This window comes from Lycium barbarum, chromosome 11 (assembly GCF_019175385.1).
Source record: "Lycium barbarum isolate Lr01 chromosome 11, ASM1917538v2, whole genome shotgun sequence".
In the NCBI taxonomy this organism is placed as follows: domain Eukaryota; kingdom Viridiplantae; phylum Streptophyta; class Magnoliopsida; order Solanales; family Solanaceae; genus Lycium; species Lycium barbarum.
In genome coordinates this window covers 119,547,812-119,836,169 of record NC_083347.1, presented here as the reverse complement: position 1 = coordinate 119,836,169, position 288,358 = coordinate 119,547,812, and the positions used below count along the sequence as shown (strand labels likewise).

The 288,358-nt window shown below is 36.3% G+C and overlaps 10 protein-coding genes, 2 long non-coding RNA genes, 5 other non-coding genes and 1 pseudogene across 28 annotated transcripts; 7 read left to right on the top strand and 11 right to left on the bottom strand.

Annotated features, from left to right (window-relative positions):
* Positions 1-9,048: 9,048 nt before the first annotated feature.
* LOC132618401 (transcriptional corepressor LEUNIG-like) lies at positions 9,049-39,013 on the bottom strand. 11 transcript variants are annotated; one of them, XR_009574084.1, is made up of 11 exons: positions 38,681-38,981; positions 35,856-35,956; positions 18,191-18,279; positions 18,030-18,107; positions 17,450-17,604; positions 16,913-16,961; positions 16,749-16,830; positions 15,612-15,709; positions 10,440-10,475; positions 10,116-10,355; positions 9,618-9,880 (listed from the first exon to the last, which is right to left on the bottom strand). XR_009574084.1 is itself a non-coding variant. In XM_060333461.1 (8 exons), exons 1-8 carry the CDS (start codon positions 38,704-38,706, stop codon positions 15,622-15,624), a joined length of 651 nt encoding a protein of 216 aa, XP_060189444.1. In that variant the 5' UTR covers positions 38,707-39,007; the 3' UTR covers positions 15,367-15,621. The 11 variants fall into 11 exon arrangements, 7 of the variants coding, with proteins under 7 accessions (XP_060189444.1, XP_060189443.1, XP_060189446.1 ...); XR_009574082.1 differs by lacking the exon at positions 10,440-10,475 and having other exon boundaries at positions 9,049-9,880; positions 15,612-15,746; positions 38,681-39,004; XR_009574085.1 differs by lacking the exon at positions 10,440-10,475 and having other exon boundaries at positions 9,621-9,880.
* Positions 39,014-53,296: 14,283 nt separating this feature from the next.
* On the bottom strand, positions 53,297-57,703 carry LOC132616878 (serine/threonine/tyrosine-protein kinase HT1-like). Of its 2 annotated transcripts, none has more exons than XM_060331635.1 (5): positions 57,506-57,703; positions 56,774-56,816; positions 55,362-56,218; positions 54,633-55,088; positions 53,297-53,913 (listed from the first exon to the last, which is right to left on the bottom strand). In XM_060331635.1, exons 3-5 carry the CDS (start codon positions 56,007-56,009, stop codon positions 53,650-53,652), a joined length of 1,368 nt encoding a protein of 455 aa, XP_060187618.1. In that variant the 5' UTR covers positions 56,010-56,218; positions 56,774-56,816; positions 57,506-57,703; the 3' UTR covers positions 53,297-53,649. The 2 variants fall into 2 exon arrangements, with proteins under 2 accessions (XP_060187618.1, XP_060187619.1); XM_060331636.1 differs by having other exon boundaries at positions 55,362-56,215.
* Positions 57,704-70,210: 12,507 nt separating this feature from the next.
* On the top strand, positions 70,211-70,283 carry TRNAF-GAA (transfer RNA phenylalanine (anticodon GAA)). The gene has a single exon. It is a non-coding gene; the product is annotated as a tRNA-Phe (tRNA).
* A 1,649-nt stretch (positions 70,284-71,932) lies between these two features.
* Positions 71,933-72,003, top strand: TRNAG-GCC (transfer RNA glycine (anticodon GCC)). Its single transcript has one exon. It is a non-coding gene; the product is annotated as a tRNA-Gly (tRNA).
* Positions 72,004-85,183: 13,180 nt separating this feature from the next.
* On the top strand, positions 85,184-88,026 carry LOC132618532 (uncharacterized). Its single transcript, XM_060333570.1, has 3 exons — positions 85,184-85,523; positions 86,201-86,420; positions 87,372-88,026. Exons 1-3 carry the CDS (start codon positions 85,257-85,259, stop codon positions 87,809-87,811), a joined length of 927 nt encoding a protein of 308 aa, XP_060189553.1. The 5' UTR covers positions 85,184-85,256; the 3' UTR covers positions 87,812-88,026.
* Positions 88,027-93,292: 5,266 nt separating this feature from the next.
* On the bottom strand, positions 93,293-93,363 carry TRNAG-GCC (transfer RNA glycine (anticodon GCC)). Its single transcript has one exon. It is a non-coding gene; the product is annotated as a tRNA-Gly (tRNA).
* A 1,490-nt stretch (positions 93,364-94,853) lies between these two features.
* On the bottom strand, positions 94,854-94,926 carry TRNAF-GAA (transfer RNA phenylalanine (anticodon GAA)). The gene has a single exon. It is a non-coding gene; the product is annotated as a tRNA-Phe (tRNA).
* A 3,508-nt stretch (positions 94,927-98,434) lies between these two features.
* On the bottom strand, positions 98,435-106,422 carry LOC132617372 (origin of replication complex subunit 1A-like). The gene is made up of 16 exons (XM_060332365.1): positions 105,097-106,422; positions 104,373-104,508; positions 104,046-104,198; positions 103,804-103,944; positions 103,511-103,662; positions 103,335-103,434; positions 103,117-103,239; positions 102,879-103,040; positions 102,731-102,788; positions 102,466-102,644; positions 102,228-102,342; positions 102,028-102,098; positions 100,723-100,818; positions 99,988-100,064; positions 99,616-99,699; positions 98,435-99,019 (listed from the first exon to the last, which is right to left on the bottom strand). Exons 1-16 carry the CDS (start codon positions 106,137-106,139, stop codon positions 98,956-98,958), a joined length of 2,754 nt encoding a protein of 917 aa, XP_060188348.1. The 5' UTR covers positions 106,140-106,422; the 3' UTR covers positions 98,435-98,955.
* On the bottom strand, positions 104,061-104,138 carry LOC132620692 (small nucleolar RNA snoR28). The gene has a single exon (XR_009575130.1). It is a non-coding gene; the product is annotated as a small nucleolar RNA snoR28 (small nucleolar RNA).
* An 8,595-nt stretch (positions 106,423-115,017) lies between the features above and the next one.
* On the top strand, positions 115,018-122,014 carry LOC132617144 (probable hexosyltransferase MUCI70). The gene is made up of 9 exons (XM_060332081.1): positions 115,018-116,716; positions 117,532-117,774; positions 117,889-118,099; positions 118,420-118,529; positions 118,613-118,812; positions 119,717-119,820; positions 120,037-120,224; positions 120,724-120,923; positions 121,477-122,014. The coding sequence occupies exons 1-9, from the start codon at positions 116,467-116,469 to the stop codon at positions 121,600-121,602; spliced, it is 1,632 nt and encodes a 543-aa protein (XP_060188064.1). The 5' UTR covers positions 115,018-116,466; the 3' UTR covers positions 121,603-122,014.
* Positions 122,015-132,811: 10,797 nt separating this feature from the next.
* LOC132617552 (heat stress transcription factor B-2a-like) lies at positions 132,812-135,101 on the top strand. Its single transcript, XM_060332573.1, has 2 exons — positions 132,812-133,124; positions 134,676-135,101. The coding sequence occupies exons 1-2, from the start codon at positions 132,861-132,863 to the stop codon at positions 135,006-135,008; spliced, it is 597 nt and encodes a 198-aa protein (XP_060188556.1). The 5' UTR covers positions 132,812-132,860; the 3' UTR covers positions 135,009-135,101.
* A 904-nt stretch (positions 135,102-136,005) lies between these two features.
* On the bottom strand, positions 136,006-136,838 carry LOC132617297 (1,4-dihydroxy-2-naphthoyl-CoA thioesterase 1-like). Its single transcript, XM_060332271.1, has one exon. It carries the CDS (start codon positions 136,681-136,683, stop codon positions 136,198-136,200), a length of 486 nt encoding a protein of 161 aa, XP_060188254.1. The 5' UTR covers positions 136,684-136,838; the 3' UTR covers positions 136,006-136,197.
* Positions 136,839-140,513: 3,675 nt separating this feature from the next.
* Positions 140,514-147,873, bottom strand: LOC132618390 (sphingolipid delta(4)-desaturase DES1-like; annotated as a pseudogene).
* A 3,258-nt stretch (positions 147,874-151,131) lies between these two features.
* Positions 151,132-163,857, bottom strand: LOC132616576 (altered inheritance rate of mitochondria protein 25). Its single transcript, XM_060331077.1, has 12 exons — positions 163,668-163,857; positions 161,293-161,826; positions 160,295-160,381; positions 158,348-158,389; positions 158,182-158,226; positions 154,742-154,807; positions 154,569-154,625; positions 154,417-154,478; positions 152,838-152,958; positions 152,310-152,381; positions 151,679-151,785; positions 151,132-151,532 (listed from the first exon to the last, which is right to left on the bottom strand). Exons 2-12 carry the CDS (start codon positions 161,824-161,826, stop codon positions 151,502-151,504), a joined length of 1,224 nt encoding a protein of 407 aa, XP_060187060.1. The 5' UTR covers positions 163,668-163,857; the 3' UTR covers positions 151,132-151,501.
* A 1,568-nt stretch (positions 163,858-165,425) lies between these two features.
* On the bottom strand, positions 165,426-168,025 carry LOC132617764 (CBS domain-containing protein CBSX5-like). The gene has a single exon (XM_060332838.1). It carries the CDS (start codon positions 166,200-166,202, stop codon positions 165,774-165,776), a length of 429 nt encoding a protein of 142 aa, XP_060188821.1. The 5' UTR covers positions 166,203-168,025; the 3' UTR covers positions 165,426-165,773.
* Positions 168,026-206,545: 38,520 nt separating this feature from the next.
* On the bottom strand, positions 206,546-224,261 carry LOC132617995 (uncharacterized). The gene is made up of 3 exons (XR_009573911.1): positions 223,506-224,261; positions 214,511-214,643; positions 206,546-206,670 (listed from the first exon to the last, which is right to left on the bottom strand). It is a non-coding gene; the product is annotated as an uncharacterized LOC132617995 (long non-coding RNA).
* An 8,203-nt stretch (positions 224,262-232,464) lies between these two features.
* Positions 232,465-232,932, top strand: LOC132620203 (uncharacterized). Its single transcript, XM_060334895.1, has one exon. The coding sequence runs from the start codon at positions 232,465-232,467 to the stop codon at positions 232,930-232,932; it is 468 nt and encodes a 155-aa protein (XP_060190878.1).
* A 34,622-nt stretch (positions 232,933-267,554) lies between these two features.
* Positions 267,555-268,480, top strand: LOC132619063 (uncharacterized). The gene is made up of 2 exons (XR_009574494.1): positions 267,555-267,776; positions 267,957-268,480. It is a non-coding gene; the product is annotated as an uncharacterized LOC132619063 (long non-coding RNA).
* Positions 268,481-288,358: the final 19,878 nt, after the last annotated feature.

Here is a 288,358-nt window from a genome sequence, read left to right as displayed (position 1 = left end):
CATACCAAATCGTAACACACTTATCCAAATCGAATACATACAGATAGCATATACGGCCACAAATACTATATGCCGTCTCAAACTATATCAAACTGTTTCAAACACATTTCAACGCAACCGTGTGCGGACATATATATATATAACGAAAAGCCGGCAAGGCTGTCAAATATGTCAAAAGCCGACAAGGCTATCAAATGGCACAACGGCCCAAAACATATACAAACCGCACGCCAACAAGGCTGCCATAACGAAAGAGATCATATAAACACAACTGTATGGAAGTAGGCACACACACCCACAAATACGTCTACAGACCTCTAAACAGACCAAACGAATCATATGGCGGGACAGGGCCCCGCTGTACCCCTGAACGAATATATACATACATATCGAACAAAAGTGTATACCAAAAGATATGCTCTGAAAGGAGAAGAGCACTCCAACAGCAAAAGATGGTGTCCTAAACCGGTGGATCACCAAACTGTGCGTCTGTACCTGCGGGCATGAAACGCAGCCCCCCGAAGAAAGGGGGTCAATACGAAATATGTACTGAGTATGCAAAGCAGAAAATACAGAAACAAATCTGAGGCATAAACGAAATAGTAGTACAGAACATAAGTATAAATCCAACATATCAAAATTTGTTTACTTTCAAAAATGTGTAAGTCATGCGTAGGGTACAGAAGAATATGGTCGCCCGCCCGTCGATGGCGCCATAACACAGCATAACACCAGAATGTTTCAAATCTCCGTATCCCCGTCACATATCACATCACAACATAACGCCATACACAGCATAACACCAAATATATGTGGAACCCGACCCTCTTTTGCGAGTAGCTCGGTGAACCATAAACACAGCATAACTCCGGAGTATATCAAAGCGCGCACGATAACAGAACCGGCCCGGGACTCGGAGAAAGGAATAACAGAATGCACGAATAGAGTCGTGAGTAGTCATATGCACAAAATCAATATCATAAATTCAAACATAAGCAAAATGATCATATTTGAAAATCGAAATAATAGTCTTAACAAATTCTTTCAAAAGCTCCCGAATTTCATAAAGGGAAGTCGCGGGACCCACGGACGGGAATTTACCCAAGTCGGGCCCGCTTATGGAAAACGTACTCATTATACATAATGCCAACTCTTATAAAAATATTGGAGCAATCCGAGCATTTATACGAAAGATATGACATTCAAAATTTACGAATTCTTTAAAATGAAACCCTTTTGGTGCAAAGTTCGGAGAACGATTATTTCGAATACATAAAGATTCATATTTCATCAAATCATGCATAAGAATGCCAAAGAACATATACGGATCATAACATGCTCGGATGTCGGATTTGGAATTTCCTTAAGGCTCTAATTTAGCCTATGAAAACTAAGACTTGCCAAAAAGAAAGGAAGTTGCCTTACATACCTCGAACGTACTTCCAAGCTAGCCAATCTAAAGCTACTCCAAATCTACGCCTCGGGCTCCCCAAGGTCTACAAAATGTGCCAATGAATATCAAATATTAACCATAGGCACTTAAGCAATTATTTATTCCAACTAACTCTAAATTCTACAGAAAATTCGGCAGCACTTCCCCTGTAAATAGGCCATCCCGAGAATTTATCTCGCTTAAAAATCAACAACAACAACCACAATAACCAACCTAGCAACATCAATAATAAATTCGGAAGGCAAAATAACATTAATAGCTCTCTTTTTCATCATTCGACAACTTTCCAAATATTCAATTCAACAGCTTACATTCAAGCCACAATATCGCTCACACATTTAATTATCAACCCGAATCTTTACCAACAATATTCTAGGACATTCTAAACAATTCACAATTTTTCTCCCAATTGGCCGAAAACAGCCCTTTGGCCGAGAGCAGCCCTCTTTTTATTTTCCTCATTTTCAAGTAATGTTTTGTCTCAACAATCCCTCATATAACGATGTTATTCTCATATAATATACCAATTACATCAACGCACAATAAGCCTCAAAACAGCCCGCACAACCTCACATCAATCATAAGTCACTAAATGTTCATTTCAAGACGACGACAACTAACATACTAAGCGGTAGTAATGCGATCTTCGGCCCCTTATAAAACTCACATTCGTCCACAACACACATATATACATATGTATGTTAATGGTTCTCATATATAAGGATTGCATTAAATGCGCAAAGTTCTCCAAATCAGTCCGCAACGCTTACTATCTCAATTTGGGACATTAAACTCTCATTTCCAACATAAAGGTCATCACAATAACCATTACGACGCTAAGCGATATTAATTCATTCTTTGCCAAACATTTGGGGGCTATACACGGCTACATTACACACATATATACATATATTGATGATTCATATTCTCTTCTCCACTCTACAACAATTAATCATGATACAAGAATTAGTTCATCAATTCAATCACAACACCCATTTACACAATCACACCCACACTACACGGCTAGCACACCCATCACACAACCCACTTCCAACATTCCATATTTCATGATTTTTATCCATTTTAGCATACTACAATATGCATACAACATTTATAATTCAAAAACAAGATTAGAACTCACCTTTCTTCTTCAACCCACCAATAGGTTAGGGTTTGGAAATGGGCAAAATTAGTAGTTGGATGACCCAAACAATACTTCCACGCTACTTAGGGACCTCAATATAGTGGGTTTACACCAAAGAATTATTTTTGGAGTGGTTTGAAATGGGGTTGGATTTTTCTATGGTTTGGCCGAGAATGGTGGAGTTTTTCACCTTCTTGATCTATTTTTTCTAAGTGTTGTACAATGAGACAAGATGACTTAAGGTCATCTTTTTTTTTTAAGTCCCTCAAAATATCTCTTATTGTCTTTGGCCCACACAATGTGTTGGACCAATTAAAATTGGCCACACAATGTGTGGGGATCATTCAATATACAAGGCCACCATGGCATTTTTGCACAACATTTTTAATTCCAATTTTATGAATTGTGGTCCCAATTTTTCCTAAGTGTTTAATGCCCACAATTTCATATATAACTTATATCTCAAAATAAAATCAAATGGTCAAAAGTCCCGACTTCGAATCCTGGAATGGTCTTGGCCTTAAATTATCATAGTTAATCCGGGTTGTCCCAATGTATAAAAAATACGGGACGTAACACCAACAACGTCTAGCGGCTCTCCATTGGCTAAATAAACTTTGTCGAGATTCCCAGCCACATAGTTTCTCATTATATCATGATGTGGGGTGGTATGAAAGGACGCTCCTGAGTCAAGCACCCAAGAGTTTATCGGGCTGTCTACCGATAGCAACAACGCATCGCCAATGTCTTCCGTAGCAGCGTTGATTCCAGCCCCCTTGTTGTCCTCCTTCTTTGGCGCCCTGCAGTTCTTCTTGAGGTGACCTGGTTTTCCACAGTTCCAACACTCAAGTGTTAGTCCTGGTCTGGATTGACCCCTGCCATTCCTTGACTTCGATCTGCCCTTATTTCAGTTGTAGTTTCTGTCATACTTTCTGCTTCTGTTTTCAACATTAAAAGCAGAACTCGTCGATGCCTCTCCAGAATCTGTCCTGCGCACCTCCTCAGCAAGGATACGATCCCTAACATCGTTGAACTTTAGTTTGTCACTGCCGATAAAATTACTAACCGCTGCTCTCATTGGCTCCCAGCTATTTGGTAGGGATGCCAACAAAATTAGAGCTTGCACTTCATCATCGAAATCAATTTTTACCGATGACAATTGATTTACAATGGTATTGAATTCATTTACGTGTGCAGCAACATGAGCATTTTCCATCATCTTTAGATGAAATAGTTTCTTCATGAGAAATACCTTATTATTTGCCGAAGGTTTCTCATACATGTCAGACAATACCTTCATCATATCTGCGGCGGTCTTCTCCTTTGCCACGTTGTGAGCAACGTTCTTCGACAGCGTCAGCCGAATGACTCCCAGAACTTGTCTGTCGAGGAGATCCCAATCTGCTTGCTTCATCTCCTCTGGTTTCGGACTCAGAGGTTCATGAAGCTTTCTGCCATATAAATAATCTTCAATTTGCATTCTCCAGAACGCAAAATCTGTACCATCGAATTTACCGATGTCGTGCGTCGTACCATCTTCGCCTCCCATCGTTTTTAAAATCACAACACAACTTGTTGCTCTGATACCAGTTGTTAGGATTTGAATCCCAAATCCGACCTTTGTAAGCAGGTTCGCAGGAAAGATTGGAGGGCCACAGCTGGACCACTTAAATACCAACCTCCTTAGACAGAACCTACTTACGCCGTGATGTAAGCGAAGAATAAATAGCACACACAGATTTATAGTGGTTCACCCTCAATGTGAGAGCTACGTCCACGTTGTTGCTGCAGATCTTATTAAAGAAGAAATATTACAAGTGTTTACAACACTCAACCTCACAGGTTGTTCCCTAGACAATCAATAAATTTACTGCTTCTCCTTTCCTTATCCTTGCTACTAGGAAATTAAGGAACTTCTATTAGTGCAGGACCTCGAGTTGAATTGATTGTTGTACAACATCCATCGATGATTTTCCATTGATTTGGACTGTTTGGGGGGTCAATTTTGCTAGCCCCTTTCCTCTTAAACTGTACCAACTCCCTGAGAACAAACAAATGGAATAAACTTAAGTACTTAATATTGAACCTGAACCAATTACTATAAAGAGCCGTGTAGATGAATTTTTTTCCTGATACATGAAAATTAAGGGCACTTACAGTTAAGTTCCATCCGTGATTAGATACTCGTTAGGCAGCGCTGATTTTTCCCTGAAAGGAATAAGAAACCTTAAAGAACAAATAATCCCACCAGCAATACTCAACTAAATAAAGTAGCACGAATCTACTATACCTCTGGTTAAAATTCATCATTTGTACAATATAAAGTTTAAGACATTCAGAAATCATAAGTATGATCTGTGCAAGAAATTTTCTGGGCAAAGAGCAAAGCACTCATCCTAGCCAATATTTTGCAGGATAAAATTGTAAGGTTGTGTGCTACTTTCCTACTTCCAACTAAGAGAATCTTCAACCACTTTTAGTCCATTTTCGGATATGAAAACCGCTGGTGAGATTGAAACAATACACCTAAGTAATGTAGCATAAATATTGACTCTTTCCATTGCAAAGATAGATATTCCTAAGAATGGGAGGTTTTTGCCTCTGTGAACCATAGACTCTATTCTCTAATTATTTGTTCTTCAAAATTAATCGGACCGCATGCAAACATAACTTACAAAATCACAACATTTGCAATAGCATGAAGACTACGCCCACAATTTAGATCAGCAGTAAAGCTGGCCAAAACATTGACCAGCTTTACTGCGGATCTAATTTGGACCATCAAATTCATCTATAAAGGACTAAGCTGTGAAGAATCTCTGAGCATTCTCGCAACAGCAAATATTCATGGTTACAACAATTTCTTTGAATAGATTGTGGAACCTAAAGAAGGCCTGTCCTTATTGCAACATAAATCGTTTCTAATTCAATAGAACCAGTGCAAGCAATCACTGTTACCTTTTTTGTCATCGAGTTCCTGCAAGTAATGCTCTGCATTCATGGCTGCCATGCACCCTATACAAATATGAAGTTGAAAAGCAGAAGCATCTTACAATCCTAGTTCGATTCTGGTAACATTAGGCTATTAAGTTATCCCGATAAAACAGTGAAAATCCAAGCTTCAAATGTTTCCACATTGAAGACCAATATGATCAATATAGATGGAAAATGCAAACAACAAGCACATAGGCACAATCCTTTACATGCTTCCACAGATAAAAAATATTTCAGGTGAACATTACAATGTTACACGACAAACTTTGCAATTTCCTGAAGTCTGTTTTACTCGACCACGCAGAGTCTGCCAGAGCAATGAGATATTATTAATACAATTCTAATAGAACTATTGTAAAAGACCATCTTCGTGTACCATGTTTTGATCTCACCTTTACTGAAATTGTTAAAGTAGAAGCTTGTGAAGCACAGCTGATAGACAAGAAGTAGACATGGCCAACCAAGCAAACCAATTGTTATTTGTGGAAAGCAAACAAATAAGAATAAAGATCAAAGAAAAGTTGGATCACTAACCTGCGGGACCGCCTGTAATGACTTGCCTATACTTCTTATCTTGAATATAACCAGTAGAAAAAATGACCTGATGCTGATCTCTATTGTCACTGGTTTAATTACAACATATCAGTCAAAATCGAACTGCAAAAAAAGAACCCACGTCTCTCCAGTAATCACATTTTTCACTTTAGGTTTTCTTGCTTGTGCCATTTGATAGGTCTTCTGATTGGATTTATGAATGCCTTGTAGACAGAATCAAACCCTCATTTCCCTACTTTGTTGACAGGGCAAAAATCTTCGGTTGCGCCGCACAATTCCTTATAGTCGTACACCCTTGCATTCTCAAAGATTAAAATTTCTGAAACAATTCTAAATTTAGTGAGGAATCTTAACATGTCTTGAATCATAGCAACAACTTGAATCATTTTATATGACGGTGGTGTTTGGGCCATCTTGCACGCACCTCAATTATTCTACCACTTAGTATTGAAATATTCTAAAGAAAAAGTAGGGGAAATAAGCATCTGAAAATAAGACATGCCTTCAGCGCGCTAACTCTGCAAACAAAATTAATGACTTTGATTCTTCAGATTTAATATAAGACCTATGAGTTAATTTTGCAATAATTTATTTGTACGGAAAGAGAAATTAATCAAAAGACCTATCAGAAAACAGTTATCCAAGATGATGCATTGGAGTATCTATTTCTAGACATGCATGTGCAAATCAGATACAAATCTAGCAAAAAGTACCAACAAAAGATTAATTGGAGAAAGAACTTACAGAAGAACAAACACCATACAACCGGAAGTAACAGCACAAGAAGATAAACAGTGTGAAATTAAAGCAAGATATATTTACCGTAATAACCTTCGTCATACTAAGAGTAAAAAAATGCAGCTCTTTTCACTTTGACAACTCGGAAGGTGATCCCCCCTACTATCTACAACTCCAAACGCGACAAGAATGCTTATTCCACCAAAAAAAAGATTCATTCCCCTTCTCTTCCCGACGATCGGTAATTCTTTCTAACAGATCCATCTGCCCATCTGAGAATGACGCCCTTCTTGCAAAAGCTCACCATATTTACATCAAATACAACTTTTATGAGTGTGACCAAGTATGTTATTATGTTAACCCCTTATCTAAATTATAATCATACTCCTTATTTCCCCCTTTTTTGTGTTAATAAACTCGTCTTATCTGTTCAGGTAAAATATACAACAACAAAAACAACATACCCAGTGTAATCTCACAAAATAGAGTGAATATATGTTGAAGAATTTTCCTACGAAGCACAATACGAATTGCTTGCAGTAAGAATATATCATCTCCTTGAGGCAAGTAGCTTGCAATGTTTTTTCCGGTATCATATAGCTTTCGGCAAGTAGGCCTCTTTCTCAATATACAACTCTAAAATGTTTTAAGATTAAGTTGCAGCACTTTGTAGCCATTCCATGCTCATTCGGCAAAGTGATTATACTGGTGAGAGAAACAAAACATTAAATTATGGACAGGATAGGCCAACTCCAAAAGAGATTATATGTAGCAGCAGCATTAACAAAAAAAAAAATTATCATATAGAACCATAAGTAGATACAGAAAAAACCAATAGTGTTACAAAGGATAATGAGATGCAGAGGGGACTGAAGAGGATGATCAATTTTCAGCTCCTAATAACCACATTTCTTCACTCGTGGGAGAATAAATTGCTCAAAGTTGAAGCATTGGCCAATTCCAAATTGCCGAGCTCTCTCTTTGTTTCTTGTGTTACAAAGGAATCACCTAACTAGTGGTATAGATTTTGTGTTTTTCTAGGACGAAATCAACATTGTATAGTTATTTTTCCACAGGATAGAAGCACTGGTATAGTGATTACAGATGATCCACAGAACTATGACAATCAGGAAAATCACAAACTGGTTCTCGGACAAGCCCCTGGGTCACTTCAGAAAGGGAGGACAATCAGTGACATAAAGACTATGGATTCAAAAAGTTGGAACGAGTGGTCTCAAACTTCAAAGAAAAAAGGAAACCTGGAGCACATCACCAAAGGTATGGGGTCATCAAATCCTTACTCTAGTAAGACCATGCCAGCAACACAATCACTCAAATTTCAAAGAAAACAAGGAGAGAAAGGTCTATCATGATGGAGCTAGGTGAAAAAGACACAATGCTTGGATGTTACTCCCATCCTGTTGATGTGGATCGTTTGGAAAGAGAAATAGGAGAAATTTTGAAGGGATGGAGACGAACTTTGCTCAATTAAGGAATAGTCTTTGATCCCTTTTTTTTTTTTTGGTGCACCCATGTTGTTCCTAATTGTGTAGAGGATTGGGTGGCTTTTGGAGAGAACCATATTTTTAAAATTTCTCCTTTTTAGTATACCTCTTGTATATGTCAAAGATGGCCTTGTTATTATCGAAGAAATATTTTACTTGATTAAAAAAAAAAAAAGGTCTCTCTTGATTTGAGTGACTGTGTTGCTGGCATGGACTTACTAGAATAAAGATTTGATGACTCCATACCTTTGGTGTTGTGCTCTGTTTCCTATTTCTTTGAAGTTTGAGACCATTCTTTCCGACTTTTTAAATCCACAATCTTTATGTCACTGATAGTATCCCTTTCTGAAGTGAGCCAGGGCTTGTCCAGAATCAATTTGTGATTTTCATGATTGTGATAGTTTCCTGGATTATCTGTCAAATCACTATACAAGTGCTTCTATCCTGTGAAAAAATAACTATACAATGTGGATTTCATCCTAGAAATCCACAGAATCTATACCACTGTTAGGTAATATCCTTTGCAACACAAGAAGAAAAAAGAGAGCAATTTTAAATGAACTGATTTGTATAATGTCTACTAGCACCTGTCAAAAATGAAGAGAAGCACGTTACAATTCTCAGTATCAAGGATTTTTTTTTTTTTGAATAATCACACATCCAGCATGGGAAGAGTTCATAACTAGTCCATTCAAGATGTTATACGTAATATAAATTTAACAAACGAATATGGAAGAATTTTATTTTTCCCTAGTATGATGCAATAGTACGTTCTATTCAATCCACCTTGTGTTGGCACGGGGGAAGGCAGACCACGAGATACGCATGAAAACAGTATGACACAAATCCAAGAAGTTTGATTAAATCATGTCAGCTGAAAAGTTTCCAGTCACTTGAGATTCATAGACTTACAGACTATGCTCCAATACAGAAACTAGTTTGGGTCGGTTATATGAGTCCTATATATCTTCTTTATTTAGTTCATCTGATTTCAATATTAAATATATTCTCCTATAAGATTTTCCTAAACCGGAAGTTCTCTACATCTTCCACTTATCCTCATACTGACATCCAAATCTCTACCCAAACTCCGTAAACTCTTGACAAACACCAAACTTTATGTAAGTGTAATAACAACAAATTATCCTTAATCCTAACTGTCGATATCGCTTATATGAAAACCAAACTCGAAATCAAAGGACCTACCAGATGGCATACAGCTGCAAGAATCCCTAATGAAGTCTCTCTTTGTGACACTCTTATTCAAAGGACATTCAGCAGGAAAATGATAGCGAAATGAATCTGCAACTAAAGATGTTCAGTGAGAATAGATTGCTTGCTTTAACTTGCCTGATCTTGGACCTACCTTATTTGAAGACTGATGCTTCACTCACTCCTGCACGGGAGTTTGTAGTTTTGGAAGATCTCTTTTTCTGAACAGCTTACTATTTGTTTCTCTTGAATTCTGGTGCAAGTATCACCAAGCTGCTGCTGCTCAATCACCAAGGAAGAAAAAACAGAAGAGATTGTGAGATGTTTCCCTTCAATGAATAAATCTTTTATGCAGGATTTTCCCTATACAATCAATAAAACTACTTATTTCCAGTCATTTCTTACCTCAGTACATTACTTATCGTTTCTGAATTACTCAATTTAATTCATAAATCCAGCGTAGAATTCACCAAGAGGAATTTTTCTAAGAAAATATAAAAGTACGCAAACTTACAAAGTTCCTTCCACAAGAGTGTTAACGTAGGTCAGATTAGCTGGAGTAAGCTTAGCAAGACCAAAATCTGATGTCATTGGGGTCAGGTCTCTCCCGATACTGATGTTACTTGCTTTAGTGCCTCTATGAATTATCTATATAAGGCTGGACTTCATGGAGGAATGCAAGTACTCGTGCAATACCGATGCATATATTTACTTCGTGTTTTTCGGCTAAACTGGAGGCTACAATTGGCACCACCTGCGAGTAAGCAAACTTTAGTATCCATGTCACAAGTACAAACCAATGGAAAATGAAAATCTTACAATAAAAAAGGACTTCCACCTTAATAGAAGCCAATCTTCCATCTTTTAGCCTCACCTAACAACAGAATATCACATTAGCTTATTAATTTATGGGAAAAGACTCAAATATGCCATGGAACTATGAGAAAAGACTCATTCATGTCACTCGTTAATAGTTGGGCTCAAATATGCCACCGCCGTTACCATTTGTGGTCATATATGCCATTGCTCACTAACAAAACTCAATTATTACCAGATTTTTCCACGTGGCATTATCTAAGCTCTTCATTGTATGAGTGGCACATATGAGCTATTTCGTAGTTCAGTGACATATTTGAGCCTTTTCCCATTTCCTATATAAATCTCCATATTTTCTAATTATATGTAACAAGCTTATAAGGACAAGTTTGTCCCTTATACTAATAGCATTATTATTTTACATGTAAAAACTATATACTCTCTTATTTAGCTATATTATGAATCTAATCTTATTCCACATCATTCACACTTTTCACGTACTTGATGACTCTTCAAAAAGATCTAAAAAAAAACATAAATTCGTTTAAGAAAAACAGAGACGGGTTTAAAAGAGAGTACATTAATGAGGTGAGATGGGTATGAAATATACATATGAGTGTGACAAATTTGAGCCTTTCTCCCGACCACTATTAACACCCAAAATTTCACTTATATGTAACTCTGTGGATCTGCCCCCTGCCTACGCCTACAATCTCTGTACCAACTATGTTCAAAACCGTTTAAGAAATTCAATTTAGCAACTTAGGAAGGTCTTAGAACCAATGGTGAATGAATAAGTTTTTACGGGACCTATATCACGGTGAAATGACCAACTAGTTATCAGATAAAACTACAACATAAAACTTCATATACCTATTAGTGTTGTTAAAGGCTAACTTAAAGCGCGCTTAAGCCTTGAAGCTCGGTGAAGCCCTGCTTGTGCGCTTTGCTTTGCTCAATTGGAGGTTTAGTGTAGGCTTCAATATGTTAAAGCGTGTGCACCTTCAGTAATAGGCTCTTCCTTAAAGGGAACAACACCATGTATAGCTTAATTATAGTTTTTCCATTCTTTTGTCCAAATAATTATTGTTTAGTTATAGTTTGTATTGTATTACTTTTATTTTTTCAAACTGCTTTTTCATGTTTATTTAGTAATTTGCCTTGACTTCTTTACTTCTATTATTTCTTTTTTTGGACTTCTTTGATTTTCTTTTCTTTGAGCCGATGGTCTGTCAACCACTCTATGTCCCATGGTAGGGATAATGTCTGCGTACACTCTACCCTCTCCATACCCTACTTGTGGTATTACTCTGGGTATATTGTTGTTGTATTGTATTACTTTTCTATTTTTATTTTTTCTCCATTCATGTTTTTCTTTGCTAAATCCCACACTTTAATTGTGATTTGCGTTTAAATCTTCAACAGAATTTGAGCTTTTTTGCACCTTTCACTGACTACTCGAACAACTGTTATGATATTATTATCTCTTTTCACACTGGTTTTAGATAAAGCTTACATACACTTCATCTATTTTACTGCGTACCTACTACCTCCGGCCAACATAGGTACTATGTAAATCCCTTTACTAAGACTCAACCAAATGGGAAGAAATTACCTAGCATTTTTTGTCTCTTTGTGAACTCGAATCCTAATCTTCCATATTTTCACTCACTTTATTGACCGCTAGGTTACACCCTTGGGTGTAGAAATTATGAAAGCGTAACACTGCTTGATTTTCATATTATAGATCTAAACTCGACTATTTTGATATCCTTTAATCTTGAAAATATTATAATGTAGTAACTCAGAACTTCATGCTACCCGCTTAGTAAGAGCACTTGACTAAAAAAAGTCTTTTAGTTCCACATTTCTACCGTTGTGGTCTTAATCGCACTAATCACAACTAATGTCATCTGAATACCTTTCTTTTCTTTTACTCCAAACTAATACTAGCTTTAGTGTTTGAATGTATAATATTTCTTATAGGATTTTCTGAAAAATAATCAAGAAAACATGATTAGTAAACTATGAGTCGTTAATGATGCGAATCTAGAAATTAAACTCCATAGACTCTATCTTTAAGGTTCGTAGCATTGAACCATTGTCTTTTTGAAATTTGGATTCAAACATACTATTCATCCCAATTTTAGTAAATTTTACACATTTTGCATCAAAGTATTAGGTGCAGATGAACCCAACGTCGCAACACTGCATCTGCCTCTTATGGAAAGTCACACTTGCTATTAACACCAAGTCTTCAAACAACCTGGTGCATCAACCACCCATCCATTAGAAAATAGAATGAGATTTGTGCCTTTAATGGTTAAGCATTTATGATGACTTGTGGAATTAATAAAAGATTTCTACTTTATATTATGTATCTCTTTACATTTATGCTCTATCTTCTAACGATTATTAGGGAAAGAGAAAGGAAGTCACAAATGGAATATTTATGTTTAGTTTATACATACCCTAACACTACCTGTACCAAATTGGACCCTTCTAGAAATAAATTGTTGGAATTGGAATTACCTAGGTAGAAGGATTTTAGACAACTTGCAAAGACAAAGATTAAAATATGTTCGCTTTATAAGAAGCTACTTGAAGAATATCGAAGTCGATTTCGGACATGTTATGATGGCAAGATCAACTAAGTCTTATAGTGTTAATAAGGGCCATTGCTTCGCTTCTGAAAGCGATAAAGCAATCCAAACGAGGAGTTATTGCTTCATGAGCGAAACCATGAACTACAAATGATGATGCGCAAAATAATCCTAACCTTGAGTGGACAAGTTTTGGCTCAACTATTAGGAGTTGGACCAATACCAACTATATTATACATTAAATTCATACATGTTTGGTACTTTTTAATTTTCCATAACTTGTGTGCTTAACTTCATTATGTATCTCTTTCCTTTTATGCTCTATCTTATGACGATTATTAGGGAAAGACAAAGGAAGCTATAGATGGAATATTTATATTTAGTTTATAACATCCTTTAATACTACTTGTACTAAGTCGGACCCCTCTAGTAATAAGTGGTTGAAATTGGAATAACCTAGGTAGAAGGGTTTTAGACTACTTGCAAAGACAGAGAGTAGCTTAAAATAGGCATAATACATAAATAGGCCTTTAAACTTGGCCTTAGCTGGCAAGTATGTCCTCCAACTTTGGGTGTGCACAAGTAGGCACTTCAACTTGTATAAAGTTGAACAAGTAAATACAAATGCTGACGTGGCATTGATGGGGCAATGATGTGTCCCTCCAATATTTATGCTCCACGTCAGCATTTGTGTTTACTTGTTTAACTTTATACAAGTTGAAGTGCCTACTTGTGCACACCCAAAGTTGGAGGGCATACTTGCCAGCTGAGGCCAAGTTTAAGGGCCTATTTATGTATTATGCCTTTAAAATATGTTCGCTTTATAGGAAGCTACTTGAATAATATAAAAGTAGATCAAGGTGAAGCGAAACGACTTTCAGACATGTTATGATGACAAGATCAGCTGAGTCTCATAGTGTTATTAAGCATTATTGTTTTGCCGCTTAAAGCCATAAACCCAGCCCAGCGAGGTGTTATCGCTTGATGAGCTAAGCCATGTGCTCTAGAGAAGTGTGTGCTTCAATGATGACACGCAAAATAGTCCCAATGATAAGCAGTCAATTTTTGTCTTAACTATGAGGAGTTGGATCAATAGCAGCTTTATTATAGCATTAAATTCATACATGTTTGGTATTTTTTTTGTTTTCCATAACTTGGGCACTTTACTTCAAAGAAGTGTGCGCTTCAGTTCTCGCTTTTTGCTTCAAGCCCATAGATCGTGTTGCTTTTTTGTGTTTTTCGCTTTCAAAACATTGGAGCCTCATGGTCTAAGCTTGCTTGACAGTGTGATCACTACATCAACAATGATGAAAGTGGGCCAATCAGACTGGTGTTTTCATATGGAAGACTTCTTGCTCAAATTAAAGCGCATGAAGCTAGGTAACAATCAAGATTTTCCTCTCTAAGTGGAGTTCATCCTTTTCTTTTTGCAAGAAAGAATTTCTGATATTCTCCAATGAGGAAAGGCAGTGAGATAAATTTCTGATACTTAACAACACAAATGTTAAGTGTTTGGTATTTGTTTTCCGAGCTTAAATAGGGATGGACTAGTAGGCATTAAGGAATTCAGAAGTAATTGAACTAAGATTCTTTTCCCCTTTACTCTCCCTCCTATCCACCAGATGATGCACAGTGAGGATGTAGTCTCCTCTACTTGGGAAATAGTTTGTCCTTTTCCCTTTCATCCCACCTTATGTGATTTGAATATCGCAATGCAGAAACTTTCCCGAACCTAAGCACTCTACTCTTGAGGTAGTCTCAAGAGACCAAACAGAAACAAATCACCTGTTAGAAAATCTTTACCAGAAAAGATCGACGGTAAGAAGGGGATCCTTGGAGAAACAACAAATTTGTAACGGATTCAAGTCGAGGAATCAGCCATCGATGCTTGCATCAGGGTAGCTGTCTACATTATACCCCTTTAGGGTACGACCTTTCTCCAAACCCTGCGTGAATGTGGAATACTTCATCACCTGGCTGCCCTTATCATTTTGACACTAAATTTGTAGATCTGATTGACTAGACTTCTCTCTAATCTAAGAAATGCTTATTCACGACCAAGAGAGAATGCTATCTATTATAATCCTAATAATAGACTTGAGTACAAGTATCATTAGTATAAAGTTTCTTCAAAACATCGATGACCAATTTCTATAATACTATTTGGAGTCTAACTATAAAAACTTAATCATCATCATCAATGATCAAGGTCGCTGATATATGAATACCAAATGCAATCCTCAAAAGCTTAACTAAGGCAATGCACTTCAGCTTGTGCACTATAATGATATTGCCATATTTCCCGCTTGTAGGAAAAGTAATAACAAGATCGTTCTTGAAGAACTATTTCTCCCCAATCTCAACAGCCATTTAATAATTGGGAGAAAGCAACAACATCTAATGGTCTTCGACTTATGGTCAAGTATTCATGAGTAAAGTTTGGATTACAAAAAAAGTTAAATGCTTAAAATGATCAAGAAGTAAAGAAAATCATTTGTCTTTTCTCAAGGCTATAGCCTACATGTACTGTATAATAACTAATGAATGATAAGCTTATAGCTAATGAATGATAAGCTTTCTCAAGTTATCACCTTCTTAATATCATGCCAAGAGGAAGATCCGGAAACCGTGATATCTTGATTTGATTAAGGAGTTTGCTGCATCATAGAGCAAGAGCCAAAGGAAGAGCCTGATAGGAAGATCAGCAGAGAATCTGATATGAGTTTCTGCTATAATAGAGAACTATTTAATTGTCCTTGAGGGATAATAAAAGACAATTAGATCATCCAACAGCCTTAATGTTTTCATACACTAACAAAAGTTGACATTCTTTTTTTGTTCTGGTTCAAAATGCATTCTTTGATAGGCAATTCTTTTAGGATATGTTTGGTATGACAGAAAATGTTTACCTATTTTCCTTGTTTGGTTGCACTAAATATCTTGGGAAAACGGTTTCCTCTGGAAAATGTTTTCCTCAATATAGGAGAAAATGGAGAAAAATGTTTCCTTAAAAGTTTGAAGGAAAATGTTTTCCTTAAAAGTTTGAGGGAAAACATTTTGAGGATCAATGAAAAAACACAGCAACACATCCCCAACCCAAACTCCGCACTATCCACCAAACCCACCCGTCCCCCTCCCCCCCAACCCCCCCACCCTCCAACCCTCAAACCACCAGAAGTTGCACTCCGAATTTAAAAACCTATAAAAACTGTTCTTAAATTGACATTTTTCAACTTGTGTACCAAATAAAAGAAAATGAGTAGGAAAATCACTTATTTTCTGGAAAAAAGATTCGTCATACCAACAAACCCTTATTCACTTCTATAATAACCAAATAATCCAGGCTGCAGATACATTTAGTTATGTACCGAGAGATCTTGTTTACTCCAAACGAAACCCCATCTTAGCAGAAATATTTCATATCCTTAAAGCCGGACATGAATGATGCTGAAACCTAATCAACACAAATATTTGATGTTCATGATTAGACACACAATGCACACACAACAATGAGCTCATTCTGCACAATGTATTTAAGAGTTCTAGAAAGTATTCAACTGATTTCTCCAACGAAGAAGTTTTTCTTGCAGAATTTACTATCTTAATGCATGTTAAGTCGACATATAAGCGTAGTAATTACTTAGGTGATCTCACATGTGTTATCAAGACCAAAGACAAGAGATTATAAAGCATAAACGCAAAGTAGTTAAAACCAATACAAAACGAACCTGCTTCAGAAGGTTCTTCTGGCCTTGGAAGCGTAGCACTTCCAGGGGTATTGGGATTTGGTTCCATCTGCATAGTTCGTTCCTGGAAGGAATAAAACTTTGTCAGTTGTGTCACGACTTTTTTGTAAAAAGAATCCACTGTCGTCTCGGAAATGTAAACATACTTTGGCCTCCGACTGTTGAAACATATTTGGAATGTGATCCATTGGAAGGCTGTAGGACACATACATCAAAAGGAGTTAGAAATTTTCTGATTCACGAACTTCAACAACCAAACTGATGCTTTCACTATGCCATATCTTAGCAATAACTACAGTAAGACATCTCTATAACAATGTCGTTTATTCCGATATTTTTTGATGTTGTAGCGAAATGTTGTTATAGAATAACATAACATGAAAGACCGGTTCCACAGAACATATGATCGTTATAGTGAAATGTTATTGTAGAGGATGGTAGCTATAGTGAGGTCTGACGGTAGTTATCTAGAAAGATTAACCTAGAGAATTGGATAAATTCAATTTTACAGTCATAATAGTTGCACAAACCCAACAGAAACATGTTTGTGTACAAGAACAACGCAGAACAGATATAAGATGAAATTAAGTGAACAAGGAAAACACGGTAAAAGACATGCGGGAAAGTTCGTCCGTATTAGCAATAAACATAAAATGTTGTTACATAGAAACGGTTACAGTTACCTAGAATTGGTTACAAATGGCACCCTCTGACTTGGAAGATCCGTCTCAAGAGACTTTAAATTAGATGTCACTTCGTCATCGGCTGTCAAAAGATGACACTTATCTTGCGATTTCTCAGGTCTAAAGGCCGGCACCACAGGAGATATATTATGTGCCTATAGTTGGAACAAACGAGTGGCATCAATAGAGGTGAAAATTAGCCCATGAGAATATGACTCGTCCAACCCGTTCAAATTTGGCCAGGTCTTAGCTTAGGCTATTTTAGCCCAATCCATTTCAGTCCAACTAAAAATTGAGCTAATATATAGCCCAATTTGAGCCATCAAACCTTGTCAAGATATTTTTTTTTAAAAAAAATATTGATATGTTATATATAGCCATAATAAAGAAAAATAATAATTTTATTAGGCACTTAAAAATTATAAAAGAACAACCAAATAAATTAAAACTTAGTAAGAATTGGACAAATTGGACTATGACCCGCAGTTTAGCCCATTTTAGCCCAAGTAACTTTCTATTAACACCCCTAATTATAACCTATAAAATTTGGACCAAACGACTGCACGGTAGGAGAGTTAACTGGTCTAGCAGAATGAGGGGAAGATGTTGGCACAATAGAATAGATATAAGGTACCACATTGTCCATAGCCTGTGCAGCCTGGAAATTAAAAAAAATCATGCGGTTAGGTTATAGTAGTCTAAAAGAATGATGAATTTAACTTAAGAAATTTAAAGTAACACCTCAGCATAGGATTCGTGAGCACTCTCGGAATGTATATCAAAAAATACATTCCACCATTCTGCCAGAAAACCCTCCGGAGATTTGATAACTGAAAAAAGTCTCAGACTTAAATAATGGTACACTAACTCATCGCTTCAAAAATAAAATGATCAGTCACTTTGACATGCATATCCCTCCAAAATAAAGAAGAGCAATCTATATATATATATATATAAAAAAATAAAGCTAGGCATAGACAAGGTGATGTGTTAACTCTCTAAGGACAAGAAATCTATTTATTTATTTTTCTCCTATTTTTGCATATTTTTTCCTCCTCCATCCTATAAGTTTAGTTTATATTAATTATTAAAAAATTAAAAGTCTCTTTCCTCCATAATTATTTTTTAAAACTGAGAAACTAATATGGAGTAATGACTATGCTTTTCATCTTCTCCTCATATCCTAGGGATTTTTGGCTTTTCCCCATTTATTTGCATTGGAAAAAAAAAATCGAAACATTTATTTGTTTGTTTTATGGATATGAGTCATAACTCATAAGCTATGACCTTTCCAATTCCATTGAACAATTAAATATCCATTTCACATAAGGGATCTTATAAAAGGCACGTACTTTGGTGCAGGAGAAGTCTACTTGCTCCCCACTCTTTCAACTACAAATGTTTATAATTGCAATATCAATTGTGCTTTGAATCTTTGTTAGCCTTTAGTTTCTGTTAGTTTGTGGTATTTCTTTTTATCATTTTTTGTTTATAACAATTTTCACGTTTTATTGACTTTAGATGTTCTTTTTTGCAGGTTGACTTTCTATTTGCAGCTCGGTGGTAATTGCTGCATCAATGTTACTTTTTGAGAAGAGCAATTTGCTTTTCATTTCTCCTCGATTTTTGTCTTTAATTTTCCCTTTCTCATTTCTTCCTTAATTTTCAAGCAGTAGAGTTTCTGTGTATACAATGAAATTTTGGGTGATGCATTGTTTGAAAGAAGAGAATCATTGAATGACTTCTCACGGTGAATTATGGTCAATTTGTTGTAGCATGTGCAAAATAAATAGAATATTAATTGAAAAAATAAAATTGATAATTACCCATGATTTATTTTCTTATAATCATTTCTTTTCACTCATTAAACTCTTGATATTCCCCTATCCTAATGTTCAAGAACTATATGTGAGAGATTTATAGATAGCATCTTGACTTCGGGATTGAAAACCCCTATTGTGGAAGATGTTGCAGAGGGTTCGAATGCTAATACTTGGTCTGATGTAGCTCAACAAGATTTGTTCCTCCATGAAGGAGGTTATTACATTGTGAAATTTCATCAAATGACTGATATGCATCAAATATTTTACTTTAGACCGTATACTATTGGTGGGCGGCCGATCATACTGAAACCATGGACACCGGATTTTGACCTAACTAAAGAGTTTCTCACGGATATCCCACTCTAGGTCAAATTTCCTATATTGCCTTTGAGTTGTTGGAGTGAAAACTCTCTTAGTCGAATTGCAAGTCTCTTGGGTACAACCCTTTATGCTGATGAGTGTATGGCTAAACAGACTAGGATCTCCTTTGCTCAGGTGCTAATTGAGATTAATGTCACTAAGGCTCTTATGACTGAAATTCCAGTCATGGAACCTAATGGCACCATGTTCCAGCAAGAGGTGCTCTACGAATGGAAACCAGAGTATTGTAGCGCATGCTTGAAGATTGGTCATAACTGTGCCACTAAGCCACAACCTGCACCTAAAGGTGTGGTAGCTGAGCAGCCACCTAGAAGGAGGAGAGGCAGAAGGGCTATGGTGGGATGGCAAGCTAAAATTGGGCCAGCAGTAGGTCCTAAAAATAATGGTCTACAGATCACTAAAGAACAAGTGCAAGTAGCTCCTCCAAGTGACAGCCAGGGTGAGACAGCAGTGGTGGCTGCTCCCATGGCAGGTCACAAAGGTATTGCATCAACTGATGTAACAAGGGGCCAAGATGAAAATAGTTTCTCTAGAAGAGGGGGGGATAGTAATACTCAGGAGCACATTGGCTCCTCTAGTACTGAGCAACAAGACTTTATGCATTTATATAAGGAGGGGAATAGGGTGAGCCCCAGAATAGGTGAAAGGCAGACTAGCCAGGACAAGGCAGCAGCCATACAAGCTAGCCCTGAGATGAACTTAAGTAATTTTCCTTTATTGGGATCCAAACCACCAAAGAAGGGTCAAAATCCTGGTAGAAAAGAGGATCAGAGAAAACAAGGTTCAATCCCTCCTGACATTGGATGATCTAGCCAATAATCATGACTTGGTTGATATGGAATGTCAGGGGAATAAACAAGAGATATAAGAAAAAAGAACTCAAGAATTACATTAGAGTAAAGCAAAGAAAGTTGGCTGGTTTGGTGGAGACAAGAGTTAAACAGCACAAAGCCAACATGGTTCTTCAGAGTGTGGTGCCTATTTGGGGACATCTGAATAATTGCCAGGATGCAACTAATGGAAGGGTATGGGTTGCGTGGGACCAGACCTGGTATGAAGTTGAACTTATCAGAAGTGACGCGCAATTTATTCACTACCTAGCTAAGCAAAGAAGTGATGGAACTAGCACACTTTTGACTATTATATATGGGTTCAATCCTACTAAATTGAGAAGAAGGTTATGGGAGCAGTTAGTTGCACTCTCTCAAATAGTTAGCTTGCCATGCTAGTAGGAGGTGATTTTAATGCTATTCTATACTCAGCTGACCGATTATATGGGAATCCTGTAACTACAAATGAGACTCAAGAGTTTGCTGACTGTTTAGATAATACTAGAATTCATAAACTTCCATGGAAAGGCAACTATTATACATGGACTAACAAACAAGCAGGAGGTAATAGAATTTGTTGCAGACTTGATAGATTATTTGGAAACTATGACTGGCTGATCAAATGGGGCCAGGTAAGCACTGAATATGACCTACCATCTGTATCTGATCACTCCTCAATGTTATTGGACTTGATAGTAACTAGGTGGAATGTCAAGACCCCTTTCAAGTTCTTTAATGTTTGGGTACAACACCTTGAATTTAACGAGATAGTAGAGAAGGTGTGGAAAGAACAACTGGTTTCAGATCCAATGAAGAATACTTGGCTTAAGCTCAAGCAGCTCAGGCCAAAACTGAACAGCTTAACAACAGAGAATTTAGAAGCATAACACAGAAAATTGAACAGGCTAGACTAGACCTGGAAACTATACAGGCCCAGCTGATTACTGGTTACTCTGATGCTCTGCTTAGCCAGGAGAAGGATACAATAGTTAACCTAGAGAAGTGGACTCTCATAGAAGAAAGTGCGTTAAAGCAAAAATCTAGAGCCAAGTGGATCCAATTAGGAGACTCTAACACCAAGTATTTTACTGTTGTACTGAAGGAAAGAACCCACAAGAAAATGATTTCAAAAATTACTTCCATAGCTGGGGTGAAGCTCACTGATCCTGAAGAGATCAAGATAGAGATTGGGCAATTTTATAAGGGGTTAATGCGCTCGTCAACTGCAGTGTTAAAAGCTGTTGACAAGAACACAATGAAAAAGGGGCCTAAACTCTCACATAGTCAGCAGATTTCGTTGTGTGAAGAGGTTATAGAGGCCGAGATATTAGAGGGATTGAAGGCAATTGGAGATGACAAATCCCCAGGGGTAGATGGATTTAATGCTTATTTTTTTCAAGCAGGTGTGGCCAATTATTAAGAATGATATATTTGCTTCTGTTCAGAAATTATTTTTCAACTGGCAAGATGTTCAGACCATTGAACTTCCATCACCCTAGTCCCCAAGGTGGAGAACAAGAATACAAGCCTATAGCATGCTGCACTGTCCTTTATAAGATTATATCGAAGGTTCTGGCTAACATGGTTCAAAAAGTGATTGCCAATGTGATAAATGAGACACAATCAGGCTTCATTCCTGGGAGAAAGATTGTTGATAATATTATCCTTGCCCACGAACTTGTTAAAGGATATACTAAGAAGCATATTTCTCCCAGGTGCATGCTTAAAATTGATTTGCAAAAAGCCTATGACTCAGTTGAGTGGGTCTACCTTGAGCAAGTCATGACTGAAATGGGATTCCCTAGAAAATTTGTGCAATGGGTGCTTAAATGTGTCAAAACAGTGAGTTATTCTATTTTGGTGAATGGGGAACATACAGAAACTTTTAATGATGCTAAGGGATTAAGACAAGGGGACCCCTTGTCCCCTTATTTATTTGCAATAGCTATGGATTTTTTGAGCAGGAAACTCACTGAACTTAAGGAAGATAAGATGTTTAAGTATCACCCAAGGTGTGCAAAATTGGGAATAACTCATCTTTGCTTTGGGGATGGCTTGCTTCGCTTCACTAGCGGTGATATTAATTCTGTCTCTGCTATGTATAAATGTTTCAATGTGTTTTCTCAAGCTTCTAGGTTGCAAGCCAACCTTGGAAAAAGTTCTCTGTAATTTGGTGGAGTTCCTGAAGTTGAGAAAGAGTCTATCTTACTACAGCTGGGTTTTACTTGTGGGGAACTGCCTTTTAAATATCTTGGGGTGCCTCTATTCACAAAAAAAACCACTCTTCTTCAATGGCAACCACTCATAAGCAAGATAGAGGCAAGAATATCCTCCTGGACTGCAAAGAAATTATCATACGCTGGAAGAGCTCAGCTAGTGCAAACTGTAGTTTTTGGTATTCAATCATATTGGTCTCAGTTGTTTATTATCTCTTCCAAGGTATTACATGTCATTGATGCAAACTGTAGAAGCTACCTCTGGTCGGGTGTCAATACTATCACTAAGAAGGCACTACTGGCTTGGGAAAAAGTGTGTGTTCCAAAGTCAGCTGATGGCCTAAACTTAGTAAACATTCAAATATGGAACAGAGCTGCTGCTCCTAAAAATTGTTGGGATTTAGCTCATAAGGTGGATAGGCTATGGATTAGGTGGATTCATACCTATTATATCAAGAATCAACAACTGGAGGATATGAAGATTCCTGGACAAGCTTGTTGGATTGTCAAAACGATTATAGAATCCAGGGAAAATCTACAACTTACTCAATTCAGACCAAAGCCTGGGCAAAGTTTCATTAGACAAGCATACTTGCAACTGATTAGAAATTTAAAGAGAGCAGACTGGAAATGCCTACTATTCCAAAATACAGCTAGACCAAAGGCAAGGTTCACCATGTGGTTACAAATGCATGGGAGATTACTAGCGGTGGACAGGCTTCTGAAATAGGGGATTAGCGCAAATCCTAAATGTGTGCTTTACCAGTCTGAAGATGAAACCAGAAACCACTTGTTTGCTGAGTGCTCCTTTGCTGATTATTTATGGACTATTCTGTTGCATTGGTTACAACTGCAGGCTCATCGCTCAACTAATTTGCAAGCTCATAAGGACTGGTATCTCAAAAATGCAAAGGGGAGGGCACAGATGCCTCAAATCTTTAAAATGGTGTATGCAGAAGTTTCCCATGCCATCTGGATGGAGAGGAATCAGAGATTATTTGAGCATAAAGCAAGAGAATGTAATAGCATAGCTAAAGAGATTGCTTACACCTGTATAGTGAGGGCTCATGACAGAATCAAAGCCAAACTGCTGGCTCTTAAGTTTAATTAGATGTAGTTTGGTTTTTGTTTTAGAGGACGTTAGGAGATCAGATTTGTGGGATAGCTGGCTGTGATGGCTAAAGCTACTGTTTTGTAACTCTTACTTTGGTAATCAATGGAAAGTTCAGTTACCAAAAACAAATATATATATATATATATATATATATATATATATATATATATATATATATATATATTTATTGTTTTTTTATAAGTTTTATTATAGTTTGATACTTTTGATTTTGAAAGTATGTTTTTATTGACAGCCTTGAAATTTTTGTTTCTTATGCCGCTAGAAATTTTAACATTTCTATAACAATATTGAGCTCTATATTTATGGATTCAGGGATTTGAGATAATAACATCTACTTCTTTAATAATGATGTGCATGTGCTGGAAAAAAATTACTTGCAGGTGGATATAAAAACTTCAAACGGGAGGACTTTTATAGATTTTTCTTGTAAATAACATCCTATCTTCTTTTTTTTGGGCTTCCTACCTGTTGGCTCGATTGTATCCAGATTCGTACAGCGTAGGGACTGATCGGGGAAAGCGTTCCCTATTAAGGATTTTTCTATACACAGGGATCGAACCCGAAACCTCTGGTTAAGGAAGGAGCAACCCCATTGTTACACCTCGGAAAAATTTTTGTTCGTGCACAGTGAATCAACTGGCGAAGGACGATTTCGAGTATCGAACTAGTGATGTCTTAACCATATTTAGGAGAAGAATTATAATGCCTCTTATGTTGGTAATTGAGTGCCAAGTAGGTTTCAGGAAGGACCCATAAGCCAAATATGGGCATAAGCCATCCAAAAAGGGCGAGTTAGGGAAACATTTTTGGAGGATCTGGTTTGGAGGGGCCAAAACTCCATTTTAAAGTTGGAATTTGGGAAACCCGCCTCAGGATGGAAGTTGTAGATAACTGAAAGAGCTTTCTAACCATAGGTCATGGGCCCTCACCGCATATCGGGATCAAAGGTTATGGCCATTCTACGACAGACCGTTTCGGGGTAAAATAATATCAACTTCTGGCACACTCCGCGACACCACCTGCGACTCGCGGACACGACCCGCGACCACGCCACTTCATCGCGGATTGTGCCAGTGAGGGTCGGTCGTCTGGCAAGATCCGCGACACGACCTGCGACTCGCGGAGCATATCCGCGACTCGCGAAGTGTGTCGCATGTCGTGCCGGTCCAGAAAATTCTGGACCCCTTTTTAATGTACCCAACTCGTCCAAAAATCATTTTTTCCATCTTGTTGGCTAAGGAAATCTCTAGAACTCTCTCCAACATCCACCTATAAGAGATATCAAAAGAAAACCAAGATCAACAACATCAATTACATGAAATCAACTGTGTAGATTCAAGTAAAGCTCATCTTCTTCAAGGAAATTCAAGAAAGAGTGAAGTAGGGATTTGGTGCTAAAGAGGTATTCTCTTTCAAGGCTTGTTCAACCATCATCCAAGGTGAATTTTAAGATCATCCCATGTTTTTAAGGTATTAGAAAGCTTAGATGCTTGAAATGTAGAAGAACATAGAAAATGAGGTATTTTGAGTGAGTAGGCACAATTGGATGATAGTGGGATTGAATCACGGATGTTGGAATGTGGTGATTATGAACATGTTGTGAATGATGTTTAGGCTATGCAATGAGCTTTATGTATGCGAAAAACGATAATGAGCTATAACCCTAAACATGAGTTAATTGGAAGAAAATGGTGGATTTTGCTAAATGCACATAGATGACGATTGTTGATTGTGATATTGTGAGTAGTATTGTGAATGTTGGGAGTTGATATAGAACATGGGAAAAGTAGTACAAACAAAGGAAATTATGCCCAATTTTTCCTAGAACTAGCGACGCGTTCTTATAGTTAATTAGCTAATGTACTTCGCATTCTTTAATGAAGGTGACAACGTGACATCGGAGGGGAACGAGTGACCGATAGCTTAGCTAAACGACAAAGGTATGTGAGGCTAGTCCTTCCTTCTAATGGCATGAATCTCTTAGCTTTAATCCCTATTCCTTTCCTGAGCTCTCACCGTCTAAGAAGTTAAAAGCTTATGCCTATGAATGTCTATATGAGATAAGCTATACGATATGAGGATGTTATTCCTTGCCTACACTCACCTTATGTACTAGTCTTTTCAAGGTGAGGCAGAATGTCCATAATGGTTCCATAATGTAACCGGGAGATTACGACCTTACGTCACCCCGATAGAATAAAGTTGATCTTGAGCCTTATATACATATCATGATAAGATGAGTATTTTATGATGACCATATTATTATGACTATTTTGCATTGAGCATGTCATGAGCATGTTACACCGTGCCTAGTGGCCGGGCAGTCACCGCCAAGGCGGGCAGCTATACGGAGACACCATGACCTCCGGGCATGGGCAGACACCACTAGTGGGCGGCATGAGATGGTACCCCGGAGGCGAGAGGCCTGGACGCGGGCTACTATTATTGATTATCACACCGTTTCGATATGAACGGGCAGCTTGTGTATGATGCATATATGTCATGATGATGAGTATGAGTAAGACAGCATGCATTACTTCTTTTATGATCATAGTCAGATCTAGATGTTTATGATGATGCTTCTCTATATTATTCATGTATTCTTTCACTGTTTATGCCTCTCATACTCAGTACAATGTTCGTACTGACGTCCTTTTTCTTTAGAGTTGCCAGTTGATTGAGAGCCCTCCATTGCTCCGGAGGTGCCTATAATGATATTTTGTGTGTAATTGTATATGTCGTTCCATAGAGGCTCGTAGATACTCGATGTGGGTTGTATGGTCTCATGGAAGGGTCATTTTGTATGTATGTACATATATGTATTATTTTGCTAGCCCATAGGGCTCAAGTATATACAATGCTTTTGGTTCCAAATGAAAAAGGGTTTTCTTATAAATTAAGTATGAAGGGGATAATTGATTGATAAAGAGGCTAAGGAGTAGTAACACGAGTGGTGCTCGGTGGTTAGCACGGGTACCCGTCGCGGCCCCTAGCCGGGTCGTGACAAAAGTGGTATCAGAGCAGTTCGGTCTTAGGGAGTGTCTACGAGCAGTGTCTACTAGAGTCTTGTTTATGGTGTGTTGCGAGCCACATCAATAAATAAGAGGCTATGGGGCATCTAGGTTAAATGACCATCTTTCTTCTACGAGATCGTGTGATAAGACCGTAATGTAAGATTTCCTTTATTCTAATTGTGTGTTATGGTTTCAGCGATGCCGCCAAAGAAGAAGCAAATCCGCGCGATATTAAATGCCGCCGGTGAAGGCACCAGTCGAGAACCCCCAGTTGAGTTGGGACATAGCGAGGCTCAGGGTGCCACTTCCTCGCATGCCAATCCCACTTCTTCTTCTACCTTACCCAATGTGAAAGAGCAAGCAGGAACCCCAGCTCCAATTCCTCCGTCGGTTGCCTCGGGCCAACAAATGACCGAGGCTATTCAGTTATTGACCCAGTTAATGGGTGCACAAGCACAACGACAGAATGTGGGTTCAAGTGACCGGGCAGCAAGTACAAAGGCCCGTGATTTTATGAGTCCAAATCCTCCAGAGTTCTTCGGGTCAAAGCCGGAGGAAGATCCACAAGGTTTTATCGATGATATATTAAGGCCATTGAGGGTTGTCCATGCCTCCGAGACTGAATTCGTGGAGTTGGCATCCTATAGACTCCGGGATTTGGCGGTATTATGGTACAACAATTGGGTATTATCAAGAGGGGAGAATGCGTCTCCTCCGGTTTGGCAAGAGTTTGTAGATACTTTTACTCGCCATTATTTGCCACCCGAGGTCCGCCGACCTAGAGCGGATCGGTTTCTGAACTTGAGGCAAAGGAATATGAGTGCCCGAGAGTATAGCATGCAGTTCAACTCCTTGGCTAGATATGCTCCGGCCATGGTGGCCGACATGGGAGATCGGGTACATAGGTTTGTGAGTGGTTTGGGACCACATTTATTTAGAGAGTGTTTGACAGCCTCTTTGCAAGATGGGATGGACATTTCCCGGATACAGGCTCATGCTCAGAATTTGGAGGGGCGACAACCACAACAGAGGGGTGACCGCGACAGTGATAGGAGGCCAAGCAAAAGAGCTAGATCTGTGGGAGAGAGCAGTGAGTATAGAGGGAGACCAAGGCAGCCGCATTCCAGGCACTCAGGTCAGTCAGCGACCAGTGCACCTCCCAGATTCCCAAACAGGAGGTCCGATCGTTCTTTTCAACCAGGTCAGGGACAGAGTTTGAGAGCCTCAGATTTTCAGTTCAGGAAAGATCAGGGTCAGAGGAGAACCCCAGTACCGCGGTGTAATCAGTGCGGTAGGCTACATTCGGGACAGTGTCACCTAGGTTCGGATGCTTGCTATACCTGCGGGCAAGTCGGTCACATAATGAGGGACTGCCCCTCAGCGAGAGATAGGCCTGGGACAAAGCCCACAGGTTCAGCAGTGGGTTCTTCGTCAGCGCGCCAGATAACACAGACTCCCCAGATGACAGCAGGTAGAGGCAGAGGTAGAGGGGGAGCATCCACTTCAGGTGTTGTTCAGCCTCGTGTATATGCTCTAGCTGGGCGACAGGATCTTGAGTCTTCCCCAGATGTTGTCACAGGTATATTGTCTATATTCTCCCGTGATGTGTATGCGTTGATAGATCCGGGTTCTACATTTTCTTATATTACTCCATATGTTGCCGGTTGTGCTGGGGTGAAACCCGAGCTCATTAAACCCTTTGAGGTACTTACTCTGGTTGGTGAACCCGTGATAGCAAGACGGGTATACAGAAATTGTATTATTGTGATATGTGATCGTCAGACCCAAGCTGATCTGATTGAGCTAGAAATGATTGACTTCGATATAATCATGGGTATGGATTGGTTGGCATCGTGTTATGCAAATGTTGATTGCCGGACAAAAGTGGTTCGATTCCAATTTCCGGGAGAGCCCGTGCTTGAATGGAAGGGTAATGCAGCATCGCCAAAGGGTAGGTTTATTTCCTACCTCAAGGCAAGGAAGATGATAGCGAAGGGCTATATTTATCATTTAGTTCGGGTTCACGACACCGCGGCAGAGCCGCCAACTTTTCAGTCAGTTCCGATGGTGAATGAATTTCCAGACATATTCCCGGATGAACTTCCAGGTCTTCCACCAGAAAGAGAAATTGAGTTCGCTATTGATGTGTTGCCAGACACAAAGACTATTTCTATTCCTCCTTATCGGATGGCTCCGGCAGAGTTGAAAGAACTAAAGGCACAATTGAAGGACTTGCTCGAAAAGGGATTCATTAGACCCAGTTCATCACCGTGGGCAGCACCGGTCTTGTTTGTGAGAAAGAAAAACGGCTCGCTACGAATGTGCATTGACTATAGGCAATTGAACAAGGCGACGATAAAGAACAGATATCCTCTCCCAAGGATTGATGATTTGTTCGATCAATTGCAAGGTGCTAAGTGGTTTTCCAAGATAGATTTGAGGTCGGGCTACCATCAGGTGAGAGTTAGAGAAGCGGATATTCCTAAAACGGCTTTCAGAACGAGATATGGCCACTATGAATTTCGAGTGATGTCATTCGGGTTGACTAATGCTCCGGCTGTATTTATGAATTTGATGAACAACATATTCAGGCCTCTCTTGGATCTATTTGTGATCATATTTATCGAAGATATTCTGGTGTATTCTTGCACGGAATCGGAACATGCAGATCATTTGAGAATTGTTCTTGGCATTTTCAAAGTGCGAGTTATGGCTGAATTCGGTAAAATTTCTAGGCCATGTTATTTCTGATGATGGTATTCGAGTTGATACTCAGAAGATTGAAGCGGTGAAAACTTGGCCAAGGCCTACGACGCCCACAGAAGTTCATAGTTTCCTGGGTTTGGCAGGCCATTACAGGAGGTTTGTAGAGGGATTTTCATCCATCTCAGCCTATTGACGAGACTAACCCAGAAGGCAGCTAAATTCCAATGGAACGACGCTTGTGAGCGTAGTTTCCAAAAATTGAAAGACAGGTTAACCTCAGCTCCAGTTTTAACACTTCCAGAAGGATCAGATGGTTACGTGGTGTATTGCGATGCTTCGGGTGTCGGATTAGGATGTGTATTGATGCAGCATGGTAAGGTTATTGCATACGCTTCGAGACAATTGCGGAAGCATGAAAAGAATTACCCAACGCATGATCTCGAATTGGCTGCAGTCATTCATGCCTTAAAAATGTGGAGACATTACTTGTATGGTGTGCACGTGGATATCTATACAGATCACAAGAGCCTCCAGTACATTTTCAAGCAGAAGGAATTGAATCTGCGACAGAGGCGGTGGTTAGAACTATTGAAAGATTATGATGTTGACATTTTGTACCACCCCGGGAAAGCCAATGTAGTAGCCGATGCACTTAGCCGCCGATCAATGGGCAGTTTATGTGAAGTCCCTCCGGAAAGGAGAGAGATGGTTCAAGAGATCCATCAGTTGGCTAATCTTGGAGTACGTGTGCTTGATGCGGATGAGGCAAGTACTATTATCAAAGATTCTGCAGTTTCGTCCTTGGTTATGGAAGTGAAAGAACGGCAACGCGAAGATCCTCCGTTATGTCATTATAGAGACGTATCTCATGGAAAAGAAAACTCTTCGTTTGAAGTTTCTAGTGATGGGATTCTCAGATACCGAGGAAGATTGTGCGTGTCGAATGTGGCGGATCTGCGCCGACGAATCCTAGAAGAAGCACATTGTACTCGGTACTCTATTCACCCAGGTGCGACCAAAATGTATCATGATCTAAAGATAATGTATTGGTGGGATGGTATGAAAAGAGATATAGCGGAATTCGTAGCTCAATGCCCAAATTGCCAACAAGTGAAAGTTGAGCATCAGAAGCCGGGAGGCTTATTGCAGGCTATAGAAATACCTACTTGGAAATGGGAAGTGATCAACATGGATTTCATTGTGGGATTACCTCGCTCTCGGGGCAAGTATGATTCGATATGGGTGATCGTGGATAGATTGACAAAAGCAGCCCATTTTCTCCCAGTCAAAACGACGTACGCAGCAGAGGACTATGCAAGGCTATATCTCAAGGAAATCGTGCGGCTCCATGGCATACCATTGTCTATTATCACAGACAGGGGAGCACAGTTTACAGCTAAGTTCTGGAAGTCTTTTCAAGAAGGTTTGCGCACGCAAGTGAAATTTAGCACAGCATTTCATCCAAAGACTGATGGGCAAGCCGAGCGTACCATTCAAACCTTAGAAGATATACTACGGGCGTGTGTGTTAGATTTTGGTGGTAGCTGGGATGATCATTTACCTCTCATTGAATTTTCATATAATAACAGCTATCATTCTAGTATACAAATGGCTTCATACGAAGCGTTATACGGAAGTAAATGTAGATCTCCAATCGGATGGTTCGAAGTAGGAGAAGCACAATTAGTGGGGCCTGAATTGGTCCAGCAAGTAATAGAAAAGGTTAAGGTGATTCGAGATCGGTTGTTGACAGCCCAAAGTCGCCAAAAGTCCTATGCGGACAACCGCCGACGAGGTTTAGAGTTTCAGATTCATGATTGGGTGTTCTTGAAAGTGTCGCCAATGAAGGAGGTGATGAGATTTGGCAAGAAAGGGAAGCTAAGTCCGAGGTATATCGGACCCTACAAAATCATCCGCAAGGTGGGACAAGTAGCCTATGAATTAGAGTTGCCTTCAGAGCTTGAATCAATCCATCCAGTCTTTCATGTTTCGATGCTCCGCAAGTGTGTTGGAGATCCCACAAAGATTGTCCCGATAGATGATGTGCAAATAGCGGAAAAGTTAACTTATGAAGAAGTGCCTATTTCCATCTTAGATAGTCAAGTGCGAAAGCTTCGAAACAAAGAGGTAGCTTCAGTTAAGGTCCTGTGGCGGAACAACATTCGGGAAGAAATGACTTGGGAAGCGGAAGAGAGTATGAAGTCAAAGTATCCGCACTTATTCCAACCCCCAGGAGAAATCCAAGACGAAACGCCAGCGAGATAAGGTACGTATACATTAATTTTTATGATTTTGGTCGTGTGTGGCCACAAATATGTTGCTATTGTGACGTAGCCCTGTGAGGCGATGACATTATGGGTTCTTGTGACAGGTTAGTAGTGCCATAGTACAGGGGAAACTCTGGCAAAATTTTCGTAGAATCCCGCATAGTTTAACATTCGAGGACGAATGTTCCCAAGGGGGGAGAATGTTACACCTCGGAAACAATTTTGTTCGTGCACAGTGAATCGACTGGCGAAGGACGATTTCGAGTATCGAACTAGTGATGTCTTAATGATATTTAGGAGAAGAATTATAATGCCCCTTATGTTGGTAATTGAGTGCCAAGTAGGTTTCAGGAAGGACCCATAAGCCAAATATGGGCATAAGCCATCCAAAAAGGGCGAGTTAAGGAAACATTTTCGGAGGATCTGGTTTGGAGGGGCCAAAACTCCATTTTAAAGTTGGAATTTGGGAAACCCTCATCAGGATGGAAGTTGTAGATAACTGAAAGAGCTTTCGAACCATAGGTCGTGGGCCCTCACCGCATATCGGGATCAAATGTTATGGCCATTCTACGACAAACCGTTTCGGGGTAAAATAATATCAACTTCTGGCACACTCCGCGACACCACCTGCGACTCGCGGACACGACCCGCGACCATGCCACTTCATCGCGGATTGTGCCAGTGAGGGTCGGTCGTCTGGCAAGATCCGCGACACAACCTGCGACTCGCGGAGCATATCCGCGACTCGCGAAGTGTGTCGCATGTCGTGCCGGTCCAGAAAATTCTGGACCCCTTTTTAATGTACCCAACTCGTCCAAAAATCATTTTTTCCATCTTGTTGGCTAAGGAAATCTCTAGAAATCTCTCCAACATCCACCTATAAGAGATATCAAAACAAAACCAAGATCAACAACATCAATTACATGAAATCAAGTGTGTAGATTCAAGTAAAGCTCATCTTCTTCAAGGAAATTAAAGAAAGAGTGAAGTAGGGTTTTGGTGCTAAAGAGGTATTCTCTTTCAAGGCTTGTTCAACCATCATTCAAGGTGAGTTTTATGATCATCCCATGTTGTTTAAGGTATTAGAAATCTTAGATGCTTGAAATGTAGAAGAACATAGAAAATGAGGTATTTTGAGTGAGTAGACACAATTGGATGATAGTGGGATTGAATCACGGATGTTGGAATGTGGTGATTATGAACATGTTGTGAATGATGTTTAGGCTATGCAATGAGCTTTATGTATGCGAAAAGCGATAATGAGCTATAACCCTAAACATGAGTTAATTGGAAGAAAATGGTGGATTTTGCTAAATGCACATAGATGACGATTGTTGATTGTGATATTGTGAGTAGTATTATGAATGTTGGGAGTTGATATAGAACATGGGAAAAGTAGTACAAACAAAGGAAGTGCTGCCCAATTTTTCCTAGAACTAGCGACGCGTTCTTATAGTTAATTAGCTAATGTACTTCGCATTCTTTAATGAAGGTGACAACGTGACATCGGAGGGGAACGAGTGACCGATAGCTTAGCTAAACGACAAAGGTATGTGAGGCTAGTCCTTCCTTCTAATGGCATGAATCTCTTAGCTTTAATCCCTATTCCTTTCCTGAGCTCTCACCTTCTAAGAAGTTAAAAGCTTATGCCTATGAATGTCTATATGAGATAAGCTATACGATATGAGGATGTTATTCCTTGCCTACACTCACCTTATGTACTAGTCCTTTCAAGGTGAGGCAGAATGTCCATAATGGTTCCATAATGTAACCGGGAGATTACGACCTTACGTCACCCCGATAGAATAAAGTTGATCTTGAGCCTTATATACATATCATGATAAGATGAGTATTTTATGATGACCATATTATTATGAGTATTTTGCATTGAGCATGTCATGAGCATTTTACACCGTGCCTAGTGGCCGGGCAGTCACCGCCAAGGCGGGCAGCTATACGGAGACACCATGACCTCCGGGCATGGGCAGACACCACTAGTAGGCGACATGAGATGGTACCCCGGAGGCGAGAGGCCTGGACGCGGGCTACTATTATTGATTATCACACCGTTCCGATATGAACGGGCAGCTTGTGTATGATGCATATATGTCATGATGATGAGTATGAGTAAGACAGCATGCATTACTTCTTTTATGATCAGTAGTCAGATCTAGATGTTTATGATGATGCTTCTCTATATTATTCATGTATTCTTTCACTGTTTATGCCTCTCATACTCAGTACAATGTTCGTACTGACGTCCTTTTTCTTTGGACGCTGTGTTCATGCCCACAGGTAGACAGGGAGGGGACATTGCTCCAGATTCTTAGAGTTGCCAGTTGATTGAGAGCCCTCCATTGCTCCGGAGGTACCTATGATGATATTTTGTGTGTAATTGTATATGTCGTTCCATAGAGGCTGGTAGATACTCGATGTGGGTTGTATGGTCTCATGGAAGGGTCATTTTGTATGTATGTACATATATGTATTATTTTGCTAGCCTATAGGGCTCAAGTATATACAATGTTTTTGGTTCCAAATGAAAAAGGGTTTTCTTATAAATTAAGTATGAAGGGGATAATTGATTGATAAAGAGGCTAAGGAGTAGTAACACGAGTGGTGCTCGGTGGTTAGCACGGGTACCCGTCGCGGCCCCTAGCCGGGTCGTGACACCCATCTACTGCACCACATTATTTGATGGTCCGATCTTCTTCTCAGAGCAAAAGCAAAACTATATTTTTGTTACTTTGAAGTTTAGTGCGCAATAGCATGACACTGAAACTCATTCATCATTTCTTTTGTATTTATCAGTTGAAAATTTTAGGCAAGTAAATAAGTTTAGTTGCTGGTTATATTATTCGATATATTATTTATGCTCCATTAATGTTTCATTCTTTGAAAACCAATGTATATTTGTCTAAACGGATTATCCTTCACATCTAGAATTTTATTTTTCCCAATGAAAATTATAGCCATTTGACATTATTAGAATTTAATTTATTCAAGAATTATTATGGACGTTCTTGGAAAATTAGGATCTTCCTCCATAAGTTTTAATTGTTGACTATGAAATATTTATATAAAATAATAAGGGTATTGGAGTTAGATTATTCGCAATTTCTTTAAATGTATATGTAATTTAATTAACATCTACAAATACTTTCATATTGCCTATTCAATTCTCCAGTTTTTTTTTTAATAATAATGAGTTTCTGTTCATGAATGAATGACATTTGTGTATAAATTGATTAATACCTATATTTGAGTTACATTGGTTCCTCAATCTAAAAAGTTAACTATTTTTCCTTTTGATCAATTTCTAGGGTGTCAATTTATTGTGAGAACTCTTCTCTTTATTTTTTTTATTTTTATTTTTTGTTTTTTGTTTAATTAACTCCATTGTTGGTAAAAACAATGTCTTAGGGTTGAGCAAAGAAAAAACTTATCTTTTTATCCCCACTTAATTTATAAAAAGATCATTCTAAATTTATTATTATACCGTGCGAAGCGCCGTCAAATTCACTAGTTAATACAATTCTAGAAACAGGAAAAGCACTTTCGAGAAAAGATTGAACTTAGATAAGTGCACCACAATATTTAAAAACGACATTGTTATCTATCACCATTCCCTCTTTTCTTTATAGACCGTTCCAACACCGAGAACTTTTAATTGAAAGATAATCACTATTAAAGCAAAGTAATCAGTTCACATATCTGTCAATAATCAGTAAGCACAATACTGCTTTCTTTCTTAAATCTCGCCCCCCCCCCCCCCCCTCCCCAGCCCCCCGATGACACATAAATTTAATTTGTGTCAACTTTCTTTATTTCTTAAACCCTGTGTGTCCACTCAAAAAGAAATTAAAAAAAAGTCACCCAAAAGCCAAGGCAGGGACTGGGGAAGGGGCCCACTTCAAGGGGTGTGACATAGGCATCCTACCCACAATTAGGTTACACGAAACAACTTTTAATTGAATGAATGATAATCCCTATTAAAGCACAGTAATTAGTTCAAAGTTTAAAGAAAGACTTACCAACATCCATGGGATTAGTCACATTAGCTTCACCAGCAAATGTCTCAGCAGTCTTAATCATCCCCTTCTTAATCAAGTAATCATGGATATATTTGTCAAGCCTAAAAATTTCCCACAAATCAAGAAAATTAGAGGAAAATAGAATATAATTAGTTGATGTGAACCGTTTTCCCTAAAATATCTTTATTATGTCGTCTGTATATTTATTAAAAGGAAAAAGCTTAAATGTGCCCCTATACTATTTTAAAAGTTCAAATATGCCCCTACACACTAATTATACACATATTATATAGTTATAATACACTACTTACACAATGTATAAATAACGACAAACTTAGCACGGAAAAAATATACTCTCCGGCAATGACTTTCAGATCCGGTTAATTTTTTAGTTAGATCTGAAGGTTTTAAGTGTGTTCACGGTGGTGTGACGATGTGAGGGGTGGAGGAGATTAAAAGAGAGGATGTGAATGGATATTCCCATTTTTTGTTTGACCAGAAAATAATGGCGTGGTAGGGGTCGCCAAAGAAAGATACGACCGACAAAATTTTAGCAAAAAATGCCGGCCAAAACCACGGAGCAAGAGAAAACTGTGGTGAAACGCGCAGCAATGATGGTGCGTGGCCCAATTCTAGCGAATACCATCCAGATCTGAAATTTTCTCCAGCCATCATCGGGAATTCGAGCAAATGATGAAGAAATTAAAGAGGCATAGGAGAGGGGACGAGCAGTGGTTTGTGCATCTTCTTTGGTTAATCTAATTCGCTAGAGCTCTGGCATTGCTTTACCGGAGAAAATGGCTGAATCGGCTATTCTCCAAGATTTTTTTTTTTTAAAAAAAGGATCTAAAACTTTTAAGTGTGTATCCGGTGAGCTTCACGTTGGTGTGACGATGTGAGGGATGGAGTAAATACAATAAAAGAGAACGTGAGTAGATCTTTGTTTGACCGGAAAATGATGGCAGAAGAGGGGTCGTTTCCTGATCTAAAAAATGACTATGGCCAAAAAAAAAAATGATACAGCCTACGAAATTTCAGCAAAAACTCAGGCCAAAAACACAGAGCAAGGGGGGAAATAGTAGTGAAACGCGGAGTAGTGGTGGTGCGTAACCAGATTTTAGTGAATACCGGCCAGATCTGAAATTTTCTCCAGTTATCATCAGAGGTTCGAGCAAAAGAAGAAGAAAGAGGAAGAGGAGAGGGGACTAGCAGTGATTTGAGCGGTGTCGTTGGTTAATCTAGTTCGTCGGAGCTCGGGCGTTGTTTTGCCGGAGAAGAAGGCAGAGTCAATTGTTCTCCAAGAAAACGAAAAGAGAGAAAGTTAGATCTAAAAATTTTAAGTGTGTTTCTAGTAAGATTCACACGGTGTGACGATCTGAGGGGCAGAGGAGATAAAGAAGAGAGGATGTGCGCAGAGATTTTGATATGTGTTTGATCAGAAAATGATGGCAGGGTAAAGGTCTTTTCTAGATCTGTAAACAAAGAACGATACGGCCAATGAAATTTCAGCGAATAACTCCAGCCAAAACCACCGAGCAAGGGGGGAAAAGTGGTGAAACGCAGAGTAGTGGTGGTGCGTGACTTGATTCTAGTGAATACCCGCCAGAGCTGAAATTTTCTCCGACTATCATCGGAGATTCAAGCAAAAGAAGAAGAAAGAGGCAGAGAAGAGGGGACGTGCAGTGGTTTGTGCGTCATTGTTGGTTACTCTAGTTCACTGAAGCTCCGACGTTGCTTTGCTGGAGAAGAAAATCGAGTCCCCTGTTCTCCAAGAAAATGAAAAGATGTTTTCTAAGGATTCTAAATTATGAAAAGTAGGAAAGGTTGTTATAAATATGTGTTGAATACTAGGGTTTATCTATAACTTGCCTTTACTTTGGGCCTTAGGTGTATTTCGGATCATATGGTCCAGAGTTGGGTCATTTAAATTACTAGCACCCACATCATGTCCTCCCCCCCCCCCCCCCCCCCAAAAAAAAAAACTAATATTTACTCCTTTTGACTATATTTTAAAATCATTCTTAGGTTGTAACTCCGTTAAAGGCCCAATAGTGTAAGGACAAATCAACTTTTTTCCTTTATTAAAATATAAATCTATCTAACCTGCCCAGATTTATACAAAATGAATTAAATTTATATTCGTTGACGTGTCATTTTGCGCATGATCCAAATAACCTATTGAAGTTTGGTCCAATTTGGTCTTTAGTCCAAATTGACTCACAAGAAAACACATCAAAACATAAAAAATAAAAAAAAATAAAAACATAAAATGTCTTTTTTGGTATGGTCTATTTGATTATTTAATGATAAATAGCTTGATTTTGTAACAAAAAAATTACAAGAGAAAAAAAAAATGAAAAGCATTCTTGAACTCGATTGGTTAAGTTATGACCCATTATTTGTACCTCATTGACATACAAAGTTTTCTCTCATAACTCACCAAGTTTTTGCCCAAGCAAAAATTGAATAGTTTTTAATCCAACTCCTTATTGGTTCGATCCATTTTAATAGGTCCAAATATAACCCGATATGTTAATACCACTAGTAAAAATCATTTTTCTTTTATTCAATGCTCATTTTACATCACTTGCTTCAACCAATACTTATACATTTTTCTTTCAACTTGTAAAAGTCATGAAAACATTATCGAAAACTTTCTCCAAAAAAGCTTTTCCAAGATAAATCATGTTTTACAAAAATTTCTTTGACAAAAAAAAAAATCAAGTATGCACATGATATAAAGTAACCCTAAAATTATGAGTAACATAAAAGGAAAAAGAACATCATAAAGGTTAATTAAAAAACAGTTTCACTTATAAACTCACATCTTTTGAGCATCCCATGAGTCCATGATCCCAAATATTCAGCCTCACTTCAAGAAAGAAAAAGAAAAATAGAATAGAGAAGAGAAAGAAAGGAAATTGAGATAACAATGGAGAAAGAGGAGAATATGAGAGTGAAGATATAATAGTTTGTGGAGAATTTATAATTGAGAGTTTCATGCAAAAAACCAAATGGAAGATAAGACACAAAAAAACAAAAATATTATGTTGACTTGATAATAGTGTGAGGGAGAAAAGAAACAAGAGAAAAAGGATGCAAAAAAAAAAAAATGATTAACTACTAAAATGGAAAAAAAAATCATTATAAAGTGTGTGCAATATAAAAATATGGTATGTTAAACATGCATTAAAATGAATGATGGGTGATAATTTATAGTTTATTTGGCTAGTAAATAAAGAACAAACCATATGCACTACTTGGTTAAAACATAAAAAATAATAAAAGTATTCTTCTTTTGTCTTCACAACTAAGATATTTCTTTAAAAATTATAGAATTTTCTTATTTAATCAGTTAATTTAAATTACGCTTTTTTTCTCTTTAAGAATTTTCCTTCTATAGCTACTGTGCAGTGCAAAAATAATTTATTTGCTTCTTATGCATTTGACTCCTAAAGTCATTGGACAATTGTAAAAGTTTTTTTGAAAAAGCGTTGAGAGAAGTTTCATATATAGAAAAATTGTATGGTGTTTGGTACTTTAATTTTTTGAAGAAATTAATTTGTCTGCTAAAAGTTTTAAAAGTATCTCAATAAAAAATTTAACAATTTGAAAAATTATTTAAAAGTGTTTCAAACAAACATTTTTAAAAAAGTTTGTGAAGGTAAGTAAAGTACCTTGCATAGCCAGACACTTCAAATTTATTCCAAGAAATTTCCTTCATTTTCTTAAATTGGGAGTGGAGAATTAATTATTATTTTTTTAAATAGTGGATTAGGAAAATTTAAATGTGTTCAAAAGAACGAGTTAAACAGAAAATCACATGAAATGAAGTTGTTTTGAAAGACGTACAATCTCTTAAAATACATGTGGATCTATAGAAAAATGGAATAGAATAAGAAAAAAATATTTAGGCAATACTAATTAGTTATAATTATGTTGATACATTTACTTTTAGGTCCACTATCCGCTATGAGTCTTTTGGTCTAGTCAGAAACTATATGATCATTTAGACAATGTGGAAACGATAAGATCACTAATAATTTTAGAATATTGAAAAAAGACGAATTCAAATGGATCAATGACACATATATAAACATTATAAATTTATGCAGCTTTGCACCAAAAAATATGAATTTGTACAACTGATCTCAAGACTATAAAAGTATAGAAAGAATTAGCAATAGAACTTTTGTCAAAATAACAAAATCCATCGATAATCTTATTTTATGATGGATTAGTACCCATCATGTTAGCTATATGCTATGTAACAGCAGATTGGCGACGATCTTTATCGCTAAATCTTTTTTGTATAACTCTTGCTTAGGATTGATGATGTCAAATAGTTTTGTTTGTAGAGCAAATTCAAACAAGAGAAGAGAAGCCAATTCTTACAAGTAAAGGGGAACAAGGTAATGCATGGATTCTTGTCCAAACATGAATTTTAGTTAACAAAAGACAACTAATTTTCATTGAAAGACCTCACTCAAACCAAAAAGAGCATGTGAAATCTACTAAGTATCTCCGGTAATTCAGAAGTGTGGGACTTTTGCACAATTGGACAATTGTCTAATTAATTTTGTACAAATCCCCTTTCACCTACTAACTAACAAATTTCACCATTTATTTTTTGCACTGAATTCGATGTTAAGACACCAACTAGTCATTGCATCATAAATCTTTTAAACTGTAAATTATAACCCCCCCCCCCCCCCCTCTCTCTCTATATATAGACACACACAGTCAACGCTGATAGAGTCGAGATTTCCACTAAAAGGATTTAATATATAACTGAGTAAAATAGGAAGAAGTTATGCGGATTCAACATCTATTATATACAACAAAAATTATTTTGATCTTGCATATGCAATGTAATTTTTCATGAATGGAGTCAGATGAACCCTTTATAGTACCCTAGCTCTGCTTATGAATGTCAGTGTACGAAAAACTTACGCTATCACATCACTTTTACCTGTTGTAACATGTTAACTATCTTATTTCAACATTACAAATCTCATATTTTAAGTAAGCGTACCCATAAATATTCTTTAGATAACCTAATAATATTAAAAAATCTTAACTGTGTATATAGCGTTAACTCATTAGAAAATCCTCACAGAAAGCAACCTCTTTCAATTTTATATTTATTTTAATGGAGTTATCAAAAACTCTAGTCAAGTAGTATAAGGATATAAGATAAATTTGAAACCATTAGAGATTCTATGACTACACAACAGAGAAGAAATCTTAAATTTTCCTATTTGCATCAGTTTACTAAAGTCAATGAAGTGAACTTTAAATTTGAGGTTATGTTACTATCAGTATATAATCATAGACAACACTAATTTCGCTCTTTTAAATTACTACATTGCTTTTTAGTGTTAATGTAATTAATGGTTATATGCTAGTGAACAAATCAATGAAATGTCCTAATATATGGAGTAGTTATTACAGAACAGTTGTACCAATAAAAATTACTTTATTAATTAACATGCAAGTTTTTGGTAAGTTTAGATGAAAATTGTATATTAACAGAAATAATGTAAGATTAACATAATATTTCTATTTTTAGGTTCACCTAACTCTGAGTTTGTCCGGGAACAAAATTTAAACAAGTAAGGAATACTTATAAATCTTATAGTGTTAAACTAAAGACGTGTTTGATGAATCAAAATACCTTTAAAATTTTGTGGTCTTAAACATGTCATGTGATATAAGTAGATTCAATTCTTATTGTCTATTCATGCCCTTCCTTTTTCTAGTTCTGTCCGTTTAGTCTTACGATTTTGGCTCATGTTTTGATGGTTCGTCAAATTAATGTACTTATTTATCATGATTGAGTAATTAATTATGTAGCAACCCTTTTTGGTATGTAGTTTTTTTTTTTTTCAAATCAACCCTTTTCTGTTTATTCGTTTGCAAAAGTTGCCTTTTGGTAGGGGTGGGCATTCGGTATTCGGTTCGGTATTTTTGAAGTTCGGGATCGGTAATTCGGTAATCGGTAATTGAAAATAGATACCAAATACCGAACTTTCAAACTTCGGTTTGATAATTCGGTAATCGGTTAATCAAACTTCGGTTCGGTACGGTATTCAGTAATACCATATTGAAGTCGAAGTCCACTGTATTACATCACAAGAACTTCAGTGCTTAAGGTATCAAACAAGAAATTGATTAGGTTGAAGCCTTCATATACACACATTTTAGTCAAGAAAGTAATATGTCAACTTAGTTGTGCAAAAACAGAACCAGCCTAATGAACTTAGTTTCTTTCATCAATATGATGTATTCAAGAAGTAAACTACTGATTTGCAATGAATCTCAAAAAGTGATAACATTATTACGAGTATCATTTTGCAGCAGATAAAACGTGATTTAGAATTGCAGAGTGCGGCAAATTTATCCAATATGCAACTGATATTGGTCTAGAGAAGGATTGCTAATTGCTAATTGCTAATTGTTATTAACGCTGGGAGTAGGGAATGAAATATTAAGGATTTTAGGTAATGCACTGAACTGATGGCAATGGGTAATTGCTATTGCAATGGGATTAGGATTGGGCTGGACTAAATTAATGGGCCTTTATTTAGTATGTATTTCGGTATTCGGTAATACCGAATTACCGAATGGTATTTTTATTGCATATCGAATACCGAAACCGAATATCGAATTTTTTTAAGTTTATTACCGAAAATCGAACCGAAAACCGAAATACCGAATACCGAATACCGAATTACCGAAATCCCCGATTCGGTTCGGTAATTCGGTTTTCGGTGTTTTATGCCCAGCCCTACCTTTTGGACTCCGGACTCGAAATATTTTTTGTAATAATACTCATTGTTATGTATTTAACTGTTTGATATTCGACACTCGTTGATTTCTGGGTGTTTGGTCTTGTACTCTTTTATTTCCCTTTACTGGCCTTTGTACTTTAATTTTTTTAATTGCAAAAGAATAGAATGCTTATAGAATGAATTGAATCCTTCACAGGATCAACCTGTCAGTACCCACTACTGGTACGTGGGATAGGTATATGCAATGGGTAATCACCAATGAAAAAGGGAGATCGCAAAGATGTAGACTGCTCAAAATGGTGTATGCCGAGGTCGTCTGTGCTGTTTGGATAGAGAGAAACTAGAGGGTGTTTGAAAAAAGAAGCAGAGAGGTGGAGAGTGTTGCACGAGAACTTGCCTATGTTTACAATGTCAGAGCTATGCCTGGGATTCAATCACTAATTCAGGGATGTATTTTTTGACTTTATTGAGATGTAGTTACAAATATAAGATGGGTATGTAAATGAGCTCGTTGATTTAGATAGCTAGTTAGTGATGAACTATGCTATGGTTTTGTAAAGATTTACTGGTGGTTAATGAAAATTGTTAGTTACCAAAAAAAAAAAAAAAAACATCTAGTTAATGCCTCTTCAAATAATACCTTAGGCTAATCTTTGTAAACGAGAGCCAACACATTTGCACCAATCAGAAACCAAAGGCGAACCCAATATTTAAAATATACGGATTTCAAATTTGAAGTTTTGTATCTCCTTAGTGACAATTCTGTACTGTGAGGAGCCCCACATTGAAACATTTCAAGCATATTCAAAGCTATAGCTAGTAATTTTACATGTACTATAGCGACAATCCTAATTCCGTCATTGAGCCTCACGTCGTTTCAAGCATATTCAAAATTATAGCAAGTAATTTTACATGTACTATCAAATATCAAAACACATTGTGGAATATAAAATCCTTTCACTCGATCTTAATTAGAGTTGTCGAGATTAACTGTAAAAATCAAAAATCTTTTAGTAAGAAATCATTTGACTCATCTTTTAGTAAGAAATGATTTTACCCATTTAAAAAAATTATTAACGTAAACCTAGAATTCAAAATTAGTCAGTTCAATAGGCTTCTAAAAGAATTTTTTTTTTTTTTTTAAGTAAGGGGTCGTTTGGTAACTTGTTTGGAAGTGAGTTCCACAGGTATTAAATCATGTATAAGTAATAGAGTACCAAGTTTGGTAGTTGGTTAGGTAAGGTGTTCATTTTGTATAAAATTAATACGGTGTGTGGTTTGCAATTTAGATTCCACATAGCTAATACATGTATAAGTTATCACAGAATCTATGTATTATTTTATGCAGAATAGAACGTGGAACAACTAATATGTAACTAACTAAACTCTACATAACTAATTCATGCATAAAATAATACATAGATTCCCTTATAATTAATCCTTGTATTACTAATATCTGCATAACTTTAACTAGCTACCAAACGACTCCTAATTTTACATGTATTTTGAGGTAGTATTTGTAATCTTATATAATTTTACGAAGAATTAAAGAAGCCATTGAAACTCAATTTCAAGATTTAATATATTTAGAAGAAGAAGAAGAAGAAGGAGGATAATTTGTATATTCACATCTAATAAGCTCAGATAAGAGAAGAATTAAAGAAGCCATTGAAACTCAATTTCAAGATTTAATATATTTTTTTCAAAATCCGAGACTATGAATTGAATGTCTTTGTAGACAGATACATCCAATTTATAATGAGCCAGAAAAAGTGGTTGTTTGAGTAATAAAAACACAACGGAACAGCCCACTGATTGATTTCTCCTTTAATTGCAAAACTGAACAATTTTGACTTTAATTTGTGTGACTTTAATGCAAGAAAACAAAGGGCAAACAAAAACAGTTGATAAAGTTGTTTTCAAGTGCTGCCTCTAGTTTTTTGTTTTCGTCGCTATTTAAATTTTGTCCCCATCAGTTTAGCGATAGTTTGTTTGACCAATTTTTTTTTTTTTTTAAAAAGTGATTTTAAATAATAGCACAACAACGATAATAGCTACATCTTAATCTCAAACAAGTTGTGCAGATTCAACTCTTGAAATTGACAAAATATAAATTGTCGTCTAACGTCTACAAAATTTTGAATTATCGTCTAATGTTTTCTCATAAGATTTTCAGTTTACTCAAAAGAAATCTTTAGGCCATGGTTTAAAAGGTCCATGAATTACAAGAGATATAATAAGATAGTCATTTACCAAACAATTATTTAAAAAAGGACCATCAATGAAAATTTGTGCACGAGTTCTGTAGCCTTATCTCTTGATAGTTCTACTATAATAAGGCTGTAATAAACTTTCAAGTAACAAAAGAACTTAGGAAGCCATTGGATAACAAACCAAACCTTTATTCTGTTCTTTAACCAACTCTGGATGCAAAATCATTGACTTTACTTAATAATTTGTACAAAGTATGAAAGATAGCTAACAACAAAAGATGAACAAAACACACAGAAATGTAATTCTTATTATTATTACAAAGAACATAATTTAATGTTCGGAAAAGGCTCATCTATGTCACTCATTTAATGTCCCATACTTGCATATATGATCCACCAACAATTTGCAATTATAGTGCACAATGGGATCTAACACATCTACAACAAATCCAACAATCATTTTTACAGTCATTGAAAGTACATTCTCTCCCACAAGTTGCACCATTAAGGGGTGATAGTAGTCTCTTTTCAAGTCCTGAAAGACCACGATCCCGTGAAGCTTGTATTTGCGTCTTTGAGAACCATGGCATATCGACTGAAAAATTTCACCTTTAAAAGGACCCAAGACTTTTGTAACCCAAAAATAAATTTTTGGAACCAAAATAACCCATTAAAAAAAAAACCAAAATAGGCTTTACGCACAGATTTTGTGCGTAAAAGGACCAAAGTGTAGCTTTACACTTAAGTTCTTTTACGCACAGAATCTGTGCGCAAAAGACCTGAAATAAATCGAACCCTTCCTTCTTCCCCACCACTGGTCCCCCAATTCTCAAAAAAAAAAAAAAAACAGCCATTAAAGGTCGATTTCCGAGGTCCCACGCGAGAATGTTACTTGCTGCTCTAAGCTTCATGGCACGAGTTAGAATAATTCCTGACGCCTCCATCGGAAAGCAACACATCGATAACGACTAGCTTTACATCTTCCTCATCCAAGGAGACTAGGCGTATTCGGTAGAATGGGAAACAACACATGAGTTCGAGTGATTTCCGAGAACACAGCTCTATTGCACGATCTAAAGTTGAAAGAAGTGAGACAATCTTAAATGTCTTGGTGGTCAACTGTTTATATGTGTGGCGCGCACACACATATAAAAGTGAACCCACTGGATACGGTTTCATAGACTCCCTAAGACACTTGAACCTAGGCTCTGATACCAAGCATATTGTCACGCCCCGAATCATGGCCTGGACGAAAACATGGCACTCGGTGCCTTACTGCATGTGACCGAGCGAACCACATGGCTTGCTCAATCATCATGAGGCATAACATGAGCGGAATATAACGTGAATGCATGATGAGCCTTTATAAAACATAGTAAGTCATAATACTTAATAAAAATACTTATTTAAACATGAGTGCGGAAATAACATGAATGAGCCAAAATGGCTATACGACTCCGAATGTCTAACATAACATAACTGACTTGTCTAGTCTATGAAACCTCTATCATGAGTCTGACTGGAAAACATACTTACTGGGACAAGGCCCCCAGCATACCTTAGATGCATAACTAATTGTAAAAACAAAGAGTTGACTAAACCCCGAATGAAATGGGGCTCACCAATAAGCTGATACGAATGTTGTCCTACTGAGCAGATGTGTCGTCCTGTAAATCAGTACCTGCATCGTGAAATGCAGGCCTCTGGGCAATAAAAGGGGACGTCAGCACATTGAATGTACTGGTATGTAAAGCAGCTGAATGGGATAAATACGGCACATGAAATAACATGCTAAGAGCTGAAACTGAAATTGAAACCTGGTCATGAACATGAATACATATAGATATAACATGAGTAAAAACATTTTAAGTAGGGAGAGCATTTCATAAACCGACAACATGGTATCACCACGTGGGTACGTGGAGTCTGGTACCTCGCCGGACCAGCAGAGCTCTCATACCTTGCCAGGGTATAAGGTGGTAACGTGCCTGATGGATCCATTCAGTGTAAATTAAGGAATCGTCCTAACTGGGCGAAGCGATCCTTGTCCTACGGTGGCTACGTAGTTTCAGGCTATCTGAGCCTTCTCGGTAACTTGTGCAGCTCCCAAAAACATGAACATGATATAGTTGGCTAGAAAGCCCATGATTTTCATGAAATAACTTGTAATCATGATTTCACGAAATAACTTTTAACATGGTTTCATGAAATAACTTGTAGGCATGTTCTGACATGATATAACATAAACATGGTTTCATATCAAATAGCTTGTAAAACATGGGTTTGAACAATATAGTTACATGATATACTTGCATGAAAACGTGTAAAGCATGTAGAGTGTTTTCTTGAAAATAACATGATAATTTATAACTTGCATGTAGGAACCCATGGAATACAAAGTATGGGTTTTTCATGGAGTACAGACTGATTCTCAATAATCATATGGAGTTATTAAGAACACAATAATAGAATAATAGCAATTCATACATAATATAATCATGGACATGGACCTAGGGTTATCATGAGCATAGTATAGAAGAAACCCTAGTTTTCGTAAGGATTCATACTCTATGGATTAAGAAGCGTGGGGAAGAACAATGATGTTCCCACACGTAGATAACAACCCTACATACCTGGTAATGCTTCAAAACTTGAATTAAAGACTTGAACTTTGAAGAAGATTTCCAAAATCTTGAATCTTGAACCTTAAGATGGGTTTCTTGAAAACCCTAGGTTAGGAATGATGATTTCTTGTTTAGATTACAAGGATATATATTAAAATTGACTTGGAATGATTAGAATAGGCTTACCTTGATGTGGCTTGAAGGTTGGGAGAGAAGAGCTTCGTCCTTAGGGCTTGAGAGACTTCTTTAAGGTTCTTTACCTCAGAAAAATTGGTTTAAAATGAAGTGGGAATGAATATAACGAATTTTGGCTCTTAAAACATCGTGGTCGGTGCGCGGCCACGCAGCTGGAGGCCCACTTCGCGCAGGTGATCGCGCAGCGAAGGCAGTAGCACTGCCCGCGCAGACTGCGCAGCGTCCAGTAAAACGGTCATAACTTATAGTAAACATCTCTGTTTGAGCTCCATAATATATGGTTGGAAAGGTATTTCAAAGGCCTACAACTTTCATATTTTGCGTTTTCTCAAATTCCTAACGAAAATACCCAAAAACTGATCGCAAGTACAGACAGTCTCAGACTTGGACGAATTTAGAAAGCCTTAAGAACTTCACTTTTTGGTTTAACTTCAAAACGACTGTTTATCACCCGAGTTCATCCCGAATAGATTCGTATAGCTAAAATATCACCTTTATAATAGATTCATACATTCACACCTATCTCGAATTTACAGGATGTTGCACATATTTTCACCCAGGTCCTGAAGAAGGGAAGAAAGGATGATCATGCCATAAATCATCCTGTCATTAAGAGGAGGAGAGAGGATCCTGATGATAGTGAGGGTGGTGGGGTTAGGAGGATCCTTAGGCCTTAGGAGATTGTGTATTTGTAAATAAAATGTACATTTTATGTTAATATTATATATATCTTTGGGTATTATTTTTTTAATGATAATTAGTTATTTTAGTATTTATTGTCGATTAACAATTACTCGTGCGACGTCCTATATTAATTAGAACCCTATAACGACGATCTAAATGTATATGTATACTTAATGTAATGAGTCGATATTATTGTACACTAAAAAAAATATTAAGTTCTATATAAAATATTTATATTCCGGTGTTTTGAAACGTGACTAATTTTCCGTCAAAGTATGGAAAAAAGCTTAATTTTAAGTTTGATTTCCAAAGAAAGGTTGGGGTGCCCCGGGGGAGGGTTTCACGCACAGATTCTGTGCGTGAAAGGACCAAAACTTTAAATGTACACTTTGGTCCTTTCACGCACAGATTCTGTGCGTGAAGCCTACTTTGGTTCTTCTTTTTTTTAACGGGTTAGTTTAGTTCCAAAAATTTATTTTTGGGTTAGAAAAGTCTTGGGCTCCCTTTAAAATTATGACGAGTAGTACATGAATGAAAGAATGCATACAAACAATATACATACAAGCACTTGCATGAGCATGTAAACCGTGGCAAAAACAGGAATTTCCTAAAAGGCGTTCAAGATTTAATTTATATGTATAAAAGGTAATGTGACTAAATTTTTTTATGATGGTAGTGTCCGCACCAGCTTGCATGAATTTTGACTAATTTTACTGAGTACCTGCTACCACTGGTGGAGATAGAATTTTCATGAAGGGTGTTAATCATATGCTATAGGCGCATAACCAAAAAAGAAAAAGAAAATTGACCTTAGTTTCGGTGAAGGGGGTTTGGGGATTCTGATGAACCCCCTTCCACCCTTCTAACTCCACCTCCTACCTCCCACCATTATAAGTACCGAATAACTTTTTGTATCTTGGTCAAATGGAAAAAAATAATCTTGTGTTTTTTGTCTACATTGAGATTTGAACATGAGACCTCATCGTTCTCCTCGTACTTCGTTATCTTCTAGGTCATACCCTAAGATGCTTTGACAGTTTGTTTGACTTATGTGTACATATATAGTTTTCAGACAAAAAATGTTCTAATTGGTCGCCCTTCGTCAACTGTAGTTTCACCTCGAATGTATATATATGAAATATGTAAAGAGTAACTTATACACCAACATATAGAATAACAAGCACAACACACTAGAGGCAAGAGAGAGATACTAACTAGTGGATGCCAGGAGAAGAACAGTTAGAACGAAAGCAAACTTAAGCAACGCCACGCTAAGAATAGCTCTTTATGCTTTATGAAAGTTTTCATATGAGCATAGAATTGCTATTCAGAGGAGCGTAATTTATTGACCTTCCCTTCTAAAACTAATTGTGTTTTCTTCAATATTATATCTTAAATTGGTTTCTTATGTTCAAACCTTTTCAATTCTTGCCTTAATTTTTATTTTTTAAATAATAAATCCCTTTCTCTCGTGCACCAAAGAAAAAAACGAATGAATACAAATAGCTAGAAGTACGAATTGTTTAAAGTAAACGGTACTTCCAACTACCCCAATGAAAAAGTATAGAGTTGATGTATCATCTTTATTATTCTGCACAAAGGTTTGTGAAAGTTGAAGATGCTCGATCCATAGCAATTAAACTAATTAACAAGTTAAATATGGCTCCTAAAATATGCTTCACCATTAAACTACACATAGCTTGATTTTAATAGTCCTAGTAGCAGCTTTTGAGGGCACTAACGTACTTTGTGTGTTGTATTTGGTCCTCATTAGCTACAGTTGACATAGTCAAGACTCAAGAAACTTGCATATGAGGAGTAAAAACATTTTTTACAGCTATTTTTGTAAGTAGAGGAACTAGTCGATCCATCAGGCCTGGCTCATGACTGGAAAATTGCAGGTTTGAATTTCCTTTTTTTCTCTTACCAGTGGAATTCGTTTTTGTTCTTATCAGTGGAACATGCTCACCGGCACAGAAGGATGGTCCCAAACCGTCTACAAAATAGCCTAGTGTTCAATCTTAGTTAAACAAAGTGATCAGTGGCGGAATCAAGATTTTCACTAAAAGGGTTCAAAATTTGTAGAAATAAACAGAAGAAAAAGTCGAAGGGATTCAATATCTACGAAATATACATAAAAAATAATTTTATACATGTATAAACAATGTAATTTTTTGTCGAAGGGGGTTCGGATGAGCCCCTTGGCTATGCCTGGCTTCGCCCCTGGGAGTGATGACACATGTATTTGCGGAGCACAAATGATCATTTCTCGGACTATTGAATTTCAACTTAGAGTTGGCGTGCCTATTTGGAGTTTTCCACGGTTAAAGTGAAACATTTGTTGGTGGCAAGATCGACCAGCCTTATAGCTATCGTTGACATTATTGTATTGCTAATATTAGCATTACTTAAATCTATGTAATATATTATACGGGGTAGAACATGGAATAAAGTTATGTATTAACATTATGATTAACAGCATCTAGGGAAAAATGTCCTTGAAGTAAGAGATACTTGCAGAACGATCCCCTATACATACAACCTATAACAATCCATCCATTACCGTTCACCACATAATTATTCATTGCGTAACAATATTATCATTATAATACTGATATAACTAGACTGTGAATCAATAAATTCATTCTCAACATCAAAGTGATAAATAAAAATGTGTTCCATTTCCAGCCAAAATTGGAGTAAATGAGCATAGATACCTAATCATATAATCTTCTTTACCTTCCTTCAAAATTGTATGTAAACCATTTGCTAAGCTTCCTCTCTGCTCCAGCTTAATTCCCTGATCTGCACTTAACAGATACAAAATTCTGGCAACAAATGATTCATGAAGCATCAAAGAGAGTGTATATCCAATACCTGCTGTTTATGCATTTAGGTAGAGTTGGAAAAAATAAAAATAAAAAGTTAGATGAAAACAGATAACGAAAAATGAAGCAATCATCAACCAATCATGGAAGTTTGTTTTCCATGCAGGTCAAAGGACAGAAAAAAGGGGAAAACAGAAGAAGGAAAAGTTACAAACATCACGTGCTTCAAACCTACATTGCTCGGACTCTTCAAAATTCCGTCGGGTGCATGTTGGATCCTCGAGCGCGGCGGTGTTCTTAGAGAGTCCGAGCAACATAGCTTCAAACTACTGTAACAGGTCAAATTGAATTCTAGACTCTTTTCTTCATACTCAAGTGCAAATTGAAAAAAAATCTCGAAGTCGCACTAGTAGACAATAGCTATTCTCGTGATTATCTTTTTGAGAAGAGACTCAAATGAGGGGATTCATTTTCTATTCAAATGGACAGGCGCTTAGTGAAGATATTTATGTGAAGCATGGAATTCTCACCTCGCCATTTCATAAGTCTATACATTTAGAGAAAACCAAAAAGTGGCGGACTCTAGCAAAACTTCAGCTAAAATTTCTGAGTTTGACTATAGGTTTTTCCTTGTTGAAACCGGAGAAACAACCTCTACATTCTTAGCTCCTATTCCTATGCTTAGTAACAGCCATATCAAAATTGTTTGTCTCGATCAATCAACAAAGCCCCAATTACAAACCAGTTGAGGTCGATTATATGAATCATCTATATCTATCTCAAGATCATTTCAGTCGCTATGATATTTATCAATACCAAACTTTATTACCAGCAATTCTGATAATCAGCTACTCCAAGACCGTCAAAATCTAGTTAACAGGTAATGAGGTACCTATTTTTACCTTCCGGTTAATACTAACTCTGGAAAATTAGTAGGTGTACAAACACATATATGATTCTATCATTGACAGGCTTACGGAGCTAGAGTAAACAGCATTCAGTAGCAGGGAAATGTGTGGAGCCTAACTATAACAAAAGCATATAAATTTGTAACTGTTAACAAATATCGACTGATATCACCCTAAGCAGATGCAGCATGGAGGGCATGTTTCAGGCTGATTAAACAAGTTATGACATTATGTTTAAATTACACTAAACACCCAGGTAATATGACTTCTTGTTTCACCTCATATTATTCTAAGTATTGTCAGTTAGATGCGTTAGTTTCAAAAAAAAAAAAAAACTTACCCCAACTTGCTTTAGACTGAGGTGCAGTTGTTGTTGTAGAGGGGGTTTAAATATTTGATTTTGAAGTATAGGGGAAATCTGTGAATGACTTCATTATATAGGGGGTGGTTTAAGTGTTTGATTTTGAAATACATGAATGTATTTGTAGCTGAGTCATATTATAGCCGTGTTTAGAGTAATCTATTCTAGTAGCATAGATACCTAGAGATGACACCTACTATCAAAGAAGGAAAAACTACGACAAGAAGAAGAAAGAGAACAAACCAGTGTGGAAGGGTTCTCGCTTACCAAACATATGTCAGGGATAACAGTCCAGATGATTCCTAAAAGCCCATGTTGACCAAGTCGTTCTCCATCTCGATGTCAAGCCCTTGTTGACCAAGTCTTTAGCCACCTCGATGTCAACTCGTCACATTTTGGGGTTAAAGATAGCTCGAAAGTACCACAAACCATCATGGGTGGAGAGAAAAAGAAAATTTTCAAGAGAAGTTAGTGATACAAAGTAAACCCCTCTTATCTTTATGATTATCAGCAAAAGAGTGTATCTAATCAGAAGTGTGCTGCCTATGTCTTATGGATAAGTTACACATTTGGCCAGTCGGCCAAATATAATTACATTCACTAGCCAAATATGCAAAAAAATATACACTATTATGTATCAACAATGTATATTTTGTAAATTATACACTAATGTACAAAAAATATACATTTGTTGTCAATTTCACATGTCTTATTGCAATAGCATCATTGACATAGGATGTTACCATACAAACACTTATGCACTGATTCCGTCAGAACTCGGAAGCTAATTTTTGGCAAGAAAAGAAAGCATTGAAGTAGACATAAAACACAAACTTCAAAAAGGGTAAAGAGAACTTTATTTCAGTCAGGTTACTCCTAGCCATAGACAGGCAAATCTGCAATCAAAGCATTGAAGTAGACATAAAACACAAACTTCAAAAAGGGTAAAGAGAACTTTATTTCAGTCAGGTTACTCCTAGCCATAGACAGGCAAATCTGCAATCACACTCAAAATCTGGTGATCATGTTCCATGTTATCTATCATGTAAAAAATTACAGAAGCATTTCACCTCAATGCACACCTAAAAGCCTAATCTCACATTTAGTATAATGGTGAGGTAGAAAAACATAGCAGAACGGAACAGAAACCTCTTTAATTACAGCGGGACTCGGTGAAACTATCAAAGCTAGAAAGTCTTAGGATTTGATGAAGCATTTTGATGTGCGGATCCAAGTTTTTGGATCCAATGAAGAAACCCCTTCTTGTGATGAAACATTGAATTTTGTACTAGATTCAGAGTCCCGTCATGCGCAACTGAAGATTCAAACTGCTCCAGTACCTTGACAATCTGCCAAAACTCGGGCCTCCTTTCTGGTTGCAAAGACCAACACTGTTCGATCAAAGTTCTCATGGCAGGAGGGCAGCCCTCGGGAATAGGTGGTCTCATATTCTGAAAGGTTTTAGAGACAAATTCTTTCAGAGCAACACATAATCCTCCTTAATAGCACACTAACTAGAAAACAAAATCATCTTTTGCAGAATATGATGAAACTATTAACAGAAACAATCTTTTTTGGGGGGAAAGACGGGTTTAGGGGCATGAATTTGTTTCTTGGCTAGTCGCAGGGAAGAAACGGGTCAAGCCATGGCAAGGTCACAATTGTGTGCATCATCTTCCAAATGCATCGGAAGTAGGGGTGGCATAATTAGCCCATAAAAATATGACCCTCCCATTTATTGGCTCAGCCAACCCGCCCAATTCAGCCCATCAAAAAATTGGGCTGATATGTAGCTTAAATTGATCCATGAGAAGCCTTATCAAAATACTTTCAAAAAAGGATAGTAAATTTTTTTTTTATATGTTATATATAGCCATAATTAAAAAAAAAGGTTTTATTAGACACTTAGAAAATTATAAAAGAACAAACAAAGAAATTAAAACTTAGTAAGGATTGAGCGAGGGTTATGACCCGTTTGTTAACCCATTTCAACCCAAGTAACTTTTGGGCGAGTCAGCCCATTTCAACCAGCCCTAAAACTCAGCCCAACCCGCCCATTTGACACCTCTATTCGGCAGTCACAAATTATTTGGAAAAAGATAAAATTAAATACCTTATTCACAACTATTCGGCAGTCACAAATTATTTGGAAAAAGATAAAATTAAATACCTTATTCACAACAGCAAAAGCAGCTTGTACTGGTGTCATATCTTCGTACGGAATAGTTCCAGCCACCATTTCACATAAAATGAGTCCAAAACCATAAACATCCACCTTCCGGCCGTATGATTTTCGTTTAATCATCTCCGGTGCCATCCATCGGTACGTGCCTGGATCATCAGCCAAAAGATCACAATACGCTTCCTCACAAGCAATTCCAAAATCCGCAATTTTGAGGCCAAACTTTTCATCAATAAGTATATTTTCCGGTTTGAGATCCCTATGAATAATGCCTTGTGAGTGAATATATTGCATTCCGTGCGCAATATCCAAGGCCAGTGCAATCAATTTTTGTAAGGTAAGGGACTTATCCTCAAGCTTGTGAAGGTATGCTCTCAAAGAACCCTCGGATAGATACTCGGTGACAACACAAAAAACCGGTGGCTTTCTGCATGCTCCTACAAACTGCATTAACAGGTCATTATGAACCAGATCAGAGATGATTTTGAAAACTAAAACACGTTCCCGAACTAGTGTAATTTTACCAATTCAAAACATAAAAATGCAGCTGCAGAGATTGAAAAAACAAACAAACAGAACAAAAAGAGGCCATGGAAGAACTTCAATTAAAATGCTTAAGCAAGACCATCAAATATAGTAAAGCAATGTATATGCAGAATTGCCATATGCTCACATTGAAATGCATCAAACAAGAAAAATTGATTCTCATTAGCTAACCTTTACGACATTTTGATGGTGGAGTTGAGACAAGAGAGTAACTTCTCTGCTAAACTGATTCTCCAATCGAGTCGCTAAATCTCCATTATTTTCGTCATCATCATCGGGTAGTTTTATCATTTTCACAGCAACAGGTTCATCCATATATATTCCATGATAAAGCTGACTATGTGCTCCATGAGCAAATCTTAGCCCAAGAAACAACTTAGAAAGATCGACCGTATATTCATCAGTTGTTTCTACAGCCGTAACCTTAGCTGAATCTTTCCGGTTTCGGCTCTTCGATCTAGGTTCTTTCTTTTCACGGGAATCTTTGCAGAACAATTTACCAACAATGCCCTTCTCGTGTTCCTTTTTCCTTTGAGGATGTGGAGTCGAGAATCTCCTCTGACTAGATCGAGCTTCCTTAAACGTATCAGAAAGTTTTGTTTTCGGAAGAGGGGATAAAGCCCGCGCCCTCGACTTATTAGTACTCGGGCTTTGCTGAATTTGCTCAACGGTGGGACCCGGAGGTCTAGTTTTGGCCCTTGCAACACTTCGAGGCTGAAAAATGATAGGACTAGAGGACAATCTTGTTGCATCCAACCTATGACAAACGGTATGAGAAAATTTCGTTCTCCTAATCCAAGAATTAGCTTCCTCATCCATTTTTTCCTTTTTGCCAAAATCGGGGGCTAAAATACCTGGTAACAAGTACCAAATTTCTTCTCTTTTTTCTTCTTCAGTTCAGGAGGAGGTTCCAATTCAACAATCCCCCCAAATTGTCCTATCAGTTTTGCTAAGTTTTCGACAGAAATTTTCTTCAAACCCATCAATCAAGAATCAACTCAACATAAATGATCCCTTCAAAATGCCTCCTTCAAGACAAAGTTAATGCAGAAAAAAAATCAAATCTTTATCATTCTTTTGTTCTTCTTAAAAAGTAAGCAATGTAGAAACAAATCAAATCTTTATCATTTTTTTTTTCTTCTCTTCAAAAACCAAGCAGTGTAGAAAAAGATCAAATCTTTATCATTTCTTCTTCTTCTTCTTCAAGAAGTAAGCAGGGTAGAAAAAAATCAAATCTTTATTTATTTATTTTTTCTTCTTCAAAAAGTAAAGCAGTATAGAAAAAAAATCAAATCTTTATCATTCTTTTCTTCTAGCTTCTTCTTCAAAAAGTAAAGCAGTATAGAAAAAAAAATCAAATCTTTATCATTCCTTTCTTCTAGCTTCTTCTTCAAAAAGTAAGCAGTTTAGAAAAAAATCAAATCTTTATCATTTTTTTATTCTAGCTTCTTCTTCAAAAAGTAAGCTATGTAGGAAAAAAAAAAAACAAATCTTTATCTACTTATGAGAATTAATAGCTAATATTAGCCCTTTTCACAAAATTCGTTCAACTCAAATAGAAAAAAAAAAAAAAAAACTCTTACCTGAAACAGCAAAAGAAACCCTCTTCAGCTACAAAATCAAAGCCTACAAAATCCAATATACAAAAAAAAAAAAAAAAAAATCAAAACCAAAAACAGTTAACAATATAACAAAAGCTAAACAATGAAATAAACAACAAAGTAATTAAAACAAACTTAATTAGCTTTAAAACAAGAAAATATCAACCATAACAAACCCCATTAAACCCCCAAAGACATACAAATCATAAATCAAAAAAAAAAAAAAGAGAGACCCCATTTTCTTAAATAAAAAAATAAGCATACCCTTTTCTCAAAATCAGTAAAAAGAATAAATCTTTAACAAATATAAAAAGGATTCTCTCTATAAAGATTCCATCTTTAATACAAATTCTAATATAAGAAAGCTAAACAATAAAATAAACAAACAAAGGGATTAAAACAAACTAAATTAGCTTTAAAACAAGGATATAACAACCATAACAAAACAAACCCCCATTAAACCTCCAAATACATACAAATCATAAATCAAAAAAAAAAAATCATTTTCTTGAATTAAAATAAAATAAACATACCCTTTTCTAAAAATCAGCTACAAATCCCATAAACACAAAAATAAAAATAAAAATAATAAAAGAAACCTAAACAAAAAACAAACAACAAAGGGATTAAAGTAAACTAAATTGGATAAACAATTAAGGAAAAATCAATCATAACAAACCCCATTTTCTTAAGAAAATAAAAAAATAAACATACCCCTTTTTTTTTTTTTGCAAATCAGCTTAAAAGAATAAATCTTTAACAATATAAAGGTTCCATCTTTGATATGAATTCTAATTTCTCCTCTCTTTACTCTAATAATAATAATAATAATAAATTTTGAGGCATTGAGATATTTGAATATGAGAGAGGAGAAAAATCAAATCAATAAATTCCATATGTATACTTTTAGAAAAATCAATATTTGAATGAAATATTCTAATTCTAATATAAGTCTCTGTTTCACACTTGAAAAATCAAAAGTACGTTTTTAGGTACGTGATGTACGCCAATGTGGGACCTACATGATATACCTTTGAAGTTTGATATGGACCCGGTTTTGTTGCAATTGAATTTATATAGCCCAACAAAAAAATATTATGCCACTTAGATATATGAATACAACAACAACAACAACCCAGTGAAATCCCACAATGTGGGGTCTGGGGAGGGTAGAATGTACACAGATCTTACTCCTACCAAGGTAGGACGGCTGTTTCCGAGAGACCCTCGGCTCAATAAAAACATAAAAAGAGGTCAGATACGGCTAAGAGATTCAAAGCGATATGGAAATGAAGTAACGCAAGTGACACAGATATATTATACCTAGTTGAAAGCATTATACATTATGGGCTGGTTTGGTATAAGGGATAAATAATGTCGAGATTCTATTTGACATAAATCTATCCCATATTTGGTTGGATAAAATGGTGGTATAACTAATTTCGAGATTAGTTATTCCGAGATTGTAGCTTTATTTTATCATTATGGGAGGGTGGAATAACTAATCTCAGGATAACTAATTTCAAGATAAGTTATCCTTGGATAACTTGTTTCCAATCAAACGACCCCTATGTATCAACCTTGTATATAATTGAATAATAGTGTATAAAAGGTGTTTATTTATACACAAATATGGGTTAAACCGAGTAACAAACTCAAAATATGGGCTACGTGGCGTAAGTATTTCTCCCAGTAGACGTAGCGTAATTTTTTTTTTTCCTAATTTCTCACCCGATGACCGGTATCTGCACTGGATAAATTCGAATTGTGCGTTGCATTGGCCATTTTGAGGGCAGCTCTCCCAATCGAATTATTTTCATTCTCAGTGCTCAAACCCAAGACCTCTAATTAAGGGTGGAGGAACCCCGAACCATCACACAATATATGTTGGTATATGGACCCGATTATGTTGCAAGTGAAGTCATTAAATCAAGTTAATTTATTTAGAAGTAAAAGATAAATAAAAATAAAAATGCATATTGGTAGTTAACTGGAATTAAGTAATAAAATTATGTATAAAAGGTACTCCTACTTTTTAGTCTATCTTCGAAAAAAGATAACATCTTTGTATATTAAAAAATAATTTAATATCAAAATTCTCATTTTACATGATGATTTATTATTAAATAAATGTTTATATTTTTGTTTTAGACACATACTTTAAAAAGTTTCTTCTTTTCTTAAACTTTGTTTCATGGCTAAACAAGGCTACATGAAATGTGAAAGCCAGGGTCGAGTAATCTGAATCCCTTTTGTCGAAAAATTATATTATAACATGATAGATGTTGAACTTTTTAAAATTGTTCGTGTATTCATATTTTTATATTTTAAATTTTTTTAGTGAAAAAATTCTGACTCCCATCGTTATAAAAGGCGTAAACAAAAAAACAAAATGATGGTGTCTTGTTGAAAAGAATTCTAGACATTTATTGGATCACCAAATTTTCCCACGAATCATGTGAATAAAGATGACGAAAAGACGGAGAGAAGAGACAAAAGTGAACACAAAAAGAAAATTAGGGGGGAAGCATATAGCTGTCACAATCTGAGAATGATGAAGTACGTACGAATTTAAGGAAGGCTGAGATATTTTATCAAATATTTTTTCTATTGTTTTCTTTTTATCTTGTTTTTGTGTGTATGTGATTAAGAAGTCGTTTGGTAGCGGATTAGAAGTTAAGTTATTCAGGTTATTAAATTATGCACAAGTAATAGTATTATGTTTGGTAGCATTTTTTTGTTACGTATAAAATTCATCACACCTAATGTTATTTTTGGTTTGCAATTTAGAAACGCCGACAACTAATACATGTATAAGTTATAAGTGAATTAATGTAGCATTTTATGCTGAATATAAGATGGAATAACTAATACTCCACATGAATAACTAAACCCTATGTAACTAATTCGTGCGTAAAATTATAGTACATAGATTTTCTCATAACTAATCAATATATTACTAATACCTGAATAACGTTAACAAGATACCAACGACCCAGCTTGAGGGGTATGATAAGTACGGATAAAGAATATTAATTAATATGATCTACTTTGTGTGTTTATCTTTTTAATCTATCTCGGTATTATTTTTTATTTATTTTATTTATATGTTAACTTTAGTCTATAAAAGTAAAAAAGTACCATAAACGTCTCCAGAGAACGCGATGGATGAATGGGATTTTTTAATTTATATCTTGTGTTCAAGTTCTAAAATGAAGAAATTTCTAGTAGAAACTTTCCCTTTTTAATAGGTTTGTATACGGTGAAAATTTAAATTAATCTCGCTAATGAGCTAGATAACTCCTTCCCTCCTCTAATTATCATTTTAATAACTAAGCATTTAACCAAAAAAAAAAGAACTTAGAAACAGCTCTTTGGAGCTCTGTTCTATTCATATATCATATAAACATATAATGATGGTCGAAAAAGTCCAAAATAGTGGCTCTCTCGTCTATATTCCACTTGACAATTCGGTGTTCAAAACCGCATTTGACCGTTATTGTTATCTCAATATTAAAAGAAATCATCCTATTTCAACTTTTTGTTACATTTAAAAATCATGTTTTCTTTAAAGTCAGATGAATTTATTGTTTTCTAAGAACATATATATATATCCTTTTAAATTTCAAAAGAACTCATTTCCACGAAGTACACCTTTACTTCCATTTTTTCTTTGTTTCGTTATTTTGGCCTTTTTGTGGCTTATTACCCACATGAAACATATTTACGTTCCCGGATTAATCCTAATGTAGAGGAGCAGATATATAACATAATAGGGAGGTTGACGTGATCTTAATAATTTTAGCCAAATCTTATATATGAATTAAAAAATTTACTAACAATAATAATATATTCAGTGTAATTTTACAAGTGAAGTTTGGAGAGGGTAAAGTATACACAGACCTTACCTCTACTTTAAGAAGGTATAGAGTTTGTTTCCTAGAGACCCTCGAAAGAAAGAAAGAAAATAAGAGGCAGTAACAACAAGCAAAAATAATAGCAAGATAATAAGATAATCGAAGTTAAAAAAACAACAGATAGTAATAGAAATCTAAGAATAAAATAATGCAATAATAATACTAAGATTCCAGGAATGAAAAATAAATGTGCCTGATTACTAGGGGTGTCAAATGGCCGGGTTGGGCTGAAATTGACCCAATCAAAATGGGTTGAGGTGATAAATGGGTTGGGCTAACATTGACCCAAAAGTTACTTGGGCTGAAATGGGCTAAAAATGGGTTGGGTCATGACCCGCCCAACTTGACCCAATATTTTCAAAGGGTCTATTTTCTAGAAAAACATTTTTGTGAAAAATATTTTCTAGAAGTACATTTTTTGCGAAAAATATTTTCGCGGACGAAAACATTTTTCGTGGTAAATATTTTCGAGCAAAACATTTTTCGTGAAAAATATTTCCCTTCATATCAAACACACTACAAACTTATAAGATACATGATACAAGAAAAGTGTATACATACATTTAAAAAAAATGTAAACTCAAGCAATAAACCCTAATTTAAGTAAATCTTAAAAACGGGCTAGAATTGAGCTAGTATTGGGCTAAGTTGGAGATCGCTTTAAAATGGGCTATGTTGGGTTGGGCTAAAATCAGCCCAATGTGAAATTATCTTGAGCCCAACCCATAAAATATTGGGCGGGTTGGGCGGACAAGCACCTTTTAGGCCAAATTTGACACCCCTACCGATTACCTACTCCCCTTCTACCCTAATTTTCGAACTTTACACCCTCCTATTAAGGGTCATGTCCTCAGTGAGCTGAAGTTGTGTTATGACCTGTCCAATCACTTCACCTCAATACTTTTCAGGCCTACATCTGCCCCCTCCTCACGCCTTCAATGGCCAACCTCTCACCCTACTTACCGAGACATCTGCACCTTTTCTCCTCAGATGCCCTGTCACGACCCAACTAGGGGCCGTGACAGAAGTGGTATCAGAGCAGTTCGGTCCTAGGGTTTGTCTACGAGCCGTGTCCAGTAGAGTCTTGTCTATGGGTGTGTAGCGCGCCATACTTATAGGCAGGAGGCTACAGGGCATTTAGGAAATATGACCTTCTTTGCATTCTAAGATCGTGCGATAGAGCTATGCTACCAGGCTTCCACATTCCTTTCCTAATCCTATGTTATGGTTTCAGTAATGCCGCCGAAGAAAAAGGCTACGATGGCCGAGAAAGCCAAGAGAGTGGCGGCCAGCAGAGTTGAACGGGAGCTAGAAGAAGAAGAATCTCATAATGAGGCTCCCCCTCAGACCGTTCCTGCTCCCCCTGCACCAGCAGAGCAGGGAAGAGTTCCCGCTCCAGCCCCCGCACCCCCAGTTCCACCGCCAGCAGCTCCGGGCCAGCAGATGGCAGAGGCCATCCAGTTATTGACCCAGTTAGTTGCCGCACAAGCTCAGCGGCAAGATATAGACACGGGAGACAGGGCGGTAAGCGCAAGGGCCCGAGACTTTATTACCCTGAAGCCGCCAGAGTTCTATGGATCAAAGCCAGAGGAGGACCCGCAGAGCTTTATAGATGAGATGCTGCGGACTCTGAGGATTATACATGCTTCTGACACGGAGTCCGTAGAGTTGGCTTCATACAGACTGCGGGATGTGGCAGTTCTGTGGTATAGCAGTTGGGTATCTTCGAGGGGAGCAAATGCACCCCCTCCGGTCTGGCAGGAGTTTACAGAGGCATTTCTACGACATTTCCTACCGCCAGAGGTTCGACGGGCTCGAGCCGACATGTTCCTAAACCTTAGACAGGGAAATATGAGTGTTCGGGAATACAGTCTTCGTTTCAACTCATTGGCCAGGTATGCCCCAGCTATGATAGCGGATAGGGGAGATCATGTGCACCGTTTCGTGAGTGGGTTAGGGCCACATTTGGTTAAAGAATGCTTGACGGCCTCACTCCAAGACGGGATGACTATTACCCGTATCCAGGCCCACGCCCAAAATTTGGAAGAACAATATCAGCCACGGAGGGAGGAGCGCTATCCAGACAAGGGTTCCCGAAAGAGAGGCCGGTTTTCCAGGACTAGAAGTGAGTACAGAGGGGGACAGACACAGGGGCAATTCGGGTACTCAGACCAACCGGCGGCCAGTGCACCTCCTCGATTTGCTGATAGGGGGTTTGACCGTTCTACTCACTCGAGACCGGATCAAGGTACCCGAGCCTCAGAATCTCAGTTTAGGGCTGATGCTGGCAGGATAATGTCACCCCCGCCACGATGTGCTCGATGCGGCAGGCCACACTCGGGAGAGTGCCGCGCAGGTACGGGTGCTTGCTATACTTGTGGGCGGGTTGGCCATTTGATGCGTGATTGCCCATTGAGAGATGACGGAGACCGAGCCCAGCCTACCGGGTCCGCAGTTGGTTCATCGTCGACCGTACGCCCTCAGGGACAGGCCTCCCAGGCTCCAGCAGGTCGTGGCCGAGGCAGAGGAGGGATACCCAGCGCAGCCGGTCCTCCACACCGTATATATGCACTGACAGGACGACAGGACCCTGAGCCTCCCGCTGATGCGGCCACAGGTACTTTTTTTTTTTTTTTTGTTGGTATTTTCTATAATATGTGCATTAATTGATTCGGATTCTATCTTATCCAACCCTGCCCTTTTGTATTGCTAAACATACTAAGAATTTGGATATTAGAGTGAGGAATAGTCACCCGCACAGGTAAAAAGTGAATCTTTGTGATTGCGAAGGCTAAAATAGTCATTAAAAGAGAAATATTCGCTACGAGGGTGTTCAAACATTGCTGAGACCCCAACTTACCCCATATTATATAATATAGGTAGTACGGGGAAGCGGAAGTAAAAATACTAACACCGTGACGCTGAAATGCATCAGAGTTTCAAGGTTAAGCGTGCTCAGGTGGGAGTAGTTTCATGATGGGTGACCCCCTGGGAAATATGCTGAAAATTTCGTAACTGTGAAAACAAGAGACGAGTGTAAGAGTAGGCAGCTCAAAGTAAATTGGGGTGTGGAAAGTGGTTAGAAACCCCATACGAGTCATATAGGCCGAGACGGACTAAACTAACAAGAAAGGGGGAGCCATGACAACAGAAAGCTTTGGGAACGAAGGAGAAAAGTACAGATGTCACAGGGTGAGACCGATATTAAGTCCACACTATCTAATGCAAGGAATTTATGATAAGGCGGTGTGCGGGACCATGTCTAGTGAGGGGATAGACGCGGCAGACGCCACGAATGAGGAATTACAACTGTGAAGATCGCAAAGAGGGCAACCTAAGCTCCTAAGGTGGACATGTTAAGTGACATGAGGCATCTACAACGGAGACCTCCCCGAAATGATGTGTTACGCTATGAGGCGAGTTTAACATTCGAGGACGAATGTTCTAAAGGGGGGGAGGATGTTATACCCCGCGTTTTATGTAATTGGATAATTCAAGACAATCGCGGGAAAACGACAAGCGAGGCTACATTTTATTGTGTTTGGCACTTGAGTTGTTTATGAAGAGTCTAGGAGTGGAAATAATGAGAAAGGTCAAGAGCATGAAGGGGAGTTCACGACATGACTCGTGGAAATACGGAGGAAGACGAAGGGCAAAATTGGAAGTTGGAAAAATTGCCTTCAAGAATTTCAAGTAGTAGCCCAAAATATAAATGGGCTTGAAGGTTTTCTTTGGGAATTTATAGGCCCAACCGGCCTTGGAGAGGGTCCAAGCCCAATATGAAATAAGACTTAGTCAATATAAGGGATGACTAAGTCATCTTCATCCATTAAGTGTCTAGAAATTTCAAGAACTCAAAAGAAAGAAAGAAGGGGAGAAACCCCAAGGCCTTTCGGCCAAGAACAAAAATTCCAAGAAAAATTGAAAAAAATCTCTCCAAAAATTATTTTCTATCAAGTAGAGGGTGCACAACAAGGTGAAGTTGTTGTTGGAGCAAGAAAAATTCAAAATCATATAGGTTTCCAAGAGATAAGCAAGTGAGAAGTTGAAGAATAAAGGTAAAATTCTAACCTTGCTTTATGTGTTATACATGGTTTATATGTGTTGTAGTATGCTAAAATGGATGAAATTTATGAAGGAGAGAAATATAGTACATGGCCGTGTGTATGTATATATGTGTATGAGCCATGCTTCAATTATTTTAATTAATGTTTGGTTGTTATTGTTGTGAATGATATATGGAAAAAAAAAATGGAAGTTGAATGAATATTGAGAAGTTGTAGTGTGTATGTTGGTGTTGGCCGTGTGGTTATGGAAAAAAAATGGAAGAGAATGAGTCAATTTTATTTAGTATGATGTTGTTGGAATATAGATTATGAGGTTGTCATTGTTTTCATAAAAGTTAGAAAGTTTTGGAAGAAGTAGTAAGTTGATTGAATATGGAAGTTGTTAGTATTGTTGTTGTTGGAATTGTGGTTGATATTTTGGCCGGGTTGAATTCCCGGGATTGTTGTTGATTGAAATTAGCCAAGTTGAACTTGGTGGGATGGAGTATTTATAGGGGAAGTGCTGTCGAAATTTCGGTAGCCAAATGTTTCCTTAAGATTCTAACTCAAAGTATACTAATGAAAGTTTTGGTAAACTTGACCAAATTGCAGATTTTGACGAGATTGTGACGCGATTTTGGAGTAGCTAAAGGAGCGGAGAGAGGTATGTAAGGCTTCACCCTTCTTTCTATGGCATGTCTTGGTTGTAAGAAGTCGGGCACAAGCCTCGGGGACGACCTCAATCCCCGGAATCCGCACTTAAAGTTTTCAACTTTTCATTCAATTGAATTGAAGTAGAAAGTGCGCAAAATGATAGAAAGACCTCCTAGACCTCTATGACGTGCGTAAATGGGACCCGATCACCCTAGAACCCTCACAAGTAATGTCATGACCTGTAGTATATGTAAATAATATACGCCACCTCATCCGGCCCGAGGTGGGCCCGCTACCCCCGGACTTTCCTATAGTATTGGTTGATGTACTTCAAGTGAACCCGAAGGGAACCTTTGATCCCGATCTTGTTACCATGAGATAAGTACTATGATTCCTCTAACGAGGATGCCTCTGTGATGACAAGGATGACCATGATGTTAGATAAGCGGGAATGCCTATAATACGTACCACCGGAATGACCCTATGACTAAGACGACTAAGCTAAGCATCTTATACGAACATGAAAGTGACAAACTAATTCTTGAAACTTATTTATATTCCCTAGCCATGATTTTATTTTCTAGAAGATTTCAAAGTCTATGAAATGACATCTATAATACCCCGATTTTATTTTACGTCCATTATAATATTATCCTCCATTGATACTCTCATCTTAAATACTTGTTTTCTTTCCGAGGTAAGACAAAACGATCACTATCCTTTCATAAGATAATCGGAGGTCACCGACCTTACGTCACTCCGATGGATACATGATTCTCCTTGGCCCCCTTGTACGCTTATACACTATATGTATATGTAGATAATGTAAGTAAATGTATGTAAAACACATATGTATGTACAAGCTGTGTATATAATCAAAGATCTAGAGCGCTATAGTCGCCGACATCCATACATGATACCAGAGTATGTCTATAATCAAAGATTCAGAGCGCTATAGACGCTGACATATAAGCATGATGTATGTACACGTATACGGGGAAGATGGGGATAAGGGCAGAGCGTTATACACGCATTTCCACCTGATCAGTTGGCATTACATGACATGATATCGTCCCGGACGCGGGATGCCCGGACGCGGGATGCCCGGACGCGGGAAGTACATTTATGGCTAAATGGATCGGCTGCCGACGCCTCGGCAATATGAGACATCTTATTTTTACATATATGTATAAGAAGAGATTTTCAAAGGAAAGCTATGTAATAAGATGATATACTATGACACGAAATGCTATGATATGATAAGATAGGATATGATAAGCTAGACTATATTGTGGCAAGCCACACTATGACATGATACGCTAGAATATAAAATACCGTGAGGTGATAAGCTACGATATGACCGGATACGACATACTATGATAGTGCAGAGCGTAATGTGACAAAATGCAACATGATATTAACCCTAGTTCCTAAGTCTACGAAAAAGAAACGTTGCAGAAGGAAAAAAAAAAAAAAAAAAAAAAAGGGGACAAGTCCATATGAAAGCCGGCCCGAGAAGGGGCCTCGCTACGTGCAGGTTATTTTCTTGCTGCATTATCGATCCTATGATTCCCTGATATTGTTAATCATGCTCTATATTACTGCTTCTATTATTTTCCATGCCTTACATACTCGGTACACTATTCGTACTGACGTCCCTTCTTGTGGACGCTGCGTTTCATGCCGCGCAGGTCAGCAGGCTGGTGGACGTGATCTATAGGAGCTTATCAGCAGTACTCTACAGTGCTCCAGTTGTTCCGGAGCTTTACTTCAGCGGTACTATTTTGTATATGTATATTCGGGCACGATAGTACTCGGCCCTTTCTATGTGTAATTACACTATGTCTAGAGGCTCGTAGACAGATATGTACAGTTAGGCAGGTTCAGTAGATATACGATGTTTGGGCATTATGATGTTGTTGTATAAAGTATTAACGACGTTTGCAAGTCTATGTTTCAAAAAAAAAAAAATATGGCACTGTTTATACGAGATAGATAAGGGGTGCTCGGTACAAGTATCGGGTACTCGTCACGGCCCCTAGTTGGGTCGTGACATGCCCGAACCATCTCAGCCTCACTTCCCGCATTTTATCCTCTACGAGAGTCAATCTACCTTGTCCCGGATATCTACATTCCTAATCTTTTCTCTCCTGGTGTACCCACATATCCATTTGAGAATTCTCATCTCTGCTATTCTCATCTTTTAAACATGGGAGTTCTTGACTGGCCAACACTCTGCCCCATGTAGCATCGTCGGTCTAACCACACTCTATAGAACTTACCTTTGAATCTTGGCGGCATATTCTTATCACGTAGAACACCGGATGGGAGCCTCCATTTCATTCACGCCACTCTAATACGATGTGTGTCATCCTCGTCAATCTCCCCATTACCCTGAATTACTAATCCAGGTACTTAGGGATTATATGTGTTTCAAGTCTTATGTCCATGTCCGCTTCAAGAGTCATGAACTTACACTTCAAATATTCAGTTTTTGTCCAACACAACTTGAAAAATATTAATGAATATTTGACATCTATAATTTTATAGAAAGCATGTTATAAGACTAGAATTAACAGAAGGAATCATGCCATTGATCATGATTTAGAAATATTATCTTCATTAGATAAGGTGAGGATGAAAATCAAATTTACATTTATAATAGTATATAATTTTTTTTTTATCGATATCGTTAAATTATAAATCTCGACGACTCACATCATCTTTAATTGTTGATGAAAGAACTTCTCAACCACTAATCTTCCCATATAGTTGGAGAAAGGGAAGGAAAAAAAAAAGGAAATTTCAAGAATTCTAGCTACAATATGTGCAAATGGTTGGTAGACATAATATGTGAGCACATGGGGCCAAATATTATTGACCTACCTAATCTGAATCAACTCAATATCAAGACTATAAGTATAACAAACAGGAGGAGGAAAACAATCATCATAACTAATGTGAAACATATTGTTATTTAATTAAGTATTCTTCATTCATAGTCTTTAACTATTCGGATTCGTATCGAATAAATCTACTAAAAGATAAACTTCTTAACAAAAAATTCTCCATTCAGAAGACTTGAAGTTAGATATTTAATTAATTAAGAGTGAAAATCTCAATTATTTCACTGGTGACGTGTCAAAAAATCTCAATAGACTTGGGTTATCATGCGATCCAGTTCTGATCATTTGAAGGCCCTGCCCCTAATATTAACAAGTAACATATAAATATGAAGATAAACTTAATTTATGCATCGGTATTCAGAATCCAACCATTTTATTAAAAGGTTGTTTGATTGGTTAGATAAAGAGACCTAATGTCCACATAAGATCACCGTTAGAGCAAAGTTTCTCAAGGATAATATTAGGCCAAGCAATACAAGAAATTTATATTATTTTATGCGAGATATATATAGTGTGAAATAAGACCATATGGATGAAATAATTAAAATAACAAAACTAACTCTCGTAACAATAAACAAAACTGTCTTACTTAAAAAGTAAACATATGTTTTATATTATGCACTATATACTAATTTTCACTACCTCAAACCTAATATCTAACAAAACATAACAAACTTATTACTCATTTTAATGTTTGCAATTCTTGCTTTAGAATTTTTTGCATAACTTGTCTCTGAATCAAACCATATTAAAAACTTAATGATTTACATTATAAATATATCAATGAGTAACTTATAATGATAAAATGTTCCGGATTTTAACGATGAACACGAGTGCAATACCCCTCTTTTATTATTGGGTAAACCATCTTAGTTGAATTAGAAAATCAACATTGGGCTGACCCATCACAGATCTACTAACAGGCCCAAAAGAGCAAATGGCCCAACAAGTGCTGAGGAAGAGAAGCCTAAAAACCCAAAATAGATCATATATGTTGACATATTGGCCAGCTATATACCGATAATATTAGACATGTTGGCCAGCTATATGCGAGGAAATGAAATCTCTTACCCTCTTACAATTTGAATAGAAGAAAATAGCCTTTTCAGATCTCTTATGTGTAAAAAATGAAAATCTCTTGTAAAAGAGTCAATAAAACTAAAAAATGTTTGTAATGGACCAAAAAACCATTTATTCCTGCCCCCACCCCCATATGCCGATTGCAAGTCAAACACCACCACATAAATTAGAAAGAAGAGAGTATATATTCACATGTTCAATAGCTAAATTAAATTTTGACAGCTCGGAGATGAGTTCCAATTAGCGTGTGAATAATCATTTGAGAGGTGGATATAATGACAATTAGGTTAAAGAAAAAAACCCTAATCTATTTGACTTCATAAAGTATAACAATTAGCACACAAAACGATTAAGTTCCTTATAGCAGGGATCTTAGTAGCTTAGTTAGTTGGCTATCTGAACTTTCACCTTGTTGGTGAGGGTTCGAATCCCCATGTTGTAATCCCCTCCCCAATTTCCCCCCTCCTACCCCCTATGTAATTAAAAAAGAAAAAGTAAGTTCATTACATCAAGATTGTGGGCATAAATATTTTGATTAATTCAGAAAGCCTTTGACCTTGCTACTTCAACTAGCTAGGTGTTATGTCGTTTAATTGGTAGTACAATAATATGCAATATGTTTTACATTAATATAATCCATTGATAATGGAAATAATTTGCAAAGACATCTGTTTGCTTAAAATGACGTGTTTGATGTACATATGTGAAATCAAAATGAGTATTAGTTTTCTTTTTATCATATGCAACCAAGAAATCTGCAACTTTATAGCAATACTAGCAGTATAAAATCAGAAAATCAGGAGAATGTAAACACTTGCGGGGATAGCTCAGTTGGGAGAGCGTCAGACTGAAGATCTGAAGGTCACGTGTTCGATCCACGTTCACCGCATTTTTTCTTGTCCAGTATATATATATATATTTTGGGTATAACAATACCACACTATGCAGAAAACACTTTCCTAATAAGAAGCTCAAATTTAAAGGCATACAAATACAACAACAATAATATACCAGTGTAATTAAAGGCACCACATGACTTCAACGAATCCACCACAATTTTATGTCCGCGCTCTTTTCCTTTTGGTATTCAGAACTTACTTATTTGACTAATTCAAATTTTTCCTTTTGGTATATTAATTTGGTATTCAGAACTTACTTATTTGACTAATTCAAATTTGCGTACTGTGTGAGGCTTATTATAGGGGAAAGCGATTCTTACCAGGGATTTTAACAATCCCATGGCTCTATTCGGAGACCTCTCTAGCTAAAAGTAGAGGGACATCATCAATCCCTTCATACTTCTTGATGGTTGTCCAATCTATTTTCAGTATAAGCTTTCCTTAAGAAATCTCAAAATATGTTCAAAGGCATACAACCTAATATGGTTCCATGACAAAATTTTGCTCAATTTTTTTTTTTAATAACATTCTGGTATTCGGTACCTATTAACTTGACTAATTCAAATTTGCGTCATGTGAAGCTCATTACAGATAAAGTGCTTCTTATACGGGGTTTTCTAATTCCATGACTCGAACGCGATACTCCTCTGACTAAGGGTAGATTGTCCACTCTGTTTTCACCTTTTTAGTGTGAACTTTCCTAAAAGAATCTCAAATTCTGTTATTAAAGGCATACAACCAATTAACTTTCAGAAAGGCATGCATGGTTCGACCATAATCATTGCTCTCAGTTTTTGTTTTGCTTTGCTCATGTCGCCTCAACTAAGGTCTACACTCGGAAAGAACCAAAAATGGGGAGCAAATGCTTATGTATGGATAAAATTGTAGGAAAAGTATTATAATATTGATAATGAACAAATTGAAAATTGAGAAAACCCGTCAGTCTCTCAAGTGATTCATCTCAAGTTCGATTTTTGACATTTATAATTTATTCAAAAGTTTTTTTACTGATAATTTCCTTACAAAAGCATCTTTGACTGTGTGATAAATTAAAGTTAGCCCTTTTCCCGTCACATTTGTTTTTTAAAACATTTGTTGAGGATAGGCCCCAATACATATGTGGAATGATATATGTGATGGAATATTTGGAAAAATGTATTTATGATGGAATATGTGTATAAAGCGGAAGCATTCTAGGATCGATGTGTATGTAACATTACATAACATACTTTCGAATTATAATCAAACATAAATTAGAGAAATACCTCTTGAGACGGGTAAGATTTCCATGATTCTTTGCCATCGTTCCGTGGTATTGTGATTTTCGAGAAAATGCAAGACAACCTTTGTGCAGGAAAAACGTTTTCAGGACGAAGATTTGGTGTTGAACTGACTCTAACTAACTTGTGATTGAAATGTCAGTACCGATTAACGCAATAGTGAAAGTTCATGTTTAAATGATATTAAAAAAAAAAACTCAAACTTTCCACATAATCAGGGTGATTTAAAAGCTAAGCTTGAAACCTTTAACTTAACAACCAGTTCCTATAATTATCGTAACATCATTTTATTAGCATATTAGAGCATATCCTATTTGTGAATGGACTAATAAAGAAGATCTGTAGGAGTTAGACGCAAAGCACCAGTGGTCTAGTGGTAGAATAGTACCCTGCCACGGTACAGACCCGGGTTCGATTCCCGGCTGGTGCATCTTTTTATTCTTTTTTTTAATAGGTATGCTAGGACTAATAATAAAAAGTTGAACCCTAGATATTTCTAAATAAAACGCGGTTGCCTTATATATTCCCAATAAATGTAAATTTGGCAAATGTTTCAAAAAATCGACTGTGAGCATGGACGCCCTCGGCCGGGGCGGCCGGCTAATACTCATCTGCAACAGATGAGTATGGTAGCTTGGCCGCCGCCATACATTTGCGTGTTTTGAGCCATTTCGCTTGCATGTATTTTGGCTTTGGCCAAGGCTTGATATGCATTTTCTTATCCTTCATGCATTTCTCGGCTACCGAACACAAAGTCTTGATCAACGATAATAATCTCTCGATTTTTCCTACGAAGACTTCCAGCAAACATTTTACTAGATTGATATGGTATAAGTTGATTGACTTTATATATATATATATATATAAATGACAGTTGAGTACCATTTGAGAAATTTACTCCAACATATCTAATGGTAATTGCGATATCCCTCCTCACATAATAATATCTACAATCCCTCCTCACATAATAATCTCTACAATCGACGTATCCCAAGATATTAATTCTTTATCTACTGTAACTTTAAAATTATCGGAAGTGCAGAGTAATGAATTTAAGAAGGAAACTAGATTCGGATTTGTTTCTCGGAAGGGTAGAGTAATGAATACTTCTTCATTTGGAATGAATTGTGATGAGAAAATGATCAAAATGGTCCTTAATGTATGAGGGTTGGATTGTTTTGGTCCTTGATATATTCACTTGATTGAAATAGTCCTTGATGTATGCAAAATGTGGATGGTTTTGGTCCTAAATTTTAAATATAATGCCGTAACATTATTCAAATGTTTGACACAAAAAATCCATCAAATGTAAGTGAATTTTTTTTATTTTTTTTAATTTTTACTTTTTTATTATTTTTATTTTTAAAATGTATTATTCTTTTTATATTATTTATTTTTCATTTTCTTTCTTTTCATTCCCAACCTTTACTTCTTATGATTCCATGTAATTGCTCGTATTTTTTTATTTTATTCATTTAGCATAACCGTGTTAGCATAACCGTGTTATTATAAACTTATATTTTTCCTTTCTTTTGAATTATTTACTTAAGTTAAGTTGAAACTTACTTATGTAATGTTAGAATTTGACATATGAGTATTATTCATAACATTACATAAGTATGTTACGTTGAAACTTAAGTAAATAATTCAAAAGAAAGGAAAAATATAAGTTTATAACCCCATTCACAATGAAATTCTACTTTAATAACGTCACCCGTTATATGTCAAGTTTGTTAATAACTCATTCTTTTCAATATTAAGAGGTGTAGTTTCAAATATTAGAATAATAACACGGTTATGCTAACACGGTTATGCTAAATGAATAAAATAAAAAAATACGAGCAATTACATGGAATCATAAGAAGTGAAGGTTGAGAATGAAAAGAAAGAAAATGAAAAATAAATAATATAAAAAGAATAATACATTTTAAAAATAAAAATAATAAAAAAGTAAAAATTAAAAAAATTAAAAATATTTCACTTACATTTGATGGATTTTTTGTGTCAAATATTTGAATAATGTTACGGCATTATATTTAGGATTTAGGACCAAAACCATCCATATTTTGCATACATCAAGGACTATTTCAATCAAGTGAATATATCAAGGACCAAAACAATCCAACCCTCATACATTAAGGACCATTTTGATCATTTTCTCGAAACATCAAGGACTATTTCAATCAAGTGAATATATCAAGGACCAAAACAATCCAACCCTCATACATTAAGGACCATTTTGATCATTTTCTCGAATTGTGATCCTTTGAACTCCAATATAATATTCATTCAAATCGTTCATACTTTGTTTTCTCAAACATGCATCATTACTTGATTGCAAAAATTTCTCCATTTTATTTGATTTATCCGCATGCGGTACTGCCTGATAAATATGTGGTGTTTGAAAAACATTTGTAAATAAAACAAATTATCGCATTGATTTCATGTGTCTGTTTTTTCTACTATACAGAAACATGAGTTTCTATATAGGATCGTCGTCCACCCCAGGGACCCACCTATATAGAAACTCATGTTATTATATAGTAGAAAATTAAAAAAATAAAAATAAGGGCCCACTATTTTATAATTTGAAAAAAATAAAATTAAGGATCCACTCTTCTATAATAGTAGAAATAAAAAAAAAAAAAACAAATTTAAGGTGGGGCCCACGTGAAGAATTAGGAGACAATTGCAACAAAAACAAATATGGTGGGCTCCACGTGAAGAAGTCCGAGACAATTGCAACAAAAAAAATAGGACATTTAAATAATGATAATAAGTTCAGACAATGGTAAAAGGTACGCTTAGAGAAAATTTAAAGAAGAGAAATTCAGGAAAAAAGAAATAATGATTTAAATTGAACACAAAAACCGTTAAAGAAGTCATAAAACCAAAACATTTAAAAGTTATACCCAAAGGTATAAGTTTAGACACATACGTCTCACACAAATAATGAGGAATAACATCAAGTTAAGAAAACGAAATATAAACGGTCTTCTGTAATAGTAAATTATAAAATAAAATAAAATAAAATTAAGGTGGGGCTCACTCTTCAAAAATAGTAGAATTTTTTAAAAAAAAAAATAAGGTGAGGCCCATTCTACTATGATAGTAGAAATTTAAAAAAAAAAATAGGTGGGGCCCACTCTTCTATAGTAGTAGAGATAAAAAAAATTAAGGTGCGGTCCACGTGAAGTTTGGGTATAAGTTTAGACACATACGTCTCACACAAATAATGAGGAATAACATCAAGAAGACGAAATATAAACGGTCTTCTATAATAGTAAATTATAAATAAAAACAAAATTAAGGTGGGGCTCACTCTTCTATAATAGTAGATTTTTTAAAAAAAATTAAGGTGAGGCCCACTCTTCTATGATAGTAGAAATTAAAAAAAAAAACAAATTTAAGGTGGCGCCCACTCTTCTATGGTAGTAGAGCTAAAAAAAAATTAAGGTGGGGTCCACGTGAAGAATTAGGAGACAATTGCAAGCCAAAAAAAAAAAAGTGAGGCCCACGTGAAGATGTAGAAGACAATTGCCAAAAAAAAAAAATTAAGGTGGGGTCCCTATGAAGAAGTAGGAGAAAATTAAGGTGGGGTCCACGTGAAGAACTAGGAGAAAATTAAGGTGGGGTCAACGTGAAGAATTAGAAGACAATTGCAAAAAAAAAAAAAACGTGGGGCCCACGTGAAAAAGTAGGAGAAAATTGCAACAAAAAAAGGGCATTTAAATAATGATAATAAGTTCAAAAAATGATAAAGGTACGCTTAGAAAAAATTTAAATAAGAGAAATTCAGAAAAAAAAAATAACGATTTAAATTGACCACATAAATTGCTAAAGAAGTCATAAAACCAAAAGATTTAAAACTTATACCCACACATACGTCTCACACAAATAATGAGGAATAACATCAAGAAGGCGAAATATAAACGGTCAAGAAACGTATACACATATTTTCTTAAAATGATGAAGTTGGTCTATACTTAAAAATTTAAGACTGCAGCAGATACTGACACATGAAAGCGCTTTTCAGTTTTGTTGAGTAGAAAGAAATGATGGCATGAAACTCAGTAGAAGAAGGTGTATTTCAAATCTTTCAATTAGAGAACCAAACCAGAAAAGTCATACATGGGAGAAGCGGACTAAATAAAATAATTTATTGATATTTTCAGTTAATTGAATTATAATACTTTTTATAATAAAAATTTCATAATTATATTACTAAAAGGTACTCTCGCTGTCCTAATTAATATGACATAGTTTGACTAGGCACGAAGTTTAAAAAAGAAAGGAAAGATCTTTGAAACTTGTGGTCTAAAATAAGTTATAGATATTTGTGTGGATTTAAATCATTTCATTAAAGGTAAAAAAAGAAGTTTCAAGTTAAATGATTTCTAAATATAAAAATATATCATTCTTTTTTAGATAGACTAAAAAAAATGTGGTATTATTTTTTGTGTTGGGCCCGTGCTTGCACGGGATTTCATCATCCAGTTTAATAGAAATCGTCAATTTTGAAAATTAAAGTTTTGCTAATTTTTTTTTTAAAAAGAAATGGAAGATGGATAGATGGTTAATGTTGGTGGTGATGATACATATCATGAAGTTGTTGGTGACTGTGGGTGGTGATAGGCGAAGAAGGGTTGGTATAGGCTGAGCCGGCATGCCATGTAACTAAAATGGTTAGGACTAACAGAATAAGCGCAATTTTGAGCCATTTTTATAACGTGAAGGACATATATGTACTGATAGTATACCATAGGGTAATTTTAAACCTTTTTAAATCGTAAAAAAGCAAATATGATCCTTTTCTCGAATTAAATTTCTTCGAACCCTTGCCATCTTCACTTGGTATTTGTTCGTGTGACCCCCCCCCCCTCCCCCCGCCCCCACACACACAATAAATAAAATAAAAATAAAAAACTTCAATTGTGTTTCTAATTTCACAGTTAACACTTCCAATAGTCAAAAAGATACTTCTGTTTCTATATGTTTCTTGCTTTTCACAACATTCATAAAAAAGATAGGTTTGAGGGAAATTGTAAGGCTTGCCTTAGGCAAATCCCACATCAGTTGGGGAGGAGAAGGAAGAGTGCTTTATAAGTGTTTGGATATCTCTCCCTTGGAGGCGCGTTTTAAAACCGTGAGGGACAAAGGCTCCAAAGCGGACAATTTCTACATGCGGTGGCCTGGGCTGTTACAGTTGGTATCAGATTCGGTGCCGGGCCGGTGGTGGGGCAAACCTCAGCGAGGACGCTGAATCCCAAGGGGGGGGGGGGGGGGGGGGAGGTGAGTGTAAGACTTGCCTTAAGGGAATCCTACATCGGTGGGGGAAGAGAACGAAGAGTGCTTTATAAGTGCTTGGAAACCTCTCCCTTGCAGACGTGTTTTAAAACTGTGAGGGGCAAAGACTCCAAAGCGGATAATTTCTACATGCGGTGGCCTGGGCTGTTACAGGAATCTTAAAAAATTATGTAATGGTGAAAGTATATTTGCACATGATATAACAAAGGATAAATGTGACCAATACATTAAAGAAGAAGGGTAAATGTTGTCCCTTTCCCGAATAAATAATATCATGAAACCGCAATCAAGAGTGTGATCTAGTGATGAATAAAGTGGTTAAGAATCATGATACCTTTCCCTAATACAAAATTTAAGCTAAAACTACTAAATTCAACTGAATACGTAGCCAACACTCTAGCTTCGCCCCTAACTTCCATATACCCAACGCTAAGGTAGTTACGAAGCCTATCTCTCTCTTCTTCTTTTTTGGTTTTGTCCGATATTCGTATTGGAGCCCGATTAAATTCAGATTCTGCATTGTAAGGCCTATTTTAGGGCAGGGCTCCCAACATTATTTTTTTTCTCTTTCTAAAGCTCAAACTCAAGACCTCTCATTTAGGATGGAAGGATTCCGAACCATTCCACTACAACCCATGTTAATTTGAAGCCCATCCTTCCTCATCTGCTTCTTTATTTTGTTGTATATGCTTTTACTGTTTTTGTTTTCTTTTTATAGGTTCCTATCTACATCTTCCACGTATTATGTTTCTTCTGATTCAACAGTTTTGGAATCTATCTCCACTCAATAAGTTGTCTACCAATAAGTCTACTTTTATTTTTTTAGTTTTAGGTTTGATGTTGACAGGGACAGACACTGACGGGTTTAGAATTTAAATATTTTTAATTCGACTTTTAAATAGGAACAGAGCAATTAGACGGAAAATGATTCATCCAAACTCCTTTTGCCAATAGAAAATTACAGTTATAAGGTCAATCATATATATGCATAAAATTGTTTTACATATTATGAATTTCTATATAATTCAAATAAAGAAAAATTTATGAAAGATTTAATGACTAAAATCTCAGTAGATTTTAAAGTAAAAAAAGAGTTAATTTTTTTTTGTCCCATATATATAAGGTGCGATAAAAGAAAACATCCAGCTCAAACTCTACGAGCCACATATAATCAGAGGTGGATTCAGGATTTATATTAAGGTTTATGAGTTCAATCTTTAGAATTTGAATCCATTTAAATATATGGTTCATATTACTATTTGTTGCATTTTAGTGTTTTTCTACACACAAATGTATGCTACGCATATAAAATATTGGATTCAGATGAATCCGACAACAATAAGCTGCATTCGCCCTGCACATAATATGTCTTCCTGTTTCTTTTCTTTCTGCTTTAATTTATTTATTTATTTGTTCATATTTTCGTTGGTGTTGCTAGATCCTAGAGGCAGAGTAAATAATTGATTTCCAGTTGCTGACAAAGATATACATAATTATGTAATAAGTTATTAAAAAAATATTTTAGAATTAAGAAAGTGATTATATAAATTAGGTTAGTAGTTTCACTTAAGAATATTTGTTTACAGTCGATATTATCAAACAAATTAAAATAAATGGGTGCACGATAGGACTGCGGCGACTTGAAAACTACAAAGGCATTTTCCTGTTAGTTGCAAAAACAACAATGATGTTTAGTAGATTGAAGATTAATTAATCAGACCTCGATTATGGAGTAATACATTTAGTTTCATAAAGGTCCTTCAGAAATTAATATCCGTTAAATTATTGATATGTTAACTTTTTCTCCTTCCAACAACGATTATACTATCTTTCATCATCACGAATATAGGTAATAGTTAAATTAACATTTTAAACTTTGTATTGATCCAATAATATCAAGAAAATTAGTTTTGTGACTCACACAACTGATATTAATTCTGTGAATTTTTTATTTTTTTTTGGACTCATAGAGTTTGTGGATCTCAAAGTATAAGATTCGAGTCCACGAAAAGAGATCTTAGACAACTAGTGACAACTCTTTATCATTCCATTCACTCTTTATTTGATGGTCCATCAATTGAACTTGAACTAGTCAAACACAAACAACATGAGTGGTAGATCCACAATTTAAACTTTATATATGTTTGAGATTCTATTACAATTTATATGAATTATTGAGTTTAAATTTAATTTTTTTTTTTTTATACTGCACCTCCATCTCAGACTCCATCGTTGCCGCCATCTGATTCACCGGTACTACCAAAAGGTCTCACGCTCACGCTACTGTTATTAATGGTCTAATTATCTTAGACCACGAAGGCCCTAATCGTACTTGTGATTTGCATTCCAAATATTCAATTATCATATTGATGATAAATCTCCTTGTGCTCTGTCATAAGAACATGAAGTCCATATCATGATGAAGATATGATAAGGATGTGATTCAAGTTATTAGTTTAACACATACAAAAATTCAAGTCAAAACTAGTAACTTCATATGAATCCGTAACTAATAAATTAATGTACTTTTTTAGCTGGAAGCTGTGGCGAGTAGCAGACGCAAATGGGCTTCCTAATCTGCCAGCTCTTAGATGAAGATTTGTCACATTTGGCTGTCCTAATTTCATATTAATTCAGCAACACATGATCTCTTATCTATTTTTTATAAACAGGACCGATAATTCATTCGAACATGTCATTCACGCATATCCACACACGTCTATATATGCATCATGTATTATACTAACTTCATTTCAATTATCACTTCATTATTCGGGACGGAAGGAGAAGCCCAACTACGAATTCAGTTTAATTTAGTAATTTTTGCTCAAAATGTGCATTTTATTAAGTGTGTGATTATCACATATTTTTATTTATTTAATTATATTCTCAACACACTCTTTACGTGCAAACATGACTCTTTTTTCATGGGTCAAGCACGTGAATTTTTTTTTTTTTTTTTTTTTTTTGATAATGTATGGAGTTGATATTCGATTTCAGGACCTTCGTCTGCCCTGCCCTGCTACTATGTTAAAGTGTGTGATCATCTCATCTAGAATCCAATTATTCGCATTTGAAGTCGTCGTGTTAAAATACAAAAGCTCTTAAAGTTAAAATTTTGACTCCACCTTTGTTTCTTACAATCTTTGATTTTATAAATAAAATATCTAATCCATGAATATTACCTATCGTGTCTTTATAAATTTCAAATTTCTGTTCGTAACGTTTTGTTTTGAACGTTTAAAAGTCCTCGTAATCTGGATCAATTACGCTACATCTTCATTTCTATAGAACTGTCTATAACCTTCCGAAATCGCTGCTCACTCAGTAATCACTTATGTGATCCCGTTTGACTTGGCACAAAGTTTAAGAAAAGAAAAAAAAAAACTTTTGAAATTTATTATCTAAAACAAACCTTAAACATATGTGTGGTATAAATCATCAAATTAAGGGTAAAAAGGAGAATCATAAAGTTAAGTTATTTCTATTTATACTAAGACGACATTCTTTTTGAGGCACTAAAAAGGAAAGATTATCATTTAAATTGAGACAAATGGAGTAATTGATGGGAGAATAATAATAAATTTTGGCACTCATTTGCGTCCCTAAGCACATAAACTACTATATCATCACACTGAGTATTTCTGGTGCATAGAAGACTCGCCGAAGAGAAACGGATGTTAAAGAAGAAACCAAAATAATGGCGAATGGATGTATATATGTCGATTCTTATTTCCATGGCGATATTACTCTGAAAATACTTTTTTCTTTTATTGACGAGAAAACCTGCAGCCTTTGTCTTTCGTGTGCGCATAGGTAAACCCTTCTCCAGTGTAATACCCGCAAACGTCTGTAAATACTTCAAACATGCTATAGTTCATGTAAATGTCTAAAATGATCAAGTTAATTACTCATAAATATGTGATAAATTGGCGTGAAAGAAGAAATTTAAAACTTGCCTTAAATCACATCTAGATCTCATCGTTAGCTAGTTTAAGCCTAATTACATGCTAGCTTAATCAATTCTAGGACTGGGCATAAATATCGAAAACCAAAAAACCAAACCGGACCGAACCGAACTTCAAGAAATCGAAACCGAACCGAACTAGTTTGGTTCGATGTTCGGTGTCCACCTTCAAAAAACCAAAACCAAAATAGCCGAACCGAAGTTTTGATAAAACCGAACCGAAGAATCGAAATTTAATACATTACCCGAAAAAATTAAAATAGATCAGGCCCATTAAATTTAAGCCCAAAAAAACCCAATTGTAACAAGCCCTCTTTTGTTTTTGTATACCTAATTTTCCACTTTAGTTGATAAAATCAAATATCCTTAACAAGGAAGGTGATTAGGATGTGTCTTTTGGATTAATGTATGCCCTTTATGTGTTTTCTTAATTATTCTTACTGTATGTATATAACACATAGTAATCCTATATCATTGTTATGATTTTCTGTTCTTGTGTATCCTGTTTGTTTGATTTTGATTTCAATTTATCAGTTTTATGTTTTATTGCTTTTGAGTATATGAATTAATGTAAATGGAATCGCTTCTAATATCATATCAAAACAACCGAATTGAAAAAACCGAAACCGAACTTCGAAAAACCGAAACCGAAAGAACCGAACCGAACTAGTTTGGTTCGGTGTTCGGTGTCCACCTTCAAAAAATCGAAACCGAAATAGGTGAATCGAAATTTAATAAAACCGAATCGAATAATCGAATGCCCACCCCTAATCAATTCCTAATATATGAATTATATCAAAGGACAGGACAATGAATTATGAAAATGATAGATCTTGGCATCTTCTTTATACCTAATTTTATCTTTTGTTAATTCATCAATCTAATCTTGAATGACTAGGAACAAATAATTGTACACTCGAAATTCCAATAATATCCCCATCTCACTTTTCTAGATTTCTCGTTTGTCCATAGGCAATTTCGTCCACATGTTTAAAGCAAAAAACATTGGCAGGATGCCGCATATGGTGTCAAGATTCCCACATCAATATCAAAACCCTACCAAAAACCTAATCTATCTCTTTGTGGGCCTGTGGGGTATCCAACAATTTGACGTTAAGTGGGAAAATGTTGGACGACGCGATGCGTATTTGAATTAGAAGTCTCGGGTTTAAATGTTAAAATCAGAGAAATTCTTGATATGAAGAGTGTCTTCCTTTAATCCTATGCGACGTGGATTGGATCGTGGGACCCATAATTAATACTGAATAAAGAATAGTTACATAAAAATTTGAGAAAATTACACTGTATATTTATTGGGGCAACAGTCAGGGGCGGATCTAGTCATTGCCCAGGGTGTTCACCCGAACATCCTAGGCAAAAAATTACAGTATATATTTAAGGTAAATGTTTTGTGTTCATGTACATACACCCTGAACAAATGCAAAAGACTAACTCAAGTGATTCAATTATTTTTCCGAACACCCTGAGTGAAAATCCTGGATCCACCACTGGCAACAGTGCTATCAAAATTGACTCATTTTTTTAATTCTTATAAAAAATGACTCAAACTTCTCTCTCTCTCTGCTTTTGTATATATGTTTGTATATGTTGGTATAAGTGTCTGTAGATGTTTGTATATGTCTGTATATGTTTGTATATTTTGGTTTTGTATATGCTTGTATATTTTGGGTCATTTTTCGTAATATAAGTTTTAGGCTATTTTTTTGCAATGTAAGTGACCAAATTATTTGGCGGAAAAGCAAGATGGACCCAATCTTTTGGATGGACGTAAATAGATCAACGGCCCATGTTTTGCCATGTGTAAACTATCTAGGTGAGAGTCACCGGATAGAATACATGAATTTAATCACGTAATTTCCTTCACACTATCGAATTAATCAATCATATTTTAAGTTGGATCTTTCGATGGTCTACCGTTAGATCTATTGATTTAGTTTCTTTGCGACTAACTCATTACTTACTCGCACAAATCAACTACACGCTAGTAATATCTTTTGGATTTCATCTACATTTACTTCGTCCTTTTCAATTAGCAAGCTTCGTGGGGCCAATTCTGATAAGATAGGAAAGGAAATAATATCAATTTTACGATGAATTTTTACACCAACTTATAATAAATTTAGCTACTAATTATTTAAACTGGCATTTGGATAAAATTTTGATGAAGTTGGGAAAAATAAAGAGTATTTGACCTTGAAAATAAAAAAAGTATCTGCAACTTGTTAAAATATTCCATTAGAGTCGTTTAATTTACAATGGCAGAGCTAGGTGTGTTGAAGGGGTTCAATCAACAGCGAAACTATAAATTTCACGAAGAGTATTCAAAATTGGACAAAAAACATATATGTACATACTAACAGGTTATGTTTACGGAATATAACGATACTTTTCAGTTTACAAAATATATCAATAGATTTGTTACAAAATCTATACAAATCAGGTAAATTAAAAATAATTAAATAAAACACATTAAATAAGGTAAGGAGATTGCTTTCATTATTTTATCCAATTTTCTCTCTCCAATCAAAATTAAAATATATTGTTACCTGATTTTCTCCATGCTCCCTTATTTCATCCACTTTTATCTCCCCATTCAAAATTAAGAGATTTTGTTCTCTAATTTTCTTCAAATTTTATTCAAAAAGTCAATACTAATCGGTAGTTTTTATATACATCAGAAAACATATATGTATAATTTTATATGCAATATGTATAACTGTATAAATTTGTTATAATTTTTGTATATGAAATATGTATTAAAATTATGTGTATTTTGATTATGATAAAGTGCATATAAATTGTATAAAATTTAATCAAAGTATGTATAAATTTTGAGAAAATATGTATAATAAATTTGTAATTGATACAAACCAGATTCCATGCAAAGTTCATACATCAGAAAATAATTTTGTGTAAATTTTTGTATGCAATATGTATAAATATATAAATTCGTTATAATTTTTATGTATGAAATATGTATAAAAGTTATATGTATATTTTGATTATGATAAAGTACATATAAATTGTATAAAATCTAATCAAAGTACGTATAGATTATGAGAAAGTATATGTATGTTAAGTTTTTTGATTGATACAAACTACATTCCATACCCGTATAATTTTCAACATTTTCTAGATTAATTTATATCGAATTTATTCGCATTCCATACACACTATGCCACATATATCTAAAAAAATGATAGTATATAGCAGATTCCATACACATTTCATACATATACTAGTTTTCAACATTTATACAGATTTCAAACACACAATGATCGCACATATCTCAAAATGATACAAATCAATTCTTATATACAATTAATACACATGTCAGTTATAAAAAAAATTGTAATATTAGTTTGAAAATTTATATTATGAGAAAATATGAATTTTAAGTCTAGAAATGGTGTCTATCATAGAGGGAGGGAGGGAGAGAGAGAGAGAGAGAGAGAGAGAGAGAGAGAGAGAGAGAAGAATCTTTTAAAAAAGGAGAAGAAGTTGATTAGTAACTATCCTATAATTAATTCCACATTTTAAAATCAGATTCTTTTCCTTAAAAAATGCCTAAAATTGTGGGTATCTCATTAAGTCCAAATCTGGTATTCTATTTGATATACTTTGTAATTTTATTGGTATGTTTTGTAAATAAAAAAAAGTATCTTTATGTTTTGTAATATAGAGTCTTAAGTAGTATTATTAAGTTATTTCCCCTTCAAAATTTGACCTATAGATGCAGGGATGGAGCTAGATAGGGCCAAGGGGGTTCATCCGAACACCCTTCCAGCAGAATATTACACTATTTATATATGGTTAAAATTATTTTTTATGTATAGTAGATGTTGAACCCCTTTTAACTTCCTCGCATGTTTACTTCTTCATATTTTGAACTTCCTTAATGAAAATTCTAACTTCGCCACTGTATATATGCCATATAATTTTCTATATACACAATATGATTTCAACTAAGGATATTCGATTGACCACTCTTCAATCTATATGGTTCCGCTAATGGGTTCAATTGAATCTCGTTCGTCAAAAAGTTACTCCCAACAATTTAAAGCCAGAAAGAGGACAATATATACTATACTAGAATATACAAGTATACCCATAAAATTAACAAGGTGAAATATTTTAGGAAAAAGATAAAAATAATAGACATGGACTGACGTGGATCCATGCTGTTTTCGTCTACCAATTATGACTATCTCGATTCACCTCCCCTTATTATTTGTCTATAAATTAAAAGGACTATAATGTCCAAAAAAGTTTCTTCAAAATCTTGGTACTATATATAGCCAGTTCCAAAATTAAATTAGTCACATTACAAATTTGTAAGCTTTTTATTCTTATATATATATATTTCCATTAAAGAATTTAGGGATATTATGGTTAGAGTTATGGCTAGGAAACCTATGAGTCATAGGATATTAATGTGTGATAAACCGGAATTAATGGCATTTTCCGGTGACCCTGCGATTAATATTTCTGATACTATTTTCGGGTTTCTAGACGACGATTCATCGGAAAGTATTTATGCCAATTTTTGTGTTGAAAATGAAGAAGAAAATGGTGATGATGATGATGAAGAGAAAGAAGAGTCTGAGAATGTTGAAGATAATAAGTTTTGGGAAACTCAACATCAACTTTTACAAGTAAGTTTCATATACTCATTTTTTAATTTCTTCATTTCTCACAATAACTTATTAATGTAACATAGGATTTTGAATCTTTTGTTTGTTATAAGGAGCATAGAGTTTAAAATGTTAATGTAGATTCCTTTTTTCTTCTTCCCTGGAGAATTAAAAGAAAATTCTACGTACTGAATTCAAGATTGTATTAACATCAAAAGAAAAAATTAATTTAGAAAAAATGAAGGGACTGTTTTGAAACTTTTTCTGTTTCCTAATTTAGCTCTCTTTGATTAATAAATTCTTAACGTCTTCATTTCCTTGAATTTCTCCTATCCGTTAATTAATTCCAATTACTTAACGGCCACATCGTTAATCTCAGCTGATTATTTCTATTTTATGAGTTTGAGTTGTGTGTGTTATAATTTTTTACAGAATCAAGTTAAGTTGACTTACCATAACAGGTGAATCTTCGTAGCAAGTATTATCTAATAATAATAATAATACAAAAATAGAGTATAAATTTGTTATTACGTGATGATTGTTACCATGCATAGATAATCCAGTTATAGTGAAAATGATTTTCTTCCATAGTTGGTGTAATTTAAGTAACCATATATTCTAGTTAGCAATCTACCCTATAAAATGGAATTCCGCAATTATGTTTAAGTAATCAGATTATGTAAATATTTAAATTGCAGGGTGTATTATACAGGACTACTTCATTAGAATCACAAATTCGAAGCATTACAAAAGAGACAATAAAAGAAGCAAATAATATTATATGCAGTTGCCGGAAAACGGTGGATGACGGCTGCCGGAGTTGCCTCATGAAGGAGGTTTGCAGCCGTCTGCAAATTGCAGGTTTCAACTCTGCAAGTTGCAAGTCCAAGTGGAAGAGCTCTCAAGATATTCCATCAGGTAATATATATATATATATATATATATATATATATATATATATATTTTTTTTTTTTTTATTATTATTTTTTTTTAAGATTAATTAAGTAATGACAAATTTTTTTAAATAAGGATTTAAGTTATGTGCACTGATGGTATAATAAAATTTTTAAGATTAAACTATATACGGTCGAAGGTCTATCGGAAACAGTATCCCTATCCTCACAAGGTAGGGGTATGTTGTTGTTGATCAAGTATAATAAGAGTTTAAGATTAAATTATATACACCGTCAATATAAGAAAGTATTTTTACACTATCAATATTCACATGATATCTGCACATCAATTTCCGTAGAAGGTAAGATTTGTAAGCCTTGAAATAAGATAGGTTGCTTGCTATAATAGGTAAAGATAACCTGATAATATAAAAATTTCTTACACTAGTGGTACGTTTGATTTAAACTCTAAATTTTTATACTATCAATTCAATTTAACATATTATAATAGATTACTTATGAATCAATACTACTTAATATAGTTCCTTGTAATTATCTATTAAATGATCTAATTATATAAATAATTTTCAGTACACATAACTTAAGCTCTTTTAATAATGTATAAAATAACAACTTTATATCTAGATGAACAGCTTAAACCCCCTCCTCTTTAACTTATTACTATGTCAGATCGAATAAACAGTTATTATATCTCTGAGAACGACATCCATCTAAAAATCTCTAGTGTACGGCAATGAACCAATGATATAATTTTGATATTTTTCTAATACAGCTGGAAAATAAGTTGTTTAATTTGTGGCGATCCCCCAATGACAAATGTATGATAGGACCTTTTCAGACACATAATTCTTATTCAATCAAATCTAACAAAATCATACTAGTACTAGTATTAAATAATATTACTTTTTATAATATATCTTGAATATGTTTAACGTTTTGATTAACCATATTACAGGTGAACATACATTCATAGACGTGATCGACTCTTCAAATCCTAAAAAAGGAGAAGTTCGAGTTATCATCGAGTTGAATTTTCGAGCCGAATTCGAGATGGCACGAGCATGCAAAGAATACAACCAATTAGTAAAAATTTTACCGGAAGTATTCGTTGGAAAAATCGAGAGATTACTATCGTTGATCAAGATTTTGTGTGCGGCAGCCAAGAAATGCATGAAGGAGAAGAAAATGCACATTGGGCCATGGCGGAAACAAAAATACATGCAAGCAAAATGGCTCAAAACACGCGAACGTGAGGCAGCGGCCAAGCTACCATACTCGTCCGCTGTGGACGAGTATTCTAGCCGGCCACCACGACCGAGGGCATCCATGCTCACGGTTGATTTGTTGGAAAATTTGCCAAGTTTACATCTCATCACGGCGGTTGAAGTAGTATGAATTGTGAAGAGAAATTAGCAGTATATGTTATGTTAATTAGTGTATACAATTGGAAAAAAAAAAGGTTATTACTCTAATTGTTATTGTTGTTTTTCTTTAGGCTTTTGGGCCTTATTGGGTTGGAGAGTAGAGGTTTTTGTTAGAAGTTTTACGCGAGATATATAATGTGACTCACATATTAATTAATTATCTTGTTTCCCAATTAGAGGAATAAATCTGGTATTATTACATGATTATAGCAAATATATTCAGTAATTTCCTTGACGAAAAAGATCTTTTTATCAATTCTATGTATACAACAACGACGGAAGGTATATCTCTAACTGTTTCTTATTTTCGAGACAATAACTCTTTTGTATTTGATTTTTGTTATAAAATAAAAACTATGAAGTAAATACACAGAAGAAATATGTAGAGAGAATATGTAGAGAGATATCAGATTATATTACTTCTGCCCTTTCAACATTGCATCTGTGCATCCTATTTATAGAAGCAACAGGACATGGGATATTTTGAGATATTTTGGGATATTTTGAGATATTTCTAACTTAATGGATATCCACTAATTTGGGATATTTATAACACTCCCCCTTGGATGTCCATTAATAGATGATGTACCTCGTTAAAACCTTATTAAAAAAAAACCCTGTGGGAAAAAGTCCTAATGAAGGAAAAAGAGTGCACATATCTAGAAATACGCTTTGAGAGCTGCCTCATTAAAAACCTTACCAAGAAAACCCAATGGGACAAAACTTGGTTAAGGAAAAAAGAGTACAACGCGTATTTCACTCCCCCTGACGAAAACCAAGATTCAGATGTCGGAGTCTTCGCATTCCAATCTTGAATATCATCTTCTCAAGAGTTGAAGTTGGCAAAGATTTAGTGAACAAATCTGCAGGATTGTCACTTGAACGGATTTGTTGCACATCAATATCACCATTCTTCTGGAGATCATGTGTGAAAAATAACTTTGGTGAAATGTGCTTTGTTCTATCTCCTTTTATGAAACCTCCTTTTAATTGAGCTATGCATGCAGCATTATCTTCATATAATATATTTTTGTATCACACTTCAAGCCACATCTTTCTCTGATGAAATGTATCACTGATCTCAACCACACACATTCTCTACTTGCTTCATGAATAGCGATTATCTCAGCATGATTTGAAGAAGTAGCAACAATGGACTGCTTGGTCGATCGCCATGATATAGCAGTACCTCCGCATGTAAACAGATAGCCCGTTTGAGATCGAGCTTTATGTGGATCAGATAAATAACCTGCATCTGCATAACCAACAAGATCTGTACTACCTTTGTTAGTATAAAACAGACCCATATCGCTAGTTCCCTTCAGATATCGCAATATATGCTTAATCCCGTTCCAATGCCTCCGTGTAGGAGAAGAGTTATATCTTGCTAGCAAATTAACAGAAAATACTATGTCAGGTCTTGTAGCATTAGCAAGATACATAAGTGCACCTATTGCACTAAGATATGGTACTTCAGGACCAAGTAGCTCTTCGTTTTCTTCCTGAGGTTGGAACGGATCTTTGCTCACTTCAAGTGAGCGAACAACCATAGGAGTACTTAAAGGATGCGCATTGTCCATGTAAAACCGATTTAAAACTTTCTCAGTATAGGCAGATTGATGTATAAAGATCCTTTTTTCGAAATGTTCAATTTGCAGACCAAGACAGAGTTTTGTCTTTCCGAGATCTTTCATCTCAAATTCTTTCTTCAAATATTCAATCGCCTTTTGGAGCTCTTCTGGAGTTCCAACGAGGTTTATGTCATCAACATAAACAGCAAGTATAATGAACCTTGATTTTGTTTTCTTAATAAAAACACATGGACAAATGGCATCATTTATATATCCTTAATTTATCAAGTACTCACTTAGGCGATTATACCACATACGCCCTGATTGTTTTAAACCATATAATGATCTGTGTAATCTGATTGAATACATTTCCCGAGACTTTAAACCAAATGCTTCAGGCATTTTATATCCTTCAGGAATTTTCACATAAATTTCATCAAGTAAGCCACATAGGCCGTGACAGCATCCATCAGTATAAATAATGTGACATCTTCTGTTGTTTGGACTGCTGGCCCAATAAACATTACGTTTACCAAGATGCATCATTTTACTTGGTAATTATTCTACGTCAACATGCTTTAAGAGACGTAGAAATCAAATCCTCACGACCTTATACAATATTGCGCGCTATATTGTATATTGTCGACAAGATATCATGTTGTATCGGTTCGCAATTCGACATAACTTACTGAGATTCATTATTTTCAGGTACCTGAACCTCCCATAAGGTTTATGAAGTGTTATGTCGTAGCTCTTCAAGAGCACATTGCCTCCTTATTATGATCATTCGCTCCTCCCTTTTTCAAGGATTATTATATTTGGAACCGATTGGTCTACCATGCTCCATGCACGCTATAGACTTTGTCCTTCAGGGACATTAAGAGCATTTTGCAGATGAAATATGAAATAGTTGGGTCAGCAAATGCTTCCAGCATTTGATTTGAATTATCTGAGGATCATACTGATGATAATTCACAACATATTTCTTAGCTGCTTATTATCTCCCCCTAATTTTAGTGACATATGTCCCCATTTTCTTTGGGAAAATCCATCTGTGTGCATCATGATATATCCATTAATCATGTACCGCACATCAAATGCTAAAAGATGGAAATATCTAGTTCCTGACCCTGAACCAAATATGAGGGGAGAATTTATCAAAATTTAATGATCTGAAGCATACAAGTGCTGTTGTATGCAATATATCATATCTCAGACCAACATCTGAAACTCTGTTCTCATAAGCAATTGTTTAGCTGTATTATGGAGGCATCCAATGCCAAACCAACTTAGATATAAACCAGCATTATCAAGATGATTGTCTTGATTACATATTCTGAAAATTGTGCTTCCAACTCAATTATTTTGAGCAAGCAACTTTGTAAATGTCAAACTGCCAGTTGACAATAAACATACATGTGAATGTCTTAAATAGATGCATCTATTTAAGACATCACATTGCAGGTGAAGGGGCCCACATTCACCTTTTATATTTTTCAGAATTTTGGGGATTCAGTCCCAACATTAGCTGGTGTAATCAACTTGTCATGAGAACAAGCAACACAAACAAATTCTTGAAGAATCTTCTAGTTCTTCAATATGTTTTTAATACTCAATTAGCACATCAGATTTAAATCAGGACGATCAAAATGGTCTTGTGAACTGATAAAATTATCTGTACCCGTAAACTTCAAGTTTACTATGACGAGTGCTATTTCTTTTAATAAACTTCTGGTTTACTATTGCATGAAATTTTATGTCAAAACTTCTGGTTTATTGTGACATGCGATCTCATCATGCTCGGGTAACGCTTTACACACGTGACCCTACCCGTAATAAGTTGGAGATATTCAATCTTCCAATCATCTGTAGTCTCAATATGATGACCATTTTTCTCGCTAGTAAACTTCAGGTTTACTATAATTTATTTTCCGATCGAAATAATTATGATCTCTGATAAATGGTGCTATCACATATAGCCTCTTCGAGAGACTTCAATTTATCTATCATAATCAGATATTATTTGGACACTGCTAGTGTCATGATACTTGTAAATAAATAATTAGCTCTTCTGGAGCCTTTGATCATTAATTTCTATTACCAAATATTTCTTAAATACTTTTGGTACCATGAAAGCAAATTTCGACACTACTGGTGTCACGAAATAAACATTGAATTCTAAACTTCAATATTTCAAACATCTCCTTCAGGGAGATTCATCATTAACATCTGAGCATTTTGTATCAAAGAGGCAACCACATAGTTATTAATTCCTTCAGGGGAAAATACATTAATTGTTATTTCCTTCGAGGAAATCAATAACAACTAACCATAATGTATTAATGTGGTTATAGCAGAACCATTCCACTCTGCTCCCTTTTCCTTAGAATGATACTTTAATATGTTTCGACGTACGACAGGTACGTATAGCAATGTCTGAATTTCATACCACAAAAATATAACATCTACATTCCTTGTATTTTATCCCTCCAGGAGATAAGTTGTGGTATTTGTTCATTCACTTCGGGGAATGAAACCTGATTATTTAAATGTGCTTGAAATACGACGCTCATCAATAGCTCGTTATTTTGCTCAAACACAAGAAGACATTGCTTCAGAATATTTCTCAAATATTTTGGTAATTATTTCTGCTTCAGGAGTAAAGTTTCAGAATTTTACTGCTTCGGGAGTAAAGTTTCAAGTTTTACCACTTCGGGAGTAAAGTTTAAAGGTTGACTAATTCAGGAGTAAATTTCTGAATTCTACTACTTCGGGAGTAGCTTTCAAAGTTGTACTATTTCAGGAGTAGAATTAAAAGCCTTACTACTTCAGGAGTAAAATACATAGGCTTACTACTTCTTGAGTAGAATTCAAAGTTTGCTACTCGTGGAGCAAAATTATGAGTTTAGTACTTCGAGAGAAAAGCATATAATATTCAGAATATTTTTTCTCAATTATTCTAGCTCTTCTGGAGATGAATCATGATATTTTCACAATCAAATGCACGTTTATATTTATAGGTGTTACGACATACTATCACATTCATTTCAGAGAATGGATCTGTACTTGCAACATTTATCAAAAGTTTTAATTCTTCAGGAATAAAACATAATTATCTGAACGTGCCTTAAGCATATCAAATCGTGATAGCTTACAGTCTCTTTTAAGATATTGCTACTTCAGGAGCAAATCGAGGCATACATATAATGTGGAGAATTTTTCTCTAACACATCTTCAACCATAAACACAATAAGCCCGTAAAATATTACCACTTCTGGTGTTCACGGATATAAACTCATTTAATCAATTCATATTTGCGAACTAACCTTGCAGTAGAATATTGGCATAAGGCCTTCAGCAACTTCGAGGCTTTCAAAGTATTTGCTCAAGATGGTTGAGACTCGTGCTGATAACGTGTTATAAAATAAAAACTATGAAGTAAATACACAGAAGAAATATGTAGAGAGAATATGTAGAGAGATATCAGATTATATTACTTCTGCCCTTTCAACATTGCATCTGTGCATCCTATTTATAGAAGCAACAGGACATGGGATATTTTGAGATATTTTGGGATATTTTGAGATATTTCTAACTTAATGGATATCCACTAATTTGGGATATTTATAACAATTTTCAACATTTATTAACCCATGAAAAGTGATTACTAGTTTGCAACATGATCAAATGATGAAGAAAAGGAATAAAATAAACCTCACTTTTTGTGTGGGCAGATGGAAGAAAGGAAGTGTAAATAGTCAAAGGAAGGGAATGGACCCTATGCATCGCAATTCTAGAATATTCAAGCTCCAATACGGGTACCTATAGTGCGGGAAACCAAAAAAAAAAAAAAAAGATTGAAAAAAGAATTAAAAAAGGTGTGCACCAGCCGGGAATCGAACCCGGGTCTGTACCGTGGCAGGGTACTATTCTACCACTAGACCACTGGTGCTTGATGTTTGCTGTTTCGCAACTAAGGATATTCTGACTATGGTGAAAATTCTAATGGGGAAATTTTCTCCCTTTAATTAGCCTTATACAATACAAATTTGGATTAATCAAAGCTTCAAAGCAGATACCGGACATCATAGAGAAATCAAAAAAAATTAAAACAGAGAGAAATTAGATTACTTGCTTACAAATAGGATATAGGGATAGTGATGGTATATATGCAGATTAATGATATTAACCTTTCTCTAAGCTAATTATTAGAAGTACTGGGTGGTAAGTTTAAATAAGTTTTCACGCTTAGCTTTTGAAACATAATGATCAATGTGGCAAGTTTGAATAACTTTTCATTAAGTTTAAGACTTTTTTTTTTCAACCACAACAACAATAATATACCCATTGAGAACCATGCATTTGTCGAAGTTATTAGTTGTAAGCCTTAAAACAGAACTTAATATTCTTATTAGGGAAGTCTATACCGAAAAACATAGTGTACAACCCGCCTAGAAGTGGGTCCGAGATGGATGAAATTACCTCTACCCTATTAGACCCGAGCAGAGAGCTCTTTTCCCTCTGATGAGCCCTTCTTACACAACGCGAATTTGGATTAGTCGGATCAGTGAGCCCCGGATACCAAAAATGAAAAAATAGTGGAATCGATGAGATTTGCCCAGCACCCTTAACCCAAGTCTCGAGTTCGAGCTATGAGATTGGAGAAACCCACGTAGGGAGCGCTTTCCCATGTAATAGGCCCTAAACAACAAAATCTGAATTAGTCGGATCCATAGGTTTTGACTAAAATAATATTGGACAATGAAAAATGTGGTGAACGTGGATCGAACACGTGATCTTCAGTTTGACGCTCTCCCAACTGAGCTATCCCCGCGACACATTCTGGTAATGTTTGTATACAGAACAATTACTTCTTTATGTTACTATTGCTCTTTTTGTTTAACTTGCAGGTTTTTTGGCTGCATATGAAAAAGGAAAACTAGTACTCATTTTGATTTCACATATGTACATCAAGCACATCATTTTAAGCAAACAGAAGTCTTTTCCAACGATAAGCAATTCATAAATCGAGAAGTTATATGCCTAGCATGTATACGATAATAAAGTTCTTGAAGAGTTGAAGTTATGAAGTATACACTGATCACACAATTTAATCATTATCTATAAAAGCTATAGAATATGAATGAGAGTTAATCCACTATATGAGTGAGAGATGAAGAAAATTTGAATTTGGATCACCTACGTGAGTCAACCAAGATTGATATATATTATGTTTTCCTTGCTATGAAGTATACATTAAATCGAATGATATATATGTTAGATTAGTTGAGTCAGTGGATTTTGGATTTGCTATTCCAAAGAAAACAAACCAGAAATAGAGTGGACAAAAAAAAAACCTTGCTCAACGCGAATATGAATTAGTTTGTTCAGATACTAGATTGTTATACCCAAAAAAAAGAAAATATTGGCCAAGAAAAAAAATGCGGTGAACGTGGATCGAACACGTGACCTTCAGATCTTCAGTCTGACGCTCTCCCAACTGAGCTATCCCCGCAAGTGTCCTCAATCTGCTAATGTGAATATTTAGAATGACAACTAGTGCTTTCTGTTACTGTTGCTCCTTTTGTCAAAGCTGCAATTTTGGTTGCATATGAAAAATGAAAACCTCTAATGCCTCTTTTATTTCACACATGTATATCAAACACATCATTCTACTCAAACAGAAGTATTTGCCAGAAACAAAGGCTTTGATTGAATTCAAGTTAAAATAAATATATATAATCTTTTCTGACACAACTCTATAACATGTATTTGTTTATCTACAAAGGCATTACCAAGATTCACAAGAAGAATTCTACACTGCAATCCCCATATATTAGTTACTAAACATACTGTGATAATCCAGCCCAAAAATGGGCTACTACTCTTTGATCTGCATGTTTTATGTGTTTTACTATGATGATTTGTGACGGTTCTAGTGGGCATTTTAATATTAAAAAATCATGTTAGTAAAGTGTCTTAAAGTGCTGTGTTGTGCAATTCATTTCCCACATTCATGATTTGGATGAATATGGCCATAAGTTTCTTCTTAACTCTTTTCTTCATTATTCACCCACATTCCTCTTGTAACTCATGTAACCTCTAAACCATAATTCTCCCATTATCTACTCACATTATTAGCCCTCTCATCCAATTCATTTCAAGGATGAATTTCTTCACCTATAAATAGAAGTCATCCTAACTTTGTGGTGTGATGCAATTTACAAGAAGAAAACTCCCCGGTATAAATGTTCATAATAGCAGAGGGATTGGCTTGTCGACCTGCCACATAAACAACAAAATAGACTTGTCAGCACACGCGTGAAATGTTATTAGCTCCTTCTCTTAAAATGATAGGTCGATGGTTTCAAGAATTGCAGCTTGATGATGCGTTTAGTTTCAGCCCATTTCAAGTTTGTGGGATCATCTAATACCAAGACATGGAGCTCATCTTTTAGTAGTTGACAGGCCATTCCAATCCAAGAGATGAGTGGTGGTGATGCTCAAGTTTGAGAAGTCAAAACGTGCTTTAGGGAAAGTAGTATATGACCAATGTAGGTCTCGTTAACGATATCGAGAACGTCAACTTGTATATCGAGATCATCATAATCATCATTGGTTTCAAGAAAGCAAATGCAATAAGCAACCCCCATTCTAAAGAAGAGCTGAATGCTCGTCATCTTTCTTCTTGATCCGTATTTTGATGATGGAATTGGTCGCCAGCGAGGACAAGAAGGATTCTCGAGAGAGAGAAGTTCGTAACCGAGATTGTTTTCTCCATCATCATGAACGGAAAGCAACTTGACAGCACCACCACCACCACAAGAAGAAGGGTTAGACACTGTTGGTGAATATACCGATAAATTACAATTGAAAAACAAAATGAAAAATGAATAACAAAGTAAATAAATATTTTTCAGGCTGAGGCGCGGATATCTCGCTCTCTTTAAGGAGATTCAAGCCCACTGCGGCGTAATCTTCACCGGTCCAGCAGTAATACTCTGACTCGTCCCCTCCAGGATATAACAGTCCGTCAACATCGTGTGACTCAAACAACTCCGGACTAGTTGAAGAGTCCAAAGCTCCACCATAAGAACACCTTCCTTCAACTATATAAAATTTTCTCTTTTGACTCACTTTTATATGCACTCCATGTTTTTCTACTCTCCACAAGTAAGGATGACTCACTATTTATAGTTGAAGAAATTCATCCTTGAATTGAATTGGATGAACGAGTTGATAATAATGTAGGTAGATAATGGGAGAATTATGACTTATATGTTACATAAGTTACAAGATATAATGTGGAAGAAGTGGATAAATAATGAGTTAGTGGGAAGGAGGAAAGTTTCAAGCAAACTTATGGCCACATTAATCTACCACATGGACGTGAAGAGTCCAAAGCTCCACCATAAGAACACCTTCCTTCAACTATATAAAATTTTCTCTTTTGACTCACTTTTATATGCACTCCATGTTTTTCTACTCTCCACAAGTAAGGATGACTCACTATTTATAGTTGAAGAAATTCATCCTTGAATTGAATTGGATGAACGAGTTGATAATAATGTAGGTAGATAATGGGAGAATTATGACTTATATGTTACATAAGTTACAAGATATAATGTGGAAGAAGTGGATAAATAATGAGTTAGTGGGAAGGAGGAAAGTTTCAAGCAAACTTATGGCCATATTAATCTACCACATGGACGTGAAACATCAAGGAATAATAAGGCACTTTAATAACATATTTTGTAATATTAAAATGCTCCAAAAAGACCAACAGACACAAACTCTTAGGTAATGCACAAACTAGGATATAGTGGATTGGGGATTGGGAGCATGTCACCCAGCTGATCGCATTTTATGCCGTATTGAGGAGGAGAAAGCAAACTACTCAACGGGGAGTTTTTGTAAATGAAGGTACAAGAAAGTAGGGTGCAGAAGTAGGGTAGACCACCGGTTGCAAACACATTTGAATCTAAACAAAGACCAAAGGGGCAAGTAGCTCAATATGTGAAATACTATAATTTCATCCAGAAGCAGCTCTCCCATTGCTGACAACTTCTTATTCGCATTGCAAGCACGTAGTTTCGTGACTTTGGCGCACATAATTTAATTTCTTAGCAGACAGAGACTCTTGAATATTGTGGTCCTAAATTAAAAACGCATAAAAATATGTTATTTAAATCTTGTGGTTATAAACTTGTCATGTAGTTTGTTTGAATTTTCAACTTACTAAATATAAAAGGACGCACATAGACCAAGAAGGATGGATGGGTTCGTGAGGAACAAATAAAAATTGGGATTTGCCAAAGAAAACAATTGGTCGGTATACAAACTTCAAAGCTTGTTAATTTTGATATTCTCTGGAGGAACAAGAATTGCCTCTATTTATAGACTGTAGTAGTAGGATTCTCATCATATTATTCTTTTACACTTCAAAATTGTTAATCTCAAAATGACTTTAAAAGTATCTTTTGTTTCATTTTTTTATCCAAATGTAGTTTAATCATTTGCTGTAAAGTTATTCCTTTCCTCACAACTCTTAATTTACTCATAAATGACGAGCTTATTTTTTTATCGTATATTTCAAGGAAGAACAATAAATTGCAAAATCTTATTTGTTTGAATGATATAAATCTGAAAGATAATGGTCAGAGCCTTAGAGATAAGGCAGAAGCTGAATCCCGCGTCCTCCCAAAAGGTAAATTTGAAATAAGGTTACCGTCCAAGCATTAATAGTTAAAAGTTGTACAAATATGGCCCTGAGTACTAATAAATGTTAATTTTCTCATAAGATTTTCAATTTGCTCAAAAGAGATCTTTAGACTGTGATTTAAAAGATCCATAAGTTACAAGAGAAATTATTATTATTTAAAAAGGCCATTTCTAAACAATTATCTCAAAAAGGGACGACGGCGAAAATTTATGGCGTCGACCAAAATTCAGAAGTGCAAAAATAGAAGAAGAATAGTTTGCTTCTACAAAAATGGCCCAGATGGCGACGTATCCTTAGAATAAATAATGTTGAAAAGCTCATAGATAACAAGAAAACAGGACTACACTTGAACTTCTTGTGAAGAATATTCGAGTTTGACATGAACTGAATGATTGAGAACAAGGATATGATGAAACCAATGAGTATCAAACTCCAACTCCAACTCAAACATCCACAAGTCAAGAGCTACTAGATAACAAGAAAACAGGACTACACTTGAACTTCTTGTGAAGAATATTCGAATTTGACATGAACTGAATGATTGAGAACAAGGATATGATGAAACCAATGAGTATCAAACTCCAACTCCAACTCAAACATCCACAAGTCAAGAGCTACTTTTTATTTTTATTTTTTATAACCGTGTGTATATGTGCGAGCTTGTGTATACCTTGAGGAATTTCATGGGGGTATCCACCAAAACTTGGACACATGTGAAGAAATCACCTAATGTTTTTGCCTCCGCTGTGATTTAAAACTGAGACCTCATGGTTCTCCACCCACGTCATTGATCACTACGCCACACCCTTGGGTGTCCACAAGTCAGAGATATTTAGCCAACCATGGCAACTCCTTGCTGTCTTTGAGTGCAAAAGAAACATCATCACTGCAACAAAAATGCAACGAATCAGGACTTGGCAACCATTGCAACTCCATCTTTGATTCTCAGCTCCTGTTTGGGTTTGGGGGGGAGGGGGAGGTGTTTCGGAGGAAGAATGGTAAAACGATGTATAGAATCTGGCACCTGCCGGTGCTGGAAAGTCAGAAAGAGAAGCAATTCTCTCTTCATTGTAGAAGCTCTAAGCAAAGGTTTCATCCTAATAAGGAAGAAGTACTTCTCAACTAAAAGATGGGGGATTTACAACAATATATAGGATTAGTAATACTCTCTTCATTTTAGAAGCTCTTTCTCAAATATCTTGATAAATGGATTTTTGAGAGTCTGTCCTAACAAAGTCACCCCAACTTATTTGCGACTGAGGCGTAGTTATAGTTGTTATTTTTATCATAAAAAAGTTGTTATTGCTAGGACTTTGGGGACACATGCTTATGCAGTTTACATTTTTTTTTTTTAGTAAGGGCATGATTATGCAGTTTAATTATTCACGATTAGCTTCTATAACGACAGTTTAGTTGAAAGAGAAAATTCAGGTATAAGGGTTGATTGAGACATACAGCTGAGGACACATAAAGAAACCGAACCTTGGGAAGTTGAGCTGTAACTTTTGTAATTTATGCTTCACTCCAGGTTCACATAAAAGTATTCTGCATTCACCAAGCTTGCATCTGCCACCAAACAAAATAACCGACTTAAGTAGGATAATTCACGAAATGAAAGAGAATTTCTAGCTGTGTTGCTCAGAGTCTCAAAAAATGCTGCCATACACGTGTCGGACTCAGATCCTCCAAAAATGCACTTCTTTTGGAGGATCCGACACGCACCTGATTGCATTTCTGAAGAGCCTGGACAACATAGATTTCCAGTCACCATTCAGCAATTTGGAACTTCATTAATTCAAGGTTATGAATTTATGGCTTGATAATTTCAGGAAGCGAAACAATATTGTAGCTCACCCGACTTTTAGAAGCATATCCCATCCTGGAAATTTTTCATCATTGCTTGTACAGAGACGGGAAACAGTTATTGCCAACTACATTGAAAAAAAATTATTTTAGGTAACAAATTTAAACAACACTCGAGCTAAGTATATAGGCCAGAAGATTGAAAATAAGTGCCTAAAAAACAAACCAGAGGAAAGAGAAGAATCAAAGTGGAAAGACTTTAAATTAAAAAAAATAAAAAATTAATCCATATCTTTTCACTACATCGCTAATATCCTGTTTTGTCAAAGCTTCCAAAATCTGCTTATTTTGAAAAGTGGTTTTTGTCATAAGTGCTTTTCAAAAAAGTATTTTTAAAGAGTAGTGGTTTGTGTTTGCTAATCAATTTGAAAAGCACTTTTATCAATTTTATTTTTTATTTTTATTTTTTGAAAATGTAACATTTATCACTTTTTTTTGAAAAGCACTTTTATCACTTTTATCAATATTAGAGCAGCGATTTGTGCTTCGCCAAGGTTCCAAAAGTGCTTCACGGGAAAAGTTACTTTGTTCATCTTCTGCTACTACAAAAAACACGTCTTTTTTCCTAATAACTTGGCCAAACACCTCAACTTTCTAAAAGAAGCACTTTTAGAGAGAGGAAAAAAAAAACTTTTGGCTTCCTAGAAGCTTGGCCAAACAGAATATAAATTATAGATGTCACAAGACCCAGGTGAAACTGCAAATGGCAGAAGACGGGTAAACTACCTTGTCAAAGGTGGTCTCGCTCATCCCTGTCTTATGACCTTCATAAACCATAGCTGCCAAAAAGATTTTACTCAGCTTGGAGCTGCTTCTCATCACCTACAGGAAAAAAAATAATTAGACATATTACAAGCACTATGATACAGTGTATAAAAGAAAACAAAAACCTTATGTTCTCCCTGTATAGCCAGTGAAACATCAGCTAGCACGTAGCCGCTACACCATTATGAATCAACTATACGGGAAAAAAAAAGAGCTAGTCTTAACATGATTGCACTAAGAAATCATTGGAGTTCCCATTTTGTAGTAAGGAAGGTTAGTAGAACTCCTTAGTAAATTTCATTTTAATGCTTGTATGTATACAAGGATACTCCGAGCAATTAATAGGTTTAGACAGTCAGACCTCCCTATAACAGCCGTCCTCTATAACAACATTATACTATAATAACCATGGTTTTTGTGGAAGCGATCCTTCATGTTATGTATTAGTATATGTTCCCTATAACAGCATTTCGCTATTGCAACCCAAAAATATCGAAACAAACAACGTTGTTATAGAGAGGTTTGACTGTAATCCATTGGAGACATTCATTTGGACACCTGAAAACTTTTGGTGAAGCAGTCCAGAGGGGAAAAATAGCTACTGTAGCTTTCTTCAAAGCTCTCTCGTCGGAACTCTCTACGCTATCTATAGATCTCTTTGGCCAACCCCTAGATGACCCACCACCCAGGCTGCTGATCCACCCACCTTGGTCTACCTGCCTTCACAGCACCCTGCCCAAAATTTAGATCATCTTGACCATGAGAACACCCTCAAACCCAACTAACAGGACTGTTCATTCATTGGCACCCGCTACTTTGGAAGCCTAAAATGCTTCTTCTCTCATTGCTGAAGGCTGTGTACACGTTTTATAGAAATGGCTTTTGATCATTTCTCATGTATTGGAAGGTTTGGTCATATCCACCTTCTTGTAATTTTGCTATAGATTTACGGCAGGGATTTAGGCATAAACCCCACCGACACTTGGTCTTTTGTTTTTTTTAAACCAAATAATGGCAGAGGGGAAAGAGTTAACTTTTACACTGCCTCTCTACCACCCATAAGTGGAAGAGAACTAGTTTGGGATTGAGAGTAGTGGAGGCAAGACAAAAAGGGAAGGAAAAAAGAATATGGACTCTGGTTGTTATCAACAAGACAAAAAAGGAAGGAAAAAAGAACGTGGACTCTGGTTGTTATCAACAAGATGCTTCCCCATTAACTAAAATGAATATTGAAATTACACCACAGGGTGTTCGTTTTGGACTCACTTGGATATGAGGAGCCTGGAACATTTCCTGAATGGCTGCTTCTACATCTGCCATTCTGACAAGCATTTTGCCTGAAACATACAGCAAGCATAAGATAAGTAATCTGTATAAAGCCAGAACGAATATGTATTTCCTTCTAATGGAATTCCAAGTATTTCTTTCTTGCCTTTAATGTCTACATAGTTCGAAACTTAGCTCACCTGCTGCAGCAGAATTGGGAATTGATAACAATTTCTTTGCACGATAATCTGCAAGTTCCGCAGCTCGCCTACATATTTCTAGTGCACGGCGTGCATCACCTGAAACAGCTGCCACCTACATTTACGTGTAAATTGGACATTGCTTTAATAATCACCTTAAGTATCACATTTGCAACATGGGATGATTAGAACTAATAAAGATAAACTCCTTGTAGAGATGAACCACAGAAGGACCAACCTTCCTTGAAGCAAATTCAATTGCAGGTTTTTCAAAGGCATCAATTCCATTGAGGCGAGTTAAAATAATTTCTTGAAGCTGCTGATAGTTATAGGGACCAAAGCAAAGTCTTTGTATGCCCATACGACTTGAAATCCGCGGAAGCAATTTCTCCGGAAGATCCATAGTATTTGCAATACCTGTTAGTGAGAAAAATTACTATTTTATCGTCGCATGTAATAAGTAACAGAAGGAAGGAAACATTGATAGCAAATTGTGCACTTACCTATAACAATCAGTTTGGAATTTGGCTTTGTAGGCCAATCAAGAATGTTATATAAAACCTGGAATTAAAAGAAAATAGAGTCATAAATATGCGATTTGCTGTTTTTGATTGATATATACAATGGTGGATTAAAGTATGCATCATTTACCGCTTGATTTCTGGTAACCAGGAGATCAAGTTCATCTATAAGTAGAATACAAGGCCGGGTTTCCTCTTTGCTACGTTCAGCGACATTTGAAAACCGCTCATTCAAGGAATGAAGAGCCTTTTTCCAACCAACCTTGTGTCCATTAAGTGCTTCATAAATAACCTGAAACATCGAGAGAAACATTTCAGAGAATAACGCTATTGTCTGCATCGCCATAGAGATTGAACTTCATACTTACACTGTAAATATTCTCAGGTGACGCCAATTTTAGGCCATTAATTTCCACAAAACAATAAGGTTTAATGTTCCTTGCATCAACTTCACACCTTAAACTCCTCATTACTGCTAATACACTCATCGTCTGCAGCACAGTGCAGATAAAGGAACAAATCAGTAATGTGTGACCAGCCTAAACATAGAGATGAGTCAAGTGTATTCTTTTGAGCCAATAGATACCTTTCCTGTCCCAGGAACACCGTGTATGTAAAGGCATCTACCAAGGCATTGATCCTCACATATGGCACCTTTTATGAATGTAGTTATCTCTTCCATTTCTCTGCAAATGAGAGCACTTGTATGTCAGATAAATACCAGCAAATTGCATAAAGATTAGCACCTGAGGAAAGACATACTTAGTCCTACAAGGTAGAGATTTGGGCAAAGTTGCCAGCAAAAGTGTTGCTTTTGCCTTCTCAAGTTCAGTAAGCTTGTGAGATCTCACATGTTCTGGTATCTTCTTCGCACCTATCTTCTGTAGTCCAAAAAAGCGGCCCTTTCTTGAATTCTGCACTCTTAAACAAACTACTTAGCTTTCTTCTTTTGACAACAGGAAGAAGTGAACATGAAATCTGTCAAAGGTTCCTTTTAACAAAATAATAAAAATAAATTTTAAAAATAAATATCTGTCAAAGGACAAGTTGTATACCGCAGCCAATGGATGAGCTGGAGATGGTCTGGTTAATAGATTACTTAGGTTTTCCTTTTCATATTCCACATCATCTTCCACGTCAGAGTCGGGATCTTCGCAAGAGTTCCAATCCCCATCATTCTCAGCTTCATCATCATCCTACAAAAATGAGAAGACAGCTTATAATTAGTTCCAAAATAATTCATAAGATATAAGCAAAAGGTTCCATAAATATCATTAAAAAATGTTTTAAAACATACCCCATCATTATCTTCAATCTCAGAAATGCGCTTGAAACTATGCCACTGAATGTCATATTCATATTCACAAAGGAAAACATCATCTCCTTCATTTCTCGCCTTCTCAAATTCTTTTGGATACATAACATAGCAATGCCTGATGACAGATTCCATCTGCAGAGAGAATCATAGGCCTTTATATTAACAGATGCAATGGTCAACAAGTAAATGATATTTTCTTAACAAAGCTTACAATCCTCAAGCAGCAAAATAGTTAGCATATAACTATAACTTCCACAGTGAAAATCATTACATTGTAAGACAGAGAATAGAATACCACAATATTACCTCAACATCAGCAAAATCATTAGTCCGATAAAGTTCTCTCCTTAAGTTATGCGGTTGTCTTCCTGCAGCTGTTTCCTCTGGGATCATATACCAATGTGCCCGGAACCAATAGGTACCATCCACTTCTTTCCATATACTATAACATCGATATCATAATTAACCAAACATCACAACCATTGACAAGCAAACAATTAAAGAAACCACAAAAAGTCTTATACAGTCAAACCTCTCTATAACAGTCATTGTCTAAAACAACATTTAACCATAACAACCGTGCTTTTGTTGGAATCTATCATGTGTTATACTCCCTCCTTTCCAATTTATGTGGCACACTTTCCTTATTAGTGTGTCCCGAAAAGAATGTCACGTGTCTATAATTAGAAACAACTTAACTTTAAAATTATCCTTTTACCCCTAATGAAATGTTTTATAGTCACACAAGTGTCAAATGTTCATTTTAGGCCATTCAAAAGCCTTCCTTTCTTTCTTAAACTTTGTGCCTAGTCAAACGATGCCACATATATTGGGATGGAGGGAGTATTATATGTTCTCTATTATATCATTTCTCTACAGCAGCCAACAAATATCGGAATTGGGATGGAGGGAGTATTATATGTTCTCCATAACTACATTTCTCTATAGCAGCGAAAAAATATCGGAACAAACGACGCCATTATAGAGAGGTTTGACTGTAAGTAACTTACAGAATGGAAATTTCGTATACCTCTCAATATGAGCCGCCCACAGATCACTATCAAGTAACTTCTCCTTAGCAGTCCTTACCCGTTTCTTCCCCTTAGGCGGTACGGGCATTTCCACCGTTTTCCCTAACTTTTTCGCCTCGCAATACAAACAAATCCAATCCCCTTCAGGAACTTCCTTTAAAGGTGGCTTCAAACACTTCAAATGAAACCCTCCTAAACATTCATCACATTCAATCATAATCACCCTCCCTGCTGGCTTATAACAAACCCTACATTCCTCGATTTCCGGATCCTCATCGTCCGAACTAGCATCTTCTCTTCTCTTCACATATACATCATCCCCCACAGCAAACTCTCCCCCATCAAAAACCACCTTTTTATAGTACACCCTCTTCTTAACACTCCTCGAATCGCTTCTTTTTTCAATGCCCGCGTTTTTTTTCTCTACACATTTCCTTTTCCTCGAAACGGGGATTGAATCATCCCCCAAAGCAAACTCTCCCTCATCCAAGATCACATTTTTATCGTACACCCTCTTCTTAACACTACTCGAAACGATTCTTTTTTCGACACCCACATTTTTTCTATCCACACATTTCCTTTTCCTATTCGATTCAGTGGGTCCCGGTGTCGAAACGGGGGTTGAATCATCCCCTACAGCAAACTCTCCTCCATCAAAGATCACTTTTTTATAATCCACCCTCTTCTTAACACTACTCGAAACGCTTCTTTTTTCGACACCCACATTTTTTCTCTCTATACATTTCCTTTTCCTCTTCGATTCAGTGGGTCCCGGGGTCGATACGATGGTGGGACCCACTGAATCAATAACCTTAGATTTTCTTGATTTTGCTGAACTAGTGACATTTTTTGTCACATTTTTGGGGTAGGGTGGTGGGGTGGTGGAGGTAAGGCGGAGGGAACGGCGGCGATTGGTGGCAGTTAGGGTTTGTGGGGTTTTAGGAAAAATAGTTTCTAAATTGGGAATGGGAAATGGGGTTTGTTGCTTAATTGGTGTTGTGTTAAGGGTTTGTTTGGCTGTCTTACTTTCACAAAAATCCATTGACAAGTTTGAGATAAAAATTGAAACTTTGAATTCTTGATTTCTCAAAGAGTAAAAGCTAGTACTATTACAGATTTGAAGACTATGGGAAATTAAATAACGTTAACACTAATTTAGGACATACCTAAATAGTATTACTAGATTTGAAGACTATGGGAAATTACATACCTTTATACTGTTACTTTAATGGGTTTTTTGCGTGTGTTTTTGAGGGGAAGAAGAAGAAGAAGAGAGGTTGATGCAAGAAAAGTGAGTGTGTGCTGAGAGGAGTGGTACTTTGTATTTGTGGGGTTGTTCGTGACCGTTGGATGTAGTTGAAGTTTTGTCACTTAAGTCTAGGGTTAGATTAGATTTAGAGTTTGTGGAATAGCATATTAGCTCAGTTAGTTTCTTATATTAGACATTTTGATCTCATTCATAGTTTCATACTACTCCCTTCATCCATGTTTACTTGTACTTGGCAGTGGCACACCCTTAATAAGTAATAAATAAAATGATAATTTTACTATAGGGATTACTATATCATCCCAATTATAATAATTCACCTCACTTATTGGGAGATCAATTGAAAATAATTACTAGTACTTATAACAAGGATAAAACAGGTATAAATTAAATAGTTACTAGTACTTAAGGCAGAGTTTTGCAAGCAAACTATGCCCGATGGGGCAGAGTTTGTAGGCAACCTCTGTCTAGCGATTTTTTTTTAAAATTTTCGCCTGAGCAGGGGTTCGAACGCGGAACCCTGAGATTTTAGGCGAAGGGCCAAAAGTAAAATACTTTCATTTTGATGGCCAAAAATTAAAAACCACCCCAAAATAAGGGCATTACTGCGAATTGACCCACCTGCTTTGGGTTGGGCTGTTGGGCCTTGTGAAAAGCAGTCGAAATGACCTCTTTAAAAGACACATTTAAAATCATTTACTTGTTTACTTGGAAAAATGGAAGAGAAGTTTCTCTTTGCCAGAAGTCGAAGGAAAAAAGGTGTCAAAGATAGTAGTGTTAGTATAATATCACCGAGGGTCGTGGTAGAATAAATAGGAATCCTCCACTCTTAATTAAAGGAGTTTGGTTTAAGTCCTGGGAGTGAATAAAATTAAGTAGAAAGCATTTTTCTCTTTAATGAATCTTACACGATGCGAATCTGAATTAGTTAAGACACCAAAGAAGATATCAAACACCAGGTAGAAAACCAAAAGAAGAAATATAATTTACTAGTTGTCTCTTCAATATTCGCAAGAGGGGGTGGGGTCGTGTTTACTACATAATTAATTAAGTAAATAAAATGTAACTTTTTTTATCTACTCAAATTTTGAGATGAGATGGTCGCTCTTCAAAGAAGAACATCCTTGCAACAACTCTTTCCACTAAATCTTTAGTATATCTAATTTACCTAACTGAAAAAAAACACTTGAAAAGAACTAAAATACTTATGAAGTGTTAATCATTAAGTTTGATTTCTTTTAAATCAACGATGAAACAATCTTTTTCAAACAGTAAACATGAAAAAGCTTTATTGCAAATTCTGACGTATTATTATGCTAAAAAAGAAGGAGAAAAAAGGTAGTTACAATATATCTTTCATTGGTCAAAATTAGAATCTCTCTCACTTATCATGTTTGGACATTTGAAGGCTTTGATATAATCGTTCACCGACAGTAGTAGCGTAGGAGCAGAGAATGCTACCTTGATCATTTGAATGCGACAACTTTCCTTTTTTTTTTTTTTTTTTTTTTTTTTTTTTTTTTTTTTAATTTTCATCCGGTGTCTGGTATCTGCATTAGAGTCCGACTAAATTTGAATTCGCGCCACGTAGGGCCGATGGGAAGAAGCGCTCCTACCGAGGATTTCTTCATACTCAGGACTTGAAATCGAGACCTCTAGTTATTAAGGGAGGAGCAACCCATCCGCTGCACCACATCCTCTGGTGCTAATGTGACAACTTTCTAGTATAAAAGCACATGTTCTCTCCTATTTTATGTGATACATTTTTTCAAATTTTACTCCAAAGGAATAATATATTCTATAGTTGTAAACAAAATTATTTCATAATTCTCATTCTTATTTTTTATTGAGATAATTTATAATTATACAAATGTGTACGACTTGTTTTAGATTATAAATTTTAAAAAATTCTTTCTCGGCTTTTTCGACCAATATTGGCCCACACATTATTAACTCAATTTTTCGAGGACAAGGTCCAACAGGGTAGCTTGCTATCAGAGCCTTGGAGCTTCGCCTAGGCATTGCAGGCCCAGGCCTGGTGCACCCCACCACATTGGAATTTTTTTCTTCAAAAAGTCTTATTTTAGGCTTAATTGAGATTATTATTTTTATAATTATAGTTTTCGGGCCAGCTTGCGCGCATGCCAATTAATTTTAATGGTTGCTTAGCTTGCTACTTTTTACCAATACAGATGTCAAGTACATCTGTCCACTTAGGCTTGAATAGATGAAAAAAAATCATCTAGAATTATTGAGATGATTTAAAGTCACACAAAATATTTATGATTTATTTTATGTCCAATAAATATATTCTTAAAATAGATTGCATGTCCAATAAAAAAGATCGTTATATAAATTGGGACTGGGACGAAGAGAATAATAAGCAGTAAACATCACCTTGAATTATGACGGCGTCCGAACTAAATTTTAGTATCGTACAAACAAGCAATTGTAAAAATGGCCTTTCAATATTGTTTATTTGTTCTTGTAGACATGAGTGTCTGTTAGGTGATTTCTCAGGTTTTGTAATGCTTTTTTTATTGTCCTACCATAACAATGACAGGCTCAAATATTTATCGAATCAGGATCATAAAAAATCCCTTGAGAAACCCTTATACAATTGATAAGGGAAAAGAATGCTCTTTATCATGACCTCCCTTTTCTCTTTGTTTTGCTTAGTTAATAACCTGACTATATATTTTCACTTTTTTTCTTGTTCTTTTAGGAGATCGAAGAGTACTGAACTTGAAATAGACAGAAAACGAATAGGTTCAACATATTGAAGCGTGTGTGTGTATGGTACCAGAGAGTGAAAAGAGTGGCACTACTAGAAACAAAGGTTTTTCCACCGACATTCAGTGGGAAATTTGTACTATAAAACACGATTTTCCGGTTTTCCCACCTTATTCCCACATAACCAACTCACAGGGAAATTGCATTGTGGGAAACAGGTTTCCCTTAAAATGCTGGAAAACTTCATAATTTTTCCGTTTGAAAACACAACTATTTAGGTTTTCACTACTGACATGCAATGTGAACTAGCTACTGAACATTTTTCAGTGGAAATTATTGAAAAAATAGAGAATTTTTAGTAGCATAGACTTGTCAATACGTAGAAAGAGAATAGGACCAACAAGTTAAAAGAGAAAACATTAAGACAATGAGCCGAGTATTAAATAATAACTATAAAACCTTTTTAATTTACAACTAATAAACAGGAAAATTATTGTTTTAGCGTAGTAACTTATGTTAACTATATTAAGTAATACTCAAAAGAGCCAGCAAAATTAAACTAGCTGAAGTAAAGAAGTGACAAAAAAAATTTGTCAATGTCAAAGGTTCTTTTGCAAAGAAAAAAAAAAGGAAGAGGCGTTAAAGCACAGTAATAATATCATTTACCAAAAAAAAAAAAAAAAAAAAATCTTGCTTAGGCACACAGTTAGCTTCAACTTGCCAAAGTTGGTGGCTATTAGGCAATAAGGAACCCACAGATTATAAATAACTTAAAAAACAAGGCAGTCAATTTATTTAGTTGGAATGTCTTATGCGAAAGATATTTACTGGCACTCAATATTTATAATTTTTGTGAATTAAAGATGTAACTTTAATTATGAAAACAAAATAGAATAAGAATTTTGTGTATCTTTTTCACGGCAAATAATTCGAAGAACATCACCACCAAGAAATTGCCGCAAGTCCTATTCTATTTCACTAGAAAACAGAATTTTGTTTCACGAACTAAATATCTTTAATTGCGTATTTCTAAGAGCATTAACTCCACTACAACAAAATATGCTTTTAACGGCAATTAATTTGCGGCAATAACTTAATTGTCGCTAATTATATTCTAGAATCAATTATTACCGGCAATACCAAACTTTAGCCCTAACAATAAATGCCGCTAAAGGCTTTAGCGACCGTGGATCTAATGGTATTAACCAATTGCTGGTAAATGTTTTTGTGGTAATAACTATTGCCGCTAAAAGGAAAATATATTGCCACTAAAAGTCTCTTTTGGTGTAGTGTTAAGTAGTAGAAAACTTGATAATATTTGATAATTACCCATAATACCAAGTTATCTCTAATATAAATTCTTTTAACTTCCTACTCAGGTTAGTTTAGCTACCCAATTTTGACTCGATAATAGATAACTAACAATACCAAATCAAATAATTTTACTTTAAAAATCACATATTAAAGTTAGATATATATCACTTAATTAATCATGCTTAAGCGATAAGAATTTATATGCAAGACATTTGTGTCGTACAATTTATTTGGTCCAAGTGTCCGGTACAAATAAACTTTTAATTTGTTTTCTACAAGCATTATAGGACCTTCATTAAATTATTAGTTGGTTAAAGAAGTTTACAAATCTAAGCAACAAAAAGCAAACATAAAGATTTTGATCCAATGCAATGAACTTAGCTGATATCTTAGCTTATTGGCTATACATGCTTACTTTAACAATTGTTGTATGAAAAATGAAAGAAGGATAATACAAAGAGAAAGAAATAAATTCTTCTAATGTTAAATTAGCAAGAGAAAAATATTTCAATGCTATGCACTTGCTTTGTTAAAATATATACATCACTAATATTTTTCCTTTAAAAATGACTTATCGATTAAATTAAAAGCTCATGCCTGCACTTTCATATATAATGTTAGAAACAATATAAAAGTACAAGGTTATGATAAATGATAATAGTGCCAAATAGACATCTGTCCCAAACCTAGTAATTAGATTAATGACTTTCTATTTCTATAATATATATATATATATATATATATATATATATATATATATATGTATATATCAAGAGGTCAAAATAAAATTGGATCTTGAAACTGGCTGTCCACCAAACACATTTTTCTGTTTTCCAATTCTTTGCGCTGGCAAAAAGGAAATATTTTATATTAATGTCTACACTCTAGAATGCTTGGCCATGTCCTTTCTGATGATAAATAATAATTTAGCATGCGTAATACTAAATTTATATTTGTAAATACTAGTTTAATAATCATTATATGCAAATATCAAATTTGAAAATTCGAATGCTTGTGAAATATTTAAAAGATTGTCTGAGCATTCCAACGGTTTATAATTTTTTTAAAAAAATTTCCAAGTGAATTTTGCTGAAAAATAATTTCAACATCTAACTATTCTTTGCATGTTCAACTTAAAATATAGTAATTATTTACAAGATTATTTTCTTTCATTTAAATTATAAATAGAAATTAGAAAATCATTTCCTTTCTGATGTCCACTTTGTTTGAAAAATTTACTTGAGACAGTGACTTTATTGCACTATTGACTTATCAATAAAACTTTCATAGAAATGGAAAGATGCCCCACTAGAATGACAAAAGTCATTTGGGCATTTAACAAGTACATTTTTTTAGCCACCAAATTAATTTTGAAAATATGAAAAAGAAAAAAGAATCAAAATTTCTTTTGTTTTAATTGTACATATTGGACCTAGTCTATGACCCTTAAAAGGACACCTTTTTCTGTTCATAATTATTTAGTTTCCTTTTATGCATAATAATGATTGGTCTTTTTCCTGCTTTCTTTCCTTCTATATTGATAATAATATTTTTCATCAATTTGTGGACACATAGCAAACAAGTTTGAAAGATTTTGTGACCTTTTCCAATTTAAGGCCTTGGTAATTATTGGTCCCATACTCACGTTGCAAACATGTTAGACATATTTAAGGCAATAGCCTAATAAATTAAAGTTATCGAGGACGTTAAATATGGTATATGAACCTAATGAAGAACAAGAGAAGATGGGAAACGGTAAAGACTATTCGTATGTCATGTGTATAAATATACATGATTATCACTTATTCGTGATTAATCAATGTATATATTCACTCCATTAAATTACTTAACTACGATAAATTGCATCTATTTGGTGTAAGCATTCGGTGCGGATAAATATTTAGCAATAATAAACTTCCCAAAGAGGACAGTACAATAGTAAGAAGAGGTAAAGTTTGATCGAGGATTGTGGTGGGATGAATATGACCCACTCAACAATAATCAGCGGTCTCAAGTTCTAGTTGTGAATCCTAATAGAAAGTGATTTTCCCTTTTAATGAATCTTACACGATGCGAATTTGAATAAGTCGAGAATCTAATGCTAGTACCAAACATTGGGCGGGAAACTAAAAAAAGAAGAAGATAATAAGTCAAACCATAGTGTTTTACGAGTTAACATACGAGTGATCATGGACAGTGTTATAAAAGACATACACATAAAGTAAGGCGTTTAATATGACATAAATTGCAATGTTAATTTTAAAGCGTTGAGTGTAAATCCTTGACTCTTTAATTTTAATTATTTTATAGATATTTAATTTAAATTATCATAAATAAATAAAATGTAATTAAATTTCTTGTGAATTGTGATTTATCCAACTTTATATATAAGTGTTCCATTTATTACTTGTCAAATGTCAAAAGATCCATTTTAGGCAAAATATCATTGTGTGTTTAAGTTACATAACAATAAGTGGGTAGTAGTATAGTAACCTATTTTTTAAGTTCATTAACCTCTTTTTATGCTTTCTATTGAGCCGAGGGTCTTTCGGAAACAGACGTCTTACTTTGATAGGAGTAAGGTCTGCGAACACTCTACCCTCCCCATACCCCATGTTGTGGGATTCCACTGGGTTGTTGTTGTTGTAATTACATATGTACATTGAAAAATAATTAAAAAAATCTCTTTTACTTTCTTAGATGTTACTTGTCGGTCATATAGAGATTGACTTTAGAGTTAGTTTAACTGATTAAAGAAATTAAAAGTACCAAGTTTAAATGTAAATCTATTTTTTTAATAAATAAACAGATAAATATTAAATTAGAAGTGTAATAAATACGTCTAACTCCAGGACAACTTAAACTTTCAAGTTAAACAAAGTGTAACTGAAAAAACACCGTTAATTACGTGATTAATAAGCTAAACTGTCTTCCAACAGTAGTTAATTATGTTAACAGATATGTCAAAATCCTCACAGATTGTTTGGATGGTTTTTAGTTTGTTACCCATTGTATTGTATAGTACATGTCGTTAGTTAAAATATCGTGTTTGTTTTGATTTTTACTTAAATTGTATCGTATCCTATCATTAATTTCATCGTTATGAAAGGAAGAAAAGTCTCATTTTCTGTAACAATCAATTTGATGCGGTCGCTGTTGAGTAGTTTGTTATAAAATGGGAAAGTGGTGAACACATCGATGGCTTTTAGCCATTTCTTTGGTCATTTTAAGTCCTTGTCCACTTTTTACATTTATTTAAGAATATATTTATATATTAGTATTAAATACTTGAACTTGAACTTGGGGCTTGGGGCGGGCTGAATAAAAATTAATTATTTTATTTTTTTACAGAAAATCAGTTTATTCGAATTTAATTTTTGGGGGACACATCTGTTTGTGAAATAAAGTAACTTTAAGGAAGAGACCTAAATTTTGCTCAATAAATTAATGAGAGTTCCCTGTGAAGTATAATCAGAAAAAATATACAAGTATCGTATTTGTGGTCTGTTGTATCCTGAAGAAGATTATCAGTATTTTCCCTAAATCAGTATACTGGCAATATCTTCTTTAAGGAAAGTCGTTCTCACACCTCAAGCCTTTGTTTTCGCTTTCTTCTTATAATTTTCTAACAACATCGTAACATTATTTCTCCTTCTCATTTAGTTTTTACTTTTATTTTTTACCCTACCTTTTTATAAAGCTCTATCCCGTATCCATTTTTTTTTTTTTTTTATAGATTTATCCATAAAACAATACATTATGAAATAATACGTAACACTCGTTTAAAAGACCCCGTTAATTACGTGATTAATAAGCTAAACTCTCTTATTGACCTTTATGTTAAAAGCAGCTAATTATGTCTTATTGACACTTAATACGTAACAGCAGCTAATTATGTTAACAACAATGTTTAAAATTGTTAATCACTTATTGACCTTTTTAGTACAGACAACTCTCCAGTTATCACGCGCACATGGGGCATGCTAGCATCAATTATATTTTCCTCCCTTCGTTCATTTTTATTTATCCATGTTTAACTTGACACATATTTTTAAGAAGCAATAAATAAAATAACAGTTTTATCATATTACCTTAATTATTATACATCATCTAAATAATTGAAATGAATAAAACATACTTTTAAAACTTGCACAACTACTACTCTCTCCATCCCATATTACTTGGTCACTTTTCCTTTTGCACGCTACTTAAGAAATTATAAATAAAAGATTGTATTTTACTACCTTACTCCTATCTCTCTTCAATAAATACATTCTAATTAATATTGATTATTTTCAATAACATTTAATACTAAGGGTAAGATGGAAAAAATTTAATTAATTTTATCTTGATTTTGTAAATGAACAAGTAATTTGAGACATATATTTTTAGTAATGTGGCAAAGTCATATGGGACGAAAGGAGTAATAATTTTTTAAAATTTTCAACCCAATATTTAATAAAATGTCAAATTATCTCTTCATTTGTACAAATAAAAATGGGTATCTATTTTTAGCGGAGAGTGCTTTTTTTTTTCTTTTTCTTTTTTTTCTTTTCTTGATCTACCTATTTAGAACAATATAAATAGGACACAAAAAAATTGCAGAAATATCCTCTATAAAAATGGAAAAAAAATTAAATGAACTCCAAAAAAATTGAATAAAATTTTACTCGTAAACTGTGATCTGAGATTTGATAGGTTTCACTAAACCCTATAAAATCATTTTTCTTACATCATCTCTCAATTTCAGTGTCATATATATTGTTAGTGTATCATTTGTTATTGTTTGTATATTCAAGAACCATTTTTTAAAATTGTTTTTTTTACTATTTTTGATTGGTAGCATTGAGTTCATATTATATATTACTTATATAAGTGGTTTCTTGATCTTTACTTTTGTAAAATGCTAAACTTTTATTGCATTTTTGGTATTTAAGACTGTTTTGGTGTAGTGGGGTTGTTGTTATTAGATTGATATATGAGAAAAAAAAAGTGATTGATTGTGACTTTAAATATTGTTTGGAGAATTGGGGTCTGTTTTTCTTGATGAATTTGATGCATTGTTTGTTTATTAGATTGGCATTATTAGATTTGTGTAGTGAAAGAAGTTTTGTGGTGTTTTTGAGCTGATTTTGTTGAAGTGTTTGGAATTTGGAAGTGAAATTTAGTGAAAAGATTCAAACTTGAGGAGGATAAAGTGAAAAGATTCAAACTTTAAGAAGATAAAGTGAAAAGATTGAAACTTTAGGAGGTGAATTTGGTGCATTTTTTATTAGATTGGTATTACCAGATTCATGTAGTGAAAGAAGTTTTTGGGCTGATTTTGTTGAAGTGTTTGGAATTTGGAGGTGAAATTTGGTGAAAAGATTCAAACTTTAGGAAAAAGATTGGATGTGGATGAGTGGAGCTGATTTGTGATAGTGTTATAAGTTTGGAGGTGAATTTGGTACATTCTTTTATTAGATTTGAGCTGATTTTGTTGAAGTGTTCCTAATTTGGAGGTGAATTTGGTGCATTTTTCATTTGATTGGCATTAATAGATTGGTATAAGGAGAAGTTTCTGCCATTTTGAGCTGATTTTATTGAAGTGTTCCGAATTTGGAGGTGAAATTTAGTAAAAAGATTCGAACTTCATGGTTTTGAGCTGATTTTCTTGACGGGTTTCAAATTTGGAGGTGGAATTTAACTTCACGTTTTTGAGCTGATTTTCTTGAAGAGTTTCCAAGTTTGGAGGTGAAATTTAGTGAAAGATTCGAACTTTAGGCGTATTTGAGCTGATTTTCTTGAAGTGTTCCAAATTTGGAGGTGAAATTTAGTGAAAAGATTCAAACTTTAGGCGTTTTTGAGCTGATTTTCTTGAAGGGTTCCAAAATTTGGAGGTGAAAAGAATCGAACTTTAGGCGTTTTGAGCTGATTTACTTGAGGGGTTTCAAATTTGGAGGTGAAATTTAGTGAAAAGATTCAAACTTTAGGAAGAGTAAAGTGAATTTTTTTTGGATGTGGATGAGTGGAGGGGGGCAATGAGAGGTGAAATTTTATTATTAAGAGGACAACAATGACTACAGGGTCATTGGGTCTTCGTTCTTCAGGAAGTTATGGTTCTTTACAACAACAACAATTTCAGAATAATTCATCACCAATACAAACAACACCACCTATTCCAAGAAAGCCCCCAAAATTGTTTAAGGAGAAAGAAGGATTGTTTTTCTGGATCTGCAAATTCGCCCCTCGAAAGAATGTCGGAATGCTGCTGTTGTGTGTTGTTTCTGCTGCAGCTTTTCTGTGGGTCTTGTATGTTGGCAAAGGTTTGGTTTATATACATCCGCACATTGCCACTTTTTCTTAGATGTGTCATATTGTATGACTTTGGCTCCAACTTTTAGTTTAAAGTTGAACTGTATGTTATGTTGACCAGAGCTTGAGCTTTAGTTTGGTGGTCATAAACTTGAAAACATTAAGATGGAGAATTTGTTTATGAAGTAGTCCTAAAAATTTGAAAATCTTATTTATGTTAATTTATAGAGTTAATGCCATAAGGGTTCGTTTCGTTGCTAGTTAAAGTTATGTAGGTAGTAGTAATGCAGGGATTACTTATTCAAGCATTAGTTATTCCATCTTCGATCCTGCAAAAAACAATACATAGATTCCCTCCTAACGTATATATCAGTTATGCGGGATTGTAAACTGGTAACTAAGTACCGTACTTGGATTGCTAAATTTTATACAAAGCAACTAAATGCTACCAAACATGGTACTAGCTATGTTGGTTTTAATACATCAATAATTTACTTCCTAACCTGCAACCAAACAACCCGTAAGTATTGTGGAGCTATTGAGAGGTTCTTAGTCTGGTAAATATTAATTGGCAGCCTCGAACTTCATGACATTTGGCTTGTATTTCCAATGTTTTTACTTAATGAGGAGATTTTCCTGATCTTGTCTAGTTTATGCTAAAGATTTTAACGAGCACCTTTGCAGTCCAATTTTGTACTTCTGTGATTAAGGGAATGCTTTTGGTTCGGCTGTTCCATATATTGGTGCTTGTCATCTTTTACTTTTTCATCCCTTAGGTCTTCTTTTCTACCTTCTACGATGATCAAAATTTTCAACTCATTTTCAGGTGAAGTTGCAGCGGAACAAAGTAATGGGATGTTTGCTCCAGAAACTGTACATAAATATATTTTTAGGGGTATTGAGTCAATAAAAAAAACTAATGTTGGCCGAAGTGCATCAACTATCCAACCTCCTCTTCTTCCTCCTCCTCCTGTATATTTCAAAGGATACACTCTTCCTCCTGGAAATCCATGTGAAGGCTTCACATTGCCACCCCCGCCAGCAGATAAGAAGAGGACTGGACCACGACGTAAGTTTGAAAGTCTCGTAATACTCTGAAATTTTCTCCTTTGAATATATTGAAGGTCAGAAAATATAAGTACTCAATACCGAACCTCATTTTTCCATTCCTTTTGTTATTCAGCATGTCCGGTGTGCTACCTTCCTGTTGAACAAGCTATTGCATTAATGCCTGAAGTGCCGTCCTTTTCTCCTGTTGTTAGCAATTTGACTTACATCCATGAAGAGAATCAGAGTAAAACCGAGTTTGGAGGTTCAGATTTCGGCGGATATCCTTCGCTGATTCAGAGGAATGACTCATATGACATAAGAGAGTCAATGAGCGTGCACTGCGGGTATGATATGTTCTCAACTTCGGAACTATATGAACATAAGGGTTCACCCACTTATTTTTTTGGATAATTACCTTTTTGGACCACCCTAAAGAATAATGGCTGGCAAATGTATGTGTTGTTTATTAAGTGAAAATATACATATAACATACATAAGAATACCTGTAGTATACCTAATTAGTGTATATGTTTTGTATTTGGCTAGCGCCCGTAATTAATTTCGGCCGACGGGCCAAATGGTAGTGATATAGATTATTGTAATTTTCACAAGATCCTATAATTTAGTGTATTTTGTGATTTTCCATTCCACATCCAATTGACAGTTTTGTTAGAGGAATGAGGCCTGGACATCAGACAGGTTTTGACATTGACGATTCTGACCTTCTTGAGATGGAATCTTGTCAAGGTGTCGTGGTGGCATCGGCAATATTTGGTATTGATCTTTAATTCATTGATTGTTGCATTTGCATTTGTATCTGATGGACTTTAGTTTTAACAAATTATATTATTGATAAGGGGCTTTTGATTTGATACGGCAACCAAAGAATACCAGTGAATATGCAAAGAAAAATGTCTGCTTCTATATGTTTGTGGATGAGGAAACAGAGGCATTTTTGAGAAATTCAAGTGAGCTGAACAGTAGCATGAGAATTGGTTTGTGGAGAATTGTTGTTGTTCATAACCTACCTTATGATGATCCGAGGCGAAATGGAAAGGTAAGCGTTCGTATTAATACATTGCCTAGATAAATAATGGTTGGATTTTGCAGCCATAACCAATAGGGGATGTGTATATATGTGAGTGCTTGGTAATTAAGGCTTCCGAAAATAAGAGTGCATTGGATGCATTAAAATGATTTTTGTCAAATTGATGGCAGAGTAAACACAAAGTGCATTTGTTTTTTCATGGTTTTCTCAAGTTCTTATTTGATGCAGAGCCATATTATACATATTCTAGCTGCAGAAGGCATTTTAACTTTTGCTTTTAGCTACGCCTTTATGACACTTAATATTGATTTTAGACGTGGTTACTTGTTTTTCCTTATTTTTAGTACTTTTTGGAGAAAGAAACTATATAATGATTGAATAACTTCGTTTAGCAATTTAAAACCGACGTCTCGTCTGGTATCGTAGTTTTGGCTAGCATTCTGTAAGTGTAAGTTTCTATTCATCCTTGTATTCTGTATTTTATTTCTTCTTGGAACAATTAATGAATAGAGAAATATTACTAGTCTTTCTTTATTGCGGCATTAGGAAAATTACCCTCTTAACTTAATGTGATCAGCAGCAGGGTAAGCTTTCAATAGTAGTTCTTTTCGTCTAGTTTTCATCTGCATATCAGTCTTCTTGTAGGGAAGCTTAGTGTGTTTTTACATGGATTAGAGTAACAAAGCCATGCTGCTTTTTATTTCCTTTTGTTTGGCATTGGCTGTTGTTTTTATATTTCAATCCAATTTTTAGCCATTTGGTACAATCGGCATTTTTCTGTGCTGGATATATGATTGACACAGTTAGCTGTTTCGATAGCAAAAGTTGTTTACTGTTAGAAAGCCAAGTCATTCACATGTCTAGTCACATTGAGTTTATGTAGATTTGTGACATGTATTTGTTGCCACTGCAGGTTCCAAAGCTTCTACTCCACAGGCTTTTTCCTAATGCTCGTTATTCTCTGTGGATTGATGGAAAGCTTGAGCTTGTTGTGGATCCTTATCAAATACTTGAAAGGTACATCCATGACCCAATCGACATCTAATACATGCAAAAGCAAAATCATAAATAGTTCATTGTTGCATGACTTAAGATTAAAACCAAGTCTAAACATCTTAAGAAATTCCTTTTGTTAAAAAATGGTTAAAGTTTGCAAATTTGAACATTATTGATACATATGCGCTTTGTTGCTCGTCACAAGTTGATTCGCTGAAGTTATTGTATTTCAATCAGGTTCTTGTGGAGAAAAAATGCCAGCTTCGCAATATCAAGGCACTACAAGCGCTTTGATGTGTTTGTAGAAGCAGAAGCTAATAAGGTGGCTGCAAAGTTCGACAATGCTTCCATCGACTTCCAGGTTGAATTCTATAAAAAGGAAGGACTAACTCCATATTCCAGGGCTAAACTTCCTATTACAAGTGGTAAGTGTGTGGTTCTCTTTTTCGATTGATGTTCGTTAAATTTGAGGGAAATAGTCGGAAAATAAGATTTAACCTTAAACACCAAGAAAGTCCCATCAAATCTTAAAAACTGCAACACAAAAAACTGCACTAGACACCAAACCAACATAAAATTAGCAGAAATTGCACCTCAAAAAGCTGCACCAGACTATAAAAATAAATCAAAAATAACAGAAACTACAATAATTTTACCTCTAAATGTGAGTTCTCACTAATTTCCCTTTCTTCATAGTTCTCATTAAATCTAACTGACAGAACGTTGACTTTTGGCAAACGTAAAGGACCAAAACTATTCCGTGCATACACTACTTTGAACCTACCCTCAAACATAAGGGACCGCTTTTGTCATTTTCTCCTTTTTTCTCATCTTTCTTTACGTTCTTGTAATGCCTCCCCACTCACCACCCTAATGTAGCCGATTTCAGTTTGATAACCATGTTAACGTACTATTTATATGCAGATGTCCCTGAGGGATGCGTAATTATAAGGGAACACATTCCGATCTCCAATCTCTTTACTTGTCTTTGGTTTAATGAAGTGGACCGTTTTACTCCAAGAGATCAAATAAGCTTTGCCATTGTGAGAGATAAGGTCATGTCAAAGACAAATTGGACTGTGAATATGTTCTTAGACTGCGAACGGCGTAACTTTGTGATTCAGGTGATCTTCGTATCTTTATCTTCAGAATTTTCAGTTTAATTTTTTTTTTCTTTAAAAAGAACTGTTTTCTGCACCTGGTCCCTTGAGGATTTACACCGAAAGATCATTATAGGCTAATGTGTGTGCCTTGTTATACGTAATTGCTTTGCTGATCCACATATTTGATACTCCTTCTGTCCCAATATATGTGACTTTTTTTTTTTTAGTTAGTCCCAAGAAGGACACCTTTCTATATTTAGTATTTAAATTTACCATTTTACCCTTAATGAGATGATTTATAGCTATACAAATATCTAAAGCTTAATTTTTTAAACCATAAGTTTCAAAAGTCTTCCTTTATTTCATAAACTCCGTGCCCAGTCAACACCATCACATAAATTGGGACGGAGGTAGTAATAGTTTTAGCTACTTGTTTAGATGACCTTTCTGATTTACTTCCTGCATGCTGGATAGCAAAAGATGCAAATCAAATGCTCATTTGGACTGCATCTAGCTGTATCTCAGATAAGGTGAAAGATTAATTATCTGCCATTTTCTTCTTTTGTATCTGTAGGGGTATCACAGAGACGTTCTTGAGCGCCCGACTCCACCTCGTGCAAGTATAATCGTTCACCCTCCACCGCCTGTAATCCTGAAGCTCAACAGACCTCACCAAATGTTTCATCGTCAACTGTCATAACTACTCCAATCAAAAAGATCCCCACGAAGCGTGGAAGAGAGAGGAAATCCAAGCGTCATAGAAAAGTCATTGCTGGAAATAAAGATCCTAATTTCACTTAAAAATTTTGAATTGAGCAAATTTTTATTTTTTTCCCTTCCCTGTTGTCAAGTACATCAACCGCGGGTTAGGAACTGTGAAAGATGAGTGCTATAGCTGTTGTTTCCAAAAACGAGTCAAGCATCAAGTTCTTCATAAAATTCTGTAGAGTGTCAAATTTATCTAATTTTTTGTTGTATATATTTGAGTCTTAGCAAGTATTCTCATAGCAATTTTATACTGCAAATTGCCTTATTTTATTGCTAGCTTCATGTAGTATTTCTTCTCATAGAACTGTTGGTTCTGAAGCAAAGATGAAATTCAATTTCGTTCATACTGTTGTCTGTTGTGTTGAAATATTGGTTTTTCAAGTCTTGTGAAAGTTGATCTAAAGCATGTTTGATCATGCTTCTAGAATCTGCTTATTTTTAGTAGGTACTTTTGTCAACCACACTTGTCGGAAAAAGTAATTTTGGAGAGTAGCAGTTTGTGTTTGATAAATCAATTCGGAAAATACTTTCGTCAATATTAGGAGGTTTCAAAAGTGCTTTTGGAGAAATACTACTTTTTATGCTTTTAAAACTTCTGCTGCTTCTCAAAAGCACACATTTTTTTTCCTCAAAAGCTTAGTTAAACATCTTGACTCTCTAATATAAGCATATTTTTTTAGGAGGAATTTTTACACAAATAGTCGGTTGGATTCAGTGTTTATTTTTCCTAGCCAATATGCATAGATTATACATGGTTATATACATATTATATATGAATTATACATATATTATATATATGTCAGCTATTTTTAGTTTAAGCAGTTGGGTGAGCGACTATTTAGGTTAATTCTAAAAAAAGAAATACTTTTGGCTTTTCAGAAGTTTGACCAAATATACTATAAATATATTCAATTCTTAGTGGGTGGGGTGGGGGGAATGTAATTGTCAACAGTACGTAGTATGAGAACATGGTTTGGATCATAGCAACAAACAAGACAACATGCTGATTCTAGTATTAATTTGTCATATGAAGGTGACCATTATGAGCTTCACATGGCTATGGCCTATGTTGTTGCTTGAGCATGTTCTTTAATTTAAAGCAGCCAATTTGCAAATTTTATCTTGCAACTGGCTATTAGAGGTCAGAGACAAATTTAGAGCGGGTTCAATAAGTTTAACTGAAACCATTACTTTCATTTCAATTTCAATTCATAAGTACATATTCAAAATATTTTAGACAGAATACCTAAAGATCCTCCTAAATCTGACGCGTTTTGTTCATATTTATCTTAAATTATACCTAATCTTAATTACCTCATGTACTTGTGTTTTTTATAATCGATATCTCCTCAAATAATAACTGGTCCTAATTACGCCCTACTTGATTTTTATATAATCCAAGTGATTTTAAATGATGTTTGGATGTGAGAGTGTGAAACAACAACCACATATCATATTAATCTAATGTGTAGAAAATTCTGAAATACCATTCTTTTATATTTAGCCATTCCAACAGCTATTTCTTGATATCCTTTCATATATTTTCTCTATTCCTCCAATAAAATACAGCTGCCAATTATTCCTTCTTTTCTCATTTATTTTTTGAAGGGTTGACGATTATACAAAAGCCAAGTACAGGGGATAATTAGTACAAATTGTTGTTTGAGAAGGTAAGAATTATTAAAAAGCCAAGTACAAGGGAGTAATTAGGATCAAGTATAGTTTAAAGAAAATCTACATAAAACGTGTCAAATTTAGGAGGGTTTTTAGGTATTCTGTCAATATTTTATGCGTGTGTATTAGACTCTTTTTGAATCTTCTGACTATAAATTGTAAAATTTGAAATGCCAATGTCCGTTTTTAAGCCATCATTTCAAATTTGTCCATATGTATTAACTAGTGAATATGTCCACGCTTCGCGTGGTTGGGAAGAAAAATTACTCACATTGTTAATTAATCTATGTAATGAAGGAACTTATATTAAATAAAAAAAAATCTTCTGATAAGACTTCTTATTACACAAAATGGTGAGTAACGCCACTTTTTTTTTCTTGGCGACATAACTGATCATTAATCAAATAAGCAGTCTAATTGAAAAAATATACTAATTTGTATATTCATGGTCTTGTAATAAACATGTAAAAGCACAACTTTCTAGCAATTGAAAACTATAAACAGTAAAGCTACCTTAATTCTTGTAAAGAAGAGAGAAGTAATATTTAACCTCTTAACTCTCCCACTTTCATAGACAAACAAAGTGATAAAAGATATTGAGAAAAAGAGAAGATCATACAAATAAAGATCCAATAATGTTCATATTTAGCAGGTGAACCCGCACATTCCATGGCAAAGTGGCGATATCTGTATTTGTAAGCTAATTGAATTACATCTTAAATTGTCTTGATATTAAATGTGAAATATTAAGCAAACAAAAATGAATACGGGAATAATGGAACATATAACCCTATAAAATTCTAAAAGTTTTTATCGGTGGATAGCAAATATAACACTATAAAAATAGGGGGACTATATCACGGGAAAGCTATTATGAAAAGTATATTTAATTTGAAAATCTATAAATGATTAGTTTAGCAAGTTACAATTTTATATAAAATACGACGTGAAAATTTGAGTAATTAAAATGTGAAAGTTGTTTAAGTCACTGCTAACATAAAACTAAATTCAACTTCGTATACATTTTTTATACCTTATCTTTTCATTTTTTTCTAACCTCAAAAGATAATTATCACTTAATAACTAAAGACGAAATTCATGGTATTCATCAATATGAATTTCTTTAGATAATACAGAATAAAATAATAGTACAATGGTATAATAGGTTATAACATTAGTAGATGATGGAATTGGGTAAATCTTATATTCCTTTTAAGTCTTACTGAATAATCTTTTGATTTGATCAGAGGTTACATTGGTTTTCATATGAACTCCCCAATAAATATTTGTTGATATGAAAATCCACCAAAATAAAACAATGGAAATATAAAGATAAAAAGCACATCAAACTATCAAGCTCTTCGTTTCTCAACTCAAAATTATACAGAATTGAAACCCAATTCCATTGTTTGTCTTTCATTGTCACTGAAAGATATTTGGCGGTAACTAAAAAAAAAAAAGATGTGAGGTGGTAGAATTTGCTGCCTTCATCTCCTCCATCCTCCTCTCTGTATTATATATTGAAAGCTATTAGCACAATCAAGATGGATTTTGGGTTTTTGTGGATATGGCAAGTGGCAAGTACTTGTGGAGGAATCTCAAAGTTATTAAAAGTTGTTAGTTATGCATTATCGGGTTCGAGTTCTGGGCATGAAATCGTCTTTGTTAAGGAGCGTTTTACTTTCCTAATGTGCGATTTTGAACGAATTTAATCACACCTCAATACATACAAATCATTTGAGAGAAAAAAAGTGTAGAAAGTCATTATTTTTGTAGAGTTCTGTAATTAACTGGGACATCATTGTAATGTATCAATATATTCTTTTCTTTCTTCACTTTTTGATCTATTTCCGAACCTTCTATAATAAATGGAATTAATCAGTATTCTTGAAAAGTTCAAGATTCTGAAATTGCAATCTATGTAAGTTATTTTTGGGCTCCAACCTTGGGTATCGAATGCATATCAATATAATTAAAGACGCCCATTTTTCTGATCTAATAAAGTGTTATTTTTATGGGCTATATATAAATCTTATATCATAAGGTATGTATTTTGTATGTGTAGAAATCTAGTTAACTCTTCAGTTATAATTAATGGGTTCATAACTGAAGAGTTACACCTCTCCTGAAAGGTTACATCTGAAGAGTTATGTCTCTTCCGAAGAGGTGTCTCACTATTATATATTGGTTGTGATCCCTAAGTCTGTTACTAAATTATTTTCCTCTCTGCCCCACTAAGAGAAGTATCATTAAGAACGTAACAAGATTTAGAAGATCGCGACTTCGTTCATTCGATTCTTACCATGAATCAAGGTAAGAACCCTTACTAATCTTCTAAATTTAAATCATTATCTAATGATTTACTTGCGATCTTGTGTACAATGTGTAAAGTTTTCCAACAGAGCTGTGTAAATTAGACATCAACATAATGTATCTATTCTTTTCTTCTTTTCACTTTGGATCCATTTTCCGCACCATTTATAATATGTAGTAGACTTTATTAGTATTGATCTGAGAAATAATAACATGGTATATTGTTATCGGCTACAACAAATAGAAGTACAACTAAAGGTGTGTCCCTCATGTGGGCTGGCAATGAATAAAATGCAAACATCTTGTGTATGAGTGTCGTGATCGTAATATATATATATATATATATATATATATATATATATATATATATATATATTGATTGATTGAACTTCTGCTAATTGTTTAAAGTAACTTCTTGTCTGAACATGTTATGGTTAGCATTTATATTGCATAGCACATGGGGTCATTTGCACGATTGACCTTCAAAGGCACTGGTCTTTAATTTTTGTCCCTCAAATTGTTGGTCTTTAATTTTACTTTCGTTTAATATCCCAAGATTCTGGGTTCGAACCTCGGCTCAGTCAAAAAAAAAAAACGAATTTCGCAGGGCAAAGGTTTGAAGCAAAATTAGGCCTATATTCAGGCAGAGGTTTGCTTTAAGGCAAACTTTTACCCAAAATTAGGCCTTAAGGCAAACGTCTGCCTTAAGGCTAAACTTTCGGGCAAAGTTAGGCCTATTCAGGCAGAGGTTTGCCTTAAGGCAATATGCCTAACTTTGCCCGAATAGGCTTAATTTCGCTACAAACCTTTGACTTGCGATTTTTTTTTTAAAATATTTGACTGAGCGGGGATTCGAACCCGGAACCCATAGATTTTTAGGCGAATGACAAAATTAAAGATTTCAAATTTGAGGGACAAAAATTAAAGACCAGTGCCTTTGAAGGCCATTCCGCACAAAAAAATGTAGCACATTACAAGGTAGAAATGGCATAAAGTAGCTGCTTTAAGCACCCTATTTAAAACTATTTAAAGTTTAGCCAATTTGTGAACAATTTCAGACCGCCACTGCAACTTCTTCTTCTTCCAAAATGTTGCATCTGTTGATTTTGGTTATGTTATTGTTTATCATTGGTAGTTGGGGTCATAAGTCCTTATTTTCGACCAACTGGGGCAGAGCTAGAATATAGCTTACGAGTTCAGCCGAACCCAGTAATTTTGATCCAAAATATGTATTTATCTTAAGAAATTCTTTAAATATTTAGAAATTATTAATATTTAAAACTCAGTAATTTATGTGAACTAGAATTCGGAAGCCGTAAACTTTAAATCCTAACTCTATCCTACTTCCCCCTATTAATTTTGAAAACAAGCTTCTTGTGTTAGCAGTTGCTGTAACAGCTATTATAGATAAAAAAGGAACTAAACTTACTTATGCACGCTTCATTATTTATTTTAAATTTGTGCATGTCTATTGCGTAGTAACAGGGAAACCAATGGGGTTCCTGTATATAAGTTAGTGAAAGCTGAGGACGGTTCCTATATACAGTAATTTTTTAATTTTTTTATATTCACAATACATGAAACTTATTACAGTCTTTACAAAAATGTCGAAGATAAATTTTACGTAGGTGATTTTATCTTCTTGCTTTAGATAGTGACTTGACAGTGTAAATTTGAATAGAAGGTACAGTGAGATGAGTCTTGAATTTTGCAATGTCGATCCAATTTTCATATCAAAATTTTCTCTCGGGTCAGAGTAAAATCTAAAATAATATTATAGGGATCTAATAGCTCAGTTGATTGACTACCTGAACTTTCACCTTGTTGGTGAGAGTTCGAATCCCCACATTGTAATCCCTTATCCCCTATGTAATAAAAATAATTTTTTTTTTTTAAAAAAATAATCTAAAATAATATTTATTCTCCATCTTTCTACCTTTTTAAAATAATAAGCCTCGATTGATTTCGTATTGCACATGTCAAAATATTTTGATCTGATTCATGCCATATAGTAAACATGACGCTCATTATAATTTGAGGAAGAAAACAAATTATAGCAAATAGCTACATTACGAAAATCATGTACATATAGTCAAAAAAGTGGAGCAATAAGTTTCTTTAATTTTTGCTGACAAAACTTGAAGATACTTCTCTTCACACGGACATGGCATGGGACCATAGGTGTTTGTTCCAAAAATTTGAAGGAAAAAAAAAACAAGCAACTTATTCCGAAACTTTTTGCATTTCTTATTATCTAACATGCTAACTAATTCTATCAATTTCAACGCGAATTATGAGTCATAGTATTAATTTGGAACCACACACACTTTTGTTCAATATGAAATATGATTTTCTATCATCTTTGATGAAAAAATCGGAGATTAAAGTATGAATATATCTCATATGTGGTTGAACGAGGATTGCTTTCAAAGATGTTTTAGTTCTTACTTTTGATTTTCTTTATCCATGGTAGTTAATAACTTATGAGAATATATATGAATTATGCATCATTAGAGATTAATTTATTTTGATTGTTATTAAGGTCAAAATTGACGAACCGGAGATCACCTTGAGATTTGTGTAGATTGAAATAGCTCAACATCAATACTTTGAGAACTTGTGTTGACATGTAGTAGTTCATCGTAGAAGTCATAGTTTGCGACTTTCGGAACAGTAAAATGATTTGTCTATATCAATTGCTCTGATCATGTAAACGCATAGCTAAAAGTCAATTTAGCGACGAAGTTCGCAGCTAAGTCCATTTTTTCTGTAGTGTTTGCTATCAAATAAGATATGCGCTTTGTTTGTGCGTACACTAAACTAGTTTATAAAATAAACTTCAACACCTAAAATTGTTTTTCAACATTAATGTTTATCAGATACTTTTAATCAGCTAACGCGAATGTGAAAATTCATGTAATCAATCAATTAAACTAATAAAATTTGATCTTAATGATTGGTTGAAAAAACGTTTTTGTAAGATTTAAATATTAATTTTCAGAATTTTAAAGCAAATCCCAGGCTGGAGTTCACCAAGTCTAAGAAAAGGCCGGTCATCCAAAGGGAAGGTGAACCAGCCTCCAAAGGTGCACAAATTAGAAACAGCTCTAGCATTAGTCAAATCAAGTGTGCTACCAAACTCTTTGGACAAAAATCCAAAAAGAAAAATGTGCACTTCACAGTCTTACCCCCTTTTCAGCCAAAAAATTGTATAATTGTCATTGATTTCGTAGTAATCCAAGTTCACATTCAATTAGTCCATTCGTCTCAATTAGAGGTGTTAAATTGGTGAATTGGATTGAACTGAGAAATTGCACACATTTGTAGTTGCAATTCAAGTTAAAATAGTTAAACTTCAGCTATATATACATGAATTTAAAATAATAATGGCTGGAATTAGTGAGGAGGTGCGAAAGGTTGGTTGTAATAGGAATGAGAGAGGCAGAGGTAGGTCGAAGAAGAACTAAGGGGAGGTGATTAGACAGGAATCTGACGCAGCTTCAGCTGACCGAGGATATGACCTTAGATAGGAAGGTATAGATGTTGAAGCTTAGGATAGATGGTTAGTATGTAGCTGAGAGTTGTCACATGTTGTGTGGGAGAGGCAAGAGGCTATTCCCCTCCTGTCCTTCCTTTAAGTAGTATTATTTAGTTGTCGGGTAGTTTCTTATTCTGTATTATGTTTTACTATATTTTTTGCTGCACTTGTCTTATATCTTGCTAATTTGTTATTTTATTTTTGTTACAATCATGAGTTGGTACATTTCTTTGAGCCGAGGGTCTATCGGAAACAACCTCTCTCTACCTCACAAATGTAGGAATAAGTTCTGCGTAAATTCTATCCTTTCCAGACTCCACTTGTAGAATTACACCGTGTATGTTATTGTAATGATTGAAATAAGGAAAAAGTGCACTTCGTAGTCTTACTTGATGTTGTCTGATTATAGCACCCTTTTCAGCCGAGAAATTGTATAATTGTCATTGATTTGCTTTAATTGTCATTGATTTGGTAGATAAATAATTCAAGGTCACATCAATTAGATAAAATAATTCAAGGTCACATCAATTAGTGCATCCGTCTCAATTAGAGGTGTTAAAGGGTGAATTGAACTGAATTTGATCGAATTCTCACGGTTTTACTTGAAATTCAAGTTAAAATAGCTGAACTTTAGTTAATAGACATGAATTTCAAATAATAATGATTGAAAGCGGTGAGGAGGTGCGAGAGATTGGCTGTAGCAGGAGTTTCGAGAGATAGAGATAGGTCGAAGAAGAATCAGAGGGGGAAAGTGGGGGGGGGGGGGGGGGGAGATGATTAGACAGGACATGACGCAGTGTCAACTGACTGCGGACACGACCTTAAATAGGAAGGTATGGAGGTCGAGGATTAAGGTAGATGGTTAGTATGTAGTTGAGTGTTGTCGCACGCTGTGTGGGAAAGGCAGGGGCTCACCCTTCTCTCCTTCCTTTTAGTAGTATTTAGTTATCGCGTAGTTTCTTATTCTCTAATATGTATTACTATATCTGTCGTTGCTCTTGTCTTGTATCTTGTTGTTTTATTTTCTTAGAATCCTGCGTTGGTTCATTTCTTTCGAGTCGTGGGCCTATCGGAGACAGTCTCTCTACCTCACAAAGGTAGGAGTGCTGTGTACATCTATCCCACCCTCTTCAGATCGTACGAGTGGAATTACACTTAGTATGTTATTGTTGTAACGATTGAAATCATACGAAAATAATTAGGTTTTAGCCCCACATTGATCTTAATTTTATAAGCTGATGAATTTCTTTATGACATAACTTTTGCCAGACACTTCCGAAGTGAGTCAGCATTCGCCGCCCTTCCTTAGATTTCCATATTTCTCTATAATTCTTTAAATCTATTGCATGTGATATGAGCCTTTTTCTTTTTCTTGTTCCAAACATGTGGGTCATCATGAGTATGATTTTTTTTTTTTGGATGATGAAGTGAAATTCTGTTTTAATATGTTAAAGTGAGGCTGAATTCTTATATTGAACTAAGAGAGTTACCATAATTAGCAATGGTACTATTTAATTATAAGGTGAACATACTAGTTATAGGAGACTTAAGGTTTCGAACCGAATTTTCAACAATTACGAGTTGGATTATCGTTCGTCAGAAATCCTCACGACGCAGATGAATTTTCTTTGTTCACAGCCTAAACCCCCCCTAAATATTGTAGAGATTGAATCGATCTTCATAGTTCAGAGCCTTAGTCATTCTACTATTGTATTTTGAAAAATGTGTTCTTTTCGATACTCGTAATTAATAGTGTTTGCATAGGCTAGTATATAAGATTTTAGGTGTAGGATTAATAATGGGATAACATGCTAATTAGCAATCTCTTGTGAATGAATCCGATCCAATGATATTTTCCAACAACAAATTATTGAGAAATTTCAAACGAATTTGCAACCTAAATAACATTATAATTTTACAATTGCTTCAAAAAGTAAAATACATTTAGTAGAAAATCTAAGTTATTTCTATATATTAATAATGTGAAAAAATTTATAAGTCAGCTAAAAGATAGTTAAGCATCACCTTTTATAATATGTGATATCAACATCTTCGAAATTAAGGCAACTAATCTACTACTATATAAAAAGTTAAAATTTACTGATAGTTTACATTTTTTTCAATGTTATGACTGTATATATGGTGAAAGAAAGAGAGAGACGATATATTGATGAGCAAAGATGTTCAAATTCCACGTCTTTGACATATTAAAGTGAAGTGCATGTGCTCATGAAACTTCTATATATCTCTTATCCTAGACAAGACAAATCATTTCATATAGAAAAGAGATCGATTAAAAAATATCCAGTCGAAGTGTCATGTTAGCCCTAAAGAAAAAGTTGAATGCGTGATGGAGAAAGAGCACAAAAAGCGAAAAATAGAAAGAAACGTGCCACCTTCCAAAAACACTAGCACTTTCTAAGAAGCTACATATTTTATCTGTTATAATTTATATGACACGCTTTCTTTTAAAGATGGATTCAATATTAATTATGGTATTGAGCTTATTTGAATTTATTACTTTTGATACAAAATATAAATTTTAGTGTTAAAATTCATTAAAACTAGAACAAACGTGGATATGAATCCATAACTTTAAAATATAATGGATTCAATGCTAAATTTTTTAAAGATTGAACCCTTATAACTTAATTTCTGAATCCGCCTCTACTTTCCCTGCTAACCTGTTACATATTTCTATATCTAGAAGAAATTTAACTTTAATTTTCTCATTTAATCTTAAATCAAAATGATTTATAGCCACACAAGTTTAACCATTTTTAATTTTTCTTTTGTCACTTCGCGATCAACGGTGGTTGGGTCAGAATTATCGCTAAGGAAAGTCAACTTATAAAAAAGTAACTTATGAAGAAACTAAGAAAATTAAACATAGTATATATGCAAAGGCCAATTCAAGATTTAAGTTCTATCGGTTCCATTTTCAAGACTCTTAGCACAGATCAATTGTATTTTAAAAGTAGGCTTCAAATATACTATTTAATTTGTCTAAATTTTAGTAAACTTATATACGAATTTATGCTACATTTCAAAAATACTAATTTAAGATGAATTTGGTTCCGCAACATTAGATCTGCCTTTGCATATATACACAAAAAAATCACCTACACAGTATAAATTTTTTGCGAACAGGTGTCAATTGACACCCTTAAATAAAAGTAGCTCTGTTATATGTACTCAATCAAATACATAGGTTGTTTAGCCAAGCTTCTAAAATTAGCTTATTTTGAATTTGTTTTTTTGAAAAGTGCTTTTTAAAAAAGTACTTTTTGTAAGAAACAGTTTGTGTTTGGCAAATTAATTTAAAAAGTATTTTAGAGCAGCAATTAATGTTTGACCAAGCTTTTAAAAAGTGCTTTTAAGTGTATTTTCTCAAAAGTGCTTCCGAAAAAAAGCTACTTGTTTTTAGCTTCTGAAAAACTGATTCTGCTAGTCCCAAAAGTACTTATTTTCTCTCAAAAGCTTGGCCAAGCACCTCACTTTTTTTTTTTAAATAAGCACTTTTTTTTTTAAAAAAAAAATATTGAAGAAAAATAAGTTTGGCCAAACAGTCACATAATAAAAGTGCTAAGGAGGGACTAGTATAAGTAGTAGAAACTTTTTGCACCAGAAGTGATCTCCATGTACAAGAACATCCTATATAGTCCATGGCAACAGCAGCCATTGGAACAACAGAAGACGAGATGATCAGTCCGAAAATCAGGCAGCCACCGTCGAAAACGAAGTGCCCGGCGCCATTTCTATTGAAAACTTATGAACTTTTGGAAGAAGAGAATAATAAAGTAGTTTCATGGAATGAAGAGGGCACTGGATTTGTTGTGTGGTCTCCTGATAAATTTTCTGAACTCGTGTTGCCTAGATATTTCAAACACAATAATTTCTCGAGTTTCATTCGACAACTTAATACCTATGTAAGTTTCTCTCTTAATCTCTCTTTGTCCAATACACATATGTATTTATGTGTATTAATGTTGAAATATGTAACCATATCATAAAAAAGCTTTAAGTTTGGAGAGAGTTTGCTTTCATTTGTTATGTCTCAACACTTCTTTTACGTATGAGAGTGATTCTTTTTCATTGACTATATAGCATGTGAAATCTTTTTTTGGCTTTTTTAGTGGCGGTGAGATTTGAACTCAGGATCGAGTTTGTTATCATATCATTATGAATTGTGTGACTATCTCATTCAAGAGCTTAAGCTGTTAGAGAGAACACACTTTAATTTTGTTATGTCTCCACCCGCCCCTTTACGTATGGGCATGATCTTTTTCATCGGGCAAATACTTGAAATCCTTTTTTTTTTTTTTTTGCTTTTTGAGTAGCGATGAGATTTAAACTCAGGACCTTTTGATACCATGTTAAAGTTCGATTAAGTTATTAGAGAGAGCACACATTGTTATGTTTGAACATGTATTTGTTAGAATTAATGTTCAAGATATTGAGTTGTCCCGGTAGAATCTCACTTCACAAGCTAATATTTTGGCTTGAGTTGAGTCTAAAGTTTATTTTCTTAACAGTATATCTATATGTACATTTTTGTATATATTTTTCTATGTTTTACATATGAAATACGATTAGTTTGTATAAAGAACTTTAAGGGATATAGGAAAATATTGAACGCAGGCATGTATTTCTTTGTTGCTATATTATTTGCAGCTTTTTTTCTGTAGTCAAAATGGCTGGCAAGCTAAAACTGATCCAAGCATTGGAAACCATCCTAGTCCAAATTAAAGTCAATTTAATCACAAACTGGTTGTTTTAAAATTCTGGAAAACCAGTTTTATTTTGACTTAAACTAGACAACTTTTTAGAATGTGGTATATATGACTTCTAAAATAAATTAGAGCTGTGCAACATAGACTAGCATATATGAATGTTGAACAAAATTTTAACTTTACTATTGCAGTTCTATTTATCTTCTCTAGACTGCTAGTCAATAGCGGAATCACGAAATTTAATAGGTAGATTCAAAAGAAAATGTGATCTAAAGCAAATTTTGAACTATCTCTGCTATTACAATGAAAATTTTCCTTATGCCACGCGACTCAAACGTTTATGTGTGTGTGTGTATAATAGGAAAATAAATTATTTTTTTCAATTTATGCAGTACAATTTTACCGATGAACGGAATTCAGTTAAACCCCCGAATTAATTGGTTGAGGCTCCGCCACTGCTGCTAGCCATCCACTCTCTAGACAACATTCCTTTAAAAAGACGAAATTCAAGATGTAGAGTCAGTAGGTTCAAATTGAGCACAATCTTATTGTATGGATAAATTTTAAATTCTTTTGTGTATGTAGACGTTGCTCGAGCCGAATTAAGTTATAACTTCAGTTGAACACACAGAACTAACTCTAAATTCGTCTCTGCTGTCAGTTTGTTGAATTTTGTTACATATATAGTTAAGCGTTTTTTTATGTTAATTAACTAATCTTAATTGTTTTTTAAATAAAAATAAATAGGGATTCAAGAAAGTGGCATCAAAAAGGTGGGAATTCTCCCATGAGGAATTCAAGAGAGGAAGTAAGCATTTGCTTGCAAAAATCACAAGAAAGAAAAGTGACCCTAGTATCTTTCCTTCATATTTAAAGCCTTCTCAAGAAATTACAAATGTGGCCACAAAAGAAAAGAATGTTAATCAGCAGCTGCTTATGGTGGAGAATCAGAATTTAAGAAAAAAGAGGCTAGAATTGCAAATGCAAATTGCTCATTTCAAAACTTTGGAAACAAAATTGTTGAAATGTCTTTCTCAGTATGTGGGAAATCAAAAAAATAAAGTTAGAAGGCTTTGTTAGGTAGCTAAGTGAAACTAGTTACTTCCATCCCCTTATATTCACTGACAGTGCAAAAAATACTACATTATCGGTGAAATTTTACCTTCCATCGCAGTTTAGTTGCTTTATTTTTCAAGTTAGAAATTTCATTTATTATGAGTAATTACCTTTTAAGTTATCTAATACCGAAAAATTATTATGCATTACTGTCAATGTACAAAAATTAAGGCTAAAACTCTTAACAAATAGGAGAGGAAAAGGGAAAAAGAGCCCAATTATTGTTTTCAACATTTTGACTAGAGAATTTTCAGATGTTGAACTTAACATAAGAAAATTCTGCTTTTTGAAATTCAGGTGTTTGTTCATGAACAAAATTCATAATTATATACTTCAACACTTCTCTTATCAAGTTTTTTTTTTTTAAATATAATTATTTTACTATCCAAGTGATCTTGTTGATGACAAAATGGACCACTTTTCTTTATTGAACGGTATACATATACAGACAAGTTCAAAGCCTGTCTAATTTGGGGACACATAAAGGTCCTGCTCTTCTGTGGGATATAGCGGTGTGCAGGATTCTCTAGTGAACAAATGAACAAATTACTAGAAAATATTACTAACTCTCTTCGATGAGAGACAAGAAGTTGTGTAGAGCAAGAATAAGCAAGCACACCCAGATAAGCACCGCCTAGCAAAGGGGGGACACGAAAAGCTATACACCCAAATCCTTAGACCCTTCTTTCTAAAAGGGGGTATCGGAGGCACCTCATCTTCTTATTTTGTCATTGCTAATTCCCGTTAGGCTAAAGTGCTTCCCATTTTCTTCTCCACGTTAGTTCAGACTTTGCTGACCAGTGGCGTGGTAAAAAAAAAAAAAAAAAGAGGAAAAAAGAGTAAATAAAACGCAACACAGAAGGATTCTAAATTTGGAGATCACATAAAAGCATATCAAGATTCCGGTATAAAATTTTAGGGGTAATACTTATACCGAAATTAAAAATACAACCGAACGAAATATAAAATACTAATATTTTAACCATGATAGTTTTCATAATTCCAGTAACCAAATGAGCCCTAAAAGTTCTAATGAATTCACGAACAAAGCCTACTCAACTCGAATTTCGTTAGAATCTTGATTGGACTTGACTCGACTCAACTCGAACTCTATACAAAGCTCGATTGAACTCGACTCGACGTGCAGGCCTACTCATAACTTGGCATATTTCTTGAGATTCACAGCAGCATCTTTGACTTTTTCTGGTACAACCATATTAGTCTTGACATTAACTCTTGATGTTGAAATCAAAATTCTAGTATTCCCCAAATTTGAAGAATTTTCACTCTTCCACAAATTCACTTCCCAAACATGAATAGATTTCCCAACATTGAGTGGTTTTGCCTCAGTATAAACAATTTCACCAAGATTTGCACTCTTGAGGTGGTGGATGCTGAGGTGGACCCCAGCCACCCTTTGAAATTCGGACGCCACATGGGCGCCCATACTGGCTAGAGACTCGGCTATTAAAGCCGAGACTCCGCCATGCAACACCTCGAAAGGGTTGCAGCATTTTTCGGTCACTAGAAAGTGGCCGGAGATTTTCTGAGGGGAGATCTCTGAAATTTCGAAGCCAATTTCATGAAGTGGTGCATCTAAAATCTCATTCTTTGGAATTGATGTTGTTGATGGATCCATTTTTTTTTTCTTTCTTTCCTTGAATTTTTATCTTGAGATGTTGAAATGTTGTTGGGGGTTGGAAGTTATATAGAAGTTTGTTTGTTATTTTGCATTTTTTCTATTTTTGCTGAAAGTATAAAGATATCTGATTTTTTAAATAAGGAACAGGGTTGATGATATATGATGATGCAGTTGTGTTTTCTTGGTGTTTGGTACTTTTCTTTTACAGATATGGATGTCGAGTTAGTCTACGTGTATCTTGATTATACTTGTACATATTATTGTTTATTTTTTAGTTGTTTACTTTAATAAATTGGAAAATTTTCTTTCTCCAATTTCACTTAAGTAACTATTTTTCAAATTAATTGAATTACTAGTAGTAGTCAGTCGATGGACAATAAGTGAATATTTTTGTATTATCTTCGACACTCGTTAGCAAGGAGGAACGGAGAAAGCTAGCTTAGCCGAAAAATAGTTATCGATTCAACAACGTAGAGTGTCCTCTTAATCTGCACAATACAATCAATAAAAATTATCTCCAAAATGATAATGACGTTGAATCAAAATCGAGATAAGAGGAGGCTATTTTAATTTTTTAATGTATCATTAATAAAGATAAATTATTAAAATTAGTATGCTCTTAAATGCTAACTGGACAAGTAAAAGAAAATATTGGAAATATATACATGATGATGACGATGCAATTGTAAATTATTAAAATTAGTATGCTGTTAAATGCTAACTGGACAAGTAAAAGAAAATATTGGAAATATATACATGATGATGACGATGCAATTGTACATGTTTTGCTTGTTGGTTGGTCACTTTTAGGTGTTGTATTTAAAGCTTCTAAAAATGGAACAACGTTACTTATAAAATCAATGCATACTGTAAATTTTAGCATGTCATTTATTTCTTTTCCTGATTTGTCAATTTTACATTTAATAAAAAGTTATGTACAGTTAAATTTTAATATAGTAAATTGATAGTGTTCTTACATTATCAATACATAAAAATTGAACTCTAATTTCTTTTGCCGGTGATCATACTAATATGAAAGAATTTAAGTTTGTACATTAGATTAGGGGCGGAGTCAGTACGGGGTTAGGAGGTATCCGAATCCCCTCGGCGAAAAATGACACTGTGTATATAAAGTTAAAAATATATTTTATATGTATATGATAGATATTGAATCTCCTTGGCTTCTTCGTGTGTTTACTTTCTTATATTTTTTAACCTCTTTAATAAAAATACTTGTTCCGCCACTACATTTAACTATGTAAATAATATTTAATAGGCTCATTGTAATTCTATCTCTAATAGGTTATCCACCCCATTTTAAGTTACCTCCACATTCTCAAAATAAATGCTACTCCGTTTGTAGTTATATTTTGATCTACCTGATTGTATAAATTACTTTTTCGTGATAAACGTAAAATCAAGATAAAATAAAAAATATTTAAATTATGATAAAGAGAACATTTACACTATAAAACCATACTTAAATTTCAATTGCACGTGATATATTGCTAAATACTTATTCGTATTGGGATATTTACACCAAATCAATTAATTAACATAAATAATTAAAAATTAAACTGAGAATACATATCATTTAATCATGATTAAACGATAAATACATGTTTCACTTTGTTGTTTAAATATCTTTGCCAACTTGCACCAATGTTGTCATTTATTTATTTTTTAGTTTGTCTCTCGGTGTCGGGCGTCTGCTTTGGAGCCCCAACTAATTTGGATTGCAGTCACGTAAGGCCTATTAACAAGAAAAGTGTTCCCTACCAAAAAAAAATTGTTCTCTAGACTCGAATCCGAAACCTCCAATTAAAGATAAAAGGATCCTATCCATCCCACCGCAATTTTGGGTGGCGTTATCATTTAATATATTGACGCAGCAGAAAAGAATATCAACAATATTTGCTTACATATTTAAGACACCACAGTATCATGCATGTTTTTCAGGGTAACTGACTTGAAACTTATCAACTAATTCAAAAACTTAAAAGACTTCTTTACTATAATATATATGCTTCTTGAAATGGGGGAATCTGATAACCAACTCCTTTTTTGTTTACTTATTCTTGACATAAGAACAAGTATCACGAGTCCGGCCCCAAAATGACTTGTTTGTGAAGCTAATAGATAAAAATAGGACGTGTTTTTTTATACCAAAATGGATATTTCGTTGCTTATTCAACGAAATACCCGCAATCAATACTGTTCCGGTCCGGATATTATTGCATTTCGCTACACTTGTAGCGAAATGTAACAATTTTTTTTTTTTTGCATTTCATTTATATTCCAACGAAATAGGATTTTTTTTTTGTATTTCGTTTATATAAAAACGAAATAGGAAAATAATTTTTTTTATTTCGTTTATATAAAAACGAAATAGGAAAATATAATTTTTTTTTTTATATTTCGTTGGTATATGAACGAATAGGATATTTTTTTTTTGTTTGTATTTCGTTTATATAAAAACGAAATAGGAAAATAATTTTTTTTTATTTCGTTTTTATAAAAACGAAATAGGAATATATATATATATATATATATATATATATATATATATATATATATATATATATATATATATATATATATATTGTATTTTGTTCGTATACCAACGAAATAGGATAAATATATATTTTTTATTTCGTTTATATAAAATGAAATAGGGAAATAATTTTTTTTTTGTATTTCATTTATATACCAACGAATTAGGAAAATAATTTTTTTTATTTCGTTCATATACCCTTTTTTTCTGCTCTCCACTTTTACCCTAAATTATTTAACCTTATCCTCTCCATTCTCCATTCTTCCTCTTCTTCCGTTCTTCATTCTTTTTTTCTTTTTCTACTTGATTGAACCAACAGAAATGAAAAAATAAATAAATTAAAACCATAGCGATATGGAGAGCAGAAAAAACATTAAAAAAAGAATAAGGGGTTTTTCGTTATATACCTGCGAAATGGAACAAAACATTTCGTTGGTATATAAACGAAAAAAAAAATATTTTCCTATTTCGTTTTTATATAAATGAAATACAAAAAAAAAATCCTATTTCGTTGGTATATGAACGAAATACAAAATATATATATATATATATATATATATATATATATATATATATATATATATATATATATATATATATATATATATATATATTTTTTTTTTTTTTTCCTATTTCGTTTTTATATAAACGAAATAAAAAAAAATATTTTCCTATTTTGTTTTTATATAAACGAAATGCAAAAAAAAAAAAAATTCCTATTTCGTTTTTATATAAACGAAATACAAAAAAAAAAAAAAAAAATCCTATTTCGTTCATATACCAACGAAATACAAATATATATATATATATATATATATATATATATATATATATTTTCCTATTTCGTTGGTATATAAACGAAATAAAAAAAATGATTTTCCTATTTCGTTTTTTTATAAATGAAATACAAAAAAAAAATCCTATTTCGTTGGAATACAAACGAAATGCAAAAAAAAATAAAAAATTATTTGTTACATTTCGCTACAAGTGTAGCGAAATGTAACAATATCCGGACCGGAATAGTATTGATTTTGGGTATTTCGTTGGATAACCAACGAAATACCCATTTTGGTATAAAAAAAACGCATCCTATTTTGGACTATTAGCTCCAAAAATAAGTCATTTTGGCGCCGGACTCCAAGTATCACTTTCCTTTTTTGTTTACTTATTCTTGACATAAGCGAACAAGTATCACTGTCACAAAAAGCTTTATAAAAATGCATACTATTAGTACATTGACTACACATCTACTGCATATGATGCAGGATTTCTATAAGAATGTTACAAACAAATAATCAAGAATCAAAGAATGGATAAAAAAATATCCATACTAAGAAGGAAGAGGAAAAAATAAAGAACACCAGTAGACGGGCTGATCTAGAGCACCGGTTACGGGTACATGAACCCAACAGCTTTTTTCCGGACCCTGTATATACATTAAGAATTCAACTAAGTACTATAAACTTGAAGTTGTTGTAGGAATCCATAAACTTCAAATTCTGAATCTGCGTTGACCAGCAAAGTACCTATTCAGATTTCTTGTTCGTCTTTGTCGACAACTTCCTCTTCATTCTGCTAAAAGGCCCTACTGTCCGGTCCATGAAATACATGTAAATAACCAGGCTCCAAGTTTTCATAATATTCCGGGGCGATCTCCATCACCTTGAAGAGCTTTCTTCCCGGAATCCTCGGGAAATCATGGTGCTCGTTATGGTCAGTGGCGGATCTAAGATTTTCATTCAGGGTGTTCGGAAAAAACAACTGAATCACTTGAGCTAGTCTTTTGTATCTGTTCGGGTGTTCAAAAATTAATATATGTACATAAACACAGAAAATTTACTCTAAATATACACGGTAATTTTTTGCCCAGAGTGTTCGGGTGAACACCTGGGCAATGGCTGCATCCGCCCCTGGTTATGGTAACCTATGCTCCACGTCATAAGATTAAATGGACCGTAGTAAGAGTACTTCAAATAAGCCAAAGATTTCCATCCCCAGAAGTATACGATAGATCCATCAAGAAATAGCTGGATGATCAAATTGATAAACTCCCATACACCGGGCGGTTTAGGTTTGAGAAAATTAAAAGAGGCCTGAATGCGTAAAAGAAGAGTTGAAGAACGACCCATATTGATTTTGCTAGGACATTTTTGACAACATGGGCTTCAGTAAGACTCGAGATATCCATATCCATATCCATATCCATTCCATCGACCCCTTGAAATCAATGGTGCTCGAGGTGATACCTTTGAAAGGTGACAGACATGGGAACACCGATGGGAAGCTAGGTTGGCTAGAATCCCAAGCCAACGGTTGTAAACTGGAGTAGAGAAAGCGAGGTTGTGACTAAGCTCGTGAATGGCTGGGAAGAGATTGTGGTTAAGGAAATAGCCAAAAAAATAGGCAACCATCAGTATCTTCAGCCAACTTGCATCATGGAGGAAGGTAGCTGTCCAAAGCTGAAGCAGAACAACCAGCAATATCTGCAATACAAGTTTTGGAGATCGATAAACAAAAAAGGAAATTTTGATAGTCGTAGACAATCATATGCCTCAAAACTTGCTGACATTTTAGGTTACTAAGCAATTAAAATGAAAAGGTTCCCTGGTATTTGACTGGCCACAGAGTTTAAGAGAAAAAAGAAACTTTTGGAACTTGTGATATAATATAAGTCATAGAAATTTTTGTAGCTATAAATCATTTCATTAGGGTAAAAGTTTGAAGTTAAATTGTTACTAAATATGAAAATGTGCCATTGTTTTTGGGACTGACTTAAAAGGAAAGAGTGTCGCATAAATTGGGACGGAAGGAGTAATTTGTATTTGTATGAAACAAGGTGTACTAATCCGTTCCTTCAATCAGCTCAGCGTGTTCAATAAATTAATTTGACTTGTTCTATGACATTATATATTATTCTCAGCATGGATCTATTTGGACAGCTTGATTCCATAAAACTGTAGGGAGAGTTTAACAAGACAATACCAAAGCATTCAAAGTATATCGAGCAGGAAGTTCTGTAGTCACCATCAATTATATAAGCAGTCCACAAAAGATATCAGCAATAAATCATAGCATTGCAACAGAACATTGGTAAAGAAAAGATGCTTTTATTCAATCTGAATGGCACAAAATCCGTCAAAGTTATCAGTTCTCTTTGTAAATACTACAGTCTGTTTTAAAGGCCAAGTTCAAGAAAAATGAAGTCGAGAAAATCCTTACTAGTTTTTCTCATCTTGTAAAATCTTGGAAACAGTTTGACATAAGGGTAGGAGAAGTCTGGTGTGCTCATTGGCAGTTATTTATTTTTGTAATAAAACAGGTGTCTGGGTCCGGGTCAAATTGCATGCACGTCGACTATCCTACCATACACTAGTTACTTCCCACCAAACACAGGTATCGGATAACTCTGCTGTTACACCTCGGAAAATTTTCCGTTCATGCACAGTGAATTGACTGAAGAAGGGCATGATGCATATGATGTTTTGATAAGTAAGAAATAATATTTAATGATTCTAAATGAGATTTCAAAGCCATTGGAGGTAGGAGACGAAAGTTGTTAAGGAAAGAAAGGTATATGTTGTGTATCGGGAAATAATTTCGAGTATCGAATTAATGATGGCTTAATGACATTTTGGAGAAGAGTTATAATTCCCCTTATATTAGTAATGAAGTGTTAAGTAAGTGTCAAGAAGGATCCATAAGCCAAATATGGGCATAAGCCATCCAAAAGGGCGAGTTAAGGAAAACATTTTCGGATGATCTGGTTTGGAGGGGCCAAAACGCTATTATAAAGTTGGAATTTTGGAAAAACACCACAGGATGAAAGTTGTAGATAATTGAAAGAGCTTTCTAACCATAGGTCGTGGTCCCTCACATCTTATCGGGATCAAAAGTTATGGGCATTTTACGACAGACTGTCTGAGCAGAGAAGTTCTACGGACCATTTGACGGTCCGTAGAAATTTTTGACGAACCGTAAAACATTTTTACGGTCCGTAAAATGGACCCAGACCAACGTAAAACGGTCACAGAAACTCATATTTTGCTGGGCAATTTTACGGTCCATTTTGACGGTCCGTCAAATAGTTTGACGGTCCGTAAAAATGGGCGTAGAGTTGCCCGAAGGATCAGATTTCAAGCTTTTAAAAAGAGGACCCAAGTTCATAAATTCATTTCATTTTCCACACCACTTCTCTCTAAGAACCCTCTAGAACCCTCTCAACATTTCATCCACAAGAAAAATCAAAGGGAACCAAGATTAACAACATCAAATTCATGAACCCAAGTGTGTGAAACTCAAGTAGGATTCATCTTCTTCAAGAAAATTCTAAGGAAGGTGAAAAAGGGTTTTGGTGATAAAGGGAGGATTCAACTCTAAGCTTGTTCCACCATCATCTAAGGTATGTTTCATGGTTTTATTGTGCTATTTAAGGTATTGTAAAGCTAAGATGCTTGGATTGTAGAAAAACATGGAAAATGAGTTTTGGAAGGATGAGTAGTGTCACTATTGAATGGTAGTTGAATGAAACCATGAACGTTGATATGTTGTGATCATGAGTATGCTATAAATGATGTTTAGACCATGAAATGAGTGTGATGTATGAGAAAAATGTGACGATAAGCTAAAACCACTAAATGTGGAGAAATTGGAGGAAATTGGTGGATTTTGTTAAATGTATATAAATGATGATTGTTGGTTTCTATATTACGATTATGGTTGCGAATGTTTGGGAGCTGAAACAGAATATGGGAAAAGTAGTAGAAACAAAGGAAATGCTGCCCAATTTTCCCTAAAAATAGCAGTCCGTTCTTATAATTGCTTAGCTAATGACGGCATGAATTTTCTTGAAGGTATACATGAGTGCATCATAGGGGAAGCAAGCAAGCGATAAGAATAGTAAACGTCAAAGGTATGTGAGGCTAGTCCTTTCTTTCTATGGCATGAATCTGATGGTATGATTCTCCTTTCTTTACATGAATTCTTTATATATATACCCCAGAAAGTCAAGAGTCTATGATCATGAATAGCTATATGAGATAAGAGATATGCTATGAGTACAATGATGATAAGCTTGAGTCTAAAGATTCTAGAGTTCATGCTATGGCGTTCCTATAACGCTAATGATGTCTATGTTGTATACACTCACCTCATGCATTGTTCCCTCCGAGGTGAGGCAGAATACCATTAAGTTAAGTATGTCTTCTATTGTATACACTCACCTTATGTATTGTCCCTTCAAGGTGAGGTAGAACATTATTAAGTTACAGATGTCTGTTATGGCATACACTCACCTTATACACTACTTCCTTCATGGTGAGGCAGAATACTTATAGATGTCCATAATAAAGTCGGGGGATCACGACCCTACGTCACCCCGACAAAGTATAGTTGTCCTTGAGTTCTCATGCATGTATTACGATGAGTATATAATGATGAGCATATTATGATGATGATATTACACCGCTCCTATATGGACGGGCAGACATACACACCACTATAGTGGGCAGCTTATACCCCGGACGCGGGAGGCCTGGACGCAGGCTATGATTATCACACCGCTCTTACATGGACGGGCAGCTTATACATTATCACACCGTACCTATATGGACGGGCAGCTTATACATTATTGCATACATGAGATGATGATGATTATGAGTAAGTCAGCATGTGCTATTTCTTCTATAAGTTACAGTCATATATAGTTGCTCCGTATTGATGCTTCACTTATCTTATTGACGTATTTTCATTGTTATGCCTTACATACTCAGTACAATATTCGTACTGACGTCCGTTTTTTTTGGACGCTGTGTTCATGCCCACAGGTAGACAGGGAGACGGCGCAGACCTATAGGAGCTATCAACAGATTTTCAGGAGCACTCCATTATTCCGGAGGTGCTAATCGGGTTATACTTTTGTGTATATATATATATGTATATGTATTTTGGGCATGACGGGGTCTTGTCCCGTCCTTATGTTTAGTACTCCAGTAGAGGCTCGTAGATACGCAGTGTGGGTTAGATGGTCTCACAAGATGCTATTTAGTATGAATGTTATTTTGATGGCCAAGAGGCATATATATAAGTATTTATGTTTTATATGGAATATGATTTTCCTACGATTTGAGTATAAAAGTGATAAAAGAGCATTAAATGAGTATGATGAGACATAGAACGATTGGTGCTCGGTAGTTAGCCCCGGGTACCCGTCGCGGCCCCTAGTCGGGTCGTGACATCTGCATATCAAAGTTACATTGCAAGCACCTTGACTATTCTACCGGATATTTGTTATCTCTCACCAACGGAGGTATCGGGCAACTCTGCATACCAAAAAACTGCCAACAGCCGCAGAGCTCTAGGAACCACCGAATTTTTAAGGATGAATCCAGTGGTCCCCACAGCTCTGTCACTAAAGGTGGCAGTTTTTTTTTTTTTTTTTTTGCCAAAAGAATGTCAGTTCAGCCATCCACATTGAGCCTGTATTCCAATCTTGCTCTCCTACTTGGAAGGAGGACCCTTCTCCTTTTTTTTTTTTTTTTTTTAAATAACTGTAGCTTGCGCGCACCTGGTCTAATTTCACGGAACTGTGAAACTCTGTCCACTAAGACTTGGACAGATGGGAAGAAATCACCTAATGTTTTGTTGCTATTGAAAATTGAACCTAAGATCTCATGATTCTCAACCCACTTCATTTACCACTAGGCCACACCCTGAAATCCGTCTTTTTTTATATCCTTAGAAAGCAGTCCAAAGAGAAACTCTCTCCTACAGCAAAAGTTGCAACATTGAAAAACTACCCTATTTCACAGTTAAATTATCTTGTCCAAGAGGCATATTGGATCAACAAAAAACTGAAATGATTCCAATGCATAGAAATACATTCTGCAAATGCTCAATCAAATCTTGTCAACAACAGATTCTTGGAAACATAATGCAGCATACTCAGAGCAAGCAAATTGAATAAAATCCAAATCAAAATGTTTAAAAAGGATTAAACTTTTAGCACAACCCATTTTAACTCATATCCAAAACGACCCATTAAGCATAATCACTACTACATTAAGATAGGGAAAAAAAAGTTTTTATATTTATGAAAAAGGGCTTCATTCTTTTCCTTTTTTTTTCCCCCTTGAGGAAAGCAAAAGGGTGAGGGCCAAAAAGGTGTTTAATTTGAGGCTACTTAGAGAGAAATCTTTAGCCATTTTTACACCTTCTTCTTCTTTTTCTCTCTTTTTCCCCTCAAACACCATTTTTGCTTTCTCTCTGGTTCCTCTACTTTAGGCCTTCCTTTTGAGTGTTGTGTGTGTAGATTTTCTTGATTCTGTTCTAAGTACACACTTGGGAAAATTAGCGGTTTGTTTTTTATTTAAAATAATAAAACAAAGATGTGGTTTCAACTTTCAATACAATAATACACTACTAGAAACTGAGATTTTTCGCGTTGACATTCAATGGGAAATTTGTGATATAAAACATGAATTTTTTATTTCATTCCCACTGAACCAGCTCATTGGGAAAGCGCACAGTGAAAAACAAGTTTCCATTGAAACGGTAATTTTTTTTTAAATTTTTCCGTGTGAAAACACTATTATTTAGATTTTTCCCACCAACATTCAGTGGGAGATAGATAGAGATTTTTTTCTTCCGTTCTAATTTAAGTGTCATAGTTTGACTGAATACGAAATTTAAAAATATAGCAATCTTGTGGTTCTAAATTAAATATGTGCGCTAAAATATTCGATTTTTGTTTTGTGATTTTAAAATAACTATATAAAATATGTTATATTAACTACATAAAATATGTTATATTCTTCTAAGTATTTTAAGTATACACATTAGCCTCAATTAGAAATGCCTGAGGTTCCAAATTCATATAATTAAAGAATGTGGCATATGTTAAGTGTTTTAACTTATTTACGTAACGAACGCATGTGAACAGGATGAGATATTTTTTTTTAGAACTTTGAACTAAAAGTGTGTAATATGAGAGAATTTGCCTTCTACGTGAAGCATGTGGTTCATCTGTGTATGACCAAAAGAAATCTTTACCCATTTTTGCACCTTCTTTTTCTTCTCTCTTTTTCCCCTCAAACACCATTTTTGCTTCTCTTTTTTTTTTTTTTCTTCTCTGGTTCCTCTTTTGCTTTGGACCTCTCTCTTGTGTTGTGTGTGTGAGTTAGATTTTCTTGATTCTGTTCTAAGTACACACTTCAATAGCTAAATCGGCGGGTTGTTTTAGATTTAAAAATAATAAAATAAGATGTTATTTTAATAATCTTATTTCTCAATTTATGTGATACTTTTCGTTTTTGAGATTTAAATTGCATGAATGTTGATCAACATTTTAAAATATATATTTTCACCAAATTGATATGAGAAAAGCTGTAACTTATAGTATTTTTCATATCGTTTTCAAATATATAAATTTTAATCTTAAAATATTGAATCAATCTAATACAATTTAGCTTTAAATGTTACTCAAATTAACTCTCGAAAAGCGAAAAGTATCAGATAAATTGGGACCGAGGAAATAAAATAATAAAAACATAGAAAGGGCCTACGAAGGAAAACATAGTTACGTGAAGAAATTGCACCGCTTCCCCTTCAAATGGATTGATCTTTAGTTGTTGGCCTTTAAATGCGCTGGTCTTTGATTTTTGTCCTTCCGAATCGAAGCTTATGTTTAGCGTATAAATTTTTTAACGATGCGGGATATAAATCTTTGAAAGACGCGAGGCATAACTTGTAGAATATTATGACGTGAAACTATAAGTTTATGCCCCGCAAATAAGTTGTTGTGAGGAACAAAAGTTAAAGCCTAGTAGAAAATAGGGACAAAAGTGCAAATGACACTAGTTACTTTTTTTTTTTTTTTTTTGGATTGTCCTTCCTTTGGGGTGGTCTTTAATTTTTGTCCTTCAAATTGGTGATCTTTAAGTTTTGTCCCTTAAATTGGTGATCTTTAACTTTTGCCCTCTGCCTTTGCAAATTCTGTAAAATTCTGCCTTGGTCTTTAAGTTTGTCCCTCAAATTGGTGGTCTTTAATTTTTGTCATCTGTCTTTGCAAATGGGAAAACTACATATATATACATGTTAAGGAGAAATATTTACGAAACGAGACGATAGTTTTTCTTATTTACAAAACATAGTCAATATATTACGAAACATGATGAATTTTCATATATTTTTCGTTTTTTTATTTTTTTTCCAGAAAATATTTTTTTTATAAAAAAATATTTTAATTTAAAAATATATATATTTATTTATTTATTTATTTTGCTCAAAGGCTTAAAAAATTACCTCAATTTTTTGTGTATGAAAGTTGTATGAAACATGTATGAAATGTGTATATGTGAGCGAAATTTTTAATATAATTTTCATACACAAAATTGTGAGCGAAAACTTTAAGCCTTGAATATTGTATGAAAGTTGTTACAATGTTGTTGTAGTTGTATTAATTTTCCAGAAACCTAATATGAACTTTATATATGAAAAATGTGAATGAAATTCTAAGTCTTGAGCGAGATATACACATTTCATACCATTCTCATGCATAAAATTTTGAGCGTAATGTTTAAGCCTTGATCGAGATATACACATTTCATACGTTCTTCATACATAAAATTTGAGCGAACTTTTTAAGCCTTGAGCAAGATATACACATTTCGTACGCAAAAATTTGAACAATTATTTTAAGTTTTGAATGTTGTATCAAAGTTGTATACAATGTTGTTGTAGTTGTATTAATTTTACAGAAATCTAACATGAACTTTATATACGAAAATATGAGCGAAATTTTAAGACTTGAGCGAGATACAAATTTCATACTGTTTTCATACACATAATTTTGAGCGGATTTTTTAAGTCTTGAACGAGATATACACACTTCATACATTTTTCATACACTAAATTTTGAGCGAACTTTTTAAGCCTTGAGCGAGATATACACATTTCATACAACTTTCATACATAAATTTTTGAGCGAAAAAATATTTTTTTAAAAAATTTTTTTTTTTTTTTTTTAAAAGCATGTTTTGTAAATATAAAATTATCGTCACGTTTCGTAAATATTTCTCCTTAAGATGTATATATACGTAGTTGACCCTTTGCAAATTCTATAAAATTCTGCCTTAAGGCAGACTTTGGGCCTTAAGACAGAATTTGCAAAGGCAGAGGGCAAAAGTTAAAGACCACCAATTTGAAGGACAAAACTAAAGACCACCTGTGGCAAAGGCCAATCCTGCAAATTGCCCTGTTATGTACAATTTGTACATATGGACCACGGGTCACGTCTATTGTTTTACTCTCTGGAAGTTATTTGACGCTCGTGGAATAGGAAGAAAGGGAGGCATCATTTTTCTGATTTTGGTAAAACTATATGTACTATAAATTATAAAATATTTAAACAACCATGTCACTTACAGTTGCATGTAATTTGTGTTCAATAAGAATGGTAACTTATAAATACTATTGATGTAGTTTCTAAATGCCATAAATTTTAGTTTCTAATAAATAAATTAAACCAGTCCAATTTAGGCCTTAAAAACTGACTCTTTCATAAATCCATAAGTTAAACGAGCCAGTCAAATTGATATGAAAATCATATTATATAGTATTCTAGAACAAACACTCTAGTTTGACTACTGGGATTTAAAGTGGCTTGCATCAACAAAAAATTAAGTATCGAACGAGATGACTTGCTATTATATATTAGGACGAAAATAATTGCTTAATTGACTTTTTTGACTAGCTTTTCACACTCATACGCATTGCAATCAGCTGCAAAGCTAAAATTATTTTTTATTGAATACTCGACTTGTTTGTGTGATCTTTATATTTTGAATTTTTTTATTAAAATTCTGACAATTCTGGCTCCATTGCTGACTATGATTTTGTCAGTTGGGATTGAGTCACAACGGTAGGAGACGCACAAAACCTTGTCTATTATAGAACATATCCAAAAACTTTACTCTTGAGATTGCTAAATGTCATAGATTTCGATATTCCTGTCTGATTGATGCCAAATTGAATTTTATCCCAACTGTTTGTCTAGTACAAGAGTAAGGTATCAGTTACTTCCTTTATTTTACCTTTTTAGGCACTCTTTCGTTGAAATGGAACAATATCGATTCATGATGAGACAAGACAGAATGAAGAGGATAAATTTTTAGGGCTCTCTCCTTTCTCCTAAGTGGGCACTCATCTAGACATGCTCAATTTATGTTATGCTCTTTTGATTGAGAAGAAGAGACGATTCCACTGCTTTCTCGTTGTGAGTGCAACTTCTTTTTTTACATCTTGAGCGCATCTCGACTAATTTCACGGGATACCTACTACCTTCCGCCAGCACAAATACCACTCTATCCCCCAAAGCTATAATAGCTGAGAGAGAAACGCCTATTGTTTTTCTTTTACCTCCAGTGGATTTGAGCATGAGTGCAAGTTGCCTCTTTATGAAAATGCAAAGGTTTATCAGACAAAAGTAGGGAACCATCAAGAAAGACTACATCTACTGAGCCACTTGATAACTTGGCTGAACTCAAAATGCTGCTCACTAGATTCCTATTCATGAAAAAAATTTATTCTAGAAAACACGTTTCATAAAAATGAGGAAAATAACTTTTTCAGTGAAAGTAGAAAAAACAAGTTTCATAGGCATTCCACACCGACAACTCCTCCCACCCTCCAACAGACCCCCAACGCCCCCAACACCATACTACTTGCCTAGATTACATACAAATGCTTTTCGGACAATGTTCCGTACTTACCAAACACAAGAAAATAAGTAACAAAATCACTTACTTTCCCCCCAAAAAAAAAAAATTGCTTTCGTACTAAACACACCCCGAAGGACTAATGAATATGTATCTATCAACCATTGCTGTAAACACAAGTATATGCAACTACCATCAACTTTTCCAATTGTACCTGCTATCAAGCTGGTTCATTAATCTAGTACACAATTGTGCTTTGTTGATTACAGTGTTCCAATAAAGCACATAATTGGACTGAACCAATGACAATACTTCTAAATCTGTCGTTCCAACATGTCCAGGAACGCAAAAATTTCCAGTTGGTATACATTTCAATCTAACACTGACATAACACTTCGTGTCGATTCTCGGTAGAGAAAGCACTACAAATTCAAGGCCATTGCTAAAATGCCTTGATATCACATAACGAGCCCCAAAAAAAGCATTAAGCGTGAAGACTTGTTCCTACATTGTTGCTCTATACATCTTCCGGTGAGGTATACATTTACTCTCATTCACCGACAACAAAAAATGGTATTCCCCTGAGGATAAATCAAATTTGACTAGCAGTCAGATCACATTAAAAAAAAAAAAACCCGTGCCAGCATATGTGCAGCTTTCCTCGCAATGGTAAAACAGTTGATTTTATTATGCACATGCAAGATTCATTGATTACCAAATCACTCACCAGCCTCCATGTCTTGAGAAATAATCATTATCAAGAGATATAGCAAGTGCAACAGCTACTGCTCTTTCTGATAGGCTTAATGGGCGAGCTACATCCAACTCCTCAATCTATATTGAAAAAAGAAAATGGAATTACTCCAAATCAATTGTTAAACATCCGCCACTTGTCATAATATATACCATCTTGCATTTCTAGCTCGTCTCAAGATGTTCTCAACACACTTTCACATCTAACAACCATAAACTATTCAAGATAAGTTCATAAACAATTTTGGGTCTTCCCACGGCAGTCTCACCATTGACTATTTTTTTGTTAAATTAGTTGAAGGTTATTTTATAGTTACATTCAGACACCATAATTTACCACACTACGGAAGGCCAATATGCTTTCTAGCACCTCGCACAATCTAACCACATCACAAAAATAGGTGAATATTTCCTCAATTTTTTTGGCCCTTTATTTTTATTTGCTTTATGTTTTTCTTTTTGGTTGGGTTAGGGGGTTGGGGAACACTTATGAATACTTGGAAAAAGTGAGTGAAGGTTTAAAATGTTAGTACAGGTGCTTTCCCCACTTATGAGTAATCGGGAAAAATAAGTGAAGGTTTTTAGATTCAGTAGAGGTGTTTTACCCCTGTAATAGGACAAATACTAGAATCTGCATTCCCGAACCGAATCACATACTGGCCAGCATCAGTGAAAATCTGTCACACAAACAAAAAACATCAGTTCTTTATCATTAAAATGATGGAAACTGAGGTATTATTTGAACAGAACCAAAAACAAGTTCATAAAAATGTGTTCCAGTGCACCATGAGCTTACATGTCATTTCAAATCTATAGAAGCCCATTCTTTAAAATATTTTTTCCAGTTATGCATTGAAGCGATGAACTGAAATATGATAATGTAGCAGAAGAGACGCATAATATTTAAATGAGATATAAGAAACAGCTAGACATGCAGAATTTTGACTGAAAAGTACCTACAGAAGGCAATATAAGCTTTTAGCCTAGAAAGAAAAAAAAAACAATCAACTTCATGATAAAGAAATGAAGTGTTTTCCCCTTTACAGTAGATCCATCCTCATTCATGTATCCCAAGGTAAATAGGATTAAAAACTCAATCAAAAAAAAAAAAAAAAAAAAAAAAAGAGGATCACCTCAAAACCAAAACCCCTCCAATCACGATCTATCTGACCCAGCACCTTCCCGTCGATATCCTTCAAAGTAAATGTCCAATTCCAAAAGCCAGGATTTTCAACAACAGCAAACTGCTTATTCCTACAACATGTGATAGACATGTTCTTAGTCATAATATAAGCTAAAGCGTTAATTGAACATCATTATTTATCTGATACACAATGGATCAAAGTGGACGGATGATAGCAACATTCAAGAGTCAGAAGTGTTTCCAGCAGCTAAACTTGGAGAGATTTAGATGCTATAGCAACAGCAACTCATCATATTTCTGCAGAGAGTATTGAAGGCTTCGGTGTTTATGGCTCGCTTTTACACCAAAGTCTATAAGGTTGCATCAACAGATGAAGCATGTGAGACATCCTTGCCTGAAAGTATTATTTGATCAATCGAGATGATGATATTGTCTGAGATCTTTGATGAAAGGGAGTTCCATCAACTAGTCAATTCCTCCTCCCATGTTACATTATTAAATCAATCAATAGACTAACACTCAGAATTCAATTATAAATTAAACATCCTGGACTTCAAAAAGAGTAATGAGGTAAAATCAGGGAAACTTAGATTTGTTTATTCAAGAACTTCACTATCCATTTCGCTCCATTTTAACTCCTTTCCAATATTCAATAATTTAGGTTCTCCAACACTAGGAGTTCTCAATATTTTATACTGACACACCAATCTCTAGAAAAGAACTCCTAACATTGGATCTAATGTAAGCTTAGACTTGTCACTTCACAAAAAAATCACTGAAACAACGTACAGAATGGATATTACTACTATATATTAATGGTCTGGGGTGTACGAACACCACTTAAAAAATTGTACTACTACTGCATTAACAACACCAATTAATTTTTCATTACTTCCATATAATCCTCTTTTCCATATCTTGCAGAAAATTTTGACGAATGGATACAAAGGGTTAAATTTGGTTGATTTCGAAGTAAGCACAAAAGGTGGATGGAAAAAAACTAACAATTTATTTCAAATTAGCAAAGTGAACAGTGATTTTGCAATGGCCTTAGATTAAAAGCATGATATTTATTTGACATAGGTGTCTAATTAATATAAAATGTCCATTACTTAGTAGGGTTTGAAAGTTCTAGATGAAAATGTTACCCGGTAACAGGTAAAGCCCAAAATGTGTTCCCATCTTGTCGACCATCTCTCCATTCTATACAAAATCCAGGTGGTGTGATAAATTTCAGGAACTTGATATTATCATACCACCCACATCCGCTAAACTAAACTTTTCCTTTCACATTATAGATAGTGAGATTAAAATATGTTCAGCTTCACGAACCCAGTTAACTTCAATTTACACGTAGAAAACCTTAATCCCATTTAAATCCGCTCTCAATCCAATAAGCCGTGCAAGTTATTGAACCAATCCACAATCCTTAATAAAATCCATGTCATTGTCTCCCACCTAATCGGATCTTTGAACCATACAACCCCTTGAAACAAGAGATTCATGATGGAGAAAGATAAATATGTGACTGATATATGAATATGTGGAATACGGGAAAAGAAGAATACCCTAAGTACAAATCATAAATTCTCCTCCAGAGATGCCATCTTCTGTGGACAACTCCAACCTCCTGAAACCATTTAAAACAAGACCTTAAAACTATTGGAACATATAAACTAAAAATTGACAATTCATGGGAATGGCTTGCATAAATGCATACTTTTCCATTTATCTCTGCATAAATTGAGCTGTTGATCCACCAAAAGGGCCTCCGAACCTAATTTGACCAGTATAGATAGCAAACTTAGAAATTCTGGGTATCTATATATTCTGAAACTAGAGCTAAACGGATACCTCGATGAACAATACAAAACACTGTTTTGAATTTCTTACCCTAAAGAGCTCATTGCCCAAGCCGTCAGTTACAGAAGCCACAAATGGGCGCCTTGTACGAAGAAACTACAATACGGAAAAACTACACATTTAGGTGAAGAGATAAGAAAAAATATGATATTTCTGGTGCACTAATAAAAGAAAAAAACAAAAGCATCAGCTTGCTGCCAGTTTATGGTATGAGTTAGCACACAGTTAATGCCAGGTTCTCCGAAGCTCTCTTTCATCTTTTGATGCTTTCTCTCTGTTTTTTTTTTTTTTTTTTTTTTTTTTTTTTTTTTTTTTGGATAAGTAAAAAGAATTTTTTTTACAAATGCAACCTGCACTGAGCCAGTGCTTCAAAAGATAATTACAGCGCAATTCTCGCACCAGGAAGCTAAAAGATAAATGCAATTATGATTTAAGGCTTAGTATGTTTTTATTTTAGCCTTAAAAGTTTCTGTGAGAATATCCAGACAAGATTGAAGAAAATGAACTGGAAAAATATCACATCGTGGCTCATATTGGATGTTGTAGCTAATGATCATATTCCTTTTTCACGCAATGGAGATTTTAATTTGGTCAAGATACCTTTATCCGTGATTATATATGGGGGAGTGCATTATACTAGCCAACAACATGAGAAAGTACCAACAGTGTAAAGGAACCCTCGTATCATATACAACAACAACAACAACAAGCCCAGTATAATCCCACTATGTGGGGTCTGGGGAGGGTAGAGTGTACGCAGACCTAACCCCCACCTTGAAAGGTAGGGCGGCTGTTTCTGAAAGACCCTCGGCTCAAGAGAGGAGAGAAAGAAAGACAAGACAAGACAAAAGGTTAGATATGATCAAGCGTATCGAAAACAATATGAAAGCAAGGAATAACAAAGCAAGAAAGTCATGGTAAAAGGAGAATTAACTGCTATAAATAACTATGAAAATGAAAACAATGAAGGTAAATAAGCCATTATAAACCAACAGATACTCGCAGAAATCAAGAGACAAGAAACTATACAACAACATAACTACTCTCAAGGGAGGATAAACGCGACTACCTACTATCCTTCTACCCTAATATGAGTCCTCCATACCCTCCTATCTAAGGTCATATCCTCCGTAAGCAGAAAATGCGCCATGTCCTGTCTAATCACTTCCCCCCAATACTTCTTCGGCCTACCTCTACCTCTTCTGAAGCCGTCACTGGCCAACCTCTCGCACCTCCGCACTGGGGCATTTTCATCTCTCCGCATCACATGCCCAAACCATCTCAGCCTCGCTTCCCGCATCTTGTCTTCCACTGAGGCTATTCCAACCTTGTCTCGGATGACTTCATTCCTAATCCTATCACTCCTAGTGTGCCCACACATCCATCGCAGCATTCTCATTTCCGCCACTTTCATCTTCTGAACATGAGATTTCTTGACTGGCCAACACTCCGCCCCATACAACATAGCTGGTCTAACCACCACTTTGTAGAACTTGCCTTTAAGTTTCGGTGGCACCTTCTTGTCACACAACACTCCGGAGGCAAGCCTCCATTTCATCCATCCTGCACCAATACGATGTGTGACGTCATCATCAATCTCCCCATTTCCTTGTATAATAGACCCCAGATACTTGAAACTATCTTTCTTCTGTATGACCTGGGTGCCAAGCTTCACTTCCACGTCAGCCTCATGTACTATATCACTGAACTTGCACTCCAAGTACTCTGTATTGGTCCTACTCAACTTGAACCCTTTAGACTCCAGAGTTTGTCTCCAAACCTCTAGCTTAGCGTTAACCCCGCTGCGAGACTCGTCAATCAGGACTATGTCATCTGCAAATAACATACACCATGGCACCTCACCTTGAATTTGCCGCGTCAATCCATCGATCACCAAGGAGAATAAAAATGGGCTAAGAGCTGATCCCTGATGCAGCCCCATCACCACTGGGAAGTGCTCTGAGTCTCCTCCCAAAGTCCTTACCCTGGTCTTGGCCCCATCATACATGTCCTTGATCACCCTAATGTACGCCACAGGTACACCTCTAGCCTCCAAGCATCTCCATAGAACCTCTCTCGGCACTTTGTCGTATGCTTTTTCTAGGTCGATGAATACCATGTGCAAGTCCCTCTTCCTCTCCCTGTATTGCTCCACCAGTCTCCGTACAAGATGAATAGCTTCTATAGTTGAGCGCCCCAGCATGAATCCGAACTGGTTCTCTGAGATAGACACGCCTCTCCTCACCCTCATCTCCACCACCCTTTCCCACACTTTCATAGTGTGGCTTAGCAGCTTGATCCCTCTGTAGTTGTTGCAACTTTGAATGTCGCCCTTGTTCTTGTACAATGGAATCATTGTACTGCATCGCCATTCTTTGGGCATCTTAGTCGTCTTAAAGATGACATTAAAGAGTCAAGTCAACCATTCTAAACCTGCCCTGCCTGCAGTCTTCCAAAATTCCCCCGGAATCTCATCGGGCCCGGTCGCTCTTCCCCTACTCATCTTACGAACAGCACCCTTAACTTCTTCAACCTTTATATTCCTACAATATCCAAGATCACGACACCTCTCGGAGTACTCCAAATCTCCCAACACAATATCTCTGTCCCCTTCATCGTTCAAGAGTTGGTGGAAGTACGACTATACTAATATGTCACCACCATTCAATATCGATCTTTCATATTCGAAACTCCTATTAGTCCACTTTCACCATGCAGAATTTCTGTAACTACCCATTTGCAGCCTTCAGCACATACTCATGTGTTAATCATATTACATAGATTCCTATTTAGACTATTCACTTGTTAAACTTCTCAAAACGATCAATATTTAGTGCATGCTACTCTCTTCTTACCAAGGGATATCTTGAATAGGCTCATATAGCTATAGAGGCATCCAATGCAAATTCAATCAGCCAGACAGAAATTACAGTTATAGCACTGAACCATGCCAATCATCTACAAACAATCACTCGGCCTCTACAATATTTGGCCATTGAGAGGAAATTAAATTGATGACACCAACTCTTTTGTCCTCCAAATTCATGCAGTCATGAGTCACCCTCCAGTTTTACTCCCTATAAACTTCTACTTAGTCAATCCGATCCTGCTTAGACTTCTCAATCTCACTTAACCGACATCAGAGACACGGTATCGGAATTCGAAAAGTGCATAGTTGATTATGGATGCATTGCATGCATATTCATCAACTAGAAATTACAATAAAAGATATTGATTAACCATGTCAATGATGTAAAGCCATGTGAAAACCATGTGCATGATATATATTCATAAAGATTTGTAATTAGCCTCTCCTTTGCATTACTCTACAGTACTGCCTGATCATTAAGCTAAGAACAATCATCCACAGCCTCACCGGGAACCCAAATAGTAAAAGCTATTTTTTGAGCAAAAGATTAAATATGACAAAAGAGTCAAAAGTATATAGCAAAATGAAGAATCAGAAGTACCTGTCTTGCAAGGAGATTACTTTGTTCACGAATAAAACCTACAGGCTAGAAAGACAATATACAAGTAAGAACAAGTTGATCAATGAGGGGAATTTTGTTAGATCAAATTGTCTATGCAAGCAGTGAACTGCAGCGTTAGAACTAGAAGGCATCAGAGGTTACTTACCGATTGTGGGAAGCAGACATCCATAACTGCATATCTGTTTTCCTATAAATTATACAGAAAATCAATCACAAAGCTCTGTAATCAAAGTATATTTACAGCAAAGCGAAGTAGATCAGAGTAGATCAAAAAGAGTAAACACTTTTAGAGCCATACAAACCCAAAACTTATCTCAACACCACAATTAAACCCTAGAAGAGTCCCTCTATCCCAATTTTTGTGGCACTATTTGACTGTGCACAGAGTTTAAGAAACAACAGATTGAATTTTGAGACTTATGGTCAAAAATAAGCCTTAGGCATTTGTGTGACTGTAAATCATCTCATTAAAGGTAAAATTGAGATTTTAAAGTTAATTTGTTTCTAAATATAGAAAGATGACATTATTTCTGCCTTCAAGCTTTTATGGTTTAAAAAATATAGAAAGATGACTATAAAGGGAAGTGTGTCACATAAATTGAGATAAGAGGGAACATAATTCAATTTTTAGGGTTTACAGCTGAAGTAAATATTTTGCCTCTCTACCTCCCAAGGTAGAGGGAAGATTTGAGTACACACCACCCTCCCCAGACCCTACTTGGGGGATTACACTGGGTATGTTGTTGTTGTTGTTCTTTCTCCCTTCAAGCTTTTTGGTGTACTCAATCGGGTTGATTATTGAGGAGTTCAGACGAACCCAACAAACATAACAGGCCCAGAGCGAGCAGAATAGGTTTAACAGGAAGAGAATTGGGCTTGAATTAAAGATACTGCTCTAATGGTTGAGTCGAGAGAGAATCCCATAGTGAGTGAATACACAAGATAAAATATACAATTGGGCCAAAAGTAGAGAGAAAATAGTTGCATCAGACTTCTGAATAAAGGAGTTCACTAAACTTGAGCTCTAATTCCATATGAAAGAATGTAAGCAACACCCACAATGAACATAGCTGCCTAGGACGATTTCAATAAGAAACTCTTACACTATCTATAGGACATTGTATATTTCTATCAAGTACATGACTAGAGAACAGCTAGTCCTTGTACAATATGTTATAAGTGGGAGTTTTGCCAGATCAGTGCCTCCACTTTGATCATGAAAACCAAAAGGAATGTCATCGATTATTCTAAGAGGAAAACGGGTCTTTCTTCAGTATAAGGTTCTTCTCCTTCAATCTGTTTTACTATTAGAGCCAATATATATTAAGCAATGCAGTGCTCAAAAATCTCCCAGCGCCTAAGTGTCTCCCGTTAACCTTGTTTCCAACCCAAAGATAAGAGTGTTTTCCTTTAGCTTCCGAACCCAAAGATGAAGTACCGGAGAAGAAATCATCTGCCATCCTCACATTCTGGAAGACAGCACTCTTTCATTTTTCTGTTTGACAGGGACAACTAGTACATCTATATTTAGCACTTTGTTCTTCCTTCTTCAACCAATTATCCAAGATCGGATGTTCAAAAATATGATGCCTGCGTCAGATGGATAATGCTTAAAAGCTAGCTAAATACCAAATGACTTGAAAGTAGAACCCACTTGTCCAAATAATATTGCAAGCATCTACAACGCTAGAGTCCTTGCGTTTAACATAAAGAAAACATAAAGTTGAAGAACAGACAAAAAGCTTCATGTCACTAGCCCTAACTATTCTTCTTCCCTTCATATGCAGATGCATATCGCACCTCTCCCCCTCACTCCAACTCACAGCTACTTTCATCTCTCCAAACCACACCCTGATTTACACGTGACATGTGAAAACGATGAACAAATTGCATTAAAAGCAATGACCAAGTATTCTTGTGATAAATAAACATGTCCACTGAGTGGGGAAGGACATCCAACAACACTTTCTTCTTGAACTGCTCAACAGAAGGAAAACAATCACAACAACAACAACAACAACAATAATAATAATAATAATTGCAGTAGTAATTATAATGTAATAGAATAAATTAGTAAAGACCACAAACTTACTTGCTCAAAACCAAGCATAAGATTAGCCCACTCTATATCTCTTGTTATAAGCAAGTTAGATCTTGCAAGAAGAGGCGCAACCTTGGCCTGAAAGAAGAAAGATGTTGGAAATTCGGTGTTATTTGTAAATTCCAACTATAAACAGATACGAAGGCAGCAGCAACATACATGTACATGTTTAAGCAGGAAAGGTAACAAATTACAGTGAAAATTTTCAACCAAAAATAAAGAGCTCATAAACTACAAAAGAGACGTTCCAGGTGTGTCTGTAAAGGACAATATAGAGCGAGTCTGCATCGCACATTCGCACCCTAGCCAAAGCAACTTAAAATGTGCCCAGGGTAGTTGATCAAAGTGTGACTTTGGCTCAGCAAAGCCTCTACTGCTCACTTAACAGCCAGGGATGCCAGTATTTGAGATGAAGAACTTGCGCAATAACCAAACGGACTTTTAAAGATCAGTAATTTAGAACCCTTTGAAAGGAACTGGTGGTTGTATATAGTTTTCCAAGTTTGACGCGAAAAAGAAAAACAATTAGAACCCTTTGACCAAGTTAGTAGATGCATAGTTTCTTAAGAACGAAAAAACCAGTTTAAAGATAGAATCAACGAGGTGCAAATATGAAGATTTAGAGATTCTGTCCCTCATAAGACAGCAAGGTGACTAGAGCAGTGAGTAGAGCCAAAGATCTCCCATAAAGTAAATGTAAAACCATTGCGGTACACACACTTTGTATAATGCATGAACGGTATGACACATTATTCATTAGAGCCATCAATTAGGAAGTAAACAACCTAGTCAGTTCCTAGAGCAGATACTAAACTGCATACATATTCAAATTAAAATAAGCAACAAAGACAAGCGATTGGCCATTTTGCAGCTAGGAGACCATCAAAGTAATAACTTGGAAATTCAGTTTCATATCTGGAGGCATATATGTTGAACATAAAACTGGAGTAATTTCTTTTGTTATGAATGCTAGAAGGGTTTTACAATACCTCCTCAAGTGACGTTGGCTCCAAAATACCTGTCACAGATTGGCTTGTGGGTGGTTGCTTGGTAACTGGCTTGACTTCACCGTAAGATGTCTCTTCTGGAATGGAGGAGAACAATTTTCCAAAAGGAGCTTGGAAAGATGTCTGGTCTACAATATTTCTCAATTTTCTTTTTTGTTTTCTTGCAGATCTTTGTTTCCTTTTATCAGCAAGCCAAAGCTGCACAAAAAATTCCCTGCTCAAATCAGGACCATCTCCCCACTTCTGCCCATACTGGCGAGATACAACAAATGTACCTTGTCCTAATCCAGGCAGCTTAGCCCTCCATGGCATATTTCCTTCAAAGTTAAATGCTTTAGAAAGATTTCCAATTTGATTAAGCGAAGACGATAGGTATCTTCTCTGTGATTGTGATTGGACGGAAGAACTGTTTTTAACAAACAAAATCCCATTCCAATGCCCATTTGTCACGGAACTTTCTGATGGTCTGCACTTGTATTGCTTGGCTAAACAACAAACACTCTTTCTCCAGCTCATCTGGTGATAAGGTAATCTTAGTCGAATACATTATCAACATATATATTTAATACGCATTCTTAAGTAGTAACAAGACAGCAAAAACCAACTATTCATAACTTGTAATCTGCATTAGCTATTTAGTATGCATTAACATAAATGAGATTCAAGTGTCCTATGAAGTATTGTAACGAGACAATTTATGTATCAAGGGAATAAAGGAGTGAATTCAAGCTCGAACAAAGATACTTAGTAGGCACATTATCCAACAAAGATCAGGAAACTCAATGAGTCGATGCCACAAATTCCACCCCCAAAAACCAAATATTGACTGCAGTCTGCACGTCCACTCACTATCTCAACAATACTCAAATTGTTGCATAATAATACCAAATGATAACATATCTGTGCCCATCATAATATAGAATGATACATGGGATTTTCAACTCATACAGTTCTCAAATGTCACAAATAAATCTAAGGACCCTTTTCTGTTCTTTATCTTAGTACGTTTGTCAAATAGAGTCAAAATCTAGAGTCAAAATCTATCCTATGGTCCCAAATTAGACTAATGGAATTCTTTCTGCTACATCTAAAACTAACAAATAAGTGCTTGTAAATTGATCTCACCGTTTGCAAGAGAGTTCAGGTTCAAGATTTGAAAGCTTTTTCAAGGTTCTTCTATGTAGAATAATTTTTTATTGACCATGGACATTTTTAACAACCTAATTATTCTGGCAAATTAATTAGGTCATTCAAACAAAGGTAATTTGTTTGGTTCTCTTTCTTACAAGGTCATCGGCTCTGTATTGGTAAAAACACGCGGGAAGCAATGACTATTTGACCAAACACGTGGCAAACATAGAGAGCACCATAGTCAACCGTTGGATTGGTCAATTGCCAATCAAGCCAACGATTAGTTAAACCATCCGAGAAGTTACCAACCAGACACTGTCTACCGGGAAGGTTTAGAGTGCCCGGACAGAGAATGACTCAGATAACGGCCAGCCTCAGAGATCCTAAGGATTTCATTTAATTCCACTAACTCACACAATCTTACTCATGTAACGGCTGAAACGGAAGCGAAGTTCACAGAATGTAGTTATTATAGGCTACCCTATAAAATCCCCCACTTCCCCTGTTCCCCACAACTATACCTATCTGATTTTTCACCTACTTACTCATAACCTTACGATTGTTCTCTCGAAATACATTCAACAATTTTCGCCATCTGAACCAAAAGAATCAATAAGAATCTCCCTCTCTCTCTCTCTCTCTCTTTTATTTAGTCAATTATTTCATTTAAATTACTCGCATCATTATTCTAATTACTTTTCTTTCATTTTATTCACATTATCAAAGGTTTAAAAGTTGTTGCCATGTGACCAGGAGGTCACGAGTTCGAGCCGTGGAAACAGCCTAAGACTGCGTACAATAGACCCTAATGGTCCGGCCCTTCCCCGGACCCCGCGCATAGCGGGAGCTTAGTGGACGGGGCTGCCCTTTTATCAAAGGTTTAACATAAATTTGGATTAATTATGTTTCAAATTACTCTGAAGCATTATTCTAATTACTTTGCACTCCTTTTATTCACATTATCAAAAAGTTTAACCTAATTTTGATTAATTACATTGCTTATGACCTAATAAACAAAATTTAGGCTAAAAAAACAAGCTGAGTCTCATTCATTGAACAATTTTAGTCTAAAATAAGATTCACGCAATTGAAATTCAAGTAAAAAATGTAAAGCTTAAATTTAGTCATTAGAAAAAAAAAAAAAAAAAAAAAACAATGAGTTTCATAAAATCCAAAAGACAAGGTTTTATCAATTTGTAAACACTTTGTATTGAATTTTTTCTTACCTTTGCATAACGGAGTTTAATATCCAAAAATGTTAAAGGTATACAGTGAATTTGTACAAGGTTCTGGAACTGTGTAATTTGCTTCTTGGAAGTAGGGACAAAGAAATGTTGAAGAAAAATGGAGCTCTATTGTCGGGTCGGGTCGGGTTGGGTTGGGTTGGGTTTTGTACCCGATCCTGTTTGGGGTTGGTGGGGCTTAATTTTGTAAGGCTTAGGCTCTAAGGGGGCTGACTGTATGCTCTGAACAAGTCTAAGTTAACACAAATTATGTGTCAAATTCCTCAGTTAACATTATTGACCCTCATGATTCTTTATTAAATAAATGATGCTTAATTGTTTTCTTCATTTATAGAAATAAGACGATTAAAAGTAACTCAAATAACAAGTCGTAGTATTGCATATTTACTACTATGAGAACACTGTGAGGGTGAACAACACTAAACATTTCTTTTAAGAATACATAGCCGAATTTTACATCTTCACTTGTCATTAATCTTCACATTTTTGTCACGTTTTTGCCCTACGTCTCAAAATTATCTGTTTATTATTTTGCTATTTGAAAGTAAATTTATTTTTATTCATGAAGGAGTGATGTTTTAATTATAATTTGATAAATTTTATTGATTATTTTCTTTGAGGAAAGTAAATTGCATAGTATATATGATCGTAGTATGGTTTGAGAAATTGTGATTTTTTAATTGTTTGAAAGTTAAGAGGTTAGAGTAGGTTTGCATCTCTTAATAACTTTTAAATCATTGCATTATTTATACTTGTAAAATCATGTAAAATCATTTTATTTTCTATGAGTTTCTTTAAGGGCCCCTTTCTTTAATCGTGTTTTAAATTTGTAAAACTATTAATATATTTTTTTATAACTTTTGTGTTATTATATTATTTTACTATATTAAAATTTAAAGATCCACGGGGCTTACGCCCCGTGGCTCGGGGCTTACGCCTCGCCCCGTACTAAATTTAAAACACTGATAGAAGGTTCAAAATAGTCTCTTAAGTATTCAATTGAGCAGCTTTGATCTCTTAAAATTGTCAAAAGTAAGAACTGTATATCTTTGTAATATTTATCAAAAATCTTATTATCAAATTTAATCGAAACTATGGGTGAAAAGTTAATCAGAAAAGCATAAATTGTCGTTAAAAATTCAGAAACCGTAACATAAAAATGCTACACCAGACACAAAAATAGATCAAAATAACAAAAAATTGCACCAAACTCTTGAAATAGATTAAATAATTGTACTTGCAAATGTGAGTTGTTGCTAAATATTTTGTATTTTTACTTTTCCAATTAAGTTTAACAAGCAAAGCTTGATCCAACATATGATGAAGACCAAAAGTATAAAGGGCCAAAATTGCTCAAATGATTCTTAAACGACTATTTTGAACCTACTATCAAAGATAAGAAAAATGACCCTATTTTTATTTATTTTTGCAATTGTTAGGTCGTTTAAACTACGATCTAAAGATTCTTTTTTGTGTAAAATCCTCCTCCACTGCGTAGAATCAGTATTTTTGTTTTTACCAGGTACATTTTTAACAAATAAAAACCGAATTCTTCTGACAAAATAATCAGTTATTCAAACAAAGGTAATTTGTAAGGTTCTCTTAATTACAATATCATTTAAAAGAATTGGAAACCAGATCCCCTCCATAGCAGATTCATGAAATTGAAATTCAATTCAAAACATAGAGCTCAAATTAGTCATTAGCAAAACAAACAAGACAAAGAGTGAGTTTCAAAATCCAAACACAAGGTTTATCAATCACCATTAAAAAGGTCTTTTGTTCAAGCATGTAAAATTCATAACATATAGTCTGCAATATAATCTACTTATATGAATGGATAATACAAGCTGAAGCTTATTATTGAGTTGATAAATTCTCCATATCAGGTTTACGCCTTGCATCGGCGATACTCCTAAAAACTTTCAAAATTCCTTTAAATGTAACAACTCCAACCAAGTTGTGATCTTCATCGATGACCCAAATAGAACTCGCACGATGTGCAAGTGCTTGAATCAGCATAGCCACCAATGAACTCCCGGGATAACAAGTGATCGCCTCTGACCTTCTAGCTGAAGAATATCGTCCCTAACCATTTCTGCTTGACCCCGACTCATCATCGGAAGAACAACTAAAAGCTGAAGATGATGCAGACGACACAGAAAATGAAAATTCTTCATCCATCAGTTCCATCATTAGGCCAAGTTTTTTCTCTTGCAACCTCGTTTTCACCAATTCAACCAAGTCCTCTGGAGGACCACCATAGTCTATGTATGCCATAAGATCACCTGCTGAAAGGGTCGTGATGGCTGCTGCAACATCCTCATCACAGTAGGCAAGGGTAGAAGCTGAGATTTCCCCGATTAGCTTATTGTCATTATCAACAACTGCAACCGCAGTTTGTTTAATATTTGCTAGAGCGATAGAATCCAAAGCGGAGATTGCAGGGTCGTGGTAACGAACAGTCATGATGTTGTGATCTATGATGTTGAGGGATTCAATTGAAAAGGTCGTCATAGGGGAGAAGACTCCAATGGAGTTGAGAAGGAAGCGGACAACGTCTTCCTGTGTTAGCCAACAGTATTCTACTCCATTATGGTGTGTGGATTTCGGAGAGGATGATTTCCTTGGAATAACTGCATTCTAGGTACCTTCAAGCATGTAATCTATTGCTTCCAGCAAGCTGAAAAAACCAAAAAAGTAATTTCAGAGGACTACCACTCTACTACAACCTTAATTGTTGGATCAGTTATAGATCATCTATTTGAACACCCGATATCAGTAACACTCTACTCACACCCATTCTGTTCAATATTAAATAACACATCTTTAAGGCAAATTAAGGGTTCCTCAAAACTACGCAGAGGCACCCAAGGGTCATATCCTGGGGGAGGCAAAAACACTAATGATTTCTTCCTATCTGTCAGAGCGTTGGTGGACACCACGTTTTAAATAAAAAAAACTAAGCAGAGGGGTGTATTTGTTTTTCAAAACATGTTGTACTATTTCCTTGTACAGTTGTTATCTTTTTGCAAGTGCTTTCTTTTCTTTTCTTTTGTTTACGAAAGCAAAAGAATGATCAGAACATAAACAAATTCTATCACGATAATCTTCTAATCAATTCTCCAAAATCAAATACAAACACTCACAAAAAACAAGACGAGACAAACCTAGAGTAAAAACATAACAATTAGCCAACCATTTTCTGGCCCAAACCCATCCAACATAGGTACATTCTTTACAGCTCACTCTAATTCCTACATTGACCTACATGTATTTAATTGGACTAAACCTTATTTCCAATTAGTTGGTACTGTCTAATGGATAATAAGTCCCTCAATGTATTAATCAAATTAAGTACGAGGCTAGAGGCACCCGAGGGTGCGGCATATCAGTCAATGAAGTGGATACACACCATGAGATACCAAGGCTCAAATCACAGCTGAAACAAAAAGGCTAGGTGATATTTCCCATCCGCCTAAACCCCGGTGACCAGAGTCATCTGATACTTCAGAATAGTCAAGATTCACACAAACTGACCTGGACACTACCATTTTAAAGAAGAAAAATAAATAAGCTACAAAGACGAGCCTCAAAAGTTTGTTTTGCCTCCCAATGTGCCAAAGGATGTATACACCTAAACTACGTCTAGGAGACATCAAACAAATTACAACCACTTGATGCTGCATGAAATAAACTTGTTGATGATATTTTAAGGAAAAAGACAAGAAAATATCACGTTGATACACCGACTGAAAGTTTTCCACTTGATGAAAAAACTGGGATCTGTGAGCTAAAAATTGTTCGTTTTCAGCAAATTCGTTAGCAATTGTATTTCTCTCCGACAAAAAAAATTCAAAATAGAGGATGAAGTCTGCATATTCTTCATAAGTTATAAAACTAAAAATAAAAAACAAGAAACAATGAGCTAAGAAAAAGCAGTTCTCAGAAGAGGAAAAAAAAAATTAAATGCCATTTAGCATAAGTAAACAGAGACAAATGAAAGTACAAGACATGGGACAATTCAACAAGGTGGAAGAAAGATCAAAGATGAATTCTTCAACAAATCAATTACTCCCTCCATCCAAAATTTAATTTTGATGTGAGTTTGGACATCAACTCTTCGAAACTTCAAAAGATTTCAACAAAATATAAATATTCAGTTCAACAACAACAACAACAACAAGATTCATCACATTTTAGAATCAAAAGCATCTAACAAATATTTCATAAAATAAAAAAATATTTTGCTATGAGAGGCTACTAATTTACGCAAATGTCCCTTTTAGAGGTCACCGCATAGATTTTGTCCCTTTTCATTAAAGTTATGTTTCCTCAGAACTCCGGGCATGTAGTTTAATTTTCATGTGTATTAATGAGCTTACTGTGTCAAAGCTTGTGCATTAATTATTGATTAAAGGTGTGAGAAATGAAAGTTTTTCTTTTCTCTAATCGTGTCTTCGAGGAAGAAAGCAGATTCTCAATTGTCAACCTCTTCTCTCTGTATATATATATATATATATATATATATATATATATATAGATTACTATTAAATCCAATGCTAAATGATATGAATCATGACCATCTATTTTCAGTCCATTTTGACCCGTTAGTCCCATTATTCAATAGTACTCACTACTATAGAAAATTTTGATTTAGTGAGGGACAGCCCCTCGCTAATTTAAAATTAGCGTGCAACGAACAAGAGCCTCACTAATTTTGTTGCGAATATGATGACTCAAAAATGACTCATGTCCAGCTAGTGTAATACACCATACCACTCTTGGACAAGGAAGGATTGCTAGACTGATTTATGAGTATGCATCTGTTCAGTTCAAATCTTAGGATTTACTTATTGGACGCACTTAAGATGAGATATAATGCACAAATTTTCTGGACAAGTAGTCAGGTTCAATTATTGAAATACATGCTGTTAGTGCGGAACCGATAAAACATACAGTAATTAACGTGGTTCGGATCAATGTGATCCTAGTTCACGGAGAACCGCCGGTTTATTATTATCAAGGGAGAAAGTAAGTTACAAGATGTAATACTCTTAGGTTCTTTTTTCTGTTCACCTTAATAAGCCCTAGCTAGCATATATTTATACTACTAGGTCTAAGCCTATCCTAGAAAGAATCTAAATCCCAATAACACTCGAGAACCAACAAAGAAAAAAATTTCCTTTTATTTCTTTCCGCTTTTGAGTAGGAATTGACTTGAATATCTTCTCAACTTCACAATCTCCATCTTGAGATGAATTTCGACCTTTCATATGAATGTCATTCAGTCCAATGTCTCTAAGCCTACTTGAGCTAACTCTGTCACTAATCGATACCTTGTACATACTAGTAGCTCTACCTCACCCTACCGTTCTCCATCCTGACGCATCAATTAATGCGGACTCCTGCCAAATTCACACATTGACTGAACTTGACAAGAAGAACCCCTTGGTCAACATATCCGTTGCTTTGTCCTTTGTGTCAACCTTCAAGACCTTAACTGTGCCTTGTTCAACAACATCACAAATAAAATGGAATCTGATATCAATGTGTTTGGTGCATTTAAGATGAGATATAATGCACAAATTTTCTGGACAAGTAGTTAGGTTCAATTATTGAAATACATGCCAATTAATTCCCAAACAATTAATTCCCAACCAATGCTTGGTCACTTTATTAAGGCGTCTGAGAAACCATTCAAGGGATTCCTTGCTCCATATATATGTTGATCTTCATTCTACAGAACCGGTTCTTCCAGTAGAGAAACTGACCTGAAAGAGTTTTCCTTCCCTAAATAAGGCGGACTCTTTGGGATCATCCCCTCGACCAGAATCTTCTTCTGCTAACCTGGAGTCATTCTTGACCCATTTGGCCGACTTACTTCTTCAGGTATAGATTTTCCCATTTGAATGCATTCTTCACAAACTTCTACCATTTTTAACCTTTTAACCTATCTTAGGGCCATGCTGTTGGTATCTCTGCTCGTTCTCTTACTTCCTCTCAACTGGAAGTAGATCTCCGAGAGGAAAATGAACATCTCAAGGCTAAAATAAAGAAATTACAGTCTGAGATTCGAGACTCCGATTCTCTTCAAGCCTACTAAAGAATGCGCCTGAGCGATGTGATTGGCTCATTGAGGGACTGACAGAATTCCCTTCAAGCCTTAACCTCTTCCTATGTGAGTCTGCGAATCAAAGCATCCAAGCTAGAGGAAGATCTAACCAACATTCGAGAGTAGCTTATCAGTGTTGAAGTTTCCCGTAATCGCTTCAAGGTTTGATGCAAACAATTATGTCTTCGATTTAGCCATTCTCGAGACATGAAAGGAGGCTTTCGAGGAAGCTAGTATCTCAGGATTCGATCTTCCCTCATTACTCCTTCAAGCGGTGAATGATTTGGAGGCTGCTAAAATGGCCCTCGAGGACATGGAGGGTTTCGAAGCTGACAAGCCAAAAGAAGAAGACCTTTATTGTTTTGAATTTTTTGAATAATTACTTTGACTCCGATCATGCTCTATCCAATTAATTTGACCATATATTTTTATAACACCTGTACCTTTAGACTAGGTTATTAAGTTCATGATCTGGGACATAGAAAAAAATAATCAGTTGGGAAATGTTGGAATTAAATTCGTCTTATTTCAGCAAAGCTCCATTTATACGACTAGTTATATGGATCGTATATTATTATATGACCCGTGTTTTCAGTGCGTGTTACGCAGGTGGAAAAATTCTAGCTTCTGCCAAAGTTTTAAAATGCTTTTATACGGACCGTATATTATTATACGACCCGTATTTTCAGTCCGTGTAACTCTTTTGGGAAATTCCAGTTTATGGAATTTTTATCATTGTTAAATACAGTCAGTTTATATGGATCGTATAAATTTATACAGACCGTATAAATGGACCGTATAATACCCCAACTCAGCTAAGTATAAATATCCCTGTTCAGCCTTTATATTCTATTATTACAATTCCCCAAGGCCTAGAATGAAGCTCTCTATTCCTCAAGCCTGTAAGAACACCTAGTTAAGTGTTTCAAACCATTCCAAGTGAATTTAATCACGTATTCTTACGTTCTAATCATAGAATCATCATCCTTAGCCTAGGTTTTTCAAGAAAACCCATTGCAAGGATTCAAGACTTGAGTTTTGGGAATTCTCTACACCAAGTTCAGACTATAATCACAAGATTGGAGCGAATAAGGCATGTAAACGCTATCCACGTCTGAGAACATTTTTGTTCTTCCCCACGCCATGTTCTTCCATGATTATATGAAAGTTCACCAAAAACTAGGGTTTTAGACACGTTTATGATAACCCTAAGTTCATGTACCATGATTTAGCATGTTTGAATTATAAATTCGTTATTGTATTCCTAATCTTCCATTTTGGTTATTGGGAATCCGTTCGTAATCCATGAAAACCCATACTTCGCATTTCATGTGTTCGTACATGCAAGTTATGAAATATTATGTTTATTTGCATTAAAATCCTACATGTCCCCATGTTTTCATGCAAGTTGCATAATGTAATTATATTCATGCTATATTATACTATCAATCCATGTTTACAAGTCATGTTTATGAAAAACCATGGGCTCAGATGCCACCTATATTCATATTCATATTCATATTTTTGGGAGTTGCATGAATACTGAGAAGGCTCAGACAACCCAAAACTAGGTATCCCAACGTAGGATGAGGATCCTCTGCCCAGTAGGACGATTCCTCCATATATTCCCTTCATGGGACTTATTGATTGGATCTTATCATGTCATGTTCATGTCTCATACCCTGACAAGGTACGAGATGGCTTAGCTGATCGGGCAGAGATCAGACGCCACATGCTTACGTGGTGGTTACATGTCGGTATTACATCATATAATGCACTCCCACAGTTACATACTATTGCATGTTTACAATATTCATGTTCATGTCCAACTCAGTTTTCAGTTTCAGTTATATCATGTGCTTGCTTATTTCTTCCATGTGTTTACATACCAGTACATTCAAAGTACTGACGTCCCCGTTCATTGCCTTGAGGACCTGCATTTCATGATGCAGATATAGATTTACAGGACGACACTGCAGCTCACTAGGACCACTCATATTAGCTCGGTTGGTCAGCCCCAGTTCCTTTGGGGCTGAGTTAGTCAGTTTATTTTCAGTAGCATGTCATGTCTAGTTCAGTAAAGGTGTAATGACCCGTTTGGTCATGATTGCATCTCCGACACTTTCGACCCTTTTCCGAGCTTGGTTAGCTCACTTTTGACCAGAGGGGACCGTTGACACGCTTCTCGAGGTGTTTAGATTTGATTCGGGTGACTTTCTATGAAAATTAGGCTTAAAGCGATAAATGGTTGACTCAAAGTTAACTTTTGGGTAAAAAGGACCTTTTTTGAAAATTCATCGAATTTGAGAGGTCCGGATGGTCATTTAAAACTTGTGTGCATATCTAGTTTGGTTCCCACTGCACTCGAGTGCATTTTGGGACTTGGGTTAGAAGTTAGTTTTGAGGTATCGGGGGTTGAATTGGTCAATGAGACCTCCGATGGGAATTCCAAGGCCACGAGTACGTTCATAGAGCGTTTTTATATATATCTGCATATTTGGTTTGTGTCCGGAAGGTTCCAGGATGGTTGCGAGTGTCGATTTCAAGTTTAGAAGACACCAGAATTTATCTGGTGTCTGGTGGCGGCGTTCGGCCACAAAAGCAGTCGTGTGGCCGCAACAGCAGCTGACGGGCAGAATCTGCTATTTTTAAGTTTTAAAAGCCCCAACCTTAAGTCATTATTTCATTCTCATATCTCTAAGCTTGGGAGGCGATTTTGAGAGGGTTTTCACTAGTTCTTCATAAAGACTTTGATTATCTTGAGGCTCAACGTAAAGGAAGGGCACAAGTTTGACTCGAGATTACTGCTCGGCCTGCTAAGTAGGTTACGGCTTACCTTTGTGGTGAGACTTCGACTAGCAAAGCGTATATTTATATAATATTGTCGGAGATTCATGTAAACCTTCGAGTATGAAGTTTGGGTTGGATGTTTCCTTAGGATTTGGTATTTCTTGTGACTTGTTTGATCGGGCTTGTGGCTTGTAGACTCCATAGGACCTTGTTTGGTATGTTCTGTATAAATTGGTGGATTGTTTGTGAATTGGGAGTCAAACGGCAGGATGAAATTTCTTGATATTGATACTAGTACTTAGTGTACGCCTTGTTATTGGCATAGCAATCTTAACCCTTATTGTTATGGAAATTAGAGATTCGTTATGATTACTCTATGGATCATTGTTGATGATATTGGTGCGGTTTGTATGGCACGGTTGTGTATCATTTATGACATTGGTGCACTATGTTTGGCACGACTTGAACTTGATATTGTTCATGGATTGTACTTGCATGGTTCCATATTCATACTCATATTTATGACATATAGATTATTGAGTCATTCTAGGCTTGTGACACGGGATGACAGGTTATGCTAGGTTGTGTGATACGGAATGACCGAGATGGAAATACTTACACTAAATTGTTAGGCTTTGTGATTGGTACTGATCATAGAAATGAGAAGGAAACATTGATGACTATGATATCGTGAGACTTGATTATTAGTAGAATTGAAAGTTGTGACTCCATTGTGGTTTATCTTGTTGCCTTGATGATGATATTACTTGCGTGCCCCTGCGTGGCACGGTTGGTTGATATGATTCATTGATATTGTACTTGTATCATATTCATACTGCATACATTATTGCATGGGATATAGAGTCATCTCTGGGCTGTGTGCGGAGTAACTGATATTTTCTGAGATATATTGGATACTGAGTCACCTTTGAGCTGTGCGCGGAGTGACTGATATGGAACACTGATATTATGAGATTTTCGGATGTTTGGTCCTCTAAGCTGTGTGCGGAGTGACAGTGCTTGGACTTCGCGGGTCCCCCATGGGTTGTGCTGCCGAGGCGTGGAGGTATTCCGCCGTCGGAGGACAAGAGTACAGGCATTACATTGCATCGCATTACATTCATACCTCATATTGCATTGCTCTGATTATACTTCTTGGTTGATTATGACTTGGTTATAGTGTTAGTTATACTTCTTGGCTGTTTTTGAGTTAGACTACGTTGGTTGGATCATACTAGAAGACTTGTTTGATATATGTGAATGGCTGGAACAATTGAGATTAGTTGCTATAACATAAGGTTGGATATGAACGGTGATTACGTGGAAAAGCATGACTTGTACTCTATCGTTTACTTGTTTTCTTTTACCTTATTGTCTTTATATATGTCAACTAGTCTTAGTCGGCCTATGATACCTACCAGTACCGTTGTTTTGTACTGACCTATGCTTGCTGCATTCTTTTATGGATGTAGAGTATTAGATAGGTTCACTCTTTTCCCTCGCAACTGATCGACGAGGCTGCTGTAGAGTCATTCTAGGGTGAGCACGATGGCGGTCGTTGCCCGGATGTTCTTTCCTTTACTTACTTGTCTTACTCTTATTTCGAGACAATTGTATTATGAGACTTTTTCATCTTCAGACTTGTAGTATTTAGTTAGTGCTCTTGTATGACCAGATCAGATATTGGGGTGGTTTATGATTACTTCTGCATTTTATATATATACAAATGACAGGCTTCGTTGCTTATTTTCTTCCGCTATATATATATATATATGACAGGCTTCGTTGCTTATTTTCTTCCGCTATATATATATATATATATATGTATGTATGTATATACTGGGTTTGTGAATGTTGAATGAAGGGTTCGCCTACCGAGGTGGGATAGGTAGGTGCCCGCGCGACCTTGTGAAATTGGGTCGTGACAAAATGTATATTGGGGGACTTGTGCCAGTGAGCAGTCTCAGTATTTTATTTCAGGATTAGAGGTTTCATAGACCACTACAGCAGTCATGTCATGTTAGATTATTTTAGAGTTTTATAGCCGTTTGGGCTGAGTACTTCTATATTTGTTTTAGACATACTTCCACTATTTATTACAAAATTTAATTATCCATGTTCAGTGTGTCATGTTTAGCTGTTATGTATGCTTATTGATGCTTATGATGATTCAGCAAACCACGTGGTTCGTTCGGTCACATGCAGTCAGGCATCGAGTGTCGTGTTATGCCCAGGCTATGGTTCGAGACATGACAAAGCTTGGTATTAGAGCACTAGGTTCGAGAGTCTTAGGGAGTCTATGAAATCATATCCAGTGGGGTCACTTTTATATGTGTGAGGGCCCCACACATATAAATATTTGACCACCAAGACATCTAGGATTGTGTCACTTCTTTCATACTCTAGTTCGCGCAGTTAGAGCTATGCTTTCAGGAATTCCTCTAACTCGTGCGTGTTCGTATTTCAGACAATACCTGCGAAAAGAAAGTACTCCAAGAGGACTACAGCTACAAGTAAGAGGACTACCGCTAACGTTACTCCAGAAATGAAGCCTCAGACTCAGGGAGTCGCACAAGATGTTGAAACCCAGCTACAGAAAGGCCTGCGGAGGTTCGTCCCACCGTTACTCCACAACCCAATGCTGCTGACATGGATGTTAGGTGAGCCATTCAACTTCTTACCCAAATTGTTTCTAATCAGGCACAACGTCAGGAAACGGCTCCTAGCATAGGTGCTGGTGGAGGGTCAACCAGTTCTAGAACCCAAAAGTTTCTTCCCATGAAGCCTTCAGTGTTCACGGGGTCTAAAAAGAAGGAGGACCTGCAAAATTACATTGATGGGCTGCAGAAGGTATTCTGTGTTATGCATGCCATGGAAACAGAGGTAGCAGAGTTTGGAGCCTATCAGTTATAGGATGTGGCTCACATTTGGTATGAAACTTGGGAACAGTCCCAGAGGGAGAATGCACTTTCCGCTACTTGGGATGAATTTGTAGATGCCTTCATTGACCACTTCATGACAATTGAGGTTAGGGAAGTAAAAGCTATGAAGTTCGAGAGGCTAAGGCAGAATAACATGACTGTTCAGGAATGTTATCTCAAATTCGTGTCGTTGTCCAGACATACTCCCCACATGGTACCCGATATGAGGGCCGTGGATAGAAGGTTCGTGCTCGAGCTTAAACTTAAATTGCACAGGGATGCTAATACGGCTGCTCAAAATGACAAGATGACTCTTTCCAAATTATTGGCATTTGTACAAGGTAATAAGGAGAAATTGACGGAAGAAAAAGCATTGCAGAAATAGAAGGATAGAGAATTCAACAAGAGGGCCAAGTCTTCTGGTAACTTGAACAGGGTGTAGGTAGACAATTCTTTAAGAACAGGTCAACAGGACCCGCTTCATCCGTAGCCAGTGCCCCATCCCCAAAGTTCAGGATTGATCAGCAGAAATAGAATTTCAGACCAACAGGTTCCTACTCTCAGGCTAGTGTGGGTCAGCAGGCCTATATTAATCCGGTTTGTGGCAAGTGTGGTAAGAGACACCCAGGTGAGTGTTGTATAGGTATGGATATATGCTGTGGTTGTGGCCAGAGGAGCCATATTCAGAGATATTGTCTGTCTGCTAGGCAAGATACCAGAGGTAATGTAGCTCTGTCCACAAATTCAGCAGCTCCTCGTAACAATCAGAGTAGAGGTGTAGAGCAGCAAAGTCCGGCAATATAGGCGGTGGTCAGAACCAGTTATATGCGCTGGCAAGTCATCAAGATACAGAGGCCCGTGGAGATGTGGTCACAGGTATGCCAACCATCTTCACTTATGGTGTTTATGCTTTCATAGATCCCGGATGCACCTTATCTTATGTAACTCATTTTGTTGCGAAGAGATTTGGGATAGAACCTGAAAAGTTGCATGAACCATTTGAAGTATCCACTCCAGTTGGAGAATCATTTATAGTAAGCATATTTATAGGGGTTGTCCAGTTATGGTCTATCACCACAGAACTACAGCAGACTTAGCAGAGTTAGAGATGGTAGACTTTTATGTGATCATGGACATGGATTGGTTAGAGTCATGTTATGCCATGGTATGTTGTAAAACCAAAATAGTGATATTTGAGTTTCCTAAAGAACCAGTCATAGAGTGGAAAGGTAATTCAGTAGTACCCAGGGGTAGATTTATTTCCTATCTTAAAGCCAGAAAGATTATTTCCAATATATATATATATATATATATATATATATATATATATTAGTTCGAGTAAGGGATTCAAATGCCCAGACCCTAACTCTCCAGTCTGTACCAGTTATTAATGAGTTGCCAAAGGTCTTCCCAGAAGATCTTCACGGAGTTCCTCCTGACAGGGAGATCGACTTTAGAATTGATCTACTTCCCGACACTTAGTCGATATCCATTCCGCCATACAAAATGGCTCCAACAGAGTTAAAAGAGTTGAAAGCCCAGTTAAAAGATCTCCTTGATAAAGGATTTATTAGGCCTAGCGTTTCACCTTAGGGTGTGCCAGTCTTGTTCGTCCGAAAGAAAGATGGTTCCTTACACATGTGCATTGACTACCGCCAATTGAACCAAGTCACCATTAAGAACATCTACTCTCTTCCCAAAATAGATGAATTATTTGACCAACTTCAGGGTGCCTAATATTATTTCAAGATTGACCTCAGATCAGGCTACCATCAGTTAAAGGTTAAGGATGTTGATATTCCGAAAATCGCTTTCAGAACCCGTTATGGTCACTTTGAATTTCTTGTTATGTCATTTGGGTTGACAAATGCACCAGCTGCTTTCATGGACATCATGAATAGGGTCTTCAAGACGTATCTTGATTTATTCGTTATTGTCTTTATTAATGATATTTTGGTGTATTCCCGTAGTGAGGTTGAACATGCAGAACATCTCGGAATAGTGTTGCAGACACTTAAGGATCACGAGATTTTTGCAAAGTTCTCAAAGTGTGAGTTTTGGCTTAAGTTAGTGACATTCTTAGGCCATGTAATTTCGGGTGAAAGTTGACTCTCAGAAAATAGATGCCATAGAGAATTGGCCCAGACCCACCTCAGTTTCTGATATAAGAAGTTTTTTGGGTCTGGCAGGCTATTACATACGTTTTGTAGAGGCATTTTCCACTATCTCAGCCCCGTTGACTAAGTTGACTCAGAAGAAAGTCAAATTTCAATGGTCAGATGCATGTGAGCAGAGTTTCGAAGAGTTGAAGAAGAGATTGACATCTGCTTCAATTTTGACGCTGCCAGAAGGAACTGAATGGTTCGTAGTATATTGTGATACTTCGGGAATGGGTCTTAGGTGTGTTTTAATGCAGCATGGTAAAGTTGTGGCTTATGCATCTAGACACCTTAAGAGTTATGAAAATAATTATCCAACTCATGACTTAGAGTTGGCAGCCGCGGTTTTTGCACTGAAGATATGGCGTCATTATTTGTTGTGAGTGCATGTTGATATTTTCACGGATCATAAATATAACGACCCGTTTTGTCGTTACCGTGATTATTTCATTTTTGCCCTCGTTGACCCATTTCTGAGTCTCGTTAGAACTATTTTGACCCGAGGAGATAGTTGGCATGACTTCCTAGGCATTGTTGTGGGCTTTAGAATATTTTCTAGAAAAATTAGGCTTTAAGCGAAAATGGGTTGACTCAAAGTTGACTTTTGAGTAAACGGACTTTTTTCGAAAATTCGTCAGTTCCAAGAGGCCCGGATGGTCTTTTAGAACTTGTGTGCATATTCATTTCGGTTCCCAATGCTCTCAGATGCATTTTGGGACCTGGAATGGAATCCTAGGATGGTATTGATGTGTAATTATGTGTTCGGGTTTGTGGCCTGTAGATTATTTAGGAGGTATGATGCCGCCTTCTTGAAAATCGGTGGATTTTATGTGATTTAGAAGTAGCGGGTGATACCTATTCCTGTATCTAATGATGAGGATTCCCGTAATATGTGTTTAATTGTGTTATGCTATCAATAGTGAATCTAGTTGATAAATGGAAGGATAAAATGCACCAACGATTGTGACTGAGTTCTAGATTGAGCTGTGACGAATTATTCTAAGCTAATAGGCTAATCTGGGGAAGTGGTAATAATGTATATCGATTTGATTAACTCGTTGCATGTTGGTAATTAGCCACCCCGTTGTGTTGTGATTTAATTGCTCTATTGTGCCAGCTTGATGCCATGAGTTGTTGATAAATATTGAATTCTGTTATCGTCTTGATTACGTTATTGTTGGCGTACCTACTTTGGTAATTGTGATTCAGATATATTGTTGGCATACCCACTGTTGGTATTTGTGATTCAGATATATTGTTGGTATACCCACTGTTGGTATTTATGATTCAGATATATTGTTGACATACCCACTGTTGGTATTTGTGATTCAGACATATTGTTGGCGTACCCGATTGTTGGTACTTGTAAAATTGAGCATGATTATTGATGTGATTCATGCATTGCACGCACTCTCATTTTCATGGTACATTGTTGTGGTATTGATGACACTGATGAAACACTTGATGAGCTGGGCTTAGTTTTACTTGAGTGATGTGAGAGGCCGATGTCTGTTGTTCATCCCGGAATCGTTGATGAGTGAAATTCATATTTGAGAGAACTCTTTTACTTGAGTGATATGAGAGTCCGATGTTCGATGTTCATCCCGAAATCGTGGATTGCATGGCCGATATCCAATGTTATTTTCGGAATCGTACTAGTGCATGGACTCCGCGAGTCCCCCAGAGTGGTGTCAGTGAGAACCCCCCGTGGGCAAAGATTCGGGGTCCCGTCTTTCTGTTGGGCAAAGATCCGGGATGGGTGGTACTTAGACTTCGCGAGTCACACTGGGTTGTGCTACCGAGATATTGATATTTCTGTCTGGAGTACATGTGTACACCGCATTTGCATGGCATTGCATTGCATTCATACACTGTTGCATTGCATTGCATTCATACACTGTTGCATTGCATTGCATTCATACACTGTTGCATTGCATTGCATTATGATTTGATTTTGAGATGTTGGTGTTGTACTTGTGGTGTTGGATTCGGACTTGATATATTCAAACTTGGCACATTTGGGATTAGATGCTTTACTTAGGCAATGACATGTACTTGGATCTGGATTTATTGATTGAACTTGTTGAAGTATCCCGTAGACCGTCCGTAAGATTAATCATGTCGTTGACCTCTATATGATGTAGGATAACGGGTGCCTTAATGATGAGTTGACTACTAGACTAAAACAAACGATTTAATGATATATGAGTTGCGAGATTATTGTGAGATTGGCTGGTGATTATTCGGGTGAAGTTAATGACTAAAAGGTATTGATGTACAGTGTGTGCTAGATAGACGTATGACTTGATTGGATTGTTATCATGTTTATCTGTGAATTCTTTTACTGATATGAGTTACTAACCATTGTCGGCCTATGATACTTACTCAGTACGCTTGGATTGTACTGATATTGCACTTGCTACACCCTTTTCGGGGTGTAGGTTGTTTCAAGTGGTTGATTGTGACGTGTTCGGAAATGCGCGGTGCCGATCTTAAAGACCTCCTCCCACTTCATTCCGGGATGGAGGTTGAGTCCTAGAATATAGTGGAAATCGGAATTCATTTAGTCGCTCTTGTACTAGTCTAGACTAGGTCAAGGCAAATTGGATCATGTTTGTAATCATGTAACTGTCGTAATCTTATAAATACTTAAGGTTATGGAATATTTTATAACGTTCCACTGTTATTTCTAAATATCAATTGGTTTAAATGATTCATTTTATTTAATCGATGTGTTATTCGATAAAGGGTTCGCCTATCGAGGTGGGAATGGTAGGTGCCCGCACGGTCCTAAAATGGGTCGTGACAATAAAAGCCTGCAGTATATTTTCAAGCAAAGAGAGCTGAATCTTAGGCAGAGGAGATGGCTCGAATTGCTTAAGGACTATGATGTGGATATTCTCTATCATCCGGGGAAAGCGACTGTTGTACCTGATGCTTTTAGTCGGCGTTCCATGGGAATTTTAGCTCATGTTGATGCAGATAAGAGGATTCTGACCAAGGAAATCCACTGTTTAGATAATCTTGGAGTTCGACTTTTGGACTCCGAGGATGGCGGGGTTATTGTTCAAAATAGATCTCATTCTTCCTTAGTCGTTGAAGTTAAAGAAAAACAGTATAATGATCCCTACTTGTTACAGCTGAAAGAGGGGATTCACAAGCATAAGACAATGACTTTTGAACAAGGGGAGATGATGGTACCTTGAGGTACCGAGGTAGATTATGTGGGCCAGATGTATATGGGTTCAGAGGGCGAATTATGTCGGAAGCTCACAATTCCATGTATTCCATTCATCCAGGTTCCACTAAGATGTATCATGATCTTAAGGAGATTTATTGGTGGAATGACATGAAAAAGAATGTAGTAGATTTTGTGGCTAAGTGTCCGAATTGTCAGCAAGTGAAAGCCGAACACCAGAGGCCTAGTGGTTTCGCCCAGAATATTGACATTCCTATCTGGAAATGGGAAATGATAAACATGAACTTCATAACAGGTCTACCTCGCTCATCCCATAGGCACGACTCTATTTGGGTGATCGTTGATCAGCTTACTAAGTCGGCATATTTTTTTCCAGTCAAGACCACAGATTTAGCAGAAGATTACGACAAGTGGTATATTAATAAAATTGTCAGATTGCATGGGACACCAATGTATATTATTTCATATCGTGGTGCTTAGTTCACAACAAACTTCTGAAAATCCTTTTAGAAGGGATTGGGTACAAAGGTGAACCTCAGCACAACTTTTCATCCTCAAACAGATAGCTAGGAAGAGTGTACTATTCAGACTCTTGAGGACATGTTAAGAGCATTTCCTAGATTTCAAAGGTAATTGGGATGATCACTTACCCCTCATTGAGTTTGCTTATAATTGTTGACACCCAATTTTGTCCCGCCTCTCCTCCTGAAATACCTATTTACGCTTCTAATATTTTTGAAAAAAATAAAAAATATATATTATAATTATTAGCCTCTTTATTAATACCGACACTTCATTATTCTATTACATTATTATTATTATTATTACTATTATTATTATTATTATTATTGTTATTATTATTATTACTACTATCATTTGGGCATTTTACCAGCTTATGCACACGCATCGCATTTATCTTTACATAATTGAATAATAGTATTTATTTCACTGTGGATTTTGGGAATATTATTGCACGGCTGTTACAACGCCATTTTTTTATTTTATCTGAGCACTCATAATTGCATATTTTATATTAAATAATATTTTAATACAAGTTATTTAAATAGGTCCTTTATTTAAATGTAATATCCAATCAACTCATATTATTTGCGGACAAATTCACAAAAAACCAGTCCATATTTTAATTTGCGTGGCCACATTTTAATTCACCCCAGCCCAAATAATTAACCAACATTTTGGCCAGCCCATTCACTTAATATCAGTCCAAAAGAAATTAAACCAGCCCATACCACTGACCCGACCCGGACGACCCATTCTTTCCCTAAAACCTAATCACCCTCCCCTATTCTTTTCTCTTCTCTTCACGCCGCTTCGCCTCCCTCTCCCGCTCCCCTTTCCTTTCCTCTCCCCTTTCACGCTGCTCTCCACTTACCCTTGTCCCCCACGTTGCTCACTGCCACCCCACTCGTCTTGTCCCCCCGCTCCTCTCTCCTTTTTCTTCAACTCAAAAGAGGCAAAACCCTATAAATGGTCGGCGTTGAATCTGAAATTGGGGAGGTTTTTAGAACCCCCAAAAATTGCCTTGCAAAAACCAGAGATGAACCCGAAATCCCCTTTCAAAAAATGAGTTCTTGAACCCCCAAGAAATCCGCTGCAAAGTATTTTTTTTTTAGCTGTCACAATATCACGAAATATCGAATCAAAAAATACTCAAACAATTTTTTGGTCTGTTCTGCGGTTGTTGTGAATCCGAGTCTCGCAACATCGAATTTGAAGTGTTTCGAGTGTGAATCAAAGACCCGTACCCACTTCGCTGGACCCGAAGAAGGTAATACACCTTTTGTTTAGTTAATTTTTTTTAGTTCTGTTTGATCTTTGCCTGTTGTCCTGCTAAGGTTTAGTTGGCTAGTTAATATTAGTAGTGCGAGTAGGATTAGGGTGCATTTAGGAATCGTTTGGTAGTTAAATTAAGTTAATATGATCACACTTATGCTGTTTAGTTAAAATTACTGCTGAATGTCTATCCAAGATAAGTTTTTGTCTATTAGTAGTGGCTTAAATGTGATAAATAAGCATTTAGTTGCCTTTACTAGTTAATTTCCGAACTGATAATTGCTTAAGCCTGCTCAAATGTGCATCATTTTGTTTAGTTATGATTACTCAGGCCATGTTTAATTATGATTAAGTATGTCGGGTGCTTTGCTAATTGAAATCTGATTCTTAATAACTTGGTATGTGAGTAAGTTTCACTAGTCATCTTATTGAATTAGAAGTAAATTATTGTAGTTTGAAATCAACTTGCTGACCTGATACAATGTTAACTTAATTTGATAACAATATGTGTCTTATTTGCTGACTCAGTCATGTCATTAGTAGCATGTCGAGCAGTTAGTTGTGTGTCCTGTTGACCATGTCAAAAGAGACATTGAATTACCTGTTTGTATTATTTGAGGCTGCTGTTTGATATTTGGACAATGATAAAAAGTCTATCTTGCATCCTAATGTGTCATCTGTCTTGATCAGTGTTTTTCCTGAGAATGTATACTTCTTGAGTGTGTTTTCCCCTTTATTCTCTGATGCCGAGTTTAGATTCCCTTCCCTTTTTCGTCTTTGGTTTCAGCTCTGCTCCATGAGAAAATATGGTAATCGGGTCAGTTTGATTTAGTTTTCGATGTCATATATTAGAGTTTGGGTTGAGATATTTGATTTTCTGTTTGGTCCATGAAAATAAGGCATTTGTACACTTTTATTTGTTTACCTAAAGAATCATGAATAAGGCTGTGTTAACATATAAATTCAGGATCTGGTCTGACTTGTTTTAACTCAAAATTGTGGGACTGAATGCATGTTATTAGTTTGATCTTACATCTTGTTCTGTTTCAATCAATAAGTCATCCTCCGTCTTTCTTTTTTTTTAAGAATTTATTTCAGTATTGCTTCCAACTTAATGTATGCTGATTTTCAATAATCCTTGTTAGGTCTACATTGGTCTACATAGAATTAAGCCTCTGGTTCTACTTGAATTCCTTAAGGATAGTTTTGCTTTTCCCTTTTTTTTTCGAAGATATAGCTAAGTCCTTAAAGTCTATGAAAGTGTTAGGAGACCTCTAAATGCTTCCTTATTCTGTTGAATTGTAGGATTGGTTCAGGACATGTGTTTGTTCAAATATTAATATGTTTAGCTACTGGTTTCTGTCCTTTGTGATGTGCTCAGTTTATCTAAAACATCAGCCAACTATTCGAATTAAAACTTCAGGCAGGCCTAAGAGGAAAGTACCCCTTTCTCTTATAATGTAAAACCTCAACCTTGAGGAGATTAGTTCATTGAAGTTCAAAAGTATTTAAACTTGGTACGTGATTTTCCAAATTGAGGATATGAAGTTCATTTCCAAAAGAATTTGTTAACTGCCTTCGTTTCCCTTTTGTTCATTCAGAAGACTAATCTTTAGTTCTGTCCCTTTAATTAAATGTAAACTTTGTGCTACCTAACCTTGTTGCTGTTGCAAGCCAAATATCAGTAGCATTTCCTTTCTTTTCTCACTGTTCTGCTAAGAGATTCTAGTAATGAACTAGCATGTTTTCCTCTAAAAAATTATCCCTATCCTGAGAAGTTAATTGTTGCTAAGATTGTCGATTTGATTAGTTTAAGGCAATCATTTGGATAAGCTGGTATCTAGTTGAAGAGAGGACAATCTTGAAATACTTTTGCCATCTGTAACTAGTTGGTTGATGGCATGAGACGTCAGAACTCCCTTTTTGCGCAATTGAATCTCTCGCGTGTTAAGTTTCACGTCCATATTTGGCCTGAATCGAATTCTGTTTCCTTCCATTAATATGCTACAGGAAAATTTGCATGAATATTTGTGGTGATTCCGTGCCTATTTAAATTCTCACATGTTTTGTGCATTATGAATATACCGTGTTTGATTATGTACTAATTTTGTTCTTTTTCTTCGCATGAATCTCGCATATGAGTCCAAAAGACTCGTCTCCCTCTCCGCATCCGGTGTTGGGCTAAAGGCCCAACGAGATCTTCTCTCGGGCCATCCCTATCTACAGCAAAAAATAGAAATCAATGTTCTGGGCCAAAGCCCGATACACAGGAACAATAACAGCAGCCCAGCAAATAAAAAAAAAACTGCTGGGCCGAAGCCCAACAGAAAATGGTCCAGCAGTCCTCGAATGGGCTGGCCCATTTGACACATATTACCCCTTTGTTTTATTTTGTGCATATAATTTTATGTTATGTAAACTAATTCTTTGTTTGTTTTGCTTTCTTAGTTTAAATAAATCTTAAATAATTAGTAAGCTTAGTTTTAGTAATGGGTAGTTAGTTAAGGAAGACTAACAATTAATTCTATAAATTATTCTTTTCTTTTCATGTTAAAACTATTTATAAAATCTAATATTTATTTGGGATAATTGATTTGCAAAATGTCATGACTATATATTTTAAGTAAAAGGAATCATGTTTTATTTCTTGTTATCTTAATATCAAAACACCACTAATACGCAAATATAAACTCAAGTATATTTTATAAATAACCCTTCAAATTTGGAATCAATCATATATCATTTTAGCTAAGGGTAATTAACAAAGTTAATGAAAGGAGGGAAACTTATGTCCTTTTTCGTCATAATTGTCTTCTAAGCAAAAAACAAGTCTAAGCATTTCTACATCACCACATTGATATAATATAAGTTTATTTAAGATTCACATTAGTTATCCTATATTTGTTCGTGCTTTTAAAATCGCAGAAAGAATTATTAATATCTCACTATTTGGTTTGTTTCAAATGTCTATTAAAATACTGCACAAATCCGCGTCTTCTTCTATTTATATATTCTATGCAAATATTATTTTAAGAAGCATTATTATTTAAAGTCTTTTTTAGCAATTTTATAAGTTTTGTTCGAAATGACATTTAAAATCTTCTTTTATGTGAATTATCATATTTTCTCTAAATCTTATCTTAAGCAACAATTTATATTTTTCTTTAAAACTTTAGCAGTATTATAAGCTATTTTCTTTAATTTTAAATATTATATTTGCATCTTTAGCCCTAATTAATTAACCTAAGTTTGGTCGGATAACCGTAAGTTAACGGATTCTAAAGGATGCCTAACCCCTTCCCTTTAGGATAATATAGAGCCCTTACCTAGAATCATACTGGTTGAGCAGACTATTAATTGAGGTTTAGTTTTAACTTTGCCTTAGTTAACCTCTAGGTGTCCTAATTCACCGTTAAATTAATTAGGTGGAGACTCCTTAAAACAAAATAAATAGGAATCACCAATACGTCATACCCCTAAATCAACCCGGTTAAAATGGGGTGTGACAATAATAACAGCTACCATGCTAGTATTGGGATGGCACCGTATGAAGCTTTGTATGGGCGCAAATGTAGATCACCGATTGGTTGGTTTGAAGTTAGTGAAATAGAGTTATTGGGACCAGATTTGGTCTATCAGGCTATGAAGAAAGTCAAGTTAATTTAGGAGCATTTTGAAAACTGCTCAGAGTCGCCATAAGTCTTACACCGATGTGAGGCGAAGGGACTTTGAATTTCAAGTTAATGATTGGGTTTCCTTAAGGTTTCACCTATGAAGGGTGTTATAAGATTTGGCAAGAAAGGAAAACTTAGTCCCAAATACATTGGACCTTACAGAATCCTGCGATGGGTTGGTCAAGTGGCTTATGAGCTTAAGTTGCCACAAGAGTTGGCTACTGTTTACCCAGTGTTTTATGTATCCATACTTAGGAAGTGTGTAGGAAACCCGTCGTTAGTTGTTCCTACTGATGCTATAACAGTTAAGGATGGCCTCACCTCTGAGGAGATCTCCGTAATCATTCTTGATCGTCAGGTTAGTAAATTAAGAACTCAAGAGGTTGCTTCAGTAAAAGTTTTATGGAGCAGTCAGAAAGTTGAAGAAGCTACATGAAATCCAGGTACCCATATTTGTTTGAAGAGCAAGCATAGGATGCCCAAGGTAACCTTTCCATAGTCCATGTCATGCCATGTCTCATGTTTCACGCTCATGTACTCAGTGCTCATGTTCCATGTCTCAGTATTCATATTTCCATGTAACCATGTCATGTTAATTCAGTCTCCATGTTTCACGTCAGGTTTCTTCATGTTCATGTATTCAAGCCACGTCCAGTCCCAATCTTAACCATACCCATCATTCGAGGATGAATGAACCCAAGGGGGAGATAATGTAACACCTCGTACCTTTAGACTAGCTTATGTTCATGATCTGGGACTTAGAAAAAAAATCAGTTGGGAAATGTTGGAATTAAATTCGTCTCAGTTCAACAAAGCCCCATTTATATGATCAGTTGTACAAACCGTATATTAGTATACGACCCGTATTTTCAGTTCGTGTTACGCAGGTGGAAAAATTCAAGCTTCTGCCAAAGTTTTAAAATGCTTTTATACGGACCGTATACTTTTATACGACCTGTATTTTCAGTCCGTGAAACTCTTTTGGGAAATTTCAATTTCTGAAATTTTGATCATTGTTAAATACGGTCAGTTTATACGGACTGTATAACTTTTTACGGACCGTATAAATGGACCGTATGATATCCCGACTCAGTTAAGTGTAAATACCCTTGTTCAGCCTTTATATTCTATTCTTACAATTCCCTAAGCCCTAAAATGAAGCTCTCTCTTCCTCAAGCCTCTAGGAACACCTAGTTAAGGGTTTCAAACCATTTCAAGTGAATTTAATCATGTATTGTTACGTTCTAATCATAGAATCATCATCCTTAGCCTAGGGTTTTCAAGAAAACCCATTGCAAGGATTCAAGACTTGAGTTTTGGGAATTTCCACACCGAGTTCAGACTATAATCACAAGATTGGAGAAAATAAGGTATTTAGACACTATCCACGTGTGGGAACATCTTTATTCTTCCCCACGCCGTGTTCTTCCATGATTAAACGAAAGTTCACCAAAAACTAGGGTTTTAGACACGTTCATGATAACCCTAAGTTCATGTACCATGATTTAGCATGTTTGAATTATAAATTCATTATTATATTCCTAATCTTCCGTTTTGGTTATTGGGAATCCGTCTGTAATTCATGAAAACCCATACTTTGTATTTCATGGGTTCGTTCATGCAAGTTATGAAATATTATGTTTATTTTCATTAAAATCCTACATGTCCCCATGTTTTCATGCAAGTTGTATAATGTAATTATATTCATGCTATATTATACTTACAATCCATGTTTACAAGTCATGTTAATGAAAAACCATGGGCTCAGATGCCACCTATATTCATGTTCATGTTTTTGGGAGCTGCGTGAATACCAAGAAGGCTCAGACAGCCTGAAACTACGTATGCCAACGTAGGATTAGGATCCTCTACCCAGTAGGAAGATTCCTCCATATATTCCCTTTATGGGACTTATTGATTGGATCCATTCATGTCATGTTTATGTCTCGTACCTTGACAAGGTACGAGATGGCTTAGCTGATCGGGCATAGATCAGGCGCCACGTGCTTATGTGGTTGTTACATGTCGGTATTACATCATATCATGCACTCCCACAGTCAGATACTATTCCATGTTTACAGTATTCGTGTTCATGTCCAACTCAATTTTCAGTTTATGTTATATCATGTGCCTGCTTATTTATTCTGTGTGTTTACATTCCAGTACATTCAAAGTACTGATGTTCCCGTTCATTGCCTTGGGTGTCTGCATTTCATGATGCAAATATGAATTTACAAGACGATATTGCAACTCACTAGGACCAATCGTATCAGTTCGGTTGGTCTGCCCCACTTCTTTCGAGCTGAGTTAGTCAGTTTATTTTCAATAGCATGTCATGTCTAGTTCAGTAAAGGTATACCAGGGGCCTTGTCTCGGCGAAAAATCTCAGTATTTTATTTCTGGATTAGAGGTTTTATAGACCACTACAACAGCCATGGCATGTCAGATTATTTTAGAGTTTTATAGCCGTTTGTGCTCAGTACTTCTATATTTGTTTTAGACATACTTTAGCTATTTATTACAAACTTTAATTATCCATGTTCAGTGTTTCATGTTTAGCTGTTATGCATGCATATTGATGCTCATGATGATTCAGCAAGCCATGGGGTTCGCTCGGTCACATGCAGTCAGGCACCGAGTGCCGTATATTATTATATGGCCCGTATTTTCAGTTCGTGTTACGCAGGTGGAAAAATTCCAGCTTCTGCCAAACTTTTAAAATACTTTTATACGGAACGTATATTGTTATACGACCCGTCTTTTCAATCTGTGAAACTCAAGTTAAAGACGGGATCATTTTCGGGCACGAAGTAGAAATCTTTAATTTCCGGTTTCTATTAGAACATGAATTGTTTATAAATTTTACTTAGTGTAAAAATATTAATGAAAAGTTGGGATTAATTTACCATGATTAGATTATTAAGTGGGGATTAGTGATTAATTAATCTAATTATCGAAAAGTGGGCCCCACGACACGTGGCCAGATTTAGTTGGCCTTGAATAAAGATGGACACATGTCATGAAAATTGACACATGTCCACTTTGTAAAGATGATATATATGAGCATAAGTGGATGACTAAGTCATCACTTACACTACAATTAATCTTGCAAATTAGGTTTTAGAGAGAGGGGCTCTCAAGCGTAGAGAGAGAGAGAGAAGTTCGGGCACTGTTCACGGCGGAACTGTTCATGACGGCGCACTGTTCACGGCGCCACTATTCACGGCTGCGCACTGTTCACGGCGCACTATTCACGACCAAGGTATATATTTTTTTAGCCAAATTTATTAAGGTAAGGTTTAATATTTTCCTACATGTTTTAGAAGATGATTAGTCTTTGTATGAATTGGTGGATGTGGAAGAAATTGCAAGAGTTGTGTATGTTGATATGGAAGTGGAGTTTGAGCCGTATGGGGCCAATTTAAACTAGCTATGGTAAATTAAGTTTAATTAGTAGTATGGTTGTTATTATCATGGATTATATGACGAAAGAATTAGAAAGTTAAAGTTGAAATTGGTTGTAGGTTGTTATGAGAGATTATGTGATTTTTACGTAATTTTTATGCAATTATGAAAGTAAGATGCTAAATGTGAACTTTGGTAGTTGTTGATGAATTTGGAAGAAAACAATGCAATTTGGTATTTCCGTTGTATTTGTAGAAGTTCGGATGGAATATGGAGTTGGCGGGATTAATTGAATCCTTGAGTATTGTTTGAAATACTATTGAAATATGTTTGAGTAATCTTGAGTAGTTAATGAATATGGAAAATGTTGATATTAGTTGGATGGTGTGAAGTTGGAATGAAAATTGTTGCCTTATGTAGAAAGGAAGAAAAATTATGTTAGAATGCGTTTTGTTGTGATTTTGATGATTGTTGTTATTGTTGTGGTTGTTGTTGTTGAGATTATGGCCGAGCTAAGTCTCGGGGATGTTGAATTTATAGGGGAAATGCTGCCGAAATTTCGGTAGACAAATATGAATTTAAGTTGAATTCTTAGAAGCTATAACTCACAATTGGTAAATGTGACCAAATTGTAGATTTTGGCGAACTTGAGACTTGATTTTGGAGACGTATAGGAGGCGGAAAAGGTATGTAAAGCTATCCCTTTTCTTCTTTTGGCATGTCCTAGTTATACTAGGTTGAGATTTGAGCCTCGGGGATAATTCTGTTCTTAGAAACCCGAGCTATATTTTGGGTACTATTCATTCAATGTAATTGAATTACAATTCTTATGTTTAGTTGGAAAAGTGATCAAACATTCGTAAAATTCATAAGCGTAACCGAATCTCCTTGAAACTTCCTTGGATGACTCCATAGAGTCTAATGTTCGTAATTTACATCCGCCACCTCGACTTGACCAGAGGTGGGCCCGCTAGTCCCGAGATTTTCTTCGTTTGCCTTACTTGAGCTATTTTGGTACGATATAAAAAGAGGACTTTTGTCTATGAATTTAAGGCTCCGTTTGATTTGCTCCATAAGTTATTTGAAAACTCCTTAATGTGAATGATACTAAATTTTCAGAAAATGGCTTATGAGGTATTTTTCGAAAGTTTGGTAAATTTAAAGGCTCATATCTTTTGTATACTAATTTCGACAGATTCGATACTTACTTTGAGCTTTCTGATCTCAAAATATATGTATATGTATTTATTTGTCGAGTCTTGGAATTTAATTGTGTGTATGCATATGGTTTCCGCACTACTCTGCTCGTGCCTATTACTATGATATCGTTCGCCGGTTCCCGGTCCGGTTTTGTGATCGTGCGCACTATGATATATTCGGCAGTATGCTGTGTTACGGTTCCCGAGACCTCGCCATAGGGCCGGGTTCCGTTTATGGAGTTATGCTGTGATATGACTTATGATTTGTTGTGATGATGTGTTATGTACGGGGTTGTACGGAGATTTAAAACCTTCTGGAGTTATGCTGTGTTGTGGCACCAGCGTCGGAGTGGTGACCACATTCCTGAGCCTTATGCATGATTTTGATTTGCATTACTTATACATATGATTTCCGTACCGGTTTTGATATACTGATTCGGTATTCCCTTCTGTACCTTATGCTTCAGTTATGGTTGGATTTCTGTATCTTATGCTTTGCATACTCAGTACATATTTCGTACTGACCCTCCTTTCTTCGGGGGGCTGCGTTTCATGCTCGCAGGTACAGACGTTCGTTCAGGTGACCCGCTAGAGTAGGGTACTTATTCTGCTATTTGGAGTACTCCTTTTGATCCGGAGCTCATATTTTGGTACATACCTTTTGTTATACATGTTCGACATATATGTATATGGTTGTTTGGGTACGGCGGGGCCCTGTCCCGTCATGTGTTTCTGTTATGATATGTAGAGGCCTGTAGTCATATATGTGGGTCATGGGTCACGTTTGTTCGATTATGTTTGTGATTTGTGCCTTAAGCGGCCCCGTTTGCTATTATGGCCAAAACGGCCCTTATGTTTGTAAATGTATGTGTATTCGGGCGATGTATATTCCACCAGCCTACCGGTTTTTGATATGATATTTCGGTACGGGTGACCGCTTAAGATGATATCTGTTTTCAGTATCTGTTCAAAAGACGTATGCTAAATTTGAATAAATTTTTGATATGTTGATTTGGTAAGCGAATGGGTTTGGGTGTCCAATTAGGGCACCAGTCACGACCCACGGGGCTGGGTCGTGACATTTACGGACCGTATAAATGGGCCGTATATGTCACGACCCGACCAGGGGCCGCGACCGGTACTCGGGGCTAACCACCAAGCACCCCTCATTCTACTGCTTATCATACTCATTAAACGTTCTTTTATCAAAATCATACTCAAGTTATAAGAAAATCATCTTTCCATTCGGGAATATAAATGCTTTTATATGCACAAGCCTTTTGGTCATTGAGATAATATATATATATATATATATATATATATATATATATATATATATATATATATATATATATATATATATATAGATACATATATGCATGGTAGCAACCTCGTGGGACCATTCTACCCACACTGCATATCTACGAGCCTCTACTAGAGTACTAGACATATGGACGGGACAGGACCCCGTCGTGCCCAAAACATACATGTACATAAAAGGATAGCCATAAGCACCTCCGGAACAATGGAGTGCTCTCAATCAGCTAACAGCTCCTATGAATCTGGATCAAGATCACCTCCCTGTCTACCTGTGGGCATGAACACAGCGTCCAAAGAATACGGACGTCAGTACGAACATTGTACTGAGTATGAGAGGCATAAATAATAATATCACATCAATGAAATAAAAGGAGCATCAATAAGAAACATCTGTATCTGACTGTCAAATATAAAGGAAATGATGCATGCTGGCTTACTCAAAATCATCATCATATCTTATATGCATAAATGTACAAACTACCCGTCCATATCGGATCGGTGTGTTAATCATTAGCCTGCGTCCAGGCCTCCCGCGTCCGGGTTATCATCTCATGCCGCCCACTAGTGGTGTCTGCCCATGCCGTCTGGCCATGGTGTATAGCTTCCCGCCTTAGCGGTGACTGCCCGGCCAATTAGGCGCGGTGTTATATCATCATCATAATATGCTCATCATAGTGCATGCATAAAGGCTCAAGGACAACTACGCTGTATCGGGGTGACGTAAAGTCGTGATCCCCCTATTTCCTTATGGAGCACTCATTAACATCCTGCCTCACCTTGAAGGGAATAGTATATGAGGTGAGTGTAAGCAATAATTGTCATCATTGACGCTTTAGGAACATCATATTATGAACATCTATAACTTATGTACTTTAACTCATTACCTTGTGTAGCTATTTAGGGATATAGACCCATATCTTTCCGGAACTTAAGAGATTCATGGAAAAGAAAGAAAGTCATGATATAGGATTCATGCCATAGAAAGAAAGGACTAGCCTCACATACCTTTTGCTCTTACTAATCTATCGTTCGCTTGGTTTCCTTTGGTGCCCACGCTTCTACCTTCAAGAGGAATCGCATTAACATTAGTTACTCGGCTATAAGAACATCTTATCATTTCTAGGGAAAATTGGGCAGCATTTCCTTTGTTTATACTACTTTCCCCACATTCTATATCAACTCCCAACGTTAATAACAACATTCACAATGTAGCAACAACAATCATCATTTAACTACACTTACCACAATTCACCATTTCTCTTTAATTTCTCCACAATTATGATTATACTCGTTATCGCGTTTTCTCATATATAATACTTATTCCATTGTATAAATGTCACTTACAACATTTTCACAATCACAGCATACCAACATTTATAATTCATCCAAATCACTATTCAACAATGACACTATTCACACATTCATGACCCAATTTCTATATCTTTCCACAATCCAAGTGTTTCAACTTTCAACCACTCAAACCATATAAAAGGGTCATAAAACTCACCTTAGAAGATAGATGAACAACACTCAAGTGGAGCTTCTCTTCTTGCACCAAAACCCTAACTCACTTCTCTTGAGTTTTCTTGGTTTAGATGAACTTTTAATGGGTTTCATACACTTGATTTCATGGATTTGGTGTAGTTGACCATGGTTTTCCTTTGATTTCTTGTGGATAAATGATGGAGAAGGTTCTAGAGGGTTCTTGGAGAGAGGAGAGTGGAAGATGAAATGAATTAAAATGAAGGAGGGGTCCTTATATTAATTCATGAAATCAGTCCCGATCAAGATGTACAGTGCGATCGACGGAGCGTCGATCTGGCCATCGAAGTCGTTAAATTTCTAGTGAGCAATCTGTCGTTTCTTTTCATTCAACGGTGAGAAGAACGGTCCGTCGAACTGATCGACGGAGCGTCGACCTGTTTGTCGAATGGTCTTCGCTCCCGCTCAAATTTACGGCACAATTGACAAAGCATTGACTCGTCCGACGGTATAAACAACGACCGTCGAACCCCCTTTCGCAGAACTGCGGTGAAGTTTCATTTAACGAGCTTTTCTCTCTTCCCTTTAACTTCTTTGGAATCTTAATTAGAATTATTAAGTATCTCTTATTACTTGTAGGGACATGATGTTCACCTTAACTTGCGTTAGTCCCTTCACCGCTTAGCAACCCAAAGTTCCGAGGTGTAACAGTATAATATCCCGACTCAGTTAAGTGTAAATACCCCTGTTCAGCCTTTATATTCTATTATTACAATTCCCCAAGCCCTAAAACGAAGCTCTCTCTTCCTCAAGCCTCTAGGAACACATAGTTAAGTGTTTCAAACCATTTCAAGTGAATTTAATCATGTATTGTTACGTTCTAATCATAGAATTATCATCCTTAGCCTAGGGTTTTCAAGAAAACGCATTGCAAGGATGCAAGACTTGAGTTTGGGGAATTTCCACACCGAGTTCAAACTATAATCACAATATTAGAGCGAATAAGGTATAGAGATGCTATCCACGTGTGGGAACATCTTTGTTCTTCCCCACGCCGTGTTCTTCCATGATTAAATGAAAGTTCACCAAAAAGTAGGGGTTTAGACACGTTCATGATAACCCTAAGTTCATGTACCATGATTTATCATATTTGAATTATAAATTCATTATTATATTCCTAATCTTCCATTTTGGTTATTGGGAATCCGTCCGTAATTCATGAAAACCCATACTTTGCATTTCATGGGTTCGTTCATGCAAGTTATGAAATAGTATGTTTATTTTCATTAAAATCCTACATGTCCCCATGTTTTCATGCAAGTTGTATAATGTAATTATATTCATGCTATATTATACTTACAATCCATGTTGACAAGTCATGTTAATGAAAAACCATGGGCTCAGATGCCACCTATATTCATGTTCATATTTTTGGGAGTTGCGTGAATACCGAGAAGGCTCAGACAGCCTAAAACTACGTATGCCAACGTAGGATGAGGATCCTCTACCCAGTATGAAGATTCCTCCATATATTCCCTTTATGGGACCTATTGATTGGATCCATTCATGTCATGTTTATGTCTCGTACCCTGACAAGGTACGAGATGGCTTAGCTGATCGGGCAGAGATCAGGCGCCACGTGCTTACGTGGTGGTTACATGTCGGTATTACATCATATCATGCACTCCTACAGTTACATACTATTTCATGTTTATAGTATTCGTGTTCATGTCTAGCTCAGTTTTCAGTTTCAGTTATATCATGTGCCCGCTTATTTCTTCTGTGTGTTTACATACCAGTATATTCAAAGTACTGATGTTCCCGTTCATTGCCTTGGGGGCCTGCATTTCATGAGGCCGATACGAATTTACAGGATGACACTGCAGCTCGCTAGGACCACTCGTATCAAATCAGTTGGTTAGCCCCACTTCCTACGGGGCTGAGTTCATCTGTTTATTTTCAGCAACATGTCATGTCTAGTTCAGTAAATGTATACCGGCGGCCTTGTCTCTGCGAAAAGTCTCAGTATTTTATTTCAGGATTAGAGGTTTCATAGACCACTACAGCAGCCATGTCATGTCAGATTATTTTAGAGTATTTGGGCTCAGTATTTCTATATTTGTTTTAGACATACTTCAGCTATTTATTGCAAACTTTAATTATCCATGTTCAGTGTGTCTTGTTTAGCTTTTGTGTATGCATATTGATGCTCATGATGATTCAGCAAGCCATGGGGTTCGCTCGGTCACATGTAGTCAGGCACCGAGTTCCGTATATTATTATATGGACCGTATTTTCAGTTCGTGTTACGCAGGTGGAAAATTCAAGCTTCTACCAAAGTTTTAAAATGATTTTATATGGACCGTATACTTTTATACGACCTGTATTTTCAGTCCGTGAACCTCTTTTGGGAAATTTCAATTTTTGAAATTTTGATCATTGTTAAATACAGTTAGTTTATATGGACTGCATAAATTTTTACGGACCGTATAAATGGACCGTATGATATGCCGACTCAGTTAAGTGTAAATACCCCTGTTCAGCCTTTATATTCTATTATTAGAATTGCCCAAGCCCTAAAACGAAGCTCTCTCTTTCTCAAGCCTCTAGGAACACCTAGTTAAGTGTTTCAAACCATTTCAAGTGAATTTAATCATGTATTGTTACATTCTAACCATAGAATCATCATCTTTAGCCTAGGGTTTTCAAGAAAACCCATTGCAAGGATTCAAGACTTGAGTTTTGGGAATTTCCACACCGAGTTCAAACTATAATCACAAGATTAGAGCGAATAAGGTATATAGATGCTATCCACGTGTGGTAACATCTTTGTTCTTCCCCACGCCGTGTTCTTCCATGATTAAATGAAAGTTCACCAAAAAGTAGGGGTTTAGACACGTTCATGATAACCCTAAGTTCATGTACCATGATTTATCATATTTGAATTATAAATTCATTATTATATTCCTAATCTTCCATTTTGGTTATTGGGAATCTGTCCGTAATTCATGAAAACCCATACTTTGCATTTCATGGGTTCGTTCATGCAAGTTATGAAATAGTATGTTTATTTTCGTTAAAATCCTACATGTCCCCATGTTTTCATGCAAGTTGTATAATGTAATTATATTCATGCTATATTATACTTACAATCCATGTTGACAAGTCATGTTAATGAAAAACCATGGGCTCAGATGCCACCTATATTCATGTTCATATTTTTGGGAGTTGCGTGAATACCGAGAAGGCTCAGACAGCCTAAAACTACGTATGCCAACGTAGGATGAGGATCCTCTACCCAGTATGAAGATTCCTCCATATATTCCCTTTATGGGACCTATTGATTGGATCCATTCATGTCATGTTTATGTCTCGTACCCTGACAAGGTACGAGATGGCTTAGCTGATCGGGCATAGATCAGGCACCACGTGCTTACGTGGTGGTTACATATCGGTATGACATCACATCATGCACTCCCACAGTTACATACTATTTCATGTTTACAGTATTCGTGTTCATGTCCAGCTCAGTTTTCAGCTTCAGTTATATCATGTGCCCGCTTATTTCTTCTGTGTGTTTACATTCCAGTACATTCAATGTACTAACGTTCCCGTTCATTGCCTTGGGTGCCTTCATTTCATGATGCAGATATGAATTTACAGGACGATACTGCAGCTTTCTTAGACCACTCGTATTAGTTCAGTTGGTCAGCCCCACTTCCTTCAGGCTGAGTTAGTCGATTTATTTTCAGTAGCATGTCATGTCTAGTTCAGTAAAGGTATACCGGGGGCGTTGTCTAGACGAAAAGTTTTAGTATTTTATTTCAAGATTAGAGGTTTCATAGACCACTACAGCAGCCATGTCATGTCAGATTATTTTAGAGTTTTATAGTCGTTTGTGCTCAGTACTTCTATATTTGTTTTAGACATACTTCAGCTATTTATTACAAAATTTAATTATCCATGTTCAATGTGTCATGTTTAGCTGTTATGCATACATATTGATGCTCATGATGATTCAGCAAGCCATGGTGTTCGCTCGGTCACATGCAGTCAGGCACCGAGTGCCGTATATTTTTATATGGCTCGTATTTTTAGTTCATGTTACTGATGTGGCGTGATTTTACGCCACAATAGATTCTTTTCGGCTATAAGTTTTACTTGTTTTTAAGCAAGTCTCTGTGATTTTACGTGATTTTTAGTATTTTTCAGGTAACGGAACAAATTCAGAATGAAAACAGTTGAAAGTGCAGAAGTGGTCGTAAACTCAGTTTGCGGTCCGTATTCTTAAACACGGGCCGTATTCCATGGGCGTATTAAAGAATAAGAAGAACCAGAAAGGCAGGCTGAGGAAATGGTGATTTACAAACAACTTTTACGGACTGTATTCCACTTTACGGTCCGTATTTCAAAGCGTATTTAACCATTCGAGCATCTGGCAGAAAGTCGAAGTTTTGGAAGTTGAAAGACGACCGCGCAGTTTACGGACCGTAAACCAATTTACGGTCCGTATCTCAAGAGATTGAAGTTGCTCAAAACTGGAAGGAAGACCGGGTCGTAAACTGGTTTACGTTCCGTATTTCACTTTACGGACCGTATTTAGTATCGACGGGGACCAAAGTGCAAATCTGCAACTTTCACATTTTCAGAACTTATAAATAGTCATTGTAGGGTTTTAATAGTTATCAGTGATTATATTTTGACTTTTGACTTAGAACATTAAATACTCTCTAGTTTTTGAAGGTTCAAACATCAAATCAAGTATTATCAATTCCTCTTTTCTTCCAAAGTAAGCAATTATGAATTCTTCAATTTCTTATTTCTTGTTCTCTGTCATGAGTAGCTAAATTCCCTTACTAGGGTTGAGAACCCAATGATGGGTGTTGTGTGATTGGGTTGTGATTGATATACACATAATGGATTATTAGGGTTTATTTATTCTTCATTCTTCATTCATAATTAATGGTTGCAAACATTGATTAAAGCTATAAACCTTGATTTATTTGGAAAAATAATTAGGGTTGGTAAGAATAAATAACAAGGACTCAAAGCTTTAAACTTTGTTTAATAAATTCACTTAGGAATAAGAAGAATTTACTTGGCATGATTAATCGTTCTTCGTAGTTACTTTCTTATATTTGGGAAAATCATAGAAAGAGATAATCTTTATTTATTGGGAAATAGTAGAGATTCATATAGAGATTAAGTGCATTCATATAATGATCCATTAGAAGTATATCGACATCAATACCTATGATCATACACTCTATCTAACGGGGGCACAACCTTAGTTTCTTTTACCATAAATTTCCACCAAAGCAAGTAGATAGCAATTAGTTATAGAAAAACCAACTATTACCAAAATCATCGAATTAAGACATTAGACCTAAAACTTGCATCCTACGACTTTAGTAATCTTTTCACACCATATTCCCTGTGTGATTCGACCCCAACCTTGTTGGGTTACTATATTTGACAACATCCGCGTTATACCATTAATAGGTGTAATTTGAGCGTATCAAATTTTGGTGCCGTTGCCGGGGAATACGGTTTTGAAATTACTAAATAGTGTTTGCTTTGATTGAAGTCTTTTGCTTATTCCATCACACCTTGTTTGCTACTCTGTGTAAACCAGGTGAACATGAATCAGAATCATTAAAATCAACGTGCTGGCAACCAGGGGAATCGGTTGAACAATCAGGTGGATGAATCAGATGATGAGAATATTTTCGCTGATCTTGTTCCGGAGGAGGACTATGCATCTGCTATCGTTCAGCCTCGAGTTGCAGCTGCTAGCGTGAAAATTGACTCCTCTCTATACCAGTTGTTGAAGCTTGAGGGATACTTTCGGAACTCTACCGAGAATGACCCTCAACGTCATTTGCAGAATTTTGTGGATGTGTGTGCTAATCATATCCAGAACAACATTCCACAAGATGCTATTCGGTTAAGGTTATTTAAATATTGCTTAACTAGGGAGGCAAAAACATGGTTTGAGAAGCTGCCCCGAAATTCGATTACTTCATGGGCAGAGATGGTGACTGCTTTTCTCACAAAATAGTACCCCCTAGAAAGAAGCCTGAAATTTTTGACAAGATATAGGAATTTAAGCAGCGACTGGGGGAACAACTATATGAAGCCTGAGAGAGATTCAAGGAGTATTTGCAGAAGATCCTGAATCATGGTTTTCCGGGACACATATTAATGGAGAAGTTCTACCGAGGGCTAGATCCAGTGACGCAGTCAGTTGCTAATAATGCAACTGATGGTTGTTTCATGAACCAAACTTATCGACGAGTGACCAATATACTTAACAAGCTGACGACTCATAATCAGGCTTGACACTCAAACAATGCTCATGTGGTACCGTATGGTAGTGCTATGATCCAGAATATAGTAAAGGAGAATCAAGAAACCCAGCAAACATTGGCAGAACTTGCAACAAATATTTCCTTGCTAACGAAAACGTTTGATGAATCCCAGATCAAGAAGGTAAATGTTTGTCAGGATAATACAGTTTTGCCAAAAGGGATGTACCATACTCAAGATGGTCTGTTCCATGATAGGCCACTGATAAGTTGGTATTTTACCAACTTATCTCTTCTTTAATCTTATATTTTTGCTATATTTGCTTGAGAAAATAGTGTATTTAATGTCATTTACATCTATTTTACAGGTTTTATTTGATTTAGAAGTGATCGGAAGAAACCAAGTGAAAATTAAGTAAAAAAGAGGCCAAATGGGACAGGTTGAAGATGCTAATTATGTTAATAACTCTCAAGGGGTTACCAAAGAACAGAATTACCAAGGTGGTTATCAGAATCAGAATCAATGGAGACCTCAGAGAGGTAAAGGTTCTTATAACAACTATGGGAACTACAACAATAATTATAGTGGTGCGAACCAAGAGAACTACAACAACAGTAACAATTTCGGGAAAAAGAGTTTCAATCTTTATATACCACCGAAAGGGCAGTCAACAGAGCAAGGTAGTTCGAAAGTTGAATCAATGCTTGAGAAGATTCTGGCCAATCAATCTAAGTCTGAAAGGAATTTATCTGGGCTAACAGAAACAGTGGGTTCCCATACAGTGGCTATTGAGAAGCTTTAGTCACAGATGAGGGACATTTCTAGAGAGCAGCACCCTCCTAAAAAGGGAGAACTTCCGAGTAACACTATTCCAAATCCAAAGAATGGGGGAGGCGATGTAGACCGTGTGTTTTCCATCACTACTAGGAGTGGTAAAATACTCCAGGGGCCTGATGAGAAGGTGATTGAGAAGGTGATTGATCTTGAGCTGATAAATGAAGAGGATGAGGTGCAGTCTGAAGCACCCATTATTGTTGATGAGAATCCTACTGACAAGAAGGTTGCTGATATTCCAGAGATGATGAAGGAAGCTGATAACGCAAGCAAGCAGACTATAAAAAGGGCTCTCCGCTCTTTGACCCAGCTTTTCAAATCTAAACCTCCCTTTCCTAAAAGGTTGGTAAAGAAGAAGGAAGATGCTAAGTTCGAGAAGTTTTATGAATAGTTAAAGCAGTTATCTCTAAATTTTCCCTTCTTGGAAGCTGTCAAGGAGATGCCCGGTTTTGCTGAATATTTAAAAGATCTGCTGACCAAGAAGAAAACGGTTCAACATGAAACCGTGAGTTTGACTCACACTGTGAGTTCCATCATTTCAACTACAACTGTTCAGAAAAAGGGAGATCCTAGGGGGTTCACCATTCCTTGTTCTGTTGAGCACCATGATTTTTCTCGTGCTTTGTATGATAATGGGGCGAGTATTAATTTGATGCCCCTTTCCATATACAAACAATCAGGTTTGGGGATGCCAAGGCCGACTACTATGAGGTTACAAATGGCTGATAGGTCTATCAAAAGACCTGTTGGGGTGGTTGATGATGTACTTGTGCGGGTTGGTGATTTTATGTTGCCCGCTGATTTTGTGATTCTTGACTGTGCTATCGATCGGGACATTCCTATTATTCTGGGGAGACCTTTCCTTGCTACAGGGAGAGCTCTGATGGATTCAGAGAAAAATGAAATCAAGTTCCGAGTCAACGATGAAGCAGTGACTTTTCAGGCTAGCAAAGGGATGAAGGTACCAAGTGCTTATGAGAGTATTTCGGTAATTGATTCATTTGATGTTGTTGATGAAGAAGTGGAGTTCAAGATGGAAGAAGAAAGTTTGGGTGAAGCTCTAGCTGGTATTCTTGTGAATTTTGATGTTGAGGATATGGAAGGCTATGTGGAGATAGTTAATTCACTTGTTGGGTTGGGTTCATATTCATACCACCCAAAGAAGCTAAATCTTGATCTGGAAAATAGAACAACTCCTCTAGCAAAGCCTTCTATCATTGAGCCACCTAAGTTGGAGCTTAAGCAGTTCCCATCACATCTGAAATATGAGTTCCTTGGTTTGGATAATACATTACCGGTGATTGTTTCAACCCTATTGACTGAGGAGCAGATTTTACAGCTTTTGGAGGTGTTGAGGGAGTATAGGCGTGCTATTGGTTGGACCATAGCAGACATTCGAGGTATTCCATATGGGATCTGTGAGCACAAAATCCAGTTGGAGGAGGATAGCAAACCAAGTGTAGAGCATCAGAGGCGACTGAACGAAAATATGCAAGAGGTCGTCAAGAAAGAGATCATCAAATGGTTGGATGCGGGCGTGGTTTACCCAATTGCTGATAGTAAATGGGTAAGCCCAGTCCAATGTGTTCCTAAGAAGGGCGGCATCACTGTGGTGCCGAATGCAAAGAATGAGTTGATCCCAACTAGAATCGTAACCGGATGGAGAGTTTGCACAGACTATCGCAAGCTCAACACAGCCACATGCAAGGACCATTTCCCCATGCCTTTTATTGATCAAATGCTTGATAGGCTAGCAGGCCGTTCCTACTATTGCTTCCTTGATGGTTATTCGGGCTACAATTAGATCAACATTTCTTTGGAAGATCAGGAGAAGACCACTTTTACTTGTCCTTATGGGACATTTGTATTTAACCGGATGCCTTTTGGTTTGTGTAATGCACCAGCCACTTTTCAGAGGTGCATGATGTCAATCTTCTCTAACATGGTAGAAGACTTCTTGGAAGTACTGTTGTGGGGGATTTGTTTGAAGATTGTCTTGGCCATTTAGGTCAAGTGATGAAAATATGTGAGGAGACAAATCTCGTACTAAATTGGGAGAAGTGCCATTTTATGGTGAAGGAAGGGATCGTCCTTGGTCACAAAATCTCTGAAAAGAGACTTGAGGTCGATCAAGCGAAAATTGATGTGATTGCAAAACTTCCACCACCTATCTCAGTCAAAGGTGTCCGAAGTTTCTTGGGACATGCTGGGTTCTACAGGCGCTTCATCAAAGATTTCTCCAAGATTTCTAACCCAATGTGCAAGTTTCTTGAAAAAGAGGCTAAGTTTATGTTTGATGATAAGTGCCGGAAGGCGTTTGAGGAGTTAAAAGAGCGTCTTACTATGGCTCCTATTATTGTTGCTCTTGACTGGTCCTTGCCATTTGAACTGATGTGTGATGCTAGTGGTTTAGCAATAGGTGCTGTACTTGGGCAGAGGCACAATAAAATTATGCACCCGATCTATTATGCAAGCAGAACACTGAATGTTGCCCAGATGAATTACACAGTGACGGAGCAAGAGCTGCTTGCCATTGTGTTTGCTATTGAGAAATTTTGGGCCTACTTGTTAGGGTCCAAAGTAGTGGTTTACACTGATCAAGCAGCGTTGAGATACCTCATGGCAAAGAAGGAAGCAAAGCCGCGACTTATCAGATGGGTGCTATTTCTGCAAGAGTTTCATTTTGAGGTGAAGGACCGCAAGGGCACTGAAAACCAGGTTACTGACCATCTTTCTCGGCTTGAAGAAGCTGGGAGACCTTCTGATGAACTAGATATAGATGATGCTTTTCCAGACGAGAGGGTGTTGGCTGTGTCAATGGAAGTAGCACCGTGGTATGATGACATTGCCAATTATTTGGTAACAGGCGTAGTTCCAGAAGATATCAAAGCTTACCAAAAGAAGAAGTTCTTGCGGGATGCTCGACAGTACTATTGGGATGAGCCTTATTTGTTCCGAACATGCGTTGATAATATTATTCGGCACTGTGTTCCGGAAAGTGAAGTGATGGCGATTCTAAAGGCGTGCCATGACTCTCCTGTTGGGGGTCATCGTAGTGGTAATCGGACTGCAGCTAAGGTACTTGAATACGGTTATTACTGGCCGACCATCTTTCATGATGCTAATTTATTGGTGCGGTCTTATGATCAATGTTAGAGGCAAGGGAATATAGGCAGAAGGCAGGAGATGCCTATGAATTTTTTTATGGAGGTAGAAGTGTTCGATGTCTGGGGCATTGACTTTATGGGACCCTTTGTGAGTTCAGGTGGCATGAAATACATCTTGGTTGCTGTGGATTATGTGTCAAAATGGGTAGAAGCTGTGACTTTACCTAATAACGAGGCCAAGAATGTCATGGGGTTCCTCAAGAAGAACATATTTATTCGCTTTGGTACTCCGAGGGCTATAATCAGCGATGATGGTTCCCACTTTTGTAATAGAGCTTTCGCGGGACTGATGGAGAAATATGGGGTAAAACATAGGGTGGAAACACCTTATCATCCTCAGACAAGTGGGCAAGTTGAAGTGTCCAATAGGGAGATTAAGAGTATTCTAGCAAAGACAGTGAATGCGAATATAACTGATTGGGCCCGCAAGCTCGATGAGGCTTTATGGGCATACCGGACGGCTTTCAAGACTCCGATTGGAACTTCACCGTTCAAGCTTGTGTTCGGAAAAAGCTTGTCACTTGCTGGTTGAACTTGAACACAAGGCCATGTGGGCTTTGAAGAAATTGAATATGGATTGGCAAGAAGCGACCAAACTTAGGTTGTTTTAACTAAATGAGATGGATGAATTCCGGTACCAAGCATACGAGAGTGCAACACTATATAAAGAAAGAACGAAACAATACCATGACAAGAAAATCCTTAAACGAGAGTTCTACAAGGATGATCTTGTTTTGTTGTTCAACTCTCGGTTGAAGTTTCTACCGGGTAAGCTCAAATCAAGATGGTCTGGTCCGTTTGAGGTGGTAGGCGTTTCACCCCATGAAGCGATTGAATTAAAGTCCGGAGATGGAACTCGGGCATTTAAGGTGAATGGGCAGAGGTTGAAACACTACCACGGGATGGTTTCGGAAGATAGAATAGTTGACAGATACCCGCTGAAGCACCTTTCATTAACGCCAATTTTACAATACCAGATCTGACACGTGGCCTCCAACTAGATTGTGCTTGTGGGTGGGTAGGGTGTATGGGTCAGATTTTTTATTAATTTAGGATTTAAAATTGGGCTGGTTTAATTAAACGATGTAGACGTGTCATATCTGATATTATAAAATCGGCGTTAATGAAAAATAACATGGATGAGTCATTTTGGTAACGGATGATGGCATAAATGAGCCAAACTATTGATGAGTGGCATGAATGAGCCATTTCTGATAGTTCGATAGCATAAATGAGCCAAACTATTGATGAGTGGCATAAATGAGCCATTTCTAATAGTTTGATGGCATATTTGAGCCTTTTACTTTTTTTCTTTTACCTTTTCCCTCTAAAAGCAAATTCCACATTCTTCAACATAATTTTTTAAATTCTTCTATTACTTTTTTTCCTTCTAAAAGCAAATTCCATATTCTCCAATATAATTCTTTTTTAATTCTTCTTTTACTCTTTCCCTCTTAAAGTAAATTCCACATTCTCCAATATGATTTTTTTAAAAAAAATTCTTTTACTTTTCCCCTCTTAAAGAAAATTACACATTCTCCAATATAAAAAAGTAAGAGCTGCTATATCATTACATGAAAGGAGTAAGGTCTATGTATATTCTACCTTCTCCAGACCCCACATTGTGAGAATACACTGGGCATATTGTTGTTGTTGTTGTTATATATATATCTAAGTTCAAATGTTTGCCACCTTGCAGAGTTTCTCCACATTGAAATGTCCCAGGTTATAAAACAAGTTATTTTTCTGCTAAGGCGTTGCATTATTAATAAATAGCATATCTCCATGTTCTCTTTATAGAAGTTTTTTCACGAATTGCCCTTCAAATGCACTGATTTTTTAATTTTTGTCTCTCATAACTGTGATCTTTATTTTTTTCCATTGCTGCTCAATTTAATGAAAATAATCAGACCTGCTTCGCTCGGCATAAGTTTTGTAACATTTTTATCTTTGAAAACTGAACTTTTTCTTTGGTCGGCACGAATTATGTTATACCACATAAATTGTATAGTACTGCTCGACAGAATAACTTTCCCAACTCCCCCTTCAATCCCCTTCTTTTTTCTTTTGATCCTTGCGGATGGGATCATCTATTTAATATACTAGATGTGATATGCCCGTGCTAACACAGGTATTTAAAATGAAAAGTTTGGTACAAATCCAAGCAACAAGTTTCATTAGCAGGTTCTGGCAACTCATGTCAATTAACTTATATGTAAGCATTATAACCGGAAGTCCCAATTATATAGTTATGAAAGAAAAAACACTAACATATTACGTACAATCATTCTAGTAATGCTGCAAGTAAATGAATGAATCTGCAAAGCCTGAAGCAGATTTGTCTTCTACCATTCCAAATCATTTTCAATTTCAACCCAGACTTTAGCTTTTGTTTCTAGGTGTGGTTTCAAAATTTCTCTGTTACCAATCCAGTTTAGCGGTAGCGTCGGACAAAATGCCATACCCATAGGCTCAGCAGAACCAAGCCTCCCAGGCCACAAGGAATAAACAGGTAGATCCTCAGACTGAGTTCTGTGAAATATTATCATAAACAATGATTGTCTCGCATTAAAAGATGGTCAGTTGAACAGGAGCTGCAACACCTTCGAAATTAAACCTACACAAAATGTACATCATCTTAGAGTAAGTTCAGTTTATCCTTTAATCGTGGGTCTTTCTTAGCTAAATTATCCATCATTTTTATATTTTGAATTAACAGTGATATGAGCAACTGCGTTACAGTTATCACTAGTACCAACTGCGTATTGATGTGGTCATTATCACTACCTAAGACTAATTTCCAATGCAATGTATCTAATTTGAAACGCATGAATTGATGGAACTTACCAAGACCTAAATAAGAAGATATAACAGGGATTTCGCAGAGAAGATTTTGTTTCATTGAAGCAGCTGTAGATTTCTGGCCAGTACCACCGTAATGAATCTTATAAGAGGAGCTGCTCATGTTAAAATGGAACATCTTAACATTCAGTGTAGATGCATTGCATGCACATTATGTCGTGGATAATAAGGTGTCAAGGTTGGGCAAGTTCCATGTCAACCGCAGTGATATAATTTTCTCTTCCCACATGGAAGAGAATCATTGCAACTCATTTAAAAAGAAACCTACAGACAATAAAAGCAGGAGATTATTATTGATAGATTATGTAAATATTAATTAGAATATTTTGTAATCTCCTATTTTAGGTTAGCATATTTTGTATATTGTGTAATCTCTTATTTTAGGTTAGAATATTTTTGTATATAAACAAATTCAAGTAATGAAAGGAGGCAAGAAAAATATTTCCTACATGGTATCAGAGCAGGGTTTCTTTCTTCTTCCTCCTTCCGCTACGCCCTAATCCCTATTTTTTCCTCCCTTAAGCCGTCGCCCCCTTCTCATCTTTTTTTCCCATGGCCGACGCACCTACCACCCCGGCTAAGCCCACGTTCCACCCGGCCCTCGCGGTCTCCAATATCAAGAATCATATCTCTGTTACTCATGAGATGGAAAACTCAAAATACAGTACATAGGCCTAGATTTTCAAAATTCATGCTCGTTCTCACAAGGTCCTTCATCACATCATTCCTCCACCCAAAGGTAAGGAGAATCCGGCTCCCAAAACCGATGAGGAAGTTGAATTATGGACCACCATTGAAGCCACCGTGCTTCAATGAATTTATTCGACAATTTCGAATGATCTGTTAAACACTATCATTGAACCAGACGCTACTGCCATGAACGCTTGGGATCGTGTCACGACCCAACCCCGTAGGCCGTGACTAGTACCCGAACTGGGCACCCGAACATGCTCATCGATTCCGAATCGCATACAAATAGCTTATACGGGCACAAATATCACACGCTGCCACAAATCATATCAAACTGTCTCAGACAAATTTCAAACACAACCATATATGTACATATATATCAGAAGCCGACAAGGCTATCAAATGGCGCAACGGCCCAAAACATATACAAACGCACGCCGACAAGGCTGCCATGGAAAGTGGGATCATACAAACATACCCGTACAGAAGTAGGCACAAAACCCACATATACGTCTACAGACCTCTAAACAGACAGACCGAATCATATGGCGGGACAGGGCCCCGCCGTACCCCTGAACAAATACATACATATGCAACGAACGAAGATATATACCAAAATGTAGGCTCCGGAATAAGAGGAGCACTCCAAACAGCAGAAGAGGGTATCCTAAACGGCTGGATCACCAAACTGTGCGTCTGCACCTGCGGGCATGAAACGCAGCCCCCCGAAGAAAGGGGGTCAGTACGAAATATGTACTGAGTATGCAAAGCAGAAGATACAGAAAACAAATCTGAGGCATAAACGAAATAGAAGTACAGAACATAAGTGCAAACCCAAAATATCAAAATGTTTACTCTCAAAATATAAGTCATGCATAGGGCACAGAGAATATGGTCGCCCGCCCGTCGATGGCGCCATAACACAGCATAACACCAGAAGGTTTCAAATCTCCATATCCCCGTCACACATCATCACAACATATCATAAGCCATATCACAGCATAACTCCATAAACGAAACCCGGCCCTATGGCGAGGTGTCGGGAACCGTAACACAGCATACTGCCGAATATATCATAGTGCGCACGATCACAAAACCGGCCCGGGAACCGGCGAACGATATCATAATAATGGGCACGAGCAGAGTAGTGCGGAAACTAATGCAATTTACATATCAAAACATTTATGAGACTGGACATAATCATATGACAACCCGTTAGGCAAACTAGTCCGGACAACTGATCAATACGGAGTTTATCTCACAAAAGTACTTCTGAAATCGTATTCATAGTTCAAAATGTAAATCAGAATATCATGGAGTAATCAAAACATTATTCTTTAATAGCTAAAGTCATAAGAAAAAGTCTCTTTTCGATATCGAACAAAGTTAAGTCAATTAGGGCAACGAAGGAGACTCGGGGCTAGAGGGCCCACCTCGGTCCAAGTCGAGGCAGCGTACAAATTTTACGGACATTTGACCTTATGGAATCAACCATGAAAGCTTAGGGGTGATTCGATCATGTTTACAAAAGTTACGAATGTTTGAACGTTTCTTTTCAACAAAGCATAAGTTTCTAATTCAATCCCACTGAATGGAATAGTGCTAAAAGTAAACTCGGATTTCTATGAATAGAATGATCCCCGAGGTTCAAACTCAAACCTAGTACTTCTAGGACATGCCAAGAGAAGAAAAGGGATAGCTTCACATACCTCACTTACGCCTTACGCGCGTCCAAACTCAATCCCCGCTTCGCCCAAAATCTACAATTGGTCATAGTTGCCCAATATGAGTTTAAGCTTCTAGAATTTAAATCTTAAATTCATATTGTCTACCGAAATTTCGGCAGCATTTCCCCTATAAATTCAACATCCCCGAGACTTAGCTCGGCCATAATATCAACAACAACAACCACAACAATAGCAACAATCATCAAAATCACAACAAAACGCATTCTAACATAATTTTCCCTTTCTTTCCACATAATGTAACTCTTCCATTCTTACTTCACACTTCCAACCCAACATCAACGTTCTCATATTCATTTACTAATTCAAAGTTGCCCAATCATAATTCAATAACATTTCAAGCAATACTCAAGGATTCAAACAATCACGACAATTCCATATTCTATCCAAAACTTCTATAAATATAAAAGTTGCATTAATTGCACATAATTCTCCAAATCAGTCCGCAACACTTACCATATCAACTTGCGACATTAAACTCTTATTTCCAACATAAAAGTCATCACAACAACCACTAAAACATTAAGCGGCATTAATGCGTTCTTTGGCATATAGTATGACCCGCATTCGGCTATCACCACACATGCATATATTAGTGATTCTTAGCCATCCTACACACTACAACAATCAAACATGCTACATAAGATCAATTCATCACCTCCACACCACACAACATACACACACCTCACACGGCTAACACACCAAGCACACGACCCACTTCCAACATACCCTATCTCATGATTTTCATCCATTTTAGCATACTACAACATACATACAACATTTATAACACATAAAACAAGATCAAATCTTACCTTTCTTCTTCAACTCCACACTTTGCCTAGGGTTTGCGATCTACTAAACGGATGGCTTGATCACTCCAACAACACTTCCACGTTACTTAGAGACCTTCAATTAGTGGATTTGCACCAAAGAAATAATTTTGGAAGGGATGAAATTGGATTTGGTTTTTCTTGTTCTTGGCCGAATGGTCTTGGAGTTGTTCTTCAACTTCTTGATTTTTTCTAAGTGTTGAAATGATAAGAGATGACTTAGAAGTCATCTTTTAAGCCTCCACATAAATTCTCCATGTGTCCATGGCCCACACATGAGTTGGACCAATTAAAATTGGCCACAAAGTGTGGGACTACTTGCATGATTTTCAACTTCCAAATATATGATTTTTGGTCCCAACTTTTCCTAAGTGTTCCATGCCAACAATTTCATGAACAACTTATGTCTCAAAATAAAATCGAAGGTCAAAAGTCTCGACTTCAAGTCCCGGAATGGTCTTGGCCCTAACTTATCATAGTTAATCCGGATTGTCCCAATGTATAAAATATGGGACGTAACAGATCGCTTGCGTGATATCTTCCAAGATCATCAAACTTCTCGGGCGGTGACTCTCGAACAAGAATTCACGACGACTCGTATGGAGGATTTTCCCAATGCCTCCGCCTATTGTCAACGTCTCAAGAGCCTTGCCGATCAACTGAAAAACGTCGGGGCTCCCGTGACGAATAGCCGCCTTGTCCTTCAACTGGTCTCGGGTCTCACTGAAGCATACAAAGGATTTGGGACACAAATTCGTCATGCAAAGCCGCTCTCCCCATTCACTGAGGCTCGGTCTTACCTTGTTTTGGAAGAACGTGAACTTGCGGCTATGGTATCTCACGGGTCTGGTTCGGCTATGGTGGCATCAGTCGACGACGCGCCACTCCCCTCCGACAACACAAGCTCACGCCGTGGGAAATAAAAAATTCCCGCGGCCAAAATTCAGGAACTGGCTGTAAGGGGGGCTCGGGCTGCGGCTCAGGCAGCGGTAAAATTACCGGTCGCTGCGATAATTCTGCCCGAAGCAGTGGCGGTCAACAGACTGCCGGCTAGTTTGGCCACTGGCAGTGGGTCCCCCAGCCCCGCTGGGCTGTTCCTCCCCCTGCCCGTACCCGACAGCTTCATGGGCTCGTTCGCCGCCAGTCCCGCCACGGCAGCAGGGTATTTTGGGCCCTCCTCCAGCTCAGCAGCTCTACACGGCGGCAGTGGCCTCTCCCGGGTCGTATGTTCCTACCGACATTGAGTCCGCAATGCACACAATGGCCTTGAACCCGCCCGATCAAAATTGGTACATGGACACCGGGGCCACTTCTCATATGACATCATCGGACGGTAATCTCTCGTCTTATTTTAATTTGAGCAATCAAAATAATGGTATTGTTGTGGGAAATGGTCACTCGATTCCAATTCGTAGGTGATCATACTAGTTTGCCTTCCCCAAACTCCCCTTTATCCTTAAGAAATGTCTTAAATGCTCCTAAACTCATTAAAAATTTAATCTCAGTACAAAAGTTTACTACTGATAATTCTGTGTCTGTTGATTTTGATCCATATGGGTTTTATGTGAAGGATTTTCAGACGGGGATGCCACTAATGCGGTGTGATAGTCGGGGAGATCTTTATCCGGTCACCACCATCAAATATCCAACCACCACTCCATCAAACTTTGCGGCGTTGTCCTCTCCTTTTTGGCATGCTCGCTTGGGTCATCCAGGAAATTCTATCTTAGATTGTCTTAGGGTTAATAAAAGCATCGAATGTAATAAATCTAGTCTTTCTAGTATTTGTCGTTCTTGCGTTCTTGGTAAACACATTAAGTTGCCGTTTGATTCTTCTATTTCTGAAACTTTGATGCCATTTGATATTATTCATAGTGATTTGTGGACCTCTACCGTGTTAAGTTCATTGGGTCATCGATATTATGTTCTTTTTATGGATGATTTGTTGAAGTTTTTATGGAATTTTCCTTTGGCTAAGAAATCCGATGTTTATCCGAAATTCTTAGCTTTAAAAACCCACATTCATACCCAATTTGAACGTCATATTAAAAATGTCCAATGTGATAATGGGAGGGAATATGATAATGGTCAATTCGGGAAATTTTGTGAGTCTAATGGGAAGTCATTTCGTCTTTCTTGTCCACATACGTCTTCACAAAATGGGAAAGCCGAAAGAAAAATCCGTTCTATCAATAATATCACTCGGACTCTTCTTGCTCATGCTTCTCTTCCCCTTTCGTTCTGGCATCACGCCTTACAAATGGCAACATATCTTCTTAATATTTTACCAAGTAAATTATTAGGTCACATTTCTCCTCTTCAAGTGCTATACCAAAGAAAGCCATCTTACTCTTATCTTTGGGTTTTTGGGTGTTTATGTTATCCCCTCTTTCTTTCTCCGACTATCTACAAATTGCAAGCTCGGTCTACACCGTGTGTCTTTTTGGGTATCCTACGAATCATAGAGGGTATACGTGTTATGATTTATCGTCCTATAAAATCATTATTTCTCGTCACGTGATTTTTGATGAGAATGTCTTCCTCTTTTCCAATTTACATTCTCCCACTTCTATTACTTATGAAGTTTTAATGGTGATTTTGAGAGGCATAAAGCCTGTCTTGTAGGTGATGGTAAGACTCAACAGGTTGGCGTTGATTGTGGTGAGACCTTCAGTCCAGTGGTCAAGCCGGCTACGATCCGTACCGTTCTCAGTCTTTCACTATCAAAGAAGTGGCCTATTCATTAGCTAGATGTCAAGAATGCTTTCTTACACGGTGAGCTCAAGGAAACAGTGTATATGCATCAACCTCTGGGTTTCAGAGATCCCACTCATCCGGATTATGTATGTTTACTCCGTAAGTCCTTCTATGGGCTTAAGCAGGCACCGAGAGCATGGTACAAGCGTTTTGCAAATTATGTCTCTTCTCTTGGTTTTTCAAACAACAGATCTGACAATTCTTTGTTCATCTACAAAAAGGGGTTCGATATGGCGTACATGTTACTTTATGTTGATGATATTATTCTTACTGCTTCCTCAGATTCTCTCCGATGCTTCATTATGGCTCTCCTTGCCTCGTAATTTGCTATGAAGGATCTGGGTCCTTTGAATTATTTCCTTGGCATTCATGTCACTCGACATAAGGATGGCATGTTTCTTTCGCAACGCAAGTATGCCGAAGAAATCATTGATCGAGCTGGGATGTCTTCTTGTAAGGCTACTTCTACTCCGGTTGATACTAAACCGAAGGTGAGCGGTACATTAGGTGCTCCTTATGATGACCCGACTCACTATCGTAGTCTCGCAGGTGCCCTTCAGTATCTTACTTTCACGAGGCCGGATATCTCTTATGCTGTTCAACATGTATGCTTACACATGCATGCACCGCGACAGGTTCATATGCATGCCCTTAAGTGTATCATCCGTTACATTCAGGGTACAGTTGACTATGGTTTGCATCTTTATCCGTCCTCAGTTACAGACCTTCTTTCCTACACTGATGCGGATTGGGGGGGCTGCCCTGACACACGTCGGTCAACGTCCAGTTATTGTGTCTTCCTTGGGGATAACTTGATATCGTGGTCTTCGAAACGCCAACCTACCCTCTCTCGTTCGAGTGCTGAGGCGGATTATAGGGGGGTTGCTAATGTTGTCTCTGAGTCCTGCTGGCTTCGCAATCTTCTGTTGGAATTACATTGTCCTATTCATAAGGCTACTATGGTATATTGTGACACTGTGAGTGCCATTTGTCTTTCGGGAAATCCGGTGCAACATCAGCGCACCAAACACATTGACATGGACATTCACTTTGTTCGTGAGAAGGTTGCGCGCGGACAAGTTCGTGTCCCTCATGTTCCATCCCGCTATCAGATTGCCATAATTTCACCAAGGGACTACCACAGGTCTTATTTGAAGATTTTCGGGACAGTCTCAGCGTTCGTAAACCTCCCGTTTCGACTGCGGGGGTGTGATAGATTATGTAAATATTAATTAGAATATTTTGTAATTTCCTATTTTAGGTTAGCATATTTTGTATATTGTGTAATCTCCTATTTTAGGTTAGAATATTTTTGTATATAAACCAATTCAAGTAATGAAGGAGGCAAGGAAAATATTTCCTACAATTACAATCAGTTTTTTTTATTCAGATTGTAGTGATCTGAAGAAAGCACTTTTTGGTTAACCTTCCTTCCATGACCAGAACTAAAAATTTTGGTACAACACTTGTGGCAAATGGCTAAATGAAAATCATGAAAAGTTTACATTTTTATTTGCACGTGACATATTGGATTTATACAAATGCATTCATGCAAGTAAAAGATAAAATGAACCTGGATTTAACCATCTTCTTAACCGATAAGTACATCTGTGGTAGATAGAGCTTTCAAGGGATTGTCATCGTGAGCATAGCTCAAAGACATGAAATGATGTGCACGCATCTTGCTTGACAGTGGCTGAGATAGCCTGATACAAAAGCGAATCCTTTTAGCCTAAATATGAAAATTTACAGAGTATAATAATCCAATTCATTATTACCTTAGAATAACAACATTATAGAAGGATAATCTTATTTTGTCCAATCCACATAAGAATAACAAAGGGTTTTCTAAGGAGACGTTAACTTCCATGGTCATAACTTACCCTCTTTAGCCTAGACTTTGGCCTAGAATCTATCCGACTTCCTTATTTATTCTTATATTAAAAGGATAATTATAATTATTCATAAGCTTTATACTTCCAAGTTTCTAGATGACAAAATTAGAAACTCAGAAGTTACTTTTTAGCAATTAGCAGTTTTCTTTCTTGCCAGGCTAAGAGATATTTTCACAGCGTACATAGTAAATAGAAAATTTAAGTCAACGAAAATCATGTGGCATATAAATCCCACAACAGGGAAAAGGTTATAAACCATGTAAGATATATGATAGACTATGTAATAGTCTACGTAAATATTGTAAATATTCGCTTCCTTATGTATAGTAATTAGGTCCTGTAATTTAGCCTAGTATCATTTTGATAGTGAGATACCTACTTTGTATATAATGACTTTCATACATCAATACAAATCACGGATTGATTTTCTACATGGTATCAGACTAGGTTTCTCCTAAAAACCCTAGCATCCTAAACCCTAGCCGTCCACCTCCCTCTCTCCTAACCCTAGCCGTAGCCGCCACCCCTTTCTCCTCCCTCTTCTCTCTTCAATGGCTGACAACAAAAATTTCCATTCTTCTTTAACCGTCACGAATGTGAAATCTTTAATCCCAATCACTCTAGACATGGAAGCCGGCTGTTATATCCCGTATTTTTATACATTGGGATATTTTAAGCTAAACGCGACAAGTTAAGACAAGACTATTTTAAGGCGCGAGGTAGAGACTTTTAACTCCCGATTTTGTTTCAATGCACAAGTCGCCCATAAATTTTATTTGGTATAGAAATATTAATGAAAATTTGGGATTAATTTACCATGATTAGATTATTAAGTGGGATTAAAATTCAATCACTTCATTAATTAAGTCTAAGAAACCCGTGTGGGCCCCACCCGAAAAAAAAGGGAATCAAAATCTGAAAATTAACAAAACATAGTGCAACGGTGAGTCAACAAAAGAGGCAGTACGTGTAACAACATTAGCAAGCATATATATAGAATTGAGTATAGTGCAAATGACATTCTTCAAGTCATTGTTGCAAACCAAACTTCAAAAACAAAGAAAATGTACTCATAGCTGTTCGGCCAGCTTGATTTCTTTGGAAGGAGGAAGCTGATTTTTATTACTTGATAAAATTTTAAGGCAAAGGAAAAGAAATGAAGGTGGAAAGGAAGGCAAGAATAAGTATAAAAGTTTAAGATACAAATTGGAGCCAAGTATCTAAGGTAAGAATTAATCACTCCTTTTACATTTAGAATGAGTTTGGATGTATTGTGAATATGTATAAATGTGAATTGAGTGTATGAAAAAAATTGTGCATGAAGATATTGGATTATTGTTGTTGAATTTTTAAGTGAGCCGTGGGATGGGTTTATGTGAAGTAATGTTTAAATTTCTTGTACATTTATTGAAGATGGTTTGAATGTGGTAGTGTGTATGAAAGGAATGAAAATTTTGGAAGTTTGTATGTTTGGCATTGAAGCCGTGTAGGAGCTAGGTTAGGAGAGTTAATGGACTGTTTTATGTGATGCTTTAGTTGTTATTGTTATGGATATTGTAGTGCATTGTATGCCTTATGAATATGTGAGTTGAGGTGTAAAAGAAATGATTTATGTTGAAGTAGAAAAACAGTCCAAACCGTGGACTGTTTTAATGATAGGGGTAGATTAGTGCGTTTTGAATGTTGATTGTTGTTATGATCTTATAGTGAAAGTGAAGTTTAATGATTCAAGTTGAAATTGAAATGGGTTGTGGGCTGTTGTAAGAATTAATATGATGCTAAAACAGTTCCAATAATCGTATAAGTAATGTTGTAAACGTGTTGTTGTTATTGTGGTTGAAGTTGGAAAATTGCGAATTGTAAATGGTAACGTTGTGTGTGCTGTTTTGGCCTTGACTAGGGGACTGTTTTGAATAATATACGGGCTGTACGAAGTTCCCTCGAAACATGTTTAAATAATCTCGGATTGGTACATGAAAGCATGACTAGCAATATTAGCTTGGAGTACTAGTTGGGTTGAATACGAACGAAACGTCGTCTAAATGTTAGAAAGGGATTATTATCGTTAAAATACGTATTGAATTCCCTCGTGGACAAATCGTAACTCTTGATATCTTGATATAGGATAAGGTACTATTGGGCAGCGAGTACGAGTTATAATACGACTAAACGCTAAAGGTATGTAAAGCCTAATCCTTCCTTCTTTTGGCATGTCCTAGACGTAAGTAAGAAATGATATGAGCCTTGGGGTAAACTCTACTCTCTAGTTCCAAGCATGACTTATGATTCTATTCATTCCTTAATGTTATTGTCACGAGCCTACTATATGATTGACTAACAAATGATGTATGGAAATTCCTACTCTTAAAGAATTGCATAATTAGAGTCATATTTGACTTTCAAAAGCCATATCATGTTAGACTGATACAAGTATATGAATCCTGAAACGTTCCTTGCTATGGTTTGTAATAAGATTTAGAAAGAACTGAATATGGTTATTATCCTGACACTTAAAAGCTGATTAGTTACTTATCTATTGAGTCTCCAAAGATGATTTGTATGTATGTGGTTGCTTATTATTCTGCTCGTGCTTACCGTTACATCCTTCACTGAGTCCCGGGCCAGGACACGTTTTCGTGCGCATATTTACTATATTATTCACCGAGTCCCTCACTAGAGGGCCGAGACACGTTATATATATATATATATGATGGCATGATGATATGATGACATGATGGTACGGGGATGGCGGCCAGGATGGCATATGATCATTATTTCACCGAGTCCCTCACTAGAGGGCCGGGACACGTATATGTACATGTTTATAATGCTATGATTTTAATTACCGAGCCCCTCACTAGAGGGCCGGGACACGTTATATATGTTATGTACAGAATGATTATTCAACTTTGACTACTAAACTCTATATTGATATTGGTATGAGATTCATAAATATGAATTATGTTCAAAGGTAAGTTTTATGGATTTCTGTTTGTTGCATTAGATCCTACACTCCTTGTCTCAGTATGATTTTATGTACTATATTTCATGCTTTACATGCTCAGTACATATTCCGTACTGACCCCCTTTCTTCGGGGGGCTGCGTTCATGCCCGCAAGTACAGACGTTCATTTCGGAGATCCGCCAGCCTAGGATATCTATTCAGCTACTTGGGATTGCTCCTTTGTTCCGGAGCCTAGCTTGTAGTATAAATCCCTTTTGTTGTATATATATGTGTTTGTTCGGGGTACGGCGGGGCCCTGTCCCGTCATATGACACTGTCATTACTGTTAGAGGTCTGTGGACATTTGTGTGGGTCTGTATATAGTTGTTGTTTCGTCGTATGGATATGACTTATGTTTGGGGCGTACCCATTCGTAGTGGCAGCCTTGTCGGCTTGCGTATATATATATATATATATATGTTTGGGATGTTGCGTGTAGTGGCAGCCTTGTCGGCTTGCGTAGATGTATATATGTTTGTTGTTGGAAATTGTAACTCCTCAGGAGACAGGTGGCTATGACATGCATATATGTGACGGCTTAAAAATAACGTCTTGCCTTTTTATACAATTAAGTTCTCGATATGCTAGCTGTAAATGATTATAGTTAACAGGTGATATGAGTGTCCAACTCGGGCACTAGTCACGGCCTACGGGGTTGGGTCGTGACACCGGCCATTATCACGAATGGGCGACACTATTCAAAGTTCTAACCCGCGTCCACTCCGTACTTGAACACATCATACCACCAACTGACACCACTGAACTCACCGCGTACAATACAACAAAGGCGGCTAACCTTCCGCTCTAGAAACGTCTAGATGCGGTGGTCCTTCAATGGATATACGCCACCGTATCCCATGATATTCTTACCTCTATTCTCGTGGCGGATGATGTTGCAGAGAAGGCTTGGAATCGAGTTGCTCAACTTTTCCAAGATAACAAGCACTCAAGGGCAGCGTACCTTGAAACTGAATTCACCACCACAAAAATGGTCGACTTCGGCTCGGTTATGGCCTATTATAATAGGCTTAAGTCTTTCGCGGATCAGCTTGCCAACGTGGGGTCGCCGGTGTCCGACCAACGTATGGTCTTGCGCCTCCTTGCAGGATTACCGGAGACATATGCACACTTTGTCACCACCATCCAGCAGAAGGATGTGCTGCCCTCTTTCTCTTAAGTGTGCTCCAGACTCAAGCTCGAAGACGCAGCAGCCAAGGAACGTACCCGCGATTCCAGTCCCGCGGCTCTACTTGTTGATAATGATACTCCCTACCCGCCACCTGGCGGCAACAATAATTCAACTAACCATCGTGATAATAATCATGGCAGGAATTCTAACAGGAACAAGGGAAAGGAGAACAACAACAACAATAACAACCGCGGGAAATCCGGCCGCGGCGGCGGCGGACAGACCAACAACGGCCAGTGGCCAACGGGACAGCCACCGGCAGGGGGCTACTACTGGCCTGCCTGGCCGCCCCAGCAGTGGACAATTCCCCCCTGCCTATATCCGACGAGACAGTGGCAGCAGCGTCTCACCACACCGCGGCCCGGCAGCGGCATTCTCGGTGCGGGTCCACGACCTCAGCAGGCCTATTCCATGCATGGTCCGACCTATTCTGGGTACACTCCGACAGACGTGGAGGCATCCATGCACACTTTGTCCATGCATCAACCGGATGATAATTGGTACATGGACACCGGAGCGACTTCCCACATGACTGCCAACTCAGGTACTCTCACGTCTTATTTTAATTTGAGCAATAATTCTGGAATCATTATTGGTAATGGTAGCACTATTCCAATTTGAGGCTATGGTCATACATCCCTACCCCCACCTAATCCTCAATTATGTCTCCGAAATGTCTTGCATGCTCCAAAACTCATCAAAAACCTTATTTCCGTACGTAAATTCACTAAGGACAATAATGTTTCTGTTGAGTTTGATCCTCTTGGGTTTTCTGTGACAGATTTACCGACGGGGAGCCGCCTAATGAGATGTGAGAGCACCGGGAAATTGTATCCTATCATTGCCACAAAATGGACCACTCCACCGTCCACCTTCATTGCCGCATCACCTAGCTTGTGGCATTCCCGACTCGGCCATCCGGAAAATGCTATCCTTAGTTCTCTTCGTAGTAATGCCTTAAGTGAATGTAATAGGGCCCGAACTTCTTTTTGTACCTCTTGTCCTTTGGGGAAACTTGTTAAATTGCCATTTTATGATTCATTGTCATTTACTACTATGCCATTTGATATCATTCATAGTGATTTATGGACATCTCCTGTTTTAAGTTCTAATGGGCACCGCTATTATGTTTTCTTTCTTGATGATTATAGTAATTTTCTTTGGACTTTTCCAATCTCTAACAAGTCCCAAGTCTATTCCACTTTTCTATCTTTTAAGGCATTAATACGGACTCAATTCGAAAGAGACATTAAAAACATTCAATGTGATAATGGGCGGGAGTTCGCCAATGGGCATTTTCAATCTTTTTGCGCCTCAAATGGTTTAAATTTCCGATTTTCTTGCCCCCATACCTCTCCTCAAAACGGCAAAGCGGAAAGAAAAATTAAATCCATTAACAACATAGTGCGCACTCTACTTGTCCACTCTTCCATGCCCCCCCTCTTTTTGGCATCATGCTCTCCAAATGGCCACATACCTCCTTAATGTACTTCCCACCAAAGTCTTTGGGTATAAATCACCAACGCAAGTTCTCTATCAACGAACCCCCTCCTATTCTCATCTCCGGGTTTTTGGGTGTCTATGCTATCCACTTTTCTCATCTACAAGTATTCATAAGTTACAAGCAAGATCCACCCTGTGTGTATTTTTGGGCTATCCGTTGAATCATAGAGGATATAAATGTTATGATTTATCCACCAACAAAATCATCATCTCAAGGCATGTCATCTTTGAGGAAACTCAATTTCCCTTCTCCAAATTGCACTCACCAACCCCAACTTCTTATGATTTTTTGGACCATGGGATTTCTCCATATACCCTGCATTTTCTGTCACAGCCTACTCCACCCGTCGTTCCCTCGGTCCAGCCCCTCCCCCCCACTGCCGAGCAGCCCCTCCCTCCCCCACTGCTCCACCTGTGACAGCCCAGCAGCCCTCATCCCCACTGCCCAGCGGTCCAACCCCACGGTCACTGCCCCGCAGCCCCTACTCCCCCCCCCCACTGCCCCACCCGTGACTGCCCAGCAGCCCACCCGCATGGTCACTAGAAGCCAACATGGGATTTTTAAGCCCAAACAACCGTTCAACTTAAATACTTCTAGCACTCCCTCCATCTCGCCTATCCTACGAAATCCTGTCAGTGCTCTAAATGACCACAATTGAAAAGCTGCCATGGTTGATGAATATAATGCTCTAATTAATAATAAGACGTGGGAGTTGGTTCCACGTCCCACTGATGTGAATCTTATTCGTTCTATATGGATTTTTTGTCATAAAAAGAAATCTGATGGTTCTTTTGAGAGGCACAAAGCCCGTCTTGTCTGTGATGACAGGTCTCAACAGGTTGGAGTTTACTGCGACGAGACTTTCAGTTCGGTTGTCAAACCGGCTACTATTCGCGCTGTCTTGAGCATTGCACTTGCACACTCTTGGCCCATTCATCAGTTGGACGTCAAGAATGCTTTCCTACACAGTAATCTTAATGAGACTGTTTATATGCATCAGCCTATTGGGTTTAAGGATCCAAAGCATCCCCATCATGTCTGTCTTTTGAAAAAATCGTTGTACGGACTTAAGTAAGCTCCCCGTGCATGGTTCCAACGCTTTGCAGACTATGTCTCCACTATTGGTTTTTCACATAGCCGATCTGATCACTCTCTCTTTATTTATTGTCGAGGTTCTGACATTGCTTACATTCTGCTATATGTTGATGATATTATTCTCACAGCTTCCTCAGATGCTCTCAGAAAATCCATCATGTCTCTGCTTAGTGCCGAATTTTCTATGAAGGATCTGGGCCCTCTAAGCTATTTTCTGGGTATCGCTGTTACCCGGACTTCACACGACATGTTTCTCTCTCAGAAAAATTATGCAGCAGATATTATAGAGCGTGCGGGCATGACTGCCTGTAAGCCAAGTCAGACACCGGTCTACACCAAAGCCAAACTTGGTGCCACGGCCGGGCCTCCTTGCGATGATCCTACCCAATATCGTAAGTTGGCCGGCGTGTTGCAGTACCTTACATTCACAGGACCAGACATATCCTATGCGGTTCAACAAGTATGCCTTCACATGCATGATCCAAAGGTTGCACATATACATGCTCTTAAACGCATAGTCCGATACATTCAAGGTACTATTGAGTTTGGTCTCCATCTGTACAAATCCTCCATTGCCTCTCTTGTTTCTTATATAGATGCAGATTGGGGTGGTTGTCCAGACACTCGCCGATCCACATCCAGTTAATGTGTCTTCCTTGGCGATAATCTCCTCTCATGGTCATCCAAACGGCAACCTACTATGTCTAAGTTGAGTGCCGAGGCTGAATACCGTGGCATCACTAATGTCGTCTCTGAGTCCTGTTGGCTTCGCAACCTTTTTTTGGAGCTCCGTTGTCCCATCCGGACAGCTACATTGGTTTATTGTGATAATGTTATTGCCATATACCTATCAGGTAATCCAGTTCAGCACCAACGCACTAAACATATTGAGATGGACATACATTTCGTACGTGAGAAAGTTGCCCGTGGAGAAGTTTGTGTTCTTCACGTCCCGTCCCGTTACCAGATTGCAGATATCTTCACTAAAGGTCTTCCGCGCGTGCTCTTTGATGATTTCAGGGACAATCTAAGCGTACGACAACCTCCCGCTTCGACTGCGGGGGTGTGATAGACTATGTAATAGTCTACGTAAATATTGTAAATATTTTCTTCCTTATGTATAGTAATTAGGTCCTATAATTTAGCCTAGTATCATTCTGATAGTGAGATACCTACTTTGTATATAATGACTTTCATACATCAATACAAATCACGGATTGATTTCCTACAATATCAAATACTCAATTTACCTGCAAATACATGGAGCTAAAAATTTGTAGAACTTCTAAAATGTTGCATGGAATCTGTCTCCAAAAGGCAGAGAAGAAAAGTTCCAATCTTCTTGGATCATTAGTCTTTGTAAGATCTCATATGTGAGGGCAGGCCAGAACAACTTGGCATGAATCTTCTTTGTCTATTCAAGATTCTTCGTTTCCTATAAAATTGGTTTGTTCTTGTCAACAAATGGTTGTTGCTACTCTTTTTTCTCAAATCTGAATAATGAGGTTCTCGCTTAAACCAAAGAAAACTAAAACCAAAAAAGATTATATAGTACCCTAATGAAGCCATGAACAGGCTTCTTACTCAAGGTAAGTTTATTACTTTAAACCCTTTAAGCTAAGCTCTTTTTTGGTTCTTTATCATATATTAATTTCTAGGTATTCGGTATTCATCACAATCAATTTGAATCTATTCCTCTTTCATGAATTAAATCGCAAATCCTGAAATACCACTTGATGCGATGAAAAGAAACCCTTTTCCTTTCGGCAGAAAATATCACTAAAGGAACAAATTAAGGATGAAAGAGAAAAATAATAATCACAGAGCCCTGAAACTGGAAAACTTGAGGAGAAACTGAAGAAGATTAGAGGAAAAACTGACCTGAAATTGCGAATTTTCTGAAAACTATCCTAAAATAAGAAGATAAGAACACAATGAGAAATCAATTTTTCTTGGTGTGTTTTCTGAGAAGAAGAGAGATGAACATCCACATCAGCGAGTGTGATGGAGAAACGTGGCGAACCCAATTGCAGGTTCAATGCCACGTAATATAAATTGTTCTTAAAAGTCACAATTGCCCTTAATTGGAACTTTAATACCCTAAAACAGCCATGTCGATCCACTGGCTCTTCTATAATAAGTAAAAAAAAAAAAAAAAAAAGTTCTTCTCAATTCAACTGTTATGCATTAGATATTTGTCTACTAAGCTCTATTCTCCAAGAAGTAACAATGATGTATTTTAGATAGCAGGTAGTGTGGTGGAGTATTATCCAAATGGTCAACCCCAGAAAATATATAAGTTCAACTTTTGGGATTTGAAAACCTCTGCACACTATTAGTATGTATTTGCATGAGGTTGTTGGGAACACAAACAATGATAAGGTCTCTTAAAAAAATAATAGAGTAAACGTATCAGATTAGTGGATACGGATTTTAGTTCCAATTAAGTTTGAACTTCAACTTATATCACTATTACGTTCTCCAATTCATTTTAGCAAAAAGTTTATCAATAATAAAATTTACCACAAACATATTATGTTAATGGTATTATTTTTTGCAGATGTATTGCTCCTAGACTGAAAGCATAAAGAGCTAGAACACCGTTAAAGTTGAGTAATGCTAGACCTTAATTCCAAGCTTTAATCTATATATAATATAAAGCTAGGCATAAACAATTCTATGCGGCATCTCTCTATGACCTCCATTGACATTTATCTTTTTTCTCAATTTTTTGACTTTTCTCCTATTTTTCTACACCTATATGCTACTAAAAAAAAAAAAAAATTCAAAACTCAATTGTTAAAATAATTCTCAATATACGTAACTCACTTTTTGCAATACTCAATATTGAATACTGTTTAATGCATTTCACTCTCTTTAGTAACCTTTAAGACCATCATTATCATTTCATGAGTTGTAAAAAACCTCCATCTATTTGCATTCTCTAATTAAATAACATGTCTCCTCCACTTTCTTTTACCTAAATTTTTATGGTTTAATCTATCTATAAATAACAAAAATATCCATGGACGATGGAATTGTGATGCTAAAGTTGCTGGCCAACTACTTGAGAAGACTGAATTACTATTCCTAATGTGATAATATGGCACCAAAAGAATTCCTTCAAACAATCATTTTTGATCTTCGCTCTACCATCCGGTTCTTTGTCATTCCTTTTAACAGTTTGCAAGCATAGTTTCATCTGTTAATAATATTTTGAGTTTGGTAAGATACGGATCCTTGACTACAAATTCATAGAATTATATTCCATCACAAAGCAATTACAACATTATTCTTCTGACGCATTTCTTGATTTTTGATCTTTAGGTTCCGGCTCTCTTCTGAAACAACCAACTTTATTATTGTTGTGCTTCTATTCCCTTAAATGACTTTCTTGACTTATCACTTTAGATGTAATTCTTATTACCTTATTTTTAAGTTTTTGGAAATTCATTGATGTGTTATTTTTGCCTGATAATTATTTTTTTAATTATTTATTCTCTTCTATTTTTCTGATTTGGTGCATGAGTGTAATTTTACTTACCGTGTATGTTTTTTTGGTAATTTATTCATGTGTTATTTTGATTGATAATTATATTTTTCAAATGATGTTGTTCTCTTCTTTTTGGTTTCATTATGCTTTAGGATCTGGAAGTGGAATTTTCTATTTTGATCTCCATAGGTATGAGTTTTCTGGTAGTGAAAGCAAGTTTGTTGAGGTATTATAATTTTAGCTGCCTCTCACCATCTTTTTGTCTCACAATATTCCTATTTATATTTCTGTTATTTCCTCCTCTCATTTTATGTGTGTGGTTTTGTGTGTGTGTGATCAGCATAAATAAATAGATTAATTTTATTTATTTATTTATTTATTTATTTATTTATTTAGTTGTTTAATCTTTTATTTCTAAAGTTTTCTTTTTTCTTCTTCTCATTTAGTTTATCAGAACAATACATATTTTTTTTTTATAATATTTCAATTCTTATTTGTTGAAAGTTATTAATCAGTTATTTCATGAAATAGTCTAAAACTGATCTCATCAGATCAAAGGACTTCCGTGTGATTAAATGGATGAAGATACAATGTAAAACATAAGAAAATAAAAAAGCCTTGAGGAACTTTCTCTTTTATTATTGTCCTACGACGGATTCTCACGTTCTCTTTCTGTAACAGAATGAATAAGTGTGTTTCTACATTTATGTATATCATTTTTGTTAGCTTCTAATTAATTTGACTATATTAATTTTTATCCCTCTTTTCTTTTCAGTAATTTTTAATGGTCACGAGTTTTGTTAGAACCGATATCCTAGAAATCTTAGCAGTGCTGGAAACCATGTCAACAACATATTTTTCATAGCTATCGATTGTTAAAGCCAGAGTGAAATATGATACATGTCTAACACATTAGAAGCCAATCAAATAATAAGCATGTAATTCTTTTAGAGTTTTTTATAATTCATTTCATGAATCACACAATGTTAATACTTTTTATGTGAGTAAATAACACATGGTAGTATTTGGTATGCAATGAATTCACGTGAGAATTTTTTTCAGTCGATTAGTTGTAAAAACTATTGATACCGTGTAATGTATCATGAAAGTACATGTTATCACCATACAAATCAACTTTTATACAAACATTTTTGGATAGAAAATAAAATAAAATTTAATTTAGAGGATTTTGAAAAAAATTCACATACAAAATGAAGGTTGTTTTGACTTTGGCTAGAGAATAATGAGAGAGAGAGAGAGAGTGGGATTGTATGTCTCCTAAGAGAATTCTGCTTTCAACTTAAAGAAAGTGATGGAATGCATACTAGAAGGTATTTACAGAAAGAAACACATTTTTTAAAGTTTAGTATAAAAATTGGAAGAGTAAATAAGGGTTATTTCAAGAAAAAGTTATAAGAGAGATTATAAGATATTTGTAAGAACATAGCCATTTGATTCCAGAAGGTGAATAACTACAAACTTTAGTACCTTAGAGGAATTAAAATAAATAAATCAAAGTAAAATGAAGAAGGAAAAAAACATATCACTATATGTAACAATACATTTATGTATCACTTCTTGTATACATATGCATATTTAATGTCAATATTGATTGAATATTAACAATTATTTTGTTAACTACTAATGATAATAGCTGTTGGACCAAACTCCTCTCTTTCTATTTTCCTGAATATATTAAAGAGGGAGAATGGAAAGAGGAAAAAAAAGGATAAAGAAAATAGTAGAACCGTGTTTCATGCTTGCTGCTGATTAGCCTATCTGAAAAATTGAACCGTTTACACACTTATATGATCCTTGATGAACGAAAATCGCACCATATGTGTGATTGAAAATAATATATTAGTGATTTATTAAATTTACGCATTAATTTTATATGCATATATAAAAACATTTTGTTACATATTTTATATTAATAAAAATTACAAGATAGATCCTTTATTAAAACTATTATTATCCTTTTCGATCGCGCGAAGCGCGGACAACTTCATTAGTATGATTAAAAACCAGGCCTTAATCAGAGAGACGGATACAAAGTTTTGGTATTAGGTTAATATGAACCCGGTACTTTCGACGTGGAGCATAAATTTGCGTAAAAATTCACGAAAATTACATTTGATTTCTCTCTGCTTAACCACATTACTTGTGTTTCAGCATACACAATGTCCTACATCTTGGTGCTATAGTTGTAAGAACTTGATACCACGCATAATAAACCTAAACAGTGTAACCCAAAACCCAAACACACACACACACACTCTCACACCCCAAGCCACCTTTTCGTATACCCTCTTTAGTTTAGAAATGATCAGAATTTGGACAAACTGTAAATCTGAATATCATTTAACAAATAACTAAATTTTTCAGTAATTTTAGCACAGGTTGAATGCACCTGTCATAATAATAGGCAACTACATTTAAATTATAAAAAAAGCTATAAGTGAAGAGGTGCAAGAATACAGCAAGACCAAGCTGTTTATGTGTTCTTTTTAATCAGGAAAACAATTCTGTTTACACAGGCTAGACTATGTAGAACCTTAAACTCTTGGGATCTTTTACAATCTAATAACCAACCCCAAGCTAAGGACCTGACTGCCACATATGAGTTTGATGTTTTCAAACTCAGATGTGTAGAAAATACTATCTATTAGTTACTACTGAGCAAGCAGCTTCTATGAAAACTTTGAAAAGACAGAAAAATGGATCAAAAGGAACATAAAGAGATAATCGAATTGAAAATTGGAGCAACTTTGAGTACAGATTACGGATTTAACCATTAATTAAAGCCGTAATATATTTCAAATGTCAAGAACTCAACTTTATTGATTGTCGAAGCAACCCGTAGCTATCTTGGATATTGGAAGGCTAAATATTGTACCCACTTTATCGGAATCTTTTGGTGCTCAAACATGGAGTTCTTAGTATGCAAAACACAATAGCCTTGTCTTTACCATATTGAGTAATAAAATAGCTTCAGCTACTATCAACGACAAGCCAACAGAAAGTTAAAATAAATTAAACTCTCCTATAATTTCTTTCTGCATATTCTTGTACTGTTATATCATACTTAATTCACCCAATTATAGAAAACAATGGCTACATAAACAACACAACCCCACATTTTAAATCTAACACTAAAGATCAAAATCCACTACACATCCAGAGAATGGTATAAAAAATCAATTTCTTGCAATCCTTTTTTGACTCATATCTTGGTAATAATCAAAACTTTATGAAATCACATAACAAAATCCATCAAATGCCCAAATACATTGAGAAATACGAAGTTATGTATTCTGAGTGAAATTGAACATAATAAATAAACCGAAGAATCAGCAAGCGGGAAAACTGAGCGGAGAAATTTAAAACTGATCCAAATTTCTACTTTATTAGAAGAGTCAAAGCGAAAGACAAAATCGGAGACAAACGGAGAAGAGTTCAAAAATAAATAACTGAATATTTCTCATGCTATATATCTTATAACGGACAAAATCCAACTTCTTTCACTCATGCTTCTATATTAGTAGAAATAAAAAGAAACTCAAGATATTTTAAATCTTTCTCTTTGAATAAGATCTTAATTCTAGTGATGGTTTCCTTAGATATCTTATGACTAGAATCCCTCTTTTTTTAGACCTAGTTCAAATGAATGTGCATATTCTCTTTCTGGCCTCTCATGAGTTTTTCATTAATTCTTGGAAAAAGGCTCAAATATGCCATCGAACTATCAAAAATGGATCATTTATGCTACTCGTCAATAGTTTAGCCCATTTATGACATCAAACTATCGAAAATGGCTCATTTATGCCACTCATCAATAGTTTGACCCATTTATGCCATCGACTGTTATCAAAATGACTCATCCATGCCATTTTTCATTAACGTCGGTTTTATAATACCAGATATGATACGTGGCCTCCAATTAGAGGTCCGTTTAATTAAACCAACCAAATTTTGAATCCCAAATTAATAAAAAAATTGACCCATACACCCTACCCACCCACAATCATAATCTAGTTGGAGGCCACATATCATATCTGGTATTGTAAAATCAGAGTTAATGAAACATGAAATGGATAAGTCATTTTGGTAACGGGCAATGGCATAAATCACTACAAAAAAATGGGTAGTTTGCGGAGGTTGAAAGTTGCAGTTCACCGGGGGTTTTAGCCTCCTCTAATAACTAGAGGAGGCTAAAACCCCCGCGAATTGCAACCTTCAACCTCCGCAAATTACCCATTTTTTTTGTAGTGAATGAGCCAAACAATTGATGAGTGGCATAAATGAGCCATTTCTAATAGTTCGATGGCATAAATGAGCCATTTCCGATAGTTCGATGGCATATTTGAGTCTTTTTCGATTATTTCCCCCGTTTGTATTGGGTTTTCTAGTTGAATTCTAATTAGTTTATTTCAATTCTCTATTAATCTTGGACCACCAAAGGATGTGGTGCAATAGACGAGGTTGCTACTTTCTTAACCAGAGGTGACGGGTTTGAGTCCTGGGTATGAAAAAATCTTGGTAGGGAGTGCTTCTCCCCGAATGGGGCCATACGCGACGCGAATCCGGATATAGTCGGACTCCAATGAGAGTATCGAACACCAAGTGGAAACCCAAAAAAAAAAGTAGCTATTAATCTTGGGTTTATTACTTGTGTTCTTTACTTAGATTCTTTTGATATGAATATATTATAGCTGAATAACTACAAAATGGGTTATCTAATTAGTAGATAACTTCTTGTGATAGAATAAAATCCTTGTGTACTGCTCTCCTTTAAATGTAATATAATATATAACATTTAAATACCTAAGCCTACTATTCTCATTCTATTTAATATAGATTTTTTATTATTCGATTTATTTTGATTTTTAGCTTTAGATCAAAATTCAATTTCTTTTACTTTATTCAACTATTAAACTTATGTGAATAAATTATTTACCTCATCTTTTAGTTGAATTGATCCGAACAATCTTGTTTTGATATAGGATGAAGTATTCGTCCATTGCCTCTGATTATAATGCTTTTACATTGCAACTGCGATAACTTGCTGATCTTGATTGCTTAAATTGCAATTTTTCTATTTTTGGTGCACAAAAAGAACATGTAAAATGACATTTTCAGCTCATTATTTTCTTTTAAGGTTTTTAGAAAGTGAAAAGAGGTAAATGAAGGTTATATTTAATTGCTATCATATTAATGGTTCTCCTATTTATTACTATTATAAAAGTAAGAAGATTTATATTATTTAGCATCACCATACAAAAAACTATTTTATTAATTAAGAAGGTGAAATAAGAAATAAAAAAGAACATACTTTTAATTGAATTGATGTAGTAAAGTAAACACTTCATCCCTTATGTTCATTGGCACAACAAGATCATGCTCCTATGCATCACCACTTATTGTGCTCTGCAAAACAGATTAGAATAATTATTGAACCAAAAAATAAATAAGATTTCTAATAATGGGGTTTTAAATACGATGATATTATGATTTATGTCATAATCTACTATATTCACTGACACTTACAAATAACAAATATTGCAATGATAATATTTACGGATAGTACGATACGACAAGCTTTAAAATGATATTGCACTCACTTAGGCTTAAGAAAATACAACACTACTTGCAATAACTATATAAATTATAAAAAGTATAACTGAACCTGAAAATTGAAAAGTAAATTTGAATTAATGTGAATTACCTGGTAATCACTAAGTACTCCACACTATAGATTTTGAACATTTTAACGTGGAAAACATTTGTAGAACAACTTCAAGACGATGGCCTTGAAAATTTCGGATTGATATCGTTGAATATACATATGAGTAACAAAACCTCAGCCATAGAGCTAGAGTGAAAAACATACCCGTGTTTAACCTTCTTTTCTTGAAATTGTTTACCGATGTGAATTAGTTTACTACTATCGTGAACACCTGTAATGCAATAATCTCATATGAAAGATAAGATAAATAATCATTAATTTTGTAACAATTTATACGACGTATTTACTAAATTGCATAAAGTAGGAGAGGTAGATCAAAAAAGCATGGTCAACGGGTTTAGAATAGACAATTTCTTATATTTTTTTAACTGTACATGCACTAATAATATTTTTGCTTTTATTTCAACGTAACTTTTGCCAAGAAAAGGATAACTGAAAACTGTTAGTGTTATGATTTTAATGATGACAAATTGTTGTGTAGGTACTATACTCAAAGGATCAACCAAACGGATTGGACAGATAAGCCCAATGGATAAAAAGAGTTCAGTCGGCTTGATAGAAATACAAGCCCAAATCAGCCGCATAAGGAAAGAAATTCAAGGCTCAATGAAAATAAGCTACTGCGTATTTTTGGAACAAGAATCAGATTTTACCAATCAATTAAATCAGCACAATCATGGATATTCAAGCATTAAATCAAATCAGCTATACAAGGAAACAAATACCACTCCAACAAGGCAAATAGCGGATAAGGAAGGTAGTTGTACAACTTTTATTACATATCAACGACACACAAGGAAACAAGCATCCGCCAACTAGAATGATACCACAGAAGGAAAGCATCGTTACAAGTCTTAATGAGCTCTTGCTTTATTCTTGGAAATTAGGATCCTCAATATTCCTAATTTACAAGGATCAAATCTCTTGGGTTGACACCTCTGCTGAAAAAGAGTCTAACGGCTAATCACTTAAAGACTATATATTCAAGACTCTAGGGACAAAGAAAAATCATAGATTCGTCTCAATCTCTCAAGCTCTCTACTTTACTTTTCACAAACATTGTATTCTTGAGTGATATAGTGTAAACAAAAAATAAAGGAGAGATATAGAATAGTTTGTGAGGCATTGTATCAAAAAGATTACAAGTGTTTCAGTGTAGACGTAGGAGCTCCATTCAAATGAACCATTATACTAAAACATTTACAAAGAGCTGTAGAGAACACCCTTGCAACCCAAGGGGACTGGACTAGGATTCATATTGAATCTGAACTAGTATAAAATATATGTGTCATTTATATTCTGCACTTTTATTACTGCATTACGTTATAGTCGACTAGTGTTCTCGAATAGTCGACTGTCTGAGCGAAAAAGTTACAATTCACACCCCCTGCACTTTCAATTGGTATCAGAGCAAGGTCTCACACTTCATTGGTTAACCGCAAGTGAGAAAAGATCAAATGGCTGCATATCAAATCTCTGAAGCAATTTTACAAGATGGGCACTCCACAACGAGACCACCCTAATTCAATGGTGAACATTACTACCATTGGAAAGAAAGGTTCAAGATCTTTGTGCAATCAACAGACTATCAAGCATTGATTATGATCAAGAAAGGACCTAAACCTATTCCAAATGTGGATGGAAAAGATATAAATACAAAAATTGGTCTAGAGTCACATGGTGTGACTAAAGATCAACAGAAGACTCTATCAACAAATGCTAGAGAAAAAGCTTTGTTATACTGTGCAGTTAGTGGAGAAGAGTATGCCAAAATATCAAACTGCGAAACTGCAAGAGAAATGTGGGAGAAACTTGAAATCACATATGAAGGAACATCAAAAGTACGAGAAACCAAAATTGATGCTCTAAGGCACGATTATGAAGCTTTTAGCATGAAGGATGATGAGAACATTGAATCAATGTTCATCAGATTCAGCAAAATCATTGGTGAACTTAAATCTCTTGGAGTGACTTACACCAATTCTCAACAAGTGAGAAAACTTGTCAGAAGTCTACCCAAGACTTGGAAACCAAAGGCGATTGTGTTTAGAAGATGGAAATCTGGATAATTTTACACATAACAAACTAAGAGGAAATCTGATGGATTTTGAAACGAATCATATTCAAAGATATTAGAAGGACGAAAAGAAGAAAATGGTTGCCTTCAAATCTCAGGTTGAAGAATCTGATGACGAGTTTAAGGAAGAAGAAGTGGCTATGATCTCTAGGAATGTGATTGAAGCCATGAGAAGATCGAGAAACAATAGAAAAGGAAATTCAAATTTCAGAAAAGGTAAATCCTCTGCTGTTCAAAGAAATGATGGAAAATGCTACGAATGTGGAAAATATGGTCACATTGCATCTGAATGCCCTGATGCAAAGAGGAAATCATCAAAAAACTATCAAAGACAATGAGCATTCAGAAGTTGGAGTGAAGATGAAGTCTCTGAAGATGATGAAGAAGAAATGGAGAACATTTGCTTCATGGCAATTGGCGAAACTAGCGAGGTAAGACCCTATCACTGTTCCAACTGTAGTGAAACTCAAGAGTTGCTTGATCAAACTCTTGAGGACTTAAATAGGGTGTTTAATGAATATAAAAAGCTTAAGAGAGAAAGAAGGGACTGGGAACTTAAACTAGAAGTAGTTGAAATAGAAAGGGATCTTCTTCAAGAAGAAGTTGAGGACTTGAAACTGCAACTTAATGGGTTGCACAAGTCCAACAATCATAGCTCAGTTAGATCTAACAAATCGACTCGTAACAACAAGTTCACTGGGAAAAGACCTATCAGTAATAGTAATACCCTTGAAACATCTAAAGGTGTGTCAACCAGTTATGAGGAGACAAATCAGTCTAATAAAAGTTTTCAAACTACTGAAAGGAAGTCTCTAAGAAACTTTCATAAGTAGACTACTCAGTCATTTTCTGAAAAACACTTTTCTCAAAAATGTTTTTGCTGTGGAAAAATAGGTCACAAATATCTTCAATGTAGATTTCGTTACGCACCTTCTCCAGGTTGGATATGAAAGCCCAAGACTAATCATCAAAGCACTAACCCTCAAGGACCCAAGGAAGCTTGGGTACCTAAAAGAAAGTAACTACCTTGTTTTGCAGGAACACCACAAGAAGAAATCAAAAGGGAAATGGTATCTAGATAGTGTGTGTTCTAGTCACATGACAGGCGACAAAAGCTTGTTCAAATCAGTTGCAGACTTTGATGGAGGACTAGTTACTTTTGGTGACAATTCAACAGGAACGGTAATTGGTACAGGAACAATTTATTTTAATAATTCTTGTGATATCTCTAACGTCTATCTTGTTGAAGGACTCAAATATAACCTCTTAAGTATCAGTTAGTTGTGTGATTCTGATTTAGAGGTAAGATTCAAAAAGACTGGATGTGTTATAGAAGACAAAACTGGAAACGAAATTCTTCCAGGAAGTAGAACATGAAATGTGTATGTGCTTGACTCTGTTAAAAGTCCAGCTGGACATATTTATTTGGCTTCAATAGGAGAAGATCCTTGGGTTTGGCATAAGAGACTTGGACATGTTAGTATGCGGCCAATTGAAAAATTAGCCAAACATGATTTGGTTTTTAGGCCTGCCTAAAATAAACTATTCAAAGGATCATATCTGCGATGCTCGTCAGAAAGGTAAGCAAACAAGAAGTTCTTTTAATTCCAAAGATATTGTATCTAGTTCTAAACCGTTGCAGCTTCTACACATGGATCTTATTGGTCCTACTAGAACTGCTAGTATTGGAGGAAAAAGGTATGCTTTCGTTATTGTTGATAATTTCTCTCATTTTACCTGGGTAGTATTTCTTGCTCATAAAGATGATACTCTAAAGAACTTTAAGTTTTCTGTGAGAAAATTTAGCGTGACAAAGGATACTATATTACTTCCATAAGGAGTGATCATGGAGGAGAATTTAAAAACAAGGCCTTTGAGGACTTCTGCAATGAACAAGGTTACGCTCATAATTTTTCCTCACCAAGATCTCCTCAGCAAAATGGTGTCGTTGAAAGAAAGAATAGAACCTTACAAGACATGGCTAGAACAATGATTTTAGAACACAATCTGCCACATCACTTCTGGGCAAAAGCTGTAAGCACAGCATGTCATGTATTGAACAGGTGTCTGATTCGACCTATTCTAAAGAAACCCCCTTACGAGCTATGGAATGGTAAGAAACCTAATATTAGCTATTTTTACTCATTTGGGTGCAAATTCTTTGTGCACAATAATGGAAAGGACAACATTGGTAAGTTTAATGCTAGAAGTGACGAAGGTATTTTTGTTGGTTATTCGAATAATAGTAGATCCTATAGAATTTTCAATAAACGCACTAAATCTATTAAATAATCTGTTCATGTTATTTTTTATGCTACTAACCGTTTGGTCAAGAAAGAAAGGTCTGCAGATGAAGATGTTTGCCAGTCTTTAGTCACTACGACTACTCTTTCAACTGATCAGAATCTCTCATTAAAAGAAACTACCTCTGCTGATGAGTCGACTAATATTACAATTGGACGTATTCCAAACAAATGGAGAAGTGAGCCTGATTATCCTAAAAATTTTGTCATTGGGGATATAAATGAAGGAATGAAGACTCGAGCATCTTGTAAAAATAATGCAAATCTAGCTCTCATATCACAAATCGGCCTAAGAAAGTAGATGAGGCTTTAAAGGATGATCATTGGATTAAGGCAATGAAAGAAGAACTAGATCAGTTTGATAAGAATAAAGTATGGAATCTAGTTCCCAGGACTGAAAAAGGATCAGTAATAGGAACAAAATGAGTGTTCAGAAACAAGTTAAATGAAGCAGGCAAAGTTGTGAGAAATAAAGCTCGACTGGTTGCCCAAGGCTACTCACAACAGGAAGGAGTCGACTATGATGAAACATTCGCTCCTGTTGCACGGTTAGAATCTATTCGAATTTTGCTTTCTTAAGTTGCTTTTAAAGGTTTTAAACTATTTCAAATGGATGTTAAAAGTGCTTTCTTAATTGGATTTGTTGAAGAAGAAGTCTTTGTGAAATAGCCACCTGGTTTTGAAAATCCTAAATTCCCATATCATGTGTTCAAGCTAAGTAAGGCGTTATATGTTCTTCAACAAGCTCCTAGATCTTGGTATGATAGACTGAGCACCTTTTTAGTAAAACATGGATTCTCTAGAGGAAAGATTGATACAACACTTTTCATTAAAATATCCTCATCTGGAAATTTAATCATACAAATTTATGTAGATGATATTATTTTTGGAAGTTCTAACCCCTCTTTGTATAGGGAATTTTCTGATCTCATGCAAAGTGAATTCGAAATGAGTACGATGGGCGAACTAACATTTTTCTTGGGGCTTCAAATTCATCAATCTGACAAAGGAATATTTATCTGTCAAAGTAAGTACACAAAGGAGCTTGTTCACAAATTTGGTCTAAGTGATGCTAAGTCCTATATGTTCCATTGACAAAGACGATACAGGTAAAGCAGTTGATGAAACTAAATATAGAGGAATGATAGGCTCTCTACTGTATCTTACTGCTAGTTGACCGGACATCATGTTTAGTGTTTGCAAATGTGCTTGTTTTCAGTCAGCTCCTATTGAATCTCACCTTAGTGCTGTAAAATGAATAATTAGATATTTACTTGGAACAATTTCCTATGGATTATGGTATCCCAAAACTAATCGCTTCAACCTAGAAGGATTTTTTGATGCTGATTTTGCAGGCGATAAAGATGACAGAAAAAGCACAAATGGTTCATGTCAATTACTTAGAAAATCATCAATTTCTTGGCATAGCAAAAAACAGGGATGTGTTTCCCTCTCTACTACTGAAGCTGAATATATTGCTGTTGGGCAATGTTGTGCTCAACTTCTATGGATGGTGCATCAACTAAGTGATTATGATCTATTATTTAAGCCTGTTAAAATTTTCTGTGATAATTCTGGTGCTATATGTTTGTCTAAAAATCCTATGCATCATTCTAGAGCAAAGCATATAGATATTAAACATCATTTTATTAGAGATCATATTATCAAGGGGTCCATTGAATTACAATTTGTTTCCACTGAAAATCAACTTGCTGATATTTTTACAATACCTTTACTTGAGGAAAGATTTTGCATGCTTAGAGAATCTCTAGGAATTATTGATAGACCTATATAGCTACGTTATTTTTGGTAACTTGATTAATTTTCCTGTCTCTAATTTGCTTATGTCCCTTCATTGATTACCGCACCCTACTCCTTCCCCAATTCTCGCCTCCCCATAAATATCATCATCACTCCTTGTCGTCTTTTCTTTCTCCCACTACCTCTCCCACTTCCCCATAAACCCTTCTTCTTCCATAACCATTCCCTCTCCCTATAAACCATTCATCCCTCCATTATTCTTCACTCAACAGTTTTTTTTTCTCATTTCAATCTACGGCTAAAACACAGAAACATTCCTCTCTTTCCACTCGCAAAAGCTCGAGAAACAAGAACAAAGGAAAAGCCTCATCTCCTGTTCGTATAGAATCTGATGGCTCAGATTTCTCTCCTCACAACTCTACAAATTCGTTGTCTCGTTGTTCCTCTAGTAAACGTGAACATTCAACTGAAGGGTATGGTGAGTCTTCCAAGAAATTTAAGTTCAACTATGAAAATGCCTTTCTTGACCGTCGAAACTTCTGGCCACACCAAACTCTGATCTATATCACTCCCTTAAAGATAAATCTTTTGCTTATGGTTGAATTGTGGATTTTGATGTCATCTCGTCACTACATTGTCATATTCAATAGTTTTTTTATGCTCAAGGTTGGGTAAATCTTTTCTCCTATGCACCTCCTCGAGTTTATGAACATCATATTCGCTTGTTTTATGCTAATATTAGAGATACAAAGGATGATGAACTTGAAACTCTTGTTTTTGGCACTCATATTCTGTCTAACAATGCTGGTTTTGACGAAATGTTCAATATCAAAAGCTCTGGATTTTCTGTTTTGTCTCGTAACTCTTGGACGTCTGATTTTGAGGTCACTTATGAAGAGGCTAAGTGGTCTATTTCTCTTGACTCAAATGGTTCCTTGCCCACTCACTTAGGCCCCAAATATTTGTCTTTTGAAACCCGTGTGCTTGCTTACATTGTTGCTACTACTATCCTTCCCAGTGTGGGCTCTTTGTTGACCCTTACTCAGCGTGATACTCTCCTTACTTATTGTGTGGTTAAAAAACGTAAGCTTCACCTCTCCTCCCTAGTCATGAACCACATGTTAGAATCTACTTCTGATTCTACTAACTTGCCCTATGGTATACTCATTACTCGCATTATGGAAGCCCATCATGTTAATCTTGATGACCACCCTCCTATATTTATTAAACAATGTTATGACTATAAAGCATTTGTTAGCATGGGATATGTCTATGTGGATGATGTGTGGGTTCTCAAAAAGGATGTGGATAAGGAACCTGAAAATCCCTGTCCTCCTGTTTTCCAACAATCCAAACCTTTCTCCTCGAACCTCCTATCTGATCACTCTTTTGATATTCTTGCTAAGCTCTCAGTCCTTGATGACAAACTTGACTCCCTCAAAGATCTCCTTGTGTCCACTCATTTTCATATGGAAAGGGTCACGGATCTCTCTAAGGATGCTAGTGCTGATGTTGTTCGACTGCGCCTTAAGATTGATGGTGGCTTAAGGGAAGCAGGTAAGTTGGCTATCAAGCTGCAAGGTAGTGTTGATGGTCTTCCTGCTAAGTTGATTGCAACTCTGGATGCCATGAAGGATGCTATGGTTAACACTCTAGCGTACTTCCTTCGGCCCTTTGCTCAGCAACAGCAGGAGCAGCAGTCTGATGGGGAGCAGGATTAATTGTGTTTTGTCCTGTTTGTTTAAGACAATCTTTTGGTTTTGGACATAAGTCCATCTTAACTGTGTTCTTTTTGCATATTTTTCCTTACTAGCACTAGACTATAGTTTGTGGCTGTCTGTTCAGCCTTATAATCTAACCCTCTTATTACTTCATTATGTTTGTTGCTATTTTGGGTTTGCTGTGTGTCTTTCTTTTTGATTGATGCCAAAGGGGGAGAAAAAGTCTAGTCTGGATGAGTCAACTATTCAGGGGGAGAAGTCTTCTACTCCCATATTCAGGGGGAGTATTATTCAAGAAATGGAATCAACAGGTTAAACAGGGAAGTTGACTACGCTTACTGATAACGTCCAAATCCACCCTATTAATTAGAATGAGCACGGTCGTATGCAAATATATTTTACCCAACTATGAGTCGGGGTCGAATCCCACAGAGAACAATATGTAGGTGATTTAAGTAGATTAGGAATTATCACTAATAATAGCTATGCCCGAACGCATCAATGGTGGTTTTTGATAAGGTTTTTATAAAATATGGAAATATAAATTCTAATCTAGAAAGCAAGTAAATTGATCAATGGCAACAAGAATAGAAGGAGGGAAACTACTTCTCAAGTAACGATTCAATCTATTTCACGAATTGTAAATAATAGCAAGTTTATGTTATTTAGCCTCGGATAATGACTCTAAATTAACTTCTTCCGAAGATTAACTAGACTACCCAATTGAAGATCCCTCAAGCAATTAGGAGCATTAAGAGCACCCGAATATGGCTACAATTGGTATTGCCTATTCCTAGGTCAATTTCCATTAGATGAGGGTTAACGCCCCAAATTCATGTTAATTATCCTATCCCAACTCCGTTTTTCCTCTTTCGAGTTTCAAACAAAGTAAATGGGCGAGTTCAAAGGTTAGCTAATCCCTTGAAAACATTCAAGAACAAGAATAATTAAAATAGCAAAACTTACTTGATTAAGAACAATGCAAATGAATAAATAAGCACAACAAGAGTGTCAATCTTAATTATCACCAAGAGATTTCCATCAACAAGGATTAAAAAGAAGAAAGAACAATTTTTGTAGGAACCCTAGCTTCCAACTTGTGGGAGCTGCCAAAGATATCTGATGTTTTGCCCTAATTTTCTATTTATATGAACTGGAATGGAAGAAATCGTCAAATCCCAGGTTCTGGTTGAAAATTCCCGAAAAACCTTCAGTGCGATCGCGCCACGTCACTGCGCGATCGCGTGAAATTGCTTCGTTTATGTATCGCGAACGCGTGAAAAAGTATCGCGATCGCGCAGAGTCACGAACGCGCATGACCGCGAACGCGTGAACTTACTGCGCGTTCGCGCAGAGTCACGGACGCGCGTGACCGCGAACGCGTGAACTTACTGCGCGACCGCGCAGAGCAATATTTCGCCAATAATTTCCAGAACCTCCAGTTATTTCCAGTTTTTGCAACTTTTTTGCTTGTTTTCCATACTTAGGCTCCAGGGACCTCGTATTACCTGAAACATGACAAAAACTACGTAAAATGACATAGAATTGCTTAAAAACAAGTAAAACTTATAGTTAAAAAGCATCGATAGTGGCGTAAAATCACGCCACATCACTTACACTCACTTTGAGTATTTTTTTGTCATCATAAAAAAGGGGGAGATTGTTAATGTTATGATTTTAATGATGAAAAATTGTTGTGTAGGTACTATACTCAAAGGATCAATCAAAATGATTGGACAGATAAGCCCAATGGATAAAAGGAGTTCAGTTGGCTTGATAGAAGTACAAGCCTAAGTCAGCCGCATAAGGAAAGAAATTCAAGGCTCAATGAAAATAAGCTACTGCGTATTTTTGGAACAAGAATCAGATTTTACCCAATCAATTAAATTATCACAATCATGGAAATTCAAGTATTAAATCAAATCTGCTATACAAGGAAACAAGTACCACTCCAACAAGGCAAATAACGGATAAAGAAGGCAGCTGTACAACTTTTATTACATATCAACGACGCACGAGGAAACAAGCATCCGCCAACTAGAATGATACCACAGAAGGAAAGCATCGTTACAAGTCTTAATGAGCTCTTGCTTTATTCTTGGAAATTAGGATCCTCAATATTCCTAATTTACAAGGATCAAATCTCTTGGGTTGACATCTCTGCTAAAAAAGAGTCTAACGGCTAATCACTTGATGACTATATATTCAAGACTCTAAGGACGAAGAAAAATCATACATTCGTCTCATACTCTCAAGCTCTCTGCTTTACTTTTCACAATCATTGTATTCTTGAGTGATATAGTGTGAACAAAAAAGAAAGGAGAGATATATAATAGTTTGTGAGGCATTGTATCAAAAAGATTACAAATGTTTGAGTGTAGACGTAGGAGCTTCATTCAAATAAATCATTGTACCAAAACATTTACAAAGAGCTGCAGAGAACACCCTTGCAACCCAAGGGGACTGGACTAGGATTCACATTGAATCTGAACCAGTATAAAATATATGTGTCATTTATATTCTGCACTTTTATTACTGCATTACGTTATAGTCGACTAGTGTTCTCAGATAGTCGACTGTCTGAGCGAAAAAGTCACAATTCAACCCCCCCCCCCCCCCCCCTTGCACTTTCAAAAACTACATGGACTAATTGTAAATGGGATCAACATAACATTAACTAACAAAACTTGAGAGTATTTTATAAAATATACATACATGACTAATGTGTACGTCAGATACGATCCAGCGGCCATTTGGTGTGAACCTAATGGAATCAATAGCTTAGTAACTATACTGTGCTTGTTATCGATCTGCATGTGAATAGCTGAGTCAAAATCAGTCTCAGCCTCCCTATCAATTGATGATCTTAAGTGTGGAGGAGGAGCCTAAAACTTACTATGCAGTGTGGCTGCATCATTTATATATAACTGAAGCAAAAAAATCAGAAGCTGAGATTGGATTATATTTTTCTAGAAAAAGAACATTTGCAAAATTCATTTCAAGATAAACTTTGTGTCTAGATAATGATAATAAACTTTAAAGCTGTGATGACATTTGTTAATAATTTCAAATTAAAAATCATGAACTGGGTAGGAACTTCAAATATTGATTTGGATAAATACGAATTTAAAAAAATAAAGCAAAAAAAAGGAAAGAAAAATTTGTGTCTTAATTGCTACAAACCAAAGAACATGTTCTTTGTTGCCTATATTCTCTGGAAATAAAATTTGCTACTCCTAAGAAGGAAGCAGAAAAATGTGCTTTTCTTTTAGATTTAAAATGGTCAAGATCTATGAATCCAAAATGTGTAAATAGATAGCATAAAGTACGACTTAAATTTATTATACAAAATATTCTTTCATTGTGAGATGAGCTATGAACACTCACAGAAATAAACTTAAACGATCAAGATCCACAAATTCGAAAAGACCAACTTGTTACGTTCCTTAACCTTCACTTGACATATAACTCTCGATCCTTCCAGCAGCATTTTTGTGATTAATATTTCTCCTGGATAGACATGTAAAAGAAATCTACCGAATATGCTCTTAATCATCTTCTGTTCACCTCCGCAAATGAATTTAATGGCATCCTTTGTTGGGAAAACCACAATATAAACTAGTATAATAATAATAATAATTTATTTAGCAAAGTATAATGACAGCACTAGTAAACTAAATATTACTACGATAATATATTTAGTAAATATGACTTGAGTCGTGCTAGACACTATCCTGAGAAACTATTTCAGCAATGTGAAATGTTTCTCCAGAATTAAATAAAACTCCTCATATACCTGGAGATATACCCCTCCAAAGTTGACCCAAAATTTTATCCTTAATTCTGCCAACTTTTTTCAAATTTTCTACAAACTTGTTTTCTTTGATTTTATTGGTTCCGGAATCTTCCAAAGCTCCCCTACATACTATTTACCATTTATTATACTTAATAATGGTCATGTTCTTGTGTTTTCAAGATTATCCTTCCCGGTTACGACTTACGAGATCGTAATTCGTCTTTTACTTCGTTGTTACGTACTTTCCATGGCTTGTACCTTCCAAAACTTCATGGGAAGTCTTCGATACTCCATTACTATGGTGAAGTACGTGACATGCTCATGCTCCGAAAGTGTGGGGTGTAACATCCTCCCCCCCTTCAAAAACATTCGTCCTCGAATGTTGAGGTAGAGTTCGCTCTGAGGTAGATGTCAATGTTCTCGCCTGTATTTGTCGGTATTTACTTTACTTACCTGCTCATTTAAAACTGAATTTATCCAAATTACGCAGTTTATCCTTCTTCTTTCGTGGCCAAAATTTACGCACGTACTCAAGGTCATCTCTTTTCTTATTATATGTCTGTCTATTAACTCTTTATGCTTTATCGTTCTCATTGCCTCTTCAGCCTTCATTGTTTACACTCTTGTATGCCTTTTCATCCCGTGCTTACCACATACTTTTATCCAATTTTGATCCCATCTTCCTTTTATTTAGAAATTCTTGTTCTCTTCGATCCCCCGTATTTTTCTTACGTTTTACAGATATCCCAGGCCTTTGTCTTCTTGGAGTTTAATTATTCTTATTCTTCCCCCCTTAGATATAACCTCAATACTGGTCATATTTTAGCATCCTTTGCTTTCTATGGCAGTCAAATTAATCTTTGCGGTACTTTATCTTTTAACTAGGTTAACACCAAAATGTCTCGCTTACTTTCTCTTTCCTTTAATTGGACTTCTGGCACTTGGCTAACTAACGGTAATTCTTGTACTTCTATCAAAAACATCTCAAACCTCTTCTTTAATGATTCCTTCCCTTCAATTTACTCTTAAAGTTTCTGATCCTTAGTTCGGCTATTAACTTAGGGGTGAATTCAGAAATCTGTTGAAAAATAACCAAGATTCCTAGTCATGCAGCGAATTCGAATCTTTTCATTCTTTCTTTTGTCTGTAACCTTCATTTGTTCCTTGTCCAATAAGAGCCATCATGTTTCTTGTTCCACGAGGTTTCATCGTCACCGATTGATCTAATCAAACGCAATATCCTTTAATCATTTCCTTTGGGGTTCTCCTTCTACTTTTAACCTTTGCCCGATTCTCACTTAATATGTCTTTCCCATAGTTTGACACACTCATTTGTCATTTCGGTTTATCAATCAAGCGGATCTCTTAATTCCTTAAATGTCCATCTCCTTTATTTATATCCTTGAATTCTTTTCCTGCAATCTTATCTTCGTCTGCTTCCATGACTTCACCTTCCATTGACTTAGTCCCTCCTATTTCTTAGCCTTCTATTTCTCTGCTAGTAGACAACTTTCTTATTCGGTTGTGGCACTTTTCCTTGCTTGCTTCTTTAGTGCTACTTTAAATTATCCCTCTTAGTACTAATTGATTTTACATACATATAATCTCATTTCCTTGTTAATTCTTTGGTCGGACTCCTTAATTCCTGGCATTGTCATCATAGTTCCACCTATGGTAGCGCCCAGATAGTTTGTCATAGCATTTCCTTGCTAATGGATTATTATTCTCATTAATTACTTTACTTCAGATTACTCATCCGATGCGTCAAAAATACCATAGCCAAGGGATCTATATTCAAATGGGACTCCAATCGACTCATACAACAATCCTCAGCACCATTCCTTATATACTTGTATACAACATTTTCTTACCATCGTTGTTCTCCCCTATCACAAGATTATACTTACAACATACTGATGATCATATCTCAAGCTAATCCACTATTCAAAATATTTTCAAATCCATATTTGAATCTTTCCTCCAATTTCCTCTCCTCCTATCTTAACATCATTACAAAATAACTCATAAGCATGAGACTAAAATAAAATCTTACTTAGTTACAACTTCCTTTCAATATGAGTATGCTTCCCTCTTTAAGTCCTTGGCTCCCCTATACCAGTGGCTAATTGAGACTCAACTAGCTTCCATCCTTCTTCAAATATTTATTGTCGTCCCCACACCATTTTACTAGCCATTTCATTAGGACAGTTATTTATATGGTCCTATGACATATACTCTCACGATTTGATATAAACGGTGACTTATGATTTCACGACGCAGGAGATGTTTTCTAGTCTCAGGTAGTACTGCTGTCATGCTATCCATAGGCATATTGTGTTTCTTTCGATTGACGATCATTGAAATTCTTAAAAAATATTCCTCTTTTAAAACTCTCACCTCTTCCAGTGATACGATTTCTCTTTACTAATACTGATTGTTCCTGATACTTATCCTTGGTCACTTGTAGGCCTTCTCACTTCTTTTGTTACCTTTTTGGGGTACGTTTGCTGCATATTTAATTGTAACCAAAAATTTCTCTGGTACGAGCAATTCGAATCATAGCCCGGAACACAATGTATTGCAGTGACAAAACTTAATTCCTTGATTTTCTAAACCTTTATTATCTTGTCATGCCTCCGTTTCCATGCCTGTCTCATAATATACATGCATTTAGTCCATTTCCACTTTTTTTAGCACATCCTTGCTATATTAGTTCATCTCGAATTTTGACTCCGTCAAACCAGTACATGTCCTTCTTCTGTACTTGGGAATATTCTAATTCGTCTAAGAATGTTCTCATATACCAGTAACATTTGAGTATCGGCCGCTTTGGTAGTCATTCGGTCGAGCCTAGCGATCCTTCAACTCCTCTAGTCCATATAATGCCAGAGTTACTTTCATCGCATGGTTTGGCTTATTTCTCTTTTGCTAATTGAATTCTTGTATCAAGTCAAATGTCCACACATATTGGACACAACTCAAACCACTTCCTTTCTCCATGCTTAATAGTCCCCAAGTTAATGAATCAATGGTGACATCGGAATTCGTTAAGTTCCTTATAGAATGTCTGACTAGATTATGCTCCTTCAGCCGCAATTTTCCTTCATAGCTATCATTTCACCAGTACCCTTGAGATTCCTCTTACTCTTGGTTCCCGATTCCGAGTTGGGTTTATGCCATACCAGTAAAAGTCGATATTCTCTCTCATTCATTCTCATGATTCGTCCTTTCCTTAATTTAGCTCATAGTGTCCCATAGTTTCTCTTAACTAATTGTTTGTATCATAATCATGCGCCATAATCCTTCTAATGTCCCGATGATTCTTGTTCTCATCATGAAATTTTAGTAAAATACACCCTTTTTTTTCTTTCTTCGCTCATTTCTTATTTCCCTTTAAAATACCATAGCTTGCTCGTATGTATGTCTATTCCTCGTATATTCGTCCTGTTTCCTTTATAATCACATCTCTATTCCAAGTCCACTGTCGTATGCCATCACTGTCTACCTTTGGCCAACCTTACTAATTTATTAATCTTCCTCATATCGTCACCGATCACATAACTTCCTTTAATTAATTTATAACCGCATTTTCTCGTACTTCTGTCCTCAAGGTCCTCCTTGATTTCCTTTGCTCTTAAAGTGCTCTTTCCCGTTTGCCACTTAATAATATCTACCTAGAAGTTTGCAGAACATTCCACTATGAGTACAAACCCATCTTGATCTCGTATATATATATATATATATATATATATATATATATATATATATATATATATATATATATATATATATATATATATATATATATATATATATTTCTAGGGTGGAACTTTCACGTACTCGTTAACTTCCTTTCCCATATCAATATCTCTTCGTTATCACTTACTAACCAATCTAATCTATAAATCGTAATACTGTATTTGAGTTTCTAATGTCAACTTTCTTTATGTTTCTAATAGGTCCCAATCCTCCGAAATCTCGGATGCAACTCATCCCAGTTTCTTAACTACTAATCATTTTTCCCTCCAGGGCTCCTTCTTTAAATTAAATTAAAATCACTCTAAAACTTCTCTTTGAAAGCGTCTCATAGTTGTCCCTTTAATCATGACTTACCAAACGGCTGATGGTCACATTTTCCCTTTACTCTTTCTCTATAAACATGCAAACAATTCAATTTGCAAACATTTCGGCAAAGTTTCCTCTATAATTCTTACTACCTCATTCCTGCACACAGCCCAGAAAACACATCGAATGCCCCACAGAGCAATCACAAATACCCATAATATCTTGCTCAAGTTCTTATATCAACGTCTATCCATATTAATAAAACAGGAAACATACCTTTCGGATGAACAACTTCAATTCTCAGCAATTACCTCGTAGTGGCATAATCAACTGCTTATCCATGATCAAAACATTTGGGGTTAGAATCAGGGACATCATATCCTATGATTTAGCTCTATGGCACGATCTAAGATAAGAAAGAAAGGTCAATGTTTCCTAAATGCCATGTAGCCTCTTGTTTATAAGTGTGGCGCGCTTCACACCCATAAACAAGACTCTACTGGACACGGCTCGTAGACATTCCCTAGGACGAACTGCTCTGATACCACTTTGTCACACCCCTACCAGGAGTATGACGGGCTCCGACCCGTAGGCCGGGAACCACCTGAATCATCTGTGACTTTGAACATTATAAACCATAACTCATAGAATATCTACACGCAGAAAAGGCCCAACATAGGAATATCCGCTCATTCAGCACATATGTACATATGCAGACCGACAAGGTCACCACAACATAATGTATCTCATAAAGCCGGCAAGGCTAACAGTAAAGTATCAAGAGCTCAGAATAAGGCCGACAAGGCCACTAATATATTATACAACATTATGAACCGGTGGAGCTATAAAACATCTAACTATACACACACGTCTACGAGCCTCTACATAGAATACAAATGATCATAAGGACAATACCAAATAGACTACAACTCCGAAGTAAGTGGAGTGCTTCTGAGAATCCGCTGATAGAACACCTACGGGTCTGATCCGTCTTCCTACCTACCTGCGGGCATGAGCGCAGCGTCCACAAGAAGGGACGTCAGTACGAATAATGTACTGAGTATGTAAGGCATGAATAACAACATAATATAGACATGAAAGGTAACATGGAATAAAGGAGATAACCTGTACATCTAGATGCCTCATAAGGCGGATGCCATGCATGCTTAGCCTTTTAAAAAAATATTTTTATACATATACATAGTACCATGCCCGACCATTAAGGCTCGGTGTCATATATATAGTATCATGCCCGGCCATTAAGGCTCGGTGTCATTTATATAGTATCATGCCCGGCCATTAAGGCTCGATGTCATATATATAGTATCATGCCCGGCCATTAAGGCTCGGTGTTATCATCATTAGCCCGCGTTCGGGCCTCCCGCGTCCGGGGAAATATCATAACATGCCCACTGCAGTGGTGTGCACATCTACGTGCCATGCCCGGCCGACTATAGCGCGGCGCGGTGTGAGAAAATACATACATACATACATACATACATATATATATATATATATATATATATATATATATATATATATATATATATATATATATATATATATATATGTATGTATGTATGTATGTATGTATAAATACATCGGAGTGACGTAAGGTCGGTAACCTCCGATTATATTATGGAATAATCATCATCGTTCTATCTCACCTTGAAGGAACAATTATTATAAGGCGAGATCAACAACAATGAATAAAAATTAAGAAAATCATGAAAATAACTCAACATTCTCGTATTTACATTGAAATCATAGGCTTGGGACTTTTAAATATGAAATCATCATCATCGTCGTAATCATCATAGAAACATTCTCATCTTTAGCATCGTCATTAACATTGTAAAAACATGTCCATTGTTGTTATCATAAAAGCTTATAGAATCATAAATCTTTGACTCGGAAAATAGGGACATTTTGGAAAACATTTATGGATTATCAAGAAAGAAATCATACCTTTGAATCATGAACTCTAACTTTTGGAAGTAAGGAGGTTATGAAACATATGTAGGGAATTATAACATAGGAGTGTCTAGAAATAGGACCATCATCATCATAAAACATGTTTATCTTTAGCATCATAAGAACTCTATGAATTATGAATCTCGAGCTTTTGAGAATAAGAATATTCTTGGAAAACATTTATGGATTCACAGAAATGGATCATGGGACATTTGGAAAACACTTATTGGATTCATAAGAAAGGAATCATGCCTTTAGAAGAAAGGGACTAGCCTTAACATACTTGTTCAACCTCCAGTCATCCACATTTATTCGTCCGAATTCGAGACTCTACATTTAAGAGGATTCACACGATCATTAGACTCATCATAGTATACTTATACTAATCTTTCAAGTCAAACTACTCTATATTCTGCCGAAAATCGGGCAGCATCTCCCCTGTTTATATGCCTAGCCCGAAATTCCAATTCAGCAACCAACAACACCAACAACAATACCAATAGTAATAACATCATTTCTGCTCTGTCAGCTGAACTTGTAATGTCTATAATTCTCTACTCCGATGACCTATCGATGAGAGGTTTGTTGAGTTAGAAACTAGACTCGACGAACTTTATTTAAGGATTTTAAAACACCTTAAATATCCTCATATACCTGTAGATATACCCCTCCAAAGTTGATCCCAAATTTTATCCTTAATTCTGCCAACTTTTTCCAAATTTTCGACAAACTTGTTTTCTTTGATTTTCTTGATCCCGGAATCTTCCAAAGCTCCCCTACATACTATTTACCATTTATTATACTTAACAATGGTCATGTTCTTGTGTTTTCAAGATTGTCCTTCCCGGTTACGACTTACGAGATCGTAATTCGTCTTTTACTTCGTTGTTACGTACATTCCATAGCTTGTACCTTCCAAAACTTCATGGGTCGTCTTCGATACTCCATTACTATGGTGAAGTACGTGGCATGCTCATGCTCCGAAAGTGTGGGGTGTAACAATTTGTAAGTAAGCAAAAACTATTGTCCCAAAAGATATATAACAAATACTCACACTACGAAGGAGGGTGAGATGAGGTTGGAGGGGGGGTGTGATGGGGAGGGAGTGGGAGTCGAGGTGGGGTGGTCGGAGGGGCAAGGGGTGGATGGGGGAGGCGAGAGTGGGAGTGGGTGGGTGTTAGGATTGGAGAGGAGACAATCGAAATTTCACTTATGAAACTTGTTTTCCCTACTTCAACTAGGGAAGTCATTTTCATAATTTTCTTTTTGAGAATAGTCATTCTCATGAAATTTTAAGGACCATGCGGCATGAGTCAGACATGAGGCCAGGAGCGGATCTACTTGGGGGCCAGGGTGTTCACCCGAACACTCTCGGCAAAAAATTACAGTGTATATATAGGGTAAATTTTCTGTATTTATGTGTATATATTAAATTTTGAACACCCTTGGCAAAAAATTACAATGTATATTTAGTTTTTTTTTTTTTTTTTCCGAACACCCTGAATGAAAATCCTGGATCCGCCACTGCATGAGGCATTAGAAAAAAGGTAAAAATGAAGATCTTGTGCTTTTTAAGAATTTTCTTTGTCAAAGTGCAGTGCATGTTCAACCTCTGCTTCCTATTCTTTGTTTTCCCCTTTGCTTTCGGTCCATTGATTAATTCATATCAGGTTCAAATTCCAGTAAAAACAAAAGAAAATTGGGGAAATCTTTTTCCTATCTACCTAAGCTATGGTGGACAGAATTAATCAATACTTGCGTTGCTCGGAGATAACTGCAATGGCATAGCCACATAGATTGAATGTTGGTCAATTAAACACCCTTCGTCAAAAAATGATAATGTATATATAGGAAAATCATTACTATATAGGTCAAAAATTACTCTTTATACATATAAATTAATTCTTGAACACCCTTGACGAATCCTGACTTTGCTATTGCCTATCGCCGTAGCAGGTATTTAGGGGAGCAGTTAAAGTATACACAAGCTGACCTGGATGCCTTCGCCGACCTAAAAAATGTGTCTTTCTCAGTTTGCTGCAGAGGTTTTAAAATATCTTCTTTTGGCTGTTTGGTCAATTACAGTAAACTAATCTCATGCTGACTTGTTTTGTTATCAAGATTTGTGTGCACATGTGGTGTTTTCAACTTTTGAGTCGGCAGATTTGCTTTGTGATGTAACCTACTTTTACAAGTCGAGCAAAAGTAAGAAAAAGCTTTGCATTTTGAAATCATCTTTTCATAAATAGTAAAGTAGTTTAATTCAGCCAAAACGACCTTTTTCCTTTTCTATGCAAATCGATTTGTGAATTCCATTCATGGGCAATGTTTCTCGACAATCGCATGTAATTTTTGTTTTTTTCTTTTACTTGACAAGTTTTGTAAGTTTTAAAAGACACACCTTTACCAAGTTGAAGTGCCTATCTGATCGCTAAGTAAGTTTATTGTCTACCTTACAAAACGTGTCAAATTAAGACGTTATCTGTGAATTTAGACTAGTTTTATTTCTTCTGAAACTCCAATTGGTATTATCAGATGCTTCTCTATTTTTTATTGTTTCGGGTTTATAATTGGTAGAATAACTCTGTTACCCCTTAAATTTAGCGTGCATACTAATTACCTCAGATTCTTTTTACAAGCTTTTAGTGCATAACAAAATTATCCCAAATTAGTTTTGTTAGTCTTGTATGATTCGATGCCATTCAAAATTTCAAATATTTCAATGTGTTGTGTAGGGCCAACAATTCTGGCTGGATTATATTAACTTCTCTTTTAAGGCAGTTACCTTATCTTGCCTTTTTTCATCTCATCTTGAGGTGTAAAGGCAGATATGTAGGCCATTTTTTCTGATTTTATGGGGGACATACCACGCACGCATGACAAAGATTTAAATTGTTTGAGTAAACTAACTTATTTTCTTCGTACTTTGACCAATACTTGCCTTTGGAAAACAATAAATAGAAAAATGTAGGGAGAAATATCAAAGTATTTAAAGGCTGAACTTCAAAAATATTTAAAGCATCCTTTTCAACTATTGTTTTACAATTTGACTCCAAAATGGTTGAATCTAAGCTATATGTGCCCGAACTTCTTCGATAAGGAAATTTAAATGTGTCGTTAGGTTAATTTAAGACATCGTGAATGTGCAGTATGATGGAAAATATTTTTCATGAAAATAAAGGTCCCGTCCACTACTGTCTAGTCTAGATATATACCCATGAACATGTATACTGTTACGGGCTGCCTTCGTTGTGCCTTGGCGCCCATAACCCCTGCGCGTCCCAGGAGGGCCAAGCGAGTGTCAGTCGTGCAGGAGACGTGCGCAGATGAGTGTCAGCCGCGCGCAGGCAGTGTCAGCCGTGCGAGCAGGCAGGGTCGGCTGCGCAGGCAGTGTCAGCCGTGCGCGCAGGCAGGGTCGGCCGCGCAGACAGTGTCAGCCGTGCGCGGGCGACGTGCAGTGAAAAGGGGCTCCGACGGGCGAGAGTCAATAAGCATCTAGAGATGCTCTATGGCATATTATAAGAGTACCAAGGAAGTTTAGCAAGGATCTGGGATGAGCCCATGGGCCGTCGGCGGACGAGGCCACACGCGAGCCTGAGTGTCAGTCCCGTGCGTTTTCAAGCTATGGATGGAATCTTGGGATTTAGGGTGAGGGGACCCTTCCTAGGATAGGGACATGCATGTCCGTAGCCAACCCAAAGGGTGCGCATAGACGAGACTCAGCATATGAAATGCGCCACAAGGGTATGATAGCAAGACAAGGCTGAAGCTTTGACATCAAACGGGCGGCACAAGGAACGCTAAGCCTCTGAGGCAAGCTTCATCATAGGCATGGGGTCGTGCCAAGAAAACCTGGGATAAGGAAAGGCTGGCTTGTAGTCAGGTGGGACTACGGGCGCCGCGCTGGCTATTTGTGTGCCGCTGCCGCTTAGGAGGAGTCGGCCCGTGACAGTTGGTATCAGAGCGAAGGGTGAGCATTGTGATGCTGAGTTGATATCACGTGTGATTGATCTTAGCAATAGTGGATTGCAGTGCGGTTTGAAATGAAGCCATTGGCGAAGGTTGATCTGGCCAGGGTCAGAAAGACGAGTGAAGCCACGGTTATGTTCACAGCTCCCATGAGCTAATTTTTTTTAAGAGCATTGGTTGAGTGTCAGTGCAGAGATCACATCAAAGAACGAATGATATTCTTCGTGCCAGTCGAATGGGTGAACCCGATACTACTGGTTAAAACGGATTGGTTGCGCTTATTATGGCTAAAATTTGCTTTGTCAGCCATGAACTACGACTTTCAGGATCAGGCCATTTCACAACCGTTGTTTCCGCCATCGTCTGTGTTTTGGGAGTTGATTTTGGGGCATCCTAGTTTGATTGAAATATCTTCAGGGGATGTCTTCCGTGCAGTGGATGTTGTTTTCAGAGGGACTCCATTGAGGCATGTTTGGTTGGCTTTCGCGCCATCAGAGGATGGTGGTCAGCTTATTGCACTGGCGTGCTATACTGTTGGGATTTTATTGCAAAGAGGGACAAACGGATATCTGAAGCTCAAATTTTCTTAATTGTGATGATCCATCAGTTAGTTAGAAACTCTGTTAGCAGTGGGCTAGCAGCTTTGCTGAGCAAGGCATGGACTTGGCTAGAATGTCAAGCGAAAGTAACGAGTGTTCCAGAGGGTTCACTTGCATCAGAAACTTGTCGGTTCAAAATGTCTAGTCGTGTGATGCAACAAGTTAGAGTTGTTGGCCATTTGGAAGAGGGGAAATAGGAAACAATTTTTTTTCTTTCAAACAGTCTAGGCTCCCGTTGAGGAGAGGGACATGCCGATAAGTCGGGTGGTCAGGAAAAGGCCATGTTTGCCAGGTCGAGCAACCATGTTATGGAAGAGCTACGAGCCATGGACTATAAACTTTGGGATTGATCGTGGAGATCCTACAGTGGATGCGACGGACGCATCAGTTGAGTGTCTTTCCAAGATGGATGGACTTGAGTATTGCCTGAGGGCATTGGAAAACGTCCTTCGAGGGTTGGACGTTATGGGGGAAGATGACAGATGCCTAGCCATCTTAAGGGTCGCAATGAATGGAAGGTGAGACCCTCAAAAACCATGTCGGACAAGTGGGCTTGGTTCCTACAACATGGAGCAAGCTTGGCTTGCAGGATTCAGTGAGGCGTGCCAGTGAGCCGCGACAACGTAAGGAATGACCTGAGAGCAGGATTCCTTGCGGGATGATTGAATGTCACAATGAGGTGGAGGCAGCCACCACGTTTGTGAAATGGAAGGCCAAACCATTTTAATGGGGAGGCAAAATCATAAGGGAGCCACTACAGAGGTAGGGACGCATAGATTAAAACCAAGCTGAACCGCTAGACGGAGAGGCATTGTTGGTTAGAATGTGGAATTGCGTGGAGCAGGAAGAGGACGGAGTCGAACCGCGTGAAGCGGGAGATGCTTGAAGGATGATGGACCACTTTGTAGGGAGGCAAAGTTAGAATTAGGCCAAACTGCGAGGGCAGGGCGGTGATGCTGAGGGCGAGCCGAACCACTTAGCGTGGGGAGGCAGATGTGTGGAAATGTGTCGAACCACTAGAGTGGGGAGATACAAGAGGTAGCCGAGGAGGCAATGGGCTGAATCACGGATGTGAGGAGGCCAAGGCAAAGTGGGGTTAGCTAAGCTTCGGATTAGATGGGGTTTCCAAGTTTGAGAATATAGTCTTTCCAAGGCAGAGAGTACTGGGGTACACCAAACGATCGGGGAACCATAGAGATGGAACCATGTGCTGAGGTACACCGGGATCGTAAGGAATCTGTCGAGGGAGTGACGGTTTAAGAACAAAGATGTTGTTTAGAATGGGCGAAGCTACCACTTTGAGAAAACGAAGTACTCACCAAGAGTACGTCCCAAGGACTAGACGAGTACCAAGAGGGTGCAAAATATGTAAGTGCCAAAGACACCACTGTGGAGCGTGGGTCATGCAGGGGCCGTGTGAGACGTCAAAGGGGACAAGATTGGATTTGAAAAGCCGCTAGTGTCAGTGTGTGGGCAAGTTAACTTCGATTTATGGGGTCGATCCTTGATTTGTTTATACAACTGGTATAGCGGGATCTTGCGGAGGAAAACGGATAAAGGACCATGAGGAAACGGTTGGCAAAGGTTGCCACATCGAGGGATTCCTACCTTGACAAACAAGGAAAAGTGTCTTCCACTTTTAGTGGGGGAGTGTTCGCCTATGAAGAGGCGTTGGGCCATGTGAAAATTGAAGGACGATTGTCTTCCGAAGTAAACGGTAAAAAAGGAGCTGCAAAGGTTGCAGTTGAACTGTGGAAGTCGCACCAATGGGTGCTATGTAGGAATTAACAAGAAGGGAGACAAAGGTTCCTGATCAGAGGAAGGCCGTGAGGAACATGGTGTGGATGACAGGCGGTCACCACAAAGTTAGCCACCAGAGGGTGCAAGTGCGGAGGCACTTTCCAAGTGGGGTGCAGAGGCACGCTTGGGAGAAACTAGGGAGGAGAAGTGCATGGGGCAGAACTCCATTTTTAAGAGGAGATGAGATGGGTTTTAGACCCAAAGGATTACGAAAAGAGATGTGAGACCCCGAGGGGGCAAACTCCGAGTTGACATGGACGTGTCTATGTCATCGAGGACGATGACGAGCTTGAGTGGGGGAGAATGGTACGGGCTGGCTTCGTTGTGCCTTGGCGCCTATAACCCCTGCGTGCCCCAGGAGGGCCAAGCGAGTGTCAGTCGTGCAGGAGATGTGCGCAGATGAGTGTCAGCCGCGCGCAGGCAGTGTCAGCCGTGCGCGCAGGCAGGGTCGGCCGCGCAGGCAGTGTCAGCCGTGCGCGGGCGACGTGCAGTGAAAAGGGGCTCCGACGGGCGAGAGTCAATAAGCATCTAGAGATTCTCTATGGTATATTATAAGAGTGCCAAGGAAGTTTAGCAAGGATTTGGGATGAGCCCATGGGCCGTCGGCGGACGAGGCCACGCGCGAGCCTGAGTGTCAGTCCCGTGCGTTTTCGAGCTATGGATGGAATCTTGGGATTTCGGGTGAGAGGACCCTTCCTAGGATGTTATGGAATGTGCTTACCAAGTTTGGCGCCATTTGAAGATCGTTCACCTAAGGGCTTGACTTAGCCAAGGAGCAGTGTCAGTGATAAAGCTCCCGAAGGCTATATCTCGTTCCACGAGTATGGGGATGAGACGAAACTTCATGGAGGAGTGAAGGAAGTCAAGAGAAAGAGTTAGGAACAGACGGCGCCTCATTTGGAGTTCGGAAGAGTGAGAAAGGCCCATTGTGATTCTCTGGCAAAATGATGTCCACTGCTAGAACTTGGGTTTTTCTTTTTAAAGCATATATAAGGGGGGCAGAGGTGTCACAGCTTAGCCAGCCTCCCCCGTGCGTGCTGTCGGCCAGTCGCACCAAGTGAGCAACCTTGAGGGAGGACCTCAAGGGCCTGCCTAGGCACCTCATAGGAGTGTCCTAGGTATCCATACGAGTTAGGGGACTCTATGGACGACGTTGTGTCTGCGGGCCGCGTTGGGCGCACAACATGTGCCGGAGGCTTGACGTAGGAACTGATTATGCCTCGCGGGCTATCTTTATGGATGTTAAAGACCTCCGTGCCGATTGAGTACTCGAGGCACCACTCAAGAGCCTCGTGTATTGACTTTTGAGCTTGGCTTGGGTTCAGTCTTGCAAGCAAGGGTCCGTTGGCCTAGATGTGCAGTCGTGGGGTGACGCTGCACCACGAGGGATGGAAGTAAGTTGCGAGGGCTATGTTTGATAATGCCATGGGACAACCATAGGCACATGAAAGAGGACCGCACCTGACAAAGGCCAAGGATTGGAAGTTGCCCTACTCGGGCGCGACACAAGGCAAGTGTCAAGCTTGAGGATAAGACTGTGCGCGCAGGAGCGCCGCTCAGTGCCAGGCGTGGGACATGCATGTCCGTAGCCAACCCAAGGGGTGCGCATAGACGAGACCCAGCATATGAAATGCGCCACAAGGGTATGATAACAAGATAAGGCTGAAGCCTTGACATCAAACGGGCGGCACAAGGAACACTAAGCCTCTGAGGCAAGCTTCATCATAGGCATGGGGTCGTGCCAAGAAAACCAGGGATAAGGAAAGGCTGGCTTGTAGTCAGGTGGGACTACGGGCGCCGCGCAAGCTATTTGTGTGCCGCTGCCGCTTAGGAGGAGTCGGCCCGTGACAATACGTATGAGAAGAAGCTTGTGAAGTTAATAATGGATTGGCCAATCTGATAATTTGATTGGATTGAGTTTGTAGCCAAGTTGTTACAACTTTATCTTGCCGTTACCATTTACTAAGGACATTGCAAGAAACTTGTTTTCTTTGGGAGAGACCATTCAATCATTTCCGAATAATATCCTTTTCCACACATGATCTTCACTAATCTTTTCACAATTTAAAAGTGGTTCCTTTCGACAACAACAACATATCCAGTTTAACCTCATAAGTGGGGTCTGGGAAGGGTAGTGTGTACATAGATCTTACCTCTACCTTATGAAGCTAGAGAGACTGTTTCTAGGAGACCCTCAACTCATAGAAAGAAGAAAAAGAGGCAGTATCAACCGGAGGCGGATGGAGCACTATAACTTGGGGTTCAATTGAACCCCAAACTTTCGATGCGGAATATAAATTTATGTGTAAAAGTTTACTAAAATTACAATAAATAGTAGATATAAACCCATAACTTTAGAAATATAGTGGTTTAGTGCTAAAAATTTAAGATGTTGAACCCCTAGAATTTAAATCCTAGATCCGCATCTGGTATCAACAAGCAAAAATAATAGCAAGATAATAAGCTAACTAAGGCTAAAAAAATAATAGATTGTAATAGAAATCTAAAAATAGAAAAATGCAAGAATAATGCTAAAGCTTCGCATTCCCTTACCCCCCCCCCCCCCCCTTCCCGTTTCAATGGATTATTAGGCACTGTTTACCAATCAAGAAATGAACAATATATAAGTACCTCAAGTTACACAAAATCTTATAAATTGTTACATGAAATATTGACAAAAATGAAAAAGATTTAGTTTTGAGTATTTAGCCATTTTCTTTTTAAGAGATGTTTAAAAGAATGAGGGCCTTTTACATTTTCATAAAACATTAGAACCCAAAAAAAAAAAAAAAAAAAAAAAAAAAAAAAGAGGAAAAGGTTTAATTATCATGAAGTATTCAATTTATCTTAAGTTTACCATTCGTAATTCGTTTATATTTAAAGTCCCACACCACTAATTTTGTTCCATCTCTAACTGCTTGACTCTGAAAATTGATGTGTGTGCGCACGCATATATACATAATAAAAAAATATTTACAAAATATAACGGAACTTTTCAGTTCACAAAACATAGTAACATATTTCTTACAAAATGTATAATTTTCGCTCCATTTTTTTAAATATTTTTTTTTTAAATTTCAAATATATTTTAGATTTTAAAAAATATATATTATTTTTTCTTGCTCATGGCTAAAAAAAATCTCTCAAAATTTGGTGTATGAAATGTGTCTATCTCGTTCCAAGCTTAAAAAGTTTGTTCAAAATATTGTGTATGAAAATGTATCAAATGTGTATATCTAGTTCAAGGGTTAAAAAATTTGCTCTAAATTGTGTATGAAAACGGTATGAAATATGTATGTCTCATTCGAGACTTAGAATTTCGCTCACATCTTTCGTGTATAAAGTTCAAGTTATGTTTCCAGAAAATTAATACAACTACAATAACGTTTTTACGACTTTCATACAATATTTAAGGCTTAAAAAAATCACTCAAAATTTTGTGTATGAAATGTGTATATCTTGCTCAAGCTTTAAAAAGTTTGCTCAAATTTTGTGTATAAAAATCGTATTATACATTTTGCTTGCATATACACATTTCATACATTTTTCATACACAAAAGTTTGAATGAATGTTTTAGACCTTGGGCGAAAAAAATTATAATAAAAACAATTAAAAACAAAAAAATATAATAAAAACAAAAAAATAAAAATAAATAAATAAAAAATGTATGGAAAATAAAAATCCGTTATATTTTGTAAATTTGTTGTTATGTTTTGTAAATAAGAAAAACTATCGTTATGTTTTGTAATAAAGAGTATTAAGTAGGTATCTTATGTCATTTTCCATTATTACTCCCTCTATTTTAATTTATATGACCTTTTTTTAGTTAGTCCAAAAAAAAGAATGACACATCTGCTTATTTGTAATAATTTAACTTTAAACTTTACTCTCTCTGATCCAAAATAATTGAGGTTTTATAACTTGGCCATATGAATTAAGGAATTCACTTAATTCTAAAAATTAAGAGGTGTATTGACTAAAATACGCTTAATTAAATCGGGGCTTTAAGTCTATAATAACAAGCATTAGATTTGTTCATTGAATTAAGAATGTGTCAAGGGGAAATTTGTAACAAGAATGAAATATCTTCTTGATAGACTAAAAACCTCAATTATTTTGGATCAGCTTTTAGAGGCTAAATCCTCAATTATTTTGGACTGGAGGGAGTACCATTTATGCTTAACAAGATGATTTATAATCACACAAATATATTCAGCGACCTTAAGATTCAAAAGTTTTCCTTTATTTCTTAAACTAGTTAATTTAATTGCGCTTCGCGCGGCCATGGAAAAATAAATAAATTCATAATACAAATTAAAGGGAAAATTTTGCAATGTCTTTCTTTAAGAACTTGTAGATTGCTAAATAACTCTTTTGTCCTTAAATATTTCAACTAATCAAGAAGCATCGACAAAATCGATATATATAATTTAGGTAATAGTAAAATTTATGTGGCACCTTCCATAGATGAAGCTCCTTTTGATTCCAAAACTTTCTATACTATCAAATCCAAGACTCATGTTTTCGTTTAAATCTGAATGACAGTAAATGATAACTCTCTAACGATTGTTTTTTTTCCATGGTTATGAACTTCGCTAATCCATCACCGTTCCCCACTCAAAATCTCACTCTTTAGATGTAAAAATGGGAATCATAACTAATTTCATTTAAAACTCCGCCTGTGTGAGCTCGCTCACATTGCCGGTCCCAAGCCCGGATAAAGGAGGAGGGTTGCCGAGGGTCAATCGGAAACAGCCTCCCTACCCAGGTAGGGGTAAGGCTGCGTACATCTTACCCTCCCCAGACCCCACTATTGTGGGATTACACTGGGTAGTGACCATAACTAATTTCATTTAAGTCCCAAAACAAAATATGATTATCATTAAATCAATGACTTAGAATAAAAAGGTGAACATATTGTGACAAAGATCGGCACCATAAAACTTAGCCTCAATTTTGAGGCAGGAGAAGTTGCAAGTTCATAAAGGTGTGAGTAGTAATACATCCCTTCTCAAATTTATTTGGTGCTTTGAGTATTCATTTGCCACCTTTCTACTAACTTTTCATGAAAATATTATTTACTGACATATACTTATTCTTTTTGGTTCTTGTTTCTTATTTTTGCAATTGTTGGGCTGTTTTGACTAAAATTATGTTAAGATTTTAGATGAGTAGTTAAAACTAAATAATTCAACTAACATATATAAGAGAAATCAGGTAACACTCGGTTATACACTTTGCAAAAAAAAAAAACATATGTAGTTGTTTTGGAAGTTCTTTCTTCCCTTTTGCTGAACATCCAATTCATCTACCCTTATAGAAAAATTTAAAAATGTTCTGCTCATTAAGTTAAGCTACATGCAAACTCTCTTTATTCAAAACTAATAAACTCTAACAAAATATTCAAGAGTGTGGAACAGCCACACCCTCTTCACTCAAGGTTCACTATCAGCTGAATTAATCGGTTCTCCACAAACAGGGTTAAGTGATAATCTCTGATGACCATTGCAGATGGGCTGCTCCAATGCTCCGGGAGAACTATGCAAGTCCAATTTACATATATTCTTTGATAGAGTGTACTGGTACTGAGAACTGCTAGGAATTCTTCATGATCTAATGGCTTCAATCTTTTTGGAGGCAAAAGCAAAAGTTGACTAATTAAGGTTCTGGGGCCAACACAATATTAATTGGGAATTATTTGTCCAGATTTTCTTGTAACTTCTTCAATAGAATTTGAGGCAAACACCTGAAGGTAATGGAAAATGATCAGTACATGCTATAGTACCATGCATTCTATGTGATAACCGTTGTAATTAGCTATTATTATGTACAGCTAGAATATCTCCTAGAATCTAGAATATCTCCTAGAATAAGGTAACTATATCATTCATAGCCTAGTATTACGCTAAAGGCAATAGCCGAGCTTTTGTATATATTGCGTGTTGTACATTATCATTAATCAAGGAGTTGATTTCCTACATGGTATCAGACTAGGGTTTAATTCTCCAACCAACCTAGTAGCCACCACTCTTCTCCTCCCTTCGTTCACCTTCTCCCTCCCTTCTTCTTCCTCTTTTCTTCTTCGAAGCCACCATGTCTGACACAGGCGCAAAGTTTCACTCTGCCCTCTCAATAACCAATGTCAAATCTCTCGTTCCCTTCACATTGGACATTGAAAATGGTCCATATCATTCATGGGTGGCGTTGTTTAAAGTGCAAGCCCGAGTGCACAACCTAATGCATCACATTATCCCTCCTACGGAGGTCGCGGCTAAGGCCAAAATTGATGCCTTACGGGTAGCTGATCCAGAACTCTATGGTCGTCTTGATGCGGCAGTCCTGCAGTGGATATATGGTACGATCTCTCCTGAATTACTTCAAGCCATATTGGGCAAGGATGACACTGCGACGAAAGCTTAACAGAGGTTGGAGGCCATCTTTCAAGATAACAAGGGTTCTAGGGCAACCCATCTCGAGGAGGAACTTGCTGTTGTCTCTCTCGAAAAATTTTCAAGTGCGGATGCGTATTGCAACCACGTGAAAACCTTGGCGGACAGGCTGGCTGATGTAGATGCTCCGGTGGCAAATAGTCACCTTGTCTTGTGGCTCATTGGTGGTCTTCCAGAGGCCTATTCTGGTACGGTGGATTTTGTCCAAAATCAAGACCCATTACCACCATTTGAAAGCGTTCGATCCCGAATAAAATTGGCGGAATGTACTCTAAAAAACCGCCTCTCCAAAGAAGCCGGTGGGAACGCTGCTTTTATTGCCTCTATTGGCGGTGCCCAACCAGGTAATATGGACTATGCTAACTCCAATCATCAGCATAATTATTCTTCAAATTCTAATCATGGCAGAAATAATAACACCAAGAATAAGAAGAAAAATAATTATGGGAAGAACAATGGGCACAACCACAACACTAGCCGCGGTGGGGGTGGCCAGAACAGTGGTCGTGGCACCAACCAGTGACAAACTGGCGGTAACAACCAGTGGCAGCCGCGTCACGTCATCGTCCCACAACCATATCCATATCCCCCGTATGGACAGTGGCCGCAACAATAGGATGCCCCACCATGCCCCTATCCAACTTCTCCAATGCAACAACAACGTCCAGCAATGCAGCCCGGTATTCTTGGGCCCAAACCTCAACAGGCCTACGCAACCTCTGTAGCCCAGTCCCATATTGGCTACACTCCAACGGATATTGAGGCGGCAATGCATACATTTTCTATCGCTCCACCGGATGGAAATTGGTATATGGATACCAGTGCAACATTATATATGACCTTGGACCAAGGTACACTCTCATCTTATTTTAATTCGAGCAATAGTAATCATCGCATTGTTGTTGGTAATGGACATGTAATTCCAATTCATGGTTACGGGAACACTACTCTCTCACCTCCAAATCCCCCTCTCACCTTAAATAATGTGTTGCATGCACCTAAGCTCATTAAAAACCTTATCTCTGTCCGAAAATTTACCACTGACAACTTGGTTTCTGTTGAATTTGACCCGTTTGGTTTTTGTGTGAAGGATTTCCAGACGGGGAACAAACTAATGAGATGTAACAGTAGCGGGGAACTCTATCCACTCTCCACTGCCATCCAGGCCTCACCTTCAAATTCTCATTCAGTCTTCGCTGCTTTGTCTCTTGATTTATGGCATAGTCGTTTAGGACACCCGGGAACCAATACTTTACGCTCTCTTCATAGCAAGCATTTTATTGAATATAATAAGAACGAATCCGCGACTTAAGTAGTACAAAAAAAGAAAAGTTGAACCAAAGTAGTACAGAAAAAAAAAAGCACATAAATCGGATTCACTCACGAATTTCATGCGTGAAAGGACCAAACTACAAAAAAATAACAGTTTGGCCTTTCACGCACAAAATTAGTGCGTGAATGAGCAAACCAAAAGTCTCCCCCTTTTCACCTTTTCAGCCAATGACATTTGTTGTCATTAGCTGCCCACTTGTCTTCTCCTCTTCTTCTTAAGTTCTCATTGCACTGCATCGCATGGAGTCCGGAATCAAAATGCCCCCAAAAAAATCACTTTGAACCAAAATATCCCAACAAAAAAAAAGTTACAAAACAACCTTTAGCGCAGTAAAATACTGCGTTATAGAAACAGTACCAAAAAGCAAAAAAAAATTGGCCAAACTTTATTTTTTGCAACACTTAGTGCTTTTTTTCATACTTTGACTAACGATTAGTCGTGTGTCAAGACTCCGAAACGTCAATATTTTATATAGAACCTGATATTTTTTTCTGTGTACAATAATGTAGGCCCAATACATCAAGGATACGTAGACGTTCGGATCGACATTTTAGGGGTTGAAAAGGTGCCCGAAGTAAGTTTTGTTTGAAAAAACTTAGTGTTTTTTCCATACTTTGACCAACGATTAGTCGTGGGTCAAGACTCCGAAACGTCAATATTTTATATAGAAACTGATATATTTTTCTGCGTACAATAATGTAGGCCCAATACATCAAGGATACGTAGACGTTCGGATCGTCATTTTAGGGGTTGAAAAGGTGCCCAAAGTAAGTTTTGTTTGAAAAAACTTAGTGTTTTTTCCATACTTTGACCAACGATTAGTCGTGGGTCAAGACTCCGAAACGTCAATAATTTATATAGAACCTGATATTTTTTTCTGCGTACAATAATGTAGGCCCAATACATCAAGGATACGTAGACGTTCGGATCGTCATTTTAGGGGTTGAAAAGGTGCCCGAAGTAAGTTTTGTTTGAAAAAACTTAGTGTTTTTTCCATACTTTGACCAACGATTAGTCGTGGGTCAAGACTCCGAAACGTCAATATTTTATATAGAACCTGATATTTTTTTCTGCGTACAATAATGTAGGCCCAATACATCAAGGATACGTAGACGTTCGGATAGTCATTTTAGGGGTTGAAAAGGTACCAGAAGTAAGTTTTATTTGAAAACTTTAGGATGTTTTATTTTTTAAGATTTTGATTTAAGCGTTTTATTTTTTAATCAAGACATAACTTTATTTTGAATATAAATATAATTCTAAAAAATATAGGGAGAAAAACTAGTTGTAAAGTCGTCAAACTTTAGATGGTCATAACTTACGGAGAATTTTTTTTTGCTTCTATAACGCAGTAAAATACTGCGCTAAAGCAGTTAACGGCTCCAATTTTTTTTTTTGCTTTTTGGTACTGTTTCAACCCCTAAAATGACGATCTGAACGTCTACGTATCCTTGATGTATTGGGCCTACATTATTGTACGCAGAAAAAAATATCAGGTTCTATATAAAATATTGACGTTTCGGAGTCTTGACACACGACTAATCGTTGGTCAAAGTATGGAAAAAAAACACTAAGTGTTGCAAAAAATAAAGTTTGGCCAATTTTTTTTTTGCTTTTTGGTACTGTTTGTATAATGCAGTATTTTACTGCGCTAAAGGTAGTTTTGTAACCTTTTTTTTTGTTGGGATATTTTGATTCAAAGTGATTTTTTCTGGGGGCATTTTGATTCCGGACTCCATGCGATGCAGTGCAATGAGAACTTAAGAAGAAGAGGAGAAGACAAGTGGGCAGCTAATAACAACAAATGTCATTGGCTGAAAAGGTGAAAAGGGGGCGACTTTTGGTTTGCTCATTCACGCACTAATTTAGTGCGTGAAAGGCCAAACTGTTATTTTTTGCAGTTTGGTCCTTTCACGCACGAATTTCGTGCGTGAATCCTATTTATGTGTTTTTTTTTTTTTCTGTACTACTTTGGTTCAACTTTTCTTTTTTTTTACTACTTAAGTCGCGGATTCTAATAAGAACAAACAATTTTTTTGTTCATCTTGTACTTTGGGAAAACAAATTAAATTACCTTTTTTATGAATCGATGTTATTCACTGCTTTTCCGTTTGATATAGTTCATAGTGATCTTTGGACGTCGCCCGTAGCTAGCTCTAATGGGCATCGTTACTATGTGCTATTTCTTGATGATTTTAGTAAATTTTTGTGGACTTTTCCCATCTCTAAAAAATCTCAAGTGTACTCTCTTTTCACCACATTCCACGCTCTTGTCAAAACTCAATTTGAAAGGCCCATTAAAAATTTACAATATGACAATGGGAAAGAATTTGATAACGGCCCACTTCAATTATTTGCTCAAAAACATGGGATGCAATTCTGCCTCTCTTGCCCTCACACATCTCCTCAAAATGGAAAAGCCGAACGTCACATCCGATCCATAAATAATGTTATTCGGACCTTGCTTGCTCATGCCTCGATGCCCCCCTCATTTTGGCATCATGCACTTTCTATGGCCACATATCTTTTGAACATTCTCCCAACTAAAGTTCTCGGATCCTCTTCCCCTACTCAACTCCTCTACCAAAAAGATCCTATCTATTCTCATCTTCGGGTTTTTGGGTGTCTATGTTTTTCTTTGTTTCCATCTACCACCATTAATAAGTTACAAGCACGGTTCACCCTTTGTGTCTTTCTTGGGTACCCTTCCGATCATAGGGGATATAAGTGTTATGACATGTCAACCCGGAAAATTTTCGTTGCCCGTCATGTGGTATTTGATGAGCACACATTCCCATTCTAAAAAATTCATACTCCTGACTCTCACACGTATGAATTTTTGGACCATGATGTTAATCCATACATCACTTATCATATGCAACGAAATTCTGGAAATACATCTCAAAATAATCTAAATTCCCTAAATGACACAAGCCAGGCCACGTCTTCTGCTACTCCTGGCCAGTGCTTCCCCCCATCCCAGTCTCGCGACATCTCTCCTCCTTCGCCTGGACCGATGACTTCAAGCCCAGCTCCATCACTTACAGCCGACACCAACCAGTGGCAGACTGGCGGTAACAGCCCCATGCTCCACCGCATGACAACTCGGTCCCGTAATGGCATTTTCAAACCCAATTTGAAATATTCCTCTAACCTTAACACCGAGACCACTACCTCCATCTCTCCATTACCAAAAACTCCCGTAAGTGCTCTCCGTGACTTAAATTGGAAGAATGCCATGATGGATGAATTTAATGCTCTAATTGAAAATAAGACATGGGAGTTAGTTCCTCGACATGCTAATGTTAATGTGATTCGGTCAATGTGGATTTTCCGTCATAAAAAGAAATCTAATAGTTATTTTGAGAGGCACAAGGCCCGTCTTGTAGGTGATGGCAGGTCTCAACAGAAGGGTGTTGACTGTGAAGAGACTTTCAGTCCAGTGGTCAACTTTTTTTAGGATTAGAGGGTCAACTTTCAGCAAATTGAGGACACAAAATGTACATTTTATCAATTCTACCTCCGTATGTGAGTTTACTCACATTAGCAATTTCAAACCTGAATAAAGAAATGGGTATGATGAAGAGCTTTTAAAACTATTTGGTAAAATGAAGAACATGACGCTTACGAGAAAGTGCATCAAACTGAAAGAGGTATGCGCAACACCCTTCTCCTCTCAATGCTCGTTGTATAGTTTGTTGAGCCGTCCCTTCTCCTCTCAATGCTCGTTGTACAGTTTGTTGAGCCGTCCCTTCTCCTCTCAATGCTCGTTGTACAGTTTATTGCACCGTACCTTCTACTTGGCTCCGTCAAATTCCCTCCATTGATCAAATTTGAAACGAAATATGGACGTACAGTTGAAGACAGGAGACCCGATCAAATGGACGTGGAGAAATCGTCCCTCTGCAATTGCGTGGAGAATATCCTGTTGGAAGAGAATTACTTGCTGAAGACATTCCGAGACTCTCGATGACCGTGACAATCAGGCAGTTCGTCTCAAAAACTTCTAAGTTCTTTTTCTGATCCTTCGCAATTCCCTCCGAATCACATTGCTCGCTTTGAGGAAGTGCCTTCGTGAGGACGAGGATAAATAGAAGAAGCGATTGTTCTGTGCTTAAAGCGACTGTTGAGAACGGACAAAGATCGGAAGCGACTATTAGGGTAGGAAAAGAAATCGATTGAAAAATAGATATTAAATGGAAAACAAGAGCGGAAAAAGGCAAAAAAAAAAAAAAAAAAAAAGGAAAAGAGATAAATAGAATTCCTGGTCTATGGGCTTGCCACGTAACCGGGCCAAAGTCCTGTAATTTTATATATATCTAACAAATGGCCTTATTCGGGGGTGATCTTTAATTGTTGCCCCTCAAACTGCTGGTCTTTAATTTTTGCCCAGTGGCCGAAAATACCTTTGAGATTTTTTGGTTCTAACCAGCAGAATATATAAAAAAAAATCGCAAGGTAGAATTTCGTGAAAAATTAGGTCTATTCGGGCAAAGAATCCCAGCAGAGTAAAAAAAAAAAAATCCGTCTTGCGAACAAACTTTTGCCTTAAGGCATAACTAAATTCTGATTTGTAAGGCAGAACTTGCCTAAGGCATAACTTTTAGTTCTGCCTTATAAGACAAAATTTAGTTATGCCTTAAGGCAAAATTTTCGCGAGGCCTTTCCTTACAATTGTTTTTTTTACTGAACGTGATTTCGAATCCAGAACCTCGAAATATTCGGCCACTTTTTAAATGAAGAACAAAAATTAAAGCCCAGTAATTCGAGGTGTAAAAATTAAAGATAATCCGCGCAAAAAAAAATGGAGGGAGTATGAACATTAATTTGAATAGTCATTGACTTGAGTCAACGGATTACTCTCATACTTTTCTATCATTGGCCAACAATATTTTTGTGTTGAAAGGCCAAAATTAGGCCACGTCTCAGATGCTATTATCAGTTATCTGTATTTCTTCCCCTTTCTATATAGTGGAAGTAATATATACACTCCATACAAATGAAAAATCCAGAAGAAGCAAGAGTTGAAGAGACCAACTAAAGGAGAAACAGCCAAACCAAAAAGGTAATTCTTTGCATTCTCTCATTCTATGCTAAACACTACCAATTAATTAACTTTATAAATGAAATATGGATAATTATACTTTTGTTCCCTAAATAAATGATAAACTAAACTTTTGATTCTTGTGATAAGTATGGTTCAACATATTTAACTTTCAATTAATTGAAACGTGCTCATTTGTAGGAATTTCAATTCAAGAAAGTTGTCAAAGAGGGATGGCGCATTCTATTGAGACCTACTACTGTTACATAAGTGGGGATAAGCACACAGGTCAGGGTCAACATGCTTGCGTGACACAAGGCTAAATTAGTCGTTCAACAGTATATTTCAGTTCAACAAGACGGTCACCGCTTTGTTATGCGCTGTTCTCTGTCAGCTTATTTTGCAATTATTTGGATCCTTTCTTGATTTGATTCGGTTTTCCTTGTAGTTTCTGTTGGAGTATTTCTCTATTTGGTTTGTTTTTATTTTGTCTTCCAAGTACTGTTCATGCAGATATATGAGGGTGAGGTGCTTGATTACACTGAACAAGCATCACGCTTCAAAGATGGACTATACTTTGTTCTAGATTTCATTTTGGCGTTTGATTAATTGCCTGAGAGAGGAACTGTAGTAGAAATGAGCTTAGTTTGATATTGCCGGCTCTGTTTTGATTTGGGTTGCGTGTTTTGACGATTGATATCTATAATATGAACAAGTTTAGGCAACTTCATCGTGGTACCCGTTTTTAGATTTCGCATGTTATGTGTAGGATTATTCAAGAATGACAATGATACTAAGGGTACCGTGGAAGAAAATATCTGACTATGTTCTCGGAGCATAGAGAAACTGATGTTGATGGAAATATGTTTCAGAGAGAACAAATGTTCATGCTCTTGCTGGTTTTTCGTCGGAAGCTCTAAGCTATATTCAGCTATTAGAAGGCTAGCTCTCATCTGTCAAGCAGGTGATGTTCTTTCTGTTTTGAAATCTATACAAACTGGCAGTGTTTGACTGTTTGCGAATTATTGGATTGCAACGTTTTAGTTACCAGTAGTTCTGGTATAAAGTTCAGTGTCAGGAGGATTTACGACATCAATTAGGAACTTTGGTGGTCTTTCAACTCATGTTTATGGAATAATCAGGTTTTCCAGCTTAATTATGTTAATTGAATATACAACTTGAGTACTGTCTAAGAAGGTTCCTTTCACGGAACTCATTAATAAATTACCGTCTATTGGTATGGGAATTGCCGTAACTCTTTGGTTGGTAAAAGTGCTTTCCTGATTCATGAGTCCTTTCATACAAAAGACTGTATTGCATAAGTTATCCTATGGTCATTCTACTGCCAAGAGTAGTGTAACCCAAAAGATGCTTGGCTGCTTTCTTGGGTGCAAAGCTTTAAGTTATAAGAAATAGATGCTTTACACACTTGTTAGTCAAATATGTACATTTTCTTGAATTTTCGCTGTCGAAGTTGAGATTTTTAATTATCTTACTACAAAACTGTAAAAAAATTGAAGATGAAGGCACTGTATTAGAAATTTTTACTGTGTAATTTTATTCATCAGTCTCTACATCTATTTATATACAATGTTTGATTCTTTTTCACGTGATGGTCACATTTTTATTCTCTTAAAAGCAACACCACACACTCATTTGTCTCCTACTTTTCTCTCTCTTTTCCTTTGTGTTTTCCACCCGTTTCTTCAATTCTTAAAAGCAACACCAACATACTTATTTGTTTCCTTTACTTTTCTCAAAGCATCTTTACTTTTCTCTTTCTTTTACTTTCTGTTTTCCACCCGTCTTCTTCATTGCTCTTTCTCTTTTCCTTTGTGTTGTTTATTGTTGTTCATGGGGTTCTGTATTCCAACATCCCCCCTCAAGTTGGAGGGGATAGTCATGACCCCCAACTTGTCCAAAATCGCTCTGTGAGAAACCCCAGAAAGAGCCTTAGTAAATAGATCTGCAAGTTGATCTTTAGAGGGAACAAAGGAAAGTGTAATCAGACCGGATTGGAACTGTTGGCGCACAAAATGACAGTCTAATTCGACATGTTTGGTGCGTTCGTGAAAGACCGGATTTCGGGCTATATGGATGGCAGCTTGGCTATCGGAGTGGAGCGGAATTGGGAGTGAGATCGGAGCAGAAAGATCTTCAAGAAGACGGATTAACCATGTAAGCTCAGAAGTAACACGACGCATGGACCGATATTCAGCCTCTGCGGAAGACAAAGAGATCGAGATTTGTTTCTTTGATTTCCACGAGATCGGAGCACCTCCAAGGGTAATGAAAAACCCACTAACTGATTTGCGAGAATCTTTACACGATGCCCAGTCCGCATCGCAAAAAGCCAGTAAAGAAAAGGATGGATTGGAAGATAGTAAAATTCCTTGACCCGGATCTGAACTCAGGTACTGTAAAACTCGTAAAGCAGCGGAGAAATGTGACAAACAGGGTCGCTGCATATATTGGCTCAAAGCAAGAACGGCAAAGGACAGATCTGGGCGAGTATTGGTCAAATAATTCAACTTTCCGACCAAGTGACGATAAAGCGTGGGGTTATCCATGCGAGGACTGTCATCTGCTCGAAGCTTGGAAGAAGGATCCAAAGGAGAGCCAACCTTAGGCAAATGAGAGACATCGAATTCGAGAAGTAGATCTGAGGTAAACTTTCTTTGATTCACAATAAAACCATGCTCTTCTCGTAAGATTTCCATGCCAAGAAAGTAGTGAATTTCTCCCAAGTTTTTAACTTTGAATTGTGTATTGAGAAAACATTTGATATTCTCGAGTTCACTCAAATCATCCCCTGTTAGGAGAATATCATCGACATAGACTGCTAGGATGGAAATTAGTGGTCCATTTTTCTTAAAAAACAGAGAATAGTCGTTTAAGGAAGAGGAATAACCTTTGAAACTTAATGCTCCTGCAAGTCGAGCATACCACTGCCGTGAAGCTTGCTTTAAACCGTATAGAGATTTTTTCAGAAGACAAACATGATTAGGACTAGGAGGTATCATTCCTGCTGGAAATTTCATAAAAACCTCTTCTTGGAGGTCACCATGCAAAAACGCATTGTTGACATCTAGTTGTGAAACAGACCACTTTTTCTTAGCTGCAATGGTAAGTAAGCACCGGATAGTAGTCATTTTCACAACAGGTGAAAATGTTTCTCCATAGTCTATACCCTCTCTTTGGACACCCCCCTCACCACAAGCCTTGCCTTAAGTCTTTCAATACTGCCATCTGAGAGGTGTTTTACCTTGTAAACCCATTTGCAAGGTAAAGCTCTCTTTCCCTTAGGTAGCAGCACAACTTCCCAGGTTTGATTGTTTTCCAAGGCCTTAATTTCTGAGTTCATGGCCTCTCTCCATCCTGGATGTTGAGAAGCCTGGCTGTAGCAACTAGGTTCAGTAATGTTAGAAATAGAATGGAGTAGTTGCTGATTGTTGATAGATAAGGAAGAGAAAGCATAACTCCTAGGCTTATGAGAGTGATCAAAGCAAATTTTCCCTAGATCAGTGAAGATCACACTATTGCAAATGTAATCTTTTAGATAAACAGGTTCATGAGAGATCCTGCTAGACCTTCTTGGTGGATTTGTGATAGGGACAGAGGTAGAAGGAGAAATTGGTGGGGTAGGAGAACCTAAGTAGGTAGGCTCAAGTTGTGGTGATAGAGGCTGATCTGTAGAATTCATTTGGTGAGGAGAACTTAGTGGCAGATGATCAGAAGTAGTATGTGGAGGTTTTGAGGGTGTGACTAGGTGAAAAAGATCATTTACAGGTGGAGCTGATTGAGTTTGAAATGGAAAATCAGATTGATGATCTAAGGAAGAAGGGGAATTGAGGAAAATAGGTGTGTGTGAGTTATCAGATGCGTTGAAAGGAAAATGTGATTCATGAAATCTCACATCTCTGGATACAAATACTTTCTTTGTATCAAGAGACAGCAGCTTATATCCTTTCTGTTGTAAAGGATATCCTAGTAAAACACAAGCAGTAGCTCTTTCATCAAACTTGGTCCTTCCCTGTCCCAGGGTGGAAGCATAACACAAACACCCAAAATTCCTTAAATGATCATAAGTAGGCTTTTGTCTAAACAATATGTCATAAGGTGTCTGTCCCTTGAGCACACTAGATGGCAATCGATTAATGATGTGTGTAGCAGTTAGAATAGACTCTCCCCAGTAGGACATAGGCAATTTGGATTGGAGCATCAATCCTCTAGCAATCTCTAAGAGGTGTCTATGCTTCCTCTCAACAATTCCATTTTGTTGAGGGGTAGCTACACAAGACAGTTGATGCAAAATTCCCTGTGAGGCTAGAAATGCTGATTCTTGTGTGCCTTTCCCCAGCTCCAAAGCATTATCAGACCTGATCATTTTAACTCTCACATTGAACTGTCTCTCTACCATAGATAGAAAGCTCTTTAATACAGGGAAAGCATTACTCTTAGTGCTTAGCAAGAATGTCCATGTTCCTCTACTGAAATCATCTACTATGGTGAGAAAGAAGCTGAATCCATTGTAAGTATTACACTTGTAGGGTCCCCAAGTGTCTATATGGATGAGATCAAAAATGTGTCTGGACTTTATGCTACTAGTAGGAAAAGGTTGTCTAGTTTGTTTAGCTCTAGGACAGACATCACAAATAAAATCAGAATTGAAATCACAAGGAAGAAAACTTAAATGTTTCATTGCTGAAAATGGGAGATGTCCCAACCTTACATGCCAAAGCTTTACATTAGGAACAGCATTAACATGCACTGGATTAGAAGCTGAAACTGATTGTGAAATGGAATTTCTTCCTTTTGGAATTGAAAATACATCATTGGAATTGAAATTACTTCTAGACTTGACACTATTAGGCTCCAATAGATAGAGTCCCTTTCTAACTTCACCAAAAGCTTGAGGACTCTTCATTGAAAGGTCCTGCAACAAACATCCAGTGGTTGTGAATAGGACATCATATTGAAACTGGACACAGAATTTGTGGACTGACAACAGATTATACTTAAAATCTGGCACAAGAAGCACATCAGTTATGACATGACCTGGTAAAATAGAAATACTGCCTATATGAGTTACACTTACCTTGAAAGAATTAGGCAAATTGATATTCAACGGCACAGGGAGAGGAATTAGAAATAGAAAATAATTGGGATCAAAACACATGTGTTCTGAAGCTCCTGAATCAATGATCCAAGTATTTTGTTTAAAACTAGTAAACACAGAACTTGAGTATTTAAGAATGGTACCAGCCACTGCATTTGCATTGATTCCTGTTTTTCCTGCTTGTGTCAATTTACTTTGCTTGTACATTTGCATCATTTTTGCAATCTGTTCCTTGCTAAACTGCTCCTCAAAATTCCCATTATTGACTCCAAAATCTTGTCCTCCCATGCTTTCCTCTGCCTCATGAGTTAAACTTGCATTTGCTTTAATCTGGGGCTGATAGTTTCTGGAATTAGTGAACTCAAAATCTGTAGGGAATCCATGCAGTCTGTAGCAATCATCTTGCACATGTCCCGTTTTTCCATAATAGGTGCAAGATACATTTGGGTCATATTTCTTCTTACCCCTAAATTTGTTCTGTGGCTTGGCAGTCCTCTGGTTTGAATTATTATATTTCTGATATGTGCTTGGTCCTCTCATTGCTTGGTTTTTAAATTTCTGTGCATTTCTTCCCTGTCCATTAGCCATGAATGCTGCAAACTCAGCAAATAAAGAGCTGTTTGGTTGTTTTGCCTGACCAATTGCCATAAATGATCCAGAATCAGAGGGGAAGTGTGCATTTGCATATACTTCCCTCTGGTTCTCATCCTGCAAAAGCAAGGAATATGCAACATCTATTCCAGGTAAGGGATTCATCATAAGTATGTTACCCCTTGCCTGAGCATATGCATCATTTAATCCCATTAGAAATTGAATCAACCTCTGATCTTCCAGGGATTTTGTTAATTTTGCTTTCCCATCACAAGTGCATTCACATGAACAGCAAACAATCACATTTATCCCATCTAATTCATCCCATAACCTCTTAAGTTTGGTGAAGTACCCAGCAATGTCACTATTACCTTGTACTAGTCCTGTCAACTCCTTTTGCAGATGGTAGAGTTTGACACCATTTGACTTGCCAAATCTCTGTTCTAGACTGTCCCAAAGTTCTTTTGCAGTCTTGGAGTTCATCACATTGTCTGCAATATCCTTAGATAATGCATTTGATATCCAGCATATAATCATATCATTGACACAACTCCATTGTTCAAAATCTGCAGACTTCAGATCTGGGGCTTTACAAGCTCCATTGATAAAACCAAGTTTCCTCTTGGCTGATAGAGATAGGAGGATGGATCTCCTCCAACCTGGGTATCCTCTTCCATCAAAAACAGTATTGACTAGAGTCATACCAGGTGAATCTGAATTGTTTAGGTGATAAGGATGTCCATTGTCATATGTGATTCCTTTCTCACCACTGCCTGATTCTGTTACATTTGTTTCAGGCATTTTGGCTTACTAAAATTTGAAGATGATTTTGAGATTTTGACACAGATCTGGATCGAGCTTAGAATTACTCTGATACCATGTAAAAAAATTGAAGATGAAGGCACTGTATTAGAAATTTTTACTGTGTAATTTTATTCATCAGTCTCTACATCTATTTATATACAATGTTTGATTCTTTTTCACGTGATGGTCACATTTTTATTCTCTTAAAAGCAACACCACACACTCATTTGTCTCCTACTTTTCTCTCTCTTTTCCTTTGTGTTTTCCACCCGTTTCTTCAATTCTTAAAAGCAACACCAACATACTTATTTGTTTCCTTTACTTTTCTCAAAGTATCTTTACTTTTCTCTTTCTTTTACTTTCTGTTTTCCACCCGTCTTCTTCATTGCTCTTTCTCTTTTTCTTTGTGTTGTTTATTGTTGTTCATGGGGTTCTGTATTCCAACAAAAACATGAAGTAGTGCTTGTGCAAAAAAGTGTGGTCTGCTTTTGGAGGAAGGTTAAGAGCAGTTACGTGGTGACAAGATATCATATATATCCAAAATTTCAGTTGTGCATGTGTCAAAAAAATCAAACTGGTGAAAGAAGAATGTTTAAGCCATGGTTTTTGCAGTCTATTCTTCAAGCATGAACTTTATCGTAGAATAATTTAGTTGCAATATTATTTTGATAATGATAATGAAAATAACTAAGAGGTGCCGCTCTAGCTTCTCTCCATCAAGGCAATCTCATTGTTCAAAATTTAGTTAACATCTGTCTTTTTGTTCTAAATTATGTACTTTGAAGCTTCATCTTAAGTCTTGATTTATTAGGCATTTGCATTTTAGAGGAGCGAATCGACTTTTCCAATTTGAAATTTACAGAGTTACTCGAACATAACTTTTGGAATTTTTTTTGCGTATTGCAGAACCGGTGCCTGATTTGGCTTTCAGGGGTTTTAGAGGAATTTCATTGTGAAAATTGATATATGGAAGTTAGTCTTTTTTTTTTTTTTTTTCCTTTTAGGAGGAGGGGGCTCTACTTACTATCTTATGCATATGTGTGAAACTTTTTGGTATTTGCATAAGAGAAGTGCTAGAATCTCCAACTTTTAGGACTAATCTATTCAACTACTGCATTGAGCAAACCTCAAGATCTAAGTTTTAGATTGCACTTGGCTGCAAGGCTGAATCAGAAAATTAGATTATTGTTATGAATGTGCTATAGGGATATTGTACTTCTTTGCTTTCAGGTTTTTCAATGTTCTTGCCCCACGTCTTACTGTAGTTGATATATGAGACTGAGTCCGGCGCCTAAAGGGGTTTTTTAAGCCATAATTCCAAAAGGGGTTGTGAACTACACGATTAACCAAAACGGGTTTATTGTGTAGCCCTCCATGATCTATAGCATAATTTTAACGCCAGCTAACGTCGTCTGTGAGTCCTTTTTTTTTTTAAAACTAATACAAATCGTGTAGGGATACACGATTTGCAAGAGGAAATTTTTCCTTTTGCAAATCGTGTACCCCTACACGATTTGCCAACTTAAGATTTGTGCTAAAGTCCAGCTTTTAGAAATACCAGGATAAGAGAATAAAGGAGAACCAATAGCTTGAAACTCCTGAGACTGTTTTCATCAATTAAAGCGACAGAATAAAGTTCTAACAATGAGAAACCTTCTTATGTGTGAGGTTGTTTAGTTCTGAAATGGTTGTATTCACTCTTTTCTTGAGAAGAAAACACAAGAAACAGCACTTAAATCATATGCTGAGTTAAACAGTGTGCTAAATGCAAGAAAAACTAACATTAAGACAAACAAGTGACTTCATTCAAGATGTGGCAAAATAAATTAGTTTTTTGTAATTTTGGTTGGCAAATAGTGTAGGGGTACACGATTTGCAAAAGGAAAAACTTCCTCACGCAAATCAAATCGTGTACCCCTACACGATTTGTATTAGTTTTTTCTAAAAAAAATGCTTTGCAAATCGTGTAGGGCTCCATGATTTGCAAGCAAAATATTTTCTTAAAAAAATTGGGGACTCACAGACGACATTAGCTGGCATTAAAATTATGCTGCAAATCGTGGAGGGCTACACAATAAATCCGTTTTGGTTTATCACGTAGTTCACAGCCCCTTTTGAAATTTTGGCTTAAAAAACATGTCCTTTAGGCGCCAGCTGAGAACGTTTTCATTCTCAGCCGTGCAAGTGAATCTAAATATGAAATTGTTTTCACATTATGCTGGTTCAGGTAACTTAATTCTTCAATTGTTGTCCGGTTTGAGTCGACATTCTGTACTGAGAATTTCATTTGATAGTTCTGACTTCTGTGTAGCTTATGCTATTATAGTTCGAAAACCCACTGGAATTTAAGTGTCTTGAGGCACTACACAAGTTAGAATTTTACTGAGTTCGGGGTCCCATTACTATTTTATAGAACACGGAGCTCCTTCCAACCTTATTCCCTTTCAACAATAGGAAACATTAGTAACAGAGCACAGCTTGACCCAATCACACCTGACATGTCATCATATTAGGTTTGCTTAGTTCTATGTTTGTGCTTTCTTGTATGATGTGAGCGAGAGAGTTCTTATAGGGAAGTGTCGGAATAACTGTAATTGTCTCTTCCAATTAAGATGGTGCGTTAAACATCTAATGTTCGTAAACAAGGCACAACAAAATAAATTTCGTGATATGCTTTCTCAAAGAGTAGGATGTTGAGACTTCTCATGCAGTTTCATGTAATGAACAGGTTGTATTTTTCATATGTGGATGCTGAGCTGGAAGTGCTGGAGGTTCTCTATCTCAAGATACATAAATTCAGGAAAGTATTTCCAAAATTCCAAAAGAAGATATACATGTGGCGATGTGTGCATAGATGTTAATTAGTTTAATTTTGCTCATGCCGTCAAAACAAATGAAGTGCGAGGGTTGCTTACGTACTCAGTAGAGTGGTATAGCTGTTCCAAGTTAGATCTGTTTTACCTTTTCCCTTTTCAAACTTCGGATATGATGGTTGTGATACTTCAACTCATTTGTGATCCTTAACACTTTCCCTACAGAAGGGAACGCTGCGTTTTTCAGTTATATTTCATAACATGACTTACGTAAACAAAATATACAACATTGTTTTGCTTATCACTTTAGTCAACAAGGTATGCAACACGTTTAGTTTGCTGCCAGCTTCTAATAGTGATTGTTGCAACTTTGTTTGCAGCTGCTGTAACTATTTTCCTACTGCTAAGTGCTAAACAATATCTGTAAAAGCACGTATTGTTGGGCCCGTGCACAGCATGGGTATTCCTCCACTAGTTACACCGATAGATGACCAAATTCCACTACTTCTCCAAGCTAAAAAATATGAGGTCTCTCTCAACTATAAAAAAAAAAAAAAAACAGTTTCCTCTATAATTAGTTTTTTATTTCATTAGCCTACTTTTCTGTTGGCAATTAAGTATACAGATCATATAAGATAGGGGTGTACATGGATTGGGTTGGTTCGGCTTTTTAAAGATCAAATCGAACTAATTGCATCAGGTTTTTAAATCTATAAATCAAATCAAACCAACAAAAATTGGGTTTTTTAATCTCGGATTTTCTCGATTTTTTCGGGTTGCTCGGATTTTTTTTGGGGTAAAGTCTTCATACAAAATATATAATTTGTACTTCAAATATTTCTTTAGTCTAGTAAGATACCACTATATAATTAAGATATTTATTTAAAAAAAAAAACACAAAATGTGAGATAAGAAATGACATTGTACTAAAATATTCAACAAAAATAAGTAATGAAATTGTTTAAAATAAAATGATCATAATCTAAAAGTACTAAGTCATGCTATAATAAATATGGTTAACTTATAAGGCATATAGAAAATGATCATAATTTAAAAGTACTAAATCATGCTAAAATAAGTACGGGTAATAAGTATTAATTACATGACCATATATTAAAGAAAAAATAAAATTTAGTTATGTATTTTCACTTGTTAAACCAATATAAAGCTAAATAATAGATATCCAACATTATTGTCATTCCTAGTGTTAGAATTGAATCTTTTGTTAGCATTAGTATTGATTTGATTTTTGTTGAGTTTTATTTGAGTTACTAATATCTATGGACTATCAAACTTATGGACCATTCAAAATTCTAATTTCAAGCTCGAAATAATATGTTAAAAGACAAACAACTAAAAAAAAGTTTAAGAAACATTTATAAATTACATTATAAATAAATATTTTTATGTATAAAATATTTTTGAGATTTTATAAATATAATGTCAGGTTGGTTTGATTCAGTTTGACTATGTTTAGTTAAAACCAAACCAAACCAATATTGTTCTTGTTTTTCTTGTTAAAACCAAACCACTAATCGGGTTTTTTTTTTCAATTTGATTCGGATTATCGGTTTGGTGCGGTTTGTCAGTTTCCTATGCACACCCCTAATATAAGACCTAACGTAAACATACTCATATGATTAAAATATATGGCCAATTAATTGGTATCTCCTATATAGATTGTTATATTTAGTATCTTATTTTTCACCACGTCTGCATTTCAAGAGATTGTAGGATTTTTTAGACTACTGCTCCATCCATGTAATTTTAGGTCTACCTTACTCCTTTTTAACACGTTCGCTCATTGTGATTTTACACCCATAAACTGGTGCATTTGTAGGTCGGCATAGGACAGGTCGATCAAACCATCTCAGGTGTCCTTGATTTCATCTTATGTGTGCTACTTGCACCTTCTGGAGAATGTGGTCATTTTTTTATCTTGGCAAGTATTTTAGGACCATAGAATTTTACATCTACATCTTTGTTATATTAATCTTGTGGATGTGTTGAACTTAAGTACAACGATTCTAAAGTTCACTTCCATAGAACGTTATTAGTCTTATAATTAACTATTTTAACTTTGATGGACATTCTTTTATCACATTATCATAACATTTTTCATTCCAACCATCCGATTTAAATTACGTAAAACATAGGATCTGAAGCAATCAAAAGGAAACAAAATAATGAGTACTCCATTGATGGATATGTAATTGCTTGCTTACTTCTAGGGATGTTCACGGAAAACCGAAAAATCAAATCAAATCGAAGAAAAAAACTGACACTTTTTGGTTTGATTTGATTTTGGTTTTTTCATTTTATAAACCGACAAAATTTGATTTGATTTTGATTTTAAGCAAAAAATAACCGAAATTACCGAACTAAACCGTCAATATAAATATCTATCTAAAAATTATACACTTTTATAGAAAAAGTTTGAACTTTCACGATATTGATCTTTTGCTCTTTTGATTCATAACTTATGTTTTTGCCTTTATTGTAATCCAATTTTTGTATTTACTTTCTAGTTTGAATTGTTATTTTTATTTTGATAATTCTAAGAATCTATTTCTTGTTCAAAATAACTTGTTTTTGAGTCCTTTAATTATTCATCAAGATATCTTGGTATATCACAACTAGATCTTTAATTTATTGCACAAAAACAAATTCCTTGTAAGAACTTTTTTTTTATGTTCCTTGAAAATGGATAAATTCTTAGCTGATGCATACAAATTTTTGAAGAAAGTACATATATAACTTGATTAGGTTTATATTTCTTTCCTCAAATAGGAGTAATTGATTTTGTAGTGTTATGCTAGAAAATAATCAATTTAATATGTTCTTGGATGCACATTGTCATGTATTCAAATAAAAATCGACAAAAACCGAAAAATCCGACAAAAGCCGAAGCAATGAAAAACCGACTTAATTGATTTGATTCGATTCTAACATTTGAAAAATCGACTTAGTTGATTTGGTCATCTTTTAGAGGATTACCTATTCAAACCGAACCATGAACACTTACTGCATAGTGCTTATAATAAACATTTTTAATTTTTTAGTTAAATCAATACTACGGAGACAAACTATTTCTCTATAATCCTATTGTTTTCGAAAAGTTTACTTATATTTCTTTCTCAACCAGTTTCACCCCCAAACTTTTATAATTTAACTTGAAACTCTTTATATTCCAAAAGACTGACTCTTTTCCAGTAATTACAGATAGAAAAAGGTAGCACAATGGATCATTTAATCGAGATAAAGGAAACAAATGGTCAAGATCCATCAGGGTTGCAAACAAATAAATCGATAAATCAAATCTTTGATGAAATATTTGAGAATTTAGATAACTTGTCTATCAAATCCACCACCGTATTCAAAGTGACTGTGGGGCAGAGTGAATCAAATTCAGACACTTGTAGGCCAAAATTGATTACCATAAACACAATATTGATCTTGGATCAATGGAAAATTACAAGCTACGTGTCACACCCCAACGAGGGGCATGACGGACGCGACCCATAGGCCGGGAACCACCTGACATAACAGTTACCTTAAACAACATATAACATAACTCAAAGAATACCTGCACGCAGAAAGGGTCCAACATAAAAATATTCGATATTCCAACATATATGTACATATGCGAACGAACAAGGTCGCTACAACATCACGATTATCATAGAGCCGGCAAGGCTGCATAACTTCCTAACTACATACTGTAGAAAACACAGTATAGAAAGGAAAGAAGAAGCTAAGCTTTGATATATATTTCGTGTGTTTACAATGTATGCATGAGCCTGTTTATATAGGCTGAGTTACAGATGATAATCAACTATAGTAGTTGAGTTCTACACAAGTCTAACTACATGTATTTGAGTCATAGACATATACTAGTACTAGGAATCCTCATGCTAATGTACAACTGATATACAGCTGGATATACAATAGTATACTTCAATATGCAGTCCTAATTCTAATGCTATGCATGTATCGACTAGAGCTAATCTCTTAGTCTCTAACACTTCCCCTCAAGCTAGAGAGAGGTGTACTATCCACTCCTAGCTTGCTTCTAAAGCCTGCAAACTGTTGTTTTGTAAGAGCCTTGGTATGAATATCAGCCAACTGATCTTGTGATCTCACAAAATGATAGTCCATCTCCACATGTTTTGTTCTAACATGCATAACTGGATTCACAGTCATGTAAAGAGCACTAATGTTGTCACAAAACAGTATTGGTGTTATTGACAATGTGACACCAATATCCCTAAAGATATATGTTATCCATGTGAGCTCAGCTGCAGCTAAAGTTAGTGCCCTGTACATAGCTTCAGCACTTGATCTTGCCACTGTATTCTGCTTCTTTTATGCCCATGAAATGCAATTAGCTCATAGATAGATAGTGTAACCTGTTGCTGACCTCTTTGTTGTGGTGCATCCTCCCCAATCAGCATAAAAAAAGCCATAGAGTCTTAGAGGTGACTTAACAATCATCCTAAGCCCAAGTTGAACTGTTCCCTTTACATACCTGAGAATTCTTTTAACAGCCTGAAAGTGCTCACTATTTGGAGCCTGCATGAACTGACTTGCTAAGTTCACTGCACGAGCTATGTCTGACCTTGTTAATGTGAGATACTGAAGACTTCCAACAATGCTTCTATATATTGAGGCATTAGCAGGACTCCCTTGAGCTTCATGCAAACCATGCTTCTGTGCAAGTGGTGTACTAACAGCCCTAGCCATGATCATATCAGTTTTTTTGAGCAGTTCTGTGGCATACTTACTCTGATTAAGATGAATCCCTCCATTGAAGTAAGTAACTTCAATTCCACGGAAAAAATGCAATGGACCAAGGTCTTTCATGGAAAATTCCTTCCCAAGTGCTGTGATTATCTCCTGAATGTGTGCAAGAGACCTCCTGTGACCACTATATCATTAACATACAACAAAAGTAGAATAGTACCTTTATTGCAATGAAGCACAAATAGAGATGAGTCTGCTCTACTGCATTTAAAACCAAGGTGAAGTAAATAGAGACTGAATCTGTCAAACCAGCCTCTAGGTGCCTGTTTAAGACCATATAGTGCTTTCTTCAGAGAACACACATGATTTGAATATCTAGGATAAATGAAGCCTGGTGGTTATGCCATGAACACTTCCTCTTGCAGATGTCCATGCAGAAAAGTATTTTTAACATCAAGTTGTCTAATGGGCCATTGTAGAGTAACTACTACTGATAACACTACTCTTATAATAGTAGCCTTAATAACAGGACTAAAGGTTTCTTCAAAATCAACGCCTTCAAGTTGAGAATAGCCCTTAGCAACCATCCTCGCTTTATGCCTATCTATAGAACCATCTGACTTTAGTTTAGTTTTGAACACCCACCTTGATCCAACTACATTCATTTCTGTTGTTCTAGGCACCAATGTCCATGTCTGATTCTTATGCAATGCATCAAGCTCTTCCTTCATAGTTACATACCAGTGTGGTGTCTTGAGTGCTTGGCTTACAGTTTTTGGTTCTGTATTTGCTACTCCATTTGTTGTTATCAAGGTTGTATGAGTGACTGGTACTTTGCTTGTTTTCATCCTTGTCATCATGTGATGTCCTCTTACAGTGTTAGAAGATTGTGCTTCTGCTATGGTCTCAGGTGCACTGTGGGATGATGCAGGAGGCTGATTAATCTGAGTATTGAACCATTTTGATAGATCCACTTCCAATTGTATCCCTTGTGGATTACTCACAGTAACTTGTCCACCTTGCTCCACATTTGTTGTACCTTGACTATCTTGGATTTCACTACCATCAGCACCATTATCATGACTCTTACTTTCACCATGATCACTCTCACTTTTACCATCTGAAAGTTCTTCTGATAGATCCTGAGTACTATGATCATTTTGAGTATGAGTAGGAGAATCAGCATCATCTGTAGGAATAGGATGAGAGGTAGTATCTGCTACATAAATATCAGCATCATCTGTATGAATAGGATGAGAAGTAGTATCCAACACTTCCCCTGAACTGATAACTTCATTAGGTTGTGATTCATCCTGCATTTTAGAGAAAAACTCAACAAAAGTAGCTAGGTGAGTAGAGGTGTGTGGTGAGAGTTGGTCTGTATGGACATAAAGGAGTGTATGTTCATCAAAGATAACATGTCTAGACACAAAAATTCTTCTAGTTGATGGTTTATAACACCTGTAACCTTTGTGCAGGATACTATAACCAATGAACACACAGGGATAAGTTTTTGGTGAAAATTTATTTTAACCTTTGATATAGGGATAACACCTACAACCAAGAAATTTGAGACTATTTCATAAGGATCATGAGATTCATGGATTTCTATCATTTGTGGAACCAAGGATATTATGGGTATGACACAAAGGTTTATAACAAAATAATCATGCCTTTAGAAAGAAAGGGACTAGCCTTAACATACCTGGAGGTTTATTTCTCAACTTTCCAACTTACTTCCTGTCTTGAAATTTACTTAAGATCGTTCGCAATCCCGTAATCTACATATAAAAAAATTCACACTATTATTAGGCTCATCCTCACATGTTCGTCTTAAGACTTTAATCCGAACCCATTTAGAATCTGCCAAATTCGGGCAGTATCTCCCCTGAATATATGACTAGCCCAAAATCATAACACCTTATGCACGATTTCATCCAAAACTTTCTTCAAACCTCAATCCATACGCCAACAATACCAACGCAATAATTATAACTCTTATTCTCGTAAATATTCCTAAATCAATATTAATAAAAAGAGATTCATACCTTACTTTTGCTAGAATAGAAAAATCTTCAACGTTTACTTGAATCCAAGTCAACCCCAACACAAAACAAAACTATAATCGCGACTATACGTTACTCGGACCTCGATTAATACTTCGTCACTTGAAAATTATGTAAAATCCTCACTTTTATGGTGTATATAAGCTCTCCTTTGTTGGTTGAGTTTTCTAGAGTATTTGGGAAGTTTATTATGGAGAAAAAGATGGATTTTAGCCTTTATATAATGGAGTAAAGTCGGTTGGCACTGTAACACAGTAACACTACACTGTGCATTCGCGCAGTGCAGTCCCCTGCTCTGCCCGCCTGACTTGTAACGTCCATAATTCTCTACTCCAACGTTGTATCGGCGAGCGGTTCATTGCGTTAGAAACTATACTTCATGAAATTCAATTTAGGCTTTTGATTTGCTTAAAAACTCCTCATATAATAAAAGATATTCTTCCTCAAAGTTGGGACAAAATTGCCCCTCATATTTTTCTCCAAAATTCCAAAAACTTAATTTCCTTAATTTACTTGCTCTCCAATCCTCCCATAGCTTACTATATGAACTTAAACCCTCATAACCATAAGATAGACGCATGTAATCTCGTATACCCTTGGAGGTAACTCCAATGTCCATACTTAAAACATCTAATCACTTATAAATTTCAACGTACAAAACTACGGGGTGTAGCATTCTCCCCCCCTTCAAAAACATTCGTCCTCCAATGTTGAAATAGAGTTCGCTTTGAGGTGGATGTCAATGTTCTTACCTGTGTTTGCCGGTATTCATTCTACTTACGTGTAGTTTGGTTGGCTCATTAAGACTGGACTTATTGGAATTGCCCCACTTATCCTTCTTCATTCCTGGCAAAATTTGATGCTCGTGCTTAAGGTCGCCCAAATCATCATGCTTAGTCCTTCTAATCATCTCTTCACCTTCATTGTCTACACTTTTGTTACATACTTTTATCCAATTTCTGATCCCATCTTTATTTTATTCAGGGATTCTTGTTCTCTCCGATCTCTTGGTATCCTTCTTACGCTTCACTGATATCCCATACTTTCGTCTTCTTGGAGTTTAACTTATTCTTATTCCTTCCCCTTAGGATAACCTTAAAACTAGTCACATTGCAGCATCATTTGCCTTCCATAGTAGTCGAATTAATCTTTGCGGTACTTTATCTTTCAACTAGTTTAACACCGGAACTTCTCGCTTGATTCCTCTTTTTCTTTAATTGGACTTCTTGCAATTGGGATAGTTAATAGAATTTTTTGTACTTATGTCAGAACATTTCAAATCTCTTCCTTAATGATTCCTTTCCTTCAATCAGTCTTAAAGTTTCTAATCCTTAGTCCGACTAATAAATTGGTGTGAATTTGGAGGTTTGCTGAAGATTAACCAAGGTTCCTTGTCATACAGCAAATGCAAATCGTTTCACTCTTAACTTTGTCTGTAGCCTTCATTCATCCCTTTCCAATAAGAGCTATTATTTTTCTTGTCCCACGAGGTTCCACTGTCAACATCTTGTCCTAATCAAATGCGATATCCTTTGATTATTCCCTTTGGGGTTTTCCTTTTTCCTTTGACCTTCGCCCGACTCTCACTTAATAAGACTTTTCCATAGTTTGATGCACTTACCTGATGTTTCGGTTTGTCAATCAAGTGGATCTCTTAATTTCTTAAATATCCATCTCTTCAATTTATATCCTTGAACCCCTTTCTTGCGGTCTTATCTACGACTACTTCCATGACCTCCCTTTCTGTTTTGTAGCTCTTTATTTCTCTGCTAGTGGACAACTTTCTTATTTGGTTGCGATACTTTTCCTTCTTGCTTCTCTGGTGGTATTTTAGATTATCCCTCTTAGTAATGATCGATTTCATATATACCATGTAATGTCCTTTCAGTTTCTTGGACGGACTCTTTAATTCCTTATAATCTCGTCATAATTCCATCTGTGATAACACCCCGATGATTTGCATTAGCTTTTTCCTTACTATCATCTTATTACCCTCGATGCTTACTTTACTTCAGATTGCTCATCCAATGTATATCGAGTCGTCGAGAAATTTATATTTAAATTGGGCGAGTTGACCAGACTTCTTTCCATAATCCATCCACAACAACAACCACAACACAATGCCTTATACACTTGTATGCGACACTTCCTCATCATTATTATTGTCTCTCATAACAAGATTACATTCATATCATACTAGCAATCACAACTTACGCCAATTTACGATTCAAATATCTTCAACTTCATAGTTGGAACTCTTCCTCCAATTTCCTTTCGTCGAATCTTAACATAATTAACTCATAAACGTGGAATTAGAATAAAATCTTATTTAATCACAACCTTCTATAATTATTCCCCCTTGTTAAAACTTTTATCTCCTCTTTTACTAGAATTTCCTTTTTAGTGATCCAGATTGTCCCTTATACTCATCCCTGGTCATCATGCCGCCCTTTATATTCTTTTATTATCTTGTGGCGGACTTCACTGCATATTTAATGCAACTCATATTTTCTCCGGTGAGAGCGGTTCGAACCATAGCTTGGAAACACAATGTACTTTATTGACAAGACTTATTCTTTTTGTTTGTTAATTCTCCTGCAACTTATCATGCTTCTTGTTCCATCTTTGTTTCTCTCTCTCTCTCTCACACACACACACACACACACATACACACATATGTCTATACTTCTCAAACTTTGGCTCCTCTTTCTAAGCTTAGGAGTATTGTAATTCATCTTGAAACTGAATTTGGCTTCCGCCATTTAGGAACGTTCTCATATATTGATAACATTCGAGTGTTAATCGGCTTTGGTATCCATCTGGCTGACATTAACGGTCCTTTAACTCTTTTATCCCATACAATATCGGAATTTTCCTTCATTGTCTGGTTTAACTCATTTCTTTTTTTTACTAGCTGAACATTTGTACTAAGTCAAGGATTTATACATATTGAAGACACCTTAGACCACTTCTTCATTTCATGATTATTAATCCTTTAGGCTAATGAATTAATGGTGACATCAAAGTTTGTCAGGGTCTTTACACGATGCTCCTTCAGCCGTAATCTTCATTCCCGACTACTTTTTTTTTTCTAAGATCCTTGAGAATCTGGTTTATTTTAATTCCCGATTCACATATATGCTATACTATTCGTTCTCACGATTCATCTTTTCATTAGCTTAACTTATATTGTCTCATCGTCCTTAATAGTTTGCGTCACAGTTCTGCATCATAGTTCTTCAAATTTTCTTACCAGTTCTTGTGCTTATCATGAAATGTAAAGTGTACTCTTTTCGTCTTCTACCTTCGTCCAACCCTTACGATATTACAACTTACCCGTATTCATACATATCCCTCATACATTCTTCCAATTTCCTTTATGACCAAATTTCTGTACTTCTTACCAAGACTCTTATCTCCGATTATCGGTGTTTTGCCTCTTGCTAGATTTATTAGCTTATTATCATTTCTCTTGTCCTTGATGGTTACATAACTTCTTCTGGCCAATCCATTAGTCCACTTTTCTTACTTTCGTCCTTAGAACCTTGCTTAACTTTCCTCGCTCATAAAGCGCTCTTCTCCACCTTGCAATTTTATCGCATTTGGCCCTGGAATTCATAAAATACTCTATTAGAAGTACGAACCTTTCCATTTCTAAAATCGTCTCTTAGGGGGGTGGTTTTTCCATTTCCTAGGCGAACATATCAATATGACTTCATATTTATTCTCTCGGACGTACCTTAAGAGTCGAAATTCCCTTGGCATTTTTCGTAAAATTTGATTTCTCCATCTCGGATTACATCCATACCCATCATCATTATACTTCAACCCTGTTTAACCAGATCTGTTTCCAAGGTCTTCACATTTGTATTTTATCACATTTTTCCGTCCACTCTCCTCTCTGCTTACTTACTTTAGAAATTTACCCGAATGACTTTTCATTTTTACCAACGCCTTAATCCTTTTATCAAGAATTCCACTTAACCCTTACTAGCAATATACTTCCCTTACTCATTCTTCTTCTCTCCTCATGATATGATACTCTTATTACTCTTATATATACATATTCCTCTTTCCCCTGTATTATTATATCATAATTACTTTACTTTAATATCCGGAGAAAGACAATATCGACCTATCCTGTAGCACTTGCAACCTTGACTTCAATACCTAACTTGATCCGTACCTTTAGTGTCTCATAAGATAATCATAAGACTCATATATTTCGGGTTGTCAAATGACCTTCACCACATTAGCTAAAAATATTTAAATACCTTTCCTTAAAGGAATCTCGTCCATCCTGTTTATTACAGTCTGGCCTTCATCACTTATCCTTCAACATCTATTTGAAGTTCTAAAAGAAACTCAAATAAAAATCTATAATACATTTTTCCCTCGATTGGAAAAGTCCTTAACTTCCGTGATTGGGTAAATACTATCATAACCTCTGAAATTTCCATCATCCAG

Excerpts from the sequence above, each read along its gene's own strand:
- LOC132618401 (XM_060333460.1), bottom strand. The coding sequence starts at position 38,706 with ATGGACTCATGGGATGCTCAAAAGAT. Across the intron at positions 18,108-18,190 it reads CTCACGAATCCTATGCTGAG|GCTGCACAGGCTATGGACAA; the intron begins GTGTTACTTTAA and ends TTTAATTTCCAG. Across the intron at positions 16,831-16,912 it reads TTCAACAGTCGGAGGCCAAA|GAACGAACTATGCAGATGGA; the intron begins GTATGTTTACAT and ends TATTCCTTCCAG.
- LOC132616878 (XM_060331635.1), bottom strand. The coding sequence starts at position 56,009 with ATGGATGAGGAAGCTAATTCTTGGATTAGGAGAACGAAATTTTCTCAT. Across the intron at positions 55,089-55,361 it reads ACCATCAAAATGTCGTAAAG|TTTGTAGGAGCATGCAGAAA; the intron begins GTTAGCTAATGA and ends CTGTTAATGCAG. Across the intron at positions 53,914-54,632 it reads CTTTTGCTGTTGTGAATAAG|AATATGAGACCACCTATTCC; the intron begins GTATTTAATTTT and ends AAAACCTTTCAG.
- LOC132618532 (XM_060333570.1), top strand. The coding sequence starts at position 85,257 with ATGGTTAGAGTTATGGCTAGGAAACCTATGAGTCATAGGATATTAATG. Across the intron at positions 85,524-86,200 it reads CTCAACATCAACTTTTACAA|GGTGTATTATACAGGACTAC; the intron begins GTAAGTTTCATA and ends TTTAAATTGCAG. Across the intron at positions 86,421-87,371 it reads CTCTCAAGATATTCCATCAG|GTGAACATACATTCATAGAC; the intron begins GTAATATATATA and ends ACCATATTACAG.
- LOC132617372 (XM_060332365.1), bottom strand. The coding sequence starts at position 106,139 with ATGGATTTTTGTGAAAGTAAGACAGCCAAACAAACCCTTAACACAACA. Across the intron at positions 104,199-104,372 it reads ATGATTTTGCTGATGTTGAG|ATGGAATCTGTCATCAGGCA; the intron begins GTAATATTGTGG and ends TTCTCTCTGCAG. Across the intron at positions 102,645-102,730 it reads TTCCAAACTGATTGTTATAG|GTATTGCAAATACTATGGAT; the intron begins GTAAGTGCACAA and ends TCTCACTAACAG.
- LOC132617144 (XM_060332081.1), top strand. The coding sequence starts at position 116,467 with ATGACTACAGGGTCATTGGGTCTTCGTTCTTCAGGAAGTTATGGTTCT. Across the intron at positions 118,100-118,419 it reads TCAATGAGCGTGCACTGCGG|TTTTGTTAGAGGAATGAGGC; the intron begins GTATGATATGTT and ends TCCAATTGACAG. Across the intron at positions 118,530-118,612 it reads GGTGGCATCGGCAATATTTG|GGGCTTTTGATTTGATACGG; the intron begins GTATTGATCTTT and ends ATTATTGATAAG.
- LOC132617552 (XM_060332573.1), top strand. The coding sequence starts at position 132,861 with ATGGCAACAGCAGCCATTGGAACAACAGAAGACGAGATGATCAGTCCG. Across the intron at positions 133,125-134,675 it reads TTCGACAACTTAATACCTAT|GGATTCAAGAAAGTGGCATC; the intron begins GTAAGTTTCTCT and ends AAAAATAAATAG.
- LOC132617297 (XM_060332271.1), bottom strand. The coding sequence starts at position 136,683 with ATGGATCCATCAACAACATCAATTCCAAAGAATGAGATTTTAGATGCA.
- LOC132616576 (XM_060331077.1), bottom strand. The coding sequence starts at position 161,826 with ATGAGCTGGAGAAAGAGTGTTTGTTGTTTAGCCAAGCAATACAAGTGC. Across the intron at positions 158,227-158,347 it reads ATGTCTGCTTCCCACAATCG|CCTGTAGGTTTTATTCGTGA; the intron begins GTAAGTAACCTC and ends TTGTCTTTCTAG. Across the intron at positions 151,786-152,309 it reads GTATTTGTCCTATTACAGGG|ATTGAGGAGTTGGATGTAGC; the intron begins GTAAAACACCTC and ends TTTTCAATATAG.
- LOC132617764 (XM_060332838.1), bottom strand. The coding sequence starts at position 166,202 with ATGACGACCTTTTCAATTGAATCCCTCAACATCATAGATCACAACATC.
- LOC132620203 (XM_060334895.1), top strand. The coding sequence starts at position 232,465 with ATGATCAAGAAAGGACCTAAACCTATTCCAAATGTGGATGGAAAAGAT.